We start from the raw sequence: 288,358 nt of genomic DNA, 5'->3' as shown, positions 1-288,358 counted from the left end.
AATACAGCAGCACCTGGTTATGCTTATTTTTCTTTCTTCTTTTTTGTAGACCATCTCATTTTGCTAAATCAGATGTGGCAGGCAGGGATTGCACCATGGGTTTACAACTGCTCTTTCACTCACTTGCCGTGCGCTTGAACATTTAGTTAGGCTGGAGCAGCAGCAGTGCTGCATATATTTAAGTCCCACAGTTCCTCTAAGCAAAGAACCTGGCTCTTTTCAAACCGATTTCCAGGCATCCAGTAAGAAATTACATAGAGCACATTGGCTGGGTTTCGGGAAAGAGAGAAGATAGGGTAAGAAATAAGAAAATGAACTGAAAGATACAGGAGAGTCACAGTGAGCTGCTAGCACGACTGAGGAAGATATTGTTATCTTTAAACTTTCATGTTTTGCTGTCCTGTTATCATTACGACATGATGTAATCTTAAAACATATATCTACTCCAGTAAATTAAACCAACCAAGGCCCATTTTCTGGCCCAAGGAGCAAGTGCTACATTAAAGCTTTTATCCACCTACCTAAAATTTTCTCCCACCCAGAACAGGTTGAATGAATCTATATTTTTTCCTGAAAGAATGCCTGGTCCAAGGTAATCTGTATGGCCATCTTACAGTGATATGGTACATGCCTTGACTTGGTTTAACTGATAGATATGGACAAAGCGACAATGTTAAGCTTTTTCCATGATTTCAAAACCTGGGAGAGGAGGGAAAGCCCACCCAACTACCTTTCATATCTGCAAACACCCCTCCAAGAGTACCTATCTGTAAATTCGAGAAAAACCTATACTTCATAAGAAGACAGTTCCAAGAGTTTTTTTCTGTTATAAAGAACTGAGAACAGAATGGGACTGCAGCCCAGAAATATGCCTATCTAGTGAAGATCAGAGATGTTTCAGCCTGAAAAACGGCTCTCTTGTCGAGATCACCCTGCATAAAAAAAACACTCCATGTGAATATCACACTACATCTCACTCCTGAGCAGAAGTGTTAGAAAAAGGGGAGATACCTGCAAACCTGTTAATCAACAGGAAAGAATGAATGGTAGTGAGGGGCTGAGGTAACTGTAAATTCAGAACAAGGGAAAACATTACCATGGTAAAAGCAATTGAGACGATGGAGTGAAGTGTGTGGGAATGTATGGGAACCTCTCTGCAGCAGTGCTGCTCAAAGTTGGACAAGAAACTAGTTTATCAGCAGGGGCTGGTCGTGTCAATGTAGATTTCGCCACTGCATAGGAGTGAGGTGCTCTGCTAACACCTAACCCTGCAAACCCCTAACTTTGCCCAAGCCCCTCCGAGGCGCTGGGTCTTTGCATCTTTGTGAAGCTGTCCACTTCCAAAAAAGTGCAGAATTTACTACAGGGAGAAAAAAATGGAGCCCAAGTGCCATTAATAGGATCTATGGCAGCATTCTGTAATACATCAGTCCTACTTATAATAGCCGTATAACTCATACAAGGCTCTGGCTCATGTGAGGCATGGAGTTCTACATTACACAAGGGAGGAATAAGCAACATAGTCACATATCCTGTAGCTGGGTAAGATTACAGCACAAGCAGCAAGCTTTCCAGGCCTTAAATGCTAGAGGAAAGGAAAAGGCATAGAAGCAGTTCGATCTCTGATTTTTACAAAAGCTAGGGCATTGTCTTTACAGGAGAACAGCAGTGGTACTCTGCAAAGCTCTGTGTGTATGTGTGTGTGATCAGCAATAATTGTTTGTTGCCTTAGCAGTGAAAGCAAGGAATGAATTTGTGATGGGAATTAAATTCTCCTTTTTCTTCTCTCAAGAAGTTTCACCAATGGAGAGGTGAAATGAGACATTTTCTCTGATGTTCCTACAGCTTGGCTGAATTTAAGGAATCTCTGTCCCTTTGTACCAGCTGAGGATATATTAAACAATAAAAATATGAGGAAAACTTCATTGTTACAGACCAGGTTTCTTTAAGGAAATAGCGAGTTCTGAACTTGCAGTATGACAGCTTTTTTTTGCAGCCCTCAATTCACATGGTTAGGCATAGCGGGGTGACCAACTTCAGATCAGCAACAGAACACGTACAGTCTGAATCCAGTCCTTGTTTTTTTTTCTTTAAGACCTGAATTCAAAGCCTTAGCCTTCCACTACAGCAGGTGATGAACATTGCAAGTAGCTACAAGTGAACCTTTAAAGGCATGAGCTTTTCAGAGAAAGCAACCTTTGACGTTAAGACTCAGTATCAGACCTCAATAATTCATGCATTTTAAGCCCAGAAGAGACTGGTGTGACAATCTAAGGTAGCCTGATACATAAAGCACGCCTCCAAACTTCTCTGAAATATTTCCCATTTCTAGTTCAAGAGCTATTGTCAAATTAAAATACATATTTTAGGGAAACATCCAATCCCATTTTAAAGTAGCTAGTGACCTAGTGACAGGTTACCTTCTATAGCTGTTGGTAAAGACTTCCAGCAGTTAATTACTTTTTTATAGGAGCACCTTATTTCCTCTTTGCATGACAGGCTTCATCTTCTAGGATTTGGTTCTTTCTACAACCTCATCTGCTAACAAAAAGAACCCTGTACTCTCACATTTCTGTTCCACAGAAAGTGATTAACTCAGCTCTTAATTTTCTCTTTGAGAAACTAACTGGTACATTTAATCTCTCATAAAACAAGCATATGACAGATGTATGTAAAACTGAGCATCTCAGGGAAGATGAACAGAGAATAGTCATCCCCTGCTTCTCCTGCAGTGACAACTGGGGCCATCGGAAATTTGCGGACAGCACAGTTAACATGGATCCAAGGAAGTCCATTTTTAACACAGCTCAGTCAGGTGGTGAAATTCCTTTCTGCGGAACATAAATAAGCCAAAAAAATTCATTAGATGTGCTATCTGCACCCTGTTTTCTTCCCTTTCCCCAAGTATCTCTTCCTGCCAGTCCCATGGCAGTTTTGCATGTGCCTTTGTTTATGTGTAGGTTTAGATGCTTTGTGGGTCAGCTCCAAGCTTCAATTTGGGAAATGCTTTGGTAATAGATAATGAGGAAAAAGGTATGTGTCTTTAACAGGATTAGTTCTAGTGTTTGCCAAGCATTCAAATTATCACAAATAGCAATGAGGAGGCTCCTTTCCATGCTGAAAAATTCATGGCTCAGGTCCAACCCCTGACATATGAGTAAAGGCTACAGATTCTGTGGGAAGCTTGAGGTCCTGAGTAGGAGGTGAGAATTAAGTGCTTTCATGAACGTGAGCTGAAGAGGCTATCCAAAAAGATAGTGCTTGTGGATTCTCTTCTGCAGCACAGGGCTTCCCCTGAGTATCCACTCTGGCCACCTGAATCTGTAAGCATGGTAAGAGGTACGAGTACACTGCATTACAGCTGGCCAGAGTGGATATGCACAAGATAAGAATTAGTCTTATCATTCTCCATCTGCAGCCTGGTTCATGAGGCGGGTGGCTTAGAGCAACAGAGGTTAAAAACTGGAAAGCCTACAATGAAATTAAGCCATAAGATCTGGCTGGACAGGCAGAGGAAGAGGGGGGTATGGATAATTGCACCCATAGGGCAATTAGAGTTACAAGGAGCAGTGCAGTTCCTCTTCAGTCCCAAGGGTGTGATTAATTGGCCCTAACAACCCCCCTGGAGTTGATTTATTGCTATTATGAAGCCAAGTCTTTATTTTTTATTTTATTATTTTTTATTTATAAATGAAATATTTAAGCGCATCACTTTGATCGCCAGGATCTGCTAGTTAGTGCTGGCTTCAGCCACAAGGTGCCAAGATTAAAGATTCATCAAAGGCAAAGAATTAACCCACCCTCCTGGAATGCCAAGTAGCTGGCTGGGGAGAAGATGCTGCTCTAAAGGCCTGAGTGAGTTCCTCTTTGCTTAGCTTGTTCTCTAGGGCTGTGGATTTGATGTCTCTCCCTTCACGCCATGACTGCTTAACTTATTTACCCTTCTGTACCTGTAACTTGCCTAGAAGGAAGAAGCCGACTCAAACATTAAAAAATACAAATATTCTGCTAGTATGGAGTGTTATACTCTTAAAGAGAGATGGTTGAAAAGAACACCTCTCCAATGCCTAGGTTTGGGGACACAGCCTTCACTGTTTCTCTGTGTATTATGGAGAATGGGCTCAGATGCCATCTCATACACAGACCACGTCAGTCCAGGTTTCCAGAGGGCATGAAGCTCCTAATGAGGAGCATAGATGTCTGGTGGTGTTTTCAAAAGCAGCCAAAAAGGAGAAAGCAGAAACCCCACCATCCCTTTTTATATTGGATGAACATGCATACATATTTTCCCTTAGAAATCTCCTTAGTCTCTGTGTGGAACAAGAATTTGAGGTGTCTGGACATTCATCTGGGATTTCTGGGTGATTGATAGTATGGACATGTGTAGTTTTATGGCCACATCAACTGCCTTTTATTTTCTTTTATTTTTTTTCTTTTCTATTTTTCTTTTTTTTTCTATTCTTTTTACTTTCCTTTTTCTCTTTTGTTTCTTTTTGTCCTTTCCCTTTTTCTCTCTCCTCTCCTCTCCTCTCCTCTCCTCTCCTCTCCTCTCCTCTCCTCTCCTCTCCTCTCCTCTCCTCTCCTCTCCTCTCCTCTCCTCTCCTCTCCTCTCCTCTCCTCTCCTCTCCTCTCCTCTCCTCTCCTCTCCTCTCCTCTCCTCTCCTCTCCTCTCCTCTCCTCTCCTGCCTTCTTCTATCCTCCAATCTATTTTTCCTCTTTGTTGCTGCCAAAATAAAACAATTGGCAGGTGTTTGGGAGGACTCAAAATTTTTCTGGCAACTGGTTAGATAAGGTTTCCTTCTCTCTAATGTTCTTCCCATTTCTCTTCTATGATGTAGCTGAGGAGCCCAACAATCAGCCTTCCCTGCCAGATACCGTCATGCAATTGGAAATACTATTGTTTTCTTTAGGCAGATGGTGATTCTCACCCTTTGATCCTTTCACTAAACTCATTAGAAAACCTGGCCTCAGATCAAACCTTAAAAAGAAGAAAAATCAGAGACAGAAATAAATGCCACAGTGATGAATGTAGTATGTAAGATGCTGGATAGAACAGATTAATAGCACCTATTTTCTTTCTGCTTTTTCTAATAATAATCTGATCACACTACTCTGTCAACACACACACAGACATATATGTTTATTTATATAATCATGTACATAGATATATAAAAGTGTGTGCTTGTGAACTTGTGTTTGTGTGTAAAAATACTCAAAGGCATTTCCAGTTGCTTCAACCCATATGTGGAATGTAAGAGCTTGGTGTGGGACTGACTGCACTGAAGTGTGTGCTCCTCTGGTACACTTTGCTGGATGTTGATAAGGGCTCTGCTGTATTTCTTGTTTTGAAAATAAAGGGTGTTTTCAGTGTTTGGGCCATACGAAGTAGAATGAATCACAGAAAAGTGACAGCTGACATGGCCTCTGTGCTTATCAACCTGAGTCCAACCCCTCTACACTTGGCAATGCAAAGTGAACACAAAGAATGTGCCCGGCCATGAGTTATCAGCATAGCTCTATGCCCCTCCCTTGTGTAGAGGGAGATTTATTGTGCTGTGCAGGGAAAAGGTCCCAGGTGCGTATTTGAGAGGAGGCCAGAGAGAGAAAATGTCGAGCAATGTATACCTGCTCTCTTTTTTGTCTACTGGAACAAACCCAAGGATCCACCTATAAAATAGCGACACTGTGGGGTGACAACAATGCACAACAGTCTTCCTCTGGCACCTGCATTAAGGTGGCATGAAAGGCTAAAGATGTGTCCATGCAGGAAGTGTTGCAATACAGCCTTCTTTGAACAAAGCCCGTTGGCACAAAGCTGAAAAGGATTTGTGTGACTTTTGGATTTGAGTGAATTTTAGACATGTAGGAGTGGACGTTCTCCACACCCTCTCTTTTCGGCTTAATGGGAAGGAATATGGAGGAATATCCTCAGATCCCCTAAATGCAAAGGAAACCATTCCTCCCAAAGGTGATCAATGGACTATCAGGAGGGATAACAAGGGAGACAGATAACAAAGGGAGAGGGATAACCAAAGCTCCCTATGTGGTATTCCATGTCCCAGGCTGAATTAGGAGGTTCTAGACACCGCCAGACTCCGTCAGCAGGGGTACATATCTGTCATTCATCCCAAATACCAACCTAGTAGAGTTTTCTCTGTAGCACAAGGCTCGAGTCAAATACTGTGACTAGACTATTTTTTTTTAATGGATTGTATAATTTTATGACTGTCAAGATGAACAAATAATTTGCAATGAATAATTTATACAACAGATTTTGATTCTTTTGCAGCTTACTGAATATCCATGAGCAGACCTCGATTTCAGCTGGCTTATTTATTGTTTGAATTTATTTGATGTGTTCCCCCTTCTTTTTTTTTTCTTTCTTTTTTTTAATTTATTTTTTTTTTTAGCACTACCAACTGATGAGAGACAGCTCCTGAAAAGGTTTGATAGTCTGCAGTTGGAATTAGTTGTAGCAGCCATGAATCAGGGGGTGGACAGTCCAATGTGTAGTAATTTCACTTGAGCAATTTGGAATTAATTCTCAGACACTTTACAGACTTCCAAAGTGACTTTGGTCAAGGAAGTTGGGAACAATGTCACCACTACAAAGCTGTAATTCGAAGTCTGACAAAGGGAGGAGAACAGTAATGGCAAGGCTGGTAGCCCAAATATCTGCCTTGCCTGGCACCCTGTATTTGAATATGGCTAAGAGCATAGGCCTCAGAAAAAATATAAAATCAGGCAGTGATTCCCTAAAATATTCATTCCATCACCCATGATTTGTATTTCAAAGATCTCTGAGCCAAAGGTAGTATCTTTATATTTGGTAGCCCTTGATCACAGAATTATAGAATGGTTTGTGTTGGAAGGGACCTTAAACGTCACCCAACTCCAACACCCTACCATGGGGAGGGACAATGTATTGATGTATTTTTATTTCACTTCAGGGGCATGAACTGAGGCTGGTGAGGACATTAGCCTCTGGTGTAAATTTTATGGTTTATTTTATCGCAGACTACCTGGGTTATCTTGATCCATGCAATTAGGGTGACATTTATTTACCTTACCTAATGTTAGCCAGTTTAAACATAGAGCTCAGTGTGAGCTAGCTGGTTAGAGAAAGATGGGAAAGTGTTCAGAGGCTGTGGTTAGGGGACCACCACAAACCCATTCGCCACATGAAACTGATGGCTGCCTAGGAGCACCAGGGTGCAAGCAGAGGTCCACTCATTACAGCAGGAAGGATGCTCACCCCCTCCAGAGATTTTGATTATCTTCATGTTGGGGGTACACAACAAGTAAATGGAACAAATAACAATACAAGACAAGATAACAAATTGACAATACTGAGAGGGAACACTGAAACTAGGATTATATCTGGCTTTGCCCATGAGAGGCAGCAGAGTTTTGAAGGCACTGAAGCAAAAGGTAGATTTTAATTCAGGTTTGTTCCATACTCAAGCTCTCTGCAGAGATGAAGGAGGTATTTTAATCCCTTGGGAGTGGAACTATCAAATTGGCTGGATGGCTCCCTCTGTCACAAACAGCATATTTTATGCAATGTACCCACACTCTGATCTGTTATGGTAAATCAGCTTTTCCTTCTCTGATGTTGTGCACAGTTTTGCATAGTTAGGTGGAGTGAAAGAGGCAGAAATGACCCAAGTAGACAGAGATGTAAAATGCTTTCTTGTTCAAAGGAGGAGAAGAACTGCTTGTGAACAGGTGGAATTCAATAACACTTGATGTTAGATGTCTACACTGGCTGTTAAGGGTAGCCCCGAGTGCTCAAGAGCAGGAAATCACCCTCTGTGCAGATAATGAGCCTGCAAGAATGGCCTAAGGTGTGTCAAGTATACTTCACTCGCACTGCACAAGACCTCACATGCCCAGGGATACCTGGAGGGCTAGTGCGCTACGAGGCAGGCCCAAACAAACTCTCCACAGGCAGGCAGTCTGCAGGAGGTGCAGTATGCCATGTTTCCTGCTGCTCCAGATGGTGCCCTTTCAGAGTAATGTAGATGTAGTCACCGAGGTCCTGCCGAGAGACAGCCCCCTCCTGCTGGGCAGCTGTACATAAGATTGGCAGTGCTTTCCAAAGCTGGCCAGTCTATCCTTGGCTCCAGTCAGGAGAGATTGTTATCATCCCTCTCCTTAGGAGCAGGATCAGGTCAGCACAGGGAGATTTGGGGAAAGAAAATGGTCCCATAGGTCTCAAAGCATGAGATCCTTTCCTTCAAGGGTCTGCTTTCACAAGATCACTCCTCCCTTTCTGCATAAGCAGGAGGAAAGGGCAAATTTTACTTAGGGCAGAGGGGGTGGGTTTTTTTTTATTAAGGAGTAAATGCAAGGGTGGAAATGCTATCCATTACTGTTTCTGTCCTCTCTCCACTGATGGCAAGGCTGACCATCGGCACCAGAGGTACAGCTGAAGATCTCCACCCTGAGGTAATTTTCAGACTCACTGCAGGCTGAGCTGAGATCAGAGATGCCAAACTCACTGCTTTTTCTGCTATTTTCCCTTATCTTTCTGGACTTCCTTTTGGGTTTTAAGATCTCTACAGGCTAGAATAACTGAAGCATCCTCAGCACTTCCCTCTACACCCTTCTTCTCCTTAGACCACAGAATATCTCCCTTGTTATCCCTCCTGATACATTTTTATATCTGTAATGAGTACCACTATAGTAGGTGACCCGATCATCCCTCCAGTACAAGAAGGCTCTTTTCCTCCAGGTTGGTGTATTTGTTTTGGAAGTTGTCTTGATTCAAGTTTCTGGTCTGAATCTATCAGCTACTCAGAGTTGCTCAAATTACTTTCAAAAAGTAATTTGTGGCTGATTCCCACATCCAAAAACTTATTGTCAATCTCATGTTCTTGGTGACCGTCTCAGTAAAAGTCACGTATACAAAATTAGAACCCGGCTGTTGCAAACTCTGGGGAAATAAACCTGAGGTGCAAATGAAAAAGAGATTTTTAGAGACAAATATAGTCTGTTTCCAGTGCTTTCTTTGATGACTTAGTACAAAGCAGTCTCCAAACTTTCTGGCCATTCAGCAGCACTTCTAAGGAAGTTATGCATTGCAGCCGACATTCCTTGGTACTCTCCACGCTGCTCTCAGCTATAAAGACATGGTCTCATTTGCCCATTAACGATGTCCAGGAGTCAGCAGATACCAGGGGGGTTGACACAAAATCATCAAATAGAATCATAGAATAGTTAGGGTTGGAAAGGACCTTAAGATCATCAAGTTCCAACCCACCTGCCATAGGCAGGGACACCTCACACTGAAACGTAGGGTTGATACACAGGGACATAGGGATGATGTAAAATATGTAAAAGCTTAAAATCATAGCACAGTCTGCCAGTATTCACATAATTGTGGAAATGAAAAGTCTCAGTAGGCCTAAGTTAAGAAAGAGTTCATTCTTATTCCTCAGTTTTGTTCCTAGAGAAGTTTAGAAAAAATACTGTACCTTTGACCCCCATACATAAAGACATTTTGAAATTTCTAGAATTTACACCACTCATAACTTTCCTGATTTTCTTTGAAAGATAATAATATCTGCAATGAGTTGAAGACTCACTGCCTTATAGAACATCCCTGGTAGATAGATGGGTAGGCATTACAAATAGATGACAAGAATTGGGCTTCGCATTGGTGATACAAGTTTTCAAATAAATCAAGGCCTTTTTGACAGCACAAGATTAAGGAGCTTTTGTGAAAATCACACTTATTTTCTGGAGAAAGAGAAATGTCTGTTCCACAACATCTGGGCACTTTGCTGGGAAAACTTTCCCATTAAAAGGCTGTGCTTCAATTGAAAAAACATGACTGAAAATGGCAAAAACATGTACATAAAGTCCAAGCTGAGGGAATTGCAATAGTGAACTGTAGAGCTGAAGCAACACAGACCCAAAACCCATCACTTACACTTGGCTTGTGATGCTGGCATGCTTGAGTCATTTAAATAAATCACAGGAGCCAATAAGGACTGGGGGAGTGCTTTCCCTTCTTCAAGGCCTCAAAACCCAATGGGTTGTTATTTCTCCTACTAACAACCGTGCTGGGAGGAGGCAAAACGAAAGCCCTGCTCAAGGGCAGTGCTCAGCTCTCTCTGACACAAAGTCCAGCTCTGCCTGCCCTCCCAGTGAGGATCCTCCTCATCATTTAAAAATCACAAGCATTAAAATGCACCCATGGCATATACATTACTGCTGTATCTGTCCATTCCAGGAAGTCAGGGACCATTAATAGAACTGATCAGCTTAATCTCTCTGATGATGCAGAGCTGTGAGCTGGTACCAAAAAATAAAGTTCTCATTTACAGAGAAGCAGTTAAATTTGCCAGGTGAAAAGTGTATTGGGTGAAAAGCAGAGCTGACTTCTCCATTGAGGAATTGCCCAGTTGCAGCTATGTCTGCTTTTTCACAGGTTAAGAGGTGCTGAGAAGGATGCAGATTCCCACTAGCAGATGCACACCTACAGCTCCTGTAAACATCAGTGCACCCTGCAGAAAACAACCACAAGATTGGGCCCTCTAGGAGAGATATCAAAATATCTCCTTGCCCTAACTGTCAGGATACTGAATACAGGCATATTATGCAACATTTTTTGGCCTGATCTATATACTGACCCAGACTTACTGCTGCTATTTTAATTTGCCATAGGTTTGCTTGGCCAGGGAGAAATATCACTCATATTCATAGCTCTGTGGTTGCATATTTCTGGTGCCAGCCTATGTTCAACAGGCAAGCAAGGAGGTACAGCATTTGGGAAGGAATCAAAATAGGTTTGAGGCTAAACAGGGTTTATGTAAGTCAAATTAAAGAGCACTAGGAAACTGTGCCAGTTCCTGACCATTTGTAAATGCTCCTATAGCAAGAACTGCACTTGGGTTTCTTATTCCTGATCATAAAAGGTGATAGCTTTCTTAGGGCATTTTTGTCAGCTGCAAAGGAGCACAACCCTTCCTCAGAGTTGTGCTTTACTTGCACACTTAAGAAAATATGCTGTTTATGTTTCCAAAAATGTGGAAGTGTGCAGATATGTACCTTGTGCAGTATCATCTCCCATGTATAAGAAGAAGCATAAGATTGGCCTTGATCCAAATCATGTTGAACACGCCACCTGGAAGGAACAGAGACATCTGGAAAATCATTCCACAACCTCTGAGGAAATTATAGGAGAAATACTGGATGATTGGAAGAACAGCCCTTTGTGGGATTCTTAGTTTATCAGCCAATTTCACTTGTTGGTTTGTGGTTTTTTTTCCTAAGTAGCATATGTTCAAAACTTTAATAAGAACTCTTTGGGTTCTGGGGGTTTATTTATTTGTTTATTTAATTTTCCTAGTAAATGAAAAAAGTTTTAGAAATTTCACAGGTGGCAGGGCAGGGGGTGGGGAGGAGAAAAGAGATACTGAATAGTGTACACATTATGGTGCAATAGTGGACAGAATTGCTCCCTCACCTGGTGTATGGAGCAGATTCACTGTGCCTGGGCAGATGTGGCTGCAGAAGGAAGACACCTTAGCTTCCCAAAGTCCTCCTGCAGAGTTGTTTCAAAACCAAGCAGAGATAGTTCTGATGGAAACGATAGTGTAAGTAAATCTAAGTCTCTGTGTGCCCATGCAGAGAATTGACTGCAGTGTCCTCTGGGTGTGAGGCAGGAGGGGAAGCGAGCATCACCAGATGAACTGTGCTCCTAGTTTCTATGCAATACCTCTGATGCAGAGTTGCTCTGTCATCTTGTTTGCAATCCCTCCTTGGTTATGCAGATTTTATATTAAGAAGAAACCAAAACCAAAAAGAGAAAGTACACATCCCACCAAAATTCACCTTAAGTCACTTAAGCACATTAATATCTCTAATGGAATTAGATATCCTCTCTGTTAAAGATATTGGTAAAGATAGATGTGTTATCCCTTCTCACCCACTTAGTTAAATATGGGGAATTGCATAATATTTACCTTAAATGCCCCCTGGCAATGACAGTTAAACTTTACTTTTCCCATTGCTGTTGTATAGTGAACAGGAAACATTAGCTGGGGTCATGGAACTGAGGGACCCAAGCCATATGAAACATAAGAAATTCACAGAGATCTCCACTTAAGCCTTACTTTTAGCTGTTGTTCGGCAATTAACAGTAATACTTAAAATTTAGCTAACTTTCTGCATTATGTCTATTTATCTCACCTCAAGACTTACCTGAATATTCAGGTATCTACTAATGCTGCTTCCGGTAGACTCACACTGATGTTTTGTTCATTTTTCCTCCAGAATGCTGAATAAGTTTCTGGCATGGAGTTTGTATTATGCCTCCAGATCCAGGGCAGGAGTCATCCTCCAGTGTGAGGAGTCTATTTTTCCATTGATAGTAGAGAGAACTTGCATAGTTCTGTTGCATTTACTCCAAATTTTCAGGTAATTAAGGTGAAATGAGTACCAGAGATTCTCAGTGAAGAGTTTGGAGATTTCTTTCCAATGAAGATAAGGGAAGGGCTCTATTAACTTCATCATTGATTTAAGCCCTCAGCAACTTCAGGTTCAGTTTCCTCTCCAAGTTGTCCATTACTCTCACAAACACCTCCTCAAACCTGGACCATATTCATGGCACAAAAAAAGCAACCAGGTGCCATGTCCACCCCCAGAGTTTTCAGGGGACACATTTGTACCAGCACAGACACCTACTCCAACAGAAGAGAGGTTGCTTTGGTTTGCAGCTCTGCTCACTGGTGTGACCATGTGTTCCTTGTAAACTCTGAAACCTGGAAGAGCAATGTGCAGACTGGGACAAATGCTAATCTCTATGCACCTTATAGCTCACACACAGCCTTGGAGAGGGGAGTCTGCTCTGCAGAGCTAGGGAATGATGGCACAGTGGCAGGACTAAGTCCTTTGGACAAGGAAAATGCACTGGGATCCTTTATCATCTGTCAGAAAACCAAGAGAAGCAAGAGGAAGGATGCTAGCTGAACAAACCTGTTGTCTCTTTCATTTAATTTGTAAATCATAGAATCATGGAATAGTTAGGGTTGGAAAGGACCTCAAGATCATCCAGTTCCAACCCCCCTGCTAAGGGCAGGGACATCTCACACTAAACCATGCCACCCAAGGCTTTGTCCAACCTGGCCTCGAACACCGCCAGGGATGGAGCATTCACAACCTCCCTGGGCAACCTATTCCAGTGCCTCACCACCTTAACAGGAAAGAATTTCCTCCTTATATCCAATCTAAACTTCCCCTGTTTAAGTTTTAACCCATTACCCCTTGTCCTATCACTACAGTCCCTAATGAAGAGTCCATCCCCAGCATCCCTATAGCCCCCTTCAGATACTGGAAGGCTGCTATGAGGTCTCCACGCAGCCTTCTCTTCTCCAGGCTGAACAGCCCCAACTTTCTCAGCCGATCTTCATATGGGAGGTGCTCCAGTCCCCTGATCATCCTCGTGGCCCTCCTCTGGACTTGTTCCAACAGTTCCATGTCCTTTTTATGTTGAGGACACCAGAACTGCACACAATACTCCAAGTGAGGTCTCACGAGAGCAGAGTAGAAGGGCAGGATCACCTCCTTTGACTGCTGGTCACGCTCCACAAGTGTGTCGCTCCTGAAGGGCTGGCAGAGCGCATGTAAGCCTGAGAGGCTACCACTGCATCAGTCATCCCTCCAAAAGCAGGAATGTAGGCTTCTGTCCTCCAGAAGATGCCTTCCATCCTTGGAGGAGCCAGCTCACTGCACATCTTCAAGAATGAGCTTTAAAAAGGGGCTTGGGACATTTCTGCACTTACCTGTTGCCAAGGCGCAGTGGGGAGCTGTATGTATGCCTCAGATACCCTTGCATAGCTGGACACAGTGGTTAATATGTGTCTCTTCTGTGCTCAGAGGCATTGCATCAGAGACACATTTGGCCCAAAAAGCTTTTGTGTTTTCTATAAAGTACAGTCATATCTGTGTTTTAAACAAAGTTAATAAGCAAAAAACCCATCCATGAATTCTTATTAGGCTGCATGCTAAAGACTGCTTCATATGGAGAGGGGGAGAAGACAGAATCTGGGCATGCAAAAGCCTTTTCTCAGGTTCATGAGCTAAAGCAAGAGAATTTTTTTGCATTCTTTTTGCCACATTATTACTGAGATAGTCCTTGGACTGCGGTTCAGTCATTTACTTAGTCCTTGAGACAGCAAACTTGTCATCAGCTTATGTGGTCGTTCTGCCCTACAAAAGACTGTTAAAAGGCCTCAAGGTTTCACCCATGATTGTTATGATTACTATAAATTATCTTTTTATTGCACATTGAAATCCTCAGACACTGAGCACCTACAACATCATGTTTCTTTCAGCAGCAGGTGCAGGCTTTCAGTTTCTGAACTTCCTCTTACTGCTGCAGAGACAGCTGAGACAGCCATCTGGAGACGCAGGAAGGAGCATACCTGGTTCCCCAGCTCCTAAGCTCTCTTACTGTCTTCACGCCTGACAGAAACAAGTCTTTCCTCTGCCTGGCAGCACACAGACTTTGTGGGTGGTGTGGTTTGTTCTGCTGGGTGCATCCCCTGCCAGAGATCCAGAGGCAGAACCTTTCCTGCATGCACTGAATTGACCAAAATGGGGCCAGAAGTCTGGTTTCCCAGTCTTACTTTGACAAGTGAGCAACACTTGGAAGATTTGAGTCTTTCTTTGGAAGGGGGGAAATATCAAATCAGTATAGACTCTGTCAGTTAGTTCTTGATCATTTTCCTGGCTGTAATTGCATTTAATTGAGAGTATGTAGTGCTGATGAGGCATTTAAAAGAACCATGTTCATCCCCCATGTGACAATATTATAACATGTTTCATGTAATCTTGATGTGTTTGGTCTGCTTTGGGATTAATCTTCATCCCTCTGCCTTTGCACTGCTTTCTACTTCCAGTCTTACAAACAGGGAAACTGAGGTGTAGACTCACGAGAAGGTGGCAGAGCTTGCTTTAGAGGTCAGGAGCCCAAACCCCTCAACTCAATCACTTTGATTCCCCCAGCTCTAGCTTTGTTGTGCTTATTTTAATTTCTCTGTACTCTGACTGTCCCACCAGAGCCAGAAACAGAGTGGGGGTAGGAGAAAACTTTTGCAGGCAACAGCATGCTCTCTTTCCTCTCCCTCCTTTTACCCTATAGAAATATATTGTAATAAATACATAGAGACAATTGGCACCTTTATAGACATCCCTCCATACCAAAAGGGATTTCACCCTTGCCTGCCCCTCTAGGTTTGGCTGATTGGCAAATGCAGACAAATCCATATCCTTTGTTTAACAAGATGGGAGAATGATGTGGAAAGCAAGAAATACCCAGAACCCTCCCACGTACGAAAGCTGGGGTTGATTCAAGCCCTTTCAAGTAGTTTTGTCTACAGTGATTTTCACTTGCCTGCCTCCCAGCCCTTCCCCACAGTTCCCGTTCCTGCTCCCAACTCTGTCTTGCCAAGTCCTTCCACCACTGTTATTATTTGTGAAGCGTGAGGAGAGTTATGACAAGGGAGGGATGTCATTAAACCACGCCGGGAGGAGATGTCAGCCGCCATGCAAACATCTTCCTGACACTCCACTTTCAAACGATTTCAGAAACTGCACTCAGATGATTTCAGGTTGGGTAGGCCTGTCAACTTGGATGGACGCCACGCGTTGCTTTGGTGCCGGAGACAGCTCTGGAGCCTCTCAGCCGGCTGTTGCGCACACGCGTACGCAGCCCCATCACCACACACACAACTGCACATCATTATTTTTATGCCACTCCAAGACAGATATCCTTGAATGCTGTTGGAAGCGTCAAACTTTCACTGCAAGTGAAAGCTTTAACATTTAGAGGGCTCTTGTGTAATGCAAATGAACCGTAAAGGTAGGAAGGCATCCCAAATGCCACTCAATGCATTTATAAAAAGATAAGGTGACTGTGTCCTACCCTACCATATCACTTCATTACCGAGTGTCAGCAAAGAGCCTGGCAGCTTGATTGGTTGATGAAATCACATGACCTAAGTGTTATCTTGAAAAAACACATGAAATTACTAAACTTGAGCAGCAGAGAAGTATAAATATCCCCGCAGTTTATTCTCATCAGCCAATCAAACATTATGTATCTCTTTATTTCCTTTTTTTCTTTTTCTCCCAGTGGGGAAAAAAAAAGAAGATTTTTTCCATCTACTTTATAATTCAGGATATTTTGCTATCTAATATATTAATATTATTTTCTTCAATATCTAACTGAAGGGCCTTGTTTATGCATTATTCATTCAATCTTTGTTTTCCGTCCTCATTGTTAACTTCCAATGCAATTTTAATAGGCTCGTGGTCAAAGGTCAGGATGGCAGACACTTTGATGCCATGTTAATTCACTGACAAAAAGGCAGGAAGAAAGTTGGAGTAAGGAAGCCTTTAAAGCCATTGAAGCATTTCTGATGCAGATCTGAGCTGTCCCATGTGCGTATGTGGCTAATTTTCATGGTGGGGCGGATTTTCTGGCTCTGCTGTGGTAGTCAGTTAGGTGTTTGGGTGTCGTGCTAACACCAAGCAAAAGGAAAAATGTAATTGCCTGAGCTACTGCAGATGTGGGACATTAGACATTGCCTGCTGAGGTCTGTGGAAAAAACACACTCTGCTTCTCCTCACCCTTTCAGCATCTCTGCTGAACTGCTCACACAAGTAAACAGAGATGAAAGTGATGGATGTGGCATGTTAAACAGGGTTGGTTTTCAAGATTTTCTAGTGCCCAGGGCGATGTTGCACAGCCAGCAGTGTGTACTAGACTCCAGCAACACACAGCTCTACAGGCTGTGACTTGACCACTAGTCTGCCAAGTGCCTAATCAGGAACCAGGTATGGCTTTTTAACTCAAGGCCCTGGGTCTCCACCTCTTGAATGTCTCACAGTTATGAGTTTTGCTCAGCAGTCGCTCATTGACTCACTGCTAAGCTGTGCTCCATGACCAAAAAAAATCAGAACTTTAGCTGAAATATTGCAGCTCAGCTTGAAATGTGAAAAACTCAGGTTCAGTGCTCATTCCAGCCAAAAGCTTACTTTCAGTTTTATTATTTCTTCACAGCTGATCCCAAAAAAAGATATTTTGGAGTAGCCAAAGAGTTAATAACAGTGTAGGAGCTGTAATTCAGCCTAGAAAAATAATTTATGGATATTCTTGGCATTTCTAGATATCAGCACAGCTGTAGCTCTGTCTTACCCATGAACAAATATTCTTGGCCAAGACACCAGCTCACACAGCCCATTAAGGCAGCTTCTGTAGGAAGAAATGCACGCAGCAAGCAATGCTAACTTGAGTTTACAATTGCTGCCCACTGGAAGTTGGCATGGACAGGTAGTGGAAGTATTAAGTGATAAAAGGCATAGAGCATTGAAAGTGACAGGCAGCAGATGTAAATAGAGGTAATTTTGTGCAATAACCCACCAAATTCCATTTTAATGAACTTAGCTCTCCAGTCTCCATGAGACGAGACATTGCTAGACAAGAGAGAGTGAGAGGGAGGTGTCATGAAGACAGAGGCTGCTAAGGAGTTGCAGCAGCAATCCCGCAGAGTGCACACTCATGTAAGTAAACCCACCAGCCAGCTTCAGTTTGCACCAGTGACAGGAATGGCAGTAACACCAAGGATGTCTTTGAAAGAATCTGTACTCACAGGATGATGAAAGAAAAGACATGAGGAGTAAATTATGCATTGCACATTCTAACAAGAAACCTGGCAGAGGACAGTAAAAATAAGGGAGATTTGTGGGAGCAGTGTTTGTCTGGTACTAGTGTGCCTTTTCCTTCCTTCTTTCCTTTGTTTTGCACATTTATTCCCCTTGAATTAACTCATGGAAGAGGAACAGATGCCATCAGGATTTAAAACATTTTCAGTAGCTTGAAAATAGTGCTTGAATGGAGGATGTCAGCATTTCCTCTGAATTGTACAAATCAGTGGTATTGTAACAGGGCTATTGTTTATAGATGATGGGATTTTATTAGAGATTCTTCAGGTCAATTGCTTACAAAAATTTTGCAGAAAATTCTAACACCATTTTAGTAATTCTCTCTAACTAATGATACATTAAAAAATTGAAAATAAGGTATTTCAGGTGTTCAGGAGTTTCTCACTGAAATAAAGAGCTGTATTTTCTGGAGCAGAAATTCCTGACTTTGATTCTGTTTCCCTCATGTTTGACTGACACCCATTGATATGAAGTTGTGAATGAAGATTCACTGTATATATAAACTCAATGGCCTCAGATTTTCCTCTAAATTAATATTCAAATGATCAGAAACCCATAAATCTCAGAATGGAAAAGTGCAAAAATGGCATCTTCGTTATTCCTATGTTTGTTTTTTCCTTATCAAGGATGTCAGGTTTTCCTATGTTGTTGCTGTTTTAGAATCAGCATTCTCACCCTCAATGTTTGAAATTACCTCACTTCAGTCTTTGCATGTGGTTAGAAGAGATGATCATGAAGCATTTGTCGGAAAAATACTTTTTTGTACAAAATGTATCAAATGCACATAAAATAGTCTCATATAAGTCATTCTATTCTAAACATTCTCATATAAGTTATTGCTGGATACTTCAGAACCCAACTGACAAGTATGGTTCTGAACACAGGAAGGAAGTACAGCATAGCCAGTGGGCTTACTGTGGGGGAGAAAAGCAAACAAAATGGAAACAGTGAAAATATTATCCTTCTTTGTGGAAAATGTAATTTTAACTCAATTCCCTTCATCTTCTATCTGTCTGTTGCAAAATTAACTGCTTTAGGAAGACCATGTTCTTCCAAAAAAAAAAAAATAATCACTGGAATCTTACTTTTCTACCTCAAAAAACTTTCAATGGGAAATTTCCAACCTTCACTGAAATAGCAAGTGTGATACGGTTTTAGTCAAGCCCCTTGTAGTTGGTCATTCTTAAATGCTGTTAATAGGAATGCAAAAAAAGTTGTATGCTTGACATGTAAAAAGGGAAAAATCATCAGAAACTTCATGTGTGACAGAAAATGGATTGTCTCCATGGATCTGGCCCTTTCTCAGGGTTCGAAAGAGCTTGACTTGCATGGTGGGGAGGTAACTTTCTATCAAGAGAGCAGGAGTAAAACGGGGAACAAAAAGAGAAAGAAAAGGAAAAGAAAATTCCACTTGATTAGCTTCTTAGCATCAGTTGGATGTGACAACTCTTTGAATATGGATGAAGTCTACAAGAGGGATCATCTGCCAGCAGTAGTTGTTAGGAAGGAAGTAAGTGATGCTGGAGGTCGGAGGGCACCTGTCTCGCCAGTTAATGAAAGAATTGTGGGAGACAGAGCTTTTCTATCTGATTAATATAAGGGCTGTAATTCCTGCCCTTCCCACCCCCACTCCGTCTCTGCTCTCTCTTTTAAAATAATACCAAGGCTACTGATATTGTAAGTGGGATGTGAAAGAGACTGTCCTAGGAAGAGCTTTGCCACTCATAAGTGATATTTTGGCCAGTAGCTTGTGCCAATCTCATACTCCCACACAGGTTCTGAAAGGGAAAAGCAACTCTTCGCTTTATTCTCTGCCAGACTTTTTTTTTCCAGTCATGCCAAGAGTTGAAAGTCACCCTTGATTTTCAAGGGGGAAAAAATGCAGTGGTTAGAATGGGCTGATTAAGTGGGAATGTATGTATGGGGATGGAAGAGTTTTAAAAAATAACTCAAGTTGTCCTTAAAGACAACAAAGACATTTTAGGATGTAAATGTTGTCACAGTGCCTCTGATTAAAATAAAATGTAATCCAGTACTCTTTCTCAAGCTGTGGACAGCAGTAGATGTTTAGCAAAATTGTCTAAAAATCAGGGAAAATATAATGAGCGTTCTGAGGTATGTCTTCTTTGTTTAAGGAGTTTATAATATGGATACTGCATACATACAACAGAGAAAGTTTGGGTGTCCACGTAATATATACCCATATAGGCAAGAGCTACACCTGTGTCACTGCAGGTGCATTCCCTGTAGATAAGGACAAATAGTTTTATGCTCACACTGATGAAAAGTGTGCCCACAGCCAAACTGTGGACTAGGAACAGTTTCTGGCCTGTGCTTTCTCCTGAGCCCTACCTTGGTGAGGTTCAGAAGAGTGCGGTCCACTGTGGTAGTAAAACGAGATTTTTGACACTCATGGGCCTTAGCCTATTTTCTCGTCCAGTGTAACCAATTAATCTAAATAATAACATAGGTAGTCCTCCTTTTAATTGTCTTGAGACCTCCATTCACATTCTTGTGAAATTCAGACAGGCAAAAGCAGACCTTTAGGCGGAATGATAGTTATGGGCCAAGAACTGGCAATTTGAGGGTAAAGTCTCTGAAAGTCTGCCTTGAAAGTAGATTTAGACATGTAGCATTGTACACCATCTGCTGCATGGTAAACAGTGCTACAGGAAGGCAGAACACATAAAGAAAAAAGTATAGATAAGAAAATGGTCCTAGGACTCATATGGATCAGTATATGTTTTCTAAAGCAAGATTTAAACCTGCATCTTCTGGTCCCTCCTGTTATCTCACTCTTAGACACTCTCTGGTTCAGACTTCTCTCAGCTGCTAATCCTTCACAGGAGCTCACCCTTTCATGGCATAAATCAGTAAGCTACAGTAAGCTACAACTTTAGTGGCTTTTAAGAACAGGTGACTTGGCCCATGTATTCATAAAATGACCAAAGAGTTTGCTTGACCTCTCTACAGTAATGCTAGGTTGATCCTCTTTTTTATTTACATACTAAATGCCAGTCAGTGAATTTAAGATGTTGTCAGACAATGTGTATCTACAGACAGGTCTCCCATAGCAGGGTCAGATTTCAGGGAGTTTAATTAATGCTGAGGATGAGACATTTTCCCCTCCACTGACAGAGGAAGAGAGAAAGGGTGTCTGGAACTTCACCTCTGTTGAGCTATCACTCAAAAACTTTGTTACACTGTCAATCGATACCATGCAATTGAGAAAAGATGCATATAGCAAGGCAGCTACTCCCATGATAGCACCCAAACATGGAAAGTTGTAAGGGGCTGTAGTGAAAGATACATCTACCCCAAGGTACCATGACTGGAGCATGCTTCTTCAGCTCACTTTGAAAGATACAGTGAGATGCTTAAAAACTCCTTTACCTTAACTCAGGTCCACCAAAAAGATGTCACTGCTATTCTACTGAGCCTGGGTATAATTTAATCTCCAGGTATAATACTTTATTGGTTCACACTTTCAAGGATATTGTAGCAGAATTTATTAACAGAATTTACACTCCACTGGTGTGAAAGTTTTTACTTGCCACCTGATAAAGGCAAAAGCTGGAACGGAGCTACAGATTGCATTTTTAAGTGGATTTTATCTTTTGCAGATACATATATATATAGTTTACCTCTCTTGAATGTGCATGCTTATGTAAGTGTGGGTGGTGGGGGAAGGGGAGCTGTTTATATCTCACTACTTCTAGTTTTTCTGTGTTTTAAGGTCTTGATAATATTAAGAAAAAAAGGAAGGGTTCAGTAGAGAAGGGATACAGCTAATAGTGTTTCTGTTACAGAGTGAATGTTTGTACTTGCAAACAACAAATCGTGCACTGTTGTGTGTGCACATTTGGTGCCTCTACTCATACGCACTCAATCTGAAATTAGAAACATTTATTTCTATGTGCTGGTGCAGAGCCAGCTTTAGGGAAATCATAGCCCTACAAGGTTCTGCGTAATCCTGTTAGTGTCCCGAACAGCTTTAAAGAAAGAACTCCCTTTTAAGCTAGTTGGGCAGATTTAATGTTCCCTAAATTTACCTCTATCTAAGACATCTAGTTAAAATGTAGATCCTTCTGTATGAGCCAGTTGATCAAGATTTCCAATATAGAACACACAGGGAAAAGTTCTTTCCTAGGGGAGGTGTGACTTGGATGGAAATAGATGTCTTATCTATGTCCAACAGATGTTGGCTACATCTGGTCCTAAAGTTGAGAGTGATTATCTCAGATGGAGGCATACCTTGTTGTAAATGTGTAAGTTTCTCCAAGTGGACCCCACCCTTTTTAAAGCAAGTACCCAAATATGCAGGATCTTGAAGTCAATATTTAGTTTTCTTTGTAGGCATAACAGAAGATGCTATTAAGGATTACAAGTAAGGAAGGATTTTGGTCAAATATTTTATTCACTGGGGAAAAAAAAATAGTTAAACATTCAGTGGAAATACGTGCATGCTCCTATCAAATAATAAGATACAACAATCTATTCATTTGAGTAAAAATGTGAAACTGCTATTTTGCTGACATGGTATCTTTTAAACAAAGCTTGTTCTTTTCCCTTTTCTCAATTTCCTTTATTAATCTGCTTGCTTTTAATGAAAAGGGAACAAGACATAACAAAATGAAAAAGTTCCATTTTGGGTCAGAAAAACCACTCTTGCAAGCTGGAAAATAATTTTTAAAAGTTGTTTTGTTGATGTGCATTTTGAAGTGAACAGGTGTTCAGACACATCTCTCAATCCATGTGTACAGCTGCAGCACCTACTCACAGACCTGGGAAAGACCTGCTTGCCCAGAGCAACCTTTAAGATCAGTGAAGGTCAGGGGTGGGGAAAGCCTGGGAACTCTTAAACAGATATATACTATGTGGATAGATATAAGAAGAAAAGAAAAAGCACTCCCTGGGTACTTTTAACTATCAATTTCCTTTCACATACAAAGGTATAATCTGCCATAGCAGATGGGACCAGTGATCCATTCAGCAAGGAACCATGCCTCCAGCAGTGGTCTGTGCTTGGTGTGTGTGAAGTAGCACCTGGCCAACGAAATGGTGGGGGACAGAAGGGACAAATTTGTCCTGAGGCCCTGCAGCACTGAACTTATATCCTATTCACACACATAAAGACAAAGCTCTGGCTAAATCTTTGGCTGATGCTGATCATTTTTGCACCTACAAAGTCAGGAGTCAAGGAGTCAAGAGAGACAATACAACTCTTTAGTCTAAAGACCCCCTTAGTCTAGAGTTTAGGCATAACACATGAATACAGGCAAAGAGTCCCATTGGAAAAAGGCATCTGTGGGGATTTAAATAGGCCTTCAGGAAGCGTCTGCAGTAGAGGAGAGCACAGGCTCGGGTCATCTTCTTCCATCACGCATGATCAGCACTCAGCAAGAGTTCTTGAAATGGAGAATGAATTTATCCCTAATTTAGATTCCCTGAGGTTTCAGCTCTTTGCTTTGGGTTTTAGGATGATTGAAGTAGCTGGCTACTGCCAGCTGTTTATAGCTAGTGAGCCCCCACCTCTATGCACTTGTGTGAATTTGAAGAGCAAAAGACCAGACCCTTGTAGACATTAGGGAAAGAAACAGTAAGGGAGAAGAGATGGATCATGTGCTAATTCCTGCCCAGCCCCACAAAGTCCAACTGCAGCACACTTGGGGCAAACATGTTTGCTGGGACATTCATTAAGAAAGCCTCATAGGGAACCTTTTGACCTCATATGTAATTGGAGCCGTTGAGAAAGGGTTTGAAGGAGAAAGGAAACTGGAGATTCAGATCTACGAGGTGAGGATGCAAGGTGAAAGTTTTAGGAGGTTGCTTTATTGATCATTTCACCAGAGCCTAAATTGGTGGGTTTTATTAAAAAATAAAATAAAAGAGAGATATTAAAAAAAAAAAAAAGAACAAAGAAAATCCATCAATTCAGCAGTTCAGCTGCATATCTGTGTAGTATTTTCAAATTAAGGCATTTCCACAGAGAACATTTTATTTCCAAAGAGAGTCTTGAGGTTGAGCAGAGGGGATTTGCATCTGTAAAAAGGACGGAGAGAAGGATACAGCAAGGCTTAGCCTTTGTATCCATCACTACAGCTGGAGGAGGGTAAACCCTAGGAACAGGGTGTTTGACCCTCACCTAGGTAGCAAAAAGATTGGAGACAAAACAAAACCACTTTCCTCCAACAGGCTTATCTACCTTCTTTTCCCCCAGGTCTAGCAGGGAAATCAGAGCTACAATGTATTGTCAGGGGCTAATAAATAAAAAAGTAAAGGCCCAGATTAGATAATAACAGCCAAAACAACAACAAAACATGTAGCAGTGTCAGGGGCAGGAAGGATCAGCATCTGGTTTAATTAAAAAATCTGCCTCCATTGATTTTTTTAAAGGAGCGCATTTGTAGGGAGATGAACAAAATGTTTCCCCTCCCTATCTTAGTTCAATGAATGGTGTATGTCCGCTGTTAGCTACAAATAAGCCTTTGATCATTTTATTGCTGTCTGTAAAACCAAAATAATTTTGCTGTGTATTTTCTTTTTTCTTTTTTTTTTTTTTTTATGAGAATGTTAGAAAGGGAGTGGAAATAGATAGATCTGCTTGGGAAACATCCCAGTGAGGGTAAGGGAGAGAACAGGGAGAGGAGAAATGAGACTAAACACACAGTACCATAGCTAGTGAGGTGGGATCAGACTGTCAGCACCCAGGGGCTGAAACAACCAAGTGTACCAGTCCCTGATAAGAAAACCCAAAATGATGTGCATACTGGTCCCAGCTGCCTACACTCCTCTCCAAACAATTATAATAATTAGAAGCATGTTGGTGTATTGAAATTGCAGGAAAGCAGGCTTTTGAGACCAAATTTGTACTGGAGTGCTTCGTCATGATCACCCTCATGGGAGGACCAGGGAATGAGTGGTCTGGAAATAGCTGGTCCTTGAGTGGGGGGAACGGGAAGGACAGAGTTCTCCTTGCAAGATATGGGAAGCACACAGAGATGAAGGTGGGAGGGGAGAGCTGTCCCCCTGCCCAGAACAAGAGCCTCAATAGATGCAGTGCTTGTGCCACTTCTACTGTCAACCTGCTATAAGTATGGAAATCACTTGTGTTTCCTGCTGTAAAATGAGCTTAACACCACTTTGCCTGCCTCCCAGGACCTCCTGAGGGTAAGCAGATTAAAGGTTTGGAAGCGAGTGGGCACCTCGGCAGTGGGGACCAGAGGCCAGAGTAGAGCATCCTGGGCTCAGGAAGGGGGGAACGTGCGTCTTACTGCATCCCCACAGTGTTCAGTCCTACTGAATCCAAACTGTCCATGTTTCACATGCAGCATGAGAAGCTCTTTGCAGGTGGTAGCACTGAGGTAAAGCTGGCTTGTTGCCTGGCCAAGAAGGGGATTTTAATGTAGCCTCCATCCACCTCCCTCCTCCAACCTCAGAAACAGCAGCTGGCTTGACATGCTGGGGCTGTCCTTGCTGCTCCATGAAAAATCCTTCCCCATCCTCATGATAGCATCAGTGACCCATCCTATGGTTGGCCCAGTTCCAGTACCTTAAGGGGAGAGTAGGAAAAACACCACTTTGTCCTACAGTGATGAGGAGTCTGGAGTTGGCGTCAGCAGGAATGCCCAGGAAGCAGTATGGAACCAGGAAAAGCCAAAGGAGGACATCTCTGCTGGGGACTGTGGGGTGGCATAAACTGATCAAAGATGTCTTATGCCCATTTTGGCTGTGGAAGTCTTTCTGAATAGTCTCTAAAAGGCTTTTTTCATGGATATGCATCATCATGGCTTGGGAAGTGCGCAGATAAGGATATGGTGCGCCAGAAAAAATCACAACTTCTTAATTCAAAATGCCAGCCAACACGACCCTTAATCTGTGCATCTCAGAGGACAGGTTCTCCTGGTAGGTACTGCCAGGGTGAGCAGCAGGGAAGCTTTTCCTTCTCCCCGGAATACCATGACATGGGATACACAATAGAGGGTCAGGGCACAGCACCTTGCTCCTGCGTGGCCTCATCTCCATTGGCTCCACATCTCCCATTCATAGGCAGCAAAGACAGCATGAGAGGGTGCGTGTATGTGCATGTGTACCCACCATTAATACATATGTATGTGTATTTTTACATATCAGTTCTATAGGGCTCAGCAACATCAAAAGGAACCTGGATAATCAGAGCAGAAGATATAAAAGATCAAACAGAATATCTTTTAAACAGATCTGAGAAGCTTAATTTTCATCCAATGTTACTGCAGGAGTTTTTCCATCTTTTTTTTTTTCCCTCTCTCTGTTTTTTTTTTTTTTTCCCTCTTCCATGAGTTTCTTTGATCTGTTTTGATGTCTTTTTCAGCTCCCCTTTCGAAAAAATTCTTTTAATTTTTTTTCTTTTTTGCTTTTCCTTTCCCCCAAAGTCATGAAGGCTTCTAAGAGTAAGAAACTAACTACATACAGCATCTCCCCACACACTTTCCTCTCCACAATACACATGCACACCACAGTCCCTGTTCTGTTCAGGAACCTCTGACTCCAGGGCAAAGGGATGAAATTAAAACTGTACCAAGTGAAATGTTATTTCCTTCATGTCAAGGGTTTTCAACTCAGTCACTTCTGAGTCCTGTTCAGGGTTTGAATTGGACTACATTTGTGGCAAAAGCTGTTCCCTCAGTTGTATGTCTCACAAAAGGCCAACTTCATAGAGAGAAACCCAGTAGGCTTCATTTCAAACCTGTGCTATCAGTTCTCATTGACAAGGATGTGAGCATAGGGTCAGGTCACCTGGGTTTTTTCCTTTGATTTCCTTAAGGCCTGGACAAAGTCACTTAACTTTCCAGCCTAACTGCTGGAGAAGTTACTCACTTCTGCAAATCTGCTATGCCTATAGGCAACAAGAAAAAATTATATTACATCCATGGATGAAATACACTGGAGAGGAAATGCTCCTTCCTCACAACGATGTGGCACATAATCTGCTCCGATTTGGGCACCCCAGAACTTCCTCCCCTAGTTCTCCCAGGTGGGTTGAGGTCTAGGGTCCCTCTTAGCTCACATATGCCGACACCCTGCAGTGCCAAGCTCTCACACACAGCATTGCCCCCTACCATGCTCAGATGTACCACAACGCTGATGCCCTTGGCTTGCCTATCAGCATTCTTCTACACTCTCTCCAGCCACATGTTGGAGAGCTGGCATTTCCCACATGCTCCCAACAGCCTCCTCTCTCCCTGCTGCCTTTCCCATTCCTATTTTTTGCTCCCCTCGCTGTAGCTGGCACACTTACAGAAAGCCCATCTCCAGTGAAGGGAGTCCTCACCAGTACTTCAGAGCAGCTCTTTGTAGCATGCACTGAGCACGGGAAAGAGCTAAACAATAGCAGTTAAATGAAACCAGGCTGAATTTATGCAACAGAGCACTGCAGGGAATGGCCATCTGCTGGGGACAGGGCGGATAAAGCCAAACCCCTTTTACACTGGCCTTAAGCAGGGTGCAAGCAAAGTCTCCTGGATGCCAAGGCTTACACTTCCTGCTTTAAGACTCTCCCTCCTTCAACAGATAGCGCCAGAGCAGTAGGAGTGCTGGTCCTGTGCTTCTAATTAATGATTTCAGTCTCCTAGAGTGTCCTCAGAGCCCAGATAAAATGTGGAAATTGTAAATACTGTACGCAGACACACAGACTCACCAGACTGCCTCGTCTTTCAAGCCAAGTTAGTCTTTCTTGCAGCGAGCAGATGAGCTCAGAGGAACTGGGGGAAGAAAAAAATTACTGAGCACAAGTTTTGTGTGAAACGAAAACTGCCCTGCAGATTGGAAATCTATTTTCAGTCATCCCAGTTCCTTCCAAAATACTAATAATAATAATTGAAGTTCTGAGGCTTTTCAAGTAATTTTTACCCACCAGCCTCCTCTGAAGTACAAAGCCAGCTCATGCCTGTCAGGCCAGCTGGGCTGAGCTCAATCCGAGACACAGGGTGCCAGAAATTTAATCCTGAATTTCCCAAATCTAATCGAAATGGCACAAGCCGTGATTAATAATTCACTACTTTATTACTGATACGATGCCTTGGACTATCACAGCGTCTGAATAATTGATTTGCCAAGAGGGGCGACATGTCCTTTCCTAAAGCAGAGAAAGTTTGACCGAAGAGTTGCTGTGTAAAGCTGGCTAAATGTTTTTAAATAGTTTTGAATTGAGATCTCTGACATTCACTTGGTGTCTAAGGACAGAATGGGAAGAGGCAGACAGGGCGGGTTTTAATGCCATCCACTACAGTGCAGATCATGCACATAGAAACATGGTCAAAGAGAGATTATAAAGTGCTGCTTTATACATGGGGAAAAAAAAAGATGGGGAAAATACTAGAAGAGAAAGAAATTAAGTTACCAGAAAGAAAAAAACCTTATCTTTACAAGCCTAGGCATAGTAGGAATATTAACTACCTTCAGACTTGATTCGTTAGGTCTATAACCCCTTTCCTACACTCTGATCCCTGTTTTGACTCACGCTTAGATCTGCTGAGTCTAATGGATGCTGAAAGCCACTAACAAATGCTGAGCAAAACTTGGTGTAAGACAGCCAGACTTTGTATTTTCTCAGCCTGGAAAGTTGACAAAAATCTGGGTGACAGTGCTACTTTGCCTTAGGATTAGAGGCAAATTTGGGCTAGAAATGGTCTTTCAAAGTTCTCCAGAACTGACAGCTCCAAATCTGAGCCTTGAGAAACCCTAGAGGTGAATAGTCAGTATTTCAGCTTGAACAGTGAACAAATTTTCCATCTTCCATCAAAAACAGACCTCAGTTTTGACAGGTTTCCCCATTTATAAAATAGAGATATTGAGGGCTGGTGAGCTGATTTCCGCCCATTCCTTCGGATGGAGAATTTCTCAGAGAGCTTTAAAGTACTATCATATAGTTTGATGTGGGATGATGGCAAACCCATGGAGGCAGATTTCTGAAGCACCAGAGGGAGCTTGGTGAGGGCCCCCATCAGGGTGCACGATGGTACTGAATTAAGTAAAGTAGGATTTTAACTCTTAATTTCCTGACAAATATACAAGGTGATGGCTCTACTGGGAACCAGTACCAACTCCACACCATTTTAGTGAAGTTTTCAGAGCAAAATGGTAGCCTCTGGCACTTTCAGGGAGCAAAACACAATAAAACAAAGCATTTTAGCTGCTAGCTGAAAACCCACTCCTCTGCCTTTCTTCTCAGTTTATTTTAACAGGGATGTCTGTACCTATAAAGCAAGTCACCTACTGAGTTAGCAATGAAGGGGTTAACATAATTGAGGCTGTTTTCTCCCCCTCTCCACTTTGCGTTTGGTAGTTAAATGAAAAGCAAGTGGTACTGCCTTATTACTATCATTGTGCTGAGATATTGCATTAAAGGAGTTTAGGGTTTCAAATTGAATGTCAAATATAATATCACCGTGGAAACTTGAAGTGCACAGCTGAGCTGCTCAGCTCCAGAGGGTTAACGCCGCCAGCCTATCTGCCCAACAGCACGCCAAGCAAGTGATCTCCATTTCAGCCCACTGAGCTATCTTCAGACGCTCACCAGGACTTGCAGGCAAGAGAAGGGGGCCCTGATGGATGTCAGGCAGCTGCAGATGGAGGGAAAGAGTTTGGTGTAACAAATTGATTGCTGGGGAATTGATTGGAGTTCTTTATCGCTTCAGCTGTAGCAGCCGATCATAACTAATCTACCCTTTGTTACTTCAAACTGGAGCAGCATCATGCGTGGACCAGGGATGGAAAGAATGTCTTTCATTTTCCTTGGTAAAAAAGTTCCTTGCTGGATAAGAATCATGGCTGAAACCGTATGATTTTTTTACCTCAGTGATCAGAAGCTGAATAGTTTCAGTTTTAGAGTCATTTTCTAGTGGCACAGACATAATGTCGTCAATGCCCTCCCCAGTTCTTAGGTGGGTTATTTTTATAATTCTTTTTTCTTTCTTTCCTTCTTGGTCTGATTTATCCTTTTTCTTCAGGGAATGTTAATGATGTGCGCTAGACAATAGGAAAAGTGCATAGTACCACATACAGGCTTAATACTGCACACATGTTTTTATCCTCTTGTAAACATGCTTTAAAGTGCATTAAATTAAATCACTGCGAAAAGCAGATTAGGCCTCTTCACAGTTTGGCGGCATCTATATGTAGCTTAGAGAACAAATTCCCATTGAAGCAAATTTTTGTTCAGCGCAACAAGCTGACAGAGTGAAGAGCTCCTGGGGTAAATCCTTCATTCTTGTACCTTTTCTTAGGTGGCTGGAGTACTGCCAGTGTTGTTCATCTTCCACAGCCTCTCTGACACCAGTGCAGTTGTGTACTCTTTATACCAAAACTAGAGCTGTTTAGAAAACTCACCTGACACAGCAAAACTGTCCTTTTGTGCTGTGATAATCTTAGGCTTAGCCTATGCTTTTAGTCTGCTGAAATAATTTGAAAGTGCCACAGGAGCGTTGTTCATGGTCTCTGGGTAGGATCAGTTTGAGGATCAAGAAAAATTTTTTCTCTCTCCCTTCTTTCCCCATGTATCCCCCCTGAATATAGCTCATGTAGGACTAAAAGGTGTCTCACTTTCTGTTTTCCCTGAAGGACGGTGTTTTTGGATGTCAGAGCTCATCCCAAACTGCCATCTTTGACTGCCCAGAAGGACTAGTCCATGATTTAGTGTAGGTAGGAGCTCATTGCTACCTTGTTCTAATAAGTGGTACAATTACACAGAACACATACCACAAAGCACTCCTATCCACCATGTAATTCTGATGTACAAAAACCGTATAACTCGTTGATCTGCCTGGCCACTGATTTGCAGACAAGATGGGAGACTTCATGTCTTCAAATTTGCTGTTCAGCAAAGAAGATGGATGTGCCCCAAGTCCATCTCTGCTCCACAGAGAACTTTAACATGTTAGACATAAAGTACATGTTACTTCACACTCAGCTTGAAGACAAGCTTCAAGTCATGTGTGTCTATCAGTGATCTACTGAAGAGGAATGGACCAAGTCACATTTCCCTTGGGAAGAAACACTGTTAGTTACTGAAGAGTACTTTTGCACTTGTCTTCTTCTTTTGACTATAAATATTTCTATAACAAGCAATTACCAAAATAAAGTCCACTCTTGGCATGAATTGTGGTCTAAACTTTGTTTGCAAATGGAAAATTAAAAGATAATTTTAGTAATGCAGATATCAGAGATATGCCATACTCAAAGCAGGTGGAAAGGTATAGGTGTAACTATAGTGCAAGTCTGCTGAGAATAAGTGTATGAAAGTCTTGGAGCAATTCCACAAGTGTGATACTATTTTTTTCTCCATTTACTACTGCATGTCCTCAGAGTACAATGAGGAAAGATGGTAACTTTAGTTGATGCTGTGTCTTTGTGTTTGTTTACTGCGTTGCACATTATATTGTAAAAGATTAAAAATAAAAGAAACCTAAAAACCTGCAGGGTTAAGTTAGAATTTTATAGCCCTGTTGGGAAATAACATGGCAGGAGCAGCAGGCTCATCCTACAGACGCATTATATTTTGCGACAAACTCTGGTGCATGCAGAACATCCATCAATCATCGAGATAATTTTCCATCTCATCAATTATGCAAATTAAACCACAAAAACTATGTTCAAATAACGCTAAGGGCCTGACATAAACCCAGGAAAGCGAGGCAACTTGGAGCAAAGGTTGAAATCCTAGCCTCCCTCTGCCCGGCTGTGCACTGGCTTTTCAGGGGACACGCTGCGCATGACTGCCATGGCAAAACAGTGTTTTTGTTCCTGCCAGCAGCTCAAGTATCAGAAAACCACAGTATGGCTGACAACAGGAGCTTGAGGGTCAGAGTTTGGGTTTTCTTTGACTGATGCTCAGTGTCCACTCTTCAAAGCCTGATTAAGGCTAGGACCTACCTTCCATGTTTCTGAGGGTGTACTATTGTTTTTAGCACCATGATCCTGAATACTCTGATGCAGATGGACACACTGAACTATGACCCACACTCTGGATGTGTGGGGTCAGTGTGTATGGGGAGAAGTTTTAGCTCTCAGCGGCTGAGCTTGTCACCCAAATAAGCCCCAACAGAATAAAACTCTTCCAAGTGTGGTGGCGTCCCACTTCTCACATACTCTTACTTTTCTTCTTTTCCTCTATCACGACATGGCTTAATGAATAGAGCCGCACTTGGCTAAAGGAAATTTGCCCATTTTGAAATAGTGATGTAGTTCTTACATAGGTGGCAGCCAATGCCCATGTGAAGATATCCTCATTCTCCTAACAGATCTTCCACAAAGGCAGAACAGCATAATGGGAGTTAAATACCTCAGAGCTCAAATCTCAAAGTGACAAGAATGACAGTGGATAAGACGTTTGTTAGCTTTTCAGGGCTTTGGAGCAATCTTGCAATCAAAGGTGCTGTGTTCTCACTGATGCTTTATTGTTACCACGAGGCCTAAAGGAACTACAAACACTAATGTGGGTAATGTAAAGTAACTGCTAAGTCATGGACTGAGGAACACTCCCCACTATGGTGATTATTTAATAGTAATAATAATAATAATAATGAAGACTGCATAGTAAGGCTTCATCTTCTCCAATTTTACTTACTTTAGAATAACGGCTGTGGTTCCTTTGACTGAATAATACTGGTTCAGCTGGTATATAGAGCAGTTTCACTGCAAGAGTAGTTAAAAAAAAAAAAAGTACAGAAAATGAAATGTTACACAGTCAGAAAGATTTGCAGACAGAAGGAAAAAACAGTGTACTTTTCTTGCTAAAGGACAAGGTGTTTTTCAATTCCAAATGCAAGCACCATAGAACAAAAATCCTATTTAAAAAAAAATCTAGCTATCCTTGTATTTATTTATCTATCCATTTATCTGTGTATCTATTAATGCATCAGAAACTCTGGGAAAAATATAGACATTCAGAAAGATTGCTTTTATTAGTACATCCACACCAAAAAACTGATTTTCCCCTCCAAATTATTACTAGTGGAGCTGTTTCATTGTTTTTTCCTTCTGCCCCTCCAAATCTGATCACAAATGCATTGCTTGTACTCCCTGTTGGTTAAACTCCACATTTGGTATGCGACCACCAGCTCTTAAATGTAAGTGAAGAACTATACTCCACTGATTTGTGTCAGTGAAGCTGTATTTGGGAGATAATTGTTCACTGGGTTTATTTATTACAGCCACTCTCACAGGATCTGCATCACAGTATGGTCACAGCATGTCTCTGGAAATAAAGCAAAATGAATTGTATAAATAAATCGTGTACATTAACTCAACATGAGCTTTGCAAGCAGCAATATAGTCAATAGAACATACTAGTGAAAGTGACAGGACATTATATATTCAATGACACATGCTAACGAAGGTAACAAGAAGCATTTATTCCATAAAGCATACAAATATCATGTAGAGACAGAGAAAGTTTGAGTCACATCCAATTAAAATGGCTTGTTTCTGGCAGGTAAACTGCACTTGACAGATGTCCTCATATACAGCAGCACCTTGCAATGATCTTTGTACCCAGCCCAACTCATATCTCATTAGCAAGACATTTCATTACCAGTCTGTGGGACCATCCTCTCAGCATTGCTGATTTCTGTCTGCCCAGCAGAAACACTGTCTTAGCCAAGAGCTTCCTGTAGGTGACTGTCTAGCCAGAGAGGGAATTTGGCACTCAGTAAAACCTGCCAACTCAGGAGGCACCTGAGGCACTTGCAGTCATGTTTCCTGAATATTACTCACTGCTCTCTTCTCTGAGAAGGTAGCTCTACATTTTGCAAGATGATTGTTTTTCTTATCTATTCTTCACCTTTTGTCTGTCCTTTGCCTACTCTTCACCTCAGGGAAACCTCCAAGCAGGTATCTCTTGTGGAGGGTGTCCACTGACAGTGAGATCTTATGGGCTGATTGACAAGCATGGGAATAGGGAGAGGAAGACACTATAAAAGTTCTGCTTCCCTCTCTGGGAAATTCATCTCTTACTCTGTCCAGTTATATAAAGAGTTACCACAGGAACAAGGGGAACTTCTCAAGTGTTTGTCTGCTGGTAGAAGTAACCATCACCTCTGCAATGATTTGTGACTGTTCAAAAATACAGGCAGTTCTATATTGGAGCCTGGAAGAGAACTTTGACCTCCTTGGGTATCTTGACTCTCAGACCACTGGTTGTCTGTGATACTTGACACTGTTGTTGGCCTCTGGGTAAATTCAGTCATGCCATTTGACTTGGCTTTTCTTCTCAACCTCTTTGGGACAACTACCTTCAAGACAGCTTGCTAAGGCATCTTCTGCGCTAGATAAATGTCTTCTGGTTTTCATCTCTACCCCACAGTGCATATGCAAAGTCCATTGATACTAAATAGTGTCATCCCACAATCTGTCCTACACATAGGTCAGGACTCACTTACATGAAATCTTAACCCACCTTCTTAACCCACAGCCTGGACCCCATTGTTAATGCAAGCCAGCTGAAATTGTTCTCTTCAGAACACGGCAGCATGCAAACCAGATCTACCTGTGAAATGAGTTTAATGAGGCTCAGGCAAGGGAAGATTCCACAGGTAAGGTCCACAATTTAGAAAACATTATGCACCAATGATTGCTCCTATCTCAGGAAAGAGATTAGCATCAGGTCATGGAGAAAGACGAGATTTCTTCACCTTCATATTCTTACATACCAAGAAGAGAAACATCAATTTATTTACCGTCTCTGTCTTTTGTCCTTGTTACCTGCCTCTAATCTAATGTACATGCCTGACACTGTGGCATACTGAGGCGCTTCTCTGGCTCTATAGGATGTATTCAGAGAATTTAGTTCTGGGACAGCTGCCAGTGACCACAGAAACACCTCCACATTCACCAGTAAGTTAAATAAGAAAAAAGCTGATTTGTGCATTGATTTTGCCAGAATGCTGGAGGAACAACGTAGTTTAGCTAGTAGACCGTAAAAGGTACCTTACAATTCTTTCATTCTCTTTCTTCATGCTCAGCTTGATTCTCTCAGCCACAGGTTTTAATTTGACAAAATCTTTGTTTTGACTGTTTTCAGGACATGAAAATTTTGTAGAAGTGGAACAGAAATGATTATGGACTTGACGAAGGAATGGATGGTTGTACAAAAAAAGGAAGCATGTATGTGTGTGCACATATGCACTAATGTAGTTGACATAACTCAAATAGAAATAAAAACATCAGAAATATCCTGCTGCAGCTCCAACCTACCAGCAAAGAGTGTAATTATATGTTATTGAGAAAACACACAAATTATATATAGCATGGTTTAATAGCACCAATTCCCCTTCCCTTTTCTCACACTTATTGTTCCTCTTAAGAAGTGATTTAGATTTGAACTTTTTTTTCTTCAAGCCCCACAGACTGATGAACAAAGACATGAGTTCAAGGACTACATTTCCGTTGTTAGTTAGTGTAAACCATAGAATTATAACCCAGAGAAGTCTTTATCCCATCAGTTATCAAATGGTTCTGTTAGGCACTTTCTAGGCAGATGACCGTGACTAGAGGCAGTTAGAAGATTCTGGTCAAAACAGACTGAAATCTATGAGTTCAAAGCTTCCAAACCAACGGCAGTTTCCAACACTCTTATTACAGCTTGCTTTCAGCATCGTTACCTCTATAGCTCTTCCTTCACTCATCCCACTTAGCCAAGAGCAGGAGCACCTGATCTTCAGAAGACCGTGAAGGAAGAAGGTTGATTTCTGTTTCTTTGTCCTCTGAAACAAATGATGCCAAAAGCACAACACATCCCTTTAGCTAATGAAAGCCTTCCCAGAGACACTACAGTTGGCCAAATCAGTCTTTGATTTATGTTCATTAACATCATGACCATTATACTGAAATTTTTCACCCTGGCACTGTCTTCTTCAAGCAATAAAAAGTGAATGACTTCCACCAAAAACTCTTTTGTCACAGAAACAGGAAAGCCATTTTCTGAAAATGTGGTTACTCTGCCTCAGTGTGGAGCAGAAGTCAATGGGTGCAGCTCTCTAGATTTATAAACATTCCTTAGAATTAATTTATCTGTGAAGTCCAACATCTTCCATGTCAGATGCAAATGATTCAGCTATGTGAGATGAAATCCCAATATGTCAATATAATACAATGTAGAAACAGGGTTGGTTTTTTTTCTTTCCCCTTTTTCCAATATTAGATAACTAAGTCTCCATCCAGAAACAAAGAAACAAAAGAAACCACACAATATATTCAATAGTATTCAAATGCAACATTTAATAGTAACCTAACCAATGGGATAAGAATTTCTTGACGAAAGCAGTGCTGACCTACAGCATCAGAGCTCTCTGTGTTCTTTCAGACAATCATAAATTTATTTGTTTCTGCCATGAGTTTGAGAGGATTTTTTCCCTCTACATGGTTATTGTACTGCCAAAGTTTGTATCTCTCTGGCCCAAAGTTAGGTCCATCCTGGGGTTCTGTCCCTTTGTCACACTTTTTACCTGTGGGATTTTTTGCAGAGTAAAACTGTGTTTACTGGAGGATTATAGCAGATAAGGCTTGATCTTACAGGGCTTTTATATCAATTTACAGCAGCAAAGTTAAGATCTCATATTCTGATTTGTGGGAGGTAATCTTCAGAAATGAAGTTTGTTGAATGTTCATTTTGTATCCCTCTTATGTCAGATGCAAGAAGCACCTTGTTTCCACTTCTGTAAGAGTCTAAGATTAGAAGGAAAAGATACTGCTTATTATTTCATTTTCACGTGGTCCAGGCTTTGAGATCCATTTGTCTTCTGTTATTCCAGAAACACACCAGCTGTGAACCACAAAGCAATGAAATGGTTTTGAAAAAGCTTCCCCCAGATTTTAAGATCTCTGTTGTAAATATGTGGCAGATGCAGAATAAAGGTCCATCTATGTGTAGCTGTGATACGGCACAGTGTGTAAAAGATTGTCTTCTTTTGGGGGCCAAATAAAGAAAGAAGTATAACTGCCTGGACAAGTCAGAGAAATGCATAGCAAAAGTATTCAGGGAGAGGTACTTATCACTTTAAGCAGTGAAGACATGATAACTTTATATGAACGTGAAGGGGCAAATTTAAGCTGTGGTGTTCCTGTGAAGTCCAAACAAATGGCAATTAAGAGAAGGCTGAAAATGAAGAAAACGTCAGAGAGTATAAGAATGATGAGATGTTTTCGATGGTAGAAGTATGGTCCTTCCAATGAAGTAGCTGTTGCTCTTCTAATTATATTGCCTAATTTGAAGTTGGATTGAACAAAATAGCTAGTTTCCAGCAACAACAAGCTGTGCTGAAACTTGAAGCTAGTTAAATTATTTTAATGGGCTTTGGGAACAGAAAGAGGGAAGAGTTTACTGTGATGATCAAAGACTTTCTGTTTGGGCACCACTGTGCAACAAATTGTTCATTAAAAATAGTAACAACTTCTGTCTAATCATTATACTTAAACATTTCTGAGCACCAGCAAGAAAAAGTCTTGTTAGCAACGTTAGCCTACTTCTGTCCTTTGCATTTTACACCCCAATCACCTACAATGGAGAGTGAACTCTGATCTTAATAGCTATATTATCCATCTTAAAGTTAGCCCTTACTGCTCACTATCAATATTTACACAATTATACCCTGTCTGAGGAAAGCCTGGTGCCGTCACCAGCACATCTCTATTCACTGTGTAAATAATTAGAAAAGTGAGAGGAAAAACACATGGTTAGTGCAGTTGAAGCCATAATAATAATGTCAGTTCTCTTGCACATTTTATTTCTTTTTAAATCAAAAAGTACTTTACAAGCATTCAACTATTAAAGTCTGAGCAGGCTTTGATAACATGTGTTCCCAGGATTTGCATTCTGTACTGCTTATTACTAGCACTATTAATAATACTGTTTTGAATTAGAGCAGCAAATACAGATCTTAATCAGGGCCCAGAGGCCTCTTTCACTGGATCCCACAAACCTGTATAATTTAAACAATGAGGAATTTCAGACCTACAGTTTCACAGGTTTTGGGTGGGATTTATCTCACCTAACTTTTCACTATGTAAAAGCAGGGATCACAAGGTTGTAAAATTAGCATGACTGGCACAGTTAGCAACAGACAAGCTGTGCTTCAGTCAGCCACAACTTACTGGGTTTCTGCAAGGACATGCGCATGTAGTAGTTTGGGATATTCAGGAGGTGAGATACTATACTCTTATGGGTCTGTGGATTTTAAATGTTGCAAATCCTTGAAATGCTGCAGTCCTGTTTGTGTGTGTGTCTGTACTTGAAATGGTTTGTGTGTCCTGCACACAGAAAGAAATATATATATAGATAGATGGATATTTTTATGAGTCATTCCTATATTGCCATTTCTTAATGGATGTTATTTGCTTCTTTTGAAACCATCCCTGACTAGCGTATCAATCCATATTATGTAGACATGACTGAGAGAGACATAACAAGAAGCAATGGCTTGAATCCTAAAAAGGAAACATTTAGCTTATACATTAGTTAAAAAAAAAAATCTTAATGATAAGGCCAATTAGGCACTAGAATGAGGCACTAGAGGTGTTTTGAGAGGAGGTTGAAAGAAAAAGGACTTGTATAAGGGGTAAGGAAGAAAATTATGCTTGTAATACAAGTGTTTCGAGGAGACAGACCTCTGTGTGTGCATATATATATATATGTAACATGCAGAAACATCATTCTGTACTTTGTGTATGTATTTACATGCATACATACATACATTTACAGAAGCAAAAATGCATTTATATACATAAGCATCACAGAGTGAATTGGCCTACTAAATATTCACAAAATGCAACCTAGAAAATCAAGTAAAGTAGAAGGCTTTATTTGTCCACCCATCTGACTGTTTTGGAACTTTTTATACTCAGGGAAAACCAAAGTGTAGGGAGTCCAAATGGTGTACAGTGAAGCGACATCTGTACTTCTTGGTTACCAGACAATGACGTCTTAAGTGGATGACATTGTCTGTAAGGCCACCCATAGTCCATATCTACCAAGCAACTATGTCAGAAATCCCTCAGCTTCACCTTCAGAATTGGACCACATTGATGTTGTATGTCCTGCTTGATTGTAATCTTTAACATATCCCTCATTACCTGACTTCCTACTCCAGATCCAGTCAGTGTTTGCCCTCTTTAAGAACTGGGTTCTCCCTCTTCTCTGCCCTCTTTCATCTACCTGTGATAGGTAGATGAACGTATGAAGACAAGTATAGACAAATATTTTTTATCTGCAGTCAGAAGCTGTTATTGGATGACTAGCTCAGGAAGTGTGAGAAAGCACAGCACACTGCCTGATTTCAAAGTAGAAAGGAACTTCTTCCATAGATTTTCCATATCTGTGAAGACTGTCACCCTTTGGGTGCAAGTTCCACTGTGGTCTTTAAGAAGGCATTTTCTTAATCTTGGCATGTTTAGTGATTCCAAGATGGGAAAGGTGTTGCAAAGTGTAAAGGAGATGCTTTTGTGCACCTGCTTCAGCACAACTTCCATCGGAAACAGTTATCCCCAAATAGAACCTACTTCAAAATAATTTGTTTCTAGTTCAGCTTCAAGGCTACAGGATGCTGAACAAATCTCGCCTAGCCTAGCCAAGCATGTATAAACATACTTCACTACAGGGCTAGGGTAAATCCTATTGATTTCCAAGGAAAAGTAAACAAAGCTGGTCACAAAAATTTGATTGCTGAAGCAAAAATGTGGCTTGCTCTAGGCCACAGAAGTCTCTGGCAGAGCCAGAGACTAACTCCAGACCTCCTAAATCCCCAAATTTCGCCATACCTCATAGGAAGCACAGATTTTGCAACAGAAAAGGTCTATGCCTCCTGACTGTGACCAATACAGAGCATGTCTAAATGTCCTGGCCTGTGACGGGATAGGGGGAAGGTGGATGAAGAAAGTTATGCTCTGCTCACTCTAAATCAGCCCTTTTCCCTAAAAGTGAGATGGACTATGTAGATGCTCATGGCATTCCTAGACATCTTTCCCAAGCAGCCAGTCCTTCTGCGCCAGAGGAATCTGAAGCCCAGCACTGGCACACTGCTTCATTCTTGTTTTCTTGTAAAGGGAGAGCCAAAAGAAATCTCTGGATGGCAGCCTCTGGCACTCAGTTTTCCCTCAGTTACTCTTCCCATCTCTCTTTTTTCTTTTTTATTTCTTTTGGACTGTAAATTTCATTCCAGCTGGAAAGGACCAAAATATAACTGTTGGATATGCATGGAAAAAGCCACCATTGTGGAGAAAAAAAAAAAACATACAGAAATAGAGTCACATCTTTGGGCTCTGCCAAACTAAACACCAGGGGTATTTCTGCATGCATTTGCATACAGAACATGCATACGCAAGTGCATATGTGCACAGATGCCACTTAATTTTCCAAAGCAGAAACAAACAGGCTTCAAACTGCCCTTCCTTGTTGTGAGGAATAGCCATGATGTAAACATCCAGCCCCAGCAGACTGATGTCCTCCATTAATACATTGAGTGAGCAGTAGCAGAGTGGTTCCTCTGCAATATTTCCCACCAATTTACCTGCAGTACTTGGTGGTACAGAAGAGTAAGAAGAGACATCGATGAAGCCAAATCTTAGCTCTTGTCCTCTTTGCTCGGACTGACCAGAAAGATGCTAATATGCTGGAGAAGTTTGGGGAATGCTGTTCCTTGAAAGATAAATGAAGTTACAGGCATACAAACCTTGTGCCATTTTGGGGTTAACACAAATTCTCCATTAGGCCAGTGCTTTTTGCTACATAGTCCAAACAGTCAGGGCTCTGTCAGTGAAAGGAGTTGTGCAGTCTTAGTCCCTGAGCTTGCTTTCACTGAGGCAGCCTGAGAATCTGGCAGATCCCCCTGCCGTGAAGAGTTATCTAATTAACCAGGCAACGTGATGGAAAATATGCTTTTATATAGCATAAAATTACCTCCGAAGGATACATTCTTCCTTGAACAGTTTGTTTAGGCTGGTATAAATCCAACCCAGCTGTCCTGAAATCAGTAGTGGTGTTTCAGATTTACAGCCACCAACACTTGGTTCTGTCATGGGAAATGAAATTCAAGATGGGTTTTGAATGGTGTACGGTACCCTAGGAAGCCTTAGGAAGGATGTGTTTGGTCAGGCTGACAAGTTTGTCTGTGCCTGCTCCTTACCTGTAATACTAGACAATAAATACATTTCAGAGGGAAGCTGTGGGATTAATTTCATTTTGAACTGCCTTTTCTACAGTTCCATGACAGAAACCGAAAAATTCTATGTATTTATGAGTAAAAATGGTGGAGACAGGTGATTCTGGGGCACTGTAAAATGTAGGAGCAGAGGTCTGATACACCCTTACATGGTGAGAACGTTGCATGGTTTGCTCCTGCAAACCTCTCTTCTGGTTCAAGAAGTCTGAGATGCAATGCAGAACCTCTGCTGTAGTCACACTCTAATCCACAGAAGGCCAGCTCTAGAAAGGTACTTCTTTTTTTTCTGTTGTTTTAAAGTCACATAGTGACAAACCCATGTGAAAGATGCAAAACTGCCCAGCGCTTTGCTGTGCAGTCAGTGGTTCATCTTAAAGTCTTTTCAGCACAAAGAGAGACTCAGTCACTTAAATCTAAAATGTTAGGCTCTTTGCTTTGGTTTCCTTTCCTTCTGTCTTTAATATTATTTTCTGTAATAAATGTTTTAAATAATTTTGGAACTTGGTAAATCAACTTTATTTCCAATGCCATTTAAAATTGTTAAATAAATCTGCTTAACACTGATTAAGAAAGAGTTAGACCATGAGTCCCAAATTCCAGCAGTGCTAAGCTCTGCGAAACCCTTGGCTCATGTTTTAGTTAGTGGCTGAGCTGGGTTTTCTAGTACAGATTTTTTCAAATAGTAGTTACAACACCCTACATTTGCCTAGTCCTTTCCACTCCAGCATTCAGGATAGCACGTCCCAAATGTCTTGTCAACCTCCAAAGCACAGATTCTTTATTCCCATTCAGCTAAATCTTTCTTCCCTGCCATGGGCTTTTGCTTGAGTTAGGACTTCAAAATACGCTGCTATGTACGCTCTGGTTTTGTTTTATGAGGTACTCGGAGGCAATTTTCTCTGGGATGAAATACATTGGTTGTTTCAGCAAGGGAAAGCCACATGTCTGCTCTCCAACTGCTGTAAGTCAATGGAGATGCTCCACGAGGCAGAGGAGGGATCCCTTAAACACGACATGAAGAACAAAGCAGGGAAGCCTTTGCAGCCTGTACAGTAAGGGCATTTTTGGTTTTTCTTTTATTCCTGGACAGCAACCCACCTGCCTAGCAGACCAGCCAAAAGGCCTGCAGGGATTTGTGATTCAATTTGGACAGCATCTTCCACCTTGGCTAGAGTTGGTAGGAAAACTTTCACAATTGTGATTAATATTTTCCTCTGAAAAGCTTGTGTTCCAATTAGAAATTGGACAAATATTCTGACAGAAGTTCTCACAGGCATAAACTTGGCTCTTTTTCTGATCTCCCTGCTCTCAGCCCAAGACACATTGCAACTCAGTCTTTCCCTGTCCCTCAGCCAGCTTAAGACCCTTTGTTTAAGGGCAAGAGTCCTCCAAAAAGAGCACACAAAACCCAGGAAGCCTGATGAGCTGCATTTGGCTGTTTGCAGAGCAGCATCAGGCGTCAGGAGGATCTGCAAGGGAGAACAGGAGAGAGCGGTGACGAAAGAAGCCGGTTCTCTGTCTCTTTCCAAAGTCTCACTCCTCTCCCTGCTGCTTTCACCCATCTGTCCCTCAGTAAAAACTTTTATTTAACACAAGGTAGTTGCTACTGAAGAAAACACTGGTGGAGGCAGTTAATTGACCCCAGTGTGCGAATCAGCTTCACTGGAGTGGAAAAGGAATAGAAACATACAAACCCCAGAACAGTGACTTCACACAGTGCTTGCCAGCAAGTCCCTGTGACAGTGGCTTTTTGGCACACCTCTGTTGCATCAAGGGCCTGCACTAATGTGGAAGGGAGGGCAGGCAACAAGGAAACAAGACAACAACGAAACCCTGTGACAGGTTCAATAGAAAGGCTTCCCTGCATCTTTTCATGTGTTAGGATGAGAATCCTCTTCTGGAAATATCCCCCAAATGGGTCCATCCATTGGCCCAATAAGAGATGTCACATTGCCTGTCCTGTCCCCAGTTTCTTAAGGGCCAGTACAGCTACAAACATTTCCTGCTGTCATGTCACCTCAAATTGTCACCCTGCTCATCTCAGAAATGCAAATCACTGCAAACCCAAGTGTTGACCTGTCATTCCCCTGATATACTGGGGAGCAAATGACATGGACATCTGCATTCTTATCTGCTGCTGTCTCTGCCACAGTTTGCTGCAGAGGAGAAAAAAATTAGATATATATCTTGTTTATAGCCTTCCTTCTAACCCTTCTTTCATCTTGCGGCATGGGTGAATCTGGAGCCTCTCAGAAGCTCTCTGGTTACTAACTGAACTGAGCAAACTTCAGAGGGAATAAAAGGGGTCATGTAGGATTTCAAGAGTTTCTCCACACCCTTACTGAACCAAAGCTCACCCCTCCCACTATACCTTGGATCCTGGGTTTTGATGTAGCTTTGCACAGACAGCTGAGCAATTTAGTCTCAGATTCAAAGTTTAAGGCATTTCTGAGGGTATAAGAAACCAGTAGAGGAACTTAAATACGCAGATAGATAGACCTTTGTGTGAATAAAACTAGCTTACAGCTAGTGAAATACCTCTGACTGCCTGTGCTACCCTTAGGTTTCCTTTGTGCTGCTGGGAATGTGTAACATATTAGTTATGTTCTCATTAGTGTAGCTCAGAGATGTGTTTGTGTTCTCCATTTAGCTCAGTCTTTTTTGTCTGGTTTTCTGTAGCTCCACATGCAAGCTGAGCAGGCTCAAACCCTTCATTGTTGGGCAGGAATGGGAGAGAGGAATTACAACTGCCTTTTGTGGGACCGTGGCTGTCCTCATCAGGAATCCACATGCTGGGGAAGTGAATGAAAGGAGTGGGTATATGCTCCAGTTGAATATGTCTTTGTCCTCATTTGCCCTTTCCCATGTGCTGATGTGGAACTATCTCAATGGGTTTTGGAAACTGAAGTCAGGGGACAAGGGATGCGAACAGATTCCCAGTATGCTGAAACCTAAAGAGTGTTTTTTTTCTTTCATTACCACTTTCATTATTATTTTTTAAATGAAGGTTGGGTTGGGAATCCAGCAATGCTTGTTTCTAATTCAGGGACTGACAAAAGCACCAGAGTTTAGTTTCTCCAAGACAAATTTGATGCTTCTGGTCTGTTCACATCTCATCAGCAAAACAGTGTTAAATCTGGCCAAGACAGAACTGGGAGTGCTTCAGGGGAGAAACACTGCTGATGCAGAAATCAGACTTGGTGAATGACTGTACACCACTTCCCTGGCACACTTCTGCAGAGCAGCACTAGAAACATTGCTGGGATGTAAAACAATAGCGCTTCAAAGGCTTCTCTTTTCACATGTGCAGTCTATTTACTGTGATATGAGCTGTACTTCAATTTGGGTTATCGTGTTTTGCCAATCATAAGTGCAATGGGATTGAATATTTTTCTTTACTTTCCTTCAAAACCATACAGAAATACAATAGCTTTTATTGCATCCCCTGATACTCTTAGAAGCAGCCACATTCTGTAGGTGGCAAAACAGTTCCTCTGAGTAAGGGGCTACAGTCTGTAGGAAGGAAAGGTTCAAGGACTGCTTTGACTCATACAACATGTGAATGGAGCCACATTCCGTGGCAGGGAACTCTTGCACTTCAGAAACCTTGCAAGCTTGATCCATGCAAGCGATGTATGCATATGTCTCCACTAACAAATATTTTGAGGTTTGGGAGTATATCTCTGCTCCAAAGATGCGTGATCACAGCTCCATGCAGGCAGCCTGCACACCACCCAGGGCATAACACAGGGAAAGAGAGAAAGCAACGCTGGAGGTCAGCAAGACAAAATGGCCCACTTCCTTCCCTTTTCTAAGCACTTGGCAGCCCCATATGCCATCCCAAATTTGCCGTAAGTTGTTATCATGAAGACCAGCCTCTGTGGGTGCTGCAATTTTAAAATCAGTAGGAAATGATGCCTGAGTCCCTCTTCTTAGTGCAGGAGCATTAGAACCGCCCCAGCCTTGCCCCTTATGAGCACCATGCACAAAAACTCCCACTATGAAGTATAAACTTCTTTCTCACCAGCATCAAGGTGGCAACTGCAAGGTCTACACATTTATTTATCAAAATCACTGTAGATGTTTTCTTCACTGGGAGTCTCAGTACTTTAAGCTGGAATCATCCATCACAACTGGGAAAAGGGAAAAAAAAAAAAAGAGGCTCTTCACCTTCATGGATTTTCCCCTTCCCTTCATCTCACCTTATTCATGTTTAAATGGGTAGAAATTCATCTTTTCCTCCAAAGATTCAGCTAGCTGCAACACGCTCTTGTTCTTAAACAAGCCGCTTGCGTCGGAAGCATTTTTCAGGCTCTCTGTCTCCCCCTCCCCATCCCCCTGGGCCCTGATTGACGTCTCATCTCATTTTTATGTTTGACACCTCAAAAAACAGCTTAAACGGATAGCCTCTATTTGTAAAAGAAAGGCAACTTTTCCCAAAGACAAAACAGTCTTCGCACTAGGAGGTATTTAAATGCCTCGGAAAATGGTCTTTGCTACCATCTTCGGCAAGGTGGACCATGTGCATGTATGTAAGTGTGTGTGTGTACCTATTTTTGCATGCAGGGTTTATATGTTCGAGCATGCCTCCATGTTTGTATCTTGTGTGAGTTTAATTTTGCCTTTCTTTAAAGCCGATATGGAAAAGCAAACATGCAATAAAGCCGCATGACAGGCTGCTCTGCAGATCAGAGTAGAATGTCTCTTTTATGGTAACAGCTTCGGTGTAGTTGCCAGCAGCTTCTCCTGTAGTGTCCATGAATTCACCTGTGTTCTTAGATCAGGAAGCATTGGCTTCAGTACAGCTCATGCCAAATATGCTCAGATTGCCTGGCAAAACCACTCTCAGCTGGGAAACATGAGTTTTTCTCAGCTTGCTTCAGTTACGGAGTGAGTGGAAACCACTGAGGGATGTGATTTTATGCTGACAAGCTTGATGGTGCGATGGGACCACCGAGGCTTCAGCTGTCTCTGTGGGGAGATTGGGGCAGAGAAATGCCACTGTTTTTACTTCAGCAGCCATGAAATGGAGCCTGTAGACTTGATTAGTTATGAAAGGTTTTTGCATCCACATTTATTGCACTAGGAGGGAAATAATCACTTGGCAACAGAAAAGGAGAAGAAAAAGATTGACATCCTTCTCCAGGGAACATGGGATGTGTGTTCAGAAATGAGGTCATTGCAAAGCATCTTTGTTCCCACCTTTCACCATGCCTGCTTCAGTTTTGAAGGGTTAGTCAGCTTGGGGTTGGATTGTCTTCCTCACGTTTTTATAGGTCCTGGGTAGAAGAGTCCTGGAACTCTCACAGCTTCTCCCAGCAAACATGTTCTTCCACAGTGATGTGGCCACAATTGTTTTTCTAAATCTCTGGATAGAGCAGGGAGGTTTTGATTGCCATAGATCCACATAAAAGAGTTGTACCTCCTCTTCTATCCACAATCCACTCTCTGTGATAGGGGTGCTGGGGCTGGAATAGCGATTTTCAGACATGCTGGGCTTTCTCATCCTGACAGAAGTTTCATGTATCATCCCTTCATTCATTTGAACAGTGTAGTACCAGTTTTGATGAGCTATGTACACATCAGCAAGGACAGACAAATCAGCCTATCTGAATAAAATGCCAGGACTCTTAAAGATACCAGGAAGCAACAACAAACCCATCTTCTCTATCTTTGATCCCAAATGATTGCAAACAATGAAGCTTCCAACTTTGTAGAAATCAGTTTTCATAGCTCCAGTGAAACAGCGCAGTGCCTAATTCCTTGGCACAGCCTGCAGCCTATAACCATAAGCCTGTGGCCATTACAGATAGCATGGCACTTTGGGGAGGGCTGAAATAGTTAATACCTTTTCCAGAGCCAAATTCCAATTTGAAGGGTCCGTTATGCCTACCTACATACCCATTCGGCACCACACAACCACAGCAACTGGCTGCAAAATCACACTTCACATCCCACTCTAAACACTCGGTTATGCTGGTGCAAAGCGTTACCACAACTCCCCCAGAAGGAACTGAGTTTTTAGGCAAGAGTGATTAATCCTGGAAAAAGAATAAGGCATCAACTGGATTGACAGCAAAGTGACCTACAGGTTTTTGTGATATAGACTCTTCTCTGCTTTCCTCCAGTGCAATTCTGCACAAATTCATGCGATCACAGCAGCCCTTATAGGGAACATCACATTAGATGGAGCTAATAACAAGGAGAAGAGGTGGAACCTCAGTCATCCATATACTAATCACTATCAAATGTATAGTCTTTAATAGGGCATTGCAGGGGATTTTACGCTTTTCTTTGAGGCACTGATCTCTGCTGGGTACATAATAATGCTGGATCAGAAGGCCTGAAAGTCTTTGTGGTTTACATCTCTCTGCTTATTTCTGCTAAAATTATATAAATCCCCTGAACATTAGAGAGTGCTCTCTAGAGCGAGTCTGCCTTTTACTTTATTAAAAAAAAAAAAAATAATAAATTTTGGGTCAACCCAAAATGTACTTTTTACATTAAATATACATGTGTATTTAATTGGGGGTTATTTAACTCGTTAATATCCTTTTCGAATCCAGGTCAAACTTTAGATAAAAATTAAAATTTTTTCTTTGAAATAAGAATTCACCAACAATATCGCTTTGTCCCAGAATCAAACATTTGCTCCAAAAAGGGCAATATTGAAAAGATCAGGCTGGTCAGGGTTCCTTGATCCAAAATCACACATAATTTAAATTTTCATGCAAAGTTCTGCTTTCTATTGAATGTGGTAGCTGACAAAAAAAACCCCACAAATACTCAGCCAGATATGTATCAACGTATCCTTGGGTTTTCATATCTTGTTGCAGTGTTCTTACTGTATGATGACTACTGAGAGGCAACCAAGTCCAACTTCACAATGTTCTTACATCCAGGTTTTCTCCCACATCTGAATGTTCTGGTAAACCATGTGCACTGAGGTGCGCTATTTGCATGAAGGTCTGAGCATATGTGAAACAACTGTAGAGAATGTTGCACAATAACTAAGTTTAATAACCTAATATTAGGGTGTAATTATCTGTTGTTGAAATTCTTCACTTTAAGCATGCAAGATTTTCACTAATTCGAATCAGCTGAAAATCTTGACTCTGAATGTGGTGTAAATGCTTGGTCATTTAATTACCTTTCCAGCCTGGAAGCAACTTGTATATGCAGTACTAATCCCTGTTCATTCATACAGGCCATCCAAGCTCTCTGACTTCAAAAGGATCCTCATGCAAACAACAGTGTGAAATGCCCAAATTGCACTATGTAAATTCTGTAAACTGAGAGCAAATGTCTTTGTTAAGGCCATGAGGAAGTGCAAGAAAATCCTGTTTGCTGACCTGCAAAGGTTTTGTAAAACAGAGCCCCCAGCCTGAAATCGCTTGATTTGTGAATCCTTGCGATTAAGTTGAACTGAACGACATGCAAAGCTGGCAATTGAGATAAAGAATCACTCTAGGCCAGGGAAGAGAAGCAGCTAAAATCTGAAAACAAAGGCTGTTAATCTCACGCTCATCATCTTTAAGCAGCACAGGGTAAAAACACAGGTAAAACTCAGCTGATGCTTTCAGATTACTGAACTGGATGTTGTCTTTTGTCTTCAAGAAAGCAATTTTGATCCAGATGCTGACAACTCGCTCTCCCCCCACTTTCCTCTCCCACTTGCATCCCCTCAGGCGAAACATCTCATCCCAGTGGAGCTGCTGCCTCATAGGCAGGAGAGAAATCCTATCCACATCACAGGAAGTTTTCTCACAGTTCATGGCTTCTCACAGGAGTGCTGCTTCTTTGTCTCTCTGCCCCTCCATCTAGCTGGGCACAGGGGTTCCTGTCCAGACAACACTTTGCAGACAAACACAACACCTTGCTGTAGGACATGTAACTGATCTGTCTGTCAAAACCTGGAGACAGCCGCATAAAAACGAAGATATTTGTCCAAACTAGGCGTGCTAGAGCCGAATTACATTCCCAGTCTCATTTCTCGGAAATAAGACTGAAATTGAGTTACAGGCTCATCCTTCAGCATCCGTATCAAATACCTGGGATCACAGGGTCCAGCACTTTGCATAGGTTGGCACAGGTGGTCCCATAACTCTGCAGACAACAAGTATTGTCTTTGTGCAAATTAGCACCATAGAAGGCTTTGGAAGCATCCAGCCACAGCAGGGTAATTGGCAAAGGGAGATGCATTTAAGCAGTATTGGAAATATTAGAAGCATTCCAGCGCTGCAGGTTAAAAACTACTCCAGGATTGCAAGTTCGGCATTTTAGGGATCAGTGGGAGATTTCTCTAGAGATTAAGAGCAATTGAAAAGATCGACTTCCTCTCTATAGAGAAGTTTTAATAAGGCTGAAAAATAAAATGCTGTCTCCCTCAGTCTTCCTGGCAGAAGAGATTCAAAGCACCCCCCCTGTTGTTTCATAATTCAAACTTCAGCTTTAGCTAGCCGAATAGGCCTGAAATTCACCTGTGAAAGTTCACGAGGCTAAGTGGGATTCAGAACAAACTCCTCTTGTTTTCAAACTCATGTATAATGCAGTGAGGAACTTTGCTCAAAACCAACTTGGCTTGCTGTTATATTTACGGTATTCCAAAAGGAAAAACAGGAGGCAAACTGATAACATCACATCACAGGCAGCAGAGTGGGAGGGAGAGGAAAGAGCACATCTACCAACATATTATAAGCTGACATTCTTCTGTAACCGGGCAGCACCTAGATCTGCCTCTTCTCCCTCCTCAAATTGAGATCGAGGCATTGCCCAAACACTAAGAAAAGGTCTGTGTCCTCCAGCAGAGAGCAAAATAAATAGATACAGCAAGCACTGAAGAAAAAAGCAACCCAGTAAGGAGGGTTGTTTAATTCGGCAGCTGCAAGAGGAAGCTGCAGCTGAACACGAGCACTGCAAACCCATGATTTTTGTTTGAAACCTTTCTGTTTTGACAGATGTAGACTCTTTGAGAGGCATGTTGAAGTCAAGCTCGCCACTTGCCAGTGTTGTCAGTCTGCTGGAGAGTCCTGGGGCTGGCTCTGGGTGACTCAGTTACCCCTGGGAGAAGGCAGTTGTTAGGTGTGCCCATAGAGCACCACTGCAAGACGGTGTTGGGACGGCAATGCCACTGGATGCCTGAACAAGGTGGCAAGCTCTGTTGCTTGGTTTCATAAAGAGTGATTCAGTTAGTCCAACATGACTAACTGCCCCACTGCTTTCTTCTGCCACAAACCCCATACAATAGACTGGGAGTAGGTCATATCCAAAGTCATTTCTTTGCTAGCATGGGTGGCTCATCCTGTTTATTCTAAAACCCTACCCTCAGATCACAGATAGATTTCTGGAAACCTACTGCTATTGCCTATAGACAGAATAGGCATGCAAGTTTTAGGTAGCTGCTGTTAAGTGAGCTAAGTCTATGACAGTGTAGTAGGAATCAGATTCACACTTCTATGTGGCTTATCGTTGTTTCTCTGAGAAAATATATACAATGATTTTGTTTAATCATCAATTCCAATGCTGGTCTGAGATCTTTTTTCTTTTTTCCCTTCTGTCTTTAATTACCTCACTAATGTGGTAAGATGTTTGTTGTTGTTTTCTTTCAAGTATATGATTTTTATAGTTTTCTGGGACTAGAGTAACGGAAGTGCATGAGTGGTTCATTTGATATAGTTAATATTTAACAATAAAATGGAACCCTTTTTTGCCAGATCCCTAGGTTTCTTCTAGCTCTATTCATATTATATATAATACTACAGTGTCTCTATGTATACTCTGTATCATATATATGCTGAACAGTATATGTATTTATATTTGCCTTAGAAGTACAAAGTGACATGAAAAGAAAGTAAATATTATAAAATTTTCTCTGAAGACATTTGACTATGTCAATATTAGGCTGACCTAGGCAAATTTAATTCTGCCCAATTGTATTTCTGTTTCATCACTTCATGACTCACTTTTTAATTGCATAATTGCAAGGGTTTTTTTTTGAGGACTACTAACTTGAGAGTACAAAAACCAAAACTGGAGTGAATCAGCTTGGTGTGCTCATTCTGAATAGCACCGATACCTCAGGTTGTGCTGGACACCATCTCCCAAATAAAAACAGAATCACTTTTCAAAATTATGCTGTTACTGGTGGCTTGTAGGCTGCAGTACATCAGCATAACATCCCCTGCAGCTTTAGAGGCCATGATCAGCTAGATGGGCTTAGAGATATGATTGCCTCCTTTGCAGCAGGTTTTTTGTTGCTGCTTTGGCAGGGTGTTTTGAATGCTGATCGTATTTGCAGGTTTGTTAAGTTTATCAGGGGAAGAGAGTGCAACACCATACTTCATAATATATAGGAGCTAAAAGCTGAAGACATACTGCAGAATTAGTTTTGGTGTAAACTTGTGAGAAGGAGGAATGTTGCATTTATGTTTCTTGATGAAACTGTTTCCTGCAACATTTGCTGTATTACTGTTAGTGGAATTTATGTGAACGGCTTGTGATTCTCCAAAACTGCCTGGTGTGGTCATTTCAGCCAGCGCAATGTAAATTATGCAATAAGCCATCACCTTAATTAAAACAAATTGCGTTTACTGTATCAGTCCATAGTATAAATCATTCCCCAGGGCCCCTCTTCAAGGTTTGTGCTTGGCATATTCTTGAGAAATGTTGACAGCAGCTTCCATTACCAAAAGCATTTTTGAGCATTTTGTTCTAACATACTTCTCCAGGATCCAGCCTTCGAGATCACTGCCGTGATATACAAAGTGAATCTTACCCAGGAAAGGAAGACAGAAATCATGTGAAAAAGACAGACTACCTCATTTTGCTTTTCTCTCCTGGTTTGCAGTGCATACATCGGTAGACTGTGGCAGTGAAGATGAAGTTTATTAATTGTAATAATGATAGTAATAAAAGCCAAAAAAGAGGAAATCTTCAGACTAATTGTTTTCATCCAAAGTTAGGAGGCACATGGGATTCCTCATACTCCCTACTATAATTAGACTGAACAACAAGACAACCAGATTATTAGTCCTTTGTATAGCTCCAGTTTAATAAAGAGAATGACCATTGGGTATTTATATTCATTTGAGCCAAAGCAGCTTAAAATGAAGCGTTAAATACAGCATATCATACTGCAAGATGAAGTAACTCACTTTTAAGTAGAAAACATCATCTTGGTTGTGACCTCTGATGTGGGGAAAGATTTTTGCTGCATTCTCTTTGGATCAGGCTGATGAAAACTTTCAGCTCTACCTAATATTCAAGTGAGTGCATTTGCACAGGTTTCTTTATATTGAAAATTAAAGTGGGGTAGTTAAGTACTTTGCTCAAAGGGGTTATAGCTAAGAGTTTCCTCAATTAAAATATTAGACACAAAGTGGTGATTTATGGGTTTAGTCATATTAGAGAGGTACGATTGTGAGTCTAGAGGAGACGCTGATAAGACAGTCCTGCACAAGTTAAAATGCACAGGGGAATCCTAACAGAAGGCTAATGCAAATTGCAAAAGCTCAGGCAAGGCTTCATAGCTCCTTTTGCAGGAGTTAACTCTTGCTAATTTTGGGGATCCTGTAGGTGGAGCTGCTTTTGCAAAATTTATGAGGGAAGTGAACCATTCACATCTGAAGCTGTTTGGCAACTCCAGTTACTTTGAAATTGCTGAAACCTCATCATGAATAACAGGATCATTGAACATAAAATCAGACCCTAGAGCCTGATTGGAAAGCCATTAAAGCCAATGAAAAAGGACCCACTGGCTGGAGCCAACATTGGAGCAGATCCACAGAGAACAATCTGAGCTGAATCTGTCTCCATATTTATTTTCCTCTTGATATATACCTAAAAGAAGCCCAGGTAGATCTGCAGTGGCCATAATATCTACCCATTTGTTGTGAAGAATATTCAACCTTATATCAAAGCAGGTGTGCATCTCACCCAGCAGCCTTGCTCTGACGGTGTTTAGGTTTTCATATGAAAACCACTGCCACGCCAAAAAAAAAACATATCCAAAAAACAGGTTTAAGCACTGAGAAGGAAACAAGACAATATACATTTTATTTCCCTGAAAAGAAAAATAAACACAACTGAAAACAGCATATGCCCAGACTGTAACTACTATTCTTTAGCCAAAATAAAGTCTGAAAATATTTGGTATCAACAAGTATTATTATGGGAATCAACAAGAACTATCAAGTGTACTATAGCACACATGTACTGAGAAGTGAGTAAATACCTTCAGAAGAGTGGGTAAATACCTTGGCTGCATTTGCCTACATATTTGTTGAGTGGCTATGACTGTTTGGCTTATGAATTCAAAAGGCATTTATTGATGCTGTTGTAAGGGCCGACCGCACAAAGCTCAGGAAACTCAAAATGCTGAAGCCAGCAAAAACCGTTCTTCAACCTCCAATGGGCATAAATAAATTTTCCATCTCTTACTATTAGGATTGCAATGTATCTGAGTGGTTTACAATTCCTCATTGAGATTCATTTTTTTCTCTGCCCAAATTTAATCACAATAAACAGGAGTCTCATGGAACCTGCATTTGCTTTATGATTTTGTGTTACAGGATGCTGAAAGTACATGCCTACTTTTTCTTTTTAATGACCAAAAATATAAAATCTTTTTTCCTTTGTAGTTTTTTTTTTTCCCCCTAAGTTTCGACTAAGTATCCCTAAGTATCTTCCAACTTCTAAATAAATTCACTGCTGGTCTCTGAATAAGAAAATGTGAGAAAATTTCAACCCCCAAAGGTAAGTTGGGGGGAAAGTTACAAATCACTGAAAACAGCAGCTTATAATGAAAGTGTCATCTCAACCATAAAAGGCACCTCAATGTACTGCACAGTCACCGTAAAACACGATTGAAAGGGAGTTTAGAGATATTGCTAATGGCTCCGACATAAGGAGTGTAGCTATAAAAGATGAAAAGATGCATGGCTAAAACTGCCCACTGCAAATCTTTGAAGAGCATCTAACTAACCAGGCATGCCAGAGATGCACGATTGCTAACAGAGCTGGTCAGTCAAATCTGCTCAGACAGAGAGACCTTCAAACAATTCATGCTTTTACTTCCTCTTGAAAGTAATGCAATTGTTCAGCAAAGAGACAGCTTGAGTCCCCAGGCTCCTGCTGGGGGCACTGTCTGGCGTTTGAATGATGAGGATGGCCAACAGGGAGGCAGTTCTATGGCACTCAGTCTCTTGAGGAATAAAGTGGCCTGTGGTTAGAAACTTCCAGTGTTTCTGTCTCAACAATTGACTTTCGAGGTTACAATAGTCTTGTGTTGGTTGTATGAAATCATGTTGCTTTGGTTGGAATAGACCTCTAGAGCACGAGTGTTCCAGCCTCCTGCTCACAGCAGGCACACTTCAAAGTTAGTTTTGAAGTATTTCTGTTATTCTGATTTAAGCCAGGTGATCTAAAGTTTAATTAATATGTGAAAAATACTTCAACAGGCTGAAAGCCATTTCATTGACTCTCAGAGTTTGTATTTGTCCGCGATTACTTTACATCACGGTCATACTGATACCTTTAACAAAACAGGCGTTGGTCCTTATTGAAAGTCAGGAGGTGTGCTTGGTTAAACTTATCCCACCCTTTAGGGAACAAATTCCGACTAGAAGTTGATTTTTGAATATCTGTAGGTCAAGGTTATATACAACCATATGTTTTATTTAGGCCATTTCAGAAAGCGTATTGCAAGGGAAAGCTGTGTTGAAGACTACAAGGAAGTCTTTGTAATCACTGAACAACAGCTGAAATAATAACAATAAATAGAGGTGTGTTTTAGGGAAAATCTTCTATTTTACCTTGCTGCAAACTTTTTGCCTAAGACTCCTTTGTTTCTCTTTTCAACTGACTCCATGTTTAAGGTATGAAAAACAATAGGTGCATCAAGGCCTGTGTGGTGGGTTGACCCCAGAGCCTTCCAAATCCCCTCAATCACTCCCCCTCCTCAACTGGATACAGGGATAGAAAAAGACAATGAAAGGCTTGTGGGTAGAGATAAGGACAGGGAGAGATCCCTCACCAATTACAGTAATTATCAAAACAGGCTCAACTTGGAGAAATTTATTTAGTTTGTTGCTAAAGAAATCATAGCAGGAGGATGAAAATTAAACCCAAATCTTAAACTAAGATGATTAAGGGAGTGGAGCATCTCCTTTATGAGGAAAGACTGAGGGAGCTGGGTCCCTATAGTTTGGAGGAGATTGAGGGGTGACCTTATTAGTGTATATAAATATATAAAGGGGGAGTGTCACGAGGATGGAACCAGGCTCTTCTCAGTGACAATGATAGGACAAGGGGAAATGGGTACAAACTGGAACACAAGAGGTTCCACTTAAACTTGAGAAGAAACTTCTTCTCAGTGAGGGTGACAGAACACTGGAACAGGCTGCCCAGGGAGGTTGTGGAGTCTCCTTCTCTGGAGACATTCAAAACCCGCCTGGACACATTCTTGTGTAACCTTATCTAGGTGTTCCTGCTCCGGCAGGGGGATTGGACTAGGTGATCTTTTGAGGTCCCTTCCAATCTCTAACATACTATGATACTGTGTGATACTGTGAAAAACAGTTTTCCTCCACTTCTCCCTTCTTCCCAGGATGAACTTTACTCCAGATTTCTCTATCTTCTCCCCCTGAGTGGTGCAGGGGGACAGAGAATGGAGGTTGTGATCAGTTTATCACATTTTCTCTGCTGTTCCTTCCTTCTCAGGAGAGAACTCCTCACACTCTTCCCCTGCCCCCCCACTGTGGGGTCCCTCCCAATGGAGGCACCCCTCCATGAACTTCTCCAGTGTGAGTCCTTCCCACAGGCTGCAGTTCTTCATGAGCTGCTCCAGCGTGGGTCCCTTCCATGGGTGCAGCCCTTCAGGAGCAGACCGCTCCAGTGTGGGTCCCCCACAAAGTCACAAGTCCTGCAACAAATCTGCTCCAGCAGGGGCTTCCCACAATGGCACAGATTCCTTCAGACATCTTCCTGCTCTGGAGTGGGATCACCTATGGACTGCAGGTGGATATCTACTCCACCATGGACCGCCATGGGCTGCAGGGGCACAGCCATGTACCACGAGCTGTAGGGGAATCTCTGTTCCAGCACCTGAAGCCTCTCTTCCATTCCTTCTTTATTAACCTTTGTGTCTTCAAGGCTGTTGCTGTCACATATCCTCACTGTGGCTGTAGCTGCACAGCAGCTTTTTTACCTTCTTATGTTATCTCAGAGGTACTACCACCATCACCAATGGGCTTTGCTTTGGCCAGCTTGGAGTCAGTTTCCACCTGACATGGGTGAAGCTTCTGGCATCTTCTCACAGAAGCCACCCCTTACCCCCCACCACAAAACCCTTGCTATGCAAACGCAATACATTCCAACTTTGCAAAGCCCCTACCGTACACAAGCTTTCCCAGACTTGAAAACGTGGAGAATTTTCTAAAGTCTCCAGATGTTGAAGAGTGTGTTTCTGGTTATTTTCCAAGTATTATCAGAGCCGAGTATCAAAGATCCAGACGTTTTCTTGGTGTTTTATTAGTAACTTCAAGGACTCAGAAAATGTAAGTCAGACCTAAGGATGTCTTGAGGTTTTACTTATTTAATAATAGATTTGAGGTTCCTTTATTTGTCTCCTGCTGAGTCTTTAGCTTGAACTTGGGTCACTTTCAAACTTTGGTACACTCCTGAGGTCTAGAAAACCAGGGATTTATCGAACAAGAAAGAAAAAAAACCTCAAGAGTGAACATGACAGCAGAGGGCAAGGCTTTAAACAGCTTGAGATTGCTGTGAAAATCCTGATTGGTTTCTAAGCCCTATCATTGCCACAACCCTCCAGCAGGCACTACCCCTCATAGCAGGTTACTTTCCTCCTGGGATGCTGCAGAGCAGGCAGCCTTTCCCCAGGGCAGAGTGGTGACTGTCTCAGGGAAGATGCTAGCTTGAGTTTCTTAAGAGCAATTTCACATAAATTCTTTAAAGACAAAAAGAAATAAAGAAGGCAAACTAAATACAAAACTAATTCTCTCTGCAGTTTGAACAATTTCTGACTTTACCCTAGCTCCTCATCTTTGCAGTTAGCATCTCCTCCTCTTCCTCTCTGTCCTGGGTTCTTAGTGAGGAAGGTGATCTATTGTGTTTCCCTCAAGACTAGTGAGGGATGTGGAGGAGAACGGCATGGAGAGACTTTTACTTCAGTAACAAGAGCACCTCTGATAAACCATAGAAGTGTTTTCATTTTGGGGATGATGTTGTGCTTCTTGGTTTGTACTGAGTGCTTCTGAGAGACCTTCCAGGACACAAGAATATCCTAAGGCTGAGTATACTGTGGTGTGAGCTTGCCCATGAATGGGTGGTCAGCTATTAGGCATCACCTACTGCCCTTCCAGCTGTTTCCCATATCCTCTGGAGCAGCCAGATTAGCTTCCCCTTAGCTCCACACCAGGAATGTGAGGTACCAGGGCTGGGAAATTGTTGCCTAGAGTATGCAGCAGGATAACTGGGAGATGCTACTATCCTGCAGACGTTCGCAGGATGCTCTTCACTGCCATAGAGTCACCTCCTTGCCAGTCCCAGGGCTGAGCTGCTCACAGAAGTGACCTCCTTATTGCAATGGCTGTGATGCAGACTGCATGGAGTTACCAGGGTGGAGATGTAAAACACTGTCTTTGAGACACCATTTCCTCTCTCTGGTGCCCCTCACCTCTTGGTGTTGCTCCCAGGTCTTTCTGTGGGAGAACTCACTGCAAAGGTGTGGGGTTGTGTTTTCCCAGTATGCAACCGTTTTGTGTCCGTATGAAGAGGCAGTGATGCTCTTTGAGCTCACTTTATGCTCCTCCATCAGACAAGGGAGGGTAGCAGAACCAGTGACTGCTTGCCAGGTGCTTGGAGGTGCTCAGGAGAAACAGGCAGCTCAGTGCAACTCTTTTTTTCCTACGCATTAAGACTCAAAAGGAAACCCACACATCCTCCTTGAAAGCCTCCTCGCAAACCCTTGTGTTCTCTAATTGAAACAGGGCAGGGTCTGAAACCATAGGAGTCCACAGCTGCTATTTCTATTGTGCATGTCTGAGTCAAGGTGAAGAGAAAAGTCAGTAAAGTATCCCACAGGGTGAATCCTCCATGTGCCAAGAAAGCTGACTCCACATTAAAGGTGAGAGCCAGAGCTTGCAAAGCAGTGGTAGCTGGGGAAGACAGAGGCCTTGATTCCCTCCAGCAGCCTCCAAGTGTTATTCCCATTAACATTGGCACTAGCCATCACCCTGAATACCCCATGCACCAAAGGACGAGTGAGAGAAAGCAGCAGGGAGGGAGAGAGGTGATAAAGTTGTCAGGCTGTAGGCAAGTCTACAGCCACTGAGGAATGGCAGGGATTGTGTCATTGAGAGATACAACTTGGGATGTATTTTAAGGGCATAAGGGCAGATCTAAGACACTCAGGATAAGTTGGGCTTGCTGATCCTGCAGACACTTCATCTTTCGTCAGTCTTAGGTTCATAATGCTCAATAATAGGGGCTCTTCATTTCTCTTCTTCATCTGCATTAGACTTTTGAGATGACAGAGTCATGCGGTGATTGCTGCTAACCCCACAAATGATGTCTGGTTCTTGAGACATCTGGCCTGCAGAACACCATGGTACAAAAGCATTTTCAGGCCCCCTCAAGCAAACAAAATCTGTTCTTAAGAGCACACCACCCTGTTAGACCATGATGTGAGAGAAAGGAAAGTATAACTTTTACACTGGACGCCTACTTTGGTGTTGAAAGAGCAGCACTTAAATAGACCTCAAAGCAGCAGATAAGACCATGTGTTTCTCCTGCAAACAAGTCTGCGAGGCATACAGAAATCAAAAGGACCCTTGTTGCCAAAGACAAGATCCGACCTCTTTTAAGAGCAGTACGGACTTTCTACAGAAAGTTTAGCAGCTGGTGCAGAATCGACAAGTGAGTCATTCCTCCTTTCCTTCTTCTCATCTTTCTCCTGCCTTGGCACTGAAGTCCATTAACAAAGCCAGACGTCTGGAAGACATCTCCTTGGATCACTGCTGCTCCTGTAGCATCTTGTCTGCCTTCAGGGTCTGGCATCAAATAGTGATCAGCCCCCTTCCTCCATCCTCCAGCCCTGGAGTAGCAGTTTTTAGACATGACCTCCCACCTCTTCACATCTCCCTGATGTCTCTGAAATGTCCAGAGGTCAGACCCTCACTACCTCCACACGGAGACCTGTTATGGAGATTCCTGCCTCACATCAGCCCCATCTCATGTCCCTGTCATCTTCCATCATGTTACTGAACTGAAGGGGATACCAGCAGTTTAGATGGTGTCCTCTGTGGTGACACGGACTCATCATTTCACTATTTGTTGGGGAATGGCAGCTGTGCGCTGCTCGTAGAAAGGTAGCCTTGACTGACTAGCTAGGAATCAGAGGTGACCTAGCTGTACAACTCAGTGCTCAGGAACACTGTGACAAACTTCATCTTTCTTCACTGCCAGCCTCTAAGGTTAGAGAGGGCCATTACCTGTCACGGTGGGGAGGAGAAAGACAGGGCTATGGATGTGTCTGTCTCTGCATGTGAAGGAGGGTGGCAGATGAGTGGGTATAATCTTACGCTTTCTTTCCTACTTTATTATATTGATTTTCAGTGGCTTGCATGCCTGGAATGCAATAAGGGAGCAATTCCCTTCTATGCTGGCTAGTAAACATGGCCTGTAACTTTATTTTGGGTCAGGAAAGTCAGCACTTAAAATTAAAAGTGGTTTCAGAGGAGGAAAGCCGTATTTTAGGATATTCCAGCTGGGGTTTCCTTGCTACTGTACTTAATTTGAGAATCCAGCGTGTCATGTCTTGTCATATATGCCTTTAAAAAAGCATTTAGCTGATATATATTCTCATCTGCTCTTTACTTGCAATATTTCAAGCAGAAAGTGTTTTTTAAAAACCAGTTCCCTGGGTCCCTGAATTTACAGCAGAGACCAGAGACTATAAAGTGGAAGGAGCTGAAATTAAGCCCAAGGGAGAGAGAAGTGCACTGGAGAGAAAGGTTTGTATGCCAGATACTTAAACACATGCATAGTTAAATCCTGTGCCATCTCCCCAAAGCCAGTGGAACTGTTCTTGTATTTAAGACTGACATACCTGGCTTAAGCGCTGGGACCTTAATCTCTGAAAGAAGGTGTATAACTATGGGGCACAAACTGTGATGCCCATAAGCTGCTCAAGGTTCAAGGTACAATCTGCTAAGGCAGTTCCTTTGTGCAGAACTCCCATGCTCATGTCTTGAAAAGCCAAAAGGGTTCCCTTAGACAGGAAAACATGCCCCACATTTTCAGTTTGGGGAATAGTTGCCCTTGCTGTCATGTGGCTTCCAGATGGGGATCCAAGGATCTGGGTGTTTGGGATGAGACTTTTGCTGATGACATTTCACTTATTTCTGGAGTGCTGGATATTTTTAGCCTGAAAGTTTCCTTCTTGTGGAGCAGACACTGAAAACGTGGTACATTACTTTTCAGATGGATAGATACGCATTCCACAAAGCTCTGATCCTGGCACTGTAAAAGCAAAGGGCTGATGGAAAACAAGCAGCTTAGGAAGAGGTACCAGTGGTGCAGGATGCTACTGTACAGGGTGCCACCTGCGTTGTAAAAGTAACCCTATGCAAACATCCCCAGTCCGCTATTTCCACACAGTCCTGATGCAAAAACATCCCTGCGAATCCCCTCTCCACTGCTCTGTGCATTCACCGGCCCTGCAGCAGGGCTGTCACCGCTTTGTCAGATCTCAGGGACATCTGTGGCTGGAATCCCCGCTGGGGAGATGAAGGAAGCCTGGACAGTTTCTGAGATGGCAGGAGGTAAAGTACATTTACCTGGCCCTGAACTCTGACGCGTGGCCTCCCTGCTTACAACCGGTGACAAGCCCTGTCACCTGCCACCTGATGCGACCACCCCGAAAGCTGGGAAAGCCACACATGCTATTAACAACTCCAGTTTCCCAAAAGAAAGCCCCAGAGATTTACGACAAGGAACTGCCTTGACTCAGGCCAAATGCATTTGTGTTAGGAAATCTTGGCAGCTGGCTCCCTGGGTGAAACAGCCTGATGAAAACAACATGGAAAGGCAAGCAGACAAAGGGAAAGACAGACAGTGCTGGTGTAGTCATCCCAACTCTCCTTCTCCCTTCTCCTCCTGAGAGAAGAGAAACCCCTGGCTGAGACACCCTCAACTCTGGGAGCAGCATGAGCCACTGAAATTCTTTGCATCACCACTGCCCATGGCTCTCTGTGTGCTGCTTTTCCTGCTTTCCCCTGGCCTGTGTTCTCTAACCACAATGAGGACCCATGGAAGCACATGCCAGTATAAGAGGGTCCCAGCCTACCGGTTCTTCATTGCTATTGTAGTGAAATTGCTATTTCCTGCTGATAAATCACAAACTGGAATTTAGGGGTTAGAGAACGAAGGCTGGGTGTTGCCTGTTCTAGGAAAGCAAACCTGTAGATCTGCAAATCTTCAACATCAGCAAAAGACCTCCTAATCTCCTAGATTTCATGATTCCCAAACAATCTTCACAGAGCAGTTACTTTCAGGACACAATTTTTCAGGCTGCTGCTGTCACTCAAGTCTCCATCTAAGCAGTCATGCAATAAGCAACACTTTCAAACAATGGTCTATTGATTACTTGCTTCGTTAACAATGATGCAATTCCCTGGAGAGGGTTATTACTCTTGTTTTGTATTATTTTATGCCTTCTGATTTGGTCATTAATGGATACACTTGCATTTCTTTTCACTGTGACTGACTTTCCTAGGAGGAATTCTCGATGCAGTCCAAGAGTGTTCATGAATAAATGTTTACTGGCAGGAGGTGTGAGTGTATTGCAGGGCTGTATGGATATTTTCATCCTGACAATGCAGCAGTAAATCAATTAAATACACGGTTGATTGTAAAATAGAAGCAAACTGGCTTTTACCTCTGGATTTCACATTACCTAAGTTAGGCTCTGTAAGTATAACAATGTTTTACTCATGCAGTGATTGTCTTACTAGCATCTACAGTGAGAATTGCTATGCACACAGCTAAAGCAAGAGCAAGGACTAAACCAAGTCGCAGCATATCCTGCAGCTCTGCTCCCAGACAGAGCACAGAACTCTTGTCCCACCGGTGATTTAACTCCTTTTGGCAACATTTGACTAGGATCCCCTTTACCAGAGGGTAAAAATAAACCAGAAGTGCTCCCTACACAGACATGTTGATTCAGGTTAAGGTATAGTGTATATTTAACATGGAATAGCTTTCCTTAATTAATTCCCGTCTGGGTGCTTTTTTCTAGTCAGACTACTGTAGCCTAAATTAGATTAGCAGACTTCGGATATTTTTGTTAGCTATTACTTTATCTTATTATTAAACATTATTAATAGTAGTTATTAGAAATTAACGGTTCCAGAATAACTCCCCACATTTAGTTATATCCCAGAGTCTAAAGTGACATACAATGGCCAGTGTGCTCTGACTTCAGCGAAAAGTCTCCACGCTCCCAATTTAAAGGGTTTGCCGACAGCACTGGGTTGTGTCTGCTGTGCAGAGGTCGTAATTCCAGTTTTAAAATAAATTTTAAAATCTTCTGTCTTAATCTTCTGTCAATTTAAAAACCTTCTGCAGAGAAACTGAAATTCTTTGTAACAAGACCATATCCAGATGCCACTGCTCATCATGCAGCAACACAGGGGAAATGTGGTGCAGAGAATTAGAAAGCCTGAAAAGACACGAGCTAAGGACTGAAAACTGCATACCTGTCTCCCACATACCTAACCAGGGCTTCATCCAAAAGCCAGAAATGTCAGTGTAAGTCCTTCTGTGGGCTCTGAGTGCAAGACCAGAGCCATCTCAAGGATTTTGCTGTATCTCTGTGTGTGAGTCTGAAGATAGAGGCAGAAAAACAATGTACATAACTGTGTGCTTGAACAGAGATTTACAGTGTGCATAGATCTGGATAATTTATACAATGCCACAAATACAAACAACTGCCACCCCTCTCCCTTCACAAACTCATCTAGGCAATTGCACCTCAAGTGTGAATAATGCAATGACAAAGTGAGCTGCATTTGTATGGACATCGTTGGTATCAGCAGTTAGGAATAATAGTTGTCTAATTGTAGTCCTTCATTGTGTGCCATGTCAAAGCGTGGGCGAATAATTGCAATCATCAAAACCCTTTCAGAGTGTGTGCAATGCCCCGACCCCCATCACCTGCCATCAAGCCTATCTGATCCACCACACACATTCACTTACTGGGCAGATGAATTGGTCAGATGGGTTGGTCTCTATTTTTTTATGATTATTATTATTATTTTCTCTTTTGTTTTGTGTTTTCCTTCACTCAGGGTTGAGTCTGGGTTGTGAAGGGTTGATAGACTTTTTTTTATTGCTATTGTTATTATTTTTCTATGTGTGTGATAGCTTTTGAGGTGAGATAATTTAGTCGACAGACATCAACAATTATACAAAATAATATGGTAACTGACAACAGAAAAAAATTATAACTGATTCTCATGGGCTGCTGAGTGTTACAATGTGAATGTCTTTCTATTAAAATCCTTGTAATAGGCACACAGAAAAAGCAGGGAGGAGGGAAGAGAGAAAGAAAGAGAGAAATCAGTTCTTTTTAAAATATTACTCATTAGATGGAAGAGAAGATACTTTCAGAATGCAAGTGGGAATGATTTCCGTTAACATAATCCCATTTCTCGCAATAATCACACAGTCACAGAATCCCAAGGGTTGGAAGGGACCTCAAAAGATCATCTAGTCCAACCCCCCTGCATTTATATCCCAAGATATAAACATCTTGGCTCTGGGGATGCCTCCTGGATCATATATACCAGCAGTATTTCACACTGGGTTTAGGGAAAAATCAAGGACTGCACTAAAAAATAGTGAACCCATTTGTTATATTCATTTGGAATTAGCAGCTGTACAGTACCTGAATGGAGCAGCAGATTTGATTACTAAATACAATTTGGACTATGCATGTCCACAGGTAGGCGTCTGCTTTAAACCTTTACTGTCTCAGCTTCTAGTTTTCTTGTGTCGGCTTTTGTGTAATAGATCATATCTATTTATTAATAGTACTTAGTACCTTTGGAGACTCAGGAGGGTAGTCCTTTTTTGCTGCAAGCATCTTTGATTGCTTAAGGACATATGTGGTTTTCATGGCTGGCAAACACAAGATCAGATGAGACATGAGTGTGAGCTATTGCAATAAGACAATTTAGAGGTCTGTAATTAATCCCAGGAAATACAGGGGAAAAGGGTACCCCCACAGGGTCATTAATTCACTCCTAAGACACGTGAGGACAAATCCCTTTATGGAAGTACACTTCCTTATGGAAGTGTATCTCTCCACATTTCCAGTAGCGTCTGGCCAGCCCCTATTAAGTAAATTCCTAGGTGTCAAAAGTTAGAGGAGAAGAGTACCTCCCTTTATATCTATTTCCATTCCATGTCAAAGCAATGGAAAAATTCCCTTTAATAAAGATGTTGAATTTTAAGATATGTAACTATTTTTTTCTCATCTGTAAATGATGAGAAATAGAACAGAATCATGCTTCCTGACATAAGAAGTGGCTTCATCTGTTCTGATGGAGTTTCATAATGACCTTACAGTAAGGGTTTGTTGCCTTATTATAATCCTTCTTGAGAAGACAAACCAGAATGTACCTTCATCTAGAAAATTTGGATACGCTCTTTTCTTTATCAAAATGAGCTGTTACTGATTTCCAGCTCCACTAACCACTATTCTCTGCCAGCAAAATTTGGTCTGGATATATTGAAACATCCTGCTAGAAAGCTACTTTCTTAAGTACTTATTATCCACATGATAATTAATGCTGAGGGAGATAATTCTTCAAGCAAAAATGTTAATTTTTCATGATTCAGACTTCGGGGGCAAAAACAGTGGATTTGATACAGCTTTTGCTGGACAGATTTCTGACGTTCAGGATGGACTTTTTGCAGTAGCAAGGTCTCCAACATGTAAGCCATACTCTGATGGTACAGGAGACACTAGCGCTGCTGCATTATCCTTATATTTGTGCCCATGATTGTTCTAGAGGGAAGAGTGATGATGTCAGCCCAAGCATTTTTTAAAGGTCATGGTCCAGAACAAAAATTACATATGAAAACTTGACATTTTCTGCTAAATAGAATTCTTGTTTTCCACCTCACCCTAATTAAGATAGTGCTGAGAAATGCTTGTCATGGGGAAGGACTGCCTTCCTAGTGCCCTTACGGACACCAGCAAAGAGCACACCAAGCTCCAAACTTTCTATGGCACAATGACAGTAAAAGAGAACATTGAGACAAAATCAGAAAATAGAGAAAAAAAAAAAAAAAGAGAGAGAGAGAAGTTTCATAGCAAGATGGGAAATGGTTTCAACACACTCCAGGTTTCAGCGTTGTCAAAGTCATACGTGAGTATCATAGTAAGGGGGACAGGTTTTGGAGAAATTTCCAGGCACACCCTGAGATGGGATTACAACTCTCTTTAAGGAGCTTCTACCATGCATGAAAGGGTAGCATGGGAGAAAACAATGAGATACTTGTCTGAAAATTTCAATTACTGAATGATAGATGATGTTATGACAGGGTAACCAAAAATGGGAGTTTGCATTTCAATAGCAAATGAGTGATGTTAGGTAGTGGGAAGATAGGCTGTGAAGAGCATTTCAGAGGTCCCTGTATGGACATTGAACTGTAACAGCCCCTCATCAGTGTTATGAAACTACCAGGAGAAGTATCCCCAGGCTGAGGAAGACTCTTCTTGGCAAGCTTGTGTACCACACCGTGCCATCAGATAGAGACTGTCCTATTGAAAACTGAATCTCTTCAAGTTCCCTGGAACAGCAGCAGCTGGAGGGGAAATAACAGTAAAATTCTATGGCCATAATAAAACACATTAGCCATCTGAACACTCATTTCAATCAAATAATGCAGCCTTTTCATATTTAAACAGGAAATATTGTTTAATGTTTATGGTAATTTAAAATCAAATTTTAAAAATTAAACACGAAATTAAACATTAAAGTGAGTTTCCAGCATTTGGCACTTGGGACACTGTTTCCTACAGACAATAGCTGCAATCAGCAGGGTTTACCCTCTTACCTTCACTTAGTACAGTTTGAGGTGAAGACTAGAAGGAGGCTTTGGTGTCATACAAATGACCGCAGCTGGTGCAGGGTAGCTGATCTGGAGTTGATAGTTCCAGCCTCCCCTTCCATCCATTCGGCTTTCCATAACAGAGAGTTAATGGCTGTTGAGGGGAAAGTGGAAACCCAATGAAAGTACTTTCATCTGGAATAACCTAGATGGGAGTTGTTTTTCATCCAAGTGGAAGGCAGTTGTACCTTCTTACTGAAATAAGACTCTAACTTGTTCCTGAAAAGAACAGGGAGAAAAAAGGTTGAGAAACTTTTTCCAAAGCACCATTGAAACAGGAACAGAAAATGTTACTGTGAAAAGGCAAGTTCTCAGGCATACAGAATGGTCACGGAAGAGAAACTGCAACGTAACACCTTGTTGCTCTTAAATACTGTCCCTTTGGGGTAGAGCAGAGCAGCCTTTATACACCAGTAACACTCAGCCATTTCTGCAGTATTAGTAACTAGTGCAGGGCTCCTGATTTGGAAAAAAAAAAAAAAGGAATATTGCAAAATACTATTTTACACCAGTGTGGGCATGAGCTTGGCTGATTAACTTAAAATTTTGGCAGGCCTGTCCAATGTTGTGTTTCATGAAGACCTTGGAGTGATGGCTAGCAATTAGGGTATTGCTTTTAGACTACATTTTGTGTTACAGCAAACTCGGAGCCAGGAAATAGCTTTCTCCTGCACTGAAACTGCAGTGATTTTAGTGATACTCAGCAGCTCTTTCCCAACTCTCTCCACTTGAACTCAGCAGAAAAGCAAAGTTTGAAACAAACACACTCTCCCTAATACCCCTATGCACTTCAGCTATGGACCTTGCCTGTGCTGTGAGCCTCTGTTTCAGTTTCTTGAGCTGTGCAGAGAGGTTAACCTTAGCTGTGCAGAGAGGTTAAACTTTTGCTCTAACAGTTGCATCTTTCAAGGGAGTATATCTTCAGTGTAAATTGATATCAAATTAGTATAAATTAATATCAAATTAGCAATTCTTTGGACTACCAACAAATTGCATGCTGTTCCTCAGAGTAAAAAACAAGCTTATCACAAAAGGCAGAATCAATCTGTCAATCCCCATTTTTGTGTCGACAGCTTGCCCAAATTTATTGAAGGAGCATGCACAGAAATTTCCATAGTATGAAAAAATAAATAAAAAGACTGAATAAATTATCAGGGAAAGTACAGCAAAATGGCAACATTTATCTTAACCTGTGTCTACTGCTCTCGTCCCTCTACCATGCACTTTAAATTGGATCGGTATCCTATAAGAGACTGTCAAGGATTTCATTTGTTCTGCTTGACATACAGATGTACAACTGGTAAAACTGCATCTTATCTTAGTAATTGTCTACAGTGCTAAGTCTGTACCTAGTTATTGACTTCAAAAGTGAGGTTTCATCTATGCAGTTCCCTGGTCCGACGTCAGTCCAAGAACCTCCAGCTCTATCTGTTCATCTTTTAGCTCACCTTCCTTAGTTAAACCACCCTCCTCTTTAAAATGTTAGGTTTCAGCTTTTTGCAATCAGTCAAGACTGGGTTTTGGGGATAGAGGCCAGTTCCTGTTTCCAGTATCATCCTTGTACCCACTGTGTCTGAAAAAACGAATTGTGGCCTGGTGCTCAAGAACTTGGTGAACAATTTGAGGGCTTTTAAAGCAAGAAGAGTTTTTTGTGGGGTTTGGAGGGTGATGTTAACTAGCTCTAATGGCATTTCTGTTTACTGAAGGAAGTGTAAAAACTAGTTGATCGCGTGCAGAAATTTCTGTCTCTCTGATGGTCTTTGAGCACATTCTGGTACAAATCCAGATTAGCATGCTGACAATCTAATGATTCAACAACGTGCTTTTCCAATCTATTATATATTATAATGGGATATTTTTTCCTGTGGACCCAAAGAATTCCTATAAAACTAGTTACTTGCTTTCCACTTCCAGATGGAAAGACCTTTGGGTTTTGAGTTTTAATTTGAAAAAAAAAAAAAAAAAAACAACAAATAAACCTCCAGATTTTTTCTGGGAAAGACGCACTTCTGTAACATACTGTAAGTTAGTCTAAATGCCTGGTGATTTCTCTGCAAGTATTCTTCATGGAAGCTTTTTGAGCAGTTGTTGAGAGGAGAAGGTCAGAAAGAAAACCCTCTTTTCTTCCACTTCTCCACCACTGCTTCCCAACAGATACTGGTGCCACACTGGGGACCATCTGTGTTTTGCACCTGATTTAGTCCTACAAGTGAATGCCTCATTCCCATTCCTTGTTTCTGGCAGTGTGAGAAAGGACAGTCATAGGAGGCAGCTACAAATCTGCCATGGTGAAATCCTCTCCTAGGGACAAATCTCCATAGGGTGCTGCAGTAATTAGCTATTCCCAACAGCAGCGAATCACTCTGCCAAGGGAACATAGGAATATAATGTAAGAACATAAGAACAATTACAGTCAGATCAACAGTCATTCTCACACATATCCCATCTTCTACAGTAGTCAATTACAGAAAGGAGAAAAAATCAAAAGAGCGAGAGTTTCCTAGCTTCCTGCAACTGGCAGCTAAGGGATTTCCTGAGCCAGAGGTACTTTCTTTGTATCGGGAGTTTTCAATGGATTTTTCTTCTATGAGTTGTCCTGTTGGTTTTGAGTTCATGGGGATGGTTTAGATGCTGGTTTTGCCTCAGTGGCATTTCTCATTGTTTCAGCAGGACAATTTGTCCCTGGAGAAGGCAGAAATTAGTCAAATAACCTCAAGACTGGAAACTTGTGCAATCACAAAATAATGCACTGAAGTCTCTTTTCAGTTTCCAAAGTACTGACAGCTAAAGCGTAGATGTATAGTGTGAGTGTTTGAGAGAGAAGAGACGTGGGTCCTGGTTACAGCAGGTGATGATGCTTACTGGATGTCATTGCCCAAGGTGGAATGCCAAATCAGTGGTGGTTTAAACTTCGTAGGAGAGCTGTAACCTGCAGGAGATCAACATCTGTTGCATGAACAACTGCAATAGCCCTGCATCAGGGGGAAGCTCCAAGGCATGGTTGGGTGTATGTAGAGGTGATCTGATTTCATCCTTCAGAGTTAAAGCCACCTGCAGCCACATGTGTCTCTCTTGTGACTCACTTGACACAAGACAAAGAGGATGAGGTTTTCAGAAGGTCCTGTGGCACCTTTGTCATGTGCAAGTTTTCCAGGTGCAATGTCTTCTAACAGCTAGTGGGCAATGCTGGTTATACAGACCGCAGGCTGCTCCCATTCCTCCTGAATAGTAAGCCAGCTCACAGGTAGGAAACTGTTCTTCTCTTAAGAAGGGGTGGGTAGTTACCACATTTTGCTGGGAGATGAGGTGGGTTTTTTTCTCTATTTCTCTTCCCTTGTTCAGTCTGCTTTTTACCATCAGTATCTGCACTAAAATGAAAGATAGTTAGGAGGGATCTGAACCAGCAGATAACACTTGCAAACAAAGATTGTGATTAGAATAGGATGCAAATCTGGGGTTGTCTCTTATGTCAAGAGCTGTGTTTGTGTGTCAGCTTTACTCCTGTGCCTCCTCTCTGAGACATCTTTATTTCAGGGCTTCCTGGGAAATGCAATATGGCTTTTGTTGTCTGCTGTTTTTAAACTTTTTATTATTATCATTTTAATCTTTGATTTCATTATGGACTCCCCAGGTGCCCACAGCGATGTGGCAATCAACAGGGTTATGCGCAGTAGAAGAATTTTCTCTTTACATGTAAATCTGTGCAAATATGGCAACCTACCTCAGGGCATCTTTCAAACCTCGAGAAGAAATGGAAGGGAATGAATCACATGACACTTCAAACAGAGACTGCAGATATCTCTCACCTGACTTCGGAGGCTTCTCTTGGTTTTTCTCTCTCTCTTTTCTCTTACCTTCTCCACTACGTATCCTTCCAGAAAGATAAGTGGGTAAAAGTGGCATGTGATGTCTTCAGGGAGCCTGTGTGATGCCTAGCAGTCAAGGTCCATCCCCACAGGGATGGTGTACGGGAAGGAGCTTAGGGACATGTCCTGCTTTCAGATATGCCTACACATCCACTACTGGCCTCAAACGGGGACTCCCAGCAGCCACACCTGAGAGGTGGATTTGAAACAAAACTAATTCATAGCCAGAGGAATTTTCACCTTTGGAAGAATAGAGAGCACACATTCAAAAGGGTGGAACTGACCACAGCCCAAGGCAGGGTTTGGCTTTGAATGACTCTCACAACCCTCTGTCCTCAGATCTTGCCACACACAAACCCAATTTCCTCAGTATTTAGAAGGAAGGTGGACATATCCTAACCTCCACAGCAAAGCTGTCTGTCTCTTCATTTAGACTTAGATGCCCAGGAGGAAATGAAGGAACACAGCTTCTGCCCCACTGACTTCCTCTATAAGGGCCAAGTGTCTGAATGGGGGCAAGGGGGTCATCGCAGTCCCCTGCAGAAGTGGCCGTAGGGAACCTCCAGCTGTCTGTGAGCTGCAGGGGAGATGCCTTCCTGGAGTTAAGTGGGAACTAGCTGTGAACTTCAATGTCAGTCCAAAATGCCCCTATGTGATGACCCTTGCAAGGTCCAATTACCTTCTTGGTGGTTTGGGGTATGTGGTTTTTCTTCGTTTTCTGCCACATCAGAGAGGATAATATAATAAGATTCTGATGGTGGTTGAGCTGCCATACACTGAGGGAAATGAGTGAAATCTAGTACCATTTGACGAAAATATACTGGGAATTGTCTGAAAGAGTATGAACCTTCAGGTTTCCCAGACATAACCCAGATCCAGCACAGCTCTTCAGGGACAGTGCTGAGATCTTACTGGGTGAAAATAACTTTCTAGATCACAGGGCAGTAGGACATAATATGATATAAGAATACAGATAATTTTCACCAGAAAATTCAGACACACTGCTGGAGCGCAGATTGCCGTAAACGAAGGTAGCCCATGGAGATAGGCTCCATGTAAGGAACGTATCAGAATCTTGTGATTCTTGATCAGATTCTTGTGATAGAATTTAATTTTGACAAAAACAATAAAACTATTCCTCTTTACATGCTTTCAAAATGCATCACCCACCCAATAAGTCCTTTTATACTTTAAGGAGAAAGGAGACAAGCCCAAGCGCCTCCACCATATACAAGAGTTAGCACTGGCTGTATTTGCCATATGCCATCCCTTTTTGTTCACTGCCACTTACATGCTGGCAGGTTGACTTTATTAATGTAAGACTAGGTTGAAGATTTCAGATATGGATGCTTGAGAGACCCTCCCCTTCACAGCAAACTCAACTTTCTCAGTTTCAAACCAGGCTGACATTATATCAAACTGCGTTTCTCCCCAGTGAGGACAACCACAGATTATTTACTGGATGCACCAAGAATGTCACACTAAATGAAGACAAGAGATGTGCAGGAAGCATGATTGCTGTCTGAGCCTTCTTAAGAACTGTTTATTAGAGAAACCATCCTTTTAAGGAGCAAAAAGTCACCGGAACTGTCCACGTTCGATAGTGGGGATAGGATCTCACTTGCTAACCACCAAAGTCTATTGATAACATTCATCCAGTGGTAACAATGCAAATGTTAATGAGCTTTTTAATAATAAGTACTCTGTGCATTTATCATGTCCCTCATTTAAAGGGTGGAAAATGCTTTACCAGCAGGAAAATGTGAAATCCCAGAGCAGTACTCTTCTCCATGTGGAGTCTATTGTTACCATAAGCAAAGGGACTTTTATTATCTGGGTTAGCAAAGAGAAGTAGCAGTGGAACCACTGGATTCCAGTCACTACGGTGCTGCTGATTCACAATGTGAACTTGCGGGAGTTATTTCAGTGCTCTGAGTCTCAAGTTCACCATCTGTAAAATCAAGATAATTATATTTACAGTGCTTACCTCACAGAGCTGTTGTGAAGATTAATTAACGCATATATATTTACAAAGTGCTTTGAGATCTTCAGGTGAAACCTGCTGCATATGTGCAAAGTATTTCTCTAAAATATCTCAGAAACCTCAGGAGCTGAGAGTCTTGCTGGCTGTCACCACGATTTTGAATGCCTTTGTTCTTTGTCTAAGGAAGTTGTTTTGCAGATAGCAATTATATATTGTGTTAATGGTGGAATACTTCATGAATAATAGTTTTTTTGCAATTCCTTTTGACTTGTTTTTCTCTTCATGCACGATGTGCAAGCAGATTATGGGTTCATCAAGCAGTAATTTCAGGTCATTAGTAAGGCATGTATTTTGAGAATTTTTTATACCTCTGTAGATTTTATCACGAAAAAAATCCCTGTGTTTACTTGATATTGGCTGTTCCAGCTGTGTTGGTTGTTTGTCAGATCAGTCAGATAAACTGTGAGATATATATGTGTCTGTACAGCTTCTAGCAGGAGCATACCTGGAGGCACAGTGAGGGACTGAAGATTATGTGTTTAATTTATGTGCTATGGGCAGGACTGATCTCTCTTAAATTTAGCCATTTGAATATTAACCATTAAGTCTAAAGTTGTTGTTTGAACTTACTTCATACTGAGTTGAAGGAGATGGGCACTTGCCCAGAGCAGTTTGCCCAGCCTTTCTTAGATAACAGTGTTGATAAGATGAATCAGCCTTTGGAGGCACAAATACCTCTGTTGACTGTGAAGGAATATGGGGGTGATGGACTCAGATTTAGATTGCTGTGATATTAAAAGGCTAAAGCCTGTTCTTCAGACCTTAGAGACACTCCTTGCCCTGCCAGAAGAAGCAGCATTGCACTGAAAGAGAGGGTGGTTTGCTGGGTTAGGAGTTGATGTTTCCCATTGCAGTCAATAGAGATCTTGACGGTGCAGCACTGAGTCTAGAGATCAATGCAGCTAACCAAATATAGGAATAGCATACTGAGATCCTCTAACTGTACAACTCTCTCTCCACTGTCTACGGCAACCTAAAGGGACAGTCTATCTGTAGATACAAAATGTGGGTATGTTAACTTGTGATTTAAATCTTACTCCCGAAGTATGGCTTCATTAAGAGGATGAGCACTGAGTTATTTGACACAGGCAGATGTGCATGTTTCTTACAACCAAACAGCAATGACTTCTGCAATACTGAGTAGTCTGTAAGCATCTGCAAATCAACCTCAAAGAACCAGATCTTATCTCTGCCTGTTTCAGCCATTCCAGAATTGTGCATGTTGCTTGTATTGAGTATAAAGTTCTCAGATTGTGGTATTCCCACCTCCTTTCTTTAAAGACAGTTCTTCAGTTTTAGGAATTCAATGCCAAGAAGGCATTCAGTGGAAGTTTTCTTTCTTAATTTCTCTCTCTTACATACAGTCGAACCACTGTGAATCACATAATTCAATTCTTCCATCTGTTGATGCTTAAAGATAACATCTCCAGTTAACTGCCACATCCATACTTTCTCAGGCTTTCTTCCTAATCTTTGCCAGCTCTAGTCACCTTTGAGAAATTTCTTTGTCCATGATCTATGACAGAGTGAAAAGAATATTTACACGTGCATACACCTATTTACACAAATCACATATAGTCAATGCGTTCAACTCATACATGCAGGAAGCAAACACGTAGTGAATGTTTAAGCATCCTCATATACTACTTCATTGGACCTTTACCATTGACTACCAGCTGACAATCTGCCTTTATATGCACATGCACACACAGATGTACATATTTATGGTTACATATACAGATACATATATACATTTACTTTGGAGTCTTTGGGAGAAGAATTCTTTTGCTTTTCTCTGGTCATCTGTTGTTCCTTAAGGCAGTTGTCATCCTACATTAATTTGTCTTGTTCTGCCTCAGCTCACTCTTTTTTGTCTTAAATGCCATATTAGAAAATGTTACAAACCCCCTGCCTCCTTTGGCATACCCACAATCCAGCTGGGCACGTAGGGAAGCATGTCATGATCCTTCCTGACATATGTCAGCAAACATCTCATCAGGGGCTCAGCTGTGTCACCCTCAATGATATTGCATGGCAAGATCAGTCCTTGGCTACATTACACTCTATCCTGCCCTCAAGGAAGGTAGGAAGGACTATGCTAATTGGTTCTGACCCTCCAAGATCCAAGGGAGAAAATGCCTTCATCCAGTGCAACGTGCCGTATCTGTTCAATAAAAACCAGGGTGCTGCAATGCTTATAAACCTTTCCAGTCCCTTTACAAGATGGCAGAAGCCTGTGTCTGTGTGCATGAGGTGAGATGATATGGTACAAGTGTTACAGACGCAACTCACTTGAATTAATTCTCAATAAATATCAGAGCATCTTTGCACTCATAACACAGGAGCATTTCTCAGACTGACTGTTGGGCTGTGCTTAGACCCTGCTGCACAGCTATTGTCTCTGTGCTGTTCCACATTCCCTCAAAAGACCTGGCTTCTCTGAAGACTCCTACTCCCTAAGGACCTCAGGAGTCAAAAGGACTCTGAGGAAAAAGCACAGAAAATCAGTATGTTTCAAAATACACTGCCTATTCTTTACTTTCTTGGAAGAAAGGAGTTTTTCTAGTTTGCTAGAGGGTATCACCTATTCTACAGCCAACAGAATACTAAATGTAGAGAGACACAGGAGTTCCTGCACTTGCCCAAGACTTGCCCTCAGTCTCTGCAGAGCCTGACCCTGAATCAGTGGACCAGCAGACAAGCACAGGTATTAAAGAACAGTTGCTCCCTGACCTGACTCTGTATGTCCACTTTATCAGGCACAGACATCTTCACGACGCTTGTCACCGTACTAAAAGAGAAATGCAGGACTGAGCACTGCAATCACATTTGGTCTGTCTTGCTTTCTTTCTTTCTGGTACTCCTTTTCCTACTTTAATCATGCCTCACTAAATTCTGTAGGGTTGTGCATCTGATGCCAGACGACATGCACAGCTTTGTGGCTTTATGTTTGCCTGATGTTGCAGCCTTGTCTTTTGCTGGGGCAGAACCTCAGTCATCCCCTCCAACAGAACCATCCCTTTTCAGGTCGTAGATGCTTCGTTAGGTTGCAGAAGAGAAATGAAGGTGAGCACATTATGTGAAATAGTTAAAGCAATGCTGGATAAATAAAACAGAAGTTGGATCTGGTAGTTTGTTTTTGATCAAGCTTTCTGAAGTGCCAGTGCTCTAGAAGAAGCAGAAGGCAGTTTTAAGATATCCTTACACCAAACCAGTTCCTTGTCAGTTTTCCTGAATTAGAACTTGGCTTTCATCCTGTGTGATAGATATTTGTCTCTTCCCAAGTCTCAGAAACAACTAGTCCTTGTGGAACAAAATCTAGCAGAGAAAGCTCCTTTGCACTACTTGCCAAGGTAAATAACTTGTTCTGCAATGCAGGGTGGGGAAGTAGGGGGTTAGTAGGACATTAATACAAGTTGGGAGCGGGGGAGTGTTGTTTTTTTTCATTTGGTTACCAAAACGATGCTCAGTAGATGATGCCAGATTTTGCTTAACAGCTTGGGTTTAAGTGCACACACACATACACACATACAGACGCATGCAGTCAGGGTACTTCACTCCTGGGTGAGTGCAGAGCTGTCAGGACTACATCATGGAAAAAGCATCCCATCAGCTAAAGGGGGAGATATGCTGGTCCTTGATTTGAGAAGCAGACAGTTGACTGACAGGGGTTAAAAGCTTCCTGCTTTCTTTTCCACATTGCCTCCTTGATGGTAAAGAGTTCCCTGTCCCTCACACAGAAGGTGCTTTAGGATTTCAAAGCATTTTGCTGGAAATACTGTACAGACTGTCATAAGCTATTGTAGCCCTTGGCAGAGATGCCCAGCTGAGCCTAATTCCCCATATCCCTATCTCATCAACCTCTGATCATAATGCAGGTTCAGCGTCCTAGAGGACCATTAAATAAAAAAACACACACACAAAAGCCCAATTAGTATGTTTCATGATGGTAAGAGATGTCAGACTGAGTGCCCTGGGCATAACAGTTCTCTGTTTAGCCACAAGATAGTCAGAGCAATTTATCCCCAAGTCTCCTGTGGGCCTGACCCAGAGGACCCAAAACCAAAGGGTAAAAAGGAGCTCAGGATCCTTCAATCTTTCATTTTTCAGATGCTTATCTGAGGCTGTTGCAAGCAAATATGTGCAAGGACTGAGTACAGCCAACACAACCTCAAACAGCAGCGAGGAGGGGAAATAATAGTGCAGGCTACCAAGGGAAATTAGAAGAATATTCAGATTAAAAGAAAGAGAAACATGATTCTAAGTGGCTGAGGTGCTCCTGAAGATCATCGTTGGAGCCAGTGAAAAAAGTGGTGGCACTCAGCTCTGAGACTGGGATCAATATTACATGAGACCAGTACTGAAAAGCATCAGAGATTTCCCACACAGCCCGAGAGAGTTTGGCACTCAGCTGTTCCTGAAGTAGCCCACATTCCCTATAGGCTCCTTTGAAAATCCCCGATGGGTAAATTAATTGTTTGTTTCATGTTTAACAAGCTCCTTGTCCAGAAGATGTGTGTGGGCTTCCTTCATCCATGCCTCATTTTAGCATGGAGCTGTACCAACTTCTAATGAGCAGATGGTGGGACCTGTTGTCCTGCTATCCTGTTGTCCAGCACCACTTTCCTTAGAACAGGCTGCATCAAAATTTCTAGAAGAAGATGAAAGAAACCTTGCAGATTTCATAGCAAAGGGAGGGCAGGACCTTTTAAAGGTCTCACTGGTTCATTACGCCTGAAGCTGAGATACAATCATGACGTGTGTGCTGTAAACACCTAAACAGATGAGATTTCAGCTCAAAAAAACCCCATGCCTTCTGAGCTTCATTTTTTAAATTTTCTATGCTTGACAATAATTATACCAGACATCTACCATGAAAACAACTTCTCCTTAGCCAGGAGACAGTGTTACGGGCAGCAATAAATTAATGGCCACGACTTCTTAGCTTCTAAGTCCAGTTGTGAGCTTCCGCTCAGTTGTTGCTTTAACTGATGCCATTTCCAAGTGAGGGTGGGGTGGTTTGTAATGCTGCTCAGTCTTCAGCAATGTCAGGATGAGCTTTGCTAGCTAATGATGCCTTTGCAAAGGAAATACAGGTGCAGCTCAACAGCACATGGCTTAATGTAGACCTTGACACATCAAATGTGATTAAATGGATCTCGCTTGGCCTCAGCATATTAGCCTTATTTCTTTTCGCATTTTGAAAGCAAAACATCCAATTAAGAAAACACAAACAGGAAATGAATAAACATTTTATTTCTGTGTCTTTCTTCTATCAGTTCATTCAATTGGCTTTTCCTAATAAACAAGATCCATTCAGGATCAACAGGTCTCAAGACTGATTTTCTCTTATTATCATCAAGGGAAGTCTGCTTTGTTGTTAACCTTTACATTTATTTAAAATGCCCTGGATTTCACATTCAATTTTTATGCTCCCTGTTTCTGATTGTTTCCTTGAAATGGGGACTTCAAGGACTTTGATAAATGGATTGAAAGGTTGCCTTATTTCTCTGTCATTTCTGCCTTTGCGTCCTCTGCAAAATGCTGTTTTGCAAATCATAAAGCTGGGGATTGCAGTAACTATTCATCAGAGTAAGGCACAGAAGGCTGTAGGGGCATAACAAATTAGATAGTCCCAGTGAGAGGGCACGAGCAAGAGCTGATGGGAAATAGTTGTGAGCTGAAATTTAGACAAAAGGACATAGGCTGGACATCAGTGCAGTCTTTTTGGCAGTGCTATACATTAGCTGAAAGTGGTTTTCCACTCTGGTGGTCTATGGTGGTCTGGAAGCCACAGAAAAGGGCCTTCAGTGGGTTTGTGAAACTCTGCTGAATAATTCATTTACTTATTTGGAACTGATTTACGCTTTCTTCCTAGTAACTCCAATTGAAAGAGTGCTGACACAGTTACATGTGGGGCTGAGAGGGGCTGGTGGATATCCATTGCTGTACAAATTGTCTAAAATTCACACTATCACCCATCCTCCCCCCCTCAGTAAGATAGGATGAACATTTCTGGAGTACTCCTTTGAATGTTGCGCTGAAAATAAGTGTCATCCTCAGAACAGGTTTTCTTGAAATAAGTCTTGAAATAAAGCCAACAGATTTAAACACCTAGACCTAATACTTTCCCCATTCAATACACCAGCACACCCAAACAGCACCTCCCTCTAAACAGTCAGAGCTTAAGGTAACTGCAGTTAGAGCCTTTAGCACTAAATAGGTTATTTCCCTCCTGGATTAGGTGAAATAGAGTTCTGTCCCTCCTGCATTCTTGCAGTCATGGCACCAGAGCCCACAATGAGGAACATCCTTGTGTCTCTACACAAGAGACTTCCCCAGAGGGCAAAACCCTGGCACTTCTGCCTTTCCTGCCCTTCCTGTGTGCTGCTTGAGCAAGACCCCAGAGCCCCTTGCTCCCCTCTTCACCTCCTATGCTCACCCAGCCCCACTGCAAAGAGCATCTCACAGGGACTGCTGAGCCAGGCAGTAGCTCAATGCACAGCATGCAGTGCTTCACAAGGAGCTGCTCTCTCAGAGGGACGTGACCACCCTTCAGCGCCTGCGCTCACGCAGCTGGTAGTGAGAGTGCAAAGACCTTTCAGATGACTTAAATGTGTGATTATCACACTGGTCCCTTCACACACCTCCATAAGGACAGCCAGGATTCATGTTCCTTCTGGCTCTGCGCTTTCCACTCCCTTTTGCTGTGTTACTATGGCAAACAGGGGAGATGTTCAGCTCCCAGCTCTGAGTCATTGCTGCCTTCCCAAAGACAAACGTGTCCTGGACTGCTCTTTCACAAGAACTGACAAGCACGCAGCCCAGTATCCACCTTAGGTTCTTAAGCAGCTACAGACTACAACTTGTAGCAGGAACCATTAATGCTATTAATAACCCCTTTTTCACATGAGACCTTTTCAGACTGCAGGACCCAGACTCACTTGACTCATTTTACAACCTCCGTGTTGCAAATACTCGTCCTCCTAGGAATTTCACAGCCATCACTGATGCAGGCAGAATTACTTGTAACTGCAGCGCAAGGGCACAGAGAGACCTCAGGTTGTCCTACCCCAAACTCATAAATGCATCACCATACAAAAGAAAAACAGGTCTTCTCCAACACTCCAGCTACTCACTGTGCTTTGATGCACCACCAAACAACTTCAGATCTGTGCAGAAAGAGCCAATCTGAGCATTTCTGATCACCAGAGCATTACAAGTGGTGTGCAAACTTCCATCTTCCTGTATCGTTTCCCCTAGCAGCAAAATGCTGGTAACTGTTCCACTGAGACCCGCAGATTTAGCAGGCTAACATTACATCCAAAAGGAAATATCTGCAAGAGATGTCAGTCAGGCAGAGTGTGATTGTGTTTAAGAACATGACTACCTTTTGGAGCTGTGATCTCCTGTCTAGTCTGTTTTCCATTATACTCAACTGCCTGTCTATCCACCCATCCATCCATCCATCCATCCATCCATCCATCCATCCATCTACCTATCCATCCACACAGCTAATTTTGCTCTCACTATAAGTGAGCACCTACGGTTTAGTGGAAAGGGCAATACACATTTGTTCATCGATAGCCATCTCATCTCATCTCAATTTATATAGAAGGCAGGCCTTGCATTCACTTTGCTTGCATTCACTTTGGATGCTGCAGCTATCACTGACTTACCTGAGTATCCCTGACCTTTACTGCCTACGACCATTTTTTGCCAAATACCTCATCTGAAAGGGCTTGATTTTGCAAAGACACCATTTGAATAGGAAACAGTGAAATTCTTTGCCTTTGCTTTCTCTGCCTGTGAGAGGAGGTGTCAGGAGGACTGCTCTGCCAGACCCTGGGGTTCGGGAGACTTGAGCTGATCTGCATAGGGTTGAGACTGCTTGTAAGAGAGGGAGGAAAAGAGAGAGAGAAGGGGGAGACAGAAGTGAGAGAAACTGCGTCACTTCCACAACTGCTACTGCTCAGGAGAAAGGAGCAAAAGAAATATATATCTGCCTGCCTATTAATTTAAATCTAGACCCAGGAAGAAGTCAACGAACTGTAATTTATGAGCTGTCAAAGCCTGAAAAATTCCTTTTGACACTGTATTTTCAGTTATTACATGCTTTCCTGCAAGACGACAGTGTAATTCTGTAGGGAGCCTTCTAGTGAACAGCACAATGGCAGAGGGCAGTGGGGGCTTTCTTATTATCTTTTCTTCCCTCTTTCTTCTTCTCTCCCCACTCCTTTCAATCATCTGCCTCTTCCTACCTTGCTGCTCACACAAACAGGAGCGAGGAAGTAAATCAGCAGCAGTCCCCATCCTGCCAGACCTTTATCACCTCCAAGGCAGTGCTCAGTGCTGGGCTGGATCTGGCATCTTGCAGAGATTTCTGAGCACTCACTGGCTGATGGGAATAGAGACGAGGCAGTGACCTCAACTCCACCAAAGACAAGGAAAACATGCTCTCTCACACTCCCTCTGGCATTTTAAATATATCAGTTGATTTTCTTCTCTGTATGCTAGGCAGCCACCACGCTTGCTGGTGTACCATTAGGTTGGGTGTCTCTCATTTGTATTAGCATTGATTAGAACCATCAGCTACCTTGGATCCTCAGAAGTTGGCAGCACTGCCAGCCTGGCTCCCTGCTCCTCCATAAAGAGCAATGGAAAGTCCCGGCAGCGTCCTGGATCACACCTGCTTTCCTGGGAAGGAGTGGTTTCTCCTCTTTCCCAAGCCCTCCTGCAGGTTTGCTCCCTGGAAGGTAGTGCCAGGCTCTTGGGATGCTATCACACACCTGAACCTCATGTAAAGCACAGGTTGGAGTGGCATTTTAGTGGTAGTGTTTGCTGGAGAGGAAGGCATGAAAGGGCTGCCTGTGCATGGGCACCTGTCTGCATCTCCATCAAGTTATGTGGACACACAGGATTGGAAAGCAATGGCAGTGGCAACATCGCCCAATAGCAGTTAATGGGGGAACTCAATCTAACGCCAAATGAAGCTTGACCTGAAAACGTTTCTGTTGCCTGAATCCAACCTGAAGTTCCCCTGGCATCCAGCTCATTTCCTTATCACTCGGGGACAGGAGTGGGGGACGCTTATCACAACAAATGTCATTTATACCCGTATTTCCAAAGATTTGTTTTTCTTACACACACAATCGGTTTTTAATTTGAGCTGACGGTGGAGGTGGGAAGATTGCATTTTTGCTTTATTTTTCTTCCCAGCTTTGGTTTCTCACATCTCAGAAGCCCCTTTTAAAGTCTATTCTCTGTGATAGGCACTTCGCCTCATATTTAGGGAGTGATGCCCACACACTGCACGCATCCATATGCAAACACACAGACATACACACACATTTTCTGAGTGAACTGAACCCTGAATCTTGTGTTTTAATATAATTTAAGAAGCCTTTGAAGAGCTCTATGGAGTCAGGATAATAGACTAGTGCTCTGAAAGTGCTATAGAAAAGTCCAGACCCAGAGAAAAAGATTGTGCTTTCTGCCAGGTTGTGCTGCAAGGCAAATGGTCACAAGCCCAAGAGTCTATTCCAGGCTGCTTTCCTCTTTAACTTCACTATGTATGTGTTTCACTGAACCTGAATTGAGGCCAGCACCACCACTTACTATTACTTGGGCAATATTTGAACGTATATGTAAGAACAACATTATGGCTTTGTTATCATTTCTGTGACAACATGTGCTTTCTGATTGGATGCCAAAACAACCAAAGCCAAAATTTCCCTGGATTGGTGATGGAGAGGTAAAAATAAGAAAATAAAGAGATTTACCCCAAACTAGTCTCACAGTTAATAGCATAAGAGGGAGATAAAGGGCTTCTGTTGATTGTAAGACCACTACCTGGGGAGCTGTTGTATCTTACTCATGAGTGGGTTATTGATGGGGAAATTTTCACTGTTTTTTCTTAAAAGTAAGGAAAGCCAGGTCCAAATCCTTCAAGCCTCTGTTCTCTGTGTTCTAACTTCCACTGAGACAAGGTGTGTGCTCTTACCTGAAAGAGAGACAAAGTGCATGCTGTTACCTGAAAGAAGGACAAGGCCAGTAGATGCCTGTAATACCAGGACAACACATTCCTCAGTCTGGGACAAAATGGCTGGAACAGGTCAAAAATGAGGCAGGACAAGCTAATAGCTAAAAAGTGGAAGAGTCAAAGCAGGGTTCAGGGTATGTTCCCTGACTTTCTTTTGGTTAATATTACATATGCTAAATAAATGTCATCCCAGCTGGGAGCTGGGCTTTGGTTCTGGCTCAGAGAAATGTTCAGGGAAGCTGAATGATAAGAATGCCATTGCCTTTACATTGCTTCACCATGCAGGGAAATCTCTAAGTGCATTCAATACAATTACTTTTGCTCCAGGAAAAAGATGTTGAGATAGGGAAAGAAAAAACTTCCCTGTATTTCCCATTGCATGAAACATTTTCCAGATTTGTGACTGCTTTCCTTTAGTTGCTGGTCTCTCCAGATCTCACACCTTCTGTGGGCATAACTTGTAAAGGCTACTTCATCACAGGGTCCTGCAGATATAATAGTGGCAAAGGCATGGTAAAAAGGAACAGGGTCCTTCTTACAGTAAATGTGTCACTGTATTTGCAAGATATATATCTACATCTGCATGGCAAATAAAACCTGTTAATGAACCAGGCATTATAAGCTGTAATAGCTGAAAGCAAATAACAGAAATAACTAAGGTATATGGCCAGCTTTTGTGGCAATATTTAGAGAACATGGACCCTCTACAGGATAATACAGTATTTCTTAAATGTTAGAGAACTGTGTTGAAACAGAGGTGAAGGCCTGCTGTGCAAGCTGGTGAGGAGGCAATGGAAGGAAGAGGGGCTATGTGTCTTTGAGATCCTATCTTCCCCTTGGCAAAACTGACCGATTGTGTTTTCCTTATCAGTAGAAGCTATCGTGAACTGCAAAGGTTGGATCTCTAGAATTGGAACTTCCTTGTAGTTTCTGCTGAGTACAGTGTTCAAGAGGGCAGACATTAAATGGATTAAGAAGTGGGTAATGGACAAATCTCAAAATGTAGTTGTCAAAGAGAAAGCATGATAGAGTGAGGGCATTTGCAGCAGGGTTCTGCACGGATCAGTACCAGCTCTGATGCTAGTCAGCATTGTCATGAATGATGTGGAGTTAAATATCCTGGCTGATAAAATCTGTGGATAGCACAAAATGGAAAATTGTAAGGACAGGTCTCTGATACAGAGTCGTCTGAATCACTTAGGTCACTCAGAACAAACTCTGGCTGGCTGAGGCGTTATCTGCATGTTTCTGCAGGACCAAATCCAACCTGCCTCATGGAGGAATAAGGCTAAATGCAGGTCTAAAGAATGAGGGGTTATATTTCATAAGACAGCGACCTAGAAAAGCACCTAAGCAATGACCTAGAAAGTGTTTAGCACGGCTGAGAAAGTTAACGTTAGTTCTCAGCGTGGTGTTGGGCAGAACTATCTAATGGGACCTCTTATTGTATAAACAAGGAAACTGGAGGACAAAGATTTTTTTTAGCAGGCAGTGTTGGTGGGGAAAGTACTGTGGCAAACTCATTCCCTCTTGGTGTTCACCTTTTGAAAACTGTAAAAGATTTTGAAAAGTCCTGTATAAATGAAACAGATACCTCCAAGTGTCAGGCTTAAAGAGCTGTGCTTGTCCTTGCCTCAGAGACCTCCAAGAGACTTGGATCTTTATGGAAGTATCTTTTCTACGAAAAAAGCCTATATACTAAAGAGCACTTTAATCAGCTTGAGAGAGACTGAACTTTTCTCCAAAACTTTTCTAATTTGAACATGGTGTCAAACACATTAAAGTGAGAAGTCAGGGACAGGCTCTTGTGTCAAGAGAATGCTCATCAAAGCAAACTGTGATGCTGACAGTTGTTCTGCCTGTTGTCCTTGTAGTAAGGCTTGGCCCCTCACCAGGACACACATCCAAAACACAGTCTACAAGATAACTGTGGGGCAGCAGCAGAATGGTTGAGCAAGGTGGTTCAGCTGTGTGCTGGGAAGCTCCTGAGGTCAGCTCTGTGGGCATCTCCCATACACAGGGGGAGAGACCAGATCACTGAAAATCTCTTTTTGATGACAAGCCATGCAAGCCTCTGACCAGCTCAGGGTTAAGGGTTTTTGGGGAAGAAAAAGGGGTTGTCACTTCTATATTTTTCCCTGTATGAGGCCTATCTCTGCTTCCTGACTGATGCCACAGATCACTGGAGAGGGTCTTTAGCATGGGGAGCATGCCGAGACCACGTGCTGGCTCTCTGTGTCAATGTTATCGCTCACTGTCACATTTAAAAAGAGGAAGCGAGTCTGTGCCACGCACGCAGAGAACAAAGCCCCTGCAAAGCCGAGTGAGAGTTACAACTTGTCAGCACGTCTCTCAGCCTGCCGAGGGCCAAACATGAAACACAAAAAAGGCTTGAAATGAGGGAAAAAAGGGGGAAATAATAGCACAGTGAGCTCTCAAGCTCAGAAAAGGCTTCCTATAAAACAGCACCTTCGCTCTCTGTCTCTCTCTGTGTCTCTGAGTCCTGGCTACTGATGAAGGGAAGAGATGACTCCCCTTAGCACAGTTACAGTACTGTTGCAGTAATAGGGATGAGAGCCAGGTTCAAATCTGGCTTGCATAGCCGTGCTTTCTCCATAGACCCCAAAAAAGCATTGTTAGCCAAAAAGCATTATTACAACGATGAAATCTGAGGTGGAAAGAGCCTACTGAGGGTTATGTTTTCCCACTTGGACAGGGAAATTTTAGCAGCTGGAAATTTGCGTTTCTGGCACTCAGATTTTACCCTGAATCAGGGGATAAATTTCTCCAGGTACTGGCTTCAGGTAGGAATGGGACAACTGCTTTTTATATTTACTGAACTGGCCATAGCTGTGTTGGTAGGAGAATAATTCTATCATTGATGATGTGTGCCTTTACTGTTCATTTATACCTACTAAAGACCCTGTTTCAGGAAGCTTTCTAAGTTTATGCTTACTGATTTTTTGGCCTAGGTGTATAACATTCTGTTTCAAAGACTTTTGGCATGGAGAAAGACAATAGCATGGTCAGCACTGTGCGAGGGTAAGACAAAGGACCAACTTCAGCCCACTTCTGTAAAAAGAGACAAAAAAAAGTAAAAGGAGAAAATTGACTCAAAATAGGACACCAACATCCCCACTTCATAAGGACTCAGTCTTATACTGCCAGTTGCTGTTAATATAGCTGGTAGTATATGCATGCTTCAGGCTCTCTGGTCTTCTTAAAACCAGATGAAAGAGTGCTGGCAATAGAAAATTACTTAACAAGTATTTGTCTTGTTCCTATCATGGCATTCTGCTGCATCTCCTTCTTCTGGTACCCAAACTGGTAAGGTATCTTATAAAACCCACCTGCTGTTAAGCTTCTGTGTAGACTAAGTGATATCCCTCTTCTTGCAGTTGTTGTATGGAAGTACATAGTCTCTCCCAAACTCTCCCTGTTTGCTCTCCTTCATGAGTTAAATAGCACAGGGTAGGAGCTTGGGAATGACATATGTAGGACCAAGTTGTGGTTTAAAGCCAAGATTTTATCTAACTCCTGGATGAGCAAAGAGACAAGTTCATTAAGCGTGAAGGAAAATAGAAGGTTAATAATGGTCCTTCAGAGAGTGTAGGGCCATCCAGCAGTACCAGTGTTAGGCTGAGTTGTGAAAGACTTAAAAAGACCAGTGAAAAGAAGGAACTCATCAAATAGATAGACAGGGAGGGATTTGGCCCAAACCACTCCCAATTCCCTGCATGCTAAGGAAGAAAATGGTGGAGAAAACGTCTGTTGGTACAAGTCACCATTACGTCGTAATCATCCACTACAGCCAATGCATTTTTGCTGTGAGTTCAGACAACAGCAGCCAAGATAAGAGTCATGGGACTGCCACCCCAGACCTGTCAGGCAAGAACTGAGTAAACTATGTGAGCAGAGAGGTCTTGTTCCTTCTCCTGACAAACCTCATCCCTGAAACCACCTGCAAACAGAGCTACCAACAATGGCAGTGACTGGGGTAAACTGCCTCTGAAGCAGGAGGCTGTTTATGAACTATTCTTTAGAATGAGCATAGCACCCAGCTCATTTTCACCTTTCTTAAAGGTTAACCTCATTTCCCTCTATTAGTTGGTTTTAGCGAATGCCATTTGGCGCAGCAGTTAAAGAGCTCTGTCAGCGGATGGAAATGACAGTGGCATTTAAAGCCAGCCGGAGTTGAGGGTTGGGGAGGTGGGTGGGTGGAAGAAATAATCTTCAATAAAACGTTTGCAGGGGGATGTTAAGTGACATCAAAGGAGTCTCGCTTCCCCCAGCTAGAGAAGAGATCTTTGTCTCAGTGTGCTGAGTGAGGCAAGTCTCCCTTGAGCTTGAAACCAGCTCAAATACAGAGATGAAGTGCCTCTGGGGCTGCAGACGAGGGTACAGGACATCCACATTTATGGGTAATTTCTTGCTGCCCCAGCACACATTACTTCCAGCCAAGTTGGTACTGAATATTGTTTTCGCCAAAGGAGGGTTATTCCATGAGTGTGTTGGTTATTTGGTTATAAATTTTACTGCAACCCATCCAACCCCAATGTTGCTGTTGCTGCCTGGTATTTCAGGCCACACTGTCTGGACACAGTTTTTCTGCATTCCCTCACTGCTCTGCACATCTGTTTTAAAACCTGGGGTCATACTTGCAGGAAAGTCTTCCACTCAGAGCAAGGATGAGCTTTACCTCTGCTGGAAATTTCACAGGGTTTTTTTTTTTCTTTTCCTTATTCCAGCAGAGTGGTGAAAGTAGGCTAAGAAAACAGGCCAAATCTGGGAAATGCATACAGACCCCCAAACCTTAACGCACCATAGGTGTGACTGACACCATTCAGGCTCTTGCTGTCCTTCTGCTCTATCCTCACCAGACCTCCCCTGGCACAGGTGTAATATGTTGTTCTGCATGAGGGAAAGCCTGCAATTCCCAGCAGCAGTAGTGACATACTGAGCAGCAGTTCAGCAAATCGAGGGTCTGATCCAAAGCCTGCCACAGCTCCATGGCACTCTTTTTCATTAACTTCAATAATCTTCAGCTCTAACCTGAATCCCTGATGTTGATTTCAATCACTTGTGTAGCATCACTGGAATATAATGTTCTGTCTACCTTAGGGTAATAGTCTAAATAAGTATGTGCATAAGTCAAGCCAGATCCTGCCAGGTGCCATCCAGAAGCAGACCTGTTCATTTCCTGGGTCATTTGTTGAGATGGCCAAGGCATTTCAAAGGAACAGTTATCTAGCTGAATGTGTGGCTTTGTAAAAGGCAAAGCGCTCCCCTGGAATGGGTCTATTTCAATGAGATTTTTGCCGGGGGACATTTTTTAAAATTAATGCGTTGAGTTATCGTTTCAGGAGGTACAAACCTGTCATTTTAACAGGATCTTTTTGATTAATTTTGTTTCAAGTCTGCATTGTATTAAACCACTAAGAACATAAGAGCTTCCATTTTGGGTAAGACCAAAGGTTTGTCTAGTCCTGCATCTTCTGCTCCAGCAGTGCCCATTAGAAAGAGTAAGAGCAGGCCTTTCATAAAGTGACCCTTCCCTTAATACCGTTAATATCCTCTGGCTTCCAGCAGGCAGAGCTTTAGTGACTTAGATATATTTTGCATCTGGATATTCATGTTTAATAGCAGCAAGTGGACACAACCACCAGTAATCTGTCTCATTCTCCTTGAAGCTAATTTATTACTTTTACATTCAGCAACATCCCATAGCAGAAACGTTTTTCAGTTATTCATAAAGTGTGTGAAAATGTACTCTCTTTTGTCTGGCTGACAACCACAGCCATTCTGCTTTATATATTTAATGTTTTGAGGCTATTAAGACAAATGTATTTTTATTCCTCTGAGACAATGCCCTGTAACTTTCACAACTGAAGAATTTCCATTTCACAAGAACTTTGGACTCTCCAATTAAAAGTGGAAGCACATTTTCTGAGACATGAGTGTTTCCCATAGAAAGAAAATTATGTTTTCATGTCAGTTTCAGTCATTTCGTCAGTGTAATTAAGAATGACAGCAATAAAAATAGTAATAAAAAAGAAACAGCAAACCTACTTAAGGACCCCAGGAAGAACTGGCAAGAATGAATGTAAGTTCTCAACAACAGCTTCATCCTAATGCTGGGGTAAGAATGTCGCAAGGACAGTTTAGGGGGATCAGTCACCCCAGCCTCATCACACTGGCACTATGTCACTCCTTCACCTTATAGATTAAATAAGGCACGTGGTATTCTATGTAGGAGAGGAGTCCAATTCTTACCTTTATTTTTATCTATAAAATTGACAGACTGGGTCTTACACCTAAATAAAGTGGGATTGGTTTAAGCAAAGATAGACCTTCTTTTTAGGTGATCTGCCCTGTGGGGAAAAAAACATAACTTTTAATGTTTTCTTGCAGTCAGTAGAATGTCTGAAGGGTTTAACTTGTAGATCTCATTAAAGTTCCTATCTTGAACCTGCAACTGGGCATATCCACTGCATGACCAGCTCCACTGCTCATATCCATAGGCAAATCCTTACAAGATTTCAGGTCTTCATCTGTAAAGCAGAGTGAAATCATCTTTTTGTTCCAACCTCCTTATTCTTCTGCTTACAAAACTTGGTTACCAGCATCACTGCCTCTTTCCACACTTACATATATAGCCTGGCACACTCCACTTTTTATTTCAGCTGAGCATTCCAGGTACAAGCGTCAAACAAATAATACACAAAACTTCTGTGTGAAATACAGCTTCATAACTGAAGTGAGCATTAGGCCTGGAGCTGTATGATGTAGGAACGGTGTTATTGAGACCTACAAGACATGCTGCTTGGATTTGTTTATTATTATTTTATTCTTTTGCCTCTCCTTCTTTTTCTTTGTTTGTAGACAAGGGGATTGGGAGGAAGAAAGCCAGCAAGTTTATAAAAGCAAGAGAAAAAGGAGTTGAGGCATTTTGTGGAGATCTTTAATGACATTCTGTATAATTTGAAAGTGGGGAGGGAAGGGGGAGAGAAAAAGGGAATTAGCAAAAAAACTGGCAAAAGAAAAGTGGAATGTGGAGAGAAGCGTGTGGATGAATTTTAATGCAATCAGAAAGCTGTAATAATGGTAATAAAGGAATATATTCAGACGTCAAGAGAGGGAGAAGGGAACAGGACCCGCGACACCAGAATTTAAATTAGACATAGGCGTATAATTCTCTTTCCCCCCACCCCCCTTTCTTCAAATGAAGGAAATGGAATTTTTAAGCACAGCGAAAGAGGGATTAACAATTGGCAGGTTTTCAGCCCTTTGTCTTTTGGCGAATCCCATTTAATCACCGTGTTTAATATTAAGGAGGCTGTGGCCATGCGGGGCTGTCTCAGGCTTGGGGGAAAAGGGATGATATACAGAGGAAAAGAGAGATAACACTTAGGTTCAGGCAATTGTGAGGAAGTGTTTCAATTACCTCCACTGAAGTCTTTAAAAACTGAAGTTTAATTTGATCTGAAATGTCGTCCCAGCTCCTGCAAGAGAAAATATATCCTTCCCACCCTCCTCCTGCCCATGTCTGTGCTGTTTCAATAGTCCTCGGTGCTCAAGGCTGGAGTGTTACCATGGATTAATGTCCTGGCCTTCTAGGCTCCTGGAAAGGGTTTCAAAGCCCTGACAGGTCACCAGTGAGATGAGTTTAGGAACTGAAACTTATTTGCCTGACATACCAGCCTTGACACCATTGACCCTGCGGAGTTTGTCAAGAAGCTTCTAAGCTTTACTCTGAGTGAGCGTGAAAACCAAACGGCCCTTCAGGCTCAGCCTCAGCCTTGTGTGGCTACAGAGTGAAAAAGGGATATTGCACATAGGAATTAAGATGTGTTAAATTCCCCAGAACCAAAGGCAGTAGGAGTTGTATTCAAATCTGAGCTGCCTCCAAAAAAAAACAAGTGTAAAAGTATGATTCAGTGTTCATTTGAGGTGTCATTTGATAGTACAAGACAGTCTTCTCCTTCACCTCCTTCTTCTTCAGGAAATTCATAAAGTTTGGCCCAATGAAACATCCATAGATTTCCAGGAGGAAGAAGCCCAGGCATTTCTGGGAAACCCTTCAGAGTTTAGTTACAGCACAGCTTCATACATAGGCACTTCAATGTTAGGTCTCCTTAGGTGCTTTTCCCCCATGAACATTTCCAGGGGTTGTTCCTAGGAAATGGGAACTGTAAGCACAGGCTACTCATATCTAGGGAAAGAGGTTTTGTGGTTTTGTTTTCTTTTTCTCATGATTGGAAGGCTGATTTGAATTCAGATATTCTTATTGTGTAGGGATGGTGAAGAGAAAGTGAGTGATTAGACTATACACTGAATTTAGAAAGATTAGATTTTTACTCTTGAGTCTTTTCCTAAAAAGCGTAGCCTCATGAATAGTTCTCAAAAATATTCCAGTTGGGTGTTTCAGATAATGAATAAATGTGGAAGAATTATGATCTGCCAGGCACAAATCAGGCAGAATCTTTCTGCTTTGCATGACATCAGGTTTTAGATGGCTCTCACCATCCAAGCAATGGCTACTAATAAAGCGGGTTGTTGCCTGTTGTTTTCTCAGCTCGCTGTTGAACACCATAAAACCTGTCATTTATGATCTGCACAGGGGATAGCATCTCTTGGCAATGGACAGTTGTGACGGCACAGTTCAGCAAGTCAGAACTACTGACATTTGTCTTGGGGTTATAATATTCTCAGCTGCACAAGAACAGTCTTCAGTTAAAAGAATTGTTTAGCTTATGTCTTCATGGCAGAGTTTTCTTGGCCTGTTGACCGAGTTTTTTCTATAACCTGTCTGCACAGAGGAAGCCTAAGTGGTTTTTCATCTAAACTGTCCAGATGAGGCTGTCGGTTTAACGTTGTTTTTCAAATTCAGTGCAGGTAGACAGCAGATCTTACCACAGGAGCCCAGCCCAGGCAAGCCCAAACAGCATTCATCCTCGTGGTCTGAACCACCTTCCACATCTTCTTCCATTTTTTGTCCTAGTTTCACACCTTATCCATCCTGCTTACATGCTTGCTCTCCCAAACAATTTTTAGACATGGTTTATCTGTTCATGCAGACCAAGAACCATTTCCAGTTCTCTGACAAGCAGGTCTTTGCTCAGGAGGGTAGGACTGTAGTACAGATGAAGATCCCAAAAGTAGAGAATAGGCCCAGACACATTTAGTTAAAAAGTATAAACTTAGACATTGGGTTAACCAGTTGGTAATACATTAAGTATCTTCCCAGATGCTCATAGGGTCAACAGCAAACAATACCTGTGTTCTCATGGCCACATGCACCTAAATGAGCGTGGCACTGTCCTTAGGGATCACACCACTGCAGGACATGAAAATTTATTCCTGGAAGATGACTCCAAGATCTATAGTAATTGGCATTTGCAAAAGCAGGGTTTTCCATTCAGAATAAACCCTGCCTTTACTACCTCACCAGGGACTCCTCCTGTAAGAAAAAGATGTTGTGGAAGTTACAGCCACTCCGATCTGTTAGCAAGCATGAGATGGTTCAGCCACAGATTGTCAAATCAGCACCAGGCTGATAGATACCTTTCATTATTACTGCCAGAGCTCCTTGTATTCATGGCTTGTGGCAAACACCAAGGAACCTCAGCAGTGCTTAATTTTGCCTCATGTAAGCACCAATAATTCTTTTTTGCAGATAGGGAAACTGAGGCTGCCTTTTGCACTAGTTAATTTATGTAGCCGATATTTCCATTGAGGCCACTTTCTTTGGCAGAGATGTATTGTAAGTGTTTAATAACAGTAACTACATGGTCATCCATCTCACTAGTACAAGGAATAACAAATCACTCTGAGGGAAAAGTGATTTTGCCTTCCACAATATTTGAGAGCGTTGCTTGAGATGGGACCCAGGAGTCCCAAACACCCGTCTGAAATGTACAGACTTTGGTCAAGCTCTTGCCTATCCTCATGGGTTCACTCTTCCATAACTGGATCAGGAGTGATTTCCACTCTTCTCTAAAAGAATGTCTAGGGCCTCTCTACTGAAAATAGTTTGTAGCACGTTCAAATTACACAAAAAGAAAAGGGTTCCTAACTCAACGCGTGATTAAGTTGCAGAATGTCTTGCTGAAGGATGTGGTGGATACTCACAGTTCACATGGTTTCTGCAGACAACTGAACAATTACATCAAAGAAAGACACTTTAAAAACAATTACATATGAAGAAAAACAAACAGGCTCTGTAAGTCCCTAAACTGCAGATCACTGGGGTTTAGGAGAATATCTGAGGGGATTAATGAAATTTCTTCCCCTGTTGTAGACTTTCCACAAGACATCTGCAAGTGTCAGAAGCAGCACACTGAGTTAGACCTGGTGTCTATTGTACAGCTGTTCTTTCACTCTGTATGCAGGATCCATGTCCAAATCGAGGCTTACAGCGAAGCCAAGTGATTAAATAAGTGAAATCCTTCAAACTTTATCAGATGTAACAGTGGAGAGTAGCGCACCTGTGGGATGAAGCTTCCTTCTTTGTGCAAGAGAATTATGTTCCCACACCTGGTCTTATATTCATTTGTGCTTGTCCCCATCACACAGATGTTCAGATTAGCTGCTATTCTCCCTAGCCTGGGTGTCTCAAAGCCTCTGTCTCCAGCAGTTGGAGACCAGCAGCTGTGCAATCATATCTGCTAACGTATGGGATATAAAGAATCTGTTAAGTAAAACCAAACTGAAGAGGGAGGAGGGGAAGAGATCAGCACAAAGAAATCACTCCTGCTAAGATGTGATTAGGGATGCCCCACAACACCCAGCTGCAAGGAACAGGTGAACTCAGCAAACATTTTAAAGCCTGCAGCAGAATTAGCCCCTTGTGGGTGTTGTTTGATATGGGGAGGAGGAGTGAAAAAGGGGGGGGAACAGGAGCCTATGCAGGCAGAAGGGGGGCTCAGTTGCCATTGTTGGGAGTTAGGTAGCAGTAGGTTTCCAGAGTGGGTTGGGCTTTTTTGGTTGTTGTTGGATTTTTTATCCCCATCCTTATTTTTGAAACACCTCCATTTTACAAGGTTCATGTATTTTCTAGTAAGGTACCACAGAGAAGATAATTAGCTAATTTACAATTAACTACAACAGAATTTTTAATCGCTTTCCCTGTGGAAAGGGCTGTAATCATCATCATGGAGCTGTAGGACTGCTGTGAAAATGGCAATAGGAGTGTGCAGCCCAGGCCCCAGGAAATGCCCTGCTTTTAGCCTATTGATCCACCTGATTAGCACAGGTTGAGAGTGGTGCTGAGCCACTCTGGATGAAGAGGGGATCCAGGTTGAGCTTATAGATTTGAGTTCAGAACTCAAACATTCATAGCGTTTGGGACACCTGCAGATCACCCCTCTGCTCTATATCTCTTCCTTTCTTCTTTGGCCTGAGAAGGATATGTTGCCCATGATTGTCCAAAAAACCCAGGCTTATAGCTTTTTTCCACCACTATGACTCTGGCAGATTCCTGATTACAGTGTGGGACATGAACCTGTTGGAGTGGATTCGGAGAACGGCTGCAGAACTTATAAGAGGGGTGGAATACCTTGTGTGAAGAAAGACTGAGAGAGTTGGGGTTGTTCAGCCTGAGGAACAGAAGGCTCCAATGAGACCTTACTGCAGCCTTTCAGTCCTTATCTTTGCAAGGGGCTTCTAAGAACAAGAGGGACAGACTTCTGAATCCCTTGTCCTGGACAGGACAAGGGATAAGGGTTTTAAACTGGAAGAAGCTATATTCAGGCTAGATATTAAGAGGACACTTTACCACGACAATGCTGAACACTCCAACTGCTTGCCCAGAGAGCTGGGAGATGCCCCATCCCTGGAAACATTCCGGATCAGATTGCACAGGGCTCGGAGCAGCCTGATGTAATTGAAGATGTTCCTGCTCATTGCAGCATGGATTGGACTATATGACCTCTAAAGATTCCTCCCAACCCAAACCATTCCATGATTCTGCATTATTCTATGATGGACACCTTCAGTGATGCATCCTCTCCCCTCTCTGCCAAAGACCAGTCAGAATAATGAGTAAGGAAGATTGACTCTGCCTTTTGCATACTCTATGGTAGATATGCTACTTGGTCTTATGCACCAGCATTTTCTTCTTACCCACACTTACACAGAAAACATCTCTGCAGTGTTCGTTTGTTCTGTCATGGTGCCAAAGAGGTAAGCTTTTAAAGTCCTTCCCAATGCCTGGACCGAGGCACTGCAGCTGGTCCCTCACTGTGTGTGCAAGCAGTGTTTGGGAAGGAGGGGAATAGCAGCAGGGACAAATAATTATTAGCTATATAAATAATGGAATTAATTATCAGCTGGTTTCTGAAACAGAGCCATACAGCAACCTGGTCCTGAAGCTTAGAAAGCCAGAGGCACCGAGTAACATCAGAGAGCTGCTCTGCTGAATACCATGTGCATACAGAAGATGGTTGTTCCCATACAGAAATATGCAAATACCAGTTTTGCCCTTGCATGTATGAGCACACACACCAACCATGTGTGATGCCCTGGCAATGAACTTAGAATGAAACAGAGAAACTCACTGGCTTTAGAATAAGGGGTTTCATGGCTCGAAGAGACCATAGTGATCTTCTGGTTTGCCCTCCTGATTAGCCTGGGTCATGAAGGTGATAGATCTGTCCCTCTTTATTTCGAAGGCCTTGGATGCGATGTTCTAGATGATAAAGCCAACTTACGCTTTCCTGATGCAAGGATTCAACCTCTTTGTTTGCATGAGGAATACAAGAATACAAGTGTATTTATATACTCTTATCTAAATGTACCCCCGTGCACACACATACATTAGCGAGAGCTATCTGGATAAACACAAACCTGTGTCATGTCTCTCTGTGAGTGACCCTAATTTTCCCCCATTCCCTTCACAATTGCTGTGATTCTTGTTCTTGTCCTCTTGCTCAGCAGAGGGTCAAACATCCTGCATCTCATTGCCCCTTCTGTCTCTTTAATTAGTGCCCGTCCTCCCCCTTCTCCCCCTCACTCCCATGTCCCCCCTTCCCATCTCTTCTCAGCACTTGGTTTGCAATGCTCTATTATTTCACCTTTCATGCGTGCCGTCTCCTTCGCCTGGGCCCATCTGACACCTCTGCCTTACACTTATCATAGAAACATAACATTTAAATACAAATAGAACAGGGAATAATTTAACCCCTATTTGCACTGGGGAAGGTGCTGAGGCTTTGTATAAACACAGGCAGAGAGATTTATAGATGCTGTATATTTACCTGACAAGTTACATTTCTTACCACTGTGCCTTGCAGCCAGCTTTTCGTATGGGTACAAACCCCCATTGCTGGTCAAGAAGAGGGAAGCTTGGTTCCATGGGGGTATTGGAAATATCACCAAGGGGTGACATCTAGGAGCTCATATGCTGTTGTGGTGGCCTTTCTTTACTTACCTGCCCTGCTAGGAGGGATAGAGAGGTGCTGGCTCCTTTTGTTGCTGTAGCTTGTTTATGTCAAAATGAAGTAGACTTGGGATGAACTTAATTCTCAATATTATCGGAGTGCCTCAGTTTACTCATGGTGAGGGCCTTGTAATGCACCAGCCAAAGCCTCCTCTGCTTTCCTAGGTGCCACAGCACAGAGAAATATCCATCCATGCTTGTTTCCGTGAGCCAAGCAGGCATGATGGACTCAGGTTGTGGGGAAAGGCTGATAACCACGTGGGGAAAACAAAAGTGGAACAGAGGTTTAGACACCACACTCAGTCCCCACACTGCAGGGCAGTGGCACTGCTCAGGCTGCTGCTGACACCAGCACATCCTGTCATCATTTTATTCTGTCATCTCATGGCCTTGTTCAGATGTATTTACAAAGTAGGAGTAGTTGACCTGGTCCATGATATGTCAGCTTTTTACTTGGGACCTGGAAGAGCAGTGTATGGAAGCAGTCAGTGTGTAAAAGGCTTATATAAGTCCATTAGAGAATAAACTCGTTAGCCAAGACCTGGAATGTGCTGAAAGGTCCAGTCTGCTGGATACTTGCCTCTCTCTTCCCACCCAAGATGTGCGAGGAGCACTGTTAAAACATACTGCTGAGCTCCCTGGCAGGGCTGGGATGTGGAAGGTAACTGCAGCACTTTGTTAGAAGCAGCTCTCAGAGACAAAAAAGCTTGTTAAACTGACTCATTTATTATCAGCTGAGTGTGTGATTGTGCAGATTTCTCAGATGGCAGATGTGACAAACGATTCCCCTGACACCCAAGGCATGGGTTTTCAGGAGACAGACAGGGTGCTGATTTGGATACGGGGCTGGAAGTGATGTCCAGGCAGTGCTGAGCTCTGGCTAGCCATGGGGCCGCTCTTCATGCTCCCTCCTTTATTGCAGCTGGACCAGCAGCTCCTGGCAAAGGTGATCCTCACCATGGGTAGAGCCTGTTCCTGGTGGTCTGATGGCCACCTTGTAGGCAGCTCAACAAAGAACCACATCTACTGCCAGTCAGTGCTGTAGAAAGGCATCATCACTCCCAGTGTCCTGCAGAGATGTATAAAAGGGGGATAAAATACCTAAAATAAAATAAATAAAATAGAAAGTAAAATGAAGAGATTCCTAAAACACGTGGTTGTAGCTTTGCATAAATTAAACCAGACGAGGCAGTTTCAGGACAGTTCCACACTAGAGAGTTTTGCTGACAGAGGAGGGATGTGATTTTTTTTTTTAATGATACATTTATATTAACAAAAAAAAAAAAAAAAAAACCTAGTGAAAATACAGTTACACAGCTATAGGAGTGTTTTTGCTGATGCAGCTTATTTGAAACAGGGAAAACTGTATGAAGTACAATATAACAGCTTCCCCTGTGCTGGAAGTATTTACTAGACACAGTCTTTCTAGGCAAAACCTTCTGCTGCTGGTGTTCCTAGTTTGTTCCCACTGCTCTGCCTCATACCTAAAAATCCTCCCATTTTTCCAGAACAGCCGGTCTCATTTACTGGGTGGGTTTTCCTCCAATGTGTGGACAACAACTAGAGCTTGGATTGAACTCTTTCGTGGCCTTAATACAAGAGTTTGGGCTTCTCCAGGCAGGAGAGGAGGAAAACCGGTGCTGGTGCTGCCAAGGGAAGAGGGGAAATGATCCCAGTGCTGGGAGGTGCAGCCCTGGGGCTTGTGGGGCTCTGCAGGAGACCTTTGTCCCTGCTCCTGGGTGTTGGATGCACTCCGGGATGGACTTTGCAGCCTCTGTGGTGGGTGCAGGATGGAGCCAGCTCTCAGCAGTCTCTGCTCTTCCCTGCTCCTGAGCACAAAACCAGCCCTTAAACACGGGGATATTTGCTTATTCCAGCACTTGGAAGTGAGTGAAGGAACCTGGGATGTGGAGCAGCTTGGGCTATAGGGGAAGGTGTTCCTGCCTGTGGCAGGGGTTGGAAACTGGATGAGCTCTAAGGTTCCTTCCAATCCAGACCATTCCATGATCTGGATAGCCTGGAGAAGAGAAGGCTGTGTGGAGACCTCATAGCAGCCTTCCAGTATCTGAAGGGGGCCTATAGGGATGCTGGGGATGGACTCTTCATTAGGGACTGTAGTGGTAGGACAAGGGGTAATGGGTTAAAACTTAAACAGCAGAAGTTTAGATTGGATATAAGGAGGAAATTCTTTCCTGTTAGGGCGGTGAGGCAGTGGAATGGGTTGCCCAGGGAGGCTGTGAATGCTCCATCCCTGGCAGTGTTCAAGGCCAGGTTGGACGAGGCCTTGGGTGATATAGTTAGAGCAAGGTGTCCCTGCAGGGGGGTTGGAACTTGATGATCTGAAGGTCCTTTCCAACCCTAACTATTCTATGATTCTATTCTATGATTCTAAGGCTTTGTCTAAGCCTACACTGAAAGACACTGTGTTACCACCCTCAGTTTCAGTAACTGCTTCTCTAAGGCTTGTATCTCACCTCTGAGAGTCTCTTTGGAAGGTTAGTTTGGCCATCAAGGAAACAAAGCTTTTAGATATCCAGAGCACCTTCTTTTGAGAGGGGATAATGTAGACAGTGTCAGTTAGGGCTTTGTGCATCAGTAAATCCCAAACTTCGTGTTGTGAACAAGGACCTCAGAAAGTCCCTTTGCTTAATTAATTCCAGCATAAAGTAGGCATATTTCTTCCTTTAACATGTCTATCACAAGGCTATTCTTGTTTTTCTCCCCTACCAAAATGCACATGTATACTCCTCAACCTATTTTTCCTACCATTTCAGCAGCCAGAATGAAGGCAACATAACTCGGTTTTCTGTGGGCAGTAAACTTTAAATTCATGTACATAACTTGGCTGCAGGATTGAAAACTCCTAATATCCTCACTCAGTATCTATTACATGAAAAATTATCCTCATCCAAGGCTATAAAGTCATTTCCAATTTACAGGTGCATCATGGAGAGGGGAATTTTGAGCACACACTAGTTGAATCAGGACAGATTGCTTATATGAATGATTTCTCAGGGAACAAAAGTGACATAAATCACCCAATTAGTCAGCCAGGAAAGGTTTGTTGCAAACTAATGTTTTGTTAAGCGTTAGTGTGACATGAGCATTAAAAATAAATAAATTTTTAAAAATCAAACTATTTATTTATTTACATGTATTTATTCAAATTGGCTACATCTGCTCTGTAAGCTGAAAAAAAAAAATCTTGGTTCACACATTTACATAGTGTTTAATGAATGATAAATACAACATTTACGAATCATGTGCAAATGGCCTGTTTACATACACAATGTAACATATGTAATTTTCTTTTTTTTTTTTTTTTGCTGTGATGGTACTCGACTGAACATAAGCCTAATATAAAGGCATCACTCAGTGCCTTCTGAAATCTTTCTACCAGCTTAGTAATCATGAGTTTAGTCTGTTTTCACCAACATTTTCTTAATGTATTTCATTCTGGACTGAAGATCCCCATATTGGTGTAAGCCCAAGTATAAACGATAGAACCATAGAGTGGTTTGGGTTGGAAGGGACCTTAAAGCTCATCCAGTTCCAACCCCTGCCATAGGCAGAGACACCTTCCACTAGACCAGGTTGCTCCAATTCCTGTCCAGCCTGGCCTTGAACAGTGCCAGGGATGGGGCAGCCACAGCTTCCAGGGGCACCCTGTGCCAGTGCCTCAGCACCCTCACAGGGAAGAGCTTCTGCCTAAGAGCTCACCTCAATCTCCCCTCTGTCAGGTTAAAGCTGTTTTCTCTTGTCCTGTTCCTACTGGCCCCTGTCAAAAGTCCCTCTCCAGGCTTTTTGTAGCCCCTTTAGGCACTGGAAACAAAACCTAAGGTCTCCCCTTAAACAGCCTTCTCTTCTCCAGGCTGAACCAGCTCAGGTCTTTCAGCCTGGCTCCAGAGCAGAGCTGCTCCAGCCCTCGGAGCATTCCCATGGCCTCCTCTGTCCTTGCTCCAACAGCTCCATGTCCCTTTTGTGTTGAGGACAGCAGAACTGCACACAGTGCTCAAGTAGGGTATCATGAGAACAGAACAGAGGGGCAGAATCACCTCCCTCGACATGCTGGTCACACTCCTTTTGATGCAGCCCAACATACAGTTGGCTTTCTGGGATGCAAGCACACACAGCTGGGTCACGTTGAGCTTCCTCATTCAAAATACAATTATCTGTCTACTAGCAGACCATGTCTTATTTTGACATGAAATACCACCTGCCTGAACTATCTCAGATATTAGCAATCATATAAGTTTACTTCATGTTTCAAAAACTTTTTTTTTCAAATAACTTAAAAAATATATTAAAAACCTCATCCAAACTCGTATGTATATGTCTGTGAGTGGGTATGAATGACAAATCTCCATTTACAGGCTGTGGCTTCCAGATTTATACCCTGATTATAAACAGCTTATGTTAAATCTGCTTTTTTTTCCCTGCAACTTATTTAGTATTGCGAGGGCTACTAACTTATGTTATTTTTCATTTGGACTTTATTCTTATATGCTATCTTTATCCACATTCCTCTTGGATCGCAGTCTGAGCAATGTTGTCATTTCAGTTACTGCAAGCTGATTGTAAAAATTGATCAGAAAAGGCTGATTTGGAAGACTTTGGTGCCTAGATTTTGAGAAGCAGGGATTTTATATATAAGTAAATCTTTCAGGGTTTTATTTGTTTGTTTTTTAAATTGCCAAATTATTTTCAGATATTCAGATATGATTTAGAGTGAGGTGTCCCTGCCCATGGCAGGGGGGTTGGAACTTGATGATCTTAAGGTCCTTTCCAACCCTAACCATTCTATGATTCTATGACGCTATGATTCATTGAAAGTCAAATGCTATTAAGGTTTTTAAGCCAGCCACCTGAAGAGACTAGCAGCTTCTTAAACATGTCACCTCAATGAAATCACTATTTGTTTTGCATGTAATACGGAGCCATCTTGGCTTTCACATCCCTCGTGAAATATGGTAAGCATCTCTTTATTTTGTTCCAGAAGATAGAAAACTCTTTGTGGGCATGCTCAATAAGCAGCAGTCAGAAGATGATGTGCGCAGGCTATTTGAGGCATTTGGCAACATCGAGGAGTGTACGATCCTTCGTGGACCCGATGGCAACAGCAAAGGTAAGGTGATGGCTTGTGTCAAGCTTGACCCACATTCAGGGTATATATCATTTTCTGGTGTGACAAAGTCACTGTCTAGCTGCCAGGAATCCTCTCTTACGTTAGGAATGGTCACATATGCCAAGGGAGGCCATTACTTTGCTGGTTGCTGTCTGCTTTTGTGTGAGAGTTAAAAACTGATTGCACTTAAAAATACATGCTCCTTATGAGCTATGTCTTGCCATGTGCAAACTGATGGCTATTATTTGCTTGCAGGACAGAGCTTATACACTGAACACAATGCCATTACCTTCACTCAAGCTGTGCTCTCCCCACCCTGTTGAACAGGGCAGCTCTGTCTTTAAACAAAGCCAGGGTTGGTGTTTTACATATTGACTCAATGGCTCAACCATTACCTCTGCTTATTTCTCACCCACCACCCCCAGATGTTCCCCCCTCTTTTCTTGGTCTTTGCATAGACACATGCTAACCGGTGATCACAATTGCAAAGGTATAGGTGCCTATTTAAATATGACACCCAGCAGACCTTTACCATGTGAAACACGCAAATTCTTCATTGTAAAACTAAGTACCTTACCTCCTTAAACTTTTTGGCATCACTTGCTATCTGGAGAGCACAAAGGATTCTCTGCTAGAGCCAAAGTGTAAGAATGAGGCTTCTCTCTTGAATAGGAGGGTCTTTTTTTCCCCCATCAGTCTCTAGATAAAGTAACTTCAATTTGAATAGGAAGCCCTTGCCTCTTTACAGTGCAATGTGTCCATTAAATATTGATCTGCGTATAATATATCATAAGCTGTGTTGGAATGTGCAGCACCAGAGAAGAGACCAGTTCTGCAGGTGCAGTTCATATCTCAATGGATATTTTGACATGTGAAAACACTAGCCAGCATATTTTTGCAGCGGGAAGGCAAAAAATCCAAATCATAGTGATACACTGGAAAATGGTATTGTTGTTCCATAAAATCATTGGCGGACAAAAAAGACTTCACACCAACATTACAGGGCAGCTGTTTGAGATACAGCAGCCAAGCTCAGCCTTCCTGATATAAAGGGCTGAAAGTAAACCGTGGGCACCTTCCTTCAATTAGATAGCTACTTTAGTTCCCATGAGACCCAAAGACAGGGGCTGCCCCACTGGAAAGCAGTAAGCTACGTTGGACTAGAAGACCTCCAACCATCACAACGGCAGGCAGTTAAACACTTCATTCACTGAACAAATCAGTAAATTGTAGGAGAGCAAAAATGTATATCTGTCTGCCTCCACTTACAATTGTACGGAACAAAATCTAATGACAAAGGAGTTAAACAGAGTAATAATAAAGGCAATAAAGTCTAAGATCTGTATGAAACAGATTTCAAAGTAAATCCAACCCACAGAGTTGTATTCATACTTGCTCTATCTTTTTTTATCTTTATCTTAAACGATTTCATTACAAGTCTGAATCTGAGTGGCAGCTCCATATTGCTAACCAGTTTAATTATTAGTGCTAGCGGGCTGCAGTCTCAGCCTTGGATTTCACTGAGCTGTTCAGGATCAATACTGAGCCTTGACAGAGTTAATATTACCAGCTTCCATTTGCTGGTGCTATTTACTGAGAATGTGAAGCTCCTAATTTACACACACAGAGTTACATACACGCAGACACACACAAGGAGCAGTCAATCCAACAGAAAACTTAAGGCTAGTGCCCTTATCTTAGAAGACAGTCGGGCAAGCCACATCTCCCACAAAGTTATTCCCAGTCTGTAATGTTTTCCATCTGCTAGAAACCAATATGTGACACACATGGCTTGTCAGCTACTTATTTTGTGTAAAGCCCGTAAGGCTTAAGTTCTACCTAAATTAATATCTTAACAGACTGTCTAAGTGCCAGAGATAATTCAGATCCCATAGACCTCAATCCCATCCAACCATCCTGTGAAGGAGTCCTCAGGTAGGGAAGCTGAAGTGGATCCAGTAGAGCAAGCCAGCAGGACCTGCAGGGACTGCATTGCTGCTGTCTGCATAGCATCTTCCCCCAACCACCCTTTTTTTTCCCTCTATTCAGCAGTTGTCTTGTTCAGTAACTCAGAAAGCAAAGATTTTCCCAGAAGTTCCACACGAGGAGTCTTAACACCCTCTGCAATTATTACCTTAGGCCCTGACTCTGCAGTCTCGTCCGAGCTGACAAGACAGTAAGAACAGCCCTTCCAGCTCTATAATCTGGAAGTAAGGAAACAAAAAAAACTTAGGCACATCTATGTCCCTGTTCCACACAGGTTATATATCTGTGTGTCAAAACCCCTTCAAAGGTCAGAGATGCTCCTGAAAAAGAGAAACGATTTTTCTGAAGAGAGTAGCATGCCTCATGTCCCATGGCTCATGAGTCCTGTAGTCAGTGGGAAGGAAGAAGATTCTGTGCACATCTGGTGTTGTGTACAGAAGCCATCACACTGAACACACAAACAAAAGGACAAAAAAAAAGTTGGGATCTCTGTTATTAACTTGCCACCATTCACCAGTAAAAGCTGAATCTTCCTTTGTCCAGCTACCTCAAAACCTACTGGCAGCAGTAGGAGGGAGATCATTAACATCTTGGCTATTAAAAAAGATAAATGCCTTCTACTCCTTTTATTCCCACCTTTATCCAGCTCCGCTGATCTGCCAGGTTCCTCAGCACAGGGATGAATTCCACCTGAAGAGAGTGAAGCTTTCAGCATGACAGCAACACTGCAGCCAAAAATCCTGCCCTAAATGCAATGGGTGACTGGAGCTGGAAAGCTTTTGTATATTTGCTAATCAGCATCTTCTTTTTAGAGGCAGAAAGTATAAAAGAATCTCTGCAAATAATTAAACACCCTAATTCTGGATTATCTCTGATTAATGAAGAGGAAGGCACAGTATCTCAGGAGCGGGGAATGCTGGGCTGAGATTATGTCATAATTGATCCCTATTGTTTCCAGCTGAAGTTTATCTATCTCATTTTCTCATGATTGTCTCCTCTCAGCTCCTTATAAATTAGATCCAACTATTAGCAACAATCATTGTGCTTTTCCTGAAATGCAGTCTGAGCACAGTGCTGAGAGAGTAATGCAATGTGAAGGGCTCCTAACTGTAAGCTAATTTCCTATGTCTGCTTATTTTTAGAAGGGGTGATAGCTGCTTTTATCAATCTCACTTCTCTCAGTCTGCAGTGATGATGTTGGGGACCTTTGGTGTTCATTCTTCATATTTGCAAATGGGGTGTTCTAATGCTTCAGCTTTTACCCCGCACTGTATGGTTCTGAGAGGTGTGTGTGGACTTTCTAAAGAGTCTGCAAAGAGGATAAAGGAGAGCTGTCCCATTGTTAGGACTGCCACTCCCTGTGCAGTGATCTGCACCCCTTCAGGGAAATAGCTAGGGCTTCACAAATTGATTAAAAGCTCAAACATCTTTAGTAGTAATAGAAGGGGATGGAAGCCAGAACTTCTCAGATCTCTCCCAATCTGCTCCAAAAACCGCCTTAGCATATGGAAATTACTCTTCCTCTCTCTGAGTCAGTTTGCTTGTAGCTAAGAGTGTTAGCAATACTTTCCCCCACTCTAGTGGTGCATGTGACCCTTTGAAGTGTTGATCATTTCTGCACACTGGCATGTATTCCTAAAAGCATCTTTCTGCCCTAAAACCTTACGTAAGAGTTTGGTATGAAAGTCCTCACGTGGCAATGAAGGCTGGGGATGCACTGCCTACGTTTCTCTAATGTCCAGAGGAGAGCACCTATACAAGCACTGGCTCTGCAGCTATGAAAGTCTAAGATTCAAATTTTGGTGCTGCTGAGCTGATAATCATCACATACAGATCTTTCATCCCTCTGTCTCATTAGAAGCTTTTAGACTATGTCAGACAAAAGCTGCTTGGAGCCAAAACAAACTATGACCAAAACAGGCTATTTACCAGACAGTGGTATGATAAGGTACCTTGTGGGTCTGGAGTAACCTGAATGACTTCTGTATATTTGACTTGTGTTTGTTTGCAACAAGTATGTTTAGCTTTCTGATAACTTTTATACACTTCTTTACTGTTTCTCACAACCCCAGAGGGAGAAGCATTTAACATTAAGTCCAATATAAATAAAACTCATTTTCACACAGTAAGTGGTAAAATTGTGCAGCAATGTGCCATGGGAACCTGCAGAGGTCAAAACATAAGTGGCTTCAAAATGTACTTGCTAAGTTTGTCTCCATCAGTGCCCATTACACAAAGTGTGGGAATTCTGGATGGAGCTTTGCCTTAAGAGGTTCTCAGGCTGCTGATGACTGGACTTTGGAAAAGAATAACCAGGAGCACATTAACTTGTTATACTTTCTCCACTACCACCTTTATTTGCCAGTTCTGAGGTCAGGACATCCAGCTAGGTGGACTGTCATGGTACCCATGCAACTTTTCTTATGTTCTTCTATTTCTTCTTCCAGGGTGTGCATTTGTGAAATACTCTTCACATGCAGAGGCCCAAGCAGCCATCAATGCCTTGCATGGCAGCCAGACAATGCCGGTGAGTAGCTCTGTGACACGGGCAAGTGAGGATTGGTCCAGTATTTGCTTCCCTGTGGCCTGATGGAGGAGGGCTGGTTTATCTGTGTTCTGCAGCACATCTTCCAGGAAGGATGGGTAACAGCTCAGGCATGTAGGGCTTTAGGTGTTCTTAACTCATCAGTGGAAAGGCCAGGATGTCACTGTTTCACATAGGTGCAGAAGACCAAGGGGTGTTATATTCTGCTACCTGCAGTTTTGACAACCAGAAAAAAATGACATATGGTTCACAGATGTCAAAAACTTTCAGTAAAACTCAGTGTAAGTGTAACATTCCAAGTTTCAGAAGGATGAAGTAGAAACCTTTGTCTAAGAGCTTCTTTTTCTCCCTTCCCAAAGAATCCCTGCCTCTACATGAAGCTTAGACAGCCTTTTGCCAATATATTCAGCAGACAGCAGGTTGTTCACTAGAAGCTAGAGACAAACCACACAGTAATGGGCACCTCTCACTGCTACTACAAAAGTGTAGCGTAAGTGTGGTCCCTCCATTCAACTTTTGAAAGACAGTCAGACTAACTAATGCATCTTTCAGGAAACATTTGAGGGATCATTCCACTTGTACAAATATCTAATAATATGTGGTTTGAACCTGATACTTCAGGAAAGTAGAAATGAAGATGCATTTTCTATGCAAAAAGAGTTTTAAACACTGTCACACAGACCCAGAGGAATGTTAAGACAAGCCACTGTCAGCTAGAAGGGCAATCTGGTGCAATATGTTTTGGTTTATTATAATAGTATATTATTTTTATTATTAATTATTCACAGTGTAAATCATGAAAGACTAAGAAGCACGCTGACAATTTGGAAAAGACACAGGAAAACTCAATAAAGGATATTTAACAGTGTAAAATCTCCCTTTCAGTAAAAGACTCTAATGTAAATTCATTAATTTATCCAAGTAAGATTAAAGTGGGCCTGGCAGATTGTCTCTAGATCTTTGCAGGGATGAAAATGGAATATTCTTTGCAGGGGAAAAGGTTTCTAAATGCAGCACATCATCAAGATCTCATTTTTTTGAACCCCATCTTAGACAAATCTGTTTAAAAATAGCACATATTTACCATTGATAGTACTGAAAAGATCTCCTTAATGATAGGGGTCTCAATTTTTGGAAGTATTGCGATACCTTTAGGTTTCTCTTTCTGAAAGATTCTTTCCAATAGAACCAAGATGTTGAGCTTGATGTTGACATCTCATAATGAAATGTAATGGGCATCTTCCCTGAGACAGTTCAAAGAGGTGCTTTTAATGACTTTCTTTCAGACTTGGACACAAAGTAGGGGTGTCTATAAAGGCAGATAAGGAACTGGAGTTCCACAGGGTGTGGTACCACAAAAAAAGAGTAAGAAAAAGCCAGTCTTTGTTCCAAAAGTCTTGCAAACTCCTCTGACAGAAGTGACAGGAAGACAGGGTAAATCAGACAATACCCAGAAAGAGCTGAAGATTTTATCTAGATGTAGGGTACCCAAAATATCCTTATTGTTCCCCAGCTCTTATCCATCCTACTTTCAGCACATTTTACATAAGAAAAAAAAAAAAAAAAACAAAAAACAAAACGTTTCTCAACAACTTGGGAGCAAATTTCTGTTTAATCCTGCTGATACCAACTGAGCTTAGAATGTGCAAAACTGTGAAGAATTTGGCCATTTCATGGGTCGGGTTCTTATGGCACCATTTTTACTGTTGACTTATTTGGCTGAAATACCTCTATAGAAATGTTCATGAATAACTAATATGAGCATCTGAAAAAAGTATCACAATTTAACTCTTTACCAGACACACATCCCAGGCTCACAATCAAGTTCCCATGGCTTGACAAGTTCCCATGAATTGGCTGAACCTCAGCAATTCATGGAAATTGTGGAATTTGTAGAAAGTCCACAAACCTACTCTTAGTTTACAGGAGAAGCAACTAGAAAATTAAGTTCATCCTCTTCATTATAATCTCCGTTATGTGGTGTTACCTTGTATGTCCCATGAACTGCATTCAAGCGCATGGGCAGTTACCACAGTTCAGCAGACTAGTGAGGACTTGTTGAATGACCACCACTTGATCAAGATTTGGAACACAGGTTTGCTTTTTTTTCACAGAACCTCGGAATTTCTCAGTCGTTTTGAATGAGATGGGCCATATCCTGCAGATCTCCGCTCCCATTCTCATTTTCATGGTGCTTCAGGGTATACAGCTTCTTTCAGGGCTTAAATGTTCACAGGGAAATGCAGCCACCTCGTGGTGAGATGGCGATGTAGCCCTCGTCCTTGGAAAGGAGGGGTGCATTGCTGCCATCTTCCTTCAGTCCCCCCTCCCATTTCTCTCACCATTAGGACTGGCCTCATTTGTCCGGCTGCGATGCCAACTCAGAGTTGTTCCTGTGGTTCAGCCAATTTAAACGTCTCTTGCTGTGTCCTTGTGTACTACCAACGGGGCATCCATCATCATTCTTGTCAGGTCTCGAGCCGTTCGTTCCTGCGGCAGACTCCTGTTTCTCCACAGCTGTCAGGATTATTGCTCTACTGTGACTTCCTGTTCACACAACATATGTTGCCTAATAGTTTCAAAAGGCAACTTTCTTTTGTGAAAGTTTTTTTGGGGGTTGTTTTTCTTTTTTTAATTAACCTTTCCTTGGACAGGTGCCTGACCACCATCCATCACAAGACCACTTCTCTATGTAAGGCATTTGTTTCTCCTAAGGCCCGACCAAACAGATCTGCAGCTTTACAATTTTCACACAACCAGTTAATTTTAAATATAACTTTCCCCAAACCCCTTGCTTTTGAGCAGGCCCAAAGTTCCTTCAGTACCTGCCTGCCAAAAGAGCTTTTGGTTTGTTTTTTTTTTTTAATCATATTGCCTATCAACTCATCAGCTTTATAATAGTGTTTCACATGACCTCCATGTCCTCCTTTATGAGAGATCATAATGTACTTTTGCATCTATTTATAATAACTTTTACTTTTAGCTTGGCCACTCTGTCACCTTCTGTCTCTCTTCCGCAACAATATGGGGGCCTGTTTATACAGGTCTCTTCACGTGATTCTTTTCCCTTCTTCATCGAAGCCATACCCCTAGCAGCCTTGTCTGCCAATACAAATTCAGCTACTGTTCTGTAGTGACAGCTTGCAGATCCAACTTCTCTGCTGCAAGACTGACTCCTGACCAAACTAAAATCTTGGCCTGTCTTTCCAGCATCCCCTAATGAACGTCTAGCTGTCAGATCAGGCTTCTCTCCTCTCTCCTCTGCCTCCATTCTCAAACAATGTGGACAACATTATCATCCTACCTGTCAGTCATGCTCCTATCTAGACATCATCTTCATCTTGGTTTTCTCTTTTTCTCCATGTCTTCATAGATAAGCATCAGCCAGATGTTGAAGAGTTGTTCTGTAAAGCACATCTAAAGCATCTAAGATATGGACTTGCCCATCTACCCACACAGAATAAACTCTGCTCTACATGTCGTCATGCATTCCTAAATCACAGTATCCTTTATCCTGTACCCAGAATGTACACAGGGTTAAAAACTATGCTACTGTTGCATCTTTCTCACTGTCTCCCCCACTGTGGCACTTCAGAAACTCTTTTGTTATGAATTGACTCCTGGAAGGGGAAGAACACTATTGTTTATCTACTTTTTCTGCACACAGGTGAGAAGTGAAGAATGTGATTCATCTGATTTACCTTTAACAGTCTAAAAGTTTGTAATATATTCTAGTTATCATCTAGCATTCCTACAAAAGGAAAGAGAGAGAGACATTTCTATATATTTGTGCATTCTTCCCTTTATCCGTCTGTGCTAGGATAAGCTAAATCACCTTCTGGGCATGCCTGTCCCTTTCATTAATTATATTGGAGATCTCAATAACAACATTACACTGAATAGCTGAGGTGGGACTCATCTCTCCTAATTTGAAACATCCAGAAGCTAAGGAACTATGTTGGAGGTTGTCATCTAAGTGTTTGTCGTCTAAGTTTCTACTATAATCAATAAAAAGAAATAGATACCTCTGGAGGAATTCTATTTTACAGAAATACATTTTGAAATCTGTCATACCAAAACCCAAATAGAAATGTGCTTTTTAGTTAACTTGAGGTGTCAGATTCCCGTGGTCTGGCAGCTCCAAAATAATGTTCTTCATCCAAAGTGCAACTTAGAATGAAAAAGGACCCATACTTCTTAAAACTAAAAATACTTGTTTCCTGCAGTTGTCTCGGAGCCTACAATTGCTTTTACCACCCTGAAATTATTCTGCTGCACTTGTCACTGCCACAGCTAGAGCTGAAGCTGTAGACCTCGGGTGACTCTATACCAGCAGGTATTAGCCACCTACAAGTCAGATATTAAAGCTGTTGACTTGGCCTCTTGTCTGATGGTGATTCCTCACACGTACCTCAAACATGTAGTTTGAGATTGGCTTGACTGAGCCATGGGGGCATCTGTCTCCCAGCTGAGTATGGAAGGAGCTGAACTGATTGTGCAGCTCAGAGTGGACACCTAACTTCACATCCAGTGTGAGGGGAACTAAATCCTACATTGGGCGCTTGCTGCCCAAGCAAAACAATTTGGGATTCAGAAAACAGACATCCCACATCTGAGTATTCTGAATTCTGATCTGTTAGATGTACTGTTGACTTGTATAACACCCTAATTTTCAGCACTACGTTCATTCTATATCTTTCTTCAATTCATGACATTTAAGGGCATTAAGACCTCCAGAACCCTGTAAAGTGGCTTCCAACACCACACAGGCCAAGTCCTCTTTTTTTATGTAGAAGTCTGCAGCATCTTGGTCAAACCACAGCATTTCTTCTGCGCCCAGGCAATAACATCCCAAGTCTATCTATGCCTGGCTGAACATCTTCCATGAAAATTACTTTTCAAATGGAATCCTTGGTTTTGTGAAAAGAAAGGGGAATTCAGGACTTGGATACAAGCACTGAACAGATGTCTGCTTTTCAGAGAAAGATTCCACTTAGCTGAACTTAAAAAAAAAAAAAAAAGTCTAAAACCCAAAACTTTGGTAACTTGGGGGTTTTCATCTCAACATTTTTCTGTGCAGCTCTTATCAACACAAATGACAAAACCAACTTCAAGCCTCTGCTCAGGGGCCACCTCTATCAAATTATGCAATTATGGCTCAGTGTTCTTAGGCTACAGACTGATTAGATCTCTAATTGTTGTATCTAATATTTTTTTATTAATTAAGAGTGTATGAATGACACAACACTTTGAAGAAGGTTGACTTTCAGCCTCCACCCACCATGTCCTTTGGAAGTCTGACTAGCACTAAAATACCCAGAGAAATTTGATTATAGTCAGATGAAAGGATTCTTTTCTTGCCTTATACAATGCACTATCTACCCTCTCATACCATCAGAAAGTTTTGCCATTAATTAAGCTGGTGGAATTTTTTCACCTGTTTACCAGGTGGGAGTGACTTAAATATGCAATGATCAAACAATTACCCCAGGAAACAAGCGTCGTTGGCAGAACAGCATGTGCAGTGGCCCTATTCCAAACTAATGGCAAACGGGGTATCAGTTCTCATGTTCCTGGCTTGAGCGTTCAGTCACCCTGGCAAAGGGAACAGCCCTAGCTCTAATTTGTGACTGCTGTTATTATTGCTGTGCATTGCTATGGTGCAGTTACAACTTTGCAAAGCACCACAAAGCTGCCTTCAGACACGGCCTCATCGCAGATCTTGGTTGAGCAGCTGTTCTCACCCCCTGTCAACACAGCAGAGGAGCATCTAGGTGAATTAGGGATGGGAGGGAAAGCAGTGAGAGCCTGCAGAAGGAGCTCTGAGCAGGTGGAAGAAAGAAGGAAAATAGGCCTTTGTGGGCATGATGAAGTTGTATGCAGGGCGCCTCGCTTGCGGAGCGGCGGGAAGCGGCTGTTATGATGCACGCAGGCTGGCACCAAAGCGCTGAGTCGGCAGAAACTCCCTGAGAGGAGCAGCGTGGCAGCTCCGGTGAGTGGGGGGCCACAATGCCATGGATCAGCTGAGGTATTTTTAACAATTATTTTGATATAAACAGCTCTGAACTTGAGGAGCTCCATGTAAATGGGAAGCAGTGGGGCTTGTAATTAGATTTGTGTACACTTTCATAAATTGCTGGGAAACATCAAAGCCGTGATAGAAGGCTGTGGTGCACTTTATTTCCTTCTTCTGTTCTTCTGTTAATTGAATGGTTGATGTGTGGATAGGAAGTGTTGGCTTCGCGGAGTACTATTTACAGACCCGCTGACAGCTGCACTGTGAAAATTAACAGGAACAGAGCAGCCTCTGTCACAGCTCTTCCCATGAGGGACTTGCTTTAAATTAGATCATTTCTTTCATAGGAGAAACTTTCCTTGTCTCTCCTGTGTTCTTCACAAATATGCGTGCACATCCAGCTGCACACTCCCATTCTCCCTTCAGGCTCATGGCAGTCTTTAGTGCTCGTAAGAAAGGTTTGTTATTTCCACAAAGTTGAGGGAGTTCAACTCCAGTTCAAAACTTGCAGCATATTCCACTTGCAGCAAGACACATCTTCAGGAAGCCACAGCTTCATATTTGCAGGTCTCACTTCATCACGAGCATGCTCTTCACCCTCTTAGACGGGGATTTCCTCTCACCCTGCTACTGTTGGAAACAGTAGAGTTCAGTGGTTATTGTTGATCTTACATGGAAGTACTGTGTGCTAACCACCATGCAAACCTCTTACAGGGAAGTTCCCAGACTCAGCAGCTTACCAGCTAAAGGCCAGGATTGACCTCGCTAAATTACGTCAAATTATTGATCAAAGCATAAAACTTCTGGGTTGTCCATAGTCTTACCATCTATGCTTCTCTTACATTGAATGGAGAGAGACTAGGAGCTCATAGAGACACATGTCTGTCTAAACTAACTGATGGTGTAAAACAGATGCCCCAAATGGTGGCAATTAGGTCATCCAAGTGTGTCTCTAAGGGACAAGACACAAGAGATAAGCAAAAGAAGCAACAACACAATGTCTGGGAACGAACTGGTCTTACACACAATCAGTATATTTATGCAGTTGGCAACCAAAGTCACAGCAATTCTTATTCCTAATCCCACTAGATAAATCATAACCAGCAAATACTTGAGCATCTAAATCTTAGTATTTACTTAAATGTAGAAAACGTAGGAGGTCAAACATGACGCCATCAGTCCATCACCTCTTCCCAAGGTTGTCTTTAAAATATCCAGGTAACGTCAACAGAACCTTAGACAAACCAGTAATACAAACAGATAACCATTAAACGAGCCATGATTCAGAGTATAAATTAACCAACAAAATTTACTCTCATTGAGGTTCTAGCATGGGTGCAAGTTCTCAGTTAATAAAAGCCTCCTTGTGACAGTCAGTAGAGAGATAGAGTCGCTTACCCCCTCAGGCTGTTAGAGTAAATAGAAATAAAGTCATGAAAATTCAGTTTTACATGATCACAGAAACATAAAGGGAGGATTTTCAAAGGTAATTCTGGGTGAAAGTTGATTAGAGCCCAGCATCTAACTGCCCTTCATGCCTTACAGCTGAATTTGCCCTAAAGTTACTTGCCCAAAATCATAAAGTCTAAGGCTCCCCGGAATATCATCAATGCATGTCCATCTGCTCAAGTTAATGCAGAAGGCTGAGTCCTTGTTTTACATTGTTGATGTTGAAGAAACTAATGGAAGAGAATAGAGATGCCAACTCAGACCCATTTTTTTTTTGTCCTCACTGTTGATATTCTGCTTCCTAAGAACATGCACTCCATGCAATGCCTTTGTGTAACACACAGACTGGCTTGTTTAACTCAGACTAAGGCACAGCACATACATTCTTTCTATCAAAAACTAATACATCAGGAACCCATTCTTAGCTCAACAGCAGCAGAACTGGCCCTCCTTCCAGCAATGAATGATTTTTTCGGAATATGCTACTGAAACACTATTTAGAAAGTCATGAGTTATTCTTTCATCCTTTGGGATGAAAGAAGCAATGGATGTGAATATCTAGGTGTTAATTTGAAAGAATTTCTTCCATCAAATCCAATGGCTCTTGATAGCTCAGCCTTGTTTTCCTTTGGTCAGTGGGTTCTGGATGGAAGGGGACTAAGGCTTATAGGCCATCCTACCCAACTGCTGCCACAAAGACAGCAGGTTCTAGCACATTTGAGCCAGCAGTTTCCTGGGGTTACCCCATTTCCCTTAATTCTTTCCATTAAAAAAAATCGTAAGACCATGTTCCCTGCCTCTTCCCTTGTTGCATAAATGAACTAATAAATCACATGTCTCAGGGTCCCAGAACAGAAATACAGGCAGTCTGGCTGCCTGACAGGGGGTATGAATCATACTGGCGCCAAAGATGCTCTTTAATTCTCAAGCCACAACATCATAGCCACACAGGCATCCAGCAAGATAGCAAAGAGACCATTGGGATGTGACAGGCTTCAGTCGCTGTCTTCTGAGGGCTTCCTTGATCCCCCTGAACTGCAGTATTCATTGCCTCCAAATGGGATAAGAGGGATAGCTGCTTATGAGGCACATGGCCTCAGCCTAGACAAAAGGATTTAACTGGCACTGTAATGTCTCTTTATGAGTCCAAGGGAAGTTGGGAACTAAATCAATAGTCATGGAGGTGGACAGGAGAAAGTGGGAGCAGGACAGCGCCATTGCCAATCATTGCCCAAGTACTGGTGCCAGCAGAAGCCCCTGCAAGGCCCACTGCACTCAACACTCATCTCATTTGGATAAGATTAGGACTTCTAAGGGCTAGAATAATTCACAAGAACTGACCTTTCTGTGATACCAGAGACATCGATAAGCATGAGAGGCATAAACCAGTCCCAGCCTAGTAGGAGTGCAGGGGTGTTCCAGCCCTACTGGAGGGCATCACCCTTCACTGGGCATCACTATTCACTCTAACAGGGACATGCTTTTTCCCCACCACAGACAGGAACGAGGATGTCAGCATTAGATCTTAGGGGCTTAGATTAGGGGCTTCTTTCTTGCTCTCTCTTCCCTTCCTCCATATTTTGCTCCAAAGATCTTCCCTTTGATTTAAGTGGGCTCTGTACCAACACTAAATCACTCTGGATACTTTGGTTTGTTTCCTTTTAATCCGTTCCTTCCCAGGCTTCCTCAAGTGTGTCATCTGGATTGATAACATATATTGTAAGGAAAACAGAGAGACCTCAGTAACAGGTAGATTGCTACCTCTATCTAGAATACAGACAACATTAAGTGATTATCAAAACGAGTTTTGCAAAAGTCAAAACAAGTTTTGAAAGTACAAGTATTAAGATCATCTTTCAGAGAATACCCTCAGTTGAAGTCCACAGTCTACAAATTCAAAACAACCTACCGGACACTAATATCTTTGCCTCAGATATCCCCTGGCAAGTGAAATCAGGTAGATGAATATGCTTGACTTCCCATTCCCAAGGTCTGTGTGGTGCTCACAGGAAAGTCTTAGCTTAGCAGCAGGGATACACGTTTCAGTCTTGGTGGAGTGGAATACAGTAAGGGCAGATCCTTCAACATAAACCACCTTCTTGCTCCACCAAAACCAGCAGAGCTTTGCTGAGTTTACACTCTTACAGCTTCACCTGACCACCTGCTTCACAGCACTAAAGCATGAGTGATACCATGCTGCAGGCAGAATCGTTTATCCGTTAATGAACCTTTAATTTGCTGTGCAGCGCTAGGAGATCTTCAGTTTAAATATGCTGCAAAAAATTCAAACACTCTTTACTATGCCAATCAGGCAACACACTTTACACCACGTCATAGAGCATGACAGCGGTCTGGGATGACAAGTCATATGCAGCATGTTTGGAGCACAATGCTGCTAAAATGTTCCTTTATGTCACATGCACTGTTGAAATGTATCTGCTCAGCTTGCCAGCCCTTTCTCAACATCTGTTTCTTTCCAAGTCATCTTAGGTTTTTCATCTCATTCTGAACTGCTAAGGAAGAGTGAAGCTCATGAGAGCAGTGCCCTGAAGTATCAGGGGCTCCATACCTGATTGTGATGTTTCCTTGCTGTGACAATGTACAATTCACTTTATGGCTCTGAAATGATTCCAATTCTCTTATTTTCATCCTTGCCTGTAACTAGAAAGAGAGATCAAGTAGACACTAGCTTTCATGGAGCTCTATGCTGCAGCCACCAAACATTTTCTCAATAGTAATAGTAATTTATAAAAATAAAATTATTTCAGTCATCATTCACTGCTGTAAGAATATTTTGAAGGGAAGTATATTTTTAGTAAATACAGAACTGAACGCAACTTATCTTCCAGTCATGTTACTCCTATTGCATAAGGGAAACCTGTAACTTTTTTTTTTTTAATTATAGATTGTAAGTTTTTCTCCAAACAGACACAAAAGAATTATTTATTGCTTTCACATTCCTAAATAGGAGGTAAGAATTTCCAGTCTATTGGTATAACAACATTTTCAATTTCATAACACATTAAGGAGGGCGAATGATTCTGTGAGGACTTTTATCATACATAGACTGAGCTGGAAAATGCAGGGCTGCTTGAGGAACTCTGCTTTGAAGTTCAGATTGTTTGAATGTGTAGCTTTGATTTGAGGGGCATACTAATACCCAGGTTACATATTGAGCTCTTTCTAATTAGAACTAGGTATGACGCCATCCAGAGTCAATGATTCTGTTGCCCTGTGGAAAGCAATAACTTTAGCTCAGAGAGAAGAGACACCTGCTAAGTAGTGTATGGGCAAGTAAAACCTGAGTCAAGCTTCCACTCCAAATAAATTACAGCTCCAGAGACTTCTAAAGGGAAGTACCAGCAGCAACTCTCTCTGCTTACACATTGCATGAAGAATACCCTCTACTAAGGGAGCAGCATTATCAAAGGTTCTGTAACTCCAGCCCTGGATGAAGACTTCCTTTCCCTGTTCCGTCTCTGCCACTCTCATCTCAAGTGTGTCTAAACCAGCTCTCAGGACTGTACAGGGGTAATAGCTCCTAGTGACTGCCATCATACTCATCTTTCAGATGAGACATGAAATTGAAGCCATGAGTACAGAAAAACATAGCATATTTCATAAGAGGAGAGGGATGTTAGTACTGTTCTTCTGGCCATCTTCCAGCATGGGTAATTACATTTCTACCTAGCTAAAATTCCCTCTGCTCTACAGTTTTAATTGGACGGTAGTTTGTTTTGCACTTGTCTGAAATCCCAGATTGGGGTCAACCCCCCACCGGTTAATTCAGCAGCCCTATTTTCAGTAGAGCTACACAGGCATTTCAGAAAAAATACCTGGTTTTGTTTTCAGACTTAAAAGGCATCACACCAAATAGCCTGATCTGACAGAGCCCAAAGCAAAGAAATTCTCCTCTGGCTTTAAGGCACTAATACCAAGGATCCCTGTGTAGAAATGCTACCCTGAATGGCTTGCCAAAGGTCAGCATCCTCTCAGTTCCACTTTGCACTTGCAAAGGGAGTCCTAAGGCAAAATTTCCACCACAAGCGATCCCATTCAGGTGGTGACACCTAAGAAGGTAGTCTGATTGCCCCAACCGGAAGCATCCAGCAACACCTATCCACTTAAGCATTTTAGCTGGTGTGTATGGCTGACATTTTGGAAGGTAGTTAACAGGATCTGCACCTCCAGATCTCTTATACTCAACAGTTTCATTCATTGCACCTTTAACATAATAAGCTTCTTTAAAAAATTTTTTGGCCCAAAACCTTTAACTGCCTCTATTTGAGATAACCAAGGTATAAAAGTCCACCTGTATGACAGAGACAACCTTTCAATAAAGTTCTTAACTGTATGCTTACCACCATAGGTAAGCATAAATATACAGTACTTAGCTATATGCTTACCTCCAAAGGGACTTTCACTAAGCTTAAAGTGAAACATGGTTTAATGGCTTTGTTGAATTAGGCCGAGACTCAGCCATTTTGCAAGAAAAAGACGTGTAAGAAGTTGTAGAGATCAGTAGCCTACTGAGTCAGAGGAAACCTAAAGGGATGACAGGAAAAGACAATTCAGGCATATATTTTGCAAGGAAACACCTTCACAAAACTTTTCCTATGAATATTGTTCTAGGGAGAAACAACTTTCCCTGAGGCCATGCAGTAATATTTGGTCTCCTGAAAAGCTTTTGCTTAATTTGTGTATACACTCCATTTGGAAGGTCATAACTAATGGGAAACAGTCCCAACAACCAGGCAAAATATTTGTTTTCCTTCGCCTTTAAATTAAATATCAATGGATGGATATTTTATTTTTAGTTGAATATGAAATTTCACAAGCGACCTGTCAAGCTCCCGTTTTCAAGAATGACTTTATTTCACACATCAAGACAGGCTGGGAAATTAGTTTTTCCCACAGAGGACTCTGATTAGGGATTACAAAGTGAATGTGGTGCAGAGTGATTTTTCCTCCATCTTTTCCCTCGCCCTGCCAGCCTAGAGAGCACGTGACTCTGATGTCTAAGGGGAGCAATTCATTACCACACATGGGAGTAGGACAGGAAGCAAGATAGTTGTGTTAAGCAGACTTGCTGGCCCAAGAGAAAATAGGGAAAGCGTAATAATACTTAGCCCTTATATTACTCTTTTCATCAGTAGATACCAAAGCACTTGAAAAAAGAGGTTGATTTGATGGGAAAGGAGATAAATGCCAATTCCAAATAACTTATTGCAGGGGCACCTGCAGGAATGCTCACTTTGTTGATACTCTTTTTTAACTGTAGATCTGCAGGGTAAAGAAATAAAGAGGTCCTTCCCTCAGTAAAATGCAGAATTAACAGAGAAATCTCAAAGTACATTTAAAACATTATTGACTCACCCACTGTGACTCTCTTGGGGGCTGGCAAAATATAAGGTCCAGTCTAACAACCAGAGAGAGCAAAAGGGAGATTATGTATTACTAATAAATGACTGAGCAGACAAGACCTGTTGCCTTTGTCAGCAGACAACAGCTGATTTACACCATCATTTAACTGCTTACAGAAACAATATATAGTTCAGATGAATGGCTCTGCAGTTTTCATCCCATAGAAAATCTGGCCCACTCTGGGCTATTTCTAATGCTATCCAGTGGATTAGTAGCAGTCACTGGAGTAGAAAGTAGTCTTGTCCTGCTGCAGGTAAACAGCACTTTGCTAAAAATCCTGCACTGGGTGATCTGATAGAGTTTACTGCCTGATTTACTTCAGGCCGCATGAGAAGGGTACACATGAGGAACTACATACAGAAAGTGTCAATCCCAAGGTCAATCTTCATATTCAAGTGCAATGCAGCATCCCTACTGGATACATACCTCTAACTGCTTACATGCACGTCATTGCAGAGAACTCTTAAAAACACATCATTTTTCTCCTCTTTCTTTGCAGTGTGGCCTCTAACTTTCTTCTATTTGCTAATGGCCTTTCTGCCCTGTGTATATGACAGTGATGTTCAAAGAGGTCTGAAGTCCTGCTGCGAGAGGCAACCCAGCAGAAACATCTCATGAGAAGTAGTCCTCGATCCCATCAGGTCAAATGGCTGCTGTGCAGTCCCTGCGACTCACATCAGGAGAGAAGAACACTCCAGGGGCAAGAACTTCATGTGGCAGTTACCCATGTTTTCATGATGCCATCTACAGTAATATCTTGATTTTCAACAGTGTGAGAAAATAACAATTTCCTGAGGCAGTTCTCTGTCACTAAGACTTCCAGGGCAAATAGAGACAGAAAGAAAACAGAAGGGAAGAAAGCAGAAGAAAACACTAACTTGTATACACTTTTCAGTCCTGCTAACTAGAGCAGGTCACTTCTTCAAAACCCGTTTGCAGAGATGAATACCCACTCAGTCTATTCAGTTTCAAAATCCTCCATGCCGCATTGTGCCCACCATAATGCAGCCTCTGCTCTGCAACAACAGCAGCTCTGAACAGCTGAATCTGCTGGGGACCAGTGCCTCCCTCCAATACAGCTGCAAATAGGTTTAAATCATTAGATTCAGGTTACCAAACAGTCTCTTGGATCAGGGTTAATTAAATGAGTGCTGAAATCTAATTAAAGACTGGTCCAGGTGATAATTAGCAGGAAATGTATGCATTAAAATATTCATTTGTCGATGAGCTGCAATTAAGAGTGTGATTTGGGGAAGGATCAATAACTACATCATGTGATTTAAAAAAAAAAAAATTCAAGTTGCCCAGACTTTAAATGAAATGCAGGAAAATTTTAGCTAAGTGTTTGGGGTTTTTTTCTCTTCCCCTCACCCTCTTTCTGTTTTTCTCCTGTAATACCTTTTGTAGACTGTTTTCCACCACTGAATAGAGCATTCATCTCTCCATCCCTTTGTTTTCCTGAAGCACTTCTTTCAGCCGCTTGCTCTTCACCAGATTGTATGAGTGGGTTATAGATTTATTACAGAGAGACAAACAGGTCAAAAAGATTCTTTGCCAATGAAAATCACTTCCTACCAGAACAGCCTGCAAATCCAGTGGAACATTGCTCATTGTGTAGCCTTAGATTGTTTTAGGGTGTTTTTTTTAAGCAAGTTAATTCCTTAAGTCTTTATTCATAACTGAGGATCTGGAGAGGCTATTGAATATGCATAGCTTGGACTTATATATATGTACAACCATAGCTGTGGTTTACTACGCTATTCCCAATTTGTAGGAGAGCAGCTCTGCTTTCACTGAGACGTTTTTCTGGTTACAGATATGTCGGGGTGTATGTGAGCCAGTTAATAACACTCCTCCTGTGCAATCTCACCTGCATTAGAAAAACAAGGGCCCCACAACAGACCAGCTCCTCTAGTATGGACCTGGTCTTCCCCTACCACCACAGCCGGAGGCTGAGCCGGCAATTTCCCCACTGACTGTATTTCCATCACCGTGTCAAAAGGGATGTGCACCATGGGAACGCAGTAATTTCAGCTGCTCTTTGTCAGTCTCCTGACAGCTCACCTGCCCATCTCCCCAGGGTCGGTGGCAGCCCAGCTCCAAAGGCAACTGTCTGACTGCAGTCAGGGCTGTTGCCACATCCCCCCGCCCTTGCACCCTACTTCCCCAGGGAGACTGCACTATGGGGAATCAGCCAACCCATGAAGCTGGTGCCTTCCTTCCTAAGCAGATCAGTTTCTTCCCATCTCAGCCTCCTCTGAGAAATTCTAGAGTTGCAGTTATTGACCTTTCATCTCATTTGGGGGAAAACAGAAATTTTTTTCATTCCCTAAAGGTCTGTATTTTTCACAGACTTCTGAAGTCTGATGATCATCTGTAGTTCTCCACCTGTGTTGACTGCAGACATAACCCAAACATTGTAAAGCTCTCCTGGAAACATTTAGCATTAAATGTGGGCTCTTTTGTGGTAGGCTCTATTTCTTACTGTTTATGGAAAAGAAACTCAGGTCCATCAGGTACTATTTTTCCTCTTCTAGTTTAACAGTGCTGAAGAAGTGCTGCCTCATGATGAGATGTACACTCTGTTCAGGGTACTGAATCTTGTCTCCGAGGGGTACAGATTTCTCATTGGACATCAGGGCTTCAAGACACACCAGCGTCAAGGGGTGATCCAGCTCAAGTGGTCTGGCATACATTGAGCTAACATATTCCATCAAAATAGATAAGTTCTCAAATCCTAACATTTATTCAGCAAAAGCTCCTACATTTTGCTGCATTGAGTCCAGATCCTCTAGTAAGGGCAGCCTGCTGGTCCAAAAGGCTGTCTATAGATTGAATGAATAAGGAAACAACTTCTGCAGAGAGAACATTAATGACAACCTGGAAACTCAAATTTTGGAGGAAACTAGGAACCAGGCTTCTGACCTCAGTTATTTACACTCCCGGGTCTTTTACTTCCTTCCTGATGCTCTCAGCCTATTGCAAAGGTCAAATTCAAAAGTCCTGAGAGTTTGCATGGAAAAGATAAGATTCAGCTGGATCCCATGCTACTAAATCTGTGTCAGACATAGGCATATGTGTACCAAGCTAATTCCCTTGCATGTCTCTTTTTATTTTGTGTCCTGCAGGGAGCCTCTTCAAGCCTGGTGGTGAAGTTTGCAGATACGGACAAGGAGCGTACAATGAGACGCATGCAGCAAATGGCAGGACAAATGGGCATGTTCAACCCCATGGCCATCCAGTTTGGAGCATATGGCGCCTATGCACAGGCAGTAAGTATAGACACTGGCTCTGTGCATGTTCACGGGAATGGTGGGGCACTGACACAGTTTGCCTGAGGAAGTTGTGAATGCCCCATCACTGGAATTGTCCAAGGCCAGGTTGGGCTGGACTTGAAGCAACCTGCTCTAGTGGAAGGTGTCCCTGTCCATGAATGATCTTTAGGTCATTTCCAACCCAAACAATGCTATAATTTTATGATTCTATGACTCTATGATTCTATGATTCTATGAATAGCACGTAGAACTGCACAAAAGCACAGGATCAAAGGAACAACTGAGCAGAGGAGACAGAGATTTCTTCTTTAAATTGGTTACATGATGGGAGAATACGAAGCCATGTCATCAAGGCCAGATAAGGGCATCTCGAAGACAAGTCTCAGAGGTGCAATAGGTAATTCTCGCAGTAACCACTCTGTGATCATTTGAAAACCTATGCAAGTTGCTTCCTATGGGGCATAAGCCATTGCTGTCAAATCCAAACACAATGAGCCTTTGAAGATTTGGATAAAATAGGCCTGGATTCGGCTTATCTTAATTCTTTGCCCTATGTCAGAACTGTCTGAAGAGGAAAGTAGAGGTGATCTCTGCAAGCAGGCAGACACAACATTGCCAGGTGACTTTGGCTGCCTTCTCTGGAGCAGATTTGCAGGCAGTGACAGTGCGTCATGTGTCGCTCTTGTACTCTGCTAGATTTGTGTGCAGGAGGGAAATGCCATTAATCCCATTTTCCAGAGTGACACCTTCCTGAATGACAGAGACCACATGCCTTGTCTTAGGGCCAGCTCAGGAATCACACTCCAGTGTACCTGTGCTCCTTTCCAGCACACTGACTGCAAGGCTCTGCTTTCCTGCTTACATATTTCTTTCTGTTGTGTTGGCAGCATAGATTTCCCATCACATCCACATGATCTGGTTTTAACTTGAGGGCCTTGGCTGAGTGTCCTGTGCCTCACTGAACACTTTGTACAACCGAACCTTTGAGTGTGCTGTGTAGAGTCCTGAGGACATGCTACAGAGCTCTACAGCAGTGCCTGTTCTTCTCCCACCTGCACCTTCTGGTGCTATACTGCACTCTATTCTCTCCCTACTAGACAAATTCTGTTTTTCCTTTCATTTTGCCTTCTTTATTTTTGTTCACAAGGACTTTACCTCTTCCTTTGTCCTCTGCTCCCCTCCTCACATGATAGAAGAGTTCTCCCTCTCCAGCCTGGCTGTTTTAACGGTCCTCCTAGCCAGAGAAAGCTGCAGGAAGAGGATAAGAGAGGGTAAATCACAGCTGAGCCCAGGTCAGTGGCCAGCAGCCTGGCAGAGGGATGCAGTATCTGTGCCCCCATGTTACAAAGGAACTAGCAGGATGAAACCCACAGGCAGCTCAGGACAAATATCTACAGAGTTTGTCAGGCAGGAGATGTGGCTCCAGTGTTACACTACAGGTACTGATCAGGAGAGTGGTAAAAGCATCACTGTCCTGATGCTCTGGTCCAAAACCTTTTTGCATTATTTTTAATCTAATTGCTAATCTAGTGTAATACTGATATAAAAGAGGATGCAGCCTGCACCTTTACACCCTCCATTTATTTCTCACCAGATAGCACAGGACATTATGAGGGTAGGTGCTTGAGTGAGGATTTATTACTGAAGAAAGAGTGAAAGCAGTTCCTGTGTCTGCTTTCATTCCACTGGAAACTAATGAATATTTTTCCTGATTTCTGTGGAAGCAGAATTGGACCCATCCTCCCTTTTTTCTTTTTTTTCTTCTGGTAAATATGCTAATAAGGAAGAAAGAATAAGTTTTAGATCTTGACCCATTGGATATGACAAGCTGATGACATCAATTACCCTGGGGACTTCAGAGCTGTCTAAATGATGGGATCACATTTCCGTGTGGTGCCTGTACACCCAGAGTGTGCTCGGATGCTGTCTCTCAATCAGCCTCCCTATCTACTTCATCTCACAGTCTCACACAAAAGAGAAGGAAGGGAGCGCCGTGGCTCTGTGACGTTTCCTTGGTCCCGATTAATCCAACCTGGACTGCTGGCTCTTAGATATCAGGGTGATTGGCACCTCACAAATGCCAGCAGGAGATGAAGGGATCGATAGGGGAACGGGGGGGGGGAGGGGGGGGGGGAGCAGTTTTATTCAGCCTGAACTGAAGTTGAAGAGCTAAGGCAAGTCAAGAAGAGGGAAGGTGAAACATCAAGAGCAGGGCAGTGATGACAGCTGATGCCACTGCCACCAGCAACTTGTGTGACCTTGGGTGAATTGTTTGACCCTGTGGTTTCATTTCCTCATGTCCAAATAAAGCTGGTGATCAGATTTATTTATTTTCCCTTCTCCCTCAGGGACACAGCTCTCTCTTGTGCTGTCTCTCCATGTGGTATGACAGCGACACAAGTTTAGGAGCTGCCTCAGTGCTTAGTAGTAAGGCCAAGACTAGCATGAGGCACTAGGTTCTCCGATTTGTACTCATAACCTGTCCTCCCAGCTATTCTCCTGCAGTCTAAGCTTGACTGAGGTCTCCGTATAAGAGATCTCAAGCAATCCCATGAGAGTTTCTAATGGTCCGTCCCCATGGAGAAGGCTGCCAAGTCCCATAGGCAGCATTTTCTTGTTGACTCTCCCCCAGAGAGGCATAATGCACATCACCAGCACTGGATTAGTTCCTGGAAAAGGTCTTCATGCATCAACTAGTGCAGCAGAAACCCACATAGTGGAGCTGTTTGAGAGACTGGTAGGCAGCCATGGATTTGCAAACCAGCAGCAGCAGTGAGGGGTAGTAAGGGTCTCCATCCATCAGTGTTTGACTGATAGTTGTTAGTGTTGCCACCAGGCCTGCTTTGGGCCCCAGCTCCTCTTTAAGTTACCTCCTTTGCAGCTCAGCAAATGGCCATGTCACAGTTCATTCCCTGCTGCTGCTAGCTGCCAAGCCACTCAACCTCAGCTTCAGCAACTTTAACCTTGAGAGCAGCAGCGGCATCACATCAGCTAAGCAAAGAGTCCTTAGGTTCAGCAGCCATATGGACTCAGATCTAGAGGTAAAACAAAAGTCAGGAAGCAAAGGGAGCTCTCCTCAGTGTGTGGTTTTACCTCCCCTCCTCATGTGCCACCTGCAAGCACACCAGACAGAGCTTGGCACCAACTCCGTGTGCTGTTTCAGTGACACAGAAAGTCACATCAGACCCATCTCACCTCTTTTGTATGCAGCTTAAGGCAAGCCAGGTTTCATGGCTCCCTAAAGCTCCCAGAGCCCCTATACTAATTTGTTTCAGGGTTTTTGGATTGGTTTAGTGTTTTTTTTTCCTTTTCAGCACTATTTTCCCATACTCATTTAACTACCCCTTCTAGTGGGCTATTATTTATTTTGGTTCACATATACAGGTCACCAGCCCTTTTTGTTGTCAGGTTGCTGTGAATGTACATCAGCTGGGTATTGATAGCTGTTTCTGCAGTCTCAGTTACAGCCAGCTTGAGGTATAGATCTGAACACAGCCTGGATAGAAGGAGACTGATGTTAAGTGGTACTACCCTTGATTTGCTGCCAGTAGAGAATGAACCTGGAGGCACACACTCCAGCTCAGAGCAGCACATCTTCTCAGACCCTCGTAAGTGGGGTGGCCAAGGCCAAAATCACAGGCCGTAAAAATCAATCCAGATTATGAATGGTGATAGTATAGTCCTGGTCCAAATAAGCAACAGTGGCAAAAGTTCTTGCAGGTCTTCCATCTATGAAGAAAGTGGCAAGTAGTTAGCTGCTGCCTCATGCCGCTGCTGCCCCACCATGCAGAAAAGGAAATGTGCACAGATCAAAAAGGGTTGGGAAGATAGGAAAATGCAGAACAGCAAAGCAAGAACAAAGAAAGGAGCCTTGGAAAGTCACAGATACTGTATAAATTATTTAATTTTTAAATTATTTAAAATAAGATCAAAGTCATAAATCAAGTTTGCATAAAAAATGGGGTGGGAGTGTTAGCCGTGGTCTCCTGGCCACATTCCAGCTGTGGACTGATTGCATCCTGCAGCAGGGGACAGGCGTAAAGGTAGTGAGTAAAAATGGACAGATGGGTACAGAGGCAACGTAGGCAGTGGTAACATTTGCTCTCTGGCCTGGAGCAAGTCCTTTCCCATCAGTAAATCCCCGCACTGAAAAAGTACAAATGGCTGCAGTTTGTGAACTGTAGACAATAACTGCAACAAATATGGGAACATCCAGCACAAGAAAGATCTCACTCATCATCCTAAGTGGTCACCTTGGGAAGCTAGAGCAGAAGCAACCACCATGCTGACCATAAAAGCCCCAGTGCCCCCCTCTGCTTCCCTGTCCCAGCTCCTGTGGAGATGAAAGGATATTTCTGGTAAAGCTGAAGGGAAGAATCGCTTCTTCCAATATTTTTTCAATTCATACTGTGAAATTATTTTGGAAAGATACTTAAAAATATCCAGCTAGCCCTATGAAATCAGGGAAAATTTACTCAATATGTCTTATGCATATCATAGCTATTATATTTAAACGACCAAAATGGGACAGTATACTACCTGTTATGCAAATCACTTGTTCTGATCCGTTCCAGAAGAGGAAGTTATTTTGAAGCCATAATACTCTGCAGCAAGGCTGATACCATATTTCTGATCGTGAGCTCCCTGGTAATTCAGAAATAATGAACACTCAGGTTTGGATTTTTTATACCTTTTATTTTTTTCGTAGCTTTTTATATTTTTCCAGAGGTCTCAGGAACTTAGAAATCTAAACTATTGTGTATCAGGCTTCACAAAGACACTAAGACACATGAATCCATGTGTCCCTCATTTGTTTAGTTTCTTAAAAATATTAACTTTAAATATTATTTTTAAAGCAGAAAATTCTGTTTCCCAAAGACATTAAAAAATATCTGAAAAACCATTACGATTTTTTTACAGAATATCTTTTGTTTGCTTGAAGGTGTGGGAGATATTTTTGCTTATATTTCCCAATGGCCAGTTAAGTAAAACAGACATGAATCCATCAGTTTGGTGATTTTACCAAATATGAGTCCTTTTACTGCTTGATTGATCACTTACCTACCTCCTTCTATAGCTGGGATTCTGTGAGGATTAATTAGCTAAGTGGTTATATAAATTGTTAGAGGTGGGAAGTGTGGGATGTTGTTGTTATTTTTATTATTATTACTGAATGAAGAATATGAAAAGTCAAAGAAAAACATATAATAGACAAGGATAGAAAATAACACTCAAAAAATGAGAAGGACATCAGCTCATTCAGAGTAAGCTTTCTGCAAGGGTAATGATCATGCTATTTCAAAAGGATCATCAGAAATGATCCTTCTTTCTCCTCTTTCTTCAGTTTCACATGCAGTTCTTTTGGGGGCTGGGGAAAACAAGCAGTAACATCCTTGTCCTATTTCTAGCAGGAGTTTTGGCTTTGAGAAGGTTTCTTCATCTCTCCATATAACTATTCCTCCTGTGAGAAAAGGATATTCTTCGTGTGGCAGCTGCCACATGTGGAGCCCTCACATGCCCTCACCCCACACCACTAGACTCCCAGTGGCCACTTAGAAACCACTTCTGGGAGGAAAACTGGCAGTAAGTGCCACGTTTGTGTTGTACGGTTAATGCAACACTGGTGCTCCTCAGCTGATGCTCATCGGAGTCAGGCATGCATCTGTCCTGATGCAAGATGTGGAGAAGGAGCTGTGCATCAGCAAGCTTTTGCGTTGGTACAGCTCTGCCGCAAAACTTCACCCCTTTCTGATTTTTGTCTTAATCTTCCGTGCTAGGATAGAGTGGATAAGCCTGTTGGATGTATCTATCTACTCACCGGTGGCAGAGATGCCTGAAGTTTAACCACCTCAACCTGAGGTAGCAAAAAAGTGTGTGAGATAAATCCTCCCATCTCTCTCTGATGACGATCCATGACAACTACACCTTTCCATGCTTTGAATGGCCTTATCAGTGCTTCCCCAGCTGCTCCATCATTTCTCCAGTATTAGGATGAGGACTGCAGGTTTTTAGCTCTTGAGGAGCTGTCCATTGGCATGAACCAGTTTGTTAAAACCTCTTGGTCTCCTGAGAAGTTAAATATTTGAGAAATAGTAAAGTCCAGGTTGGAGGAAAGAGGGAATTAATCTTTAAAACTGGATGGGAAAAAGCTCTAAATGCTGAGGTATAGATCATGCTAAGGAAGAGAAGCAAAAGGAAATACATCCTTTCAGCTGAGGAAGCTGAAAAGCTCCTCTCTATCCCCTTGGACCAGTCTGAGATAATAAGGCTGCTGCCTTTCTGATTAGTGCTTTGTGGCCCCAGCCCAGGCAGGGAAAATCTGCATTTCAAATGGCATATTTTAAAGAACACAATACCCAGGGGCCCTGCTGCTATTGATTTGCCTCCGGTGGGGTCAGTGCCTCACTTTCTACAGCTTTATTAGCTGGGACCAAACATTGGGCCTCTTTCAAAGTAAAAGGAGAGTGGATGGGACATTTGTCTTCAGGGGGAGCTGGGGAAGGAGTGGGGTGACTTTTACAGGGAATGCCTGGAGATTTTATAAGAGACACTAGTGACCCTCACAGGACTTGCCTTCCTTTTGCAAATTTGCTCAGAGCTACCCTGGGGGGAAGGAGGTAGCTCTATCCTGTCAGCTTCTTTCAAGGTGACCAAGTCCCTGTCTTCCCATCTCAGTGATTCTGCTGCACTTGGCCAAGCTGTGGCTATCAGCTGCTAGGCTGAGTAGGACCTCCCTTCTCTACCCCATTATGAAAGGTAAGAATGGAAAACGTGACTGCAAAAGTGTGGCAAGAGTACTGTCAAAGGCTGAGATGTCCACACATGCTTGGTACATGTTTTGGGTCCCCTCTGAGCCGGAGAAGCAAAGCCAGTTAACTGGGGTACATGGCTATGTTCAGGTATGGGATGATATAATCCTTCCAGCTCTGGAGGACACCAAGGCTTACCCCAAGGACTTGCTCTGAAGGCTGCAGAGGGGTGTACATCCTCTGGGTCATAAAGTGTAGGGCTCCAGCTCATTTCAACATGCCAAAGGGTTTGTTGCTAGGTCTCCAGGGCATATTGAAGTGCACAACCCCAGAGCACTAAGCATGACAGAAATGGGGTGGCTGTAGCAGAAGCAACTGAATCTTGTTTTCCAAATGAAAGGTTAGGTTCTTATTTTAACTGCACTAGCTTTTTAACACCAAGATAAACTTAACTTCTTTCCTGTAAGTTCCTACTCTGTGGGAGTTTGACCAGTTTTAAGTGACTATTTCACCAAAACTCACCTGGCTTTAGACTGCAGACCCTGCACCTTCAGCACTAATCATGAGATGAGGATTATCTAGTTCTTCCCATAAGGAGAGAAAAAATATGTTCTTTCTGAAGATCTGTGGCAGAACTGCATGAATGACATTACACTGCAAAAAGGAGCATGCATGTAACCAAGGTATATTCTACAAACACACATCTTTCAGTGCAAATTTATAAGCCTTCTGAAAACACAAGTCACATATTCAGGTTACCTGGTTTGCAAACCAGGAGGAGCACCTTCTGTTGTGGTGTTAACTATGGACAGTTTAGAGATATCATTAACCAGGAGAAGTTGCATAAGCCATCAGTAATATCACACGTGATTTCCTAGTGCGAAATGGAGATTGTCTTTAGAGCACGACAATCATATGTTATACTCCTGGCAATGTGGTATCTTTTAGGTCGAGCCCTGTTTCTCTTGCAGCACAGATGAAACACACACACACACACACACACACACACAAAAGAAAAAAAAAAAAAAGAATTAACACTTTTCTTTTAAGTGGTTGAGAAACAAAGTCCAAAAATATCTGCTGAGGGCCAGGTAAGGGGTAGGAATGATTTCATCTGACTGTGCTGCCATGTGCATTGGAACTGATCACTTGGAGCTCCACATACTCTCAATAGAGAGAAACAAAGCTGCAATACATCTGCCCAGAGGCATTAGTGTACAAAAGGGGGAGATGACTTTTGGCCTAGAATCCTTTGCCCATTATCACATCAACCATAATAGGTGTCCAGCTCAGAGAAAACCTCATGTGTGTTTAGTTTACAAAACCTTGTGGTGGGAAATGACAAAACAGTAGTCTCCTGCCTGTTTTAGAAGGCTTGTGGTACAAATACCTGGCTGGCATCTGACAGCAAGAATGACCACAGCACACACATGACCAGCCACATGTCACTCCATGGCTTGTGGTGGGTTTGTTCATGCAGCTCTAGTCAGCTTGGAGAAACACAAACAAAAGTCAACAAAGACCAGACTGAGCTGTTCCCAGCCCTTGCAAGTGTGTCCATCTCAGAAACATGTTTCTTTGATCATCAGCTCTGAACAGTTCCTATAGGCTATAATTTCTGCTATAGGCTACTGTTCCTGCAACCAGCAGTTTATTTCTTCAGCTGTCCCCAAATGAAGATACCTGGCACAGAAAATGAGGTACGAGTCCAGATCCCTAACGCTGGAGTCAAGCCGGTATTGAAAATGGATGGATTCTCCCTTCCTTATTCACCTGCATTGACATACTTCCTAAAATCACCTGCTCATTGCCTCCTCTGGAGAATAAACGCAAATGATGCCTAGAAACAAATGTACTCTTTAAATGGGAATCAGCATTGTGCTGTAATAGAAAAGATTGTCTAATCACTCCATCAGTAATTACAAAGAACAGGATATCACTAATTAAAATGTGAAAGTGTCTTAGGCAGGGTATAATAAAAAAGGGTAATTAACAATCAAAGGGAAAGCCACCACCTTGCCACTGATCTGTATTAGGCTTCAAAAAATAATAGTACTCAGATCTAGTATAGCACTTTCCATCTGTAGATCTGAAGGCACTCCTCGGTGGGGAAGCATGTATCCCGTGTCCTCTTATATCACAGAAGAAACCAAGACAGGTTTACACAATTTGTGCACAGTTATACTGCAGATCAGTGGCAGAGCATCCTTTAGTTTGGCTTCTTTACTGATGGTGACAAGGAAAGTTTCAGCATTAGAATAAGCACAGTGATTTCAAGGATTTGTTTTAGTGTGCATGTGTATGAACAGCTAATTTAGATAATAATTCAACATTAAAGTGAACAGTAGGGAACAGTCTGTTCCTTCCCATGACTTTTGAGGGCTGTTTAAAGCTGAGAAGCACGTCCTATGTGCTTAAACAACAGCATCAGAGGATAATTTCCTGATGGGAGAGAGTGAAACCATAGAGAGCACAAAAACAGTTACTACAATTCTAGAGATAGCAGAGACATAGAATCATAGAATCATAGAATCATTTAGGTTGGAAAAGACCTTTCATATCATCAAGTCCAACTGCTAATCCAACAAGTCACTGCTAAAATCACTGAAGAAAAGCTTTCCTTCCCCAAGATTATCATCAAGTCATGAATTACCAGAGGCTTGGAAATGAACAGAGATTTTCCTCTCTGCTGATCCTCTTTCCTGCACACTTTCTCTAAGGATCCACTACGGGTCACTAGTGGAGGTTGTATATGGACTCAGACTTACTTCGTTTGGGTCTTCATATAGCATCAGGGAGGAACACAAGAAACAGCTTCTGTCTCCTTCACACCACGAGCATTTTACAAGCCCACTTCACCATTCTGTACACATGAACTGCACTGACTTGTGTACTAGGTTCAGAGAGTAAGATAATGATAGCAAAGTCTGGTTTTAATGCAAGAAGCATTTCTAGCATGCATAACGATTCATCGTCCTTCCATTCAAACAAATATAGCCTGGGTTCGTTATTTCTGCCTATCTGCCCTAAAAAAGGCAGCATTTTGACTACTTTCTGGAAAAAACTAAAATAATTAGGGAAGTCATCCCAGATCAAAACCACAAGGAAAGGATTTTCCAACTATATAGTGTTAATCTTGCTAAAGTAGGAGAGCTCCTTTCTCTTGAGCAGCTCTTCCAGGATTCTCTGCTTGGTTGTGCTGGAAATAGGCGCTGTAACCTTGTTGGAAGGTTTAGTTATGGTTTTGTCCAGTGCCCTCTAAAGACTTCCCAGCAACATATGAGAAAACTATTTTTGTCACTGACAGATGGAAACAAATCAAGCTTCCCCCAAAGATCTAGCTAAGCTGCTGCTCTGGAGAAACCGTCTCTTCTCCCCATCACTCAGCAGAGACTGGTCTCCCATTATCAGTCTCAGTGCTTTACCAGAGCTTTGACACAAGCCACCAAACCTCTCTGCTCAAGATCATATAAAGGCTTTTCTCTGCTTTACTCAGGGAAGTACTATGGACTCAGAAGGTTGAGTCCAATCCATAGGAAACCTCCACACTCGGCAACACATAATAGGGATGGGGAGTATAAAGATGCCAAGATGCAAAGATGCACTTTACCTCCAGTTCATGTATCAGAAAGGAAGGCCAAGGCTGTGGTGTACCACAGGCATGCTGAGCTGGCGTCTCATAGCAGAGTCTGCCTCACACCCTGCCCTGGTCCCCATGCTGGTGCCGGTGCCATGGTCCATCTTACCGGTGACCGCGTGATGTTTTTTCCCTGCTCTCTCTCTTTGTTCCAGCTGATGCAGCAGCAAGCCGCGATCATGGCATCAGTGGCGCAGGGCGGCTACCTGAACCCCATGGCAGCCTTTGCTGCAGCCCAGATGCAGCAAATGGCAGCCCTGAACATGAACGGGCTGGCTGCTGCTCCCATGACACCAACCTCAGGTAAGGGGGCAGTGGGATGGAGAGGGGAAAGGGTGTGAAAATCCCAGAAGAGACCTGTTAACTGATAGGTCCTCCCTCAGTGGTTGTCTGTTGAAAAGTTGGTCTTGTTGGTGAAGGCCACCAGAAGTGAGGAGTGGAGCCGGTCAGATCCTTTTGTGGTCTGTGAAAAGAGGAAAGTGGCAGAAGAAGGCTGTCACTGCCTCTTCCAGGGCTGGGCAAGCTGCAGGTCAACTTCTGCATTGTGAAGCAGTTGTAAGGGTAAAGACAAACGGCTCACCAACAGTGGGCTGTCAGGCTATCTGCTCTGTGCTGAATGGCTCTTACTGGTGGGTGAGGAGAAGAAGAGGGTTGAAACCCATCAGAACCGAGACACAATGGGCTTGCTGGGGAGGAGAAAGGGTGCTGACAGGGAAGGCACTGGAAAAGGCCCTCAGACCCTTCCCTTCAGCCTTACCCCTCACAGAACTTTCCTTTAGCTCTGAGTACCCTTCAAATGTCACAAAACATCCCCCAGTGCATATAGATATCCAGGCTGATACAAAGCCAGGCTGGTACAAAGACGAAGGAAATAAGGTTTGTTGTGAGCTGAAATATCATGAACAAGATGAGTTATGTCACTGGGACATGTAAGCCTTTCTCCTGCTGTGAAATAGAACAGGAGGTACTCAGGGAAGATCTCTAGAATGCAAGTGTTTAGAGAGAGCATTTCTGGCTGTTGAAGCAGAGACAGGTAGTCAGTGAAGTGCTGCCAGGACCTGGGTAGGCTGCAAAGTGTCACAGAAACCCATGGTAGGAGCTGCAGTATATGATTCAATGGACAGAGAAGAAAGATGAGATGGAAAGAGGAGTAGCTTTCCTGGGGTTTGAAGAACAAGGAGATCATATGGGCAGGAACAGGTCAACGAACCAGAAGGGACCGGCTGGAATATGAGGGTCCCTGGGGGTGACGCGGGTTGCTCCTGTGAGAGGCACTAGGGATGAGACTGTGTTTAGACAGATGTGGCATAGCAATGCCTTTGTGTGAACCTTGGAGCATCAAGCTGGCCTGGAGGGGATGAGCTTGACAAAGGTCTGAGATAGGATGTAGGAACTAGCTGTGGTGCATGTAGCACTGGCAGAGCAGGATCTGGGACTCCAGAGAAGAGCAGTAAGAGAGGATGGGGAAGCTTGAAGCCAGACATAAAGAGTCCTGCAGCAGCCCTGGAGCAGGAAAAAGCTATCTCAAAGAAGCCAGGAAAGATGCACTGGATAGCAGGGCAAGGGCACCACAGCAATGCAGGCTGAGGTGCTGCTCCTGACCAATTGAGTTCTGTTAACCTTATCTGCTGAAGAAAACCTCCCTTAGCATATCTTTGCAGTGGGGGGCTGGGAGCAATGTCAGAAGCTACTGGATCAGATACCTGTCTTTCCCTTTGCTTGTATTAGAATATGAAGAGGGGAAAAGAGGAGAGAAAGGAAGGCAGATTTAATTCCACACAAACTTATGAAGACCCAAGGAAAAGCACTTGACTCAAAAATCTCATACCACACATTTCAAAATATATGTTTACACAACGATAAATGTATAAACAACAAGTCGATGGAGCTACTGCAAATCCAAATATAAAAGTGGCTTAATTATATGTGCACCCTTTAAACCCGCTGCCTGAAAGATTATCGTATTTGCATTAGCTAGATTTGTTTTGTGTTGGTGAGAGCAGAGAGAACGTCAAACAAAGACTGCTTGGAATTCAAATGTTCTCAGGGCCCGGAGAACTGAATCCAGTCGACAGTTTATGATATCCCCACCACAAAAGAGCACAAACTCTTGTGCATATAAATGTCTTGAGGATTAGCAAATTCTGTGAAAGAGGTGTGGAAATACCAGTACAACAGCCAAATCCTGTGCCTACCATGATATCCAGGACATGAAAAATATCCCAGCCCTTCTTTGATTTAAACCCTTTCTCCCCTTCTGGTGTGCCTTGTGCCTTTTGGGGACTGTTAAACTCTTATTATCAGAATACAGGAGAGGAAAGCTCATGGTTTTCACATGCTTTACAGAGCACCCATGACTGGTCATTACTGTAAATAAGATCCCTTGATCTTGTTCATGGTGGCATATTTTGCAGCCTCCTCCCTCGTGACATGATTTCAATCATGGAGTCTACGCACTTTGGCGTTACTGCAGATTTGTGTTGAATGGGTGCCTTCTTTCATTAAAAACCTCTGTAACGGGTTGTGGAAATGTCCATTGACAATTATTCCTTGGGTGAAATGTTTATACTTTGAAATGACTCCTTGTATTAGTACAACACTCACAAAGCTTGTGATAAGATGCGTAGAAAATGTTTCACATAACGTCTGAGCAAGCAAGCCTACAACACTAGCAGCGATTTCTGAGTAGCCAGGAGATATCTGAAGCCTAACATGAATTCTCCTGCTGGCTTTTGTTAGCATTCAGAAAGCCAAATGGAAAATGATCATTCTGCTTCATAGCAGGATTTCCAGTCATTGAAGTATATCTTTGTTCTGACTTGGAATGAAAATGAAACATTTCAAAGTTCTCTGAAAAACAGACATTAGAAAAAGCGTTTGGAACATTGAAAAAAATTGAAGTGTTTTGATCTTTCCTAAGCAAAAGAAAAATTGTGCTAGAAAAAGGACACTGGTAACCCAGAAGTCCTAGAAGCTTTGGAGCTGAGCACAGTGCCTCTGTGCTTCTATCTTCAGGCCTCCTAATCCAGCTGTTTTTCTGTGTGTCCTGCCTCTAGGAGAGTGGGTTCCTTGGGACATGGCCATGAGTTCATTCAGGCTCACGAGTTCCCATGGTACGTAAGAAAGAGTTTTGGTTCCAGGCAAACCTAACAGACTAGAGACAGGATCCATCTCACCCCGTTTAACCACACAAAAGTTAGACATTTAGTTTAAACTAGTCACTGGGTTTGCTTGCAGTCAGTGGAGTGCAGTAGGCAGTCCCAGTGGGTAATTCAGACCATAAAGATTGTATGCCGTTTGCTGGCATCTAGACAGCAAGAGTCAGGTTTCCCATCAAGAGTCAGGTTTATCTCACACAACAGCCCGTGATTATGAGGCAATTAAATTGACGTCTCTGAAAGTTTGGTTGAAGTTTTGCATTTCTCCCATCATTGGTGTAATCTGGGTGAAAAGTGGGGCTGCTACTCCTTAACTGCACAGAGAGACTAGAAATGGTATTTCATATAAGCATCTCTCCATCCTTATCTTCTCTCTCCTTCCATATTGTAAATCTGCATCTGGTGTAGCTGCAGCAAGAGACCTCAAACCAGGGGTGAAATCCACAACTGGCATGCACCACCACCATTTGTTCTTTGCGGTGGCATTATGCCAAATTTAACTCCTGCTACAGATCTGACCTCCCCATGGGGGACCTTCCTTTATAAGAAGGAAATTAAAGAATTCCAACGAATATGCCTAAACTTCCGTAGACATGCAGAAAATAGCAAGCACAAATCCCTTGCTGTAATTTTAGAAAAAATACTTACACTGTCTATGCAAATAAAGGAGAGATCTAGAAAAGCAACTGAAATTTTAACTAGACTTTGTGATTTGCAAACTGATGGCATATGCTAAGAGCATTGCCTTTGGACTTCAGTTGCCACTGCTAACTCCCTGTACCTCCACAGAGGACATTTTTAAAGGCCAACACCATTTAAATAAGCAAAGAGGAAGCAGCAGCTTGTCTGCTCAGGGTATAGGAAAAGAGCTGAAATATTGCCTTCTTTTGGGGTTACTCAAATCAGAACATATTAAAGCATCCCATGCATCTGTATTGGCTTCCTTAAAGCACCAACACAGATTTAGGTAGTCATTAAAGTGTGTTATTGGACTAACTTATCATGGAACGCTGCTATGGGGAAGAAAATCTCTCCAATTGGTTTAAAAAAGGGGTTACTGCAAAAACGGTGCTTTCAATCAGTAGTATACCCTGACACAGAAAGACGTTGGTGGAGATAAGATAGTTTAACTTCCCACTCACAGCTATCAAGAGAAAAACAATTTCTCACCCATTGAAAACTCATTTTAGGTCCCTAAAACCGTCCTGAATACATAGCAAGAAGCACAGACTGTCCAGTCATTTTAAACATACATAGGAGCAGGCAGTGAGGTAGCAGAGGGATTTAATTCTCCCCTCAGAAATTAAAAAATTCTCTACCAGTGGTGACAGGATCCTGGCCAAAACACAAAACATTTTTCTTCTGAATTGTAGCATCGCAGTCCTCCACAGGATGTGTCTGGGAAGAGGGAGAGGAGCATTATTCCATGAAAAAAAGAAATCTAGCCCAAATTTTGCCCCTGTTGAGTGGGAGATCTGTGCAAAACTCTACAAAAGTCAAGTTATGGCCAAACATTGACAAAAACGAAAGTATCACTGGCTGCCTTTAGGCTACGAGTCAACTTGCCAAACCTTTTAAATCCCTGGTGCTGAGAAAGTTCAGAATGAGTTTGTGCATAAAATGCACATTCATGAGGGATTGCAGACAGAGTAGTCCTGGAAATCAGTACACCCGCAAAGCTGATATCTCCAAAGAGAAACTGAGAGGGACTTCTGTAGAAAGGTGGGATTGAGAATTTGCTTCTGGTGTTAAATGATATCTAGGAAAGAAACATCTGCTTATTTAGCAATTTAAACAGGTAATACTCTAGGGAGAAAGTTGAGGAGGAAGGGTCATATTTCTATACTTTTTATTGCTTGATGTTAGCTGTGGATCTAGCCTAGAGAGACTGATCACCAAGCAAAACCTTCATTCTGTTGAAGAAAGTTTTGCAAGCCTTTCTTAAGTGCTTTCCAAACAGAGAAACAATTGGCAAGAAGTCCCTTTCTTTGCACAACAGCTTGGGAGATCTTTCACTTATTATCAGAAGGTTTCTGTGTATTTTTACTATGCAGTTCTTGCTTCCGGTACTCACAAGCTCTGGTTTTGTGTCCTCCCCGCTTGCAGGTGGAAGCACGCCTCCTGGTATAACTGCACCAGCTGTGCCTAGCATCCCATCTCCAATTGGGGTGAATGGTTTCACTGGCCTCCCGCCGCAGGCTAATGGGCAGCCCGCCGCCGAAGCCGTGTTTGCTAATGGCATTCACCCTTACCCAGGTAAGTCAGATCAGTGTTGTGCCCACAGCCTTCTCTGTCAGTCTTAGGGAGATTGTCCACATCCACAGGCTTCATCCAGCATGATCCACCTCAGAAGGATTACACTCCACACCACTGTGGCTTACTTTACCATTGGTGTAGCTAGATCTTATCCAGATGCAGTTTTTATACACTTAAATCTGGATGAGAAGGATTAAGAGCACGTTGGAGGTGGAAAATTTTTATGCTGAAGAATTGAGCCCTCATCTGTTGGATGACTTGCCTGAATACAATCAGGACACCCAGCATGTTTTGTTTTAGCTAAAATTCAGTCTGAGGCCTGACAAGTTCATACTGACAGATCTCCCAGCAGCTCTCCCAAAGGTCTTGTTCCTGGCTCACCTTGAAAGAGCTGTGCTAAGCCTGTTTGCATCTCCTAGCACCCACCATCAGTATCTCCTACTGGGATTCCCTTTCAGCTGAATCACTTCGAGAGGTTGACTCCAGGGAGTCCACATGACTGGTGACCAAAACTGTTCCATGTCTCAGACTATGTGTGCAAGTAGCACATGTTTGTCTCCAAAATGCTCACTGCATCCAAACCCTATTGCCTTACCTGGCCTGGAGACTGAAGCACCTTTAATACACCCACAGAATTGGCTCAGTTCCATCTAGCTCAAAAGATGGCAGCACTGAAAGAGTGATTATGGAATTTTGGAAGCCCTGGCAGTCAGAAATGAAGGAGGGACATTAAAGGGTATATACCTGCATCTATACCCATACTTATATATGTGGACACTCTGATGCTGTAATAACAACGAACTCAGTAGTCTACAAGACCTTAACAAACACCTAATTTTTTCAGCATCCTCAGTATTTGAGGTAGCCATCTACTCCGAGCCGTACTTCTGCTAGGAAGACATTCCTCACTGTTGCTGTACCCCAATAATGATAACAATTATAACAGTAAAAATTTAAGTAAATGTAACTAATTTATCCTAGCCACCAGCTGGCAAAAAGAGTGTTTTATTCTGGGGCACACATAGATTGATCTAATTTGTTAGGAAATTAAATACTGACTTAGATGCTCCAGCCAAAAAGCCCACAAAACCCCTAAGAAAAAGAATTCTTTCAATCTCACCAGTCCTGAAATCTCAGAAGATTTGATATCACAGGGGACTTTGTGAGCTGCAAGGAAAATTACCACATAACATAGAAATACAAAAGTTGCAGTCTAGTTACAGTTCAGTGTCACCGAAAAAAGGAACCCTGTGAATGCAACAAAGCCCAGATATACCAAGAGTACTGTAAAATAATTATCATCCTCCCCACATACACTTTGTAGACATTCAACCATGAGTTCAGCTTTAAGCAGAATTGAAATCAAGGGCCTTACTGTGATAAAAGTTAGGCATGTATGTACATGTTTGCAGTAGCTTAGAGGGATGGGGAGCTCTTGGAGGCTTATGGAGGCATTAGAGCACATTAGAGCCCTTATGCTCTCTGAGCTCAACCATGGTACCCTGTCTCTAAGGTTCTACAAATACAACAATCTGTTCAACTGTTCATCTGTCTGTTTGCCAGTCTATTATCTCTCTGTTTATTCCTCCATTTCTATCTTTTTCCTGGTTCATCTAGCTCTTTTTAGGTAACTTTGCATGATCCATTACTGAAGGTATCAGAGAAAAGATGGTCATTCTAGATGAAACTTAACAACTTGAGCTTTTGTTATTATCTCAAACTACCCCCCATAATTAAAGCAAGCTTTCAGTTAGGTATTTCATCCATGACTATATAAAAGTCAATGGCCTTAGTCTGATTCTCTCTGAGTTGTGGAGAGACTTGCTCAGCCAGCAATTCACAACGCATCCCTGCACAAATACCAGCAGCTCAACACACTGAAAGGTGACAATAAGTCTTGCTGCACTTTGCTGCAGGCAGAGGGGCCCCTTTCTACCAGTGAAGCTGACATCCAAATAGTCTGCTTTGTGTAAAGTTTCAATTTATCTCAGTGTGTCTTCAGCAATATATTGGTCTTTCTCGGTGCTCAGCTTCCCTATAAGTTAATGGCATCTGAAGTTATAGCAGAGGTGCAAAGGGAACAGTGGTAAGATCTCTCCCTCACCTCTCAGTTTACTTCTGCCAGTCCACACCAGCAATGAAACCCTGAAAGCAAGCTCATTTGTAGCAGCTTGGATGCTCCTGGATGTAGCTCATGAGCATCATGTGTTTGCTCCATCTTACTTTCTTCCTTCTCATGAGCATTTATGCACTCTCCCAAATGTTACTCCTTGCTACAAGCTTTATTGAGGCCTGGAGCTTAGCAGCATTTTAAAAAATGAATTAGACATTTATATGGGTAATGAGAACATCCACAGCCATATTAGACTGGATAGAAATGTAGGAAGGACACAAACCTTTATGCTTTATGATATAAGACAGCCACTAATTGCTTGGGGTTAGAAAGAAATTTTCATCACGGGGCAGCTTATTCCATCATTGTTCATTATGGGATTTTTCACGCTTTCCTCTGTAGCTTTTGTTACTGGCACTGCCCTGTGATTCTGCATGTTGGTGCTTCCAAATGCAAGGGTAGAAATAAAATATTAAAGCTCAGCATGCAATTGCACTAACATTATAGAGAAGAAAAGACCATGCCAGTCCCCATCCAAAGTCAGCATCTTCCAAACAACTTTATTTTATGGTATATTTCTCATTTTGAAAGTGGCTAAGAGTGTTGCAGTATTATGTACATAACCATAGTCTTGCTATGATTGTGGCTTGCCATATATTGTTTAAAGCCTGAATTTTTGCTCTCAGATACTCTTTCATAGTTCACAAAAATCTCAAATGTGGGCTCACACTGTTCTATGCTATAACAGAATGTTCTTTGTTGCCTGAAAATAGCAAAAACAGAACTATCAAAATCTATAGAGGCATGACATACACATAATTCAGACCCAAATAAATCCCATTAATTGTGCAGTTTGTCTACACATCCACCTTTCTGTCTAGCTATAATATTTTGGTGCTGCATCTAAAGGACTCCAGAACTGCACAGTCTTTGCACTATAAAAACAGGTCCATATCGTGTAATTGTATTTACTCTGTAGTTTCATTCCCTTTTTTTTTTCTTTTTTTTTTCCTGTCTTCCCCTGAGCTCTTTTTCTAAGATTCCCTTTTTCTGGAGCAGGGACAAACATGGTAGCATTTGATTGCTGAACCATCCATGGCTTTGAGGCAAAGGCAAGGGTAGGCTGAAAGTCCCCAGTCACCAAGTCTCTGATCACAGCCCCAGCCCATACAGGACTCAGATTTTTCTGTGGCTCTGGTGAGGTTATGGGTCCATGCAGTAGCACTAGAAAACAATTCCTTGTAGGCATAATCTTAGCAAGCCATGCTCTCACCTTCTCCAAGCTCAGCCAGTATATAATGCTTCAGAGTGCACCTTTTGGTATGAACAGAAGGGAGTAGATATTTCCACTTCCACTAGTCTAAGCCTCTTTGGAGAGCTGACCTTTTTGTGTATTAATGCCAACCCTTTAGTCTTTCAGCTTGCGGAGCTATTGAACATGGCAATGTGTTACAGCATATAGTTGGGACAAAAAAAGCATAATCTGTTTTGCCATGACCTTGTGAGTCACTTTGCAGCAGTGCAAGAGCACTTGCCATTTCCACATTAACCATAGTAACAGGGATTGTGTTTTTCTGCCAAAGATTCTTACCCACCCATTGCCCAGTGTCTCTCTTGTAACAGTGTGTGATGTACAATAACAGTGGAGACCATCTGCATTGGTTTGTGCTGTGTCTCACACCAGCAGCACTCTGCTCTCCAGTAACAGGTTCTGCCCTACTGGATTGCATTGTGAGAGACTGGATGAAATGCTCGCTGCAAAAATAAAGCCTCCTTTGAAAGGGAAGGGGAAGAAGAGATTAAAAAAAAAATGAAGAGACCAAAGGGCAGTAAGCAAGAGAGAGGAGGGATTGGCTGTCAAAGGAGCAGTGAAATGGGGGTATTGGAAGGAGGTACAAAGAGTGTGCACTGCTTTGTGGTCTTCTGCCCATTGATGTGCCCATAGCATCCAACAGCTCCAGACAAAATTATTCCTCCTGGGCCAAGGGATGTCCAGATTGACCAAGCAGGGGATGGACCAGTGGTGTGGCACCTTTGTGGAGGCTCAGACAGGGAAAGCTTTCCAGGATGCTGAGGGCTTTAGTGCATTTGCTGAGGAAAACAAAAGCAGTTCCCTCAGTTGCTCATAATATATTAAAAACGTGTCATCTCTTTTACTGTTCACAGGCACACAGTGGTTGCCCACCACTGCCAGGACTAGCTCTGTCTGTCCTCTCTACAGAGACAGCAGAGGTTCCCCCACTCCTCTTTGGTTACACTGTGGGTACATCTGGGCTAGCAAGACAGCCAGCTCCACTCCATGCCCTACTTGGGGTTCAGCCCTCTCAGGTGAGGACTAGCTGTCAGTACGAATGGGCAGCCAAGCTTTTATGCCCACATATTTACAAGCCACTGCTGAGATTGGCAGTGAAGCTGTCCCCCACAGGTGAATTCCTGTGCTGTAGAAACTCATGTCTTAGGAACTGAACCAAGACCATCAATTCATTTTCCTTGGCTCAACAAATTGCTATCAGGCAGCAACCAACTTCACCCATTGCCAGCAGAGACAGGATTCAAACTCCATGCGTAATTATTATCATTACACAAGCTAATTTTGTAGGGGAGGAGTTGCCGGTAGTCTAATATGACAGGCTTATCTATTAGCTTTTCAACTGGCTAGCAGTGCTGCTGATGGGCAGGGTGCTGCTCTGGACCAGTCCATCCCAGGATCAGTCCTGATCATGACAGACACCATCCAGGGGCATTGGGCAATATCAGAGCTTCACTTATGCAGGAAGAGAAGGGGACATGTAGCAACAGGACAAGGAGGAATGGCTTTAAACTCACAGAGAGGGATTTAGATTAAACATTAGGCAGAAGTTCTTCCTTGTGAGGGTGGTGAGGCCCTGGCACAGGGTGCCCACAGAAGCTGTGTCTGCCCCATCCCTGGAAGTGTTCAAGGCCAGGTTGGACAGAGCCTTGGACAACATGGTCTAGTGAGAGGTGTCCCTGTCAATGGCAGGGGGTCGGAACTGGATGATCTTAAGGTCCTTTCCAACCCAAACCATTCTATGATTCTATGTCAAACAAGAAGAGTTTGGAGAGAAGATGAAGCAGGAGATCAGAAAAAGGTTGACTCACCTACTCCTATAGAAGACCTTACAGTGGTCCTGAGGATAAGTTACTACTGGAAATCTTTGGCTGTGTTGTGCTTGTCCACCCTAAATCTCTGTGTGGGAGCTTTCCAATTCATATTTTGTATAAGCAGTTCCAAAACTGCAACAGTGAGCACCTGAAACATCATTATGACCAGGAAGCATTTATTTGACCTATTTGTAACAATCTGCCACATGCCATAAACCACAATGTACTGGTAAAATAAATAAGTGAAGCAATGCACTCATTAAAAATATAATAGCAAGTTGCCATCTTCAATTGTAGTCTAAGCTACTTTAATGATGCCATGTACTTCCAATGATTACGCTGCAGCAATAATGAATGGGGTTGTTTAAGGCAGTTGTGTGAGCCTTTCCAGAGCCAAAGTGTTTTCTTCTCTGATCTGGAAGAAGGTGTAAATACAAATCAGGCTCTGTGCTGACGTTTTCAGAAGCATCTAAGTGAGTTAAGGCCTTGAGCTTTATTTTTAAAAGTGACTTAAACTGAGCTCCCCAGCAATATGATGTTAGAGTTCCTTAACAGCTTTTAAAACCTGACCCTGACTCATGTCTTTATGGTCATGGTCCTGGCTCTGCTGCTGAATTAGTTTGTCACCTTGGCCAGCCACCTCCACCAGTCTGCATGTCTGAGTATTCTGTGTCTTTCTTTGCCCACTGGAATCCCTTCACTGAAAGACACAACTTCTGTCATGCTTTTTCAAAGCATCCATCTCAGTAGGGGCTTTAGTAAGGATGGGGCTTGGGGGTGGGACTATTAAGAAAATAATAAACATAATCCTGATTTCCAGGAATGAACTGTATGAATTTTATAGTAGGCCCATATGTTGTCCCAAACAAGCAACTACAATACCTTGGATGCTACTAAAAGGGTTTTTCCAACTAACAGGATGGAGTAGAATGCCCTGGATTTCTTGTTCCTTTGAGGTAAGGGAAAAGAAAGTGTGGGACAACATGTCTTTGACTGAGTGGTGTCCAGCCTCTAAATGGCGAAACAAGACTATAAAACACAGGATCGGTCTCTGTTTTCTGCCAGATCAGCACATTCTTTCTGTTATTGCAGTTATTGTTGTGTCTGAATACCTAATTAATTACAACAGTAAACGCTGGCTTCTTTAATCACAGCATCAGCTGTCCTAATCAATCTTAATAATATGGAATCTGTACTATGGCACCCATGAATTTTAATCTACATAAATTTCTTAAGACCTCTCTCAAGCTTGTTGTACGAAATGATGTAATTATGGATATAGATTAGGGCTGTAGAAAGCGATTTAAATTGGATTTAAGGAGAAGGTGAACAGACCCCTCCCATTCAGTTAGTTATTTATTTATTTTAACCCTGGCCTTCACATAGATTTTCTTTCCTATCATTTTTTTTATTCTCCTCACCCCTGACTGAACAGCCTGGCCTCTGACCACCCTCCACCTCATCCACCCTCCGAGAGGTGACAGTGGCCAAGCTGCAGCTCCTGAGAGAGGTGTAAAATACCTCCAGGGCGGTGAGAAGAAAGAATAAATGGGGCAGAGAACAAAGCTGTGGATCTGGGTGTTAACATCTGTTTGTAGACCAGTGCAGGGAGCAGCGCTACAAAATAGAATGATATAGATGGAATAAAACATGTCTGTTGGGAACCGCATAGGCAGTCAGAAGCAAGGACCAAAGAGGATGCCATGTAAGTGTAAGGTTTGCTACTTCCTTCCACCAAAGTGAAGGAAAACCCAGGGATCTTAGGGGCTGAAAATGTGCCAGACAATGCTTTTGTCTCTCAGAAACACTGGGCTTCTCTGATTCTTTGGCTTTCTCATATCCTGACACTATCCCATACCCCACTGAGGGCAATGCAAGGCCCCTTTTTGATGCCTTGGACAGTAATCATCATCCTTTTACTTCACCACTACCACTGGCTTCAGTGCAGCTCCTCCTGATTTACACCCCTGCCCATAACAGCCTTCTGTCCCCTACTTCCATTATCACCTGAGCACCTGAGCACCATATAACAGCTCTTCCTGGCCAGACACTGTAGCTGGGTTACAAGCATCTCAGGAGGGATTCTTTATAGAACATCACTTAAACTGATTTTATTTATTTTTAACAACGTGCTTCATTCTACTACCTCCATCCTTTCATTCTCAGACAAAAGTTAAATGTCAGGTCTAACACTAGCTGAATGCCCCTTTTAAAAAAAGTTTGATTTCAATCTCAAGATATATCAGTAGTAAGAAAGCTTCTTGGTGTTAATTTTAAAGCACTGGTATTTCATGCTGACTTGGGAAATCATCCTTGGGTTTTGGCATCAGGCAGAGGATTTGGAAAGTGACATTAACAGATCTACTTTCTTTGAAGGACTAGGGAGTCATTTCTTGACTTCTGCCTAATGAATAAGTGCTGCCTTCGTTAAATTTATATTTATGGCCATATAGTAGGTCATTGGCTTGTTTTATGTCTCCAGGTTTATGGAAGGTTATCTTGCCATGGTCACCTTGTGGCATCTTGGCCAGAATCATCTTGCAAAGAGACAATTGTATCCGAGCAGGATTTTTCCCGTAGAGATATGGAAATGATCAAATTAATATAAAGGTGATATCCAGGGATAAAGCTTTTGCCCTGAGCTGCCAAATGAAGTTACTGTTAGCATCTGTTTTCACAGTACACCTTTAGTTTGCCCTGGCAATACCGGATCCTTATCTTATGCAAAGCAGCAAGGCTACATTAACTTCAGCAGGACTGATGTGATTGATAGCTGTCCTTTGGCCTCTCAGAAGCCTTTCTCCTTCTTTCATTCCACCAGCTGATTCTCAGTGTGCATCTTACATCATGCTTAATCTCTTAAATGTCTGTATGTTGGACATAAGATCTCCATGAGTCTGACTACAAGGAAAGATATTTCAAATGTCAACCTATAGGCATATTTGCACAGATTGCCACCAGCACATCCATGGTCTTTTGAGGGTGGTAAAACTAGATACAGGTTAGTTCTGGTCCAAAACCCCATTTAATGTGCTTTACGATATCCATGTCCCTCATCTGGTGTCTTCTGTATCCCTATAGATGGTACCAGCCCGTACTCAGCTGTTTACATCTGGGTCACAGTGGGCTTACACCCTGGCACACACAGCATGCAGAAGAGCTGGGGTCTGTTCCCAGCCCGACATGCCCGTGTTCAACTAATACTTGCAGTACAGAGAAGACTGGCCAGCTGGATGGGGAGGATGGGTAGCTGGCGAAGGGTAACTCCTACCTTAGCAAAGCATGATGTGTGTGAAGGCCATAGGGGTGCAAACCCTATTAGGTTATACGTATCATATGGAGGAATAAAGCCACCTTCCTTCATTGTGTCCTTTTGTGAAAACACAGAAATGATGCATGTCTCCCCATCACTTTGAATTTTAGCACATGGTCTGCTCCATCCTGCAGCCACACATAATCCCTGGGGCAGTTTGGCTCTGGATCATAAGTCCGTCATACATCTGAGCCCTTGCTGAACTTCTTATGGGTCATTAATATGTAGGAGGACTGTCACTTTGCTGAACACAGCATGGCCACAACTTCCTCAAACCTTTAATCTGTGTCTTGAGATTTCTGGATCAATACCAGCAGTTGGCTTCATCCACACTACAGCTGGGAGTGCAGGCAGTTATGCCCTTCACTAGGTTTAATTCATCTGGCGGAGTGAGCAGCAGCATGAAGATATGCTCATGGCTGCCCAAGCTACCTTGGATTCATGCCGGGGTACCCAGGTGGCCCTGAAGTCTGTCTCCCTGCACCTTCACAGGCTGTGTTGGTCAGCATGTGGACATCTACTGTACTGAAACCACATCTTCACTGTCTGAGTAAATGCACTCCTCAAGCTAAGGAAGGCGAGGTCTTCAGGGAGAAAAGGTCATCACTTCTGTTTTTAAGAGCTGCCAAGTTAAATTCCTGCAGGTGGTGACTCACCACAACTGCTGTTCCCAAACAGCCAAGGTAGGGTATGAGACTACAAGTAGAACACAGAGCCCCAGACCAGGATTGCTGCTCCCTCTTCTGTCTGTTCCTACAGCCCTGGAAGGGCTCCTTTTGCTCCTTTTCAAAAGCACCCAGGAATTATTGTGTCAGTGCTAGGGTCTTGTCTGTTATGTCAGCCACCTTGATGTTCTTCACCTATGAGTAAGTGATTCCCAGCTTGGATCAAAGCTGGTTAAAGCCAGGGAAAAGTCTTCCCACTATCATGCATGTACTGTGAGCTGGAATAAATTTCCTGCATGATCTAGGATACAAGGCAGCTTCCTGAGAAAGAAACATCTAGTTAGATACTACCCTTGCTGACAAGTTCCTAAGATGCAGGAAAATAATGAAATCTAAAAGCTTAGTGTGGGAGAGGATGAAGGTTGCATTTAAAGGCTTGCTGTCCCAAACCCTTTAAATAAAGCATTTGTCCGGTTTTAATATTTAATTTTAAAGCTGATTTTCAGTATACATTTCCTAGGCATAATGGCGTAGTTATGATGGGCAGAGTATAGCTCCAAAGGCAGGTGAGATATACATAGATGGGGTAAGGCAAGGAGCTCGGTTGTGAGCACAGCAGCCCTATTAAGGACGTAGACTCAGCTATGGCTGAGATACTGAACAGTTCCCACATGTGCCTTGCTAAGGCAGGGAACAAGGGAAAGGACCACAGTCTGCCAGGTACGGCTCAGTGACTATCCATATCAACAGAGGCAATTGTTACTAATTGTGAGCATATCAGACAGAGAATGAGCATGCTTGATCCAGCTACAGCTGGAGAGGAAAGAAATGCTGTGAGTGTATCCCTCAAGCAGCAGAGACAGTTTCTTCTCCTAGCTCTATAAACTACTGAGTGCAACCAAGAAAAGGCAGTTGCTTTCAGGGCAGATACAGCAGATCATCTCCTTTACTGCAGACAAAAAACATAGTCTTGAAAAGACTTGCTCCCTTTACCTCATATCCCCTCATCTTCATCAGGAGATATCTTCTACCTGACAGGACTTGGTCACTTTGAGGGTTCAAGATATCATGATCCACTCTCCCAAAAGGGTGCAAGAACTGGTGTATCACTCAACCTTTCATAGCCGTTCAGTTTTCTTCTGGAGCAATATGCTCAGTGTTTTGTTTTAGAGGAAAACAGTTTTGAGCAGAAATTGAACAGGATTTAGTTGTTCCAAGATGACAGGAATAAGTGGAAATGGTTTTTACATTTTCTAAGCATTTCCTCCAGTTTCTTGGAGTATCTACTCTTTAAAGATATAGCTTTGCACCTCTACTATGCCTTCCACTGATGTCCCACAGGCTCCCTAAGATTGCAATCCCACCTATTTCTTCCTGTGACTTCCCCATCCTCAAAGACCTTATGATTCAGTTATTCCCTAATGAGCAGGAGCCTCTGAGCCTTAGCCAGCTAATTAAGTTTTCCCCCTCAAAGTTTGGTCTTCCCAAGATTCCTCATATTTTGGGAGAAAAGTGCAGGATCTTATAAGCTTCCATCACGATCAATGCTGGTCTTTGAAAATGAGCTTTGCACTGCCATTTACATCTGTAAGAAATAACTTTATCCATGTTCCCTGGGTCCTGTAACACCCATGTGCCAACCTCCCCCACATTTCTGCATACAGCCAGTGTCTCTCCTTGGATAGATCAATGCACCAGATTCCCTTCAAGATTCCCACACCTTTGCATCCTCCAAGCCCTTCCCTCCAGCCACACCTCTGTGCTAGTAGGAAGGAAAAAGGTGGGGTCGAGGGTGGAAAGTAGCAACTCACTAAGGGATTATCCTCCAAGTAAGAAGCTGGAGGAAACACATAAATGTAGAACTGCGCAGCACCAATAAATACAAATTAAACTCATAACAAGAAGTGAAATATTAGGGCTAAGGTGACATTTGGACTGGAGGTTCAGCCAAGCTTTGCTTTAAATTTTTTATTGCTGCAGATAAAGGAAGAGCTCATACACCACCTTTCTCTCTTTCTCTCCCTATCAACAAAAGGGGAAAAGGAAAACAAAAATCTTAACTAGCTTTGGTTGTATTTGAGCTAGACTTCAAAGTTTCTCAAAAATAAACAGTTTTTAAGGGGGAGGAATGCACACTTGTAAAGAGAGAAAATGCACTTTGAAGCCAACAAGGGACTGCATGCCTTATGCAGCGATTCACAGCATCCTCCCTGGAGCAGACAAGTGGCATCCTCCTCCCCTCCAAGCAGCATTTCCTTTTTCATGGGGGGATGCCTGGCAGCAACACAATCCTTCGAAGGGATGTTGGGATGGCAGGAGCCACTGCTTTGTTCTCTTCTCCTTCCTCCTGCTATGCCCTTCTTGTTTTGTGCTCTGATTGAAAGTTCCATGTGACTGTAGCTGTCACTGAGATCTGAGTTTGCACAGCACCTAGCACAGCGTCAGTCCTGGCTTAAGATGAGGGCTCTTCGGGGTTCATTACTGCCATGCCAAAAATGCACATGATCAGAGGTGGGCTCCATAATTTAAGCTTGGGAAAGGAGGGGAGAAGTTTGTGTGTCTGTGTCCTCTGTTCCAAATGTCACAGAGTTGTTGGTGGCTGGGTGACAGAGCCCTGTTGGATATGATGGGGAGGCTCTGTACTGTCCTGTCTTTTGGGTGTCTGAGCTGCTCCCATTCTGGGACCTTCAGCCCCTGGTGTGTCTGTCTCATATCACATACCGGTAGGGTGGGGAAAAGGACAGTGCCTGTCATGTTTTAACCCCTTGATTCCTTCTCTTTCTTGTGTCTCCACAGCACAAAGCCCCACTGCAGCAGACCCCTTGCAACAAGCCTACGCTGGAGTGCAGCAGTACGCAGGTCGTTAGTATTAACACTTTCTCTCAATAAACTTTTTTCTTCTGTAAAGCCTTTAATCTCTGAACACACCTGAGGAGCCTGGGGAAAGGGAGGTGTTTGGTGATACAGGGGCAAGCTGGGGGCCACAGACTGTCAGGTTAAATTCACACTTCTTCTGAAAACATATAGCCCGTTGCCTTCTCTCCCAGTGGGGTCAGCCTCCTTCTTTCCCTCAGGGAACGGCTGCCACTGACCTGTACCTTGGTGCAGCTTCATTGGCAGGACCAGGTCCAGTCTGCTTAGAACAGTGCTCAAGTGCCAAGTCAGCCCACTGGTTTGGAGGACACTTTGTGTAACAGATCTCCTTGGTACTGCAGCAAGGAGGTGAGATGGGCATCCAGACCCTGCAAAGCCACTGCTGCTGTGCCTGGCAGGGTATGGTATCTCCGCATACAACCATGTTTCAGGGTGCATCTACATTAGTCATACCCCAGCTATGTAGTCTGAGGCTTACTTAAGAGCTATGCAGACATACGTCTTGCTTCTCAGCAGCTTTCTCCACAGCTCATAGTAAGCCAGCCTCCACTCTTATCGTCCTGTCTGCTGAGCAGCTCCTTTGCAGTTGATGGACTGACACCAGCCAAAGTGACCTGGTGCAGACCATGACCCCACTGTGTTCAGCCTCCCCTCACGAGGTGTCCATGGCCAGCGTTGCAAGGAAGCTGCCACCCCAAAGTCATTATTTCCTGTGGTAACTGGAGCAATTGTGGTCTCCCACTGAGGAATGGCTATTATCTCATGTCAGCACTGTATCTGGAAACTTAATTTAATTCTTCATGTAAGGCTTCATTTGCCAGTGTTTTAGTTATTGTCATTTATTGCTTGTGAGGTTTGATAGATGGGAAGCAGCTCAACCCTTTGAGCTGTTAATTAACCCCTCTGCACACACATGGCCCCTATCCCCCTCTCTCTGGGCTCACAGGCGACCTGTACTCTGTATTTTTAGCAGCAAGGCACATCATCTGCCATCTGTGGTAGTGAATGGCTCCCCTTGTCTTCTTGGTGGGGGAGCTGAGATGGGGAAAATTGTTTAATTGCTGCACACTGTTTCCACCGTGTTTGTGTTGGAGAGAGGAAGTCTCTATGGACGTGAAAGAAAATGTACGTCTGAGAGCATATGTGCAACTGTGCTTATATGGTGTGGGTATACGGAGGTTTGAATAAAGGAGGAAACATGCATGTGAACTCTTTTTATAAGCATATGAACTAACTAGGGTGCGAGAGAGATTAGATGGAGAAAAGTGTGCATGCACTGAGTGGCTGTCAGCATGGGCATCGACACACTGAGCTCATGAATGAATGTGTTTGTGGCACCATCTGGGATGCTTACGCATCTCTGCTGGGAAAGAACTCAGCAGAGACCCCCATTTACATGGTATGGTTGTCCCCAGTGTTATTGCTGGTGAAACTGAAGGGAGGGTGGGTGCTTAGGGCCATGTGGCACCTCCTGGGGCACAACCATAGCTCTGCCATATCTCAGGCTGCCCTTCACAGAGAAAAAGTGCAGCGGAAAGCCCACTTCTAGCTTGCTATGATGGTTTCAAAGCCATCATACACTCCTTGAAATGAAAAATGAAAGCTCCTTGCTTCCCACCGCTGAAATCTGTTTCTCTTTCTTCTCTCCCTTTCTCTCTCCTGTAGCTGCTTATCCTGCTGCTTATGGCCAGATTAGCCAAGCCTTCCCACAGCCACCTCCCATGATCCCACAGCAACAGAGAGAAGGTGAGTAAACAGGCTGTCCTCCTTTCTGGCCCCAACACACCATCCTCACCACATTGTTTCCGCTCCTCATACACTTAGAGAAGTACCCATTAAACACCCAATTTCTTCGAATCCTTGGCCCACTGACTCCTTTCCCTGTTTCCATATGTGACACAGCACCACTGACACTAACAATAGTATGCAGGAACATCCTCATGGGCAATTGTGACTGAGATGTCCTCAGTCCTCCAGAAAGGGAGCATGCTGAAGTGCATGGGCCATGGAAAGACCTGCTAGCAGCATAGGCAGTAATGTCCAGTGGCAGTCTGTATTCAAGAGAAGTGACAAGAACATGGATAAAAAAGCAATTTAGTTGGAATAAAGAATTTAATAAGGAACAGAGCCCTGGTGGCCTTTTATTGGACGCCAGTAACATGGTTTCAGACACCTGCTGTTTAGAGAACAAGGGTCTGCTATTTAGAGGAGCTGATGTGGTCCTTTCAGCACCCTTTGATAATCTGGAAACATCAATCAGCCCTTTTAGAGCAAAATCTCCACATCAGGAGGGGACGAATCATGTAGTGAAAGTACCTGTTTCTTTACACTGAATATAAAAAGAGTTGGGTTATCTAGGCTGCAGGACTGGATGGCTTCACTGGAGACATGAAATGTAAGGAGACATGAATCTCCCACTACTGCATATAAATACTTTGGGGGGCAACCATGACATGTGATGTTCCCTTTACAGGCAGTGGGGAGCAGTGGGATCCTCAGAGGCAACCTGCTCAGGTGGTCCCAGTCATCCTCCAGAGAATCACTGCTCCCTTTGGACAAGAGGATCCTGCTTGCCTAAGTGAGGCATTTAAGTCAGGTGCTTCAGTTTAGAGACCCTCATTTTAATAATTACATTTCAACTTTTATCCTCTAGTAGATCTTTAATTCGGATATACTCTATGATATCTGTGTTATTACATATATATAATGACATCTAATATTTTAACGTAGTGCAACAGTAAATGAAATGAATCAGGATTACACCATCAAACTAAAATATTCTAGTAGACTAGAACTACTTTGAGGGAAAAATCTAATTTTGAAAGAAAATTAGAAATGTCAGCATTTCGATCTAATTTGGAATTAATTTTTTTTCGATGTCAGAATTTCCTGGGGAACACAACTTCCAGCTCCTGATTAGCTCTAGTACATGTCCCTGCTGTGAGAACAGATGCACAGACCTAACGTATCATTACAGAGATGTTTCCCCCATGCTGAAGGACTTTGCTTTTTATTACTTACTGGGGTTAGATTAAGCACAGGACAAAATGGTGAGCAGATCATTGCTCAACACAGCATTGCACCAGGAACCGTCAGAAGCAAAGCAGTGCTGTGAACACTTTGAAGACCCACTTCCCAAAGCCCCCTGTGTTCCAATGCATGGTGTGCTGCTGTGGGTTGACGGTGAGTGTCACCCAGTGGACAAGCTGTCTCATAACTCCTCACTTCTTCCTGTAAGCAGCTGATACCGAGGATGGTTGGGGACCAGACGTACGAGATGAACCTCCAGTCCGATACATAGAATCATCTCCATTTTCCCGCAGTGTTTAGATGTTGTGGCTTTCTCTGCTGGTTGTTCAAGGGAGAATCTCTAAGGCACAACACTCCTTTTTAGCAGAGATTTTTAAGCATCTCTAACCCTTAACAGGAAAACACAGCAAGAGGGAACTCTAATAATAATAATGCTCAGTGCTGAGAAGAGTACTTTATGTTTGCAAGGATGTGCACAAACATTGATTCGTTAATGAACCAGCCCTAGCACAACAATAACATCGATGATCACATTGTTAATAACAATGTTAATTCTCTGCTCCCAGATCCCTGTTGGATAACAAGCCCAGAGCCACTTGGCTGCTGCAACATTCCTATAGAGACTAGTCATTACTTCCATAGAAGCACCGAGGCTGCCAGCAGCTGACGGGGCATATAGGGTAGAACAAATTCAGAAAGATCAAAGCCATAGAGATGAAGCCTTGATTCGGGCCACATCAACCAGGCAAAACTTGGGACTAATTTTAAATTTGTAGCTTCTGAAACTAAAAGTACACTTAGATATTAAAATAAAGTGTTGCAGGCTTCTGACTCCCCTATGCTCTGTGCTCAAACATGCTGGAACTGAACAGCAAGCATGATTCTTGGTCTTGAGGATGCAGTAATAGACAGCTGATGTCAGCACAGGTATATGTATGGAGTTTACTCATGTCAACAGTGGACATGCGGGGATAGGTTGGGTTTGCGGCTGTCCACCATATACCCCCCACAAACTAACAATGAGCTGAAGGGTGAAGAGCATGGACAGAGTATGGTCTGCCTGTAATTTACAGACTGTTCATAAACTGTGTATTCCTTAAACCGTTTCTTTCATTTTTGTCTGAACCAAGTCTACCTGTGCTTCCTGTGTATTAATGAACAGAAATATCTATAAGTTAAAGCCATAAAAGCAAGAGCTGTTGCAGGTGTCAGAGTAGAAATGGACCTTGACACTCTTCTCATGATGTGTCATGAGGGTTAGATTTAGAGCTGACTTACATCTCTTCTGAAAACCAAAGCATGTGTAAAAAATTTTAGTACTGTATTCAGCACTAAACTGCCAAGTATTCCAATCTCTGATAAGTACAGAAGCATTCTAGAATGGTTTGGGTTCGAAGGGACCTTAAGGACCATCTGCTTCCAACCCCTATGCCATGAACAGAGACACCTTTTACTAGACGAGGTTGCTCAAAGCCCCATCCAACCTGCCCTTGAACTCAACAATACCTTTCTCTCCAACAAGATAGTTGGACTCTGTCACTAAGGTTTTGCCACACCAGCTGTGATCTTCCTCTTGCCTCAGTGACCATAACAGAGTCCTTTAAAACTCATTGCATATGTACACTGAGAGCTAAGTTAGGTCTTCACAGCATTCTGAGGTGAAGAAGTCATGCCTTTAAATTCTTTGAAATATATATGAATATATTAAGAGTTTGTCATACACATAAGCATATAGTCTTCCACAGAGTGCCCAGATTAACTTGATTTAGGCAAAAAAAACCCAACAAAACACAAGGTAGAAGAGCTGAGGCAGACAGATCTTGTCTTGTGCATTCTTTATCAAGGAGTCTAACTGTGATAGGTAAGTTATGGATGAATAGATTTAACAAGAAATTACCTGTTAAATTCTAATGGCAGAATTTTCCTATGTGAGGATGGTAAAACAAATCAAAGTACATCATATTGTTTCTTAGTAGCAGATGGAGTTTTCAGCATTGGAAATTACTGAAAACCCTCTGTAGCTGGGAACAGAGCAAATCTGGCCTTGAATGTCTGAGTTGATATGGGAAGCCAAAGTATGGCTTTCCCAGACACATTTCAGAGCTGATCTGGGCTTTGACGGTGGTCTCTGCTTTTCCACATCTTCCCTGGTCTCTTCCTCTCAGTCTCCAAGGAGTGTGAAACAAGACTGATTTCAAGGTGAACTAAGGGTTGTTCTCTCCTTGAGACCAATCTTTAAACCTGGTGTAGATTAAATTGTGTGCCTCCTGGTCTCCCTTACGCCTTAGTAGGTGGTTCTCAGCACACGCAGGCAGAATCCCTACTCATGCACAACACATCCAAGATTCCAGGAAATGCAGCTGGTATTTTTGAAAGAATTTGCCAGTTTTACAGAGCAAACTGCTGGCTCTGGTGATGTCGGTGGGAATTTTGCCACTAATTACAACAAAGCCAAGATTTTACCCATTCTATTATAATGTGCATCTCAAATCCCACAGCAGAAGTGCTCTGGGGCATGTTCAGATGAAGGAATGAATTTTTGCCTGCTATTCTGGCCTGTGGTCTTCTCCTGGGCAGAATTTTGTCAATTCTAACAGACACCTAAGGGGGTCGGTGTTTGTTTAACACTTTCAGACTGTTTCAGATCTAGTTTACCATGCCAGTAACTCCACATTTTGTGGAAATAAGCTGCAGCAAGGACTGGAGAAGGGATAGTTGCTCTGTGAGGAGGCTAAAGAAGAGGCAGACAGGAGGAGGAGGAGGATGGAAAAACTTGGCATGAAATAGGGGAGCCTGATTGTGGGCCACTGAGGTTCAAATGTAATTTAGCTAAGCAGATGACCGGGTGCCTAATTAGTTAATTATCCCACTATCCCCCCCATTTGGAAGAAACCCTGTTACCATCCTCACGACCTCTAGGAAATGCACAAGATGCAAAGGATCAGCTGTTCCTTCGTGACAGTCCTTTTAGCAAATTAGTGGGGAAAATTGTGCTTAGCAAATATTCATTAGGGCTTCATTTTCCATTAATCCAAAAGGAAATGTGGAAAGCCTGTGACTTCAATCACGCTGAGGCCCAGGAATTTTAATGAGCTTTAAATGGGCATCTGCCAGAATCCTGACTTCGCTGTACTTCTCCTGCCAGCCGGGGGGATGAGTAATGGCTAATAAAAGGTGGGAGCATCTAGGCGAACTCCTCTCCCTAACAGGAAAGGCAAAGTTGTAATTTGCTGTGTTATGACACTGTAATTGTGCCCTGATGAAGAAAACAACAGTATTAAAAAACCTTTTCCTTCCCCACACTGTGTCCCAGAGGTAAATGGGGGGAAGCTGGATGAGTCAGGTCACAGGGTTGTAGGCAGAAGGGCTGGGGTAAGGAGGAAATCCTCCTCTCTGTCCTATTATCCTTGCATCAATGAGCACATACCGTATTCCCTTCATCTTAAGCCCCTGAGCAAAGCAGAGATGGAGTTACCTGTTTAGGTCAGTGCAGAGCTGGGCAGCAGCTGGAAGTACCATTGAAAATAAGACCATGAAAGAAACCAATCCTTGCCTCCTCAAACTATAAAGTTTTCTGCTAGTGGACACTGCAAGGGGTTTAAATGTTTATTTTTGTCAACAGAACCACTTGGACACTCCCATTCCTTTTGACTTTTCCTCAAGTACAACTTGCTTAAAAATAAAAGTCCCACTGAAAAGCTTCATTCTTGGTTATTTGACCAGAGGCAGCTTTTCCCTTCTTTTTGCCCCAAAATACAACTTCCACCAAATATTTTCTGAAGGTCTGTATTTTAACATAACTGAATATTCCGGCTAAAGAGTCCTCTCAGGATATTTTTCCGTGAACCCTCTGAAGTCTTTAAGAGTATAGGTTACAGCATTGAGGAAAAAAGGCAAGTCCTCTTGCCCAGTAATTAAGATTTGTAATCTGTCCTTGAGACCCTCTAGAATGGGAGACATGCTCAAACTGTGCAGATTTGGTGAGTCTTCAGGCTGGGTCAAGCTGGGGGGTTTAATGTTAAATTCTACAGAACAAAATAAGACTGTGTGTTTGTGCGTATCTGTCTACTTGTTTACATAGTTCTCACACAGATACAAGAAAGATAATGAAAGTTCTGCATGCAGACACTGAGAAGAGGGAAAGGTTAGTGTGGGCCACCCAAAACTCTATGGGTTAAATGAGATTGTGAGGAGCAAAGAAAAACTATGGATAGCATTCTTGAATTCTTTTAGTTCTTGTTCCTCCATTCTGTCTTTCCATGGCCACATGTGCTGCTGCATTCCTCTGTTTCTGGGTTTTATCCTAGTGTCTGTCCTGGGAAGGTTAATGAAGTTAGCATAGCCTCTGGGTGACTTTCTGAGCTGCTGGTCTTCTTCTTTGTCCATCCTTCTGGGAGCCTACACACTGCTTCCTAGAGGTGACCCTTTATCCATCAGAGAGAGGAGATGACAACATAAATCACAGTGTACTTTTTCATATCCTGTTTCTCTTCATTCATGTGTCTTCTTTTTCTCTTGACAGGACCAGAGGGCTGTAACCTGTTTATCTACCATCTGCCCCAGGAGTTTGGGGATGCTGAGCTGATGCAGATGTTCCTGCCTTTCGGTAATGTCATCTCCTCGAAAGTGTTTGTGGATCGGGCGACAAACCAAAGTAAATGCTTTGGTGGGTAAAGATAACAAAACAATTAGATTCATCCAGGAAGGGGCTTTCTCTAAATACTTTACCTTTCAAACTGCTTTCTTTCTGCTTAAGCTTTATAATTTCTCTCAATTTATTCCTGTCAATACTTTCCCCCTTCCCTCTTTCTCTCCTAATTGTCTCATGCTCAGAGTTGTATGCACTGCTTAGAAGTGAAGGATTGGCATCTCACCAGCAGCAAGGTGTTGAGGCTGCTGGTGGTCTGGTGGAAAATGTACCCCCCTTGGAAGGGGAGGTGGGGAGGGTATAGAAAAGACTAAAGTGTATGGAGCAAAATGGAGGGGGATGGAGGGGTAAGTGAAGTGCTGACAGGGTCAGCAGTGGGAGTATGTGGCAGAAGGGGAATTGCTATACCTAAGCAAAATGAAAAACAGGCCATGGGGTTGAAGGGAATACAGAGCTGTGATTGCAGCTTCCATAAGACTACAAGGGGACAAGGGCTGAACATCAGCTGAAAGCCTAATTTTCTGGAGGGATGGCTGCTTGGTGGACTGTAGGTAGACATGGCCTGAGGCCACTGAACCCCAGCCAGCACCACAGCAGATACAAACTGAGCTAACCCTGTGCCTCAGCTGATAGACCATGCTAAGAAGCTGGGTGTGAAAACTGCACCATGCTCACACACCTCTGGCCCTGCTGATGGCTCAACCCTACCAGCTGGAGAATGGAAAGAGCCATCTGTGAGCCACCACCTAGGGAGCATCCTTAGCTGGTGGCTTAGCAACAGGAGGGCTCAGCCAGCCAGCAGCCGTGTGGTGATGTGCCCATGGTGTCTCAGTAAGATCCTGCTGTCTACGAAGGTGTTGCTGCGAAGGGTCCCCTGTGGCAGTATGGCAGCATGGCAGCATAGAGACCCTGCTGCACTGGATCCCATCCCACCTGGTGGACAGTGGATCTCCCCCATCCATGTGCCCTCCACTGGGATATGCAATTCCTGGTTCTCTGCCATCTCTTTGCAGACCTTCCCTGAGAAGTGCAACCAGACAAACTATTGCTTTTCTTTTCCTGTTACTTGAAGCTAACTGGGACTCTGTCTCTCAGACAAACTTCCAGAGTTCAGACCCACTGGAGTTTCATTTGATTTTAAAGCCACTCTCAGTCTCCACACTATGCTTCCCTTCCATGCTGCCTTCCCCTTTCCCCTTCTGAACAGCTCTCTCCCCAGAACTCTTACTTCATGCCTTGCTAGCTATGGTGCATGCCAGACAGTGCTTCCAGCTGTTTCATGCCCCTTCTCCATCCATAGTTCCTCCTGCCCATCCACAGAGGGTCTGGGTAGGCTATTTCCCCCTTTGAAAAAGCTCTGTCCCCTGATGTGAGGCAACACAGCATCATCGGGTTGCTGCACTTTCATGCACTAGAGAATGGAGGACAAAGATTTTGGTGTGAAGATGCAGTTGGGAAATTCAAGTGAGACATTATTAGCTCCATTCTCTCCAGAGCCCACCTGCTTTTCAGGGTTTTAACCACATGAAAGCTTGTAACAACATAAGCAGACCAGCAAAGCTCTAGGTGACACTGAGAGATAATGTTCCTAGGATATCCACTAATCGGACCTTTGGCAATGAACTTGCCATTCCTATCATAATTGTTTAGGTGACTACTGAGCCTGTTTCCCTACGTTTTGACAAACGGGAAGACCGCAGGTAAATAGAGATACAAGCTAAGAGTCAAGTCCAGTAAGGGATAGTATCTTGTGGACAGGTATTCACCTTACCTTCTCTTAGCTCAAGGCTTTCTGGTTACAAGGATCCACAAGGATAGCAACACATATCCTTGCAACACATATCTAGCTTGTTGGGCAGGGTTGTGGGGGTTATTTTATGGCTGTTTTCAGGGTACTTGGAGATTGTGATTGATAGCTGAGCAGGAATTAAGGGATCTTAGCAGGAATTTCTCTTAACATTGTGTCTTACTGGAAGAAACTAAACAGTTTGCTTGATGAAATAAACTCAAAAACTAGTGGTGAGATATTCCAGCCCAAAACCGGGAAAGGGCTCTGGATGTGTTCACTCAACTGCATAGGCAAGAAAAGGCAGGAATTAAAGGTTGCTAGTAGATCTTAGTCACCCAGTGTTAGCTTTAGAGACACAAATACCCAAGTACAATCATTTTGGGGTCCCAGGGATCAAGCCCCGGTTTTCTCCGGCTTTAGCTTACTTTCCCATAGTGCCTGCTGTGACTGCTGGTCTCAGACAAATGTTTTGACAATGCTGCCGTGTGCACCACCTCCAGAAGGACAGAAACAGCAGAAGTACAGGTAGCATGTCATGCTCCTCTTCAAACCCTTGCACCCAGCTGACCCTTAACTTTAAAGCAATGCAAAAACGTGTATTACAGAAAATCAGGCCTTTCGTTTGTTTTGCTAAGTCCACTGAAAATGCCAATTATCATAATTTTTTCTTCAGAAAGTCAATTAAAAAATAAAGTTACCTTTTCTTAAAGGCATTTTATTAACTTTGAAAGGGTTTTATTAACTTTGAAAGTAAGAAAACTCTTTCCTTTTCTGCTTAAACGTTTCCCAAAACTCAACATGTAAAAACACAGCATTTGCATTCTGTTTCACTTTTTTTTCAACCCAGCTACAGCTCTCCAACTGGTAGCCTGGGGGGACAATTCTGTCTGGCCCCAGAAAGATATTCCACCATTATATGACCTTTTAAAATGTATCTGCTATGCAGATCCCAAGTAAATTGCCATAACAGAATCTAGCCCCAGGTTGTTGAGAAATTGTCAAGAAGTCCTGCTTTAGACAAACTTTAAAAATTCCATGAATAAAAATGTCACCATGTTTTTTCCATGGGAACAGAAAGTATTTCGTTTGCTGCTCATGTCTCACTGTTGGATTGCTGTAAGCAGCTGGTCCAAATGGAGTGAGTCAGTACAGCAGCATCTCAAAAAAGGACTTCTATTCCTTTCTGTTCGGCTCTCAATTCTCTCCTGCATTTCCAGCTCAGAATGATCTCCTTTGACCATTACAGTCAGGATAGTGTAGAAGCAGCCACCAGCATCTTACAAAGGAAGCAAGATCAGCCACAGGCCTTTGTCCTGGTTTCTGAAGTCCATGATCCTGCAGAGACCCTAGCACATGAACATGCTGAAGAAACCAGGCTGTGGTCATGAAGCCTTTGACTTTCCCAATTCAGAGGCTGCTGCCTCCTGACTGAGAAGGAGCAGCAAGGAATGCAAGCTACAGCAAACACTAGTTATATGTATAAATGTGAAAGTGCTTAAATTATGTCTATTGTTTTTCATAGCAACACAGCTTGCTCTAATGTGTAAGACCAGCTTAGAAACAACCCTGACTCCTTAAGTTAAAAAACTCATTTAAAGCTTCTTTGCCTTCAACTTTTCTTCTGCTGCACACATCCAGGCTAGACCTAGATCCTTCATTTTCTTTTACAATATTTAAACCTCTGCCTTTTATTTCCTTCCCTATCCTGACACAGCTGGAACATGGCCAAGTGCAGATCACACTCCTTCCCACTCACTAGCACCTTGTCTATCTCCATGCCCTGAGCCTCCATCACACCAACCATATCAGCATCTCCTTGTATTTATCCTCAGGCACTGCCTTATACACCCTCTCATATTCAGACTCAGTAAGTTCTCCTTCACAGATATTCACTATTCTGCCCTTCTCTCTCCTTTTTCACTAGTCCTTCACTCAGTGCCCAGCTGATACCTGTAACCTCTATCCCAGCTGAAACCAGGGCAAGCCAACATGTTTCTCCCACTGGGCGATGCTGATCATTTCCAGTGAAATGGAAGGACCACAGCAAGGAATCACTGTCTCACTCTGGGAAAAATTACACTTACACACTCCTTGAAGACAGTGACTCCCATTCTCACAGGATGCTGGTTTAGGAAGTCTTGCACATAGGCTTAGTGTGCCACAGCCTGAACATCAACTTCTGCAGGACCCTGGATCTTGTCTCTGTGCAAGGCAGAGACTACACTGTGTCTCTCACTTTACAATTACGTGTATGTAAGTTCTTCTGTGCATACGTATGCTAAATATCAGAGGATGTGAAATATACGTATGTGCTGGTCTCAATGGTTCTGGTGATAATTACCCTCCCAGTTATGCAAATAATATAAATGTGACCAATTTGTGTACAAGGAAAAAAAAACCACAAAAAACAACACAAAATTCCAGTAAAATGACACTGTTAAGGCTGCTGAAGCAAGTAGTCAATGTGAGAGGAATGCTCTTCACACTGGCCAGTCATGGCTAACTCTACCTGTGTTAGAGTGACGTTACAATACAGTCTTAATTTCAGGAGCACTCCCTGTTGTCACACAAGACACATTTTAAGAAGACATTTGAAGACATTAAATTAGTGAAATACAGAGACAGATGTGTTCTAGGAAAATGTTTTAACAGAGAAGAGAGAGAAAAGCGTAGGTTTGGGCAATATTAATTAGGAAGACATGACAGAAATTAGAAAAACGAGGATATGGATGGAGCAGCGGAGGCCAACTGGTTACCCTAAGGTGTCAAATAGGATGTAGATAAATTAAAGCTGGTGAAATTGCTTTACTGGTGCACTTGTAAATTCATTCCTCCATTTTCTGATAGCAGTGAGCACCTGGATCTGCTGGCTCCTTGAATGCCATGAAGCAGCAGACACTGTCAGGACAGTTCTGCACCATACCCTTACCTTGTCCCCACATGTGCTTCCTGGGCATGTGCCTGTTCCCAGCTGGTGTAGCAACTTCAGTTTCCCCCCATGGGGAGGCTGTGAAGAACCTCCTTTATGCCCACAGAAACACCACCACAGAGCTGGTTCCTCTCTACTTCAACTCAAGAGGGTCTGACAGCCCAGGTGTTAGCAACCACAGCTGCTGTATGTCCTCCTTTTCTATGAATTCCAAATGCATTTTCACACTGCAGAGGGTTGTCCCATCCCTTTTTGAAGTGCCCCACATTCTAGCTTTGACTACAAACTGTGGGGGTTTCCTAAGACAATAGATTTATATGGCCCAAAGGAAATATATTGTTTGGCTCTTGGTACAACATGGACATCGAGTTTCATCGCAGATGCCTGCATGGAGTCCACTTGAAAGCTGCTAGTGGGCCACCCCATTTGGAAAAACACCCAGTCTTCTCTGAAGATGCCAAAAGAGGGGAAATAACAACAGTTGATGGATAGTAGTAAATTATGTTAGTTATTACATATTTTAATTCCCCCACTAAAATTCTTCTGGCTCTTAGCTTATGAAAAGGAACAGGAGAGCCAAAGGGGAGAGATTAAAGGCGAGAAATGCAGTGAGAAATGAGGACTGGACACAGGAGGGTGTGAAGCTCAGGAGAATGGCTGAGGCATGGGTAGAGCTTGTATCATGTTGTTAAAAACATACTGACAGTTCAAGACTGCAGTGTGGTGGCAGAAAGGTGGAGTGGGAGATGCAAGCCAGCAGGCAGGTCATGATGGTCTACAGAGTTTTAGCCTGGAAGCTGAAACAGAAAGAAGAAAGGAACATCAAGGGACCAGGACACTGTCAAAGCTATGCAGGACCTGGGAACAGGGGCATTGCAGATGAGGTCTAAAGTGCATTGGCAGCACTCCATAAGACACAGGAGTGGAACAACGGACCCTGAGGTACATCAGAAAAATATTGTTCAGCACCTGCTCACGATGTTCCTCCAACATGCCCTGCCAAAGCTGGCAGTTTCTCATTTAATAATAAAACTACAAACTCTCCTTAAATTCATCCAGGGGAATGAGCAGGTCCAGGATTAAGGTGATCTAAGGGTAAGAAATAGCGGCCTCATGTGGGCAACCATTGATCAGCCTAGCTGTTGGGTTCCCCTTCGTGTAGCAAGACTCTGACTCCTTTCCACAGAACTTTAGGATCCACGGATGAAAAGAGTTATTTATCACCTCAAAGGTTTTTGGGGTTTCTTTTCTGATTCTTCTTTTGTAAAATAGGAAGATTCACATCAGATAGATGAATTATGAGGAAACACCTGGGAAAAAGTAGGATGGTGGCTGTTACCAGTACTATGATTAAATTGTACTTTTTTTCTTCTTCTTACTCTCAACCTGATTTCAGATTTCCCAAGAAAAGTCTCTGCCTGAGCATTTCTCCCTGTAGCCCACCAAATTAGCCTATATGTTTTACTTTGCTTGATCTGGTGGCAACACATTTTGTTTCAGGTGCCTGAACAACGTCTGATTGTCATCCCGTTATAGCTACAGGCTGTGGACCAAAACTCAGGATGTAATGGAAGAAGCCACTAATTTGAGTGCCTGAGTTGAGGCAATATGGGAACAATTTTCCAGGCACATTGAACATGCCTGTCTACTGGGATGTTTCTGTTCAGATCAGCACTTGTGGTCCTCTCCACTCGGAAGTACCTGGCATAGACAGACAGCCAAGGAGATGTTAGTGAGGTGTCCAGCTTAGTTGGAAAGTAAGGGGTGCTTAATGCTCTCATAGAAAAGGGGAAGGAGGAACAATAGTTTATTATTTGCTAGCTGCCCTCTGTCACACTCCAAAGCAGCCACACTCTGAGACTTCAGCTCTGCAGCCTAAGGATAGGACTCTGCTCCAGCTGATAAGGGAAGAGTAGTGTGAGTAAGAAAGAGAAGGAGCTGTTCATCAAACTCACTGCACAGCACAGCCAGCCACTGCAGTTTGTTGGGGGAGGCTTTAGAGGGAGGAGGAGGAGAAGGAGAAGTATTAGGGCTGTGAGCCACTATTCATTTACAAACTATAATTAATTTGATGTTTAGATTAATTTCTGATGCACTCTCAAAGGTGCACTGAAAGCATTTTTCCTTTATTATAATGTTGACTGCTTATTGGGGAGATAAATCTAACTGTCAGTTATGCACTGACTTACCAAAACTTTCAGACCAAGCAAGCATGTATGCATAAGGAACAGCTGTTTGCAGCTCTCCCATTAAAGGGACAGCTCTGTCTTTCCCAGTAACTCACAGTAAAGAAAATCTATACATTGTACACAGGGACTTCTGCTTTCTTTTGTAGCTTAACAATTTATTAGACAAGAATATGTTTTCAGAATCTGTCTTCTATTTTATGTCTGTCCAAGTGTCTATCACAGTTCTATCCATCTCTCCACACAAGTGATAGAGTCCATCCAGAATGTTTTCAAGTTACGGATATGTTGTGCATACCTACTCACATGCATACTTAGAAAATCATTATAAATATTTTTACTTATGGGGTAATTAGATGGAGGAGCTCATTACTCTAGGGTCTTTGTGGCCACTCATTTAAGACCCTTCAAAAGGAGGAATGGCCATTTATGTGACTAATAGAAATGACTGATGTAAAGAGTTAATGCCAGAAGAAAGAGAGGAGGCAAAAATAAGATAAAATGAAAAGACTTTTTAAAGAGATTAAAAACTTAATGCTCTGGGCTTCGAATCAGTCCATCAGCACTGGGACCTGGGAAAAGAACCTGACTGATCCCTTGTGTGCCTACACAGTCTGCTATCTGCTGCTATCCGTGAAAAACCCTTTGATGTTAGATAGGATATATGAACCCAAATTGTATACATCTGGTCCTATATGTGTTCCACGGCTCTGATTGTTTCAAACACGAACACACGTGTGTGTAAAAGTGACAGAGAAGGGTCTCTAGTGCTACCTACATTCAGGCCAGAAGTTTTGGTTCAGAAGTCAGGAATGATGAGCAGGGCCATTTCTTAACTCAAGGTGATTGATCTGCAGAGCGCAGACTTACCACATCCTGCTTTTGTGAGACTGCAGACCCACCACAGCATTTTGGTTACTCATTGCATCTGGTTTTATTTTCTTTCCTCCAAGACCTCTCTGAAGAAAGATGAATTCAAGCTGTAGAATGGATGAGTTTCTATAAATCCATCCACCCAACCATCCCTCCCCCCGTATATCTATCTTCAACTTCTTTATATCCATCTACTCCGTCTCATTCACTGCACAGGGCTGCTCTTCAGCATTTTGAAGTCTGTCAGCTAACTAGTAACTGAGAAGCTGTTCAATAGATCCTCACAGCTTTGTGCTTGGCCCCAGGCCCTCCTTCCTGCACAATATTCAAACCCTGCTATGAATATGAATTTATTATTATTTCCTCATCTGTTTTCCTAACGTCCTTCCCAGCAGAGCATTTGAGAGGTTCACAGAATTAAGTAACAGCATTTTCACAGTGCTCATGGTGTCTTCATTTCACCAAGGGGGTGATGAGGCACAGAAAGATATTTAAAACTATTTAGTAATTTTGAGTGACTAATCTGAGATGCATGAGCCTGATCAGTCTGTTTGCTTGTTTTCTCAAAGTATTCAGCACAACAGAGGGCATGTTATGTTTATGTTCACTCCAGATGCAGGTTTGGGCAGCAACTTTTCCATCTGTGAAATCTCAGATAGTGCACTGAGCACCAAGAAGAGGAACACACGCTAAAGCTTCATCTTCTCTGGCAAACTAAAGAGGCATTGCACATCCGCTCAAACACTGTGCCATAACTACCCATATCTTTTTAACATTGTGTGCCACTGGCTCTATTCGGGTCATGGCAATTAACTCATGGCTGGACATTTCTTGGGCATGGCTCAGCAGTCGCAAGGGCAGGGACTGTCCTTAGACAGCAGTATAGACAAGGCCACTCTCTTTTGAGGGATAAGAGGGTTTAGTCGTGTAAGTTCGAGCCATGATGTACAATCTGCACTCAGAGGCTGCACCATTTTATTTACTAGTATGAAAGAAGCCTAGATCTTATTAAAGGAATTTTGTGATATATGATATACCAAGCAAAACTGGGATTGTCATGGCAGAAATAAGGATCAATTCCAGTTCTCCAAGGCAACATTTGGTTGTACAACTACAAAACCATCCTTTCCCTGCCTTATTTACTGTCTACATTCCAACACATGGAATAATGAGTCTGATACATTGCCATTTTCCTCACCCTGTTATGTTATTCATTCTCTACAGTAATTAAAACAAGGATGCCATGAAGAAGAAAAATACAGAAATGTGTAGTTAGAAGCAGCGCCTTAATGCATATACAAAACAATACAGAATTAAAATTTTATAGGTAACATAATTCCTTGCATTTCTAACTCTAGTGCTTCAATTTGCAACCTTAGCATTGTTTTAATGTACTGGTGCATGTGATATTTTCCCTTTTCAAGTAAGCACACCAGCATAAAAAACACTCCCTAGATGAGATTAACATCTTCAGATAGAAAATATTGATATCTTCAAAGGTTGTAAACAGGGTGACAACTTGCAGATCCCCATAAAAATATGTATGCCTTTCTTAACCATGTATGTTTTCACCTGTTTCAAATCCCCAACTAAATTTAAATCATCCCCACTCTCCCCAGTCTTGACCTGTAATATATCATATATGTACAGATGTGTACGTTATATAAGTACTATATATATTTCTGCAGTGCCAATATGTCTTCAAGTTATTAAAAACAATGCAAGCGACTGAGCAAGTCGTTTGAATTTGGGCAACCTGATTCAATGCTTGCTAGCCTTCAAGGTGGAAAAGCTTTTCCTTATGTCCAGTCTCTCTTTTTTCAATTTGTGAATCATAGAATATCTTGAGTTGGAACCAAATCCAACTCCCTGCTTCTCACAGTACTAAAACTAATCCGTATGATGCTAACCCAGATGCTACTTGACCTCTGATAGGCTTGGTACCATGACCACTTCCCTAGGGAGTTTATTCCATGGACTGACCACCCTCTCGGTGATGAACCTTTTCCTATCATTCAATCTGAACTTCCCCTGATGTGAAGAGACTGTCTCAGTCTCCTTACTCTCGCAGTGCTCCTTGTCCATCCTGATGGCCCTGTGATGAACTCACTCTGCTTTGTCACTGGCTTTTCTATGCTGGGGAGGAGGGATATACAAAACTGGATGTCCAGGTGTGATCTAATGAGTGCTGAGTAGAGAGCAGTAGTTGCTTCACTAATTGGCTGTTCTTTTATTAATAGAGCTCAGGATGCTGTCAGTCTTCCTTGCAGGCCAGCACACATCTCTAATGACATCCTTAGTGATGGAAGCCACGGAAAACCTAGAGACAGTGGGACTATGATCCTTTCATCAGCTGACCTCCAGTGCCCAAATATTTAGCCAGGCATGTTCATTATTAGAAAAGGCAAGCAGTGCACCTAACATACAAGAGCTGCTGCTGTCATCGGCTCTTTCACAGGCAACAAGTTTCCTCCCTTTTTGGCAACATGACGTGCAAATTTGATTGATTTCTGACAATTTAAAGGTGAAATTATACGATTCTTATAAAGACAGATCTCTAATGACCCTTTAAAATCCTTGTCTAGAAGGTTTTCCAGAAATTCTGAAGTATTTACCTTGGTCATTGTGGATCTCGTGGCATGGCTGAACAGGGTCTAGGAAGATTATTATGTTATTGGGCTTTTGAAAATGCTTATGAGAAAAGAATTTTTGCTAGTTGGTTTTAGGAATCAATGCAAGAGCCACTTTTGGAGGGGGCAACTTGTATTTTCAACCCATCTCTTCAAATTAAGAACCCTGTCCCTGCCTTTCTCAGGTCTTCAGTTTTTCTAATCAAAGGCATTTTCATAAATGTTTTTTCCACCAATACTTCTACTCTGCTCTATTTCAGCAACTAAACCAGAAGTTAATTTTCCTTCCTCCCACCCAAGGGTGGATCAAGAGTTCGGACAGGTCATTGGGCAGGGGGTCCAGAAGCCAGAATCTGATCAGGATTTAGTCAATCTGTGGTAACTCCCACAGGCTAAACATAACTCTTCTGAGGGACTGCAGAAGTTCATGGAAATCTCTAGGGTTCAAAATACATTTTTGAAGGATTTAGGATATGCATTTGACTGCTTTGCTGGCAGACCCACAGGAATTTATCAACACCCACACTGTAATATGAAGGTGTTTCATTCCCATTGATGTTGATAACAGAAGAAGCCCGCTAATCATTTCCCTGTCTATTGTGGGTCGTTGAAAACATTCACACTGAAAGGACCACAGATGTAACAGCTGGTTAGATCTGGAACAGTATGTTACCTTCCAGCTTAAAAAGCATTTGTCTAAGTCTTTTCTTTCTCCTTTTTTGGTACCCAGCATAGTACAGTGTCAGTTCACAACCTCCTGGAATAAATAGGAGATTTTCTCTTTTTCTTTCCCAATGACTCACCATGTATGTGAAGTTTCTTTCACATTCAGTTTTGTTATCTGGTTTTCATACAATGGCCTTTATAGAAAGTTAAGCACTGGTTTGAAAAACATGGCCAAAAACTATTCATCACTCTTTCTGGCTTCTGAACAGGAACTTCCAGACTGTCCCACAAGAGAAGCTTCACGTCTTTCTATATCTATTGGGTTGCCTCAACCTACCCATAATAAGGTATCAGTTGTGCCACAGCATAAAAGGAAGAAGTGGCTAGTCATCCATCTAAGCAATGACCATCAGGAGCAAAGTGGGGAGATTCTGTACTTTGCCACACCAAGAATGGATCTATTTCAGAGACTTTCCAGGACATGCAAGAACTGACAAAAAATAGTCACTAGTCAGCAGTATAATTCACATTGCCTCTTCATGATCAGTTTCCTTGGCGGGGGGGGGGAGGGGGGTATGGCTGCTTTGTTTGTTTATTCCTCAATCAGCCGAGGAAGGAATTTGCTTCCCCACTATAAAATGTTATGAAAAAGAAGGTCACCTTTTATGATGCTTCCCTCTTATAGACCAAGAAGGACAACCAGTCATTTCTGTAGTTGAAGTGTTCATACATGGCTTCTTTCAAGAAGCCACAAATAACAAGGAGTGTTTTCCAAGAGGGAACCTGGGAGCAAAGATATTAAGAAATGGATTGTGACATGGCTGGTGGGAGCTTCAGTAGTTATTTTAATTTTATTTATATTATACAGCCCAACAAAAACAATGAAAAAATTATCTTCATCTTGATTTAGCAGTGCATCCTTAACAGAGCACTTACTTAAATCCTACTCCTAACCTGTGTAAAAAGCACACTAAGCTTTTTGGTTTTACACTGGCAAAGATATGAACTTGTCTTATCAAAAGCTCATCTGCTTTTTCCAACCATGTACTTTCCCCATAAACCTTAGATTGACACATGATGATGCCAAATATTTACAAGGAAGGCTCAGAAAGTGAATTAAGAAGAGCTCCTTCCATTTCTGAATGCAGGTAGGAAATAGCTTCAGTTCTAATCATCATTCAAAGAAGACCAAATGCTATTCATTTATCTATGAGTAATTCCTCACTGGCTAGTTTGTTCCTTGTAGGAAAGACCATCGCCATCATCTATGTTGGAACATTATGCTTTCTTTAGAGGAACCACAATGCTTGTTGTCCACAGCACAACATGTCGGTCCAATATTTGATTCATGGGGTTTCCAAAGAATGGCTGAAACCCGAGTCTTTCACTTATTAGAGTTATTCAGTGGATGACTTACTTCAACTCCTACTTAGCAGAACAGGTAGAGCCACTGTCCACAGAATCAGACAAATAGCTGCTCATCCTTTAAACAAGCCCTGTTTAAAGGAAAAAATGAGGGTTTAGTGTTAACTCCATTCTTAGTATGAGAAATCTGTTGTAGTTTTCTATATCAGACTTTTTCTGGTTTTATGACTTTTTAGAAAAAGCTGTTACTGATCAGGAGCCCTGGTTCCAGATGTACATGTGAATCAAAACTCTAGTCAAAATTCTAGTCTAACCTTGAATCTCAGTCTTGTACTTTCAATGCGAGTCATGACAGTAATTTCTGTGTAAAAACAAAGAAACAAACAAAACCCACTAAAACAACAACAAAACCCCAAATCCCCCCCACTCCCCAAAAAAAAAACCAAACCAAACCAAAACAAACAGATTGTAAAAGACAACACTCACAGGAAGAAAAGTCCTTCTTGGCTTGAACCACCATATTCAGGGTCAGCATTTACAGCGTCAACCTTCTTCAGAGAAGATACTGCTTGTTTGAGGCTCTATCTGGAAAACTTCCAACTGACAGTGCACAATAACAGAGACCACTTCTCTGCACATTCTAGCTCACCCTGCCTTAACCTATAGAAGTAGTTTGATGCATGGGAAGATGGGAAGGTGACATAAGGAAGATGCTAGTGTATATCAAGCTACCTTCTGCGCTGGGTGTTCTGACCTTTAGAGAAAGTTAATCATGCCATCTACTTTCACTCTTCATTTAATCTCCCCTTCCCATCTGTTCAGTTTGTCTCAGCTGGAAGCAAGATGAAGAACGAGTACCAGTCAGCTGTCTCAGTGGTCTGTAGCCCACACTTTGGGGCCATTTATTATAAGGCATTAACATCAATTGTCACCTCTATCATGACTGTTACTATAGTCCATGCCAGATTAGTAGGCAAGAATTGATTTTCTAAATATCTGCAATGTGAAATGAATAACAGACAGACAGATACGTAGAATCAGAAGGGACCATTCTGATCCTTTGGACTGAACTCTGAAATAACATATGCCAGATACCTCAGCTCATGTGACAGGTTCAAGCCTTCTGCTTGAGTCATAGGATCCCTTTTAGAAAATATCTTAATCAAGATTTCATTTGATAGGTGCTCCACCCCTACTGCTAAACAAGATGTTCCAAAATAGTTAATTACCTTCACTATTTAAAAAATGCAGACTCAGTGTCTTATTTCCATTTTAAGTTTGCCAAACGTCTGCTTCCATACAGAAGAAATTACCAAGTCCTTATTTTTTCTATATTAAAAAAAATAACATGTATATTAGAAATAATTTCTAGTATATGGACTATGGTCAGAAGACTGTTTAACATTCTCATCAATAAACTCATTACTTTTTCAGTTCTAGAATTATTCTAATAGCTCTGAATAATTCTTAAAACCACCAGAACTAAATGCAGAATTCCACTAAGGATTTTTCCTGAGCCATACTCAGAGTTAACATCACCTTCCTACTTATAGAGAATATTCCCCACAGACTGCCTTCATCCCAAGGCTGTGCTGAATATTTCAGCATCATCCTGAGAGCTCACATTTGGCTGTTATCATGACACCCATGTTCTTCTTAGAAGCACTGTTTTCTAGTGAAGATTTCCCCTTCTTATGAGTGACCCACTTGATTTCTCCTGTGCATACTTTATTTTGCATTTGGTTGGATTAAAATGAACACTGAGACCATCCTCCACAGTGGCCCAGGTCAACATGACTTATTACTGTTATCATTTACTTCTTTGCCATTTTTGTATGATTGGCAAATTTTACCTATAATTACTTTTGATGTATTCTGAGTAATGTTAGAGAAGCTGAATAGTGCGGAGCTTTCAGCATGCTCCTGGAAGAGCCTACTAGAAATTTGTCAATATTGTAAGTCATAATTTTAAATTTGTTTATGATCTATTATCCAATTTTTAAGAAATTTTGTGTGGGCTGCTTTCATTTTCTATAAAGAAAGGTTCAAATACTACAGAAAAGTTTAAGTATACTCTAAGAAAACCTACTTTATTAACCAAACTTGCAATTTCATGCAATCAGTTTTATTTGATAGATGTTATTTACCATGAAACCACAGTGATTGGATTCATTGTATAGCTTTTAATTCTTTGTTGTATCATCTCATATCAAAATTTTCATAGCTTTACATAGGTTTATGAAATATTAAATAAGTTTACCAGGTCATCTAGTTTACATCCTTAACAATAGATTTTTTCTTATGGAACACTGAGAGTTTTCTAATATTCCATAGATTTTAAAATGAACATTAATGGTTCAGTAAGTTTCTAAACCAATTATTTGAATAGTCTAAGTTTCCAATTACCTCATCCCACAGACGTAAAATATTTAATAATAGTTGTTTAGCATAGTTACCAGTTACTGACTGTTCATACATTAAAAAAAAAAGGATGGATGGATGGATGGATGGATGGATGGATGGATGGATTCATGGATTCATGGATTCATGGATTCATGGATTCATGGATGGATTCATGGATGGATAACTGGATAGGTGGATCTTGCCTGGACGTGATTAAACATCAGTGGGAATATGATTAAACATCATATTCCAAAAAGTCATACAACCCTATTAGACACTGGAAAACAGCTGAAGTGCTATGCCGTAGGTCTGCAGAAATCGTACTTTATTGAGTATTGCAGTATACCCATAAATCAACTTACAATATAATACCTTTCAATGCACACATACATTATAGAGCTACTTACACACAGATTGTATGCTGAAATTCTTTACAGCACTAGAAAATTGCAAGACAGCAGCTAGTACATCATGTAAAGAACATAGCACAGTAAAGACCTTGCAAGGCAATTAAAGGAAAACCTCCATTCTTTGATAAAACTAAAATAAACCCAAACCATGGAGTAAAAGAAATGAGCGAGCAGTCTTTGGAATAAAACGACTGAAGTAGCAAGGCAGTGCTGAGGGGTAGGTGGCCAGGTTCTGATGGGGGATAAAGGTGGGAGCAGAGGAGAATCCTGGATTTGAACACCTTCTCATTGCTCCCTCAGCAGCAAATACCTCCCTGATGTTCCTAGATCTCACCTTTCACGAGTTAGAAACAAAAACAAGGAAGCCATCCACTAAAGGGACAGTTATATTAGTAACTAATTCTATTAATAACTAATTAGTTAATTACTAACTTTAAAGTTTTGGGGAACGAAAGGAGTGGAGCCTCAGGTTTAACCAATTTTCAGCACTTTCTGCAGCTTAGTCCATCTCACTAGTCTGTCTGAGGTCTTCTCTTATGTCCTGGGTAGCAGCACTTGGAATGCAAGGGAAGCAAGAGGCATGGACTTCCACGCTAGCACCCAGCCCTTGTGAATGACATTTCTTCTCTTTTGTCACATGGGAATTTGCTTTCCACAGGCTGACAGGAAGACCCCTGCTTTTCTGTTAGTCTTATTACCCTCTAGTGAAATGAACAGGGATTGAATGACAAGAGGGAAAAATTCAGAAGAATGAGACCTTCTCCTTAGTGACTTTGATAACTGGAGGAACAAGTGCCAAGAAAGATCCCTCTTAGCAGTCAGGCAAATACACTGACAGAATCAGAATATATATCTCTGGCCTGAAAAAAGCTAGTAGGCACTGATTTGTTTCTGTTGCAACCTCTTTCAAAGTGCTTCTCCAAGGTGGCAGTATCTGCAACAAGTATCTGGAACATGTATGAAGCAAGAATCTGGAACATGAATCAAAAAACTCTTCTGAGTTTTAAAACAAATAAAATGCTACTTTGAGGTTCCTCTTTTCCTTTCCGTTGCCTGAGACCAGCCTAGCTACATGAGTGAACCTGCTGTAGGACCGTCTGTCCCCCAGTTCAGGACTCTGGATCAAAAGCTTGCATCTGGACCTTCCATCCACTGTGGTCTTGACTTTTGGTTTAGGGAATGCTCAACATAGTTACCAATCTTTGGGCTTCATCCAGAGGAAAGCTTTTGCTGAAGAGAGGCAACATGTTATTCTAACCTGATAGCAGATCATCAAAAGGCTGTTTTGCTCATTAACCACTAATTCTCCTTGCTGCATGCAAAGAGAAACAGCAAACTCAGAAAGACCGATTAAGGGTCCATGGGAACTTAATGATGTGCTCATTCAGGACTGCACTTAGTGTGCAAACTAATTCATGGCCATGCAGAGACACTACTTACTGTGAATGGAAAGTTTACAGTTGCAAAACAGTCTTCACTCTGAGATAGATTGCTAATTCCTTCCTTTATCATCTCAACTGATTAAAAACAGAAAAACAGCCCTTGAGTAGTATCAGTCACCTACTTACACTTTTCTTTGATTCTATAAAGCCATTGTTGATTATGCTGATGTCATGAGAAGGGCCTGCGTGCTCCATGACCAGGAATTCCTGTGGAAGAAATGGAGTGAAAACACCCTCCAAGATGCTACCCCAATTTCTGTTCACTAATCATTTACACAGTCATGCAGGAGAAGGACAGGCCAGGAGATGTCATGGACTCCAACGTCAGTAGCTTCCTGGAATGTGCTTTGCAGAATCAGGAAGATCAGATACCCAGAGCTGCAGACCTAGCAGATTTCTTCATTCTTTGCTGCTCTGATAAATCATTTATTAGAACAGCCTTTTTACATAATCCCTGGGTGGAGAGAGAAAAAAAAAAAACAACATCCCCCCCATAAAATAGATTTATCACAAAATCCTGTCCTCCTACCAACCATCTTCAGACCAGAACATATATTTCTCTGATTATTAATTAACTGATGCACAGGAACAGCTTCAAGCTTTTTAACCTCTCCCTTTCTCTTTGTCCTTCAAGAGGTAGATAACAATGCAGAGGCGGTGTTCAAAATGCAGATAATTTCTTGAGTAACTGTAGTACTATCAACATGCTTTGAGCCCTATACTCATGGACTCAAACATTAAAGACATTCAGAAAGCAAGTATTTAAGCTATTTTCCCACTACTTACATTCTGTTCCTTGCCATACATGTTTAAACCTGCACAGCATCATTAACACTGCTGATTTTGACATGGACAAAGATGATTAACAGCTAATATTGCATATCACAACAACAAAGACATACAATATACCAGTAGGTATTTGACCTGTAAAGAGAAAGGAATACGATATTGCCAGCACAGCTTGTCTGTCTGCCTATCTGCCTATCCCTTAGTACTGTGACATCCCAACTCTCAAAACAAGGCATAGGTTTTCTTCTTTTTGGAGTTCATCCAAATATCTTCAATAATATGAAATACAGCTCCACATAAATAACAGGAAAAGGGGGAGAGCCAAATGCACCAACAACATCTGAGGATGTCAAGCCTCTTGAAACAAAAGCGGTGAAATGAAGACACAGGAATTAGCTGCTCTGTCCCTAGGATGTGCTCACAAGAAAGATGCACAATTATTGGCATTTGCCTCTCACCCCAGCCCCCCAAACCTCAGCAGCTAGCCAGTGGGGATTTTTATATTATAGCAGTGGATATCAGGACAACTATGGAGAAAAAAAATAACAATCCAAATGTAGTCCTAATCCATAGGTAACTAATACCAATAGCATTAGAGTACAGCTCGCAGCTTCATTATCTGGTCCAAATGAAATATAGTGAGCAAATGCACTTCTGATCTCTCTTATTAGCCCCATTTGTTAAAATGCTGTGTTATTTACAGCTTTGCACAGTGTAAGGAAATGGCCTTAGAATTCCATCTCGAAATCAAAGTGATGATAAAAACTAGTTTAGCTTTGTGAGCTTATATAAAGGGAAAGTTCTTACAAAGACACAACTGTGCTAGCATCCCAGCACCAGGGCTCATGACCCAACTAAATGTCCACTCTTGGCCAAAGTGGATTTTTATCATACTTGGCAGCATTTCTGGTGGGGTTTGCATGCATTAGGAGTTTGATTCAGCAGTTGACATCGTTTTGAGGACTGATTCACCTAGGCATTAGTCAGTTAACAGCATATTACTACCTTGAGACATCACTCCCAACTACAGAAACAAGTCCCACAATATATTTAAGCTAGATGCCAGTTTTCATTGCAGTCAACACTGGTCCCTGCTACACAGCCAATGGAACTTGATTCATCTAGGCACATCTAGGAGTGTTCTGAAAAAAAAGGAAGAAATCATAGAACCATAGAATCAAGTAGGTTAGAAAAGACTTTTCAGATCATTGCATCCAAACATTACCCCTGTACTGCCACTGTCTTCTTCCTTGTACATGCCTAAAAGGTGAGCTGGTAGGAAAAGCCTGGATTCACTTTGTCTTTTAAAATGTGTATATGACATTTAATAAATGTCATTCACTATTTCAGAATATTTCAGAGAGGATGCATCATGAAACCTAGAGCAGCTGCTCAGCTACTTCATATCCTATACTCCACTGACTATACTGGCTAGACCTACACTCATTATTTTAGGATCCCAAGATGACTTGCTCACAAACGGAAGCATGTGTAGGCATACTCTATATGTGCACATTCAGTCAGTAGGAGGTGCCTTGCAACAGGACCTGTAGAAATCAAAGAGAAGAAATCAAAGTTCCCAGGCAAGCTAAGTTCCCTATAGACATGATATAAACTGCAGCCAACTCAGCTTTGATATTTGATAGCTGTGTATGTATTAGTAAAGTAAACATACCTGGCACTTTCCCCTAGCATTGGGGCCAGCTGGCACTGAATGGCCCACACCCAAACTATTAAATTCTCTCACTTTCCAGAATATCATGGCCACATCCAAGCTAACTAATGAAAGCAGCCTCTGTTCTGTGCTAATAGTCAGACTTTGTCCAGGAATTGTTTAAAGTTAGGCACAAGCCAAAAGTATGGCAAGGACCATTTAAAAATTCAGTCATACATATGGTTTGTTTTCAGTTTATCTGAACTTCTCTGGCACAGTTTTAGTTTACTTTTATAGATGTACCTGACAGGTCTTGGACAGGAGTATTAGCAATCCAGAGGTGTTTTTAAAAAGAACTGGTTTTCACGACATCCTGTATTGAGAGATGTGGGGTAGCTAGACAGCAAATTTCAATTTTAAATTCAAGTAAAACATTTAGAAGGATGCTTCCAGCAGTATCTAAAGACTGAATCAACGCAAGTGAAATCAGGAGGTGTTTAGTTTATTCCTTTGCTGAGATCAAGTCACAGGACCTTGTTGACTAATAGATTATTCAGCTAGTCAGTTGTACACTGGGAACATTACCAGGTGCTTACTGGCTAAAAAGTGATTGCAAAAGCAGATCCATTGCCATTGAATAATACTACAGCTCATTACTCACAATAACTCTCCAGTTTTCTGTCTGGAGATTGATGACTGCTGTGAGGCTTGAGCAACACTTTTCCTCACGTCTTCAAGCTGCAGTGTTGTTGATACCTCCTCATCCAGGTGGCTGGCAGGAAAGCTGCATGGACAGCCAATTACTTGGAGCCTTGGCTTCATGGAGAGGACAAAGAGGGATTCCTGTTTATTCGATGGGCCTCATTTTTAAAGCCACATTTGACATACTCAGTAAAACTCTGTCTCACTTTGAGGCTAGGAGCATAAGTTTTATAATTTCTTATAAACTTATGCTATTAGCCAAAGCAAGGAATACAGCTTTAATGCAAGAGTGAGAGGTGTCTTTTGCAAATGGAAGCTACCCTGTGTCATCTGTGAGAGTAGGAGGAACTAGACCATGGCGGAGGTCCTGGAGGAGGTGCTGCTGAATGCATTTGCAGTACAGCCCAAGGCTGTAAGCCATGCCTGGTTGTCTGGAGCAGGTGTATACCTGGCAGCAAATGCTCAGCATTAGTTTTGTGAAGGGCTCTCAAACTGTCTCTTCATTTCAGCCTGACTGTTGAGACACACTGGGTTCCTAGGGCTGATTTGTGCCGCCAGAGCTTTGTAGGGGTGGGAAAACAGATGGCTTTGTCTGGACCACAGGCTGGTCTAGGCTAGTCTTACCAGGATTTGTGCTCAGAAATACTGTTGGCACACAGGGACATTTCTGGCAATGGTAGAAGAGGCAATTCTTATATAACGTGATGCCCCCCTGCCTCACTGATATCTCAGACCCATGGTCACTCAGCTAAAGTTATATACAGTCTGGCTAAATAAGGCCTTTTTGGGAGCTAACATCGGGGACAAGAAAAAAAAAAAAAAGGAAAAAGGAAAGAAAACAAACAAAAAAGGAACAAACCAAACACCCTTCCGAAAGCTGCATGGATTGGATGTATTGCATCCTGTGTGGTCCTGACCTATCTTGGGTCTTCTGATCTCCGGAGAGCAAGACTTCCATTGAGACAAAAAATGTCATTTCAGGTGGCCTGCAGGTACAATATTCAGTCACTATATGTTTCTACTGCTGGGTACACTCCACGGCTGATTGGATGGTTTGCTGGCAGGATACAAAACTACTTACGGAAACCATGTTAGGAAAGCAGCAGTGTTCATCTTTTGCAACTGCAGAGTCAACATAAAGTCTGCAGAAATTGCCAGTTAATAAAGCTCCTCATATTGCTTAAGTGGCCAACAATCAAACTATTCGTGCCAATGAACACCATAGTGGAGAACTTATTAAATTCACATTTTACTTATATTGCCATAATAAAGATGTAGCAGTAGGTGTAACAGGTTCCCCTCATAGTGAGTATTGGAAGGCAAAGCAAAGATTATGCTGGTGAGTGAAGGAGGGTATAGAGATTTACCCCAGTCATGATGGAGGTAAAAAGAGCAAGACAGTGCTTTTTGAGACTATGCATCATATCTTCTGACACCCCAGCTCAAATGTGACCCAAATCTTGTGTGTTCTGGTGCTGTGACACCAACATTTGAATCCTTGTGCTTCACATAATCTTGTGTCCAAACTGGCATCAGACCAGCACTACATCCTGGGACCCTGATCTGTAACAACCCCTCTTATCTTTTGTCCCCCATTGGCAACCATCCTCTCCTCACTCTCCTGCCCACACTCCTCCCTGCTTAATCCCTCCCTCCCACCACCTTCACCCCTTCCCCATGTTCATTCTCAGTGATCGTTGCATGTACTTGCCTTGGCTCCCTTCAGATCATTAAGCCCCCTGCCTTGCCTCATGTTTCAACAGGTTTTGTGAGTTTTGACAATCCTGCCAGTGCCCAAGCTGCTATCCAGGCTATGAATGGCTTCCAAATTGGCATGAAGAGGCTGAAGGTGCAGCTGAAGAGGCCAAAGGATGCTAACCGTCCCTACTGAAGAGCTGTGGGAACAACTGGATACAAAGCACTAGCACAGGTAACTGCATGGGGAAGAGGTGTCAGCTATAGTTGTAGCCTCTCTTTGTGTTGTAGACCCTCAAAAAACTCTGTGACTCTCTAGCTTCTACCTTTTCCACTTAGGCCTCTGGCTAGAGCCACACTCCACAAATATGCATGCACACATAAACCAGGAACCATTTGTGCGTGCGCCTCTTTAGAGAAAGAGGTGGAAGGATGCTTAACAAGGGATGAGCCAAGTTCCCCAACCCAAGGGCATCCTACATCTCTAGAAAGTCTTCCTGGTCACTAGAGGAGAGCCAGAAGCTGTCTTGATTCCACTCGCTCAGCCAAAGACAGCATTTCTGGTGGCTGAAGAAAATCTGCAATTAAGAGATGGGACTGAGCTGCAGTTTAATCCCAGGTGACTGGTCTGGGACAGTGTCTGTCTCAACAGCTCTGTGTTGCAAATGTTTCAAAGCATTCCTCATTCTTCATGCGGTATAGTCTGTATCCAATTTCATCCCAGCATAATAACTTTATGTAAATATGTCTCCCTGACAACTAAATAACCCCTGATTTCTTTCTTCCCAAGACCAAGAAATAAATAGAAGGATCCATGCTCACTTGTTCCTCAGTTAACGTTAACTTTGGTGTCTAGATGAAACCCAAGCAAAGGCAAGGAAGATTTGCTTGAGTGAGGACTTAGACAAATCTGAACAAGGGTCTTATTGTTAGAGTCATGTACTTTGTATTATTGGAAAGGAGCTGGCTTGACGCTCCAAGGGAACTTTTAATACATTTAACGGGTCAAAAATATCAGAAGCAGCAGCTTGTTATTTTGGAATCCCAATAATAAAAATGGAGATGTTTCCAAAAGTGGAAATATTTCCCATTACTGGCTGGATCTTCCATTAGAAAATTATTTGAGATGCAGAAATATAAAATTGCATGTTTTTGTTACACAGGCAGGAATTCTCTCTGTTGCTAAAACTGTCTAAAGATTTCACAATAAACCCAAACACCCAGCATGACCATAAATGCCAACAAGCACTTTGTACTCCCAAATTAGTGACAGCGATATGGGTTAGGTGACATTCCTAGGCCATTAGAGCTGTAATGTCTAAGATTCAGTGATTTTGATTCAGAACATTTTTGACCCATCTAAGGAACAGGCAGGAAATCCCTATCTTCAAACTTCCAACAGAACTATGAAGTGTTCTGATTTTTCACTGATATCTCCAGTATCTTTCTAAATTGTACTGTTTCAGTCTTCAGAGCAGTACCCTTTCCACTGATAATTAAAGAATGGGATGAAAATGTGTTTGAAAAAGTGCTGTCCTGAAAGCAACATGAAGAAACCTTTTAATAAACACATTAGATCCACATGCAACATACAGCTTCTATAGTTCAGACTCTCCTTTATATGTGACTATATGACGATAACTATCAATGCATTTTCCCTCTTCAAATACCTCTTTTCTTTTCCTTGCTCATGACAAGGCCTTTTGGAAGCTTGAAACCAAAATATGTTTCTATATCCAAATGCTTTTTGCTTCACCACACTGGCTTTTTATTGCAGGTTTTGCTCGGGGAGAGTGGGAAATGCATGCATGCAATTTTGTTACAGCAGGGACTGTCTTTGTTGGGGAGATTTTCAATGACACAAGCAAAGAGATCAAGGAACAGAAGTGCCTCCCTAGTCTGGTGCCAAGCAATAATGTTATAGCATAGCATAGCTGTAATCACTGAAAATATCCTTGTTTCTTATGGTCATGTAAGAAACTGCAGAGCTGTGGACGCATGTGTTGTTAAAGATTCACTGGTATGAGTCTACAGCGTTTTCATTATCATGGATCATTATGAAGTGCTCTGTTTCTAGCTTTTCATGATCAGGCTGCTGTTGAGGTCTCAGGTTGTTTCATATAAGAAAAGATGACTCCACAGTAGAAATAAGATTTATTGTTTGGGTTTGGTTTTATTTTTTTTTCACTAGTAGATGACAAAAAAAGGCATCAGCTGGTAAAATGGCAGTAAAATTCCGTATCTGTCTTTGGGCATTTGTTTTCTTTGTTTCTGCAAAGCAGGAGAACAGTCTTCAGTTGTTGCCTCTTAGATAGGAAGTCCTTTTGCTTTTCTGGAGTTTACTTGGATTTTAGTAATTTGCTGTCCAGCAACACCAGTTAAGTTGTTACCACCAGCTCTCTACCATCTTCTGCTTATAGGAGCCCTTATTAGAGGTTCAGTCCCTGTTGAAATGGAATAAATGAAGATCACAGGTCTTTCTTCTCTTGTAGACTCCCACCATGGTCATCCCATTGCAGGAGCTTGGCTCAGCACAGTGTTATTGTACCCCCATGGCTGGTCTGATGTGCAACTTCCAGTCAGCCTCCAAAATATTACTGGAAGTCTCTGACTTGCCCACTCAGTGTCATTAATGCAACAAGAAGTCTCCTAAAAACACTAGGACAGAAGGCAGCTAGTCCCATGGGTTCAGAATAGACAGCTATTGCAAAGCTTGGAGCCGGCAGCTCCCTTACGTGGCAGAAATACAATAACTCCTGTATGTTTTTTATCTAGTTTTACTTTGGTCGCAGCTTTTCAGGGTCCTTAATTCCAATCTGAAGCATGCACATAACCATATCGACATCAGGGTAGTTACTCATGTGCTTGAAGAGGATGCTCAAGAAACGTTTTAGTTGTGATTTTCCTAAGGAAGAGCTTTGTTTTATGTAATTTCTTTCCAAAAATAAGAAGATGCCAATAAAAAACAAGAAGCACCCAGTTTGATGTAATCCACCAGAATGTCATTTCCTAACCAAGAAAGATCTTCACTCAATTTTTATTCTGGATGCACTTTTTTTTACTTATAAATCTCCCTTTTGGGACATAACAGCCTTGGCCACAGTGTTTTGAAGTCCTTGTTTCCATTGCAAGTGCTGTCAAACATTGAAAGTGTCTCTGTGATGTGCCAAGAGACATGTGTGAGCCCTCTGCATGGCCAGCACCACACAGGACTACTAGGATAGACTGAAAGATGAGCTCCTCTGATCCTCACCATGGGAACAGCAGTGATCCATGTGATTCCAGCCCTCCCCACTGGGTCTTGAAGCTATTTCCCCAGTGCCACATCCATGCTAAGTCAGTAGGAGCTATGATAAGACAATACTGCCTAGAAAGCCCCAAAACTCTTCCAGTGTTAAGGACTTCACAGAGCACCACAGGAGCATCTAGGTGATAGATTGATAAAAGACATTGCCCAGAAGACCAGAAAAACTCCTGACCATTCCCCTTCTACGGCTACACTGCAGTTACTGATGATTAGCAAAGTGTTACTTACCGCCTCAGATAGATACTTAGGTGCTGAGGCTTCATTTGAAGCTGAAGATGGAGAGAAATTTGTTTGGGATTAACCTGGAGCACTGACTGGCATGAAACAGTGAGACAAAGTGAGTGTGAGTGAAGAAAACTGAGTGAGGCAAAAGTGCAGCAGAAGAGTGCAAAAAATTATCAACAGTAATATATTTTTTTTTCAGCTGTGCTTCTACAAGTAGTGCAAAAACATCAAAAGAATGCATTTTCCATGCAACCTGCTTCTCCAAAATGCCAGGGGAAATAACAGGCCAAAGCTCAAATGCAAAACCCCAATGTTCAGGTCCTCCTTCGCAGCTTCCTGAACATGAACTTATGTATGGGTTATTGTAGGTGGTGTGAGATGCTCATCTCTGCAGCTAGCTGGAATAGGTGATATTTTCTTCCCAGAGGAAATGTTTTGCTTCTTTTCTTTTTACTGGAATGTACAGTTTACCAAACTGGTAAACTTTCCATTTCCCTTTTTCTGTGTTCTGATAAGAGAAAAGGACCAAACAACCTTGTTTTTAAGTAAGCAGATATGATCAGCCAAAATTAAAACAAAGAAGAAAGATCAAATGCCCATAAGGAGCAAAGTTGTGAGTGGAGAATTTCAGATTATTTTTTGTCATTTTAGATCAGTTCAATGCAAAGCCTAGAAAAAGAGTATTTTTTACTGAATTTTTTGTTCATGTACCTCTCAGGTAGGCTTGCATTACTTCCAGTGAGAGGCTATTCTGCAGCTGCATTGATCTCAGTTTTCTTTTAGGCTGTTTGTCTTAAGATTCATACTAAATATCCTTTATCAGGATCTAATACCATTTCTTGTAGTTATGCCTCCTACAGTCATGCTAACCAATTTCTCTTCCCCCTGTACAAATTATAGTCGTTTCCCTCCTTTAGTCATCACTTAGATCTTTTAGGACTTGCTTACATTATGGAAATCTGCGCTAGTATAATTACATCAAAACAGTTATCCAGCACAAGCTTTAGTATGAGTGAATAAAGTGAGAACAAAATCAGCACAGCTTCATTTTGGAAAGTCTGTTTAGGTACTGGAAAAACATCAACTCAGCCAATATTTTTTGCTTTTCTTTGGATTACTTTTGCTTTTAATTGCCATTGACAATTGTGATTAAATTTAACATCCTTCACTGTGTTTGTAGCCTAAACTTTGTGCTATTGTGCTCATACATGAAAGAATGGAAGTGAATGTTACTGGGGAAGGCTGAAACAGAATTACTGAAGGTGTTTGCAAAACTGACAAGGAAACTCTCTTCTTCCTTGGCTGTTCATTTTTAACCTGTCTGCCCATTTAAATTATTAATAACTTTATTATAGTAAAATTCTCATGTCTGTTCTATAAAACACAGTTTCCATACCAGAGCATGCAAAATCCCATTTGCTAATTATTGTAGTTATTCTAAGATTGGCACACAATATAATGCACTGATGGAAAACGACAATAATTAATTATTGCATTTACTCCAAAATTACAATCAGTAATTACTGCTCTGAGACTGAATTCTATTCAGCAATATTTGGAACTTGTTCTTCCTCAAAGCAGGGCAGCTTTTCAGGAGTATTGCTGTGTTTGCATCTAAATGAGTCCATGTAGGTCACTAACGGATCCGCACTATTTGTCATGAGAGTGATAGAGCAGCACAATGCAATGCCATAACACTTTCCTTCACTTCAGAGCATGAATTCTTCATTAAAACCCATGTCCCCATTTTTTCAAAATGTTAGATAATGCAATTATTTCAGAGTTAAATAATAGATAAGAAGTAGCCTCTCATTTCTCATCCCACTGTGATGCTGTTGGTTCTAATGCTCTAAAGTAAACTTTCAGAGGCTTGTAAGAACTTTTCCCAATGACTCAGCCAGCAAAGAGCCTGCTGAGTTGTCCCTGCTGTGAAAAGACCATGATCTTGGTATGGTTGTGCCACGTCTGAAGGCTTCCAACAGCAAAACCTCCAAAGCCCCAGGGTTGACTGGAGGGTGGCAGTATTACATTCAGCCAATTGACCAACAAGATTACTATGGGATCTCATATGGGCCGTGTAACATAAATTACCAGAGAAGGTCAGATTTAAAGGCTTTCTGAGTTAAATGGTGTGAACTTTGGTTGTGTCAGTTAATAGGCAGCTGCAGTAACCTGAAAACAGTAGCCTTTGAAGAAACTTTTTTATTAGGTTCATCCAGCACAAAGGTTTGCTGGGGCACTGCACGAGGGATTGCAACTTGTAGTAAAGCTAGGAAATAAAATAAAAGAGGGTAGATTTTTTAAGCAGCCACGATTTGAAATGAGAGCCAAGAAATGGAAAAGCACAGGAGACACCCAGAGCTAAAACATTTGTTCCAGCAGAAGCAAACATTGACTGAATGAAACCTCTGCTAAATAAAACAGGTAGAAAGAGAATGGGGGGGAGGAAAGACCCACAGCATAAGAGGACAGTGATAATCCTGGGTGAGATTTAAAAACAAGTGTGGTCATTTTCCTACAGGACCTTAGAATAAGAGCAGAGTCAGCAAAATCTTTTGATACTGGGACACTGGGGAGAGCAGTACACAAAAAGAGCAGATAGGAAAGAAGCAAGTTACCAGTTTGCAAATGCAAGTACTTAGGGAGAGAGCAAAGGGCAAGTTGTTTGAAGCTGAGTGTATGAAACCATAAAGGTCTAGGACTTAGAACATCAGGTAAGAGATGTTCTTCTTAAGACAACCCTGTGCTTCATATGCTTGAAAGCTGGTAAATCTGTCTCTGGTGTGGTTAGTCAAAAGAAAACATCAGTGTCATGAGCACGCTTTTTTGTCCAAATAAAGATGATATGGATGGTATAGGCCAAAGGCAGGGCACAGCCCTCTGGCCCTAAGGAAAAGTGAATTAGCAGAGAAGGTTAATGCAGGAAACTGGAAACTCTCAATAAAGTTAACATTATCAGTTAGCTCCAACACATGGTTCACAGGACACAGGTCACTTGTGCATCATTGATCAGTAGGCTGAAAATTATCTGATCTTTTTGCCACTGACCTTTGAGAGCTGCTGCAGACCCATGAATTGAGGCTGTATGGGGTAGTGTTCGGCACTTACACTGTAGGTATAAAGAAAAGGGAGACTAAAAAACTCCATGAAATTTGCTCTGCAGGGGAAAACTGCTACAGGAGTTGGCAAGAATCTTAATAAGGGGTTGCAGAGTGCTCCATCACTGTGAGCACCTTAAAGTGATGTCCTTATAGTTTGGAAGGCATATACAATCAGCTGCACTAGAACACTGTTTCTCATTCCCACCGTTATACCCAGTAATACATCAAATGCAATAATTGCATATTTGAATAATTCATGGGTACGGTAACTTTGGCCAGATACAAGTGAATATCACAACTCTGGTCTCTGAAGTGTTTGATTCAGCTGTAGCAGAGAATGGAAGGTTTACTGTGCAAACCCTCTTTCTCATGTGTCTTTCATCCTGCCCTGTGACTGCAGCTGGAGAAAAGACAGGTTTTATTTCAAATGGTTCATTTTTCCACATAGCTGAGGTTCATCCGACATTTTTGAAATATTGGTAGAAGGCTGAGCTGGAGGGGAAAGAAGAACAGCAGTCAAGTCATTTCCCAACCAAGAAGCACACTAAATGAGAATTCAGCGCTCTGCCTGGAAAGGTACTAACCACAGCCATGATCAGCCAAAGTTCTGAAGCAGCGTCAATCACCTGCTCCTCTGAAGTCAGTGAGGTGACGCTGATTTATGGCAGCCAAGGATTCTGGCTCACTACTACTTATTCAACCCTAAATGTTCTCCTAGCAGAAATATTTCAATTGTTTGTGGTTCTGGAGGGAGACACAGTGGCACCATTCTGGATCCTCTGGTCTTTTTAGAGCAGAGAGACTAAAGAATGAACATGCTTGTCTCTATACACATCACTATGGCTTATTTTAAAAAATCTCTTTATACAAAGATTTAGAAGAAATTCTCTTGCATCCCTGGAAAGCTGCAGTTGCACACTCAAGTGATCCACTTTAAAAGATTTCTGTCATTACTGGGAGAGATATTCTCCCTGCTCACCTCTCTTCAGATGTCCCCTTTTTCCTCCTAGGACAGATCTAAGAGCTGGTTTATCTGAAGCACCCATTCTATGCAAAGCAGCATAAATAACAGCCTCACAGCAACAAGATGTCTACTTTTAAGATTTCTGGCTATATGAAGCCAATACTTGAAGCCCACAGACATCTTGTGGTTGATTTGGTGTGGACCAAGGCCCTGGTTGTCAAGGCAGAGTCTTTAAAAGCAGGTTGTTGTAAAAGGAATAGGTTTTCATTACCTTCATTTCTAAGGATTTGGAAATGATTGGGCAATGAAACCCATGGGCTGTGCAGTCAGCTACAAATTAGTCTTTCCTGGATATCATTTTTTTTCTCCTCTCTTGAAGCATCTCTGCTCATCAGGAGAGGCTGCATCCTTTCTCCTGTGACATATGACCAGCAAATGTTTTCCGTTCTCATGCTTCCTATTACTCTCTATGCATTCTGCTTGCATGGCACACATTGCTCCATCATGACAGACTGGGCACCGGGAGAGGGAGCCAAGCAGTCAGCTCAACACTTGATTAGGAAACTGGGCTCTAACATGTCAGTTCTTAAGAGATTTGGTGCTTTCTGTAGGGAGGGGTAATATGAGTGTTTTCTGTCTTCTCCTCTTAGCTTACAAGGACATTACTTGGTATAAACTGTACAGACCTTGTTAGAGAAAATCCCATCAGGAATCCTTAAAGGTCTTTCTCCTGTTCCCCATGAAGACCAGGGTAATGCAATTTAGAGAAAGGTGTACAGACCCTGATCAAGAGTACAGGAATATCCTGTTCCTGGAAAAGCATTCCTAAACTTAACCTGAATGTAGGACTTCTCAGTAGATGGCTTTGTTGAAGAGCATATTAAAGGGCTGTTAGTAAAGGCATTGGACTGGCACCATGGTTGGCTTTGGGGTCTTTTCTCTTTTAGCACAGCCAGACGTTCTGACTGGTTTCTGGCACTCACCAGTGATTCCTGGAAGTAACTCCAGGATGCTGCTAAGGATTAAAATGCAAATGATTTCTTCCTTCAGAAATGCTCTGAAACAAGTTGTCCTGAGGATCACATTTAGCTGGAGAAGTGCCGGGCTTGTGTTTCACCTGGGAAAAAAACCCAGGCTTTAACGGAGTGATGAGGATTTGTGCCAGCTAAAGACTTGTTGTGGGATTTGGCCACTTACATTCAGGGAGCAGAAATCTTCTGCTTTTTCTCTTCTGATCTTTCAAATTGCCTCTGTAATTTTTCCCCAAGTTATGTGTGCTCAGTGTGTTCTGTCGATGTGAGAAGTGGTAATGTCACTCTGCTAGGAGTTTTATGGTTCACAGAAGGTAGGATTTGTATTGAGATAGACAGATAGATGGATGTCTGGTGCCTGAACACAATGTATTGCAGAGATTGACCCAAAATTTTGAACACTAAAATCCCAAACGCTAGACTAAGGGTATCTCTGGGAGATTTCAGATGGAATTTGTCTCTTTCTTCTGATTAATATAAGCCTTTAGAAGTGTATCATCCCTGTCCCTTTGCCCAAATAATTGCAGAAGATCAGAGTAAAGAAGGATCATGAGCAGATAAGTAGTCTTCATTTTCTCAGGTGTCAATGTAAAAGGAGGTCAGACATGGCACACTGGGAAGAATACACTGTTAGGGGGTTCTGATTTGCATTCAGGTAAAGAACTGTTCACCATGAAAAAGAAGGCAGCAAATCCCATGCATGTGGCAAACACAGGAAGGGTAGCAGTGATTCTCATCTCCCACCGACAAGCCAGGCCAGGGGCCACACTGAGATCTGGGTTCTCTCAGTACATGAGGGGGAAAGGGAAAGGAGCAGAAGTGCCAGCTGATGGGAGCGGTAGGGACAGCACCCTGCCAGGCTGCCTGCAGAGCCTGGAGCTGCCTCCTAATGAACGGGAGCGGCTGGTCACAACTGGAGGCGAGCTGTTCCCCATTTGTTTGTGCTCCTCGGAGTGGCAGGGATCCGCTCTCCATCAGAATAATCCAATTAACAAAATGATTCATATTAGCAGGCACATCTGTCTGAGGCCAGAGCAGAACCCTGGTGTTAGTTTAATAAATGGTGTTCATTAAACTCAGCTGAAAATATAATCTGGAGAGACTGATGGGGTGAACAGAGCAAAGAATAAGCAAAAGAAGTTAGCAATTATCAGATGTCATTTGTTCTACTGTTACCACAGAATTGGGGATTGTTTGCTGAAATCTTAATTTCATTTAGCTGAGGCAGAATCCATCAGAGAAGCTTATGCTGCAGTTATGGTTCCTGTTTGTCAGACCTTGGTAGGGAATAGGGCATTTTTTCTTTTCCTGTTTTCAATCAAACTGAGCATTGATGGAGCACAGAGCCCAGCAGAGAGCCCAAGGGCAGGAAAGATGGAGAGAGCACCCTTGTCTTTGCCATGGAAAGACCACTGAGTAAAGTTCCCTGTGCTGCAGTGCAAAGGACATGGGTAGCACACTAGGACAAGGACACTTGACATTACCCATGCAGCACCAACTGTAGATATTCTCAGATCCTCTGCCATTTTCCCTTCATGCCAAGGGGATTTATAAACACTCCTCATTGGCCTTCAGGAGCATTTTACACTCTATAGGTGCCAGTGGAAAAGCCTCTGCAAAGATTGAGGTATTCTCAGTGGCCAGGTCAGGGAAACCCCTAGCAGCCGTGCTCTGATGGCTGACCAATGTGGCTCAGTATCAACCTGTGGAGCACAGGGGAGGACACACAGACAACGGGGTGCTCCAGGCAGCTCACATGTTCAGAGCTCATCCATCAAGGTCCCAGCCACCTCTCTCAAGCACAACTCACACTCTGTTGCTTGGCATTAGTATTCCTGGCCATAAGTCTCCACACAAAACATTGAATCTAGAGAGCTCGTTCTTGGGAGGGGGAGCTGCCTTCCCCATTTCCCGTTGAGCAGAGACAAGCTTCTTGGGCCTGACTTACAGAAATTTATGGTCAGCACTTGAAGATTAGCTGGTCAACCTGGGTTTTGTGAGTTGCTTTGGTGTTGTTTAGTTTTAACTTCTCCCCGCAGGTATTCAAATGGTCTTTGGTGTATCCCAGAGGAAGGCAAGAAAGGCTTTTATATTTATAGACTTGCCAGGGCAGCGCTAAAGTCCCAGCCAGTCAGAAAAAATCAAAAGAATAATAGAGGAACAGGGAAACCTTGACCTCATAAGCTTTCAGCGTTGATTAGTTTGTTGGTGTCAGGAACCTTTTCTTGTTCAGGGCAGAGTAGATGTGAAATTATTTCTTTTTCCCCCTTCTCTATAATCTGCCTCCTCTATTCCCATGGGAAAGGAGGAGCCAGTACCTGCCTTCCTGGAGTTCTGCTTCAGAGGAAGCAAGTGAATGGACCTGCACACCAGCAACGAGGGCTGGTTTGGTTTATTTCAGAGGCTCATCTTCTCAATGTGCCCTTTGGCAAGAGGCTGAATGCCTTCAATTTCCCTTGAAACTGTCTAAGAATCAATTACAGACATGAGCTGCTCTGGAGATAGTCAAAGGTTTATCTTGCTCCGGAGAGCACAGGAGAGGGGGAGAGAGTTGCGGAGACTGGCAACATCTTTTTGACATTTGCTATGGACCCCACCATCACTAGCAGGCTTCATTCACAGCTATGGAAGAGGGTGAGACTTGCACTCAATCCCACTTCTACCCCCCCACTCAGGTAAATCCCTAACCCTTAGGCACAGGGAGGAGCATAAAGGCTTAGGCTAACATGACCCTGTCCTTTGTAGGAAACTGGTGAGAAATTTACTGAATGAATTGCAGCACAGAAAACATCAACTGACATCTCACCAATGGCTTGGGTGAAATGAGCTCTTGGGTCTCACCTTGGTTTCTCCTAAACACATCTCTATAACATGTAAGCCCTGACTGCTACTCATGTTGGCAAGGGCAGTTGAGACCTGAGGACTAGAAGATGGAAGAGAGGTGACAACCTGCTTCACCCTGGGGTAGCCTCTCTAGGCACATCGGCCATTGAAAGCTCTCACTACCAAAGTCTATCCATAGCTGTCTTTCTTTGTCATGTTGGTACTAAAAATGTAAACAAAACAAAACAATCCAAATTTACATTATATAGATCATAGTCTTAGAAATTTTGAGGACAGGTATTAATCCCTTCTGCAGTTCTTTTGAGGTCTTTTGAGAAGACTGTAGGATCTCAAGTGACTACAGTATTTTCCTGAGTCTCAAACCAATGAGACCATTAATATTAGCATTAGGAAGTGAAATTGTGGACATGAAACTGGAACATCACACACCCCTCTACATCTTAAGGTCATAGCCACACTTCAGCTTTTAGATCAGCTGTGGTTTTCACTTCCAGATGGTCAGTGTCTCCCCCACCACCTCACTTCTGTCAGCTGAACGGCTTGTATGATAGCTTCCTGATGAGTTTAAAGTCAGCTAGACCAGCAGCAACCCACTGTATCAGTCATTTAAGGTGAACAGATTGATTGGAATTAAAACAGGTTACAAGGCAAAGCTCAGCGGCAGAGCTGAAGGGGTCCAGCCTTGGGGTTCATCCATGAGTGATCAGGGAATGATGGCACATCCAGCCAGCACAGCTGCAAGCACAAGGGGACAGGCTTCATAAGCACAGGCTGATGATGAATCATAAACCCAGAAGACAGAGACTGATCAGACTCCACCAGATGCAAATGGAATTTGGGGTTTATTTTCAATACTTTTTTCAAAGCATATTGAAGTAATCTTATGAACTCACCATCATGGGAATGAAGGAATCAGCACATTGGTTTTCAGTGCTTTAAAAACAACAACAAAAAAAAATCATTTTGTTTTGGTTTTCTTTTTAAATTCTCAGACAAAAAGTTTTGGTTATTTTTAAAGCAATCATAATGTTTGACTGATCACCTGCATTTTCCACCAAGAAAGGCTTTGAACAAAAATGTGATCTAGCTCTAAATTAGAACCATATAAATACCTCAGCTATAGCAGTGAAATGAGTCACATACATAAGTCACACACATAAGTGTTTTCAGAATCAAATTCTGAGATACTAAAATTTGCCATGAGCTGTGAATACTTCAGAGATGGAAACTGCTCCAACTACATAGAGGAATTATTGTCATCTCTTTCTAAAACTCAGAAAGAGTTATCATCTCCTTAGCAAAAGTATCTTCTTTCACAAACATCATACAGAACGTAGCTTCAGGAAGGTGTTAGGCTTTTTTTTAACAAAAAAAAAAATATTAATAACATTTAATAATTAATAGAACTATGTAAGCTTATTAAGTCATCCTGGGCTTTAAGCAATTTGAAATACTTGGGGCACTGATTTCTACCTTACTGCTCCTCACTGGAGGTACATTAGAGTTTTAGTGCAATTAAAATGAAGCAGGAAATATTTTTAGCTAATTGCACTGTGCACCTTGAAGGTAATTTGAAGCTGCAGGCAAAAAAAATAAAATATCAGAAGGAGTAATTGAGTGTTGTAAGCTGAGAGTATGTGTTCCTAGCTGCATTCTGATTTAGATGGGTGTAGAGGGTAGGGGAGGTCCTGAACAGGCTTGGCAGAAAAAGGTTCAAATCTCACCCCTGGGGAATGGTCACATTATAGAAGCAGACCCAGAAGTGCAAGGCTTCTCGTCAGAGATGATGCAAGGTCACATACTGACATGCAGGGCAGTAATGCCTGTGGATGAGTATTTGATGTACTTGGGGAAGCCTTGCATGATAGTGGGGCACAAGGTGACCCCACCATTCCACCTATGGGCAGGCCTGGTATCTCTTGTCTCCTTGCCACTGGCTCTGAGAGTCACTGAGGACCCCTGCGGTGGGAGAATGGGGATCTTCTCTTTTCCTGGATGCAACCCCACAGAAGCACCACCCTAACAACTCCTTCTGCTCCTGGTGAGCAATTACAGACCCAATTCCTCATCCCCATCCTGGCAGACACCGGTGGGCTGTAGTGTTTCAAGGTAGGCATTTGAGACCCAGGTAGGCTGTATCAGGCAACCTACATGGAGGTCACTGGCAGCATAACTCTACTTGATGAGATCCATATGATGGGCTTCATTAGCAGTCTTGAGATCATCCTGTTGTCTGGTGGGGAAAAGGAAGGGGGGAATGGGTATAGTATCTCTATCTAACTCTCAGCAATAAGAACAGGAAAGTGAAGCATTGGGTTCATCAGCATTTTGATAAGCTCGAGTCAATCTACAAGGGGAAAAAAGCAGAATCAGGATAGTCGGCACAGAAGCGCACTTACAGCTTCCCAATTAGATTTGGTTCTCAACCATGTACGTTTTTTTAATTAAACTGTTTGTACAATGCTCAGGAGATAGCAAACGCCTTGAGGCCCCCTTGTAATAAAGAACCTTTCATTATGTGCAGAAAGGTAGCTACTATCAAGCTTAATTTCTTCTCCCACCTAATGTTCAGCAGCAGCAAAAACAGGAGCAAGCACTCTGTATGAGGCAGGGCAAATGCTCCTTGGGGCATAAGACCCACCAAGCTGGCCATCAGGAGTGAAACAAGCTAAAGGCTTTGCTGGAAAAGTAGCCACATAACATACGTTTGAACTTTACCATCACTGCTTCCCAAAATGACCTGAATTTATTGCACTGTCTTTGCCTGCAAAGTCCTTGGTTGGTAAAACACAGCTGAGAGAGCAATAGAAAGCCATAGGCATGTTTGCATGAGCAAGTAAATCCTGGATATCACTGAGGAAGGCAACTGGGGCTATGAATGCTCAGCCGTTTTCCATTGCTCACTATGGCAACCCTGGTTCCGGGCAGACTGGAGCTCCCTCTTGCACCAGCTCACCCTGCATCCTGGCTTTGTCCTGTTGTAGCCCAGCTCTTCCTCCCAACACACATCTCTTTTGGGGTGTCTCCACAACATGTAATCCCGATCACACTTTTGCCACCATCAGGGACGGGGTGAGAAAAACCAACACCACGAGGGGAACCAGAGACATTATCTGACTGTCCAGGTTGGCTTCTCCATGAGTGGCTGCTCCATTGTGGTGCTTTTTCATCTGCTGCTTGAGACTAATGGCTCTAGAAAAACAGATAAATCAGAGATGACATAGCTATTGCCGCTTGACATTTTTTCATCAAAATGGCTGGGGGAGAGGAGGGTGACCAAAAAGTGACATTTTGACCAAACTGTATGTTTCTGAAGCAAATCTACATTCTAGCAGATTAAAAATAAAAACAAAAAAAAAATGCCAACAGCAGAAAAAAACAAAACTGTCTTGATTAAAAATGTTGGCCTTCAAAAACACTAAACTCCTGTTAGAAATTGACTGAGTTTCAGATTGATTAAAAAAAGACCAAAATTAATCCGTTCCTCTGGCTGTCTCCCCCACCCCAGATTTGTTTTGGGTTTTAACTTAAATATTCACAGGAAAGAAAGCCAAAATAATGACAATTTTCCCCAGGAAAATAATTATCATTTTTCAACTAGCTCTTAATGTAACATAGTTAAATGAGAACAATCCTAGTAACAACACTGCACAGCAAGTAAGTCATATGATTATTTGAAGAAAGGGCATTGCGATTTAAGAGCTAGTTTTTATAATCACCTTTAATATATAAAAGCAAAAAATGAGACAGGGTCACCAAGCATCCTAAAAAAACACCCCAGAAAACATTAGCATTTGAAATGCTGGACTCCCATCTCCCTGTTAGATCACAGTAGCTTCTCTGTCTGTACTTGTTTAATTGTCTCTGTTAATATGTATGTATAGTACCTCTGTATGTATACATATGTATGATATGTATGTGTGCATATTCATGTATATAAAGATTCATATATACAATCTGTCTCTTTTTTAACCTTCAGATGTTAGAACTGAGTCATCCAACAAAAGCATTCTTTTTTTTTTTTTTTCCCCTAAAAATAGCATCCCAAGAGTTCAGGTAAATGTATTGATTATGAGAAGCCCTCATTTAATCCTAGCATGGATGCAAAGTCCCCTTCACTACACTGTCCTTCCCACTCTAAGACATTTGGGCTCCTGATCGTGGACTCCCCACGACAGCTTTTGCAGTGGTTGCCACAGGGATGGAGCCTGTTTTGGAGGGCGCTGCCTCTTTCCTCCACCTCTGCCCAGCAGTCAGACAGGAACCAGTGAAGGGGACATGGGTGCAGACTGGTATCAGGATATGGTGAAGAGGAGGGTTGAGTCAGAGGGAAAGCAGAACAGTGCAGCACTGGAAGAAAGTTGATGCAGAGGCATAAAACAGAGAGAGAAATTGCTATAGAAACAAGGAAAAGTCAAGGGAGAAAAACATTGGTTGGAATTTTAATAATATTGATCAGCCTCAGATGCAATAGCTGTAAAGATCTGTCACCCGCAGGGAAAATATCTCCACAGCCTGGCTATAGGTGTACTTGGGCACAGACTCCAGCAGACGGAAGGATAGGATCCTGACTGCAGGTTTGGATGGGCTTGCAAACACACGTGCACATGCATATGTGTGTAAACAGAGCATAAAGGTCAAGAAGTCTACACACATGGCAAGCACATGAGCAATGCTCAGGACAGGAAAAGGGCACAGGAAGTTGCTGGTTTGGTACTGGAAAAAGTGGTGGCCTTTGAGTTTAGAATCATAGAATAGTTAGTGTTGGAAAGAACCTTAAGATCATCCAGTTCCAATCCCCCTGCCATGGGCAAGGACACCTCACACTAAACCATGACACCCAAGGCCTCGTCCAACCTGCTCTTGAACGCTGCCAGGGACGGAGCATTCACAACCTCCCTGGGCAACCCATTCCACTGCCTCACCATCCTAACAGGAAAGAATTTCCTCCTTATATCCAACCTAAACTTCCCCTGTTTAAGTTTGAACCCATTACCCCTTGTCCTATCACTACAGTCCCTAATGAAGAGTCCCTCCCCAGCATCCCTATAGGCCCCCTTCAGATACTGGAAGGCTGCTATGAGGTCTCCACGCAGCCTTCTCTTCTCCAGGCTGAACAGCCCCAACTTTCTTCAGAGGGAGAAGAAACTCCTTGCCTCCAAGACAGCACATTAAAAGGGATAGAGAAGATGATCCATGGAGACTTGACTAGGAAGGACTAGGGGGAAAGGCACAGTAAAAGGAAGAGAAGTAGGATGTAGTAGATTTCTGAAGTGGAAGAAGTTCAGCATGGTAGCCGACCGTGATAATGCAGTGTTGGGCCAATTCTGTGGTCCTGCAAAGATAAACAGCAGTCCTGCAGCTGTAGCTGGTTGTATCTGCAAGCTTAGCAGATGAATTCATACCCTGACAGCAGGTAGATTACCTGAGAGGTGTGTGCAAGATGCTACATACACATAGCAGTCCCTATGCTATATGGTGAAGGTCACAGAGCACAGGAGCTGTGTACTTCCAAAGGAGATCATCTGCACTTTCTTAGCTCATAAAGCTTTTAGGAAAAACCTGACCACTTGCTTTCGAAAGTTCGTTGTACATATGGACACAAATCTTGGTCCAAGTAACAGCTTTGCTTTGCCCCACTAACAAGAATAGCCATCCTTCTGACATTGAAGCTGGGCAGTAACTTGCTCAGATGGAGGTACCTGCATCTTGAATTCTTTCATTAGGACTTCAAGCCATGATTTCAATATAAGGTTCAAGGGGAATAGTTTCAGGCTTCACTTATATGCTTCAGAGAAGAGGCTGGCTTGGAAGAGCTTTGGCATTTACCAGATGTATTTGGCTATGGTTTACTCAGTGGAGCAACTTCTTAATCAGTGTTACCTGCAGCAAAGATACTTTTCTTAATCTGTCTTTGTGCACAAACCCTAACTGCTTGGGAAGTATGCTACCTCTTTACCTCTGAGGCACCACTTATGAACTAGCGTGTATATACTTGTCTTCATAACCTTAACACTTTTACCCACAAATTTACTTCAGCAATACCCAAAGGTTATATCTATTCCCAGAAAAGTGAATTGCTTTCCTTTAACAGATGAGTTTGGCTGGTGTTCAGCCTATCTAACACAGATGCCTAACTCGCTGTTCAATTTCAGGCCACTGATGAAGCAGTCCTCATAAAATAGGTATCTAACTCCTCTGCCTAGTCAACAGAGAAATGCATTTGCCTCTGTAGCCTTCCAGAAGGAAAGTCTGTCTGCCCAAGTTTAAGGCCTGAAAAAGAGATTGTGTACTTGAAATCCTGTTTCATCTAACTCACTTAATCGACCTACATATATTGCTGTTTATTACAAACCTTGCCTAAACTCAGGTACAACAGCTGTGTGGGCAGGATGTGTCCCTAGAGACCATCGTAGAGTCTTCTCTCTACTGACTAGGTAGGTGCTGTAGACCCATGTTTTCAAAGGACTGATGCATTTGGCGCTTGAAATGCAGACACAAGTGAGGCAGACAGGAGGATCACATGTGGCTTTCATGTGAAACTACATTTTCTGGTTTTTTGTTGTTGTTGTTCTTTTAGCTTCAGCAAGTCCTAATCCTTCACCTCTACGTATATGTTTGTGTGTATGTACATGTGTCACATCCACAGTGTCTGAGGGCGTGTGCAGAGGACAGGCAGAGGCATGATAGTAACCTCTCCAAAGCCAGTGGTGACTGGCTGACCAGCCTGGTCTTTCCTGCTCCACCCCTAAGGGAAAATACTTTCCCCAATCAAGATTATGTCAAAGAAACACTTCTCATCTTGGTAGTTGCCTGGGGCAACCATCACATATTCCAGTCCCAGACTGGAGATGTATGCTGCTGCCACTTCCTAGGGATAGAGCAGGGAATTATTTCTTCCACCAGGTATCTCCCATTCCTGCTGCCTCCTTGTTCTGTTCAGGGGTGCAAAGCCTGTTAGCACCTTTCCTCATAAATCCTAATCCATGTTCCTGGCATGGCAAAGGTAAGAAAAGAGACAGGTCTTGCTATGATGGTGCTGCCAGCTTTCCTACCTCCCCCACCTGCTCTATTTCTTGTGGTATGACACTGCCAAAAACCCCTGAAGGATAAGAGGGATGCTACACAGGCCTATTTCTCTTCCTTGTGCACAGCCTGGACTTGAACAGCTGACATTACTTATCCTTGGGTACCCAGGAACACAAGTGACAACAGCTCTACCCTGGGCCATTCTCAGAAAGACATTTTCTCCCTCTTGTCTTGTGAAATAACTGTAGAGCCAGTCCTTACATCTGCCTTGGGGTTTCCAGTCTTTTTCCTTCACTTAAACTCCAGGAAGCTCAATTTGACACTTAGAGCTCATCAAAGGGCAGGTCACTGGGGCTAGGCCATCAAGAAGGAGTTGGCTCCAATGAAGACAGCAGCCAACTGTGGGAAAAGTGCAGAGCTGAAGCCAGTGCTCAGAGCTGGGGCTTAGTTCAGCATCATCTTTTGTCAGCTGAGCACAACTGCAGTAGCCAGAAAGCATGTTTCATCTCAAAAAAAGTATAGAAAGAGTAAAAACTAGAAAGCCAGAGAAAGAATCTTCTCTAGCCAATGTGCATGACTTCAGGCTGAGAACTGCCAACAGGATTCTTGTAACACCCCAGTGCAAGGCGAAATCTCAGTCGTGTGCAGTGACTTTTCAGAAATAGGCTGGCAGGAGAGATATGAGCCCTGCCAAGGGGAGAGAAAGGCAATACCTGAAGAACAGGGTGAAGAGCTACTGACTGAGACAAGTGTACCGTTGTGTGCAGTGATTTTTGGTATTTACTGAGGCAAAACTCACTGGGCTGATAAAGGGATATTTTCCTTTGTAGGAAAGGAACAGGGTGTTTCTGGAGATTGTAGCAACCAGCCCATGGCACTATCTTTTTACTTTTTATTGGTTTTCTTCCTCTCCTCTCCTCCCCTCTCTTCTCCTTTCCCTTCTTCTTCTCTCTTTTCTTGTTTTCTTCTATCTCTTCTCTTCCAATTTCCCTTTCTCTCTCCCCCTCCCTCTTCCTCTTTCTCTTCCTTTCTCTCCTTTTTTTCCATCATTTTTTAAATTCAGGCCAGAGCCAAACACCAAAGGAGTAAATGTTCTTCTTTTAATGGTGCTGATTTAGGGACCATTGTACCATCCAAGTCCTCCTACAAGTCTGCTTCCCACACCATACCAGCATTGCTGTGTTTCAAAGCGCGCCGTCCTGTGTACTGCTAAATGGACATGCAGCAACCAGCAGCAGTTGCTTTTCTTTTTCTTTTGTTTTATTTTATTTTTGATATTTATTTATTTATTATTATTATTCTCAGTAGCCAAAGCAGCTCTTGGTCTATTACTCCCCCATTTAAAACTTGGGATGTAATTGAATTAGAGCGGTACCTGCTCCAGAGTCCATCCAAGAAAGTGGAAAGGCTCCTGGAGGAGTTTGGCTGGCTGTCCAGCAAAGCCCAGGATGCTGGGGGTGGTGTGGGAAAGGCTGGTGCTAACGAAAGCATTCTGGTTGCCAGCAAATGTATTTATTTTCCAGACTTTGCAAAACGATCTGTGTTTGCGCTCATTCATTCAGTGCATGCTCTCCTCAACAGCCGCTGCATAACTGTTCACTGTTGATCGTGTGTCTACATTTAAGCGTGTGTTTTGTGTGTGTCTCTGGCTAGGCCTCCTCCATCCTTTTTTTTCCCTTTTCTTTCTTTTCTCCTTTTTTTTTCTTTTCTTTCTGTTCAGTTAGCTTGGTTTGCTCTCTTTTTCTTTTTTTTCATTTTCTATCCTTTAATGGCAAGTATTTCCATTAGATCTTTTTGACTGATGCTGTGTTTGTAACTTTTTTTCAATTATTATTTTTATATATATCTTCTTTCCCCACCTTTCCCCTGTTCCACACTATATATAAATATATATATAAAAAAAATCTTTTCTTCTTTTGTCATTCAATCAAATTCCAACAAAACCAACCAAGAGCCAGTCAAATCCACCACAGTCTCGCGCTGAGCTAGGAAAAAAGTTCACGTAATGACATGAAAGTGGAGAATACAGTCCCCCAGGCCGTAAGTTCAAATCAACTCGAAGTTGAAAGTGTGACATGATGGCGTCATGTAACAAGCTAAGAATTGGTTGCATGACATGCCGTCAAGTTTCGTGCAGGTGCCGTGATTGAAGCATTTTTCTTGGATGTTGTATCAGTTGATGATTGGCCAGTCATGATCACATGTGCCTTTTTTGACTTTGTGCTGCCACAATTTTTTGCTGTGCTCATTTTCGTTTCGTTTTTGGTGCTTGCAGTGGTTTCTTTATTTGTTGTTTGATTTCTCGTCAGCGTTTTATGCTTCTTTAGATGTCACATAGAAAGAAAAAAAAAAGATGGATTCCTAATTATTTAGCAAAAAATGGGCTTGTTGTAACTACAGATAATTTGGAAAAAAAGAGAGAGAAAAAAATGCGTGGTTAATTTTTTTGCACTGAAAATCTTGTGATTAATTTTTTTTTCCGGAGAATTGGGGGCCTTTTTCAATTGACACCATTTTTTTTTTCCCTTAGGATATTTCAAATCGCTCTCTAAAAATTAAAAAAAAAAAAAAAGAGTAATGATAAGTAATGATAGTAACAGTAGTTTGAAATCTATAGCAATGCAAAAAAAGCAACCCCAAGAAAAGCCTCATTGTGTGTCTTTTCAAGAATTCCTAATTCTAAGGTTCCATATTACAGCAACTCCAGCCAAAATTAATTGCTCAGGGGAGGGAGGGATGGTTTTGAGTGGGAAAAAAACCCATACAGATCAAAAAGCAAAATGCATCTTTTTGTTTACAACTGAAAAAGGGTCCTTGACGAGTGTTTTTTATTTTTTTATTCTATTATTATTTTTGGTGTTGTAATTGTTTAGACTGCTGTGTACGGTTTGCTGTTTGTTGAACCAACAGTGTGAAAACCTGCCAGCATGGATTGATATTCCGCATGACACTTTTCCACCAGAGTGGACCTTTTGCAGTTTCTAAGTTTCTTGATGTAATAAATCACCAAGTGTATAAGAAGAACCTGCTTGCTAGAAAGAGATAAGAGCTAATCCTTAATGATTAAGCATCCTACTTAAATGTCAAGCCTAGTCGGATCATGATTACATTTTTTTAAATAACTTTTTTATTTAAGAAATGTTAGCTTTACTTTAAAAAAAAAAAAGTTTATTCCAACAGTCTTCTTTTTATTTAACCTCCTATAAATTGCCTGTTCAAAGTCTTACTTTCTGACATTCACAAAGGAGTAGATGTTATTGGCAGCTATGTCTCCACAGAAAGCTCATACACTGTCATAGATGGCACCCATTAAAATGTAGAATAATTCTTTGTCAATGCCTTTCACACTGCAAAAACTCACCGAGTGAGATTGTGATCTGGCATTGTAAAGTGTCACTTAAAAATAATTAAAATGCAGCTATCTGCACGTACAGATTTAAGTAGACATACCCTACTATTATTTTGATTTATTATTGTCATTACAATTATTAGGAACAATTGTATTTTTCTCTATCATGATCGTGACTACCTTGCTCACTTCGGGTTTGATCCAGTTCTCACTGAAGTCAAGGGGAATCTTTCTGTTGACGTTGAGTGGGAGCAGAATCAGAGCCAGTGCCTCCAAAACCAAAATACCAAACCAGATGCCCCATCCTGTCCCAATTGAAGGGAGAAGAAAACATACATGACTTTCAAAAGGAGCAGGATTGGGCCCAAAAGAACAGGCTTGTTTAAAACTTCATTTTCATTTTAGGTCTTTTTTCCCCCAGTTCCAAATATCCCCCCTCCTTCCCTACTTCCTCCTCCCCTTTTTGATTTAATTTGCAATGATCTGCTTCATTTTTTAGGGCAGCAGCTGAATGGGCTACATTTAGAAAAAAAAAAAAAACACAAAAATTATATATATATTAAAAAAAAACAGGAACTGTTGGATTACACCTTTGACATATCAGCAAATATCAATCAAGCTGAAGACTTCAGAATTATTCTCTCTTTGATTGTTTAGACTGTAACATTTCTTCAAGGAAAGTATCACATCTGCTGACTTCGAAGGACATGCGCTTGAAAACAAACAAACAAATACATAAGTAAAATCAGAACAGGATCAAGATCAACCAGGATTTCTGAAGAGACACTGATATCACCACAGCGGCTTTTCTTCAAACAGGAGATGCAAACCTGGATACTGGCAAAGGAGTGCCTGTTTGCCACCAAGGATGCGGTTATCATGTGTGACCCATGGTAACAGTCACTGAGCATCTTTATCTGTCATTCCTTAGCTATATGGGGACCAAAGGACAAAACTTTTTACCGCAGACTTGTAGCTGTATGTAAAATATGGAAGTTCTTTCCTTTTCTCTGAGCTGTTCCTAAAACAGTTTTTGAGAGCGATTATAAGAAATATGTAAAAATTAAAAAAAAATAATAATAACGCTTAAATGCTTTTAAAACGGCAAGATAATAGTTCTTTGATACTTTGGGAGGTTCTTTGGTTATACATTAATTAGAGTCTATGAAGCTTTCATATGGTTTTCTGTATAATACGTAAGGATTTAAGGATTGCGCTGTTAAAGGCAGGTAAGATGGATATCTATGAAAAGCAAAAAAGTAAATAAATAAATACATAAATAAATACATTAAAAGGCATAGAGAAGAGAAAGGAAAGATGGTTGATATTAAATGGAAAACAAAAAAAGGTTTGTAAATGCTTCTAACTCTCCCCATTTAAAATCCTAATAGTTGTACAGAATTTAAAAAAGAAAGTTTAAAATACCTATATAATAGAAAAAATTAGACAACATAAAAAGAAAAAAAATAAAAAAGCAAAAAAAAAATAACTACATAGAAGTTAGCGTTAATGCTAAAAACAAAGATGTTGTAGAACTGTAATTTTTTGTAGAGTTTAGATTGAGCATAAATTCCTACTCTCTGCCAATTGCTGTTGGATGCTGTTATTTATCGAGGAGAAAGAGGAGAGAAATGGCTATTTTGGCAGCTTTTTTAACTGCAAGCATTCCAGCTATTAAAAAAAATAAACGAAACGAAACTCAATTCTGTAGACAATGCAAATGGGAAAAAAAGAAAAAAAAAAAAACAGCTGTCTTTTTATCAGACGTTAGTTCTAACTTGAACAATGAAACACAGCTAAACGCTTCATGTCTTCATGATCTGCTGTCCGCAAAATTCCCATCATCCTATGCTTTAGTAGCTTCCATATTTGCTCTAGAAACCTTCAGGGCAAGGTGTTAGCCTAGAACCTTAATCTTAAAAAATAAAAATAAAAAAATAATAAAAAAAATAAAAAAAGAAAAAATAAACAAAAAAAAACATAAGGAAACAATCTCTTTGAAGAACTTCTGAAACTGTTTACAAGGAATTTTGAAAAAACAGGGGGATGTTTAAAAAAAAAATAAAGATGCTGGCTCTGTTTCTCTGTAAATAAATTTGCATATTTTGTAGGACTTTTAATTGTAATGATAGAGAAAAACAAGGAAAACTATTTAATGAAAGCACGATATTTATCTTTGGTAAATGACTTTAGAGCAGTTAAAAAATAAGACATTGCTTTAAAAAATCTGACTCAGAAAAACAATGAATTATTTAAGAACACATATATTTTAAAGTATATCATATTTATTATAATTTATTTTCACAGTCTTAAAACTTGATTTACATCATTCTCACACTTGTTGCATTGATTGAGCAGTGTGATAATTGTTTCTGATCCTTTATATGGTTTTATTGTTTTAATGTTCTTGTTTGGTTTCCTTACTGTTTTTTATCTTGATCTCAAACTTTCTTCCTTCTCTTTTTTTTTCTTTTTAATTTTATATTATTTTTATTTTAATTTTAATTCCCTAACGGGCCTCATCTTACGAGTCCTTCTCCTGTCAGAACTCCCATGGGGATTTAGAGGGTTTTCTACATGAGTAAGAACTCAGTCAGACTGAGCCCACAGCTAGGAAGTACAGATGTGTAACGCAGCTGCAGTTCCATACAACTGCTCTTTCACTCTCAATTCCCTAAAACTCCTTGTAATCTTCTGTAATTATTGAATGACGCTTTCCAGCTTAGCCCTAAATAAAGCACAGTTTAAAAAAAAAAAAAAAAAAAAAAAAAGCATGTTCTTTACTTCTTGATGGCTTTCCTTAATGTGTTTGCTTTGAGAACAAAATGAATCTATTTCGACTCTTTCATTAATATACATTGTTTGAGTATCAGAACAAATCCCTTTGTTATATGAAACGTATCTCATTGGATTGAATTAATGGCACTGTTTCATTTAACATCTGCTTGATATTCCACTGTGGTTTACCTTAAACCTAGTAGGTTAGAAGATCAAATAACAGTACATAGAAATTAGAGTCATTGTAGCTCCCATTTGAAGCCTGTTGTTTGATTTCACACTCATGGTTTTTTCATGCTGATAAGTATAGAGGCCAAAGCTCGGGACATTGCTCCTTTTGCTGCTCTGGGAATACCTTGTGAAATTCAGCAGTCTCCAGAGATGAGGTTCAATTTCTTCCTGAGCATCCCTCACATCTTGTCTTTTGAATGATTATATTTCTCCCCCGCTCCCCAAATGGCTGTACCAGATGAGCTGAGCTGAAGCCTTTGCATTTTCTTCCTGATTCTTGCAGCCACATCTGCATTTGGACAAGTTGCACCAGCTAAATCCATCTCTAAATGGGGCTAATGGTGCTTGTCCATAATTTGAACTCCACAGATGGAAGGAGTTCTATTAGTAGAAACTCCTATTATTACTATTATGAGTTACTAATGTCTGTTCAGGGCTATAGAAATAAATGAAATGTGAATCAGGTGGTGAATACAAGGAGATAATATGGTCAGTATTTTCTTTTCATCTGAAGGTAAAGGCAAATACAGAAAAGCGTACACACCAACCCCATCTCTGCCTTTTGGCATCTCTGCTTTTCGGCAGACAAGATGCTCTGGAGAGGGCTTATTAGGCTAAAGATGTGGGAATTGGCCTCAAATGTAACTGAGCTAGAAAATCAGGATTAAGTCTCTAGTAAGAAGAGTTTTCTGCTTCAAAGGCCGTTCAGTGGCCTGCCCTGAGCTGTGGGGATGAAGAGAACAGAGTCACATTCTCTGACTGGGCTGGGTTGAGAATTAAGGTGGAGCTGGAGAAGATCACCCCCTGAAGATGAAAAACCCCACAACAAATCGGGAAAGCTCTATTTCCCACAGTGGCACAGCAAACGTACCATTAGAAGGTGCTACCTAATTCCCTCCTCATTTCTCAGGCTGCCCTCCCCACGTTCCCTTATGACTCTCATGCTCCCCAGAGCCCTTCCTTGCCTGCTTTGAGGTAGATGAGGTCTCTGCAGCGGATTTGGGACTGTGAGTTATATCCTGATGCATCTGTAAGGACACGGCCATAAAGTCTGAGCAGGATGCGCTGCATCCCTTGGGCATCCAGATGGGTACACTTCTGGCCACTGGGACACAGCTAGGGGCTGGGGGCTGATGACTGTGAGACAAGATTTCAGAGTCTTGTTTGAGATACCTTTCAATACACGGAAGACAAAATACCCAGTGCAGTGGAGAAACCATCTCCAAAGAGGAGGCTAGAAAACACCATTAAAGGTGCCTCTATGGCACAGGTCGGTACCCCAAAAAATAACTGCAGAAACACCACTGGGGTTACTCAATTGGGGAATCTGACTATGGGGACCAGTGGGGACAACCAGTGACACAGGAGGGAGCATGCACAGCTTTCACCTTTCTCCCAGCACTTCCCCATGAGTTGAAATGCAGGCTCCAAGAGAGGGCATTATCTCCAAGTCCAGTCCCTAAAAATGGAGGGGGACTGCTGTCAGCCCATTGGAGGTTCTTTTACACTGGTGTGCTGGGGAATAAAGCACTGCTGTGACCACGCTGCTGCCTGAACTTGTTTGCCACACTCAAAACTCCATTTATGGTAGACACATGAACCAAAACAGGATGGGCTGAAGCACAAATATAGATATGGTTTTATGGTTGGTTTAAGCACCCTTCTCTGGGCTTTACAAACATATCAGCCCTGTTCTAAGATTTAACTGCTTGTCATATGTATACTTACCAAAGAAAGTTCACCCCTTTACACTGTAGGTGCTGTAAAGCAAAGCAATAGGCCCATTTCAACATGGGACTGTACCTGCGGGGCCAAGCAAGCAGCCAAGAAAAACCTTCAGTCCTAAGTAATGAAAATGAAGAAAGAGGCCAAGCCAACCTGAAAACCTGTAGCTGCCTGCCCATGTGCACCAAGATACAGCAGACTGGGCACCACACTCTATTGCAGAGGTTCTAAAGCCACTGGCTGGCTGATGCTGGCTCCTGTCTTTTATCTGAGGCGGGTAAATCACATTACATGAAACTAAAGGTTTATTAAAGGTCAAACATCCATCCTTCGCCACAGCGCTCCTTGGCATCAGTGTGATTACAGTAAACTGCAATCCCATCCCCATGAATAGCTGGGGGCAACCTTTGGTACAAGTACACGGCATGGTTTACAGTCATTCTTTCTGGAGTCCCATGGAGACATCTCAGCCACTAATCACATTTTTATGTCTCTAAGAAAGCTGTAAATGCCTTCCTTGAGTCACTTCTTCATATCACCATTTACTGACATAGCCACTCTTTCTTTGCACAAACACAAGAGAAAAAAATATCCCTCCCCACTTCCACCACTTCCCCACTCCAGGCAGATGTCCATGAGACAGCTTTCTTTTATTACAGGATGACCTGAGCTCTTCCTGTTTCCCCTTCATGTAACCAACTTTGTGATACCACTCAGAAATGTCCTTGTGAAGCAAGGTGAGGACTTTTACTCCTTGAATATTCCTGTTTCCAGCAACATGTTCGTTCCGATCCCAAATACACCAGGGCAGTGACCACCCCATGGGTCTAGCAGCATGTGCAGTGCTCACGTTTGTGTTCCCAGGAAGAACTCGCACATCACAGAGGATTGGCAGATGGGGAAATGCACATCACTGAGTGCTTCAGAGCAGACACTACCCAAGCAGCTGGTGCAAGCTTGTGCACAGAATCACTTGGAAAAGGAAGCTGCTGGTGCTGTGGCCTAGGAAAGTCTCTTAACAAACTTCTTTTGAAACTACCTGACTTGTCCTGCTGCTTCAGAGCTAATGAAACAGGAACAGGCCACAGTCTCAAGTCAGCCTGCTGCAGAGTCTGAAAATGCCTTTTGGAATAGTGCTGCTGTCCTACTTCTTGATTAAAATCTGTTGAGAGAAACAGATTTTCAATTGCACAGCTTCCTTCTCATGACAGCAAGCACAATAGAGCAAACACATCCCAAGAAAATATTCAGAAAGTGCCAAATCAGAGCCCTTGCTCTCCTTTTATTAGTGGGATGAAATCACTCCAATGTCTCATAGAATCAGCAAAGGCTTGGGTTGGAAGGGACCTTTAAAGGTCATTTAGTCCAAGCCCCCTGCCATGGGCAGGGACATTTACTACTAGACCAGGTTGCACAAACCCCTGTCCCTTTGCACACTTACACTCACCACTGCTATTATAAATGCTTTGCCCATCCAACCTTAAACATACCCAGTACAGCAATGTTTCTGGTAAACACACACTGGGTTCTGGAAAGAAACACCTTGGGAGAACAGATCCTCTGACCAGGCCATTCGTAAACCATTCTGAATTCTGGGTCTCAATATGATAAGTTCTGAACTTGGCAGAGGCCACCTCAAGCGAGCACAGTATGGGGAAGGAGGTTCCTTGTACACATACAGGTAAGCATTCCGTCTTCTTGTAAGCTACACCCTCATGGTGTGCAAAGAATTCACATGAAATATGATGAGCATAGGTTCAGATTCTCCTTTGTCCAGCTGGAGGAAGGGATTTGTCCCCTGAGACTCCCATGACATAGAAGCTGGCCCTGTTTATACAGCTGCAGAGCAGCCCAGGTAGGTATTCACAACTTCTCATTTGGCTTACAAGGTGGAAATAGAAATGGAAACTGGGAGTGAAGGACTCCATAACCTCTCCTAGGAGAATCAGGCTCCTAACAGTGCTCCCATGAATGTACATCACACAGGCCACCTTGAAGGAGCAAAGGATACAGAGTCCCCCCATTAGTACACCTTAGCTTGCTGCTCATGGCACTCTCCTGGGATGTATGCGTTGCTGGGTGTCACCTATTGCTTTTAGCTGTTAAAAAGAAAAGATACAACACACAAGTCTGTAGGCAGCTGGTGAGTGGGTGAGCTAACTCTTCCCAGTGGAGAGCCACAGCATGGCATCCCAAAAATGGGAACCTCTCCGTCTGGGAGAGACAGAGGCCCTAAACTTTTCCTCATCCTTTGAGGCACATTGGATCATGTGTTTCGCTTTTCCATACTTAGCACAGAGAATGCAATTACCTAATTCAGTGTTGTGAGTCCTAGCAAATAGCAAAGCACTCACAAATTAGGCGTGATGACTCTGATGCTTCCTTTGTGAGTCCCTCCTCCAGAGGGTAAGGGAGACGATTCCAGTTCAGTGAGCTACAGAACAGACTCCAAAACTGGAACAGTTGTCAGAAGGCACATTGTACACAGATCCTCCTACCACCTCCTACAAGGAAAGATTAACTTCTTTCAGCTAGAACAAAGAGCTATTAAGTGAGACAATGGTCCTTGCTGTATTGGTGAACCATCTGTCATCAAGTGCTAGATATTCGCAATAGCTTTTTTAAGCCAAGCCAAGAGAAGCCCCAGCCACTGTTACAATGGCATATAAACACAGATGAAAAGCATCAGCCCAATCTTTCTTTGTTTTAACTCCTTCTCCTTGGTCTGTTCCATTACTGCTGCTTTCTGTGGCAATCAGAGCACACTCTGAAGAGTATTTCTCACTCTAATTTAGCACAATAATAATCAAGCTAGCACTTTGTATCACGTCTCATACAAGTGCACTAGAGTTGGCTCTGGGGAGCCGCCTGGTTGTTTTGAGGGTAGGTAACCAGGGGAATGATGACAAAGAGATATTCTCACAGCCCCAAGGGACAGCTACCCAGAACATCTGTATTAGCTTTCCACAGCCCAAATGCCAAAGACGTGGGGGGTCTGAGTCCCTATGAACACTTCTGCTAGCTGATAAGCAGCAAGCAGCCAAGTTTTGGATATGAGAAGAAGCATGTGATTAGCTTGAGACACATTGCTACCAGAGAAGAGCAGGCTGGCCCTATGTGTGGGACCAGTCATTAGCCTCCCCTGCCCAGTCTGAGCATCCCACTGAGGAGGTGGCTTGGTAGGTGAATGTCAAAGCTCCTGTCCTGATGACTGGGCTGCACAGTGCTAACCAAGCCAAAATAGGATAAAGAGCTTGAGAAAAAGCTGGCTCTGCAGATTAAGCTCTGCAGTTTAAGGAGGAATTTCCCTATATCTGGCTTATTTATACCTTTCAGTTTCCAGTCCAAAAGCCTGATCTTAAAGCTTTACCAAGCAAATATTTTCTCTTCCTGACTCCTATGATTTTGCAGTGGAGGGAGAGAGCTGGGTTTGGGTGAAATACTGGACACTTAAGGTGTTTTATTTTCTCAGAGGTAGAGAATCTACACAAAGTAACACATTTGCTTGAAAGACTTACAGTCCAGATCCAATTTAATTGAAGACTAGGGAATTTTTCCTTCCGTGAAAGGGCTGATACCACCAAATCCAGCCTGTAGGAAGGGTTTTAATCCATCATATTTAAAGATGACTGTAGGTGGTGAAGAAAAGTCGGCAGAGGTCTGTGCAGCTGGGATGAAAGAACAAACATGGCCTGACTGGACCTTGCTTTGCTTCTATACCAGGTCACTCATGACAGATGCTTGCCATCCAGCTGGTTACTAAGCTTTCCTACGTGAAATCTTTTGATGGTCCTAGATCAGATGGGTCTATATCATTGTTCATGAGCCTGCCTGGTGATTTCATTGCTCTTTTAGCAGAGGAGCCAAGAAATGAATCATAGAATCCCAGAATGGTTTGGGTTGGAAGGGATCTTAAAGCTCATCCAGTTCCAACCCCTGCCATGGGCAGGGACACCTTCCACTAGACCAGGTTGCTCCAATCCCCTGTGTCCAACCTGGCCTTGAGCACTGCCAGGGATGGGGCAGCCACAGCTTCTCTGGGCACCCTGTGCCAGGGCCTCAGCACCCACACAGGGAACAGCTTCTGCCTAAGAGCTCATCTCAGTCTCCCCTCTTTCAGTTTAAAGTCAACTTCCCTTGTCCTGTCACTACAGGCCCTTGTCAAAGGCCCCTTCCAGGTTTCTTGTCAGCCCCTTTAGGCACTGGGAGCTGCTCAAGGTCTCCCCAGATCCTTTTCTTCTCCAGGCTGAACAAGCCTAATGAGTCAGATCTCAGTTCTCAGGGGTTAGTCCTGCAAGGCTTAAGCAAGCAGACTTGTCTTGCCTGTCCCAGGGTGATGGATGGTTGGTCATGGCCAAGCATTACACCTGGCTGAATTAGGAAACACTTTTGGTACAGATGGAAACCACTAAATGTCAGCTGGAAGGCAGTAACTGCAAGAAACCAAGTGCAGTGGAAAGTAAAACAGATTAACCATGGTCTGTACCTACAGTCTGAAGTAGCCTCAGAGAGTACACATACGGTCATGTTCTGTGTACTGAAGAGAACTGATGGATTTTCTGTGCATGTCTTCCCTGAGCTGAGCAGTAGTGACTTCTAGTCAACGGGCCTGAGCAGTGTTAAGGGAAAGAGACTATAGCTTCACAGAAAGAAGGTTTCAGGGGAGTCAATCAGCTTTTCTCGCTCTCTGGAAATGCACATTTAAATACAGATCAGTTAATTAAAACAAAACTGTAATATGAGCCAGAGGGGCAGTTATTGGTCATCGTCATCTGGCAGGAACAGAAATTATATGAAAGAGGGACTTCGAGAACTGCAGCCACTTGACCGTATGACTAAACTGTACAAAGTGACTGATGCAGAGACTGAGAAGGTATGATCCTAAACCCAGGACAGTGGCATGGATCATCGTGTGTAAAATAGATACAAAGCTCTTACGTGACCTGTCCTCAGCACTGTGAAGTTGCACAGTTTTCATGGTAACTAGAAATGTCATGAAGAAAGCACTCTGCCTCTCATTTTTTTCCAGTGGCTGGTCTTTTGTAAAGGTCCTTCCAGGTTTGTGAAAGTGAGGTTGTCAAAAGCATTCAGCAATGGCCTCTTTCTGCAGCAAAAAAGTTAAAGGAACACTTACAACTGCTTTCAATGAACACTTCACAAAAGTCAACAAGAAACTGCAATTGCTTTCCAATGTAAAGGTCATTTAGCATTGGATACAGGCATTTTAGTGTGTCAAAGGAGCCAGAATATCCTGTCCCAACATGCCCATCTTTTACCCAATAAAAACCATGACTGTTGTGACAAGTTGTAGTAGACAAACAGCTATGCTCTGACATTCTTCTGTGTGAAAACCCCTTTAGCCCCTTTATCAGGCCTAAAGTCATTCCTTTGGCAATAAGATCAACAGAAACCTCTGCATTTTTCTTCCAACAGTTAAATTATTTATAAGCTTTGAAAATAATCCCACTTTACCTTCTAACCTTAGTCTTGCATATATACATGTCTTTTTCCATGTTGACCCCTGTGAATTCTTCAGCTAAAATATGCATTCATTAGAAAAAACATTTGAGAGCATTTTTTTCTTTCTTTCTTCTTTATCTACTTGTTTGAATATGTTGCAAATTTGATTAATGTTGCCTTCTAATCTCTTTTTTCCTAGAGAGAACACCTGGAGTTCTTTTAACCTCCCTTGAATAAAAACTAAAACCCAAAAGCCAAACAACCTAAGCTGCAATGTCACATCTTCACAACCCATTCCTTCCCCTGCCCATCCATTGCTCCTCTTCTTAGAGGGTGGACACATGGGCAAAACTCGCGTCAGCAAAGCTACAGAGCTATGGGTTTCTTCCAAAGTCCCCTTCCTAATGTTCCCGTTAACCTGCTTAGTTTTTAGCCTCTCTCTGACTAGAATAGTTTGGCGAGATTTATGACAGCAATTCTTCTGTTTCCTTTCACAATGTGTTTTCCGCTATTCTTATCTATTGCTCTGCCAACATGCATAATTTATTTAATACCAGTCAGTAGCCACAATAAGCATTTTTTTTTCTTTTTGAGGACAATCCTCCTGTACTTGGAGAAATTGTGCAGGTAAATGAAGTCTGAGCCAAGAGCCTTGGACCTACCTTTTCTGCTTCCCTCCAAAGTTTTCCATGGGCATCAATCATCCTTGAACTAGGATTCTTCTCATTTTAATTACGCTAATATCACCATAATTTCATTCTCATTAACAGCAATTGAGTTTCGGTCTCTGCAGATGGTGGGGCTGAACAGTTACCAAACCATATGACATCTTGAAAGGTGTATATGGACCGGTGCTTAGCCTATGGTAGTGTTACACATGACCATTTCTGGGTTGCATCACTTCATTATATACCCATTTGTGAAATGACATATACCTTTGCCTAATATCAGTTCTGAGGTTTATAAAGGAGACTTTTAAAAATACAAAAGAGAGTCCATTGCCCAGTCAGCTCATTCTTGCAACCTCACCTGTTTTGATAACTTCAGGTGAAGGCTATGGAGAAATATCTTACCAATTTGAAGTGTGGCTACAAAAAGGGTGGACATTCTCACTTCATAAAGAACCACAGGGAGAAGATGAGAGAAAAAAAGCACTGGTTATCCCAAGAAAGGTTTCATTTTTTACGTAAGGAAAACATTTTTTACTGTAAGAACAATCAATTACTGGAACAACCTCCCCAGGGATGTGGTAGATTCACATCACTGGAGATTTTCAAGATGCAATTGGACAGGATGCTAGATAATCTCATTTAGGCTCTCTTTCCCACAAAGGTTCAACCAGGTGATTTTTCAAGGTTCCTTCCAGTGTGGGATGTCCATGATTCTATGGCTCTACAATTGCTGTAGAGTTGTGTAAATATATGGGTATGTTCCCACTACAGGCAGCACCCAACTGAGCTACCCAACAAGGCAGGTATAGAACCCAAATCACAGCAATGCTGATGGAAAGGGAACTCTCTGATTTTCTCATCCAGTCTCCTACTCACAGCAGTTCAGACTTCTGGCCATGTCCTTTATTATTCTCGTGAAATAAAAGTATCAAAGCTTATACAGGTAGATTCACACAACTGCAGTTATACCTAGGCTAAGGGACAGGCACCCAGTGCTGCCCTGTCCTCAGCATTGTTCAACCTGGTAGATCTACCGGGGTTTGCTACGTCTACTTTCTGGACCATGTTTCTTTACAAGGATAACCAATCTGGGCAGAAAGGGTGTTGAGAACAAAGGATTTACCCAAAGAAATCCTGGGGTGTACAGAGGCACAAGGACTTAGATGCAGACTGGTGAACTACTCTGCCCCACACTAGTTTCAGTTCCACCCAGTGGAGAATAGGCGATTTCTCATGTGCTCACTGGATAGCTTATCACCAGCTGCCCTCATCAGGCCAAGTCCAACCTTATTACCTGTTAATTGAATCCAGGACATGTTGCATGCACAGCCCAGATACTAGAATTCATCTCTAAGTTAAGAGAAGGGTGACTTGAGGAACTGTCACTACCCTTTGGCTGATGCACAGAGTAAGCTTCAACTTAGACCCAGCTACAAGTCAAAAATCAATACAGCATAAATCAAACAGCACCAGTCCTTCAGGAAGGGCCTGACATTGTGACTGCAAGCATGAAGAATGATATTACATGGATTCAATGGGTTTTTTTATGCTGAGTACAAAATCTGGTACAGCTGCTAGAAATTATGATGGACTATTACAGCTGTCTGGACTGAAGAATACGTTAAAATCTCTTCATGAGGTGATATCTGACCAGCTTCTGATGTAACTGTTGCCTCTTTATAGTTCATTTGACAGCTGACCTCCCTGATAATATGGTAATATACAGATGGTGGCTACACAGCTGGGGTAAACATGAAATGGTCTCTGTGATAGCCTGGAAGAGTCACTATTTTCCCATGTCTGCATGCTTGGAACTCCCTAAATCAGATGTCAGTCCAGGATCTCAGCCAGACCTATCTTGCCCCAAGCATTTAAAGCATGCAAAAAACTGAGAAGCACCGTAGCTGTCAGGGTGAGAAAGTTTCACCCAGATTTTGTGTTCTGCAGACATCTTTGATACATTTTTAGTCCATGGCAAGGGCTTCAATTTTCATGAATCGTTTCATATATGTTGTAAATGAGAACCAATTCAGATACAACTATATGCAGCAATAGTGAATAAATGGTCTAGTGTTGCTCAAAAGCTGGTAAAGGTGTGACAGAAAGCAGCACAAATCCAATTGTCTTCATACCAGGTATAAAACAGTGGAATGTGTGTCTGTACTTGGGGTTCCTAATTTGTTGGGAAATTAATGAAAACATAAGATAGAGTCACCTCTTAAGGGCAAAAGGTCTTGAATTCTGTGTGCTGATCAGGATGACACCAGTATTTATACTGATGGCAAATAAGGGCATTTCTGACTTCAATTTTGTTTCCAGAAAACATTAATGTTACCTTACAGTGCGTTATTTGAATCAGTGCACGTTGCCAGAGGTTGAATAATACGGTTTCTCCACACTCTGCGATGGAGTATCGACACTTACTAAATTATGCTGTTAAATACTGTAGTATGGCTATAAAATACAATGAAGGCCTGTGGAAAGATGCCAGCCCTTTTCTGAGAGAGAGCACTTTTTGGAACCCTGCCTGTGGCCTGTAATTTTCACTTCCTCCCACTACAGTGTGAAGTGACATGAAAGGACTTGTAAAGTCAAGTCCAGGAGACTGGTGGGGATTTGAAGGAGTAAAGCTAAAGTTAGATCATCAACGGTAGCGTCTGACCTACCTGAACTTTGTGGGGAAGGAAGGAAGAAAGGAGCCGACCCTCCCACATGTCTTCCTAGAAGACCTCACTGGAAAAAAAGATCGAATTCCAGCCTACAAAACATACATTTTTCAGCCCATATGGAGCCAAAACATTCAAAATATAGAAGCTTTTAATGAAGTAAACTGTTGATTCACTAGCAGTAAAACTTTCCAGAAAAGTTGCCAACTAGCAAGATATTTCAGTATTTTATGGGAAAGAGCATTCACTGAAGGAGAAAGACCAGTGTCAGAGGATGGAAGCACAGCTTGCACAAACTGAGTCTCCTGCCAGGTACTGCAGGACAGCTCACATGGACCCTGACACGTGGAACAAATACCACTGTCTTTTAAGTCCAGCAGGCTTAAAATCGGGGATTTTTTTCTTACTAGAAATTCCCAAGGATGTGAAGGATGGAGAAGGAATCAAGATTGACCTTTCTTTGTGAAAAGTATTTCAGCAGGAAAGGTTTGTCCTTCTTTAGCAGCCATAATCTCACTCATCACACTGTAAAGGGTGCCTAAAACCCTTCATTGCAGGAACAAAGACCACAAAGGTTAAAATCTAACCAAGTAGCAGTAACAAGAACAAAAAAAAAATAGATACCAACTATTCAGGTCAACAGAGAAAAACCCTGTGACTGTGCCTGACACACTGCCTGCCTGTTTGCGACCACATTTCGATAGAGGATGGTTAGTTTGCTGAATGAAGGATGAATCCGAGGAACACAATTATGGGGTGGAGATGGGTAAACCAAGTTCCATGAGACTTATCTTACTAGGTCCATATGTTATCTTCATGTATTTCTTATGTCTGTGCATCTATGAATTTATACACAAATCCAGCATCCAGTCATTTGCTGGAAATAGAACAACCACTCAGCTTAAAACGTGTGTCCTCAGTTGCCTTGGGTTTAGCCTTCCTGCAGGTGATCAAAACTTGGGAGCAGCAGAATTTTCTTTGTGACAATGTTTAAACAAGGGAGAACTTGGACTTACCCAAAATGCCCTATTTCATTTGCTGGGCCTGGCGATAGCTGGAGTTGACTCTGTTAAACAGTCTCTGGAGCAGACCAGGCACGAGGCATGATTTTCAAGTTCATTACAAATTCAGAACAGCTCTGGAGGCTGAATAAACTCTTCACACGGTTCCCAGGGATAACTCCGTCAGCAAAGCGCAGAGCTACATTATTCCAGGGAACCTACTTCTTAAAACTCTGTCCAGTCACATGTGAACCATGATTGCCAGAAGCACTTATCACAAAAAGGATTTGAATGGAGTTATTAAGGTTACTGATACAGAGCAGCCTGTAGAGCTCATGCCCAGCCCCTTCTGCCATTAAAGTGGAGGAAAATGGCACTCAAAAGTGCCAGGATACCTGGCACACTCACAGAATATGCACGTGGGAAACACCAGCAGCTTCCAGAGAGCACAGACTCTGGTGGGTGGGCCTGAAATGCAGGAAATGGCATTAATAAACATGTTAAGCCTTGTCACCCAAAAGGAAGGTTATGTCAAACAAAATCCCCTGTGCTAGTAACGTAGGAGTTCTTTCCTTACTTCTCTTTAGTTTTTATCTCATCTCCACTGCACTCGTGGAGCAAAATTCTCAGTGCCATTGGTCACAGCAGTTCAGCTGGGAACAGAGACGGGAATCAGGAAAGGAATGAAGTATGCAGGAGGGTCCTTTTTACATTTTTGGAGACACAGACTGCATTTTCCCCTTTCCCTCAGGCTCCATCACTTCACTTTCAACTCCTACAAGTGGCAGTTGGAATGCAAAGAAAGTGGGGGAGAGGTGTGAGAAAGCTGAGCCATATGCCTGGAGGAGAGCAAGGATTTGGGGCACCGACAGATGAGCTCTGCAGACATTGCCATGGTGTCCTCAAGTCCTGCCACGTGCTCCTGCATCCTCAGGCCCCATCATGGGCTCCCTCACACATCAAGGGTGATGGAGGCATGTCCTGGAGTGATGACCAAGGCAAATTGATAAGATGCCAGACTGCCTGGAGTCAGACTGCTCGGCAAAGGTTTCCCTGTCTGCTGCAGGAATGAAGGGCTGGTAATAAACCGCTGGAGATAAATGGCAGCACCTTCCATCACTGCTGCTGACTACTCCATGAGCAGCTGTTGGACCGTGACAGCGAGGGCAGAGAGAGGGATTTAGTGAACAGCTATGGCCTCCCTGACAGCATGCATCAGAAACTCCCCTACACCAGCTGCCTCCAGACAGGATCGGTCTTGGCCCATAGTTTGTCTGCTGTAGGGTGTCATTCATTTCTCTACCACATACTTCCCCACTCAACTATTTCCTTTTAGCACAAATCTCTCCCCTCCACCTCCTTCTCCCCATTATAAATATAAGAGTATGTGTTTCTTGTTTTTTATGTGATCTCTCATAACTGAAAAAAAAAAAAAAAAACTCTTGACATAAATCCTTTTGGCTCTGGTTTCTTGACAAACATGCACTAGTTTTTCTTTCTTCCTCACACCTCTCTCCTCTCCACAAACTCTCAGTAAGACTTCTGCAGACTCTCAGCTCTCAAAGTCCTCTTCCTGAAGCACCTCAGGAGAACTTACTGTGCTGAAGCTAGGAAAGGGGAACACTTCCGCTGCCTGTGAAGAGTGCATCAGACAGGGAGCACAGTCTTTATAGACATTCTGGTTTCCTCTAATGTATGCAGTCCTCCAAGAGTAGTTATGGTGAAAATGGTTCCATGTAGCTTCCAATGCCTACATCTGAGCCTGAGGCTACACTACTATTTGGGTCAGCAGAGCTCTTGTCAACAGACCTAGCTGCCTCATTCGACGGCACACACAAAACCTCTAGCAAAGAGCAGAAAAAGCTCCAGACCTCAAACATTTGCATCCTCGTTGAGTGATGCAGCCATTCTTCTTGGATGTAAGTCTGCATCCAAGCACTTCCCTCTAAGTGCCAGAGTTGGTAGTAAAGTAGAGGGGAAGCAGAACAAGTACAGCATGCAGAGAGGGAAAAGGAGTCCTCATCCCTGGCATCAAGAGCTTAACAGAATTGCTTGGGGTACAAAAGGATCCGGTCAACAACTTTATATCCCCTTCTGAAACTCAGACTGAACTTAACAGACTTCATTGGTGCAGAAGAAGGAATCAGGGGAATGGTTTTGGTGGGACTCACCTGCACCCAAATTCTGAGCAGTGAATGAAAGAAATGACTAAATTTCCTGCCTGACCAATGGGGGTGGAGAGGTGTTTTTCAAGGCTTCAGAAAGACTTCTGTTGCTTGAGCTGGCAGGCAGGATCTTGAAAAAACACCCTTGCAGATGGTTGGTTAACAAATGCCAAAGCCTCCACAAGGGCAATGGCCTCACTAGCCACCTAAAATACAGGTGTCAGCCCAGTGCCTGAGCCAGGCAGACCTGCTAATGCTCAGCTTTTGTGTTTTAACCTCACCACAAGCTGGTGTTATGGTGAAATATATAGGGCAGCAGAGCATGGCAGCAGAGCTAAAGCCCATAGATCATGGAGCTAAATATCCTACTGTGGGCTAAAAGTGAGCATGAACAGTTTCAGCCCACGTGTTGGCTGAAGTTATGAGCATGCGAGGAAAGGGGATTTATAATGAGAATGGCAATTCAACCTCAATTATAGTGCACGACTGTCTGCACGCTATAAACTGGAGGTTTAATAATGAGGCAAGTAGGCTGAAGGAGAGAATTTCATTGTGTCTGTTTCACAGCCTGGAATTCTTACTAAATTCATCAGATCACTTGAGTTCTCCTGACAACTGTAGCAGTATAACTAATTTTAAAGGGGTTTATTGTACATTTAGACTGCAACAAAAGATACAGGCAGAGAAAACCTCATAGTAAAAGAGAACTCCAGATTGAAGGCTATAATGTATATGAGATTTGAAAGAAGTAAGTGCTAAAAGATGTAGACAGCAGTTTTTCAGGGTCCTTAACCTTGATGAATAAATGAATAAAATCCCTTAAAAAATTGCAGTGTTTCTTTCAAGTGGTTTCCAGCATGTTAATGATCAAGAGAAACTGAGAAAATTGCTGGGAAAGGAGATGACTTTCCTCAATATGCTCTTACCTCAGAGACTATGAGACAGGCCTGAATTGTAAGCAAATAATATGCATTGCAAAATATGTCAGAGGAAGGGAAGAACAGAGGCTCTTTAACTGCCCATAATGCATTTGCATACAGGTGTGTTGACTGCAGGACTTTGTGATATTGCCAAATCAAACCTTTAATGAATACTTGGAGCCTTACAGTTCTTCCATATCCACATACTTAGACAGGGTTTTCCTGTATCTTATTTACATACCTTACTATGCCAAAAGAAAAAGGATCTAGATTGAAAGAGGGCACAGAGAATACACAGAAGCTGTTATCTACCACCCTAAGCATCCCACTCACCATGTAATAGCAAAGGCTGAATGCCAAAGGCGTTTGAGTTGCCCACCTCCGCCATTTCTATGAACAAAGTCTCCTAGGTATTGCTGGAAAAAATAAAAATCAGCTCATCCCTCAACACAGTCCAAAAAGGAAACATCTCCCCACCTTCTGCAAGGTAGGAAGGGAATGTTGTCTTGGTATCCTTTCATGGCCTTACTCCAGGAGATGCTGAGGACTGCAGAAAGGTGCATCTGAGACAGGGAGCATCAGGCACTGATGGGCAACTTGGCTGCTGAAAACGTGGGTACTCCCATTTGTAACAAGCTGTCAAAGGAAATGGTAAATGAGAAAGGGATACGGGAGACTGAAATTTTGGAGGTATCATCCCCAGCAATGTTTTCACCTCTCAGTTTAACTGGCTGACAGTGCTTGCAGACAAAGCTCTTGTCTCTTTGCTGTGTTTGAACCCTCCCCAGCACCCACATCACCCACACATCCCTTTTGTCTCCTGGCCCCACCAACCTCTAAGCTAATAATGTAGCTGATTAGATCTTTCATCATTTTTATTGTTATCCACCCGCAGATTAATAAAACAGCTCTCTGGCTGTTTCTGGCTGACCACATTCCCTAATTTATCATAAAGGCTTCGCCTGAAATACTTCTTTGTGACATGTAGAGAGAGTTGCAGTCCCTCCCAGCCAAGCATATCTATGAGACAGCACAGCACAATGGTCTGCAGTGATATCCCCTGTATTCTCACCACACAGAGCAGAAGTTAACACTCCGCAACCAAGCCGCTAAAGCAAAATTTCAGAGATTGGTGCTAGAGGCACGGAGGTAGAAAAATGGGGAGTTAACTCCAGCTCACTGGAGCACACTGCTTCATACCTGTACGGTCCCTTAATATAAGGGAATCTGCTTCTAAAGCACTCACAAATTTTCTTTTTAAAGACCGTAATTGCAAGGGTGACTTAACATAGCCTCAGGAAGTATCCTGCAAGAACTGGAAGACTTGATCCCTTAGAAGTCAAGAAGCTATAGGAATCATGAAACTGGCAATGGATTTCCTCCACACACACTTGCTTCTTTCCCCCTCTCCTTTCTTTTCCCTTTCCCTTTTCCTTGACCTTTCCCTTTCCCCTTTCCCTTCCTCCTTTTCAGGGTACTGATTTAAACTCCGGAGAGATGCAAAGCTCAAATATCTTGCAGTCCAAAGGAGTACCTGAGCCCAGAAATTCAAAACTAATCCCCTCAAAAATCACATAGAGCTCTACTGAACTGATAGTTTCATCCATTTACGTTAAGCACATGACATTCACTAGATGAAGATGAGTTCATCTTTGCCTGGATAGCCTTGTACTGGAGGCCTATTCACTACTTCACTTTCAAACCCAAAGTAAGAAAAACGTTAAAACTTCTGTCAGCTAGACATTTTTTGTATGAGTTTTCCTGTTTTAAAATAAACAACATAAACAATTTTCAAAATGCCAATGGAAAACCAAAAAGATAAACAAATTTTTATTAAATAAAAAATGGAAAGTTTCTACAGAACTGATAATGTTTTATAGAAAGATCACATTTAATGAAAAAGTCCATTTTCTGATGAGAAATATTTTCAGGGGATTCATTTCAGTCAGGACTGTCAGTTGTTTCTTGCCTTTCAATCTCTGACTGATGCCCCAGCTCACATCCCCTGTGCTAGATGCTGTGCAAAGGAGCAATAAGCAATCTTTCTCTCACAGATCTGGGGTCTCATTTTGGGAAGAGCTGAGTGTAACAAGTAATGGGGTGGAGGTACAATAACAAGATCGCACAGATACAGCAGCCAACATAGGAGAACAACCCATGGGTGCAGCATTGAAATCAAATAGCTGCCTTTCAGCCATCTACGACTTGGCTGACTCCATGCAGGTAACTCAAAAGTCACAGAGTCTTTAAGGGGATCTTATGAAAAGATGGAACTCAGAAAGGGTCTGTGACTTTCAAGGTAGTGCAGTGCCAGGACACAGAGATGGATATAGCAGGAAATAGGCAGCGGGGGGATTGTGAGCTGCCTTCTCCCCCCAGGTACACATTCAGTTGACTTGCACTCCTCCTCGATAAAGCCAGGCATTCTTATAACCTGTAATGCAGGGCCATGGAGAACTCAATTGCTGGTCCTATTAGTTATCTCTGTGTGAGCTGAGAACAAGCAGGAAAAGCCCTGAACTGTCAATACCTTCCAAGGTAAAAGACATTTTCTACTCCAATGGACAGTGGGATTGAGTGAGCCCTCAGCAAGTTTGCCGATGACACCAAGCTGTGTGGTTCGGTTGTTACGCTGGAGGGAAGGAATGCCATCCAGAGGGACCTTGACATGCTTGTGAGGTGGGCTGAAGCCAACCTCATGAAGTTTAACCATGCCAAGTGCAAGGTCCTACACCTGGGTGGGAGCAATCCCAGGCACAGCTCCAGGCTGGGCAGAGAAGAGATTCAGAGCAGCCCTGCGGAGAAGGACTTGGGGGTGTTGGTTGATGAGAAAATGAACATGAGCCAGCAGCGTGTGCTTGCAGCCCAGAAAGCCAACCGTATCCTGGGCTGCATCAAAAGGAGTGTGACCTGCAGGTCGGAGGAGGTGATCATGCCCCTCTATTTTGCTCTCGCGAGACTTCACTTGGAGTATTGTGTGCAGTTCTGGTGTCCTCAACATAAAAAGGACATGGACCTGTTGGAACAAGTCCAGAGGAGGCCACTAGGATGATCAGGGGACTGGAGCACCTCCCATATGAAGACAGTCTGAGAAAGTTGGGGCTGTTCAGCCTGGAGAAGAGAAGGCTGCGTGGAGACCTCATAGCAGCCTTACAGTATCTGAAGAGGGCCTATAGGGATGCTGGGGATGGACGCTTCATTAGGGACTGTAGTGATAGGACAAGGGGTAATGGGTTAAAACTTAAACAGGGGAAGTTTAGATTAGGTATAAGGAGGAAGTTCTTTACTGTAAGGGTGGTGAGGCATTGGAATGGGTTGTCCAGGGAAGTTGTAAATGCTTCAATCCCTGGCAGTGCTCAAGGCCAGGTTGGACAGAGCCTTGGGTGGTATGGTTTAATGTGAGGTGTCCCATGGCAGGGGGGGTAGGAAGTAGGTGATCTTAAGGTCTTTTCCAACCCTAACTGTTCTATGATTCTGATTCTATGATTCTATATTCTCCTCATTTGTGTCAGTTTCAGTTACACATTCCTGCCTTCCCTCTTTCATTTTTCCTTCTTCCTTTGTCTCCTCATCATGCAAAGCAAACAAAATAAGATTTTCTGTGAATTGAAGAGCCAAGACTGATTTCCCATGACTCAAGGAAAAGATCTTTTGTGTGTGTATGTGTATATTTGTGTGTGTGTCTTTCAAGCATTGTCTTATGGGAACTCTGTGCTTTCCATGGCCTGTCCATAAGCAGGAGGAAACTGAGGAGATTATACTTCTGAGCATTAGTAGCAGTTATGGGGACACCCTTCTTCCACGAAGGTGCCTGTCTTCACAAAACTTCCAGGAGCTTAATAACTTTGAGATGTCTTTCTCCTCTACCCAAAACTTCTTTAAGCGGATTAAAAGTTAACATGAGTGAGACCCCAAGCAGATCACCACACGGTACAACTGCATTAACCATTCCATCCTTTAGAAGCCTCTTCCGTCTGCCTGACAGTCAGTTCATGTATCCTGCCTCGCTGCCTCCAAACTTGGGTTATCTTATATCAGCTTCCTCCCTTCCCTTTTACCCCTTCAAAAGCCACCAGAGACGTAAAATAGCAATTAAAAAGATTATCAGGAGACCATTTCTGGAACAGAGACCAAAGCAACTAGCCCCTCATGAACAAGAGATACTTTGGGCAACCAAGCCCAAAAGAAACCTCAACAAAGTCAGCCTAAAATGAACTAAATGCTGCTTCACTTAGCTTCCCAAAGCCAGGAAGGACATGGGTCTAACTTTCAGCTCACAGCCCAGCTCTGCAGTGACAGATGCTGCCTAGAACTGAAGGAGAAATGATGATGCAGGGCCGTTTCCTTAGAGGCGCTGTTCTGTCACCATGGAGGCAGACAGCGCGTTCTCAACAAGTTTATCTGCAAAGTAACATGAAAATTCCTCACAGCAGGAGAGATTTGATGGGATGTGCCCAGCACAGCTTTATAAAAAGGTTTCTTCAAATGCTTCCAAATCCCATGCATCTTTTTCTTGCTTTATCATCCTTTTCAACATCTTTCTTTCCTCGCTTTTTCTTTTTACTAAGGCCTCCACAAGGCACGTTTATCAACATCAAAGCACATTCTCGTACAGCTCAGTTTTTTCTTCTGAATCCACTCTTGCAATGTCCAAACTATTAGTTCTCTCCACACCCAGAATCTTCACCAGGAGCAAAACTTGCCTCTGTGGATGAATTCTCCTTCGAATTCTAGGCAGTATCAACATCCTAATGCAGGGACCAAGATTCTAGGTGAATTCTTCAGAGACAGAACGTTTGGCTTAGATACTCCTGCATCTCTCTGTCCCTGGAATAAATTTTTATGGCTTTCCCATCCACGAATTTTTCTTGCCTCCCCTGTCAAACCAGAGGTGTGCACCGGTTATATTTGTAGGATGCATTCAGGATACTCATCCAGACACTCCTCTAGCTCTGTGTTAGAGAACTAGATCACCAGAGAGATGCTTAAGGTTTGGTCCTACAGCCACTACTCTGCCCTGCAGGCAGCCTGAGGTTGGGTAACTTGCAGGTCTTCTCTCCCATAATGGCAAACAATGGCCAAAGCCTTCCAGACCAATTTCATGACCAAGCATAGCACACATAAGCCTATCCACATTCCAGGGCATGGCTAGTGCATGCTGAAGGTGCTGAAACCATGTGTTTCCTTCCTATGTGGGTCATCAGACTTCCTCAAGTAACAATCTAGGATTATGTGTCTACACACCTGATATGAAGGCAAACTTGGACCCAAGGACAAGTGCCTCTAATCCCATACCCTCAAAGCTGAGCATCTGCAGTTAAAACTACCTTTCTCCCCCTGTATTTTTCCATGTTAAGGAAGAGCTCAGCCATGCTTCATCAAACTTAAGAAGCGTGAGTGTGTTTGCATAGTATAGATAGGAAGATTTTTTAAGCCCAAGGCTGATCTGTAACTGTGTTCCAGACAAAACTGCTTCACACAGGTCCTAGTGTGTTGTTATCATTAAAACACCAAGGCAAGACAAACTGGATCTTTTCACTGTCTTTAAAATCCAAACCTGGATCCCAGTTGGATGTTAAGAAAGCTTTCATCCCTGAACTCTTTTCTTCTGTCATGCTCACAGCACATGACTTGGCTTTGTCACTCCAGTGTCTTCATCACAGGAGAACAGGTCTGTCTTCCTGCCATCCTCACCTAGCAGAGCCTTACATCACCTCTCCTGGGCACTGGCACCTACATGGGGACAGGCTGGGCACAGGAGCAACCTCAACACAACTCTCTCCATGTTTCGGCAAATGCCAATTACCCATGAGAAAGATGGAAAATGAGCTGAAGGATGTATATTCACTTTCCTCAGTTTATAAAGGGCTGTGCGTTGGGGTGGCAATGGGAGGAGAGAAGGTGAAAGGGGAGTTGGAACTATGAAGTTTGAAGGTGAAAAAAGTCTTTATATCTGGATTAGTGGAGTCCTGGGGCCTTCAAAAATAGTTAAAATTCCCTTTTTTGAGTAATGGAGAAGTAGTTTGCATTGATCTTAAGAATTTGCTTATAGTTTTCCCTGGAGTTCAATGTACTGGGGAGCGCAAAGCTGACACAGCTCAAAAGTTTTATGAACCTCAGGTAACAGCGTGAAAGGAAATTTTAATAAATATTACATTTATTTAAATTTAATTTTTTTTCCTTGTTAATAATAAAAGCCAACCTTGGTCTTTTGGGCTTTTCTTATATGCCTGCTTAATACAGCAGCCAAATCGTGGAATTATTTATATTTTAACTTCATTTTCAGTAAATCGTCAATCATTCACCTTTCGAAAGCATTAAATTCAGAGATGAACAGCAGGGGAGAGGGAGCCTGAAAAATAAATATTGACTTTCAGGGGTTTGTTTTGTGTTGTTTTTTTTTTAACACCAGGGTAGAATTAGATGTTATTGTGGGTGATGAGCAAAATCACAGGAAAAGGAAAAGACATTTCTGCCTATAGATTTCTTCACATCATACATCTGTAGCTCTATTTTGCTCCATTTGTAGGAAGCCACAGCAGTACCAATGGGTAGTGGCCCTTGCTGGTTTAAAGACACACTTGGCTGAATACTTGGAGTCTGATCATCACCAAGTGTGTGGTCTTTCTTGCAGAGGACAACTGCTACTAGACATGGATACTGGTATTGTTAACAAAAGCTGAGATCCCAAGGAAAACTTAAGCAATAGAGGCATGAGTTGAGAAATCCATTAGTGACCATACAGTCACCCTTACACCATGCAAAGACTCCAGACATTATTCCTTTTAAGTTCAGCAGCTCAATCAAAGCCTAAAGTTAATGGCAGACTCTTGCAATTGATCTCTCCTGTCCTTAGGGTCAGGACTACAGCCAGACACCTGTGCCCTTCAGTGCTCTACAAGACTTCTCTAGGGTTCTTGCCCTCATGTGACTGAAGGCACCTCTTCAATCCCCAAGTAATGTCTCCAACATCCACCTCTGCACCAACCTCCCCTGTAATTTCACCCTCTGCTTTGCCTGAAATCCTAGCCTGTACAGGCTAAAATGCAGCGAGAGAGGGCACCCACAGCCTGTCATCTACATGGAGAGCAGAGAAATGTCATTATGTCATGTGTTGAGTTCAAGACCACTCCAGGGACCACTTTAGACAGAGGTAAAGGCTACAGCAAGAAGAGCCCAGCCTGCAACCGTGGACATCACAAATCACACCACAGTGACACATGGAGCAAGTGGGGTTCAACTACAGTCACGAGTCTCAACTCAAAGACATCAGGAGATGAAATCTCTACCAAAGTCAGTGACAATTTATTCCAAGAGATAATGACCAACAAAGCAAGTACCTGGATTCCTGCTCACATCTATTTGTGTTCAGTTTGCAGGCACTGGTCTGTCTTGTGCCTTTCTTTCTTTTTTAGATTCAAGAGTCCTTTTATAGCACCCAGCAAGTTGCCACTTGAGCTTGTTGATGAGCTGAAAAAATTGCTCTCTTAGAAGCATTTTCTCCAGCCCGTATTTATGTGGGTTTCTGATCCTCTCCAATTTCTCATGTGCACTGAGCACATGTCCCAGAGCTGGAGATGGTTTTCTGTTGTCTGTCCCCTTGTGACTTACATTGAGCTAAAATTAGTCCTTTCTTCAGTCTTTTTCAAGGTGGCATTAGTTGGTCCCACCACTTTACTGAGAACACAGGTCAAATGAAAGACCTTCCTTCAGGACTTCTCAATCTTCTCTGGAGACACTGCCTTCCAGAGGGACTCATGCACACCATTGCACACTGGGGGCTGGTCAGCTGGAAAGCAGCTCTGCAGAGAAGGACCTGAAGGTTGTGGTGGACCCCAAGTTTACCATGAGCCAGCAACATGCACTTGTCACAAACAAGGCCAACAGCCTCCTGGGCTGCCTAAGGTGGAACGTTGCAAGCAGGCCAAGAGAGGTGATCTTTCTCCTCCTATCCACACTGGTGAGACACATCTGGAGTGCACTGTTCAGTTCTGGGGTCCCCAGCATAAGACAGTACAAGACATACTGGACCAAGTGCAGCAAGGGGCCATTCAAAGACAGTGAAAGAACTGGAGCATCTGACATGTGAGGAAAGACCAAGAGCTGAGACTGGCTTGTGTGTTCAAGGGAAGGCTTGGGAGATCTTATCAATATGTATTAATATCTGGTGAGGGCAAGTAAAGAAGACAGATCCATACTCTCTTCTATGGTGCCAGTGAAAGGACAAGAGGCACAAACTGAAATATAGGAAATTCCATTGAAAAGTGAGAAAAAGCTGTTGTTTTTCTTTTACTGTAAGGGTGCTAAAACACTTCAACAATTTGCCCAGAGAGATTATGGAGTCTCCATCCTTGGAAATATTCAAAACACAGCAGGACATGATCCTGAGCAACCTGTTCTGGTTGACTCTATTCTGAGCAGAAGCGGTTAGAGTAAATGATCTCCAGAGATATTACGGAATCACAGAATCATTAGGGTTGGAAGGGACCTCTGGAGGTCATCTAGTTCAGCCTTCCTGCCAAGGCAGGGCCACCTATCATGGAACTTCAGCTGCTCTGTGATCCTGCTGTCCACCACTCTCTAGTTTCAACCTGCCCTCTGGTTCCTATTCTGTCTCACAGTTTGATGCTGTGAAAATGTATGCTTTGCTTGCCTGGGCTACTGAGGGACCCAGAGTCCTTTCCACACATTCTCAAACTGTATTAAGCACTCCTTCAAACTTCAGGTTATCTATCTATTTTAGCCAGCAGCACTGTTTTTATTTATTTCCAGACCATTGATGGAAACATTAAATTGCATCTAAGCTATGACTTATACCTTCTCTGGAACACCATAAAAAAGTGCTCATTAAACAGATTTCCTCCTCAAGGTTTCTGTCCAAGATCTGTCAACTACCCATTGCTTAATCTATTGAATATTAGCACATTAAAACCCCATAGATTTCCAGTCCATATAATCTCTATGTCCTGTTTCTATCCATTAACAGCAACAGACGCCTAGGAAATGACTGCAAGAACATCCACCTACTCCCCCACATATTTTTCCACGTTGTGACAGTGGGAGGTTTAGGAGTTCTTGTAGCAGTGGTAGCAACAAAACTTTTGTGTCCTATGGCCAGCAGTGGACCTGAATTAGTCTGCCTCTTTTTAACCTGTTTACACTTGTTCACTGTCAAGGTGAATTCTCTAAGGATTGAATGCTTTGAGGAGCTCTACTTCCCATCTTTTTAATGTCTTCTCATACCTGGTATGATGTTTCCTCTGGATGTCCTTTCCTCTCTGCGGTATGGAAGAATTGGGTCATCTTGCCTTCTTCGTGTAACCTCTAGCACTCAAGATTTTATTGCCTTATATGCAGGTCACCTTACTGAGACTTGTCAATCACCTTGTGATAGACTTGTTCCCAGGTAAGACAGTCTGTCTTTCACACTGGGTCCTCAGAGCTGGTGTTACACCCCTGCAGGTAGACAAGCAGGGCTCTGTCCTTTGCAGCCAGGGCTGCCATCCCACCCCACTGCCTTTCCAGCTCCAGCTGGCCTGAAACTGCTTCTACCTGGGTTGCATCCAGTTGGGACAACACATTTCCTTTGGAAGCAGGACAAGAAACCTCTCTGATTCACAAGGAAACGTCGGCTGGAGCCCTTGCAAGCTTCTGCCCTTTGTAAAGAAGCATTCTCCTTCCCTGTTTCCCTCCCCAGGCAGGCAGGCAGCATCTCACCATGTGAGCATGCGAGCAAAAGGGGAACCTAAAGTTAAAGAGAGGTTAAAGGAATAGGAGAAGAAAGAACAGATGACCCCCCAGAGTCTGGGGCCAAGCGGCAGGAGCAGTAGGAGCCCCCAGAAGCCAGCTCATCCATGCACACTGCCCTTGCTTCCTTCCAGTTCCCAGGAGGGGGTCTAATAAATTTTACAAAAGAGTGAACAGCTGAAAAATGCTCGTATTTAAAAATATATTGAGGGAATTTGCATGTTGTTCCCTTTTGTGTGGGGATGGCATTTATACACCCTATGTTTCAGCAGCACCACATCTCAGAGCACTTTACATAGCAATTAATTACACACTGGTAGTGGAGTGACTGTCTACAGGCAACCTCATCAGCCATTATCCACTCAGCAACATCCAGTGTACAGCTGTGAACATTTGCATTAGCAGAAAGTCGTCTTGGCTGCCATTAGCAGGGTGCAGGGATGTCAGGAAGGGTGTTAGGGGTCAGTTCAACCTCTGCTCCTTCCCAAAAAGCCTTTAACAACTACTGTCACAGCTTTCACAGTCAAGCCTGTGACCCTTCCCTCGTTTCACCCCAGCTTTGGAGCAGGGAGACATCATCAGCTCACAGCACAGTGCAGTCCAGATCCTGCACCATGATGCCGTCTTTTCCTGTAGCACAGGAAACTCTTGGATGGGAGACTTCTTAGAACACAAAAGTGCAAACACGAACCTGTACAAGGGATAGCTTTATGGAACAAACTTTGTCCACAGCCTGTGCAAGTTTGCTTTCCATCTCCTTGGTGCACTTAGCGATAGCGTAGCCCCTATGCCCCAGGGTTACTTTCAGCACTGCCCAGGTCTCTCTATAAATCAGCCTGGACAGACACTGCAGACATGAACAACCAACTTCCAACAACTCCCACGGCCCCAACGCTATTGCGAAGTACTCTGCAATGCCATATTCAATCCTGAGTCCCCAGTGCCTCTGCTTTGCCCACGCCATGGCAAAACCATACGTGTGACTGCCAACAAGAGATTAGAAAAACCTGCTGGCAATGGGTAATGGGAAGAGTCCCAGTAGTGCACTGACCTTCAGAGAGGGCCTGAGGACAAGAAACTGATCAGCAGGACCCACAAAGAACCCAGAGGTATTCTTGCTCGAGTTATAAAGTCCCAGACTACATCTTTACCACCAGAATGAACAGTTGCAAAAATGTCCCTGGACATTAGAACTTATCTTCTGTATTGTAAGTTGTTAAAACACTACCTGGCATGTTCTTGGCACAGTCTAGCTAGCATTTTCCCAAATGATGCCTAGACACAGCCTGGGAATTAGCACAGACTAGTGCACATTCTCAGTAGGCAATTTGGATGTAAACGCTCTCCCCTCCCCCTTTTTTGGAGAGTGAGAGAATTTAATAGTACAGATGCAGGATATCCTGTGCCAGCTGGCCTCTGTGCAAGAGAGCAGACCTAGCTACAGTTAATTTACAGGTATAGATGCAGCCTCAGAATCCTGGACGGCATCCAGCTGATGATTGCATCCTCCTTTCAATTCCACAGACCTGAAATGCAAAACAAAGACACAATGCTTCCAATCTGTAATTGCTTCTGTGTACCATTGAAATGTTTCTGCGTTTTGATCCTGGATAAGGTGGTCTTTGAATTTCTGCAAGTTAAGGAACGAAAGAAGTGTTTGGGGTTCTTTTGAAGGGCCACAGGAGATAGGATTGCAGCACAAACCACTTCAGTCCCTTTATTTTCTATCTTGTTTTTGTTTTATGTGTGCTAAAATATGCAAAACAATACTTTATTTTGCAAGACTGGCACGCCTTTCTTGTTGAGCCCACAAAGGCAGCCCTAGTCACCTAAAGACCACAAAGAACCAACAATTAGAATCATTACTGTAATTTAGCAGATAACAAATCCTACCCAAGCTGGAGAGATACGAACAACCTACAAACCTGCATCATGGTAGCACAGATGTCTTTACAGTTTATGATTTATAAGAACACAAGTTGGATGGATGGGGGGAAAAAAACCCCTAATAGACTTGTGAGGATAAATATGGTCTACTCACCAGTGCTGTCTTTCGTGTGCAAACCCAGCTCTCCAGTACTGGGCTTCCTCTTACCTAAAGCCCAATAAACCATGGTGCTGGCTGCATGGGACCATTGCCTGAATGCAGAATGGGTCTCCCTGCCAACCCTCCTACTCACTTCACAGTCTTCACTTGCTATGGAGGACTGCAGGACCTGTGCAGTAAAGGTGAGCAGACACAAGCTCATCCCAGGCCCTTCTGCAAAGAGGAGATGAGAACTGATGTTTCAGTGACTGGAAACTGGGGGAAATTCTTCCAAGTAGCTGTTTTACACCAAAAGCACGAAGTCTGTGGAAACAGATAATCTCTCCTGGGTTTCCTTTATCTTCTCTTTGCTGCCAGAGGTAATTTCCTGATTTCTAACCCCTCCTTGATTTATGCACAGGCACATTTTAATGAGCTTCTGGAGATAGGGTGCTTATCCCATTCTTTAGGGCAGGCTCAATCCCATTCTGTGCTTGCTTCCTAATAAGTTAGTCTGACCTTAATTACTCACTGGTTGCCTGTATGTGACTTCCCAACTTCTTCCCCAAACTCCTTCCAAATTGTCAACCCACAGAAATCACTAACTGCCATGTGAGGTTTCAGTGGTGTGTCACTTCCATGGACTTCAACACAGGCAGGAAAACAAGTCAGGAAAATGAAAAGGATTTTCCTGAAGAAATGGCGGAAATGGGAACAGTAGATCCCACAGCTATCTATCCTCAAATGAGATGTCCATGCAAACCTCCCCTGAGCAATCAGCCACTAAGCCCGGCTTGGCAAACTCCCCTTGGCATGGTGGGTTCACCTCCCATGGTCTCATGGATAAGTTTCTACAGCTAAAGCAAGTTTCTACAGCTAAAGCGATGTTTTTCACGTTAGCACCATAGGAGATGATATCGAAATAATTTATTTTCCTGCTGCAGTAATTATATGAGAACAAGCCTGGATCCCATGGCTGTAGGGAAGGATGGCTGGTCCCCTGATACATCCCTGCTGGTGGTAGCTCTCTCCACAGTTGTCTTCCAGACAGAGAAGGGCTGAAGCTGTTTTCTGTAGCGCACAGAAGGAAGCAGAGCTGCATATAGGGATGCACACTGGGAAGCAGAGCTGAAAACCAGTGGGCAATTTCACAGACTTCACTAGAGACCATTCCAGACAAGCCACTGGGCTTGATAATGTTGATTTACATAGTGGTAAAGCTTCCCCCTGCTGCAGGAATTGTCGAGTGGCATTCTATGGCCTGCACAATGCCGGAGGTCAGGATGCTGATCAGAACGGTCCCATCTGGCCTGAAAATCTATAAATTCAGATCTGGATGAAATTGGGCAATTTTGGATTTGGATAAGCATTCATGAATTTAAATGAATAAATAATATTATAATAATAAATCATTCATCTCGCTGTCTAGCGGGCGAGCCCCCTCAAAGACCTGCAGTTCAGATGCAGCCAAAGTTTGACTACCTCTGCAATTAGAGCCAATGAATTTCAAATGAGGTGGAGGGAGAGGTAAAAAAACAAGGGAAATGAAATGCCTGGGGAGGGCATTTATCCAAAATGACCTCTCCATCCCTGTAGGCCACACAAGAAGTGGAAGCTAACAAACCCATCCCACTGCTGGCTCAGGTAGTGGCACGAGAGAAAGCTTCCATCTCCCACTATGCACACTCAAGACAAGCATAAAACCAGTTAGTCCCAGATCTGCCAGTAGAAAGCCTGCCATCTTCACAACTAGATTCACTGGGCTAGAGACTCAAAGAGTCCCTGATTCAATCCCAGGAGAAAATGTTGGGCAAGGACATTTCCTTTTGGTTAGTTATTACTGAAAAGGGCTTTGAACAGTGATTTATGCTGTTGCAAAGTCTGTAATGAGAGGCACTCCTCACTACACTAGAGCAATGTTATGTACTGCTCAGATTCAGGCTCTTTCCTGTGAGCCAGAGGAAAATTTATGGGTAGTCACCACTACGGAGAGGAGGCAACAGACTGGGCTATGCTTATCATGAGCAATCTGATCTCTCTCTACCAAAAGCTGTCTCTTCATGCCTGCTGAAGGGCCTTCATGAGCTACCCTCTGCAGACCAAACGCCTGGCACTGTATTACCCTCCTTAACTTCAGCCCTAAAGCTGTTACATCCCCTTTTCCCATCCCCAAAACAATCCTGCCCTGATTATTCCCAGTGTTTTTCTGCCCTCCCCGAACCTTTGTGTTTAATTTTCTCTCTAAACCAGCTCTTTGCAGCTCTCCCCAGTTTAGCCTCCTCCACTCATTTCATTAACATGCTGTTTACTTCTGCTTGTAGATCATTAGCAACAATATTAAACAACTGGCAATTTGCCCAGGAGGCTGCTATCTCTGGGGTTGATGACTTGTTTTATTTTCCCTCCCTGAGAGAGCAGCAAAAGCAGCAGAGATGGGTGGACGTGGAAAAGACTGAGCCAGGAGCAGAGATGAGAGAGGCGTCATGCTTGCCTTTACTACTAAATCGTTCTCTCTGCTTTGTCTTGAAACTCCTCACTCAGGTCCTCCTGTCACGGCCATGCTTCTGATACCTTTATGTGGACCTTTCTCTTAAAATAAGCTCCTGCCAGCTCTTCAACCCCTTAAAATTCCATGGCTTGGAGTCAATGAACCCGTATGTAGGACTGAATTTTAGGGCAACCTCTTTCCAGGCTCCTTGTATCACAAATCCCTGCTGCTTTCCAGCTGAAAGCTGAGGCAACAAACTCACTGACCAGTTTCAGATCATCATCTAACCTGCTTTGGTTCAAGGATTTAACTCCTTGCAGGAAAACTGACCTCCACAACTCATACTCCTGAGGTTTTCATATCCTTCCCTCAGGCAAATTCCTCCAAGGATCTTTGCAAAGATACAGGAAAAGTTTAACTCAGGAATGCAGAAAATCCTTTCAGTAATCCAGGCCATATATGAAATGAATCCAAGACAATCTGTGGAGTGAGGATGAAGCTTAGACAGGGGCAAAGGGGCTTGATGCCCTGCAACTGCTCTTCTCGTGTGAACAGAGCAGAGAACTGGCTGCAAATTTTCATTAAATCATTAAATATTCATCCTTTTCTTTCTAATATGGGTTTGATTTTTTGGGTGTTTTTGGTCAGGAGTAGCAGGAGGAAAGGAGATAAGAAAAGAAATTGGCACAATAAAAGTCTTCTAATATCTACCAAAAATGTTAACAGAAAAGACATTGTAAAATTCTAATTCAGAGGATTTTTACCATCTCTGTCCATGTTTCCACTGCTGTCACACTCACTCCTTGGGCTGCTGTCCATCTCTGTGCACACTTAGCCTGAAAGTATTATCCATATGGGTCTTGCAGGGACCTGCTGTTGAACCCATTCATCCCGTTATCATTGTGATGATTTCCAGTGTTAATTCTGAGTCATCTTCAGAACATGCTCCTTCTTCACTCTTCTCTTTTCAAGACAAGGCTGCTGCCAACCATCACCTCAAAGGGTTAGAAAACTACATCTAGGATCCTCACTCAACTCATGACCCATTTACAACAACTTGTTTCTGCTCTAGCATTGCCACAAACCTTTTCTACGCCCCTCTGCTCACGAGGATACTCATGGAGAACCACTGGATCCCTTCTTGTCCCCCATTTAGTTAAGATAAGCATGCTAAATTCTTTACCCTCTCTACCTGAGGTACCATGACTCTCCTAATACCAGGTCCTGCCATTAGGAACTGATGTGGTGCATTCCTAGTTTTATACAGTTGCTTCTAAACATCCCTGTTCTGCTCAAGTTGCTCTCCCCCGATATGCTGCAATTTCAGGCAGGCTTGGCAGCATTTTTCACTCAAAGGCCTTCCATCAAAGGCCACTCATCTGGGACACAGACCTATTATTGCAGTGGTTTATGACATTACTTACAAATTTTCTTCTCCTGCACCTCACTGCCAGCCTTCCCAATACCTTCCTGGCTAAAGGCACTGTTCCAGGTGTGTGCTCCTTTGTCCATCACCCTATGGACACTTTCAGCAGTTTACAGCTGAGCTATATAACAGATAGAAGTTGAATTTGTTCTCCACGTCCACCCCCAGACAAATTATTCCCAAGCCAAACATCAAGCTGTAATTCCCTGCTTGTCTTTCCAGCCTCCCCACATACTTTTGTTTTATTTCCTCTGTCCAAACCATCCCCTCTGGCTCCTCCCTGTTTAGCTTCACCCACAAATTTGATTAACATGCTGTTTACTTCCACTTCTAGATGATTAGCAAAGATATTAAATAACTGGCAACCTGCCCAGAGAAGCCATTACCTTTGGGGTTGATGACTTGTTTTATGCTTCTCTCACAGTGGTGAAAGCAACAGAGATGGGCAGATCTGGAAGGTCCTGAGTCATGGAGAGAAGAGCCAGAGGAAGCTCCACATCTCTACATTTTCATGTTTTCAGTGCAATGGGGTATCAGTGTTTTCACCCAAGCACACTGCAGAATAACAGTGAACCTTGGAAAGCCCCAGGTAGCAGCCCTTAACTGGAGGCAGACAGACATAGAGAAGATAGGGAGGGAGCATTTCTCTTTGTCAGCAGTTTGTCTACTCCCCAAAATTGAGGCAAAAGGAGAGCGGCAACTAAAAAAAGCAGGTAGGACATCCTCTGGTGATGGGGTTCTTATCACCTGTTAGAGGTAGGGAGCAATGCAACAGAATGACATTTGTAAAACCAGTAAAATTTCACACTTCCTCCTCCACCCTGACGGGTCCTAGGATAAATGTGGGAGTTGACATCTTAGAATCATAGAATCATGGAACAGTTTGGGTTGGAAAGGACCAAGTTCCATCCATCATCCAGTTCCAACCCCCTGACATGGGCAGGGACACCTCACTCTAGACCATGTTGCCCAAGGCTCTGTCCAACCTGGCCTTGAACACTGCCAGGGATGGGGCATTTACCACTTCTATGGAGCATTTACCTTGACCCCTTCCAAGCTACAACCTGAGATCTCTGCTGCCGAGCCACTTATGCAGAGGGAAAGACCTTCCCCTAAAAGAGCTCACCAAAGCACTGCCCAGCACAAAAAGCCCTCCAGAAAGTAAGGTGCAGCAGGACAACCTATTTCCTGACGGCAACCTTACTTGATCCAGTGGTCTTTGGAGCCTTTCAGACTGCAGGATTAGTCTGGATGGCCACTGGAGTGTCTCAGAGCAATGATTTTGATCAGCAGCTCTTGAGCACAACAGTAGTTCCAGGCCAGAGCTTTTACACACATGAGAGGTCACAATTCCACCGGCCAGGCTGATTCGGTGCAAGAAATATGCTGGTTACCCTTCCAGAAAAACACTCTTTTTAGAGACTTTTAGAAATACAGCTCTTACCTGCCTTTTACACTCTTTTAAAGAACGAGATGCAAAGCAATCTCTTCCCCAATGAATAAAATCACAGAATTGAGAAAGGAAATGTACCAGGTGGCTCCCACTCTTTCCCACCTTTAAAAAAAAAAAAAAAAAGAGAAAAAAACAGGAAAAAAAAGAAAGAAAAAAAGCTTTGAGCTCTTCTTCAAAGGCTGTCTGATTTGCTTTGAATAATATAAAATGATGATGGAGGGAAAAAAGAGAATATTAAACTCAAAGCTGTAAAAGCTCCGCTCTCAGCTTCAGCCACTGAAAAAGATCCACGTACACTTTTCATAAAACAACCACAATGATCCCTTCTTTTCCCTGTAACAGCTGGGGTATCAGCAGCAGTGCAGAGACGGTCCAAACACGGCATGAATAACAAAAGCCAGGGTGCTTCTTCCCAGGAGATGCTTCTTCTCCTGGTTGCATCCAAGCACCCCACACCTTGCTCTAGGTTCCTCCACCAGCCTCCCCAGTGTGGACTCTTCCTATGGCAGAGCTCCTGGAGATGTGTGGCCAGACGCAGAGAAGGCGAAAAGGAGGGACACAGGGAAAGGACGGGAACAAAAAAGTGTTTTCTTCTGAGCTCCCCTGAGAAAACTAGTGCGAAGCAGGAAGGAGCTGATTGCTGTCAAGGCCTGCCAGAGCCCAGATAGCCGCCTGCAGTCCCCAGGCATAAATGTGATAATAGCCAACAAGCTAAAATCATTAACAGTAACGATTGCCTCTGAAAATACCCTAACACCTAGGAGGAAAACCAGTGACAGGAGAGGAAGAGGGAAAAAAGAAAGAGGGGTGGTAGGAAGGGAACAACTGTAATTTCCTCTTAGCATTTTGGCACTCCATCTTCCATAACCCTCTGATCCCAATAAATCCTGCCTCACTCAGATATGGCTCAGGCCAGCTTTCCCCACCTGCAATCCTATGAGCATTTCATCTCCCTTTATTTGCTCATAGGAGAACAGAGGGAACAATGGTGAAGGAGGAGAGGGAAATATTTGTTGAAAACAGCCATTACCTTAGCTGGCTCTTAAGGAAACTAATTAATTAAAAGAAAGAGGGATCTTCTAGCTTTTGGCTGGACGATGGGTTGTCCCCACAGCCCATGTTCTGGGATATAGAGGGACAGGAAAAACTGGTTTCTCCAGCAGATATCTAGGACTGCTTTGGAAGCCCTGTAGGTAGTCCTGCACTAGCTCAGATCTACCCACCTGGATTGAGTATCTCCCCTTATCAACTCTGAGCTCTACGAGCCAGGGTGCAGCAGATGCCTTTTATGTCAGTATTCTTGGATCCGAGCTAGGATGTGCAGCCTGGATGGTACATAACCAGGGAGGTAAAAAGATGGTTGAACAGCTGGGCTTAGAGTGTGACAGTGGATGGGTCACACTCTACATGGAAGCCAGTGACAAATGGAGTACTGCAATGGTCTGTTCTGGTTTGACTTCCACAAAAACTCAGAGGAGGCAACAGACTTTATACAAGATGCCAGATTAGGTGGGCAGTCTGAGCTAAACTGAGACAAGAGGTGTCCAGATGGATATAAGAAAAACTTCTTCCCCATGAAGTCAGTCAAGCATTGGAGAAGGCAGCCTAGAAAACCAGACATCCCCGAGCCTGTCATCTCCTTCCCTGGAGGCTGACAAGACTCAGTTGAATAAATTCCTGAGCAACTTGGTCTAATCTCATATTGGACTAAACACATCCTGAGGTCCAACATCCATCCATGTTGATGCCTCTCTTCTCAGGTCACTCAGCCAGGGCATCTCTGTCCACTCCAACACCCTGATGGTCCTGGGAATCATATGGCTCTTTTCTACTGAGGACTTCTGTGACAACCAAAATTGGGAATAATAATTATTATAATTACTAGCCTGTATGTTCTTCCTGCTCCGTGTCAAAATGAAACATCCTCAGATTATCCCCTCATTTGCATAGTCAGCTTAAATCTTTAGTAATTCATGTACCAAGCTGCAAAAGCTCAAAGAATTTCTTCTTTCTTCTCAACTCTTTACCCTGTCCAGCCCTTCTCTGTTTTCTTTCTTCCCCCAGAGCAAACTCAGGCTTTGGTCAATCAACTGCTTCTGTAAGGAAAAGAAAATATCATTACCATTTGAAAGCAAAAAACAACAGACTCTGTCTCCAGTTTAATTTGTGAGAACATGTCTCTGGCACTGAGATACGGAATGTCTGCTTTATATTGCTACAGTCCCATGTACCAAGCAGTTTTATCCCATCCAAGGGTAGATGTGCCTGGTGAAGGGAAGACAGAAAAATACAAGGCTGCTCCTAAAGTGTGTGGCCCAGAGCACACTCTGCACAAGGCAGTGCTAATATTAAGGGGAGTACATTCACCCTAAAACTCCCTACTATAATGCAAGGCTACATTTACTATGTTCTCTTTGGACCCATTTGCCTTTTTGCAAGCTATTCCCTGCAAAGTCATGACTGGCATTCAGGAAAGAGACACAAAGTGGAGCACCAGGAGCTTTTTGCACCAGCCACTGAGCCCATTGCTAAGCTGCTTTGTGCAGAGGTTGTAGAAATCGCATCCCACACTGATGCTCACCTTCTCAGGGAGCTGGAGGGGAGGACTGGGTTCTCTTTCAAAGATTGTCAGGACTCAGAAAAGCATTTAGCAAAGCCACAGTGAACCTGTTTGGATGCAGTTGGAGTCTGTAAAATGGGGAACCTTTCTTCCAGAATGAATTCCTGGCTTTGGCTTTGCCTGATGTAAATAGTTTAATTTTCCAGCTCAGAAAACTCTGTGCTGTGTTCCTTTAGTGAAGGGATAGAAAAGGTCCACAGCCTCCCTGCCCAGGATCAGCAACCCACCAGTTCCCAGGCTGTTCTTGGGAGGTTTTCCCCTGCAGCTAACCTGCATCTTTTAACATTTCCATGTGCCCTTCAGTCTCAGGTTCGGTCTTGTGCCAGGGGAACACTGTACCAGTAGCAACAGGAATCATAGAATCACAGAATTATAGAATAGTTAGGGTTGGAAAGGACCTTAAGATCATCCAGTTCCACCCCCCCTGCCATGGGCAAGGACCCCTCACACTAAACATGTCACCCAAGGCTCTGTCCAACCTGGCCTTGAACACTGCCAGGAATGAAGCATTCACAACTTCCCTGGGCAACCTATTCCAGTGCCTCACCACCCTAACAGGAAAGAATTTCCTCCTTATATCTAATCTGAACTTGCCCTGTTTCAGTTTAAACACATCACTCCTTGTCCTATCATTACAGTTATTGATGAAGACTTTCTCGTGATACGGTAACAGAATAAACGGATTTGTCCTGTTTCCTCCATAAGCCACAGTATGCTCCTCAGATGCCCCACGTGCCCTCAAACTCGTTAACAGCTTTGTTTGAATATTAGGAAAATCCTACACAGATATGCATTGGCACAACGGTAGAAGGAACAATCTCATGAGCTTCCCTTGCTCTCACCACACTCTGAACCCCTCTGCCTCAGAAAAGTCACTTGGCCTTTTAAAAAGAAATGCCCATGGATACTTTACAGGTTGTCTCCATGATGCTGAGGGTCAGTCTCAGATCCCCAGTCTGAAGAAAACAGAAAGGGGTACAATACAAAAAAAAAAAAAAAAAAAAAACCCGTAAACATAAAACTTTTTTTGTCTTGAAATGGAAACCAAAAAGGTGAAGAAATCCCACAATTGCAACTCCATTCAGAAATCTTGTCATGATTGCAGGCGTCAGACTTCACAGCCAAGCGACTGATGGCAGAAATAAGAATGAGAAACTGTTGGAAGTGTATGTAGTGCACACATCACCTCGATACCATTTACCTGATTACCTAAATGAGTTTGAGTCGTCACTCAAATGTAAACTTTTCCCAATGTTCAAAAAAGGCAATTAAACTAAAAATAAAATAAACCAAACCAAACCAAACCAAAATAAAATAAAATAAAATAAAATAAAATAAAATAAAATAAAATAAAATAAAATAAAATAAAATAAAATAAACAACTTATATAAAGAAATAGAGAGACCCCAATCAAAGTGATACGGGACAAAATTTGATCAGAAGAGGAAACATTCCAGGGCTGTTATCTCCAGTTTACCTCCTTTATTGAGATTTCCTATCCTTGATGAAAGACTCGCAATTTTGTCTTTTGTAAGGGTATGTCTGGGCATTTGCTCAACCTGTGAAAGTTCCACAGCTTCACTGTGGCTCTGTACAGACCAAGATTGATTGTCTCATTTTATAGAGCATCCTGTTTCTTACACCACTTCTATCCCCTTACAAAATAGCTGGGAAGGCAGATATTCCCAGTACCGTATCCAGTCTCAACACCTCAGGGCTTGTCTACACCAGGTCATTCAGTATAAATTAAATAAGGTATAATGTAAACCAGACTAGTCAAACCACACCAGCAGTTCCTCAGACACTTCTATTTGATGTCAAAGAGGTCTCTCATCTCTTTCAGTTAATTAAAGGGGTCTTACTTCAACTTATCTTAATTCCGAGTGTTGAAACAGAGTCCTGATGCAGTTTAATTAATCCCCTCTAAAAGTGAACTTGAGTTAATTCTCCCATGGGTCTCAAAGCAGACAAGTGCCCCACATCACTGCATGGCTTAATGCTTAGCATGAAGTGAAATTCTTTCAAGGTGAGCTACTAAACCCTACCTGAAAAGATTTGTTTTCCTTGTTGCTGGATGTTGGTGGAAATGTTTTAATTCAGAAAGCATTGTCATGACCACAGTTTGATCATAAGCCTGATGATGAATTGGAAAGGTCACAGCTCCTGCAGTCAAGTGGTAGGATGAGATTCCCTCCTGCCCCACAAGTTTACAGCTCTAACATTGAAACAAACTCTGAAGTGTGATCATAAAAGCAAAAACAAGACTTCAAATGTATTAGCACTTTCTAAATCACATATTCTTTTCGTACTTGTGGGTGGCAATGAAACATACAATAGCATCTGCAAAACACTACGTACTAGTTGAATAGACCAAATGCTTAGGAATGGAGCCAGAAAAATGTTCTTAGCGAAAATTTCCAGCCTTTAAATTTAATTAGAAATCCAGACCTAAAACTGCATTCAATGAAAAATTCACCATGGTGGGTATAGCAGAGATGGACCTGAGCCAGAATGTAGCAAGGCAGCAAATCTGGACTTCAGGAACCTGGACGTTGGTCCAAAAGTCATGACTGTGTAACAAGACTTAAATACATGGACCTGAGCACTTCGAGAGCTCACAGCCTCTGCCACTTCTGAATCTGCTCAGCTGAATGAAGCTAACCTGCTCCAGCATGAAATGAGGCCATGGTACGAGGGAGTCCAATGAGACAGTCAGCTTTGGCTGCATTTCACATCATCTGCTTTCCTGAAGAACCAGTTGAATAGCAAAGTGTTCTCTCACCCAGATTCACGATACATCACCTCCGCTAATCATGCCGGTGCACATGGATCTGTACCATAATACACTGACTCACCTCCAACTTTGAAGGGGCAAGTGTCATCATGTTTTGTACTCCTGATGGAAGCGAACACCAGCTTTGCTTGTGTTTGGTCACCAAGGGTGGCCAAGGAGGCTTTTCAGGGCAGAGGGGCACACTGCCAGCCCAGGCAAACAGCCTGCACCACCCCTCCTTTCCACAAAAGCCACGACCAGCTCCAATGGGGACTGCCAAGGCCACTGCACATTGGAAACTCGGCAGTACCACATGCACAGAGTAGGCGGACAAGTGAGATCTGGAACATACCAACAAACCTGACTTTTCTTGGCTCTTTCTTGTTCTACCTCTCCAAAACCTGCCCACCTCCCACCCAGTGCCCAAATCCACTCCACCTTCAGTGACTTTAATTAGAAGACTGTTTATACTTGTACTAAATCTCATGGGGTTTGCTGCCCAATATCCCTGATCAGGGAAATTAAAACAAGAAAACCACAGGCAGGCCTCTCTGTCCACTGCAGCCAGTGAGCCTCAGCTGTAGGTGCCACTGGGCACTGCATCACGTGCAGCCCTGTTGTATAGAAATTGTCCAGCAGAATAGATGGTGGTGTAGCTCTGCAAGACTGTCTACATTTATTAAGTGAAATCACTGCCTGTCTTTTGCAGCATTAAAAGTGAGCTTGAGTACAATAAATCTATTGATCACTAATAAACGCACCCCAGACTTTCTTCCAGCTCCCCCTCTCCTGTTTATTCAAGCAGGGGCCAGAACACACACAGGCTCCTGCATCCCCAGGGTGAGATACTCGCTGTCCAGGTATAAGGAGACCCAAAGCTGCTGCTGTCTGGTTCCTCTCTCAGTGGTGGACTTCCACAGGCAGGAAACGATGAGGGGGATTCACAAGGCAGAGAGGGAGAGATGAGCTGACAATGGGGCAGGCAGGACACATCTACCAGAACTGGCAAGGAGGAGGAGTGGGTGTTAGACCCCTGGGATTAAAAGAGAAGCAGGAGGAGGAGGAACCAGAAGAGAGGGTGATGGAGGTATCTCCACCCCTGGGCTGGGTATCAAGAGCAAAAGCAGGGCTGGACTGAGCCAGAAAGGACACACAGGGTGGAGGGCAGAGAGTGGGGAAGCCCAGGTCCAGGCACAGCTAGCAACACAGTGACTCCTCCTGCTCTGTTACTGCTTCCTGACACCCTGGGGACCCGCAGCAGAGACAGGAGCCCCTGGATTTATCCCCCTTTTCCAATTAGCCTCGTTCCTCCTCCTCCTCTCCCTCCGCCCTGCTGGAATCAATCCTTGTCCTGGCATTTTAAAGGGCAATGTGCACGTTTTATGGCCATCCCCTATAAAACCATTCTACATGATAACACATCCAGCCCTTTATTAGGGACGTTTGGCAAGTTTATTGGCCAGACATTTTTCTGCGCTGACAGATGAGGTCCTGCCATCACTTCTGTGAGCATGCAGGGCCCTCTCCCGTCCCCTCCTCCCCTCTCCTGAGCCTCCCAGCCTCATGATGTAGCAGCCCATGGACATCCTCTGTGCTCTGCCATCCCCATCCCTGTGCAGATGAGCTCTGCGGGTGTCCCACATCTCACCTGCAGCCAGGCGAGGGGCAGCAGCAGGGCTGTGCCCCCCACCACAGAACCAGCATTGTTTAATTACCCCCTGCTGCAGCCACATCCACCAAGGACCCTTTAACTCTGAATCCAGGGAAATCCTCGTGTCTCCATGCATGGGTGTCCTGGAGGGTCAGATTTTCACAGCACAGCAGGATGGCACTGCAAAACTCCTCATTTCTCCACATTAAAGCTGTGCACTAGGAAGCTGGAAGGATTTAGGCATCTCAGGGAGGGTAATCACTCTCATTAGATATTAAGGAGTCAACCGGCATTTGCCATTTTGGGTGCTGTGATGCTTTGTCAACCCCAGTCCCAAGATCATGGCAAACATGAGATCCCATTCATCCAGTGCTCCATAGTGAGATGCAGTGGCTGGGACACAAGCACTCGGCAGCTGTCACATGGGGCAGAGGGGTCCCTCTTTCCAAGGTAGCCACAACTGTGCTGCAGAAGCAGGTTTGTCTCATACCACAGACACTGGCATCACTGAGGCTGACTCCATGCCCATCAGGTTGCCTGTGAAGCCGGGAAGACTTGATGCAAAGCCAGCCGCAGGGTTTATCCTCTTGCACTCGCAGCCATCCATGTGTGTAGCAGCAAGCAGCAACGCCAGCAGAGGTTTAATGAGGGGTCAAGGATTAACAACAGAGACTGGAATTTATCTTACCTCTGCTTATCTGACACTTCCTTGCCACTCGTCAGTGTGCTGGTGGGATCTGCTCCACATACACCATCGTGTATGATGAGGACTGTGGGAGAAGGTCAGGAAAGGGAGGATGGCCCCAGGTTGGAAGCAAACCCTGGCTCAGGTCCTGCTCCAGTGAGGAAGCAGTTCAGCAGCCACCTGCCCGGCTCACAGAGCATGCTCTGCATCACCTTTTGGGTGTTTTGATTGTGTGTTGCACGGTAAATGGGCTGGGGCAGCCTGGAGAAGAGGAGGCTCAAGGAGACCTAAGAGCAGCTCCCAGCGCCTTAAGGGGCTACAAGCAACCTGGAGAGGGGCATTTTACAAGGGCCTGTAAAGACAGGAGAAGGGGTAATAGCTTCAACCTGGCAGAGGGGAGATTGAGGCAGAGCAGAACTGCTCCCCTGTGAGGGTGCTGAGGTACTGGCAAAGGTTTCCAAGAGAAGCTGTGGCTGCCCCATTCCTGGCAGTGCTGGACAGGGGTTGGAGCAACCTGCTCTAGTGAAAGGTGTCCCTACCCGTGGGAGGGATTGGAACTGGATGAGCCTTAAGGTCCCTTCCAATCCAAACCACCCTATGAATAGAAGGCTGCACTGCGATCCTCACCCTGTGGGGAGCTTTCCACCCAGTTAACCAGGTGTTTTGCATACTGATATTGACCTGTTGTCACTGGTATAACTCCTGGCTGTGGCACTGGGAACAGTGGTGGGCTCCCTGCTCTCTCCAGCCCCCTGCCCTGTGTTGGTTCACATGTCACATTCCCAGGCTGTGTTATTCTTAAGTACTGTAAATCTCTCACTATTATTCTCCCACTTGATATAGTGAGCTGTGTCATTTTGAAAGGAAATACATAACAGTATATTAAAGAAATCATGGATCTCCTCATTCATGTTTAAAACAAATTTATTACAATGTAAGAAACACTGAATAGCATGAATTTATTATAATGATTTAAAGCTCCTGGCACTTGAGTTAAAAATGTCTCTCATAAATAATTTTTTCTTGAAAACACAGCAAATTAATATAGTTTACCATTTCCAAAGTTATATAAATCCAAGAGGCTTAAATCAACAGTATGCTGAATAAGATTACTGTTGCTTAGCTAGAGCCCCGTATCACAGCTCAGAAGGATGCAGAAAGTAGCGAGAAATGGATGGGTTATTTTTTTCTGGTCACCTTTCTCTCCCTTCCACCACCCTAGGCTATGTCTGCTCTGTGAAAGTCAGACTCATGTGAAATGGATGGAAGCAGCTGTGGCCTTTGCACACAGGTATCATTAAAACAGGGCGGCTACTCCGCCACCAGACTCAACAAACGCCGCTCTGGTATTTCCCCAAGTGCCTCTAACACACACAGCCCCGTTGCTTTTGGTAGTGGTGTTTTAATTCGACTGCAGGAACTGAGATGTCTCCAGCTTAGTTGCCTCCAGCTCTGCTGCGGTCTCTCATGTCCAGAGCAAACCTGGTGCTCTCTGCTCTGCAGTGCTGGGGAGCATTCAGACAGTCATGGTCCGAGACTAAGGCTTATCAGAAGCTGTGTAATTATACAGTATGTTATACCTTCCCTCTTCTTAGTGGTCTGCAGCTCGGTAAGAACAATGCAATAGCTGCTCACGTTTGCAGGATGCGTGTAAGAACACGTATTTAGTGGGCTTGTGCAAAGCTACAGGGGAACTATAGGCGTGGAAGAGCTGTGTGTGAACAGCAGCCTGCATGTAGGTGCAGGAATCCCCGTAGGTAAGCCCATGCCAAGGGGCTGCACAGGGGCAGCAGAAAGGTAAGCGAAACCCCACGCATGACCAGAGCCATCAGTGAGACCATCGGGATTGTGGCTGGCACAGAGCTTGCCCCAAGCGCCACCCCTGGGGCTCAGCAGCAGTTGGCTACAGCAGTCTGTGCACATCTGTGCACATCTGTGCCTATTGGGAAGCAGTAGACTTGTGCAGCTGCATGCACAGCTGGGTGCCACCAGCACTGACCCCGCAGGGAAGGCAGCTCACACTTGCTCCTTCTGCATGGACCAAGCAAGAAAAAGTCAGCATCACAACCTGGGAGCCCTTCACAATCAGCCCTGCTCTTAGCACGGTCTGCTATGCCTTTTTGCTTTATGAAGGTCTAATTTCTTTCCCTTTACTGTCAGTGTGTCAATTTTTCCCCACAGCATGGCTGATGACTATTTTTTCTTTACACAAAGTACAGTACCAGTGACATTCTGACAGTGTCAATACAGCCACAGAACACCCACCTGAGCTTTTCAACATGTGAAGTTAGGGCTGTTAGGAGTCAGATTGACAGCCTTGGTAAATTCAAGTCCTCTGTACAGCAGATGACGAGAAGTTATTAGAAGCAGACAAGGCTTTGAGGTTACCTAGTCCATCTCCCACCCCACCTTTTAATTGTCTCTCTCACCCAAGCTATAAATATCTGACTGTTCTCATCTTGTTTCCTCATTATGTCAATTCTAGCAGTCCCTGATCACTTTTATTACTCCTCACTGAAATCCCTCCAATCTGCCAGTAAACTCTCTGGTAATGAGATCCCTGTGCTGAAAGCTCTATTGCAAATAGAGAGGCACCAGACCCACTGACAAGGAGCCATTTCCCCTGCATTATCATCACCTCCTCACCTGCAGCTTGAGAGCCTTCTTGTCTGTTTTTGTTGCTATCAGACATCATTGCCTCATGCTTTGTTCACTTTTCCCTTTCAGAGAGTTTCTGCTGTCTAGGTCTCCCCCATCCCATCAAGCATGTGTCTTTCACATTGTTTTCAAGGTGGCTGAGTTCACAGATGCTACGCCCCAGGTTCGTGCTCCATCCCAAATTGAATCTCTCAATCTTGGGCATTTTTCCTGCTTGGTGTTTCTACTTCCCATCATTTCTTCCTCCTCAACTCTTCCAAATAACAGGGTCTCCTGGTTTCACTCGCAGACTTTCTGCTTCCAAGAAACAGAACTGCAACAAGGCCAAGTATTCAGCCCAGCACCTCCAAACACGGCTCCTGGAAGCATCAGAAGGGAAATGCTGTGCAGAATGACACCACACTGCACCATTCACAGCAACAGCACCTGGAACTGGGCTTTCTGCTCTACTGTAAACACTCTGAGATGCATAAATGCTGGAGAAAGCTCAGAAACAGGCCCCCAAAATAATGCAGGGTCTGGAAAACAGACATTAGGATGCAAGGTGCAAAGGGTTCCACCTTGGTAAAGACAAGGCTGAGCTGAGCTTATCTCTGTGCTTGGGGTACTGACAGCAGGGGAACCTTGCATCCTGCTACTAAAGGCACAGTGAAATCCAGCAGCTGGAAAGTAAAGCCAAACTCAGCCTCAAAATAAGGCAGTTTCATAGCAGCAGAGATGGTTAAATGCTGACAGAGTTGTTACAAAGTGCTGTTAAAGTTTTAATGCAACTTTCTCACTGTCAGCTCTAACTTGAGAATAAACCAGCTTTTGTGCCTGTTTATTCATCTTGTCCTTTCCTTCCTTACCAGGTCCAGCAGAGGAGAGGAGCTCCCACACTGTCGTTCAAACTCAAGACATTTTGTGTTTGGACAATGGCTTTGATCCGATCTGCACTGCAAGGTTTTGAGTTGCCAGTAAACAACCAGGAAAGATATTGTTTTCCACTGTTTCACTTTCCTTCTGACTTCAGACAGGACCCCAGAAAGAATGAACTTACGTTTTGAGACTGGTATTGAATGTTATGACTGAATAGAAGGTTTTTTTGCACATACACAGGCTGACTCCCAAATCAAGGAAGCTGGCAATGTATGGCTCCCACAGCTGTTTTTGGATTGATTTGTCTGTGGGACCTTGTGGGCATCTCTCTCCTCATGTACATCAGCGCCTCACTTGTCACTGACTTCCAAGCTTCTCCAGTTTAGTCCCCTAGTGCCTAGAATGATCCCTCCAAGCCTGAAAATAGATGAAGTCTGAGAGTTTTGGCTTCTTTTAGATAGGAATGACTGGCTGATGTGCCTCTGCTCTTGCAGTTTACAGTTCACAGGAAAATTGTTCCTGGGTATATCCAGCAGCTTCTGCTGCATACAGTATTAGTAAAGTCACAGCCCTCTGAGATGCGGTAGTAAACATGCTTAACCAGCAGAACCCAAAGGATGCTACTGAGGGAGGCAAAGTGGCTTCCACAGAGCTGGGAATCAAATCCAGTTCTGCCATGTCCCCACCATTTTGTTGCAGTTGTAATGCAGTTACATCCTTGTGAACAACTTGGGGAGTCATCAACCTCCAACAATCTCCTTATTACATCAAGCACCAACATTTACCAGACCAAGCTGGGTTTCTTGCTCTTTTTCAGCTGACTTGGGCTTCCAAATCTGACTTGGGCTTCATCCTCCCCAGAGATCACACTGAAAACTCTGCCACACAGCCATGCCAGAGGTGCTCAAGGTAGCCTGTTTTCTTACAGCTACATGGATCCACAATGTTGTATTATTGTCACTGTGCGCAGATAAGCCTTCAAGAGATGCAGGAGCAGCTACGGACTGGGACAGTCATTATCCAGAGGAGAGGCACCAAGCCAGAGCAGACTCCCCTGCTTCTGCTGCTTTAAATTACCTCATTTGATATTCTGTGGTGTCTCATGTAGCATGCAGTTATGTAAATTTATAAATCATACACTAATTAGCACACAATTTCATAAATTTGGTAATGGTGAAAAAGGAGGCTTCCAAGCAACCTGGCTGTGCTCCGTCCCCCTCAAGACGGTACAGATACAAACGCTGCCTGCAGGTCGTATCTCAGAAAATCTCTTCTACAACTTTCAGAGTTTAACCCTGGGCTCGTGTGCTTTCAAGGGATATCTTTTAGATATCTCAGGCTCAATCTTTCTCAAGCATAGCTAAGCCCTTTCCTCTCATTCCTTAACAGCAGACCTCCATAGCTCATTGGGTTACTACATATTTTCTTTTGCTTGTTTCTCCCTTATTCAGATTCTTCCCATATCCAGTCTCACATTCTTCTGTCACCTACGCCCACAACACCATCTCTTGCTAGCAGCTAAATTCAGTCCATGCCTGGATTATACCTAGATTCTACCTTATTACCCTCCTTGTGCTCTGGCCTCCCTGTCTTAGCTACTCAATAAAGGAGCAGCTGAAGCTAGGCAATTTTCTTCTTTCCCTCATTTACCAGGTATCCATTGGACAGTAGCTCTCCAAATGCAGGAAGATGATCTGGAAAAGGAGTGGGGAATCATAAGCCCCTTATGGGAATCATTGCTTGAAGATATTTTTCACGCTGGGATATAAGCACAAAATTCTTCTTCACTGGCTCACTATCTCATCTCTACCATCTGGGTCAGCTCCTCTCAACTTTCTATCATCCTTTGGTACAGCTTGCTGCCTTGCATTCTTGTCCTTTCTTGCCTTTACCTCCATCTTTTCTTTCTTACTCTTTAATTTCACCTTTTTGTCCCAAACCATGATGCTGGCTCTCTTTGGTATTCTGAGACCTCTCATCCACTTCCTGATCCAAAAGAAGTCTTGCTCCTCATCACAGCAAAACCCATGTCCTGAAGAGGATGAGAAAATGATTTCCTCACCTGTATTAGCAAACTGGAGATTCAGAACATATATAACGAGATGATGTGGAAAGTGGAACATATTGTCAATGGCAGAACTGACATCTGAGTTTGACAAAACAAACCAGAATATACGTGAAATAAAACTCTAGAAGAAGAAATAAAATTTGCAGATAATTTATTAGATTAAGACCTTAATACATACATAAATATATGCTCAAGATGGGATTCAACAGCAAGACTGGAGCAGCTAGAAATGGAAGGATGTGATTGCTATAGGTCCACGGCATGCGAGGTGCACACAAGCAATGACTACACAAACACACAGCAGGGGTGCGTGTATGAGCCACTTGGGAAGAACACAAAGTGAAGGCACGGGTGGGAGCCTCAGCAGAAGTCATGTTACTCCACAAAGCCACATGTAGAACACAGCCCGATGTGTATCTGAAGCATATTAACTGCAACACTCTGGACAACAAGCTATGGCTGCACTAACTCCCCAGCGGCAGCTTCCTAATATAGGGGCTTAAACTTAAAAGGACACTGTCAAGTGATTGCTTTTGCTAGTTTAATTTTTGCATTTCCTCTACTGTTTTAGCAGATGGAAAACAATTCCCCTCCCAATCCCAGCTACTGATTTTGTCCTTTCCTATTTGACAATCATTGATTTTTTTTTTTCTAAGGCTATAAATGTTTTAATAACTTCAACTTTGTAGTGCCTCATGGCAAAATATCTTTGCTTGCACTGACTGCTAAACACTGTACCTAATGTACTGCTGATAACTAGAGCAAGAGCCAGCATTATAAAAAATGACTTTTCATAGGGTCTACCAAATTAATAGCTTTGTTTCTTCATCCACATCTCACAGAAACTTAAAACATGCAAGTCTTTACCCATTAGACATTTCAACCATCTTAATTCTAGAAACCTCTGCTGCTCAGTAAAAGTATGCCTCCCATGTAGCTCTGACTGATGGACAGCACTTTGTGCATGGAGTCCACAACCCTGACAATGTCCTTTTAAAAAGAGTTATTACCAAAATACAGATTCAAGACGAAAGTCACCCTTGGAATCAGAATTGTTAATGAACAAAATGGAGCATAAGGAATTCTAAAGCAGTTAAATATTGGCACCCACAAAGAACCAAAGAACAGAATGTTCCCACGCAGTGTTCTCGACGGGGTACACAAAGGCACCTTTCAAGAGATATACATGTATTTTTTGCTGTTTCAAAAGATCAGTTAGCACTTGTTAGAAAAGGCAATTAAAGTTTCAGTCAAACTGGAAAAAAGAATAGCAATTGGACTGAAATCAGAGAACTCTTTCTTTATAAATGCCAAACCTCAACAACATCACCATTCCCTGAACAAAACTAAAAAACACATAAATCAACCCCAAACCCTCAGATCTATGTGATGGCATTTCTTCATGGTTTTACAGTTTTACTGCTGCTTCTTGTACATTTTCCTCTTCTTTCCCTTCCTTTTCCCTGCCCTTTTAAAGAAGCAGACTACTTACACAGCAGAATGAGAAAACCAATTTCCCCACCTGCTATACTTGGGTCAGGGCACTGAATACACCTCTGGGGCTTTAAGCAGAAACCTGTGCCTTCGCAAGAGGGCAACATTCAACAGCAAATGGGCATATTCAAAAGAACTCTAATATTCCACTGACATCAGGGCAGACCAAGGAGGGCCTCCCCACAGTAGTCATTTTCTGGTCCAGCAATGCTGCTTCCGTTCTTTAAACTCCCCCAAGCAGCTTTTAATACTCAGCTGGGATGCACAAAAAGGCTATCACTTAATTTGTGATTAAGACTGGGCCTGAACAAAGCAGCTCAGAGTAACTTGAGGTTCATCTTCCCCCTCATTCTCCTTTTGTTTCATTGCTGTAAGAGCACAGTGCTGCCAGGGGCACGTGCTACATATCCTGCACTCATGCTCTCATCAGAGATGCACCGCAGGTCTCATTGCCGAGCTTTGCAAGCTCCTTGCAGAGCACCAAACAGGAGTAAGAGTGTACGAGGCAGGCAGCAGCAATACCCCAAGGACTGGTACAGCAACTCACTGCCATTAAGATAAGCCGGGTTGCCTAAAGAGACTCTCAGTAAAGCTGTACTGGCCCACGACGTGGTGTTTGGGAGCAAATGGCCTAGAACTTGCCCATACTGGCTCAATTCTACCTTTCCCTTGCTGCAATTTTACTGTGCAAAATGAGTATTTTAGCCTCATATTTCTAGGAACACATGCCGGTGGCTACTGTTACAATAAAATATGAACACTGCATTGTGCAGAAAATGATCATTAATCCTGTAATCTGCAGTCATTTTTACCAATTCGGCACATTTCTTTAAATAACCAAGTACATGCAGTAGATGGAAGTGCATTTAAATAAACTGAAATAGATACAGCATGAATAATTAAAGCCATCAGGGAAACGTGCATTGTGAGCCACTAGTGGAAATAATTACTGATTTGTCTTATTTACAATGGAGCCTGGGTACAGGATCAAAATAGTGCAAATTAGTGAAAATGTCTTAAGACTGTTATTATACTACCACTATAATATATTTTATCTTGAAAAGTACATCAGGTAAGTTTGGGACCACTACAATGTCTGACTGTGTTCTCCTATTTCTGGGTGAGGCTACCCAGCACATAAACTCTGTCAAATAGCACTGATTTAAAAAGTAATATAGTTCAAACAGATGTGTAGTACATCAACCTGCAACTCTTCTATTAATGTTATTAGACATTGTGTAGTTGAGGTTACAACATATCCCCTAAAACCCCAGTGTTAAATATCAGAATGCTGACAGAAAAAGTAGATAATAAAATCACTGGAAAAAAAGTACTAAAGTGCTTGTACACCTATAATATAATATGCCAGGTTTGAAACAGACTTGTTTAATTAGAAAATAATCTACTTTGAACCTAGTGGTTCTTGAATGTTAGGCAGTTCTTGCAAACTGCTTCAGAGCTAAAAATCGATAATGAAATATACTTCTCATATGAGGCTGGCAAAACTGTGACTTCAACCTATTAGAAAATGTTGTAGATTAAAAAATTCCTGTTTTAGAATGATTACTTGGCATATGAAAGGTTTAGGAAAAAAAAAAGTTAACACTTTCTGACTGGTCTACCCCAACTATGTTCTAGCACCATCACTAAATCCAAAATGAAACTGGATGCTAATCAGCTATGCTTTAGAAGAGAGAAGACAAACAGTTGTCACTCCAATAATTTAAAAATGGCACTTTAACACAAACAAATCAGCAATAAAGAGGTCCTAAAAAGACATAAAAATTAAAGACCAATGAGGCATGTCAAATGAAGAAAATCTCCTCGAGGAGCCTGCTCTCCTCCAGCTCATCCACTCTGCTTCTGGGGCTGCAAGGGGTCTGGTACCAAGACGATGATGGCCTGTGGCTCACGTGATGAGGCGTGTGCATTTTGTTCCTGTCGTAAGATTCTCTGCAAAGGTGTCCTGGGGCAGATATTGGATTCATTGCCTCAACCATTTTAAGAAGACAGTCTTCGTACCTACAGAAACACACAAGAAAATGGAACTAAATTAAGCATCACAGCACTACACAGGAATTCAATCCAGTCTTCCCACTTTCGTAATTCAAGCTAGACCTAGATTTGTCTGATGGGGGCCACTAGCACAGAACCAATTTTGCTGTATGGGTTCCTATGAGGAATACCAACACAGAGGTAGTGAAAAAAGAGGCGAGCAAAGCATGGGTGCTCAGGTTATTTTAAGTTGTTTCATCAGCTTTTCCATTTGAGGTGTGTAATGTCTTAGTCGCACTCCAGAGACTGAGGACAGACTTCAGAGATATGACAGTGAAATACACTGAACAGGTACAAGGCAGACCCACACAAGTAATGGTAAAGTGACTTATTCACATGCTGCACTTTTTTGAATAGACCTCTACACTTGATTTAGTTTCTCAGGGATTTGAAAACAGCAGGAGATTTTATTATTATTGCCACAAACCACACGTGCTTCCTGTAAATCTCTGTGCACTATATGGAGTCTGTTTGGTGGAAGCACTGAAGGAATATAATCTAAGCAAGGCAATACAAAATCAACACTTGAGGCACTAAGAGAAAAGGCAATGGTGCTAAACATTATTCAGGCTGCCCTTTAAGTGGGAGTATGGATGTGGGGGAAGGTTGCAAGCCAGTGTTAGGTGGTAACGCATGCTGAATAATGGCAGTTACTTCAGATAGAGACTTCCCACTAATATTCACACAAGACCTGATCTAAATACCAGCACAGCACTGATCATTACAATATATTTTCTCCTAGCTTTTAAGTGTCTTAAACAATACCATTTCCACTGTTTCCCCAGGGATTCTGCTCTCCAGTCTAAGAGCTATCACTCAAGAGTTTTACCCTAAAGTCCCCTTTGTTCCATCCTGTTGTTAGCACTGACCTGCCTGATGCTCACAACTCTGAAATAATTCACACATTCAATGAATTACATGCAGGAAACATGCTTCACCAACCTAAAATATCAGTGTAACTGGTTGGCTTCCATAGGGTTCCTCTCTTCTAAGCAGAAAGAGTTCATCCACAGCATGAGGAAACATCTCAAGCAGTTTCCTGCTTTGAGAAAACCCTCTGTTTTTCCTTTCAGGACAGTGGGAGCCTAGGAAGACTAAACAACTAGAGACAGCTGGGTAGGTTCCTCAACTCAGATGAGATGAAAACTTCAGTACAAACATTCACAGCAATTTACTGATGTGGAAGATTAGCACTGGCCAACGTATCTCCCAAAGGCAGAGTAACAGTTGTGCTGTCCAATAGCATCATGAAGCAGCACCAGCAAGCAAAAAGACTTCTATCTTCAAATTAGCAACTCTGTGTAAAATATCCTTCATTAGCTCCAGCGGTGACTGGCATGTCCCACCATTATCAGAAAAATTGGCCACGACAAGGTAACTCAGTTATGTCTGAGACACAGATATACTTCCTCAGCTCAAAGGAGGTGGTACTGTTGTGCTGATGAGATAATATTGATGTTAATACCAACCACTGGAGTCATGCTATGATTGCTTGCAAAAGCCAGCTCCTACATTTCCTTCAGTTCTTACAGTTTCTTCAATCTGATGGTCAGCATTGTTTCTGACACAGTCTGACTCGATACTACTGCCGCACAGGGCTCTCTCCTCTATTTGACTATCTATAGATTGTCTTATTTTCCCATGGATGTACTAACTTGCATTTTACCCAATCAGAAACCCATTTTGCTGGTTTCTTTTTCACTTTTTAAAGCTTGTCTACATGTCTTCCTATTATCTGTCTGTTTAAATCACCCCTCATACCAAAAATGTGTGATTCAAAACAAAGAAATCACAGCTTTGTTTTGTTTCAGCTGGACAGTGTAAGTGGCTGACCCTACATAATGCTTCACAGTCACCCTAATCATTTCAGAAGGACACAGGGGTTTTAGGCACCCAAGCAAGCCTGTTTTAGAGGGGTCTGCTGCCTGCATTAGTATTCAGAAAGTACCGTCTAAAAACCAAGGCTCCTTAAAGATATCCCTAACCTAAGATGGAGTAAGCCGCGCTGATAGTGAGAACTATCACATAGCTATATTAGACTTCTCACGTAGAGAAAGTTTTGGACTAGACTCTATATAGATATACACAGATGCTTTGAACCCCGAAGAAACCCAGTTAACACATACGCCGGTTTCATTAGCCACACCTAAAACTTCTTTTTAGATTAATCTAGTCTAGCATACAAATGCTTATCTCCTCTGACTTTAGTGCTATCATAAAATTTCAATTTCTCTAGCAGCCACATTCAATCACAGATTAGGTAGGGGGAAACCAAACCAGCCAGTGCATTTACAGCAAACGTGCAGGCCCTAGATTTCAGCAGTACCTTCGAGTTCATTTCTTCTGCAAGTTTATCTAAGTTTTACAGCATTTCTGCTATCAGGAAGGCTAAATGATTTGGCAGATTACAAGCACAGCAAATAGCAAAGATTATGTAAAAGACCAGGTGTTGTAAATCAGTCTATTTGACACCACAGTTATATATGCAATAAAGTGAATGAACTCTGCTAACAGAGAGCTATCTGATAAAGAGAATGCTCCTTGCAGGTATTTAGTGTTTAATCCCATGATAATGGTTTGCCCTGGTTTGTCTAGGCAGCATCAGACAGCATGTGGCTGGAGGCAACACAGTAGACTTAGAATGGTTTGAAGCTTGCAAAGATAATTTTCTCACCATTTATTCGTATCCAAATATTTAAAGAGACACAGTCAGAATGCTCAAATCCTGAAATGTAACTTTCTCTGAAACCAGGATATGTATTCCTTGCACGATTTGAATAAATGCATAAGTAAAGCCATACTTCATTATTATTAATACGACACGTAATGGCTTTAGTGAAGTCAAAGCTGCAGGATCAGGCACCCAAGAGTCAGAGTGTGTCAAATGGGAAAACTGATCTGGCAAATTTGGTTTGTGAATACCCAATGTTCTTTTAATGCAAATTAACAGCCAAGGCTGCCCTCTTATTGCTCATGGTTCCCAAGGAGAAAAACTCCCCAAACATTCCGCAGAAGTACCAGTACTGTACATTAAGCCACATAGAGAAATCCCTCATGTATTGGTTCAAGCAAGCAACCAAATGTTCCATCTGTGCTAGATGCTTACACACATTTTCTTCGATTTTTTTTTTCCCTCTCAACAGAAGCAAAATGAGGGGGCCATGTGTCCCTTTAAGTATGTGATAACTCACTCTGTATTCAGGTTTTTGGTACATTTGCCAATGTACTGGAAAGTCAGTGAGCACCTCCATAACAGACTGGTAAACAATCTCTTTTCCAAGCCTGGTTTTGATACTTCCCCCATGTATATTTTTTCATCTAACTTTCACAAGCTTGAAAGTCTGCATGTTTCATCATGGAAGAAGAAAACTTGTAAAGCCTACAGGTTTGGGTTAGAAGTCTAACTATGTGGACAGCTCGAGTTTAGTGAAAGTATCATAAAGTCACCAAAAATTCCACCTGGAGAAGGGACACAAGGAATTAGTGTACAAAGCATGAGGAAGGCAGGGGCATGTGCAATAGGACAGAGATGGGAGTAGAGACCCCAAGGTAAGCTTTGAAGCTCTTCTTTCAGTGAAGAAGCTTGACCTTTGTTTTTAATGTAGAAGGTAAAACTCCAAATACTGCTCAGAGAGGAGCCTTAATGAACTGAGAGGTAGGTACCACTGGGATCAAGCCAGCGCAACTGGGTCAGTGCAGAATTGTGAGCTGGGTGGTTAAGTCCATCCTGGCCAGGCATTGCAGTGCTGTTACAGTATTCCCTTTTTCTCCTCTGTACAATTAACACAGGTTGTTGGAAATTTGGCTCCTCTGCCACTAAAGCGCTTCTGGAGATTTTATTAGAAACTTTCAGCATTGGTTCCTAATTACATAACTATCTAATAGAGTTTATAAACTCTTAATATCTGAAGGGGGCCTACAAGGATGCCTGAGAGGGACTCTTCATCAGGGATTGTAGTGACAGAACAAGGGGTAATGACTTAAACTGAAATAGGAGAAGTTCAGGTTAGATATAAGGAAGAAGTTCTTCCCTTTGAGGGTAGTGAGGCACTGGAACAGGCTGCTCAAAGAACTGGTGAATGTTCCATCAGACAGAGCCTTGGACAACATGGTCTAGTGTGAGGCATCCCTGCCTATAGCAGGGGATTGGAACTGGATGATTTTAAGGTCCTTTCCAACCCAAGCCATTCTATGATTCTATAATGTAAATAAGTTTTGTAGTCCATCACTAAAGTAACAGGAAACATCATAAACCATTCCAATGCAGAACAGCTCATTAAATGTTCACATTTTAAAGAGAAAAACAGTACAAAAATAAACTCAAGTTGGCAAGACCCGAATTCTTCCTTCTATAGTATTGCTGTTTCACTGCCTGTACAGCAGGAACGCAACTCTCTGAACATCTACAGGTGCATTTTACTTTGCACTGTGTTTCCAAATTGAATGGGAAGTAAGGCTTTCGCATTTCTATGACAAACAAGCAAATGTGGCTGTTGCTCTGGGAACCATAAGACTACTTATTCCCAGGATAGTTGCTAAGAAATCATGTGAAACCACTTGGTATTCTTCCTAATAAAACCTGCTAGGAAATCAGAGTTCAGACAGTCCCACAACATACAGTACCTAAAAAAAAAAAAAATGGTCAGATTATGCAAACGTAATGCACAGAACTCATTACTGCACAGGATATTAGAGAGAATGTTGCTCTTGAAGGTAACCACCGAGCATTCTCACAACAATTGGTTGAACAGCAATGTTTGTTTATTTATTTAGATATTTGGGATATGTCATTGAATTTTTAATGTTTGTCTATTTCCCACTGCTGGTAAAATATATTTCTTACATGCTGTTCAATTTTTAAGCTGCAGTACTGTATTTTCATATTGCGCAGTCCCATTTAACTAATAGTATCATTTGTTCCTTTATGAAAAAAAGGCACAACCCCAAACAAGTCTGATACTTGGAGGAGCAGGAATTTCCCCATAGGGCAAAATAACTAAACTTATTAGAATCATAAATATTCTGGCGGTGAGATATATGTATATTTCTTTAAACAAGCAGTGTCAGATATTATTTGATCACTATGTTCAGAGATACCTTTTTCTTTACAGTCTCTGAAAATTTATTTTTCCAACCATAAATGTGTACAAAACACACAGAATGTCTCTTCTGCAAGGTGATGGCATTTCAACAAAGCATACTGGCAATACATTTTTGGAGATTAGTAGCTGTATTATTATAAATAAAGCTTACTTTATTTAACTGTATATACCAGAGGAAATAAAAAGGTTTATTTTTATACTACTGCTTATATTTTCAACATAAAGTTCAAAGTGATTTACTAATGTTACATGAATTGGCTTTGAAATATGGTACAGTATTGTGCCTAAGTACAAAGCCTAATGCTATTCTGTATTCATAAAACACCACCTGACTCCAAGCACTTTAGAAATGCTAAATACAGCTAAAAACACATTCAAGGGGTAGGGAACAGACCCATTTTACACAAAATGAAACTAAGCTTATTGTTATTATAAGGCATATCAAATCCCTTTTTGATTTTGATCATACTAGTGATACAACCAGGGGTTATTTGGAAAAAACAGCTGAGATGATTGATCCCCATCCCTGAGCTAAAGCAGGCTCAACAAGTGAAGGGCAGAAGTCTACCCAAATTAAATACTCATAATCACTTTCTGCCATCTTTATTCTTGCATCCACTATTATTGCATTAGGGATGACAGAGGCACCTCCATGCCTTGTCCTTTCAACATCCATACACCAACCTGCTGTCTATAAATTTGCCTTCTTCCTTTCTCAACCTGCTGCTTCCACAATGCCCTGTGACAGGAAGTTCATCACTACTGACATACTTTTGTTTTCTTTTAATCTGAAATCCTGATAGCACCATCAAGTGCTTTTCAAGAACTGACTGCAGTTAGTCTCTCCCATGTGGTGGGATCTGGTGAAAAACAGTGCCACGTTCAACTTACCCAGCAGCTTCACAATTCTGCAAACCCTGCTTTTCTCACTCAGTCTTTTCCTATCCAAAGTCATAGCTTTTTGGTCTCATTATACAGCAGCTGCTTTATTCTCCTTGATCAAATTAACTCTCCTGTGCACCTTTCTCTAGCTTCCACTGCCTTTCATGAGAGGTAAGACCAAAAGTAAATTACACTTCTGTTAACTCAGTTTTGCTGCCTTTTTGGAATTTCTTCCTATTGACGTGGCATTCAACTATCTGAAAGAACTTAGTATAACCCACAAATTTACTACGTTACCCAGGAGATTTTGCTATTTACTTCCTGCTCCAGGTCAGCAATGAAGAACCAGGTCAGTGGGTTCCAGTGGGACCCCACCTCTGCATCATGAAAAATGAACATTAAGTACTTTTGCCTGCTATCATTTAACCAGCAGTAAATTCGTAAGGACTTTTCCTCCAGTCCTGCAGAAACAGTGTTTCTTTAACAACCTTTGGTGTGGAACCCTGCCAAATGCCTTCTGAAAATCCAAATATTACGTCCACTGAATCCTCTTTGTGTCACCAGATTTCTGGATTCATAATCCATAGGTCTGAGCTGATGTCTCAGATTCTTCCATCTCTTCCTCCAAGCTGTATGAGTATAGCCCACGTGAGATAAACATGCCAACAAACATAAGAGACTAGTTGGATAGCAAATGCAAGCTGAGAAAGAGCAGCTGACTCTTTCTCAAGAAAGGTCACAAGCCAGCTCCCAAAGAATGGTGGTAAATGGTGTCACACCTAGCGATGACTGGTCACTTGTGGTGTCTCTCACAGCTCAGTATTAGGGCCAGTGTTTAATAGCTTCACTGATGATCTGGATGAGGGGATCAAGTGCACCCTCATTTGCAGACAACACCAAGTTAGGTGGGAGTGTTGATCTCCTAGACGGTAGGAAGGCTCTGCATAGGCATCTGGACAGGCTGGATCCATATGCTGTGGTCAATGATAAGAGGTTCAACCAGGATCAGATCCAGGTCCTGCACTTGGGCCACAACAACCCCATGCAACGCTCCAAGCTTGGAGAAGAGTGGCTGGAAACTGCTCATGGAAAAAGACCTAGGCGTGCTGACTGACAGCTGAACATGAGCAGCTTGTGCTCAGGCAGCCAAGAAGGCCAACAGCATCCTGGCCTGTACCAGCAATAGTGTGGCAGCAGGGCCAGGGCAGTGATCATCCCCCTGCACTGGGCACTGGTGAGGCTGCACCTCAAATCCTGTGCTCAGTTCTGGGCCCCTCTCTACAAGAGAGACATTGAGGTGCTGGAGCGGGGCCAGAGAAGGGCAACGGAACTGAATAAGGGTCTGAAGCACATGTGTGATAGGGAACAGCTGAGGATACCAGAGTGTAAGGGGGGGTTAGTTTGGAGAAGAGAAGGCTCAGGGGGGGACCTTATCACTCTCTACAACTGCCTGAAAGGAGGTTGTAGTGAGGTGGGGTCGGTCTCATCTCCCAAATAACAACTGACAGGATAAGAGGAAACAGCCTCAAGATGTGCCAGGGGAGGTCAGATATTAGGAGAAATTTCTTCACCAAAAGGGTGCTCAGGCATTGGAACAGGCTGCCCAGGGCAGTGGTGGATGAGTAGATGAGGCCCTTAGTGACACGGGTTAATGGTGGACTTGGCAGTCCTGGAGTAATGGCTAGACTTCATGATCTTAGAGGTCTTTTCCAACCTAGTTAATTCTATGATAGCAGACCCTGCCTTTCATGTGCAAACTGCACCTTTGGTGACCTAAACACACTCCTGAGGGATATTCTCACATACTGACTCTCAGGATGCCAAAACGCAAACAAGAACAGAGAGAAGAGTGATTCTTGAGGTTGAAACATCAAGAGAATGAACAAGATTAAATCGAGAAACAGAGACAAAGAGATTGTGCCAGTTGGCCTAAGACTCCCATTTTATTTTCATCCAGGCTGAGACTCAGAGCAGACACTTCACTGTGGGATACAGGAGGAGGCAAATTCAACAGTGCTATATATGTAGTTAAACTAACTCAAGGTAAGGACATACTTCTTGCCTGTAATGGGTCTGTATTTTCCAAAGGCATCTCAAAGTTTCTTAATTCTTAAAGAAAAAGATCAGACTGCAGAATATTTCAAAGCAATTAAAAAAAGATCTAAGCCTTCTATTTAAAATACATCACACAATGTAAAACAGAATATATTTACACAGTGTCCTTAGCAATAGCCTCCCGGAGTGCTGTAAAACCCACACCCACATAATAGAGAGCTTACAGTATCAGAGACTTTTAGAGAACTCTCCGAGGCAGTATTCACAGACTCATAACCTAGAGAAGGAAAAGACTTATTAGACCATCCAGGCATCTCCCTGCTGACAGAGAACCGTTCCCCACAGTGTGCTTCCTCACATTTGTTGCTAAAAATCAGCCTCTCGTTATTCTTCTTGGGAAGCCATTCCACAGCCAAATATATCCAACACTATCATTACATTATTACTTATTTATAGGCTATGGTATAACCTAAAGGGCCTTGATCAGGATCAAGGGGACCAACTTTACCACCACTTGTAAGAGTCACCCAAAAGACCAGGCAGTCTAAACAGGTCAGTCAAAGTCCAGTGGGAAAGTTATAACATACAATCAAGAACAGGAGAGCATAGAAAGTGCCGCAAATGTTCCATGAATTTTTGCTTGGGAGTTTGGTAGGAGGAAAAGGTGTGTGTCACAAACAAGAACATGGTTCTGATAGTCAGCTAGAGATAAACAAAGAGGATATTCCTCCTCCCTGCTTCACACTATTAATTATAGCTAAAGATCTGGCATCGTACTAAGAAATCAGTCTCCTTCTTTGGTGCAAATACTCCAGAAGTATTTGAACAATATTACATCTCTCCCTTCTGCTCCAGTCTCAATCTGAGCCACACATACGTTAATCTTCCCTCGTAAATCAATACCTCTAGCATACCAACAGCTTTTGCCATGCTCCTCCATTCTTTGACAGTATCTTTCCAGTAAGTGATCACCAAGAAATGAGCATCATATTCAGCTGGTGAGGTTACACAGGAGCAGGGAGGAGATCAGCTCCCTCCAGCACTCACACAATGCTTATCTGCACATACTCAGGTGACAACAGCCTTTTTGCTGCAGCTTCATGGCTCCGCAGGTCCCTCTCTCATTTGTATGTATTGATACACCACACCACAACACACTGCTGTTTGTTGCAAGACCTACAACACCTATGAGCCCCATGCCTCATTTTGTGGGGTTACTAACAGTTATCACTAAATCTTGTGGAAAACGGCACCTGAGATTACAGCCTTCGCACAGGAGAGAAGCAGCAGAATTGAGTAGCAACATCATGCCTTTGCTAACCAAAATGACCTGTGCTTGGCAGCGTTATGGGACAACTCTCCCTCCCTAGTGTGATAAACAGCAGTAAATAGCTAATGCGAATTTGGTCTTGAAAGGGGCTGAGCATTGCTGGCTTGCCCCGTGGCCACCTGCATACCAAGCAGAGCCAATGCACTAAAAAGCATACAGCAACAGCATCTAAAAAAACTTGTGCCCTAAGGCAGGGCTGGTAAGAGATTTTTCTTCCTCAGTTTTCACCCTGGCTTCACCTATGATAGCACCCAACCAGCTGTCATTACTGAAATAGGAGTTACTGCTGTTCTCATTCCTCCTTACTACACAAACAGGCCATTTTCACTTATTCAGTTGTCGGAGACCAACACCTGCCTTCCTCACCTTTCCGCACTTCCATCTCAATGCTCCCAATCCTCAGTTATCCTACCTATTTGCTCCTGGTACCTAAGATTTTTTCTATTATTTCCTTATTGGACTTCTGCTCAGACCCTGCTGCTTTGTTACAAACCTGTCAAATACAACTGAAAGGGCTTCTTAATTTTATACTTTTCTCTGTGTGCTTTTAGTAGCTAAAATAAAAACAACAGCAAAAATACCCACCCCAGATAATTTATTTTAAGGTATGGCTGCAGGGAGCTGAACTGGCATAAGTGCAGTTGTAATAATTCTACAAGGGGGAGGGTGAACAAAGACACAAGCGCTGGTAAGTAAAGAAACCTTTTAAATCAGATCTGCCAGTGACAAGAATAATTTAGAATGAAGTTTCAGTACAAAAGAAAGAAATTACAGAACCATAGAACTACCACAGAGTTTAACAACCACCTCTGCAATCACTCTGTTTGTATTGTCCTTTCCTCCCCTCCCACACACCCATCTCTGTCTCATCAAGTCTGAAAGCCCTTCAGATCAGAAAATGAACCTTGGTGTATGTACAGCACCTGGGGCCCTGATTCTGCTGTGATATTACATAATAACTTTGCACTTCAGAGCACGCTTAGCTTTTATTCCCTTTAAGCACTCTGTCATCACAGCACATCTTCAGCAAGATCTTCACCCTTTATTGTTCTGGGCCAAAACTAAGCTGTCATCATCCTTCCTGCCATACCTCATCCCCCTACTCTCCCGCCTGAACAACCTTTCTTCTCAATTTTTAATCTTACAAGTTTGTCCCCAAGCATCTTGCCCCTCAAAGCAAACTCTAATTCAATGAATCATCTTTAAAACTGTGCTTTTTCTTTTGCAATGTACTAAAGCCTCTGACAAAGGGTTGCATATGTAACTCAGCACAACTCTGCTCCTCCTCTCTGACAGTCTTTTAAGTTTTGACATCTTTTCCCTGTTTCATCTCTATTTCCTTGTGTGCTTTTGGAAAAGCTGGGAATGCCTTACACACTGTACACTGTCTACAACTTTGTGGGTACTAAGTAAGAGCAAAACAACAACAGGCATGGTCTAGGAGGGAAAAAAACCTACCACACAGAGCTTGCAAAGCCCATCACCATTTACATGGATTACCAATCCATCTTTTTTCACAAGATCAGGCCAAATTCCCAGCCTGCCAGATAATAAATCAACTTTTTGCTTCAACTGTACAGTCACTGGGAGTTCTGCATAGTTTTAGGTCAAGCACTTATAACCACTTTATGATTCCAAAGTTTCTTAACTTGTCATTTAGCTACTGAACTGTGAGCTTTCATTGACTTTCTAACCATTGTGGCAAGAACTGCTACTAGCCATGCAAGATTTAAAACCTCATTGAGCAGAGGAGCAAAATCGGACTGCTGCAGTTTTAAGTACATATTGGGGTGGAATCGTGACCCCATGGAAGCCAATGGAAGTTCTGCCACTGGTTCACTGGGGCTGGGTTTCTTCCGTGCCTGCTGCCATTTATTGTGTCGGTGTAAACAGATACTGAAAGCTCTCTTTTTTACATACTCAAAATGAGATGCCTAGAAATAATTTATTTTATGCTTTTCTTTTTTTGTTTTTTCATCTCCTGGTGAAATATTTTACATACAGTCAATTGCTGTACCTAAACACCAGCTCTTCCATGTGGATCTGTATGATTCTTCCCTCTCTTGCTTGTCAGCTTAATTTCTTCTGCTGTGGCATGGAGTGTTTAATAGCAAAATCTAGCACTCAGATTCTTCTGTTTCTTAATTGTCTGTGCCCTGTCAGCTGTATCAGTGGAAATAAGTTACCATTAGACAATTCAGATACCAGTAAACACCAAGTTGTGATAATACAGAGTTCTGTATTACTGTTATTATAGAAAAAGCTGTTCCAGGGAGGTTTAAAAAAAAATTAAATAAGCCCAGCACTTGTAAATGGCCAAAACCCTAAAGATATCTTAATTATTCTTCAATATCTTAATCATTCTGTAGAATCATGATCTTGTATAATGGCCATTTTAAATGAAAGGTTTGCTGCTCTGCACAGTTGCCACTTTCTTCTAATTGTGAATTAAAGCATAATTTAGAGTGGCTGTATGCCAGCATGAGTAGAAAAATTTACAGACACTAACTCTGGTTGAAATAGGGGGGAAGAAGCTGTTAGGTTTCTTTAAGCAATAGAAAATCACTCATCAAGTTGTACTTTAAAACAAAATACTAGAGCTTTTAAGTTGACAAACTGACTTGAATTAAACCACATAAAAAAGTGCTTGCACCGTAAATCTTAAAGGGCAGAAGTGATGGTAGGTTATCATTCTGTTTATTAGCATGTACTTTGGAGAGTTCAGGGCAAGTATGGATACGCATTCATTCCATTTTATGCTGCACATTACTGAAAACACATTCCCCATAAATAATTCATAAATGCATTGTCTGAAATTTCAGATTCCAAAAATACAACATGGTTTTCAACTTTATGGTTGCTTGGTCTTCAAAACAGAAATAGACAATTGGATGGATGGACTTGGCAAACATGGTAAGAACCCATCAGTCAGAATTACACTCCAGATGTACATGCAAACATCTCCCAGCTCCTGATCCCTGCGACAGCAAGGCCATAACGATAGCCCCTGTGCTTGTACTAGCTGCTCTTTGGTAAGGAACATGGAGTTAAAGAGAAAGGGAAGAAGTCACCAAGTAGTAAGAAGAAAGTGTTCAGTCAGATGTCTTATTCTGAAAACAACACTTATTAGGGGAAAAAATGCCTTGCTGTTCCCAGTGAGTAGCAGGAGAGTTAGCAGAGGAAAGATGTTTTACAGGATGGTGTGGTGGGGAGTTAATAGGTTGAAACTACCTAGAAATCCAGAGGATTAAAATTAAGATATAGTAACAGCCAAAATACAGAGAATGGATATACTTATCCTTGCAAAAAAAAAAAAAAAAAAAACAAAAACCCACAACAAAAAAATATTTTTCTGGACTGACTGCAAACCACAAACTTGAGCTCTGCTTGTTGCTCTCAGCTTTTAAGTGGTATCACTTAGTTAATGCTAATGACACAGTACCTGGTCATCATCTTTTACACTAGCTACGTTAGCATAAGACAGGTGAATAGGATCTTGCAGCTCATCTGAAGTTGAATTTCTGCAAGGAGCAGAGTGACCACAACACCCACTGAAGAAAACTGAAGTATGCTGCAACACTTAAGCTTTACACACCTTATGATTCTGAATCTTGCTGACATTATATGTAGTTTATGCTCAGTTGCTTGGGGTTTTTCCTTCATAGCTATACAGAATCCTCACATCAGATAGCAACTGCTTTTCAGCCAGATTTGCATTCACTTGCTCTGTTCCATGCACCTCTTGGAGACAAGACACACAGAATTCTGGGTACCTTATCTAGTGGAACCTTTGATGCCTTGCCTGAAAACAGCCCACAACCTCCCTTTTGGCCTTTCTTTATTAGAACTTACTCCAATTTGTATGGGAAGAAACATTGCAACTGAGCTCAAACACTTGGCACCCCAAGGTATTGATTGCTTGGGCACAGGCCTTACATGAAGAAACAATGCTCTCATAAAAATTGCATTCCAGTACCCAACTGCTGTAAAACTTCCTCCTTGGCACTCTGTGTGGAAGGGTTGGGACTATCTGCTGCTCCATTCATTTCCAGGTGTGCTGAACTCTCTGGGGTAATCTTTAAATCAGCTGAGATTTCATACATCAAAGATGAGGATACATAATTCAAGAGAAGCCACCGAGATAAAACAGTAGCTGTAAAAAAAAAGTACAGCATGTCAGTGGTGCCTGGTTTAGCATGTCAAAGAGGGGCGACTGCTGGCGAAGAGCCGTGTGGCAAAGCGGGTAGAGTTGTTGTAAAGCTTCATAGGGACACAGGCACTGAATAGGCTTGACACTGTGCAAGTACAAAGTTAGAAGGCACCCCACAGAAAAAAGCAGCAGTAAAGCACGGAGTACAAGGCGCTGAGGCCTGATGTCCCTTGGCTGTAGCCATCACACGCTAACAACCTCTTTCAAAGAATTTACACAGGTGGTAGGTGTCCCACTGAGATAAATTACCTGCTTTTGGTTGCTGAACAGATGGGCAGGGAAGTGAAATTTTAGTTTGCTCATTCCCAGCAGTAACTAGCAAAGATGATCTTGGGCTCTGCAGGATTGTTTTTCGATAACCATACACCTGTGGACAGTCCATGTTGCTGTTAGAAACTACATAAGGTCACTGATACACTACAAAATAAGGCAGTGCACTGAACTGCTCAACAGACTGATGCTACGTCTCACTCCCTTATTCTTCTGAATATGTTTGAGGCTGAGGAGGGCAAAAAAGTGGACAAAGAAGGACATCAACAGGCAGGAGAAATGGGCCCACAAGAATCTCACAACACTCAACAACGGGAAACATGAAGTCCTGCATGGGGCGGGGGGGAGGGTGGAGAATAGTCCCAAGTACCAGCACATGCCACATTTTACTGGCTAGAAAGTAGCTTTGCAGAACAGGACCTGGACACTCTCTGTCCTGGTAGGTAAAAAACTGAGCCAGCAAAGGCCGGCACTGCCAGCAGACTGAGGGAGGTGATACTTCCTCTTGACTCAGAGCTGGTGGGACATAGCTCGACTGCTGTGTCCAGTGATGGAATCTCCAGTACAACACACTCAAGCATGTCCAGTGAACGGCAATGAGGATGAGTAAGAAACTGAAGTAGGGGACATGACAGAAACATCTAAGCTGGGACTGCAGCTTGGAGGAAAGGCAGCTCAGAGTGATCTCTGTGAATAAATACTTGATTAAGGAATGAAAGAAGATGGAGCCACAGTCTTTTCAGTCGTACCAAGTGAAAGGAAAAGAGGTAATAGGCACACACTGAAATACAAGAAACGCCATTCAAATGGAAGTAAAATAACTTCCTTGCTATGTAGGTGGTTAAAAATGGGGACAGATCGGCCAGACAGACTGTAGAATCTCGATCTTTGGAGATACTCAAAACAAGACACGACACAGCCCTGAGCAGCCTGCTCCAGCTGACCCTACTCTGGTGACCTCCAGAGATGCCTCCCAACCTCAGCTATCCTATAACTTCATAGGGGGATATTTCCCTACATCAACACATTAAACCTCATGGACAGCATATGTCAAAAGGGCAACGACTGACTAGCAAGGACTGGACTCTGACTTATCCATACAGTACAGGCATGGTACAACCAGGGAAGCTTAAAATGCCAGTGCCTGAAAACCAGGAATCTCCATGAATCAATCCAAACATTAACCAATGGCTTCTGCTCAGAAAGGTTTGCAACTCATTAAAACCAGAACATATGGGTAACCTGATGACATATTTGAACATGGGTTTTTCCTCTCATCCCCACACGTTTTACCAAATCACTTGCATCTATTCATATACAAATATTTCATAGCGCAAACCTCCACACACTTTTTTTTTTTTTTCCCCAAAAAGATGATCACAGCCACACTGTAAGAAACTTAGGAAAAATATTTTCACAGTATCTTCACTTTAAGCCTGCAAATATTTTCCTGGCAGCAATCCCCAGCTAACCTTACAGCGACATCTCTCAAAGGAAACAGAACTCTTACTTTAAAAACAAACCCAAAACACCACACTACAAAATGAATGTGACCCAGGGACTTACCCTTGTATGCAACAACACCAGCAGAGTGCACAGAGACAGTGAAGTCCGCAGGGCGTGAAATTAAAATTTTCACAGAGATACAATGAAGTAATGATACAAAGATACAACCTTGGCACAAAAATCTTCTGGTTTGAGTAGAGTCAATGTCATGTGATGTCACGGTTTGTGCACTGGTAGAAATGGTTTGCTGCTAAAAAGTTCATAACAAAATGGAAGGAGTGAAAGCAAGAAAATTGCATGGATAATTACAATGGGGCCCATACATTCTAGAGATCTAAACGCTCCTTACGATGCTCATCACAGTGGTATCTGGCTGTCATCGCTGGCTGAGTTAAGAAAGCACACTCTTCTTTCACACCTAGAAATCTAGATGCTGAGAGGCCATTAGGAGATAGGAAAAAGAAGACTGAGAGAAATTTGAACTTGGCAAGGAAGAGGGGAGGGAGAGGGCATCTCTCCTATTAGGGTGGTTTGTGCCTATGAATGAGATGGATATACAGGTTCCAAATTCCAAGCATATGGGTAAGAAGAGGGATGCACAGAGCAATTAACAGAGTCAAGCAGAAGCTGGGAGGAGCAGCAGCTGGAGCACTGTTAAAGTCCTTCTAGGAATTGCTTCACCTGTTACAGTGAAAACAAAAGGCAGTGCTGGAAGACCCTAGGCTCATCAGCAAGGACAAGGTCATTGGAATAAGAGTGGAGCTTGAAACATTCCAGGCAGAACCACATGCAGCGTGGGGTACAGACACTATATTAAAAGAACATGCCACATCGGACTACAGACTTGCAAAGCAAGTTAGAAACTGCAAGTTTTAGTACTACAAATACACCTACACAGTGTAACACTGAATTATCTGATCACCTGCATGGAAGCAGGAAGCATTTTATTTCTGAGTATGAAATATTCTACAAACTCATAGATCATAAAGCTGCTTGTACATTATGTCTCACAGATACCTGGCAGACCGACTGACAGACGTGCGTGCGTTCTGCAAAACGTATTTACAGGTCTGAATTATGGGAAGAAAGAAAATCTGAATTCGGCCCTACTGCTCATCTCAAACCAGGGCTTCATGACCACTGGCAGTGTTACACACACAAGAACTATTGATAGTGCATTTCCAGGAGCCCTTCTGGAAATGGAACAGAAAAAGTCACTAAGGGTGCTGAGGTCATTCCTTACAAGGCATCTTTCTCACCCTACTGATTCAAGACGGTACACACAGAGAAACATACAGCCAAACGTGACTTAATAAAATCTTCAAGTCTTCAGCTTATTAATTTTTTAAATTTTTCTCATTTCATTCCAGTGATTTCATTAGGTTAGACTTCTTCATCTTTATTAAAAAATAATCAGAACTGAAATGTTTCAATAAACCCAATTTCTGTTTTAAGCAGCAAAAGATGATTCGATGCAGATGAAGCAAAAACGAAAGTTAAAAGTACAATGGTATTAGCAGCTTTGAGAATCTCTTTTAGAAGGTTTTAAATACATAAATTATAAGTTAGTACTCTAAAATATCTTTGGTTGTTTTTTATATAAAAAAGAATCTTAAAAGCAATTTGTTTCATAGAATCATAGAATAGTCTGTGTTGGAAGGGACCTTCAAAGGTCATCTAGTCCAACCCCTTGCAATGCCCAGGGACATTTTCAACTCGATCATTCTCGCTATATTCTCTAGCTGTTATGTATCAAACCAAAATCCACCTTTACAAGCGAGAAGAACCAAAGGAATAAAAACCATAACACTTATGGCACCACTATTAAAACAGAGCTAACTTTGTACAGGGCAGGAAACAAAGACACATTATTATTTTCAGTTAAATATTTATTTTTCCATTATATTTTCAAATTACTTCACTCCCAGCACATTAAGTCTAACACATTTAGGGTTTTTTTTCAGAGGGCCATAAATGAAATACCAGCTCATAAACAACACAGAATGGATCAAAATTATCATACATGACCCCAAATTACTTGGGAGCCAGACGCACGCTGAATTGAGAAATTTAAATGCTAAGTGTAATCACAATTAAATAAATGCTTAAAAGAAAAAATAAGGGGATATTGTTTTCCCTTAAGATTATCTAAATGCTGAGGAGAGAACTTCAGCGCTGTAATCAGAGCCCACCACAACGCCAAACTTAACAAGGTGCCGTATGTTCACTGTTCAGTGTTCGTGGTCAGTTGCTGAGGTGAGCAGCTTGAGAGGCCGCCTTCAACACCTGAGCGGGGGGAGAGCAGCGTCCAGGGGCCTCGCCTCAGAGCGCCGAGAGCCACCGAGGGAGCCTCAAGTCCTCGACAGGACCTGCCCAGGAGCCGGCAGCTCAGCTGAGGCGAGCAGGGACTCACAGGGCTCGGAGCCAGGAGGGGCGGCACCAGCCCTGACTGGGTAAAAACCTGCCCAGGGAGCGCGGCGAACATGGCGGGCAAACAGGGCGAGTAGAGGCAGTTTGCGCAGGCAGGTGAGCGGGATGGTGAGCACTCACCGTATGACCAGAGTGCGGTCTGCTCTGGCTGCCCCGGCGGTGCCACCGTAAGCACCCAGACACAGCTAACAAAAGGGGAGGCTGCAGCGCAGAGCTCGGGGTGTAGAGAGTGCCTGAGTGCCTGCACTGGTCTGGTGAGGGGAGGGTGCACAATGGGCAGGGCTGCACCCGGTGCTCCCCGGTGGAGGTCCTCCTGCAGCAGGGGCTGAGCTGCGGGACGCTGTCAATAGGCTGCACCCTGTGCAGGGGCCTCAAGCGTGCACTGTAGCTCATGGAGGAGAGAAGGAGGCTGTTAACTCGGGAAGCTGGGAAACAGTAACAACAACCAAAAAAAAAAAAAACCCACAAAAACAAAAACAAAACAACAAAGAAAAGGAGGAAAAGGGCAATTAAAAGCAAGGGGCTTCCTCCTAAATCTGTTGTCCCCACCCAGAACCGCTTTGATGGCCTGCCGGGGGCTCATGAGGAAACAGACTCGCACCAGGAACAGCCGGCTGATGCACTGGTAAAGAAGATCTCTACTGGTGCTGCCAGGAAAAAGCGGTGGGTCATAGTAGTAGGGGACTCTACTTTGAAAGGCACAGAGGCACCCATCTGTCAGCCTGACCCAGTCTCAAGGGAGGTGTGTTGCCTACCAGGGGCACGGATCAGGTATGTTGCAGAGAGGCTGCTTGGTCTAAGTCCCAATGACTTTTACCCACTTCTAGTGATCCATGTGGGTGCTAGGGATATAGATAGCAGTTCCCCGGAGAACATGAAGAAGGACTTCAGATCCCTGGGAGAGGTGGTTAGGAGCGCTGGGGCTCAGACAGGCTTTTCGTCAGTTCTCCAGGATACAGGGGAGGACCCCCAAAAAGGCTAGGAGGATTAGCCAGGTTAATAAATGGTTAGAAGGGTGGTGCCATAGTCAGGGGTTTGGGTATCTTGAACGTGGGACTCAAGTTTGCAGGCCAGGTCTAGCAGGGGCTGGTGGAGCTGCTCGAGCAGTTTTGGTAGGAGGCTTGCCAGACTGGTCAAGGAGGCTTTAAACTAGATGTGTTGGGGGAGGGGGGCATCATTCCATCCCAACACTCCCAGTCAGTTGCCAGCACCTATAATAAATGCTCGGAGCAATGTAGAGATATTCCAGCTGCTCCAGCCAATGAGCCGGCTTCATTTGGAGCCCTGCTCAGATGCCTCTATACAAATGCTGTAGCATGGGGAACAAACGAGGAATTAGAGATGTGTGCACATCTACAGGGGTATGATATAATAGACATCGCAGAAACATGGTGGGATGGCTTCTATGACTGGAGTGTTGGAATGGAAGGTTACAGGCTCTTTAGAAAAGACAGGCCCAGCAGGTGGGAAGAGGGAGTTCCCATTTATGTTAGGGATAGGCTGGAGAGTATGGAACCCTGTCTGGGGACAGGTGAGCAGTTAACAGAGAGTTTGTGGGTCAGGGTTAAAGGGAGAACAGTGATGGGGGACATTATTGTGGGGATCTGTTACAGACTGCCTGACCAAGAGGAATCTGTGGATGAAGCGCTCTACAGACAGATAGGAACAGCCTCACGCTTGCAGGCCCTCATTCTCATGGGGGACTTCAACCACCCTGACATCTGTTGGAATGATGGTGCAGCTCAGCACAAGCAATCCAGGAGGTTCCTCAATTGTGTGGAAGACAACTTCCTTCTGCAAGTAACCTAGGAGCCAACAAGGAGAGGTGCCATGCTTGACCTTGTGCTCACCAACAGGGAAGGGCTGGTTGGAAATGCAATGTGCCAGGGCAGCTTTGGTTGCAGCGCTCATGAGATGGTCGAATTTGAGATCCTCAGGACAGCGAGAAGAGCATGCAGCAATCTCAGTGCCCTGGACTTCAAGAGAGCAGACTTCAGGAACCTGCTTAGTAAGGTTTCATGGGATATAGCCATAGAGGGCAGGGGGGGGGAAGATTCTTTGTTGGTCTTCAAGGATCACCTGCTACAGGCTCAGGAGTGTTGCATCCCAACTAGAAGAAAGTGCAGCAGGAGGGCCAGGAGACCTCCTTGGATGGATAGGGAGCCGCTGAGGAAACTTCAAAGGAAAAAGGAGACTTATAAAAGGTGGAAGCAAGGACAGGTGGCCTGGAAGAATACAGGGATGTTTTCCAGGAAGTTAGGGACCAGGTTAGGAAAGCTAAGGCCCAGCTAGAATTAAACTTGGCTAGGGATGTGAAAGATAACAGGAAGGGATGATATAGGTATATAGCAAAGAAAAGACAGACAAGGGACAACATAGGCCCCCTCTGGAAGCTATCAGGAAAATGTTCTTAATGACTTCTTTGCCTCAGTCTTCACTGGCAAATGCTCTGACCACACCACACAACTCTTGGAAGGCAGATGCAGGGACTGTGAGAATGAAGACCTTGGGCCACTGTAGGAGAGGAAATGGTTCAAGACCATCTTAAAAACCTGAACGTGCATAAGTCCATGGGATCTGATGAAATCCATCCGTGGGTCCTGAAGGAGCTGGCAAATGAAGTTGCTAATCCGCTGGACATCATATTTGAAAAATCATGGCAGTCAGGTGAAGTTCCCGACGACTGGAAAAAGGGAAATATAACCCCCATTTTCAAGAAGGGGAAAATGGATGACCCAGGGAATTACAGACCAGTCAGTCTCACCGCTGTGCTTTGCAGAATCGTGGAGCAGATTCTCCTGAAAGGCATGCTAAGGCACACGAAAAACAACAAGGTGCTTGGTGACAGCCAGCATGGCTTCACTAAGGGGAAATCCTGCCTGACCAATTTGGTGGCCTTCTATGATGGGGCTACAGAGCTGATGGACAGGGGTAGAGCAGTTGACGTCGTCTACATCATCTACCTGGACTTGTGCAAGACATTTGACAGTGTCCCGAACGACATCCTTGTCTCTAAATTGGAGAGACATCAATTTGATAGGTGGACCACTTGGTCAATGGCTCAGCGTCTGGCTGGAGACCAGCAACAAGTGGTGTCCCTCAAGAACTCGTGTTGGGACCAATCTTGTTCAACATCTTTGTTGGTGACATGGACAGTGGGATTGAGTGCGCCCTCAGCAAGTTTGCCGATGACACCAAGCTGTGTGGTTCGGTTGATACGCCGGAGGGAAGGAATGTCATCCAGAGGGACCTTGACACGCTTGTAAGGTGGGCTGATGCCAACCTCATGAAGTCTAACCATGCCAAGTGCAAGGTCCTGTACCTGGGTTGGGGCAATCCCAGGCACAGCTACAGGTTGGGCAGAGAAGAGATTCAGAGCAGCCCTGCAGAGAAGGACTTGGGGGTGTTGGTTGATGAGAAAATGAACATGAGCCGGCTTCGGTGTGCGCTTGCAGCCCTGCTGCCTGTGCTGCATCAAAAGGAGTGTGACCAGCAGGTTGAAGGAGGTGATCCTGCCCCTCTACTGTGCTCTCGTGAGACCTCACTTGGAGTACTGTGTGCAGTTCTGGTGTCCAGAACAAGTCCAGAGAAGGTCCATGAGGATGATCAGGGGACTGGAGCACCTCCTGTATGAAGATAGGCTGAGAAAGTTGGGGCTGTTCAGCCTGGAGAAGAGAAGGCTGCGTGCAGACTTCGTATCAGCCTTCCAGTACCAGAAGGGGGCCTATAAGGCTGCTGGGGAGGGACACTTCATTAGGGACTGTAGTGATAGGACAAGGGGTAAGGGGTTAAAACTTCAACAGGGGAAGTTTAGATTGGGTATAAGGAGGAAGTTCTTTACTGTAAGGGTGGTGAGGCACTGGAATGGGTTGTCCAGGGAAGTTGTGAATGTTCTGTCCCTGGCGGTGTTGAAGGCCAGGTTGGACAGAGCCTTGGGTGGCATGGGGTAGTGTGAGGTGTCCCTGCCCATGGCAGGGGGTTGGAACTAGATGATCTTAAGGTCCTTTCCAACCCCAACTATTCTATCATTCCAATAGCATGTGTTTTCAAGAAGGAAATCTGGTCTAGGAAGAGAAGAATGTCATGACTAGAGTAAAAATTGGTGCACTAAGCTTGAATAAAGATATGCAACCAGGGACTACACCATCAACTCTGTTTTCTTCAGTTTCAGAAAACTAGAAGTTACGTTACACGATTCAAGGTTCCCAAAAGTAATGCCAAAAAGTCTATAAAAATGTATCAAACAGTTCAATATTCTTACATTGAAACACTGCAATGAGTTACTCTATCCAAATGTGGAAGATTCATTGGTTATTTCATTGCTCTCTACAGAGGAAAAATCAGGGCCCAGATCTTCTGCTATTATGTCCAATTTAATTCCAGATATGTAACATTATGACACTGAGACTTAAACCCAGATACTCGGGTACACATCAGAAATATATTAAAGATGTTAAGATATGAACATGTAGTTATTTAAAAACCATTATTATAATCCATATATCATGGATGACTTTATCTAAAAAGCTGTATAATTTAGAGAAAACTGCAGTGACAATCTTGCAATATGTGGAGTTAAGAACACAGTAACGATAAGAACTCAGGATGCAAGCCAGGTGGACCTCTGGTCTCGTTGCATGCTCTGAATGTGCCATTTCACAATTCTGTCTGATGGCCAGCAGTTTCTCCAGCAGACAAGACAATAAAGAATCATTCCCTACTCATTTTCTGCATGTCACTTTTGATTTTATGAAGTTTTAATAGCATCCTAAACTTAGTGACCTCTTTTTCAAGCTGAAGAGTCTGTTGTGTTGTTCATTCCACAAAACCACTCTTGCATCTGGGAACAGTCCATTACACTGCTCAGAAGTGACAACCAAAGAGTATATAGATTCAACACATCTAGGGAGCAAAAATTTGCTACTGCAGACTTTCATTTCAGAAGTGAAAATAATATAAAAATGAGAAAGTTTGTTGAAATGAAAAAGGCGGAGTTAAAAGGGTAAAAATGTTCGCAAATGGCATGCGTTTGTCTAACAGGCATACTAGGCTCCAAAAAAGGAGATAGAATCAAAAGCAAAAGTCTTCATAAGGATGGAGTCATACAAGTTAAGTGTAACAGTAAAGGAGTCAGTTAACAGCCAGTCAGGTCCAAATAAAACAGCAAAGAACAAACTGATAAATGAAGAAAACAAACAAACAAACAAACCCACAACTGAAAACCCTCACAAAACCAAACTCCCCAGTAAATTCCAGCCAAAGACTAAGGATTAGCCTGCTAAAAGCATATGGTCTAATAACAAATCCCACTTTAAATATATGAAAAATAGGAAGCCTGAGTATCTGTTAAAGCCAAGAGTAAATAAAAATTATACAGGAGCACATAAGGATGGCAAGGCCATAGCAAAAAAGCCCAACGAGTTCACTTATATTCACCATGAAGGAACTTAGCCACAGAGTTAAGGTAGGGTTAAATGAAGCCACAGAGGACACGGTAGAAGGCCTGTCTCAAGTTGAAGTGTTGTCTAAATAAATCACACAACAAATCAACATGAATGAACAATAATAAGTTGCGGGGATCAGCAGGTACTCGCTCAAACTTCTGAAGGAGCTCAGGTATGAAATAGATGAACTATTAACTGTAGCATGTAACTAATTGCCTAAAACTGCCTCAGTTCTGGGGCAAATGCTTTTTAAGTGGAATAATCTAGAATGATGCAGAAACCTACAAATGAAGAGATTTGATGTTTAGAGCAAGCATATTGATACAAATTATAATAAAGAATCAATAAGCTTGACATATTGGCAGAGTTTTTATATCAAGTCTTAATTCACTGGGGACCTCTGTTATATTTTTCAAAGCATTACGCATCCAAAAAACGAAAATACAGTATCTGGAGTTCCAAAAGCCTCCCAGCAAATCTATCACCAAAGACTTAAAAGTTGCCATAAACTAGGAGGAAAATCCATTAATGGATAGATAACTGGCTAAAAGACAGGAAATAAGTGAAAACATTAAAACTGGTCTGATATAAAGTGGCCAGGGAGGTCACCAGTGGAGCCCCACAGAACTCTGTTAGGGCCTGAACTCTTTTATGCATTCATAAGTGGCCTAGAGAAAGGACAAATAACGAGACAGCATTCACTGCTGATACTGTGTTATTCATGGTAGTAAAAACAAGCCAGAGGTCTTTATTGAGGTAGAGAATTAGAATATCATGAAGGGAAAAAAGTACATTAGAAATTGGAAACGGGGCAAATCAAATAGTATAAGATGCTGGTTAATGTCCTTAAGTGATAGAGACAAGAATTTCTTCTGTAAGTAGGCAATTTATGAGTTGGAAATAATTGAGAAAAGAGAGCTGTGACTGTGCTGAGACCATCCCCTGGTGCACAGTACGACTGGCTAGCAGAGATGGGATGTGGTTCTGTTCAGACCTTTGACACTACAGTATCCTGGTCACCTAAGTTTGAGTTACAAGGTGTCTACACTTCATGTCACTTCTAAAAAGGGTTCTCCGAAGCAGTCAAACTTCCATCCCTTCCAGCCTCCCACCACCACAATCTTTATTAAACACAGTACCATGTCACAAGCTCATGTGGTAATGAGGAAGAGGCTGTATGTTCACAATCATAAATATCCACTCCCTCTCCCAGAGCATTCACTACCGCCCCTTTGATTTATCACACAAGCATTAAAACTGTGTTAATAATCAAGGCACTGACCATGCAGCACAGAGGTTAGGCTTGCATTTGCCTCCAATCCATAATCAAGGTATGAATGACAACTTATTTTTGGTTCCACATATTCAGCTACAAGAGAAACAAGATGTCGTTGTGCATTACTCAAGGCTTATTTTACAGCCCACGGTACAACAGGTATCACCAAAAGGTGATTTAGCTGATCGTAGAATAAGTCATCGACCATAAGAGGAGCTGAGGGTAACTAGCTCAGTTGTCTCACAATAAACAAGATGAATTCCACCCTAGCTATACTTTAGCATCACTGTTAATCATCATTATTACATGGAGCAACTAAGCACAGGGCTGTACTGAGCCAGGATCCTGCCCTAAGGAGCTTTCAGCCTGAAAATCCTGTGTAGGTGAAGAAGAGAGAAGAAGGCTTGTTTGTTAATATGCAAGTATGACAGAATCAGTTCGGATTATAAATAACGCTCAAAGGTCATCAGGTCCAACCCCCCTGCAATGAGCCGGGACATCTTCAAATAGATCAGACTTCCAAGAGAACCACGTCCACCCTGGCCTTGAATATCTCCAGGGATGGCACATCCACCACCTCTCTGGGCAACCTCTGCCACGATTTTACCACCCTCATTGTGAAACATCTCTTCTTCAGTGCAGCCTGAATCTCTCCTCTGTTGGTTTATAACCATCACCCCTCATCCTATTCCAACAGACTCTTCTGTGAGAATGGCTTCTTTAAGATGTGATTATTCTGTATGTACTAATCAAGTCCTTCCATCTCACAAAACATCCCCCAAAACCCAAGAGGAGATTCCTGCGAAGGAGAAGGAGCAAAGAAGTGACCACACTGCTATAAAGAGAACCACACAGAACAGTTCCTTAGAGTACCGTGAAGAGGGGAACCAAGATTAGTCTTAATTTGCCAGGTTCTGTAGGAATTAGCATCACAGTAATTCCAAGAACATTCAGAGTATCAGTGCAGGAAGAAAAGTCAGTCAAATAGCTTTTTTTTTGACAAAGAAGTAAAGGAAAGCACAGAAATAACCTGAAAATTTGAAATATATTAAAAGAAAATATTTTGAGACTAAGCTTTCATTGATGTGATTGTAAGTGCAAACAGGAATTACATCCAGTGAACCAACATTCACTTAAGATTTAACATAGTATTTGAGAACCTGCAAAAGGCGGGGGGGGGGGAGGGTGTAAAAAAAGTAATTAAGATAACAATGAAAACGACATAAAGAGTTAAGTCAGCTTCATAATATGATTTGTTCTCTATTTTCCTTTGCTTATTATTGCTTTCAAACTACAATCAAGTTATTGTCATACCACTGAATGATGGAAACCTTGCCAACTACTTCAAAACTGACACATTTTCTGTTGCACCGAACATTCCCAGAAGACATTTCCCCTCATTTTAATACAAAATCCTGTCAGATCCACAGAGCTGAAAAAAAAATAAATGTGCAAAGGATATGTAGCTGTAATAGACCTCCCCCAACTAGTCAAGTTTGGAATGAAAGACGATCAAAAAAGACTCAGAGATCCAACCCTAGATTAATGCAAATATCTGCCTGTTTGCAAGTGTACTTTTTGATTAAACTGGCATACATCAAGTACAATTAGAAAGGTTATTTATAACTAAGAAATACATAATTCTGCATTTTAATGAGGGTGACAATTACAGCCAACAGTTGCTAATTAACATTAATCCTTTTGCATTCCAAGACAAAATTTCCCAGTATGATTTTCCTCATTGTCAGCAATGGACACACCAAAACTATTATCGCAAAGCTGCTTTGACACAAATAGGTGCTCCTGTTACACACAGTAAAGAAAAAGAAGCTGATGATGTGTTAAATTTGATAACCCCAGATGTAAATACAGAATGTCATTTTGAAATTTACATGATGTCTACAACACAAAATATAATCAAGGCTTATCATTTTCATGGCTGAACCCAATTCCAAGTTTCCCAAGAGCCAGGCTTCACAGGTGAAATCTGATTTTAACACAAGCTTGAAATCTCCCATTGTTAAATTTGGTTTTGATCCCAATCCTGGGTTCACATCTGCATTTCACCCCAGAGACTTCAAAGCTTTGAGTGGTCGTAACCGAACAGCATAGATAAGGAGCAGTGTTTGCCCAGCCTGTATCAGTTTCTGAAGCAGAACTCTGAAGCAAGTACTGAAGATAGGAATGATTACTGATTGACTTGCTACTCTATTTGCCTCATTGCAGTTTTTTTTCTTACACAGACTATTAAGAAAATTTTCGTTCTTAAATCCACTGATTTTTAAATACTAATCTTCCAAAATTGCTCTCATGTATTTCTATTCATTGATTAAAAAATTCTCTGCAAATAAATGCCATGACTGCAATAACAACTGTTGACCTAATTAAACACTTCTATTTCTGATACCCATGATCCTCTAAAAGAGAGATGAATTAGATTTCCTGTGCATGCCATTCCAAAAGAGAAGATATCTCTGTTTTAGCCTCTCAGGCACTGTCTTTTCAGATAGAAGCATTAGAAAACTATCAGTCTTTTTCCATACTGGTCTTTAACAGGACAAGAGAACTGGCGGAAACACCATCAGAGGCACAAGAGCATAATGCAGCCAGCAGATAAAGCCTCTAGAAGAATGCTGAGGTGCTCAGGCAACTGGAGTGGGATCAATGTCAAACACAAGCAAATGAGAAGGCAGAAAAGGAGAATTGTGAGAACTAAGCAAAGAAATCTACAATGCACTTCTTACAAAGCACTGTAAAATTCACATTTATTTTGTAAGTATGAGATAGATGGTTTATTTCTACATACAGAGGTGCCCAACTAAAATCAAGATAAGTGATATTAATGTCCTATGGTCAGTATTATTGAACCTCAAAAGCAATAAACTATGAGTCGATAAATATTACATTTGCAACATAGTTAACATTCTTCTGCCGTCTCTGGCACTTATTACACATTGTAACCACAAGTCTACAATACATTATTCATATTTGGGGTGTCACTGAGTGATGGATTGCTGTAAGAGAGGCTGTCCTTTAAATAAATCAACAAATAAAAATGCAAATGTTAACATTTTCAGCCACAACTTTTTCCATCTTGAATGGGGAATGAAAATTTCACATTATATCGACAGCCAGCAGAGAGAACAATTAACAACCTACACTGTGAATAAGAGAGATTAATTTGCCAACGTCTGGTTTTATCACTTGAATATGGAACTATATTGGACTTTTTGTGCTGCTGGCTTTCTCAGGGAGAAGGCAAAACTCACGTCCCCTAACACATTCACCACCTAACTCACCACTCCACTCCAAACTTTTAATGCCTTTAAATGCTCTTAAGTTAGATCTGGAATGAAAGTTTTATCATCATCATCTTCCTCATTCTCCTTTTGAATCTCGAATGGTGTCTGATCCTAAGGGGAAAAAAAAGTATCTATTTCTTTGCAGTGCTTGCTTAGACTCTACACTAAAAGAAACTTCATTGTATCATCTTAAGAGCAGAACCATATTTAAGCATCCAACATGCACAGATCTAAAAGACAACCACCACATATGTAAGGCAAAAGCTTAAATCTTATCACCATCGTATTTCCTAACACTCAGCATAACAGATCTACTCTAGACTATTCCAGTGTGCATTATTAAGTATACAACTCTGCACGTTATATCTTACACCAGATATTAATTTGCTTAAAAGTCCCTGAATACACATTCACCTGAGATATGCTGGGCAATCGGGTAAATAGTTTTGTTTTTAAAATGTCCCTAAACACAAATTTACACATTACAATCTGTTTATAAAAACTCCAACAGGCCACTGTAGTCTAACAGATAATAATACGGCTCGAATATAGTATTCATATTGCAGGAACTTCTAAATCACTTATTTTAATGGCTACAAGAAACTTCACTCCAAGACAATGGATTCAGCTAGCATTAAAGCTCTTGATTTAAAACTGCAACAAGAAAACACAGGCTTAATGCTGAAATCCCAGACTATCACTCAATCCCTTAATTTACCTAACTCTTCTTAAATTCACTTCTTAGATGCCTGAAGTGAAAAATGCTACAGGAGAATTATCTGTTTCCATGGTGAGCAGAACAACCTTTGCTGGTATCTTTTTAAGTGCTTGATTATCTGCAGTGTTATAGGACTTATTGTGCCAAACTCAACACTACAACTGTTTCTGCGTGGGGAGAGCCTGACAATTGCACCAGAGCTGTAATCAAATTAAATGGTCTTTCACAAGGCACAATTTATAACATTTTTGTAGAAAAAAAAAAAGCTTAATACTCTGATTTAGAGCAGTCTCATTTCTGTTTTGCAGCACAACACTTGTTTAGCTGAAATCAGTACCTGATTATACCCAAGGTAAGATCTAGTCTATGTAAAAACTACTTCATTACTAAACAAAAGCATACAAATGCCATGACCCCCTACTTTCCAGCTCCAACTCACAGCCAAAACGAGTCTTCCTTCTAAGCAAACGATAGTTACGAAAAAGATACCCCAAATCACCAAAAAGGTAATGTTTAAACAGTCAAGAGGAATTACGCTTTTAGGGGTAAGGAACAAACTTATTTGTTCAGATTTGCACAACCCAACCTGTGGGATTTTTTTTATCCCCAGTATACGGGCTCTGGTCTGGATAAATAAGTACATGAGTGGAAATGCTTTCCAGACCTGCTGTGAACATATTTTCAAGGGGCTCATGCAGGTGTAGACATTGGCTTAAGAACACTGGATAATCAAACATGCAATGCTTGGCTCTATTATGAAAAGCAATGTCGTATTTCCTAACACTCAGCATAACATACCTCCTCTGTTATACGTAGAAGCACGATGGGCAAACAAGTCCACTATTAGCCCAACTAAGGATGCCAGGTAAAGGAGTGCTATTTGTCTTTCAGAGATATCACTGAAACTACCTTGTGCACACTCATTCTGCAAGTCTGGTCCTTCTACAGGTCTAGCACTAAGGCTCTCAAAGCACTTTACCTTCTAGGGACACATATTTCTTGTCCCAAACATGATTTGGTCCATGACAGAGAATAAAGCAGGACTGCAGTGATTCTTCCTCAAGCAGGAGGTAGCTGTAACACACTGAAGCCTCCAGTCGAGCACTGCCAAGACAGGCTATCGAGCCATCGCATCTTCTACCTGCCATGCCTGCTTATCCAGCCAGCCATCCCCAGAAGCTGCGTAAGCACCCTGATGCCTTGTGCTGGCAGGGAGCTTCTGTCGCTTTCCAACACCTTCTCCCTGGCAGGCTTTCCATTGCTGCTACTGCCGGGTGCCAGGGTTCGTGCTAGTTAAAGCTGGCACAAACACGAGTTGAATCTAGTCCTATAAATTTAAATAGTCAGAAGTAATTAGGTTTACACGTACTGCTGAATAAATAAATTCGCTCTTGGGCTAGGGCTTTGTGCTGCAAGTTTCAGGCTTGGGTCAACTGTTGTGGTTAAGCTGTTAACTCCCTCCCCCTCCCCAGAATCACAGATTATAACTAACATGCTGACAAACCTAACTTTAGTGGCACAAAAGCAGCAATAATTCTCAATATTGATTAATTTAGTTAGTTAAACCTGCAGTCTAAGCTTATTACCATTGCATGATAAATTGAGACTGACCTGCTGCTCAAGCAGGTTTTTTGATGAAGGATAGGATCAGCTTTAGGTCTCCACAGAAATACTTGTCCATTTACCATTTTCAATTAGAGAAGGCCATGAGTAAGGGAAAGCACAACATGGCTGCTTAAACTGGTCAATTATACTTACAGCACCAACAGAGAGAAAGAAAGCAAGGAAGCATGCAAGACAGCACCCAGAAATACAGGATTTTTCACAATTTGTCATCAACTGGTACAATAAACCTTTAAGGATGACAGCTAATCAGACTCCTTTTACTGATCACTTTATCTGATATGATTTCTAACTGCATATTTCAACAAATGTTTTACTCCCCTCTGTGGAAAAGAATGGACCATCAATCCTCTTGAATAAAATTCCTTTTTCTGAGCAGTTGTGTATGATGTGAATAATTATATCTACTCCTCAGTGCTTGAATGGAATTTCAACTTATCACTATTAGACGGTATCAAGCAATACCTTTACACATCCTTTATCTGATATTACCACCCTGCAAAGGTAACCCTTGCTTTTAAGAGAAATGCTTAGGCAAACCTGTAGTTTCTATGGATTTAAACATACAGTTACATATGGGAAACAGAGCACAAGCTATCCCCAGTTCCTAAATCCTCCCAGAATTACCATCCCTTCCTTCAGAAGAAAAAAAGAAGTGTTTCTATAGCAAGTAAGTACAAATTTGTCAATATTGGTAGTAGTTTACCACCTATTATATATTGCAAGTTCTCTCAGAAGATAGAAATAAACTGCCAGCTGCTGCCAAGAATACAGGGATGATATCAAGCATACATTTTCCTAGCCCACTGGGCCAAGAGAAGATTAAATCTGACTCAAGCCCTCTCATTCTCCGAGAAACATTTAACTCTTCCTAAGAATGGACACACATTCTTGTAATCCCACTGCACAAAATCATCCAACCAGCAGAGTAAAACACAGCAAATTCATACTTTTGCCTTCGTTTACTTTGTTGTTTAACTAAAGATATTATTATAAGAAAATGTGGGATATGATAACAAAAAACAAGGATTGTATGCTGTTTTTCTAGGCACTTACTGCTAGAACTGTAATCCTACCTAAAGAAGGCAAGTTGTTTTTCATGTCGCAAGTGTAACAACAATGCTGCTTTCTGTTTCTTCATTGGAGCAGAAGCGATAATGCTGCTTTTCCAGTGCGTTTAGTGCAGATATATAGTATAATCAGGAATTGCTGACTTAATGTGATTTTGTTGCTTGTCATTAAACATAAAACAACTCTTGTACAAAACATTTTAAAAGAAATGCCATTTGATAAAATATGAGGGGGGGTAAGTACAGGGGGATTAAGAACTTCAAGTGGATTTAAAATCTAACAGGGGTTAACACCATCCATTCAAATTATTTACAAATGTATTTAATGTGTCAGGACTTGGAACATAACATACTTTCTGTTCAAAATCTAAGTAAAATTAAAATGTTAGAACTTGGCATATTTCTGCTCTTCTTATTCTAACAAGTAATTTAAGGCATACTATAAATGTCAAAAGGATATTTTAGTTTTTAGTTTGTATTATCCAGCTCGTGCTAATGTGGAATATCATAGAAATTCAGTCACTTCTGTGAATTTGATGGTTGTGTTTGCAGAATTTTAAACCAGAGATTACCTAGTGACTTACCGTGAAATGTCATGCTGGATTGGGGATGTGCTGCTGCCTATCAGCATGGGAAATGTAGCTGCATCCTTCCTAGGTCCTGAAGTTGTCCCTGTGGAATGAAGTGAAGACAAGCCACATTATCAGAGGCTAGGCATTTTTGGACAGATATTTTGTGATTCTGCATTATTACAGAACACTGGGACTAAAAGTTGCAACACTTCTGGATTGCCATATATACAGAGAAGTGGCAATCAGAGAATTTATCAGCTGACAGTAATATCCATAGCATGCATTTCAGGATCACAGAGAATCAAATCTACAGAGTAAGTCACACTATACAGCCTCCATCTTGCTGCCCAAAGTTTGAGAGACTTGTACTGTTATCATTTCGTATAGTGGTTCACAGGATTCAGCTTGTTTCACAAATGCAGTCCTCATGACATGCTACAAAATGCTAACTTTCCAATTGTAAATATCCCTGTAACAGTATTTTCTTCCAATAAAATAAAACTGTTCGTCCACTCTTTCTTTCCTCTACTCCAATAACTGCTGAATTACGAAGTATTCTGTGTTGAAAGGTGAAATCTGGAGGTCATGTAGCTGAATCCTCCATTCAAAGCAGGGCCAACTAGACCAGGTTTAAGGCACTTGTCCAGTTAAGTTTTGAATGTCTCCACCGATAGTGAACTGACCCCTCTGTACAGCTTCTCTGGTTCCAGTGCTTGACCATCCTCACAGCAAAAAAATGTTTGCTGTATAGCTGATCAGAATTTCTGGAGTTGTAGCCTTCACCATCTCTCTGCTGCTGCTGACTCCCAACAACAGTCTGATTCCCTCTTCTCTACACCCTCTCCTTAGGTACCTGAAGAACTCAGAACACCTGTGCTGCATCACTTCTGCACCCAGCTTCCTCACACTCCCCCAGCAGTCATATGCTCCAGCACCCTGACTGTCCTGGTTGCCTCTGCTAGACTTCCTACAGCTTGTCAATGCTCCTGTGCTGTGAAGCCCCAAACTGGGCACAGCACTTTAGAGATACAGTCTCACCAGAGCTGATCAGAGGGGACATGTCACTTCATCAAACTGATGACCAGAACTTTTCTATTATGGCCCAGCATAAGGTTTGGTTACTTCAGCACACAGACACACTGCTGACTCGTGTTCAACTTAATGTTCAGCAGGATGCTCAGCCCTTTTCTGGCAAAACTGCTTTCGAAGTTGCCCTGTTGGCCCTGTTACATGAGAGTGGTCCAACCTTGTTGCAGAAACTGGCATTCCTCTTTGTTTAACCTAAGCAGGTTTCCGTCAAACCATTTTACTAACCTGTAAGGTCTCTTGAACACTGTGCCCTATCCTCCAGCACAGTGACTACTTCCACAGTTGGTGTTATCTGCAAACTTGCTGAAGGTGCATCCTGTCCCACTGTCCAGGTTGTTAATGTTAAGCAATTAATCACTAGCAAGTGTGCCAGCTGGACTGTGTGAGGCTGGTGGTACAGCCAATTTTCCACCTATCTTTCCACCTTTCATCCACGCAGCTGAGACTGGGTTTTATAGATAGGATTTAGTTAAGACAACTTGCTTACAGGTAGTCAGAGGTAAGTGGAATACACAAATTAGGAGTAATGTGATCTACTATGCAAAAGCCTGTGAGTGTGAGCTTTTATATTCTAGCCTTATTAGTTCTGTCCAACCAACTTCACTTAACTAAATAGTAACTATAGGGAAATCTCCAAGTCTCAGCAAAAATTAAAGTCAAATCAGTATTTAGCTCTTTAAGTAATTCTGTCATGCCTAAATATTTCCCAGCTCTGTGAACAGAAACATTATCTACCATCCATGCTGAAACATGAAGCAACAACGTTGTAATTCCAGTGCCAGTGCAAAATTTACAGATGTCCAAGAGATTAAATACTGCATTAAGATTAAATACTGCATTAAGATGTATACAAATACATACAATAGAGTAAACCCACATGTTTAAAGGTGTGTTCCAGGCAGACTAACAAGAAATACAAAGGGTTCTTATTGCCCTCCTGTCATGCATTGTGCTTCAGTACCATGCAGTGAAAAGATCTCGCCTTACAAAGAGTTAATTATCAGTGAAGGAACTCTTAGAAATATCATGGGGATATGTGTTGATTGTGTGTCCCTGGTAACTTGATAGCATGCCAATCCAGGATGAGAAGAGTGGGTATGCTTATAAAGACTGGAAGCCTCTTGCTTAGACTCTTGTCTTTAAGATCGAATAAGAGATATTTAGAAATCATTTCACATGACAGTGGAATGAGGCAGCTGGATTTTAAGAAAATAAGACCAAAGTAATAACAACCTGGTGAGTAGGAGAATATATTCAATTCCTACTAAGAGAAAAGGCTGGCACACTGTCAACACACTACATTCATAGTGAAGTAGATGTATTTCTCTGAAAAACAAAATATATGAACTCGGAAGTGGCCAATACAGCCTCAAGGGGACTGTTCAGAGACCCAAGTCTGCAAATATTACCAGGTCTGGAAATGGAATACAAGAAAAGGAACTAAGTAGGAATATACAGAGGCTGTTATGCTGCACAGACATAAAACAGGGGTGGCAAAAAATCCTGAATAAGTGCATACCTAAACAAAAAAATGTTTAAAAATACATCCTGACAAAGGCATGCAAGTCAACTGAGGGAAAAGAAACACCAAAGAGCAAGCAGGTCTATGAATATATGAAGAAGATTAAATCAATAATGATTCCAAAGTGGCCAAGCTACTAATAATTTTAAAATATACTATGAGAAAAAAAAAAAAGAAAACTAAAAGGCATATTGGCAAGTAGGAGATAATGAAGACCGTGTTGATGTATAATACCTGCCTATATAAAGCTGACTAAAAGACATTATCAGGGAAAAAAAAAGATACAAATTCTTTAGTCTGAAGGATATATATTTCAGGGCTAAAGGGAATTAGTTAATGAATTTATGAAGTGACTGGTAATTATTTATGAAAAGTCATAGAGAACGGAGGTGATACAAATGACAGCAAATTAATTAGATTTGCAGGTGTTGGAAGACAGTATGAGACTGGAGACCTTGCAGATGATCTAGAGAAGCAAGAAACATGGAAAAAGAACAGACACATTCACCTTTGGTAAAAAAAAAAAGGCTCGTATATGGTGTGATAATCTGACAGCAATGGAGAGAACCTGGGGTAGCAAAGATTAGCAAAAAACAAACTAGATATAAGCGTGCAAGGCAAGCTATCCCAAAGCAATTATAGATGTCTTCTAAATGGTAATGTTAAAAATACTATTTTCAATTTGGTTAACTTGGTATGGGAATGATTTAAAGTAGATTAAAGACTCATTTGAGAAAATTCAAATAGCTGTCTATTTCTACTTGAAGAACAGACAACTAAAACATAGAGAAATACAGCAGTCCACGTTTTGGAAGTGTAAACAACTGAGAATGAAGAAATACATTTAAGGCTGGTTCCAGCAGTAATGGGATGCAAGTAAGCAAAGGGAAATCTAGGTTCATAATAATAAAATAAATCTTTATGAATTGAATAATACTAATATTCATAATACCTAACATTTATATAGTACTTCACATTTTCAAAGTGCTTCACTAATATTAACTAATTGCTCTGTTTGATTGTAGGGAAGAGTCTTCCCTCTAGGGAAGAAGTTCCAGATTCTAAATCCCTAAGAAGCTCTCTTAGAAAACCTACTGAAAAAACAGCCCCTGGAAAAGTAGATTCTATGAGCCAAAATAATTTTCCTTCCCTGGCTTTTTTCTTTTACATATGGAAAGGAAAGCTATGCATGCTATACAATACCATGCAGATGCTATATCCCCCTAAAAGAAAGGGGAAAATTAGTTCTTTCTTTATTTCAATGTAAAGGTATTTCAGGAAGTGTTGTGAAGAGGAAGACTTTAAACAAAAATGTAAAGAAGTGCCCAAAATTGCAGAACACAGTGGATAGAATCTAGTTTAGTTTCCCAGCCCAGAAGTAAAATTTTCCAGGGCAGAAAGGAAGAGAAACACTTCTTGCTGTACTCCAGTGCTTTTTAACCAGAGTTGTTAGATTTTAGTACAAATTGACATAGCTGGTGGTGACACCAATAAAAACAATTTACTGCTGAAAAGATCTAAGACTTCAGGATTTCTTCATCTGTTTAGAGTTTTGCTGGTAAAACTAAAAAAGTTTGTCTAAAAGACAAAAGCACCTCCTAAAGCACAGGAATAAAATTTAAGGAGCAAATAGATATAGGAGACAAAAAGCAACAGTGAGAATAAAAGCTGGTTGCCTAAGCTGATCCACTAAGTTTCTCCCCTGAAAAGAGAGCAAAAGTGCCTCTTCCACTCCATGAGGTGATGGAAACGGGTTAACAATGTTTTTCTTGCTCTTCTCCCCATTACTAAACATCTGCAGAGAGAAACAAGTGGGTTTGGAACGTGAGCCTTCCAAACACTGCACTCAAAAGTAAGTGAGCATTCCTGTGAACAGTGAAGCCTTCCACCATTCCACCATGAGAATGTTTTCCTTTTATCTTCTCAAAAAAATCTAAGTCAGAGGTAGTTGAGCACCAAAACCTGGTACAACTGCTTATGTTGCTGTCAGGGACACTATCATGAGTTGCACCACAGCCCAGATACACCCACCATTCCCAGTGGTACAAAGATTA

At 42.5% G+C, this 288,358-nt stretch overlaps 1 protein-coding gene and 1 long non-coding RNA gene across 16 annotated transcripts; one reads left to right on the top strand and one right to left on the bottom strand.

Moving 5' to 3' along the window:
• Positions 1–100,352: 100,352 nt before the first annotated feature.
• Positions 100,353–246,475, top strand: CELF4 (CUGBP Elav-like family member 4). Of its 15 annotated transcripts, XR_009725470.1 has the most exons (13): positions 100,354–100,640; positions 105,074–105,153; positions 121,189–121,332; positions 131,877–132,024; positions 134,778–134,834; positions 136,986–137,135; positions 149,146–149,211; positions 150,889–150,969; positions 151,697–151,819; positions 156,776–156,919; positions 178,503–178,669; positions 198,888–198,975; positions 200,784–202,268. XR_009725470.1 is itself a non-coding variant. In XM_061353822.1 (12 exons), the coding sequence occupies exons 1-11, from the start codon at positions 100,535–100,537 to the stop codon at positions 178,628–178,630; spliced, it is 1,224 nt and encodes a 407-aa protein (XP_061209806.1). In that variant the 5' UTR covers positions 100,353–100,534; the 3' UTR covers positions 178,631–178,669; positions 200,784–202,268. The 15 variants fall into 15 exon arrangements, 14 of the variants coding, with proteins under 14 accessions (XP_061209806.1, XP_061209808.1, XP_061209805.1 ...); XM_061353822.1 differs by lacking the exon at positions 198,888–198,975 and having other exon boundaries at positions 100,353–100,640; positions 149,146–149,208; XM_061353824.1 differs by lacking the exon at positions 198,888–198,975 and having other exon boundaries at positions 100,353–100,640; positions 156,776–156,859.
• A 2,013-nt stretch (positions 246,476–248,488) lies between these two features.
• On the bottom strand, positions 248,489–284,366 carry LOC133212428 (uncharacterized). The gene is made up of 2 exons (XR_009725469.1): positions 283,706–284,366; positions 248,489–251,870 (listed from the first exon to the last, which is right to left on the bottom strand). It is a non-coding gene; the product is annotated as an uncharacterized LOC133212428 (long non-coding RNA).
• Positions 284,367–288,358: the final 3,992 nt, after the last annotated feature.

Source organism: Neopsephotus bourkii, unplaced genomic scaffold (assembly GCF_033783945.1).
Source record: "Neopsephotus bourkii isolate Nb327-2 ecotype Australia unplaced genomic scaffold, CSIRO-AGI_Nbou_v1 NB_700, whole genome shotgun sequence".
Classification (NCBI taxonomy): domain Eukaryota; kingdom Metazoa; phylum Chordata; class Aves; order Psittaciformes; family Psittacidae; genus Neopsephotus; species Neopsephotus bourkii.
The sequence above is the reverse complement of the archived record's forward strand: the minus strand, read 5'-3'. Positions and strand labels throughout refer to the sequence as shown.

Excerpts from the sequence above, each read along its gene's own strand:
- CELF4 (XM_061353821.1), top strand. The coding sequence starts at position 100,535 with ATGCTCAATAAGCAGCAGTCAGAAGATGATGTGCGCAGGCTATTTGAG. Across the intron at positions 132,025-134,777 it reads TCCCATGACACCAACCTCAG|GAGAGTGGGTTCCTTGGGAC; the intron begins GTAAGGGGGCAG and ends TCCTGCCTCTAG. Across the intron at positions 151,820-156,775 it reads AAGTGAGGCATTTAAGTCAG|GACCAGAGGGCTGTAACCTG; the intron begins GTGCTTCAGTTT and ends TTCTCTTGACAG.